The sequence below is a fragment of the Plectropomus leopardus genome, chromosome 21 (assembly GCF_026936395.1).
Source record: "Plectropomus leopardus strain MGB_pleo_1.0 chromosome 21, ASM2693639v1, whole genome shotgun sequence".
Taxonomy (NCBI): domain Eukaryota; kingdom Metazoa; phylum Chordata; class Actinopteri; order Perciformes; family Serranidae; genus Plectropomus; species Plectropomus leopardus.
In genome coordinates, this window is record NC_142196.1 from 1,478,260 (window position 1) to 1,744,714 (window position 266,455).

A 266,455-nucleotide genomic window follows, 5' to 3' on the forward strand; every position below is an offset into this window, starting at 1 on the left:
CAGGTACCTTCATTAGAACTGATTCAGAGAGTTTTTCTCTGGGCGGCGTCAGCTAAGAATGCTGCTGGACAGAACCAGATGCAGTGTTATGATATGCTGCCAGATGGCCAAATGGTACCTCCCGCATCAGCATGAGATGTTGACAGGCAGTATCAGTTGAGAACACAGCCAGACGGAACCTGTCGTGTCTGCATGAAAAGCCACTGGACAGCATCAGGTTTAAACACTGCTGGTAACGACCTGATATAAGGTGAGTGAACATCCCTACAGGGCAGGCGGGAAGGGTGGTAGATCCACAAACCATGGACTTTCACCTGGGACTCTGGTGTTTGCTTCCTGTCTGAATATGACAAACCTTGCCATTCATGCCACTGTTACTTAATCCTAAGCGTGTGCATTTGTTGATGTCACTGCATTGGTTGCCATGTGCTTTTGTTGACATCCAAAGTGGAATTTAAAATCCTTCTCCTTTCCTATAAAGCTGTCAATGGTCAGGTTCCATAAAGTCTCCAAACACAGGATGGGAACCAGAGCCTTCAGTTACCTCACTCCTCTTTTTTGGAACCATCTTCCACTTTCGTCCAAGAGGCAGACACTGTCTCCAATTTTAAGAGTAGACTTAAGACTTTCCTCTCTGATAAAACTTATAATTAGGGCTGGCTCAGGTTGCCTGGACCAACCTCTTATTAGGCTGACATATGTCTAGTCTACCAGGGGACTTTCTTTGATACACTGACTCCTTTTTCCTTCTCTCGCTCGTTACTGCATTACACTAACTCAGCTTCCTCTCTGGAGCATTTGTGCTTCCTTCTTTGGTAGTTTTCCTGGTTCTTGGCTATGCCTTGACCGTGGTAATGGCTGTGCTGATGCTGTCATCCTTCCTTTGGCTGTGCTCGTGTTGTGGTTGCACTGATGCTGTACCTCCAGCTCAGCCTGGATTGTGGTCTTGGTTGTGCTTTTGCTGTGGTCCTACTTGGCACCATCTTCTACTGCCATGTTTTTTGGGGGGGTCCCTTAGTCGATGTGAGGGTCTAAGGGCAGAGGGACGTTGTATGCTATAACGCCCTCTGAGGCAAACTGTGATTTGTGATAATGGGCTTTATAAATAAAATTGACTTGACTTGACATTCTGGTGTGGGTGGCAGCATCTTGGAACGTAAACAGCAGATAATCAGGGTTGTGTTTTGGGCATAACCTAAATTCAAGTGCAGCCAAGTGGCACCAGGCTAAAAGTAACATGGAAGGAGGCTCCTTTCAGAAAAGGGCATATTTGTGGGGTCTTGTGATTGATCACAGCAGGTGAGGAGTTGCTTTTCTGAAGAATGTATTGATGCCTGGACCTATATAAGAGACTTGCATGAGCTGTAAGAGAGAGAGATTCGCATTGATCCTGAATCCTCTCCCAGGCAGACCAGGGTGCCTGGTGGATGCTGAACTTTGTTGTAATAAATTGATTCTTATGCAACCAAGTCGGTGTCAGCGGAGGTTTCTTCATCATCTACACATCATTGCTACTTAACTTGGACTTGGTATTAACTACATGAAGGCTGTGGCTGTAGTTTGGGATCAGTTGAAAAAGTTATTTCAATATATTTATACATGTGTTGAGTTGAAGTATCACAGCTACCAAAATCATAGACTGCTCTGCCAAGAAAAGTTGTCGACAGTAATTAAATTCAAGACGTGATAAAGTCCTCTCACAGTAGTAAGAATTTAGATTCTTGTACATCAGGAGCCAAAGAGGAAGTCAGAAGATAGTCAGGATGTACAGAGGAGACCAATGATGTCAAGGGTGTCAGATCAGAAAACACATCTTTGCTGTTCTAAAAGGCAGTATCAAACTATGTATTTTGTCTTATAATTCTGTTGTTTAATTCCATCGTTTCATTCCTGGTGTCATGATGCTGAGCTTTGAAGTGTATAAGAGCACCAAAACAAACTTTTAGGTTTGGTCCCGGCGAGGTTAGGACAGCTGATGATGATTCTGTTTTGAATCCTCTGTATACTGTCTTATTAGGAGGACACCAAACGCTCAGCTAGCACTATTTCAACACAGTAGTTCATGAGACAGGTAAGTGAAAAAAAAAACAACTCATGTTCCTTGTCCTCTTTGTAGCACCTTGAAGGGAATCTGCCGGAATCTACCGCAGCTGAAGGAAAACCTCTAAACAGAGCAGAAGAGTCTCTAACACAGCTGTCAATCACGTCAGTCACCAGCTTGTTCTCATTTCAAAGCCATCCAATCACGCAACATTGTCAGTGATTTTGGCGTAATATACAGATGACAAAAGCCACCTGTAGCAGCAGTATGACACACCGTCGGGCGGGCCGTATTATATGCGGATGGGCGGCGTAAATTGATAAAGCGGCTTGACGGAGCTTGTTATGGCCATATGAGGGTCTCTTTAGGGCAGGTGGGAGGAGGGGTGTATGGATCCAACAAATCACAGACTTTCACCAAAGAACTCAGTATCTGCTTCCTGTATGAATGTAGAGTCAAACCATGATGTTTTTTTTTGTAAAACTAACCACATGCTTCTGTTGCCTTATCCCAGCCACCCATGCATAATCCCACCATGTTGTACTTTTGTTTGCATCCAAGCTTTGGTTGCTGCATTCCAGAATATCAACAGCAGACACAGGAGGATAACTAGGAGGTAAAAAGTAGATGCGATGTCCACGGACAAAGCAGCAATAGCTTATGTGATGACTTGGGAAGAATGACCCCCAAGCCAGAAGCTATATATCGTTCATATGAATTTTCTAATTTGTCCAGTTAAACTGTACACTAAAAAATGTCTCAGAAAATATTTAAGGTAAGTAGTAAGCGATGCAGTCACAATTCGGCATGTTTGAACAGAACCAATTACAACTACAGTTATACCCCTTAAACCCTAATGATTGTGTTGTCACAAGCTATATTGTGAAGAAAAAAAAATAGAAAAATGGAAGCTTAAATCCCCAGGGAGCTGCAAAACAGCTGTATACATTTGCTGCTGTGTAGAAAAAAGAAGCGTACAGTTTCAAAACATTATGCAAAGATTTACGCATGTTTACTTACTCATGTTTTTTTTTTTCCCTTACCATGTGACCCCATAGGAGCTACTAGTAAACATGCAGGAAAAACACATTTTTCAGTTCATCCATATTTGATAATTACTGTTCTCTTAAAATAGTCTCAGTGCATATTTATAAGCACCCCAAATGTCCTGGGTCCCTGTGAAGCAAGATCCCTGGCAGCTTTTCTAAAAATGGAAGCACACAGTTTCCTCAGCCGGCCCTGTTCCATCACTTGACTCACTACAGAGAGTGAAAAGGAGAATGGGGTGTCGGGTTGTGGTGAAACATTAGCTGTGAAAGGCAGGCCGTTGACCTCACAGGGCACAGACAAAGGAGGACTTGGCTTGTCTCACTACAATAGTACATAAGAGTGTTAAATGGTTTGACTAATCCATACATACACAAACACTGTATGTATGGACTAGTCCATTTCTGGATATTTGTGGTGCCCTTGGAAGGATGTCAAATGCCGACCCTAAAGTGCTTAGAATATTTCATACTGCCTAATGCAGTGGTTCTCAAACTTTTTTCAGTGATGTACCCCCTTAGAAATATATTTTTAGTCAAGTACCCCCTGACACGGGCAAAACATTTTTGGAAGAAAAAAGAGGTACAGTGCTGTAAAATCAGTGTCTGATTTATTAAAGCCAAACAACTTATGTCAGTGAATCTGACAAATACATTCATATTGCAAACATTGCATGTAGAAACAAAAAAGAAAAACAGAAGACGGTGACGACCAGGAAGGTGGTCACTGTCAAAACTCAAATATGCAAAACGCTGCTAATTTATATTGGTCTCTGTAATGGTACAAAATAAAAAATATACATAAATAACAAAAATGTGTTCACAGAAATACATCTATAACTTAATTATAAATAAATAATATTTTGTTTAAAAAATAAATTAACTTTATAAATAAAGATTTGCTCACAAAAAATAATTAACATTACCTCTTTTAGAATTTAAAAAAGAAGATTGCACTTTAATCAGTTTGCATTGAACATTTGATTTGATTTGAACAGCATGTAACGCAGTGATTTATGAACAGGAAAAAAATGTACTCAGTACATTTTAGTGAGAAATATGGGCTTGCACCTCACTGAGGATCTTTGTCATTCTTGGTGGCAGGGAGGCATAGTTTCGGCCAATACAACAGCGGCGGGGAGCAGTAGGTCTTTCGCTATGGTGAACGGTTTTTTGGCTTTAGCAACGAGCAAAGACACCGCATAAGAAGCCTCCAGGGCTTTGGCTGATGTAGTGGAGGCTTTTCACATTGTGGCTTGGGATGACTTGAAGTCAGAAAGTTTTCTCCTGAAGAACTCTGGTGGCTTACCAACATGACATCCATGTTTTGTGGTGAGATGCCGCTGGAGATGCGCCGGCTTCATGCTAGCGTTGGCTAATTTCTCCCCGCAAAAAAAACACAGTGCCTGGGGTGGGTCAGAGCTCGTGGACGTAAATCCCATTAAAACATACTCTTCCATGTACTTTCTGTACTTCGTCGGCTCTGGTTTTGCCTTCTTTTTCACTTGTTTATCCGTACTTTCAGCAGCATTGCTGCTGCGCTTTAGCCACGTCTCCATAGTTACAGTTTTATCTGGTAACGACAGGTCGTTGACAAGTGCGCTGGGTCAGTGGGTCAAACTACCCCCATTTGAGAACCACTGGCCTAATGTATGCAGGTCTACTTAACACGCTAACCCCTGACGTACCCTAATTACAATCAGAATATAATGTCAAATAAGAAACCTTGCTAACATGAGGCCTCTGCTGTCTGTTTTAAACAAATAAAGTGGGTATCTTTCAGTGTTAAAATATTTTTTAAGTATGAAACATCCTCTGTGACAGCATTTCCTTGCTGAACGGTGGTAGAGGGACGGTAACACAAAGTGTGAATTTGGTAGTAATATGACTGTAACTTTGGAGGATACCTACCTGGTTTTGTTGCTCAAAGTGCTAAAGCCTTTCCATAAAAGAATTTCGTCATAGAAAAATAGAAGTATAGAAATAGGAATAATTATGGAGACCAATAACTCTTTTAATGTACATGTCCAACACATCATCATCCCAAGTCCTCACGTATTACCAATTTGTCAGTGAAGTTCCACGTCTTTATACTGTGTTAATCTCTAGATATCCTTCTGCGTCTGCTGTTTACATTCCGAGATGCCGTTACTGACACCAGGATGTCAACAAAAGCATGTGGTTATGTTTTGGCAGCAATAGCACATGGGACAAATGCTGGGATGTCAACAAAAGCACAAATTAACTAAATAATCTGGAAAAATCTAAATATATAAACCTATTTTCTTCTGGGTCTCAGGAGGATACACACACAACAGATACCACCTGTCTGTCTTTTGTGAGCCTGCAAAACCAACAGGAAATTAAATGAACTGTGTCACTATTTGAGACTGTGAAGGCTTAGATTTTTTAGTTACAAATATCTTAATGCTGTGATCTCTTAAAGTTCTGGTGTATTATCATTGCTGTGTTGGGTGGGAGATGTGAGCTCAACCTTAATTAAGATTGACCCCAAACATTCATCCAGCGCCATCTAACTGTGGCTTTTTATGAACTCATTCTCACCCAGTGTTTGGAGAATATTTTTCTAGTCTCTTTGTGTTTGTGCCATTTCCTCCTCTGCTCAAGTAACTCTTAACACCCCGCCACTTCTGTTTTACTTTAGGAGTTCTTCTTAGAATTTTGCCAACAGGGTCAATGCTTTGTAGCAGGAAGCTATGTGAATACAGCCTTACATTATTTAAATCCGGAAAAAAAGATACTGTCAAATTATAAAATACAATTTTTATAATGCTCTCATCATAGAGGAGCCACTAATTAATGTGGCTGATGTAAGAACGTGAATGGCTTTGTCAATAGCCTGCATTTGTCCATTCTGGGCTACTGTAGAAACACAGCAATGCAACATAGTGCCAAGGACCCGCTCCCAAAATCGCTCATTCTTTGATTACAACAACACAAGCATTCTTATTTTTTGAGGTGATTCTACACTAAAAACAGCATACATTTATTCCATTACTGCCAAAATATCCCCCTCAATCCTACACAATGGAACTATAAACCCCAGAGCTTGATATTTTGAGATGACTGACTCTCACATACATATAGCAACCTCTCTCTGATCACACTCACACACACACACACACACACACACACACACACACACTTAATAAAGAGAAACTGAGATAAACCTATAGGGGCAGAGTAACCATATTTAAATCAAGGCCTTTGAAGTAGCTCTTAAACTTCAAACCTGCTTATGCGCTGGGGTCAGAGTGAGGTCACAGGGCAGGTTGAGCGAAAATGGCTCCAAGAAAATATACCCTGCACAGTATGTAACTGAACTAGTTCAAGCAGAAGATGAGGATTTGGCAGAATGTTTCATGAAACTACCTGAAGTGACACAGCAGAGTACAGTTCTGATGAGGATTTTGAGATAATTGACAATTTATCAGGGAATTAGCTGGATACTATTGCTATACATGTACAACTATACATGTTGCCATATGCTTTTCTTGAGTAAAAATAAACACATGCTTTGATTGCTAAATCCTAACCATGTGCTTGTGTTGACATCCCAGCTTCATTTGAAATGCCTTCTTTAGACCGCTACAGACTACTTTGTGTTAGTTTCAGGTTTAATCCGACTTTGGATGGAATTATTTAGAAACACCAGGATGCATCGCTCTGTGTCTCAACCAGCTGAGCTCTCATTATTTTTACCAGGGGCAGATTTTCGGAGCCTGGGGCCACAAGCACATGACCTTATTTTCACCCTTTCTCCAACTGTGAATGTTGGCAAGCTGTTGGCAGCTATAGGAGATGTAGGCCTACTCAAAAGTTTCACAGAAGATTCACAGAAGTTGAAGTCAGAGTCCTGCAGTCAGGAGAGGTTGACCTATTATCAGCACAATGTGCTTAAATTTACCTGAAGTTTGTTTGATGGAGCTTTTAATTTTTATATAATGCTGGAAAGTTTAATAAATAATAAATCATATGTTTATTACACTCCAACACACCATGGTCAAATGAAACTGTGTCAGTGAACTATGGGGGCAAAAATAAACTACAAAAAAAGCAAAATAATTGTTCATTAAGTATAATTGAAGTAAAATGCTGAATTAGTTGTGATACTGATTTTAGGTGTGAGGGTTCAGACCTTTGCTGGAAGGAAAATTTAGTAACTGGACCTCTTTTAGTAAAGTAGGTCCACCAGTTGGTGATGCCTGTTCTACAGTATATTTGTCAAGTTCAATGTCTGACAGAAAATAAATATTTAAACCAAAATTAACCTTATGATATCTTAATATATCTATTAGGAGTAAAAGGGAACCTTTAAGCTTGCCAGAAATAGTGATTTGATGTATATTGTGATATATATCAATATCGACTGATTAATAAAATTATCATGATAAGACTTTTTCGATATCACCCAGCCCTACCTGAAGTTAATATGTATACACAGAAGTCCACTAAAGAAGTGGCAATATGTGTCTTGGGATGAGAACGTGTTAATATCCACTACATAATAATGCAGAAATGTAATATATACTTGGTTTGCAGAAACATACAATGCCAACATTTATTCTGGAGACTGGATAATGTTTCTGCTACTACTTGACAAAAGCTGCCATAGAATTAGTCATATCAACAACAATTTCCTCTTCTTAAAGCTACAACTTGCTCAGTTTAGCTTTGTGATGAGACTATGGTGAATAGCACTACTCTAAAGGCTGTAGTCAGGGCAGAGATGCACCCTGTTGCAGATGATTATAAAAACTAAACATGAATGTGGTCAGGCACCAGCTGTAGCTCTTTGCTGGACAACTCTGATATGCAAAACACCTCTGCACATGCAGTACTATGCATAAGTCTTAGGCCACTCTGAACTTTATTTTAGCAAGGTTACACTGACCATACATATTTATTTCACAGTAGTCTCTTTACAAAAATACAACCAGTATACAGTATTAAAAATGCAAATATTTCAGAATAAAACAACCCCATCAGGCTTATGTTTTCTGTGACCTCCATTTCCACTTAGCGTGTCTTGAACTCTCTTAGGCAGGCAATATGAGATTTACAGTACTAATCTTTAGTACTGTAATAGCATTCAAGACATGTCCAAAGCTCAGTATTGATTGTTTGAGCTGCCTTTTGTTATGGTTGTATGATTCCATGTTTCACACTAAATATTGACTTCAGTCAGAAAAAGTCATTTTGTTTTAATTTTGTTTGTTTTTGTTTTTTGCTGTTTGAAAACATTGTACATGTTTTCTGTATTCTTTGTATCTTCATAAAGAGACTAAGCAATAAATGTGTATATTACGTCCTCATTACAACTTTTCTAAAACAAAAAATGTATGGTGGATTTTTGCATACTACTGTACATTCAAAGAGAACTAGGTTTATTGTATTTTACTTTTTTCCTTTGTTTCAATTGTTTATTTTAAATCAAATTAAATGTAATTTCAAATTTAATATAAAGAGCAACATCCTTTTTTTTTAAACAAGTCAATTGTTAACATACCCTTGTTTCATTTTTTTTACTCACTCAACTTTTTTATTGTCTTGTCTGAGTCTCAATCACATGTCCATTTGTAAATGTCACATTGTAATAATCAGCAAATCCACTTCAGTAAATTGCTGTGGATTTTAGGCCGTAATAAAACAAAGTGTGAATCTGAACCAACAGCCACATGGATGAGAGGAAATACACAGGGTGGTTTAAATAGCAAACATTTATTCCAGTCATTTGGACAATGCACAATTTGTCATCTACCCTGATCAGCGTGCTCTGAATGCTCTGTGTGACTGCTTACTCTTTAAGCAGTCAATGATTTGCTACTTTGATTGTTACACAAAATGTAACTTTTGAGCCTTTGTTTTTTTTCTTTTTGACCTCAACTTATGGTAAATCCGTTTTTATGAATTTTTTTCTTGCTGCATAGAATTCATACAGCTGATCACAGTATCAGAAAACATGAATTATTCATCCAGGGACAACACACGAGGCTACACATGCAGAGAGCATCCATTCACAGGTCTACTTATTGGATCTACATTTCTACCCACGTGTCACATTTCCATCTTTGATTTTACAGGCCTTTGGGAAAGACTAAATCAGACAAATCCTTTAAAACATTGCCAGAGAAATACTCATGTCACATCTGTTTTCTTTATATCCAATCTATGTATCAGTTATGTTACTCTGGGGGGGGGGGGTTCTCTTCTGCAATCCTAAAGGGTCTATGGTCATTGTTAAGGCTTTGATCTAAAGAAAGTAAGTTCTATTTTGCACCCTCCCATCTTGTTAGATCAACTTTGTAAAGATTGCCATGATCAGGTGATGTCTTACAGGCTGGTTTCACATCTGCAGCATCATGTACTGTGAGTACAGACTATAATGGCAGTCCATTTTGATATGTCTGTTGTAAATATGCTGGTATGAAATGTTAGTCTGGAATAATGCATGGACTGCTGTTTCAGTGGGTAGCTGAATTGTATTGCACATCATCAGAAATCTGCAGTACTTTAGTCAGTAACTCCTGTACTTTTTGTATGTTTTCTGTAATTTGAAAGGCAGTCATATTTCTCCAGTATGTAGGTTAGTAGGGGCAGTTTGGATTTTTCGAAGTGTTGTATGGGGTTTTCATCCATAGTCAATGTATTATCTATCGTAGATGTGAGCCACCACGTCCCCAGTTTAGAGAAGCAGGCAGGAGTTTGACATGAAAGCTAAGTACTGCTGTGAATTAAAGGTGGAAAAAGTATTTTAGCCAAAGAAGTCTGACTTAAAAAAAAATCAAGATTAGTTTTAGGGTACACTATATTGAGAATATTTTCACTGCTTAACCTCTTGTCAATTAGCCCATTTGACAGGAGAAGCCATTAATGGCTTCAGTTCCCCACTAATGCACCAATGTGAAAGCTACCAGACTCCACTGAGAAAAACAGTAATTTCTAGCTTGCTGAACACCAAAGCTGCTGGTCTGCTGCTGCTTTGATCAGTTAGTTAGTTTGTGGTATTGTGGCTCTGCTGTTCAAAAGGGTTAGTTCAGATTCACACAATAACACAAACAAAATACCTGATCGAGTCAGCGGCAGACCAGCAGCTCCTGTGTTCAGTGATGCTAAATCATCACTTTTTTCAATGGAGTCTGGCATGAAAAGAGTGATATAACAGCATCATTTTCCCATTAGAAATCACTGTCTGGCATTAGAAAAGCAGTAAAAATACTCTAAATATAGCATAAACTCAAACTGGAGGTAATTTTTCTGTGGTTAAAATTCATTTTGTTGCTGACCCTTCCACAGCAGTAGATTGATTAGCTTCTATGACTCCAGCCTGCTTCAAACTGGAGTTGTGCCAACTGGCATCAGCTGCAGGTTATACACTGTCTTTGGATACATATCTCACACAACCCCACTTTGGAAAAGCCATACTATCCCTTTAACACAGCCAAAAAAATATCACTATAGAGTTACAATTATGGTGTTGGTACAGGTTACAGTGAAAGAATGCACAAGACAACAATAACTGATAAATCTGGTGAAATTTCTCTAAATGTCATCAAATCCCATGTCCCAAACCAACAATGCACTTATCCTGCTAACAAGTACTAGATGTGTATCAAAGCCTGATATATCTTCATCCTCTGTGCCAAAGAACTCTATAGTTACAAACACACACCAATCAGCCACACTGCACTAGGTGATGTTATTTTTATTTATGCAAACACACACATTGTAGTTTAATTTGAGTCAATCCCACATACATTGTCCTGCTGCCACAAATTTAATTAAAGCACCACGTGCATTATTTTTGCTACTAAAATGCTATTTTAAAAGAAAAACTATATAATTTTGATGTGATTTTTAAGATTTGAATTTTCAACCGATGGAGGTGAGAGCTACAGACAGCATGGAGTCAGAGAGTACTGAGAAACTGAGAAACACATTGTTGGTTTGGGTATTTCATGGGATCTATTGACAAAAAAAAATACAGTCAAAAGAAAATTATAATGGTTTCCTTTATGATAACATAGTACCTCTGAATTATCTGCTATCCTGTAGCATTGCATAGGAAAGGATAATTTCTAAAGAAATTATGACTTAAACTCATAACTGATTCAAATTTTACTGTCAAAGCTGAGCCACTGAAACACATCATCTTTCTAAGGCTTGCATCAAACATACTGATTGGTGGTCACTTGAAGAGTTGGTGTTTATTTGATAGGAAAGCAGTGTCCATGAAATGCACCTCAGTAACTCCTGTTAAAATTACACCTTCATTGGATTGTGTTCCACACATCCTAACAACCCCCAATATTCTCCTATATTGCATGTTTCAAAACTCCTTTCCCTAAGAAGAGCCAGCCTGTCTACAATCCGAAGTCGTCAGATAGCAATGCTTTTACAGTGCTTTTGGCGTAATATCCTGACACCAAAGGCTGCCTTTTGCGTCCACATGATACGCCGTTGGATGGCTGAGAATATGGACAGAACCGGTCACAGTGTTACTATATGCTGGTAGATGGCTGGACAACACCTGCCATGGCAGCGTGATACACAGACTGTCAGCATCAGAAAAGAATGCAGACGGACAGAACCTGTCGCGTCACGTTGAAACGCTGCTGGTAAAGACATAATATAAGGAGCACACAGGTCCCTGTAGAATGGACAAGGCGGTGGATGGATTGCACAATCCACGGACTTTGATGCAGGAGTCTGGTGTTTGCTTCCTGTCTGAATGTGATGTTACCATATGCACCTTTTCCTAATCCTAACCCTCTGTGCATTTGTTGATGTTCCTGCGTTGGTTACTGTGTGTTTGTGTTGTCAAAAGATAACCACATGCAGCATCATCCCACCATGTGCATTTGTTGACATAACAGTAGGGCCATCTTGGAATGTCAACGTAGACACTGAAGGATACTTAGAGTGTAATATGTATATGTAGAAGTCTAGTGCAAAGCAGAGAATATGTTAGTACAGCAGTGAAGGGGCAGCAGCTTGATTTAAGCAAAAACAGAAAACAAGTCTGTGGTAATGACCTCTAAGTATATACAGTAATTATAGACCTAATTATTGTGATGACAGAGGGTACAATAAATTATTCTGAGGTGATTAAAACCAAATTCAGCAACTGTAGTGCTTGAAGAACTCAAAGCTTGATTGTTCAAATAACACAACAGAATGTCTTTCAAATATTCAATCCACCCGGACTTTAAAAATAAACATTTTCTTTTTGAGCGTTTGATTCAGTTTGAATCAAAACCTCAGATATTTCCACACATTTATTAAATTATGTACACATTTCAAATAAAAAATGTTTTGGAATGAAACAAAAAACAGCCTGTAGTATTGACCTGAAGGGGCAACAGTACTTAGATAAAAAAAAAGAAAAAAAGATTGCCATATAACTCTCACTTTTAAACACAGAAATAAAGGATACACTGTTAAACACATCTGTAAATTCAGTCTTTTTGAACTCTTAACACACTTATGATAAAAATATTGTGATATGCACTATAGAAAAGTGACCATGCAAATGTCCTTAGGGTATAGAATAAATCATGTACATTATAATGCAGGCTAGCTGTACAAGTGCTGAAAGTTACATCTGGTGATTTATATTATATTTCAATGAAAATTTTTAACTTTGGCAAATCTTCTCATATAGTCACTCTGGAATGGATATCTTCATAGCACAATTGGCACCAATACTGTGTTTGTATCAAATTTAATTTCTATTCAGTGGATGCTTATTTAACCACTGATATCCTAATAATGATATGCACTGTCATGTAAACCACTGTAAACAACACATTTTATATCCCCTTAACTAAGACAACTGTCCTCTTTTAGTTTTTTCCCCAACAGTCACTATCTTGTTCGTTCTTTGTATTAGCTTGTAAGAAAAAAGTAAAACATATTAATTATTTTTTGTCCTTTTTATCTATTGGCCTTTTTATAGCATTTGAACACTGGATTGGATTCTGTAGAAAATCTGCTGGTTGCTTTATTGAAATGAGTTTCCAGAATAAAACTGGATGAAGGTGTATAACTCAGAAAAAACTACCTTATCCACACTTATCATCCCAAAAGGTTTTCATTTCATGATGACAATTAAACTGAGGTATTACAATTCAACAGCAGTGTTGTTTATCCTTATCAAAGAATGCTACATGTGGTACTTGTAGAACAAATCAAGTTTGCTTTATGACCATGGCAAGCACAGTGCGTTTCAGGATGTTCTGCTTATGAAGAACAGAAATCTGTTTTTTGCAACATTTTGGGAAATAAATTTGTTTGCTATCTGAAGTGTCAGAGGAGAAGTTCAGTATCAGTCTCACCTCTGTGCATCCAGTACAGAAATAGGTCCCTGATATCTTTAGCTAAGCACAAAGACTGGTATGCCTTTAAACAACTTGTGGAGTTGACAAGCAACATGAAAAACTGAAAACAGGACAAAGTTGTAACTGTGTTATGCAACTTTAGAAACTATTTTTGGACCAACAACTCCTTGGCACAAAGACGGAAGGCAGCATAATCTTTGTGCTAAGCTAGGCTAAACACATTTTTGACCAGATATCTCAGTTTGAAACTCAAAGATAAAAGTGATACAGAGATGGGTCATGGTTTTCACTATAAATAGTTGTTTATGTTCTGTTTTTGATATCCTCAATGTTCTCAGCACAGAAACACAAGAGGCTCCCTTATACGGTAATGCTATAGGTGCTTGCTAGGCTTGGGTGGTATCAAGGTGTTACGGTATACCAGGGCATTTTAACATCCGAAAGACCTGACACCACCAGAGGTCAGTGTCAGGTCTCTACTGGTGGAACAGGCAGGTGAGCTGAAAGACAACTAGTGGCAGAGGGAGAAGTTACAGCACTGTAAACAGCCGGCGGCTATTTTTTTAGTTCGTTTTTTTAGTGTACTGTTGTATTTCTCTGTTTAATAGGGAAAATAGGGATGAGATTATCACTTTCCTTTGTAGGGGGTGGAAGTGCATAATGCCTCATATTTAGAGCGTCATATACTAAGGTATGAAATATTACATATAGCTCAAGCCTAGTGTATGCCACGGCCATCTGATTTAATTATTTCAGCATTTGATCTGATCAAAGGAATATTCTTTTCTTTTGGTTTGGTATGACAGCTGTTCATCTTTTGTGATTTCATTGGGAGACTTCCATCTCCACACAACTTTTGACATGCTCAAACTGCCTGTCACCTTTTTCTTTCAGAGCTACCTCTCTTTGTGTGTCTGATAATGTTTGCATTTGGTTTTGGGTTTGACAGCAGCAAGTGTATTTCTCAAAATGTTCTTTTGAAAGCTACAAAGAGTGCTTTTGAGCAGACTGGACCTGCCTAATTCAGTCAGGTGGATTGAGGTCAAGTATTGCATTGAGTTTGGGAAACCTACTGATTATCATATAGTTTAAAGAAGCATAATATTCCACTGTTTTGCTGCCTTTTTGTGCTGTAGATATAAGATTGGTAGGAAATCCAAATGTAAATACACAATATAAAGATAAGGTCAGGGTTTACACTATACAAGGTACAGTAAACACATATTTCAGTGCAAGTCACAGCATATTTGACTTCATAGCTACAGAAGGAATGCTAAGCACACTTATGGTTCAAAACAGTATTCTGTTGAGTATGTGGTTTCTGTACAGAAAAGAGACAAAATACAAAACATATCTCTGTCACATATTAATGTCATTGTTGCTCACTCTAAAATAATTCATTCTTTATCTATTCAAATTATACAGTAGGTTGTATAGTAAATAGTATTTTCTGGTGTAGCACCCTTTTCAAACATACACAGTATTTACAGTGCAAGTAAGTAAACACTGGCTCCACAGCTATGATACAATTATGTTGCTGTGGTTTGCTACAGTTTGGACGTTACTGTGCTACTTGCTTTTTTCTTTCTTTTTTCTGATGATTTATATCCAAAACATATGGAACTGTTTAAAAAAGGTTCTCCTGTTCCAAAGCACTGGCACAGCATCAACATTACAATAGGTTTCCTTTGGAGTGACCACAAAAGTACACAGTGATTATTTCTACAACACTTAAAAGGTTGTGATTTAGTGTAAACATGTACAAAAATTTCATGCTGAATAAAATCTTTCTCTTTTGAAGTTATTATGATAATATACAATGGCAGGTAATACTGACTTGTCACAGATATGGGGTTCTCTGAAAATCTGTCTGTCTTTCATTTTTAGCTACATTTTCTCAGAAGTTTCCAGTCATTTTGTAGGTTAGTCCTTGAAAACAGGAGTTATGGATGTTCCCTTGTAGAAAATGTTTCGGGCGTTATCAGGACTGTTGGCTCTCTCAGGAATCAGGATGATATTATTGCCTTTTCTCCGCAGGGTGGACTCACGACTAGAGGCGACAGAGGGTGTTTCTGAAGCACTCTCTCCACCTCCACCACCACCACCACCTCCTCCAGATCCAGAGCCACTACCATCGCCTGGAGTGACTCTTATGGTGGAGAGGCCCTGGGGGTGGAGCCGGTGCTCTGACTGACCAGTGTTCTGGGTGTGAACAGTAACTATAGGTGGGGTGCTAACAGTGGCGGTGGTGGTCACAATGTGATTGACACGCTTCCTGTCAATGGACCCTTCACGTACCGAGTCTGAGCTTTCGGAGTCTCTGTTTAGATCATTGAGCTCAAAGGACTGCCTCAAACTCCCTCCTCCACCAGTTCCTCCTCCTGTTCCACTAGTCCCTGTACCTCCACCTGCCCCAGTACCGTGATCCAGGGACCGCCACCTCCATGATCCACTTCCATCAGTGGACGGAGCTTGGATCACTGGCTTGTTGTTTTCAGGGTGGGCTTCCACTCTAACAATTGCTCCAGTACTCCCTGAAATACTGCCTGTGGTGCTACCTAGTGAGCTGGGCCCCATGGTGCCAGTGGGGTCTTGATCAGTTAGCGCCCTGTAGCGAGCAGAACCCTGGCAAGTCGTGCTGTTGCCACAGCCTATGCTGCTCTCATCTAAGCTCTTGGAATGGGTCTGTAGTAGGCCCTGCTGCTTGGACATAGCAATCACTTGCATGATTCGTGGCTGTGTGTTCTGCCCATTATCGTTAGTCCTGCAGGCTGTAGTCTTCTCTGCTGCCCTTTGCCAGTTGGCCTGAACTGTGCTATTTATTGTCGACATTACCTCACTCCCTCCTCCTCCCCCTGTCCTTGGGGAGGTGGTGTTGTAATTCTCATGAGCTTCCTCTGGTATGTGGACAAGCTGTGAAGACCCAGGTCTAGATTGCATGGATATCCTGGCCCCTCCAGTGATGCCGCTACAGTTACTTGGTAGGGTGGTACTTGCACCTGTCGCCAGCTTTGACATGTATGCATGACCATCAAAGCCTCCATTCAGGCCCATAGCTGGCGGCTCAGAGCTGGATCGAAGCTCCATGCTACCATGGTGGTGTGGATGCTGGGAGGACTGGCCAGATGACGAATCTACAGAGGAGGAGAAAGAGTCAGGGACCTGCAGGGAGCATTTATGGTTGCTGTTCTTACTTTTCCATTGAGACAGGAGCTGCTTTGAGCGGCTGGAATCCATGGAGGCATGGTGGAGGGTGGCGGCATGACGTCTGGCTGCTTCTTCATACGCTGCCATGGCCTGGGGGGTGTGGACCCGAGGAAGGGTGTGGCTAAAGGTCACCATGGCATCTTTGCTCTGGGGGCTACGGGGGGAGATCACTTCTACATCTGCACTAGAACGCTTCAGACTATCATCAGGCCTCTGCTGTTGAAGGCCTCGGTGGAGAAGGCCCTCAGAGTGGGAAGTGGGTATGCCAGGTTCCCCAGCCATGCTGGCTTTCATTTGCAGATGGTGGAGTACAGCCTCCTGGCTTATGTGGGGCAGGGAGCAGGCTGGGCGGTGTAGAATTGGAGGGGGACTGGTACTGGCCTCCTCACTTGGCTGAAAATTCCCAACTGCATACAGCCCCTAGCGACAGAGGAAACAGAAACATGAAGTGAAGTGCAACATTTATTTATTTTGCATGACCCTTGCTCGAGATCTAAAGAAAACCTTGAGTGTCTTGAATAATTTCTGTTTTGCTGTGGTTCATCTTAAATTGTGTGTATGTGATGGGTTTATCAAAATAGAGTGCATGGAGGATTTAATTTTATATATGAATTTAATGTATTGTAGTTTTTCAACACATTCTCATCCCAAATTGTCACATGTTGCCACTTTGCAGTGGACTTTGGTGTCTACATATTATGCTCCAGGTATCCCTCTGCATCTGCTGTTGATGTTCAGGGTTGCCGCTAGCGTGATGTCAACACAAATACATTGTGCGATTAGGCAGCACATGGTTAACTTTAGGCAACAAAAGTACATGACAACCAACACTAGGACATCAACAAAAGCACATGCTGGCATGGATAGTCAGGATCAGGCAAGAAGGCCACATATGGTTAAGTTTAGGCAAAGAGGCACCTGATAAGGTGTAGAAAAAAAACAATCACATTAAGATGTGAAGCGAACACCGTTTTCCCGCATTAAAGTCTGGGATTTGTTTGATCCATCCAGCAACCCTCTTACCTCCCCCATGGGAACCTTTGTGCTCCTTATATTATATCATTACCAGCAGCAGTTCAACCTGATGAATGCCAGCGGGGTATCATGCTGTCACAATAGTTTCCATACGGGAGCATTGTCAACTCTTTTAATAACATTGGGAATGGTTCTGTCCGGCCGTGTTCTCAGCTGATGCCGTCCAGCAGCGTATCATGGGTATGCGAAAGGTGGCTTTTGACGTGGGGATCTTATACCCCATCACTGCAAAAGTGGCAGTATTTGACAACTTTGGAATGAGAATGGCATGGCTTTTCTACAGTTAAGACCTAGCATCAATTTTCACTGCAACCCCTATCTTTAACTGGCCACAAATTACATGACAGCAACTGTGTGAACTTCTACAGACTTGTACTTTTTAAAATTAGAAACAAAACTTTAGAGATGCCAGCAGCATGTCTCTACCAGGGCAACTACTATTAGTTAATAAATCCACCACTGTGAGCCAGACCAAAATATCTCATCAATTATTTTGATAAATTAATATAAAATTTGGTACTCCTAGGGATAAATACTACTGGCTTTTACTATGGAGGTGTGCTGCTCTTTAACCCAGAGACAGAGACAATCTCCAGGCTGGCCGGGGCTGGAACAGGGAAACCATTGGAAAGGAGGCTGATGGTGGGACTGGCCCCTACCAGGTAAACAGCAATAGCTCCTCCAAGCAGGAAGCCCAGGTAGACGTCAATGGCGTGGTTCTTGTACTGAATAATCCGGGTCAACCCACAAATTATGGCACAGATAATAAATGAGAAGACCAGCAGAGGCTTGAGAAGCTTGGATGAGTCTGTCAAAGTGCTGTTGAAGTACATCTGTGGAGACATGACACGTTATCTTTATTTTCCATTGCCTTTATGAGTATCACCTCAGGATCTTTATTGCAAATCAGCAATTTGTCCAGGAACTACAGTGTTAATCTAACTGTCTTCTTTCTCTGTGTAGTTTTGACCAATATAAAAGGTATATTCTGAAGCAATTAAAATAGTTTAGATTTAAACAATTTTACTATTTAAGTACTTATGTAAGTATATACCTTCCAAATACTTACATGTAACATATGAGTTACAAGGTACAAGCCAGATTTATTTTTCATTTTCTTTAAATGTAGTTTAAGAAAAAAATGAATTTAAATTTGACCCTAAATCCTACTACATCACCTTTGAATGCAAAACTTTTGTTTTTGCTCCCATTGTTCACAGGTTGTAGTTCAAAGTCTAAGACCTTTTTCATGCGCTCAACAGATATATTGCTCTTAAATTTTGGTTGTAAATTTGTTAAAATCTGTACTATCAGACACTTCTCCTTTTCCAAGATAATCCATCCACCTGACAGGTGTGATATATCTGTAATATTCTTTCTGTTTTCTGTTTATGTGTTTGTGTCCACTTCCTGTTTTATTTTGATACGTGTTCTCATTTTGTTTAGTGCTACTTTCACTTCCTGAGTTTTCCCACCTTTTTTGATTGCCTCGTGTTGTTTCACTCACCTGTTTGCAGTTAGTAATCAGCCCTTATTTATTCAAACGTCAGAAATGAGAGATTTTCATTGTCGCCTAAGTGTGTTTATGACCCCTGCTTCCTCTAGTAAAGATTTGGATTTTTTTTTTTTTTTGACTTTATTTTGCCAAAAAAATTTGAGACCAATATGTGCAAAATGATACAAAACATAGTGAAGGAGGACGATAGTTGTTGAACACAGTCCCACAAGTTGGTTATGATGGAAAAGCTGCTGTCAGGTCAAGACCCTGGTGAGGACAACAAACAAAAGAGCTCCTCTAAGATGGTTTCATATGATTTGTGCAGAAATTCCTCGGTTGTGCAAATAGTGTGGTGAAGTAATGAGTCCTAAAACACTGAAGTCTGTTAGCCTTTGAGCACTTCAGGTTCCCTCGTCTTAAAGTCTATGGGTTTTTCAAATGGGTTTTCAGTAAAATGCCTTCAATAAGGTCTGTGATTAACATAGGCTTGAGATATTTAGACGTTTTGTTCTGCAACATAAAATATGTCCGCTTAAACCCGTTTTTTTCAACTTTTAAGGTTTTACTCATCTTAGAGAAAGCGGTTGCTAACAAGTGGCTAAATGGGACTACAGTGTTTGTCGGGGACGTTAGACGTCATCACACCAGACACAGAAACTCAATAAACCCACTCGTACGCCTTCATAGCTTAACAGAGTCACACTCGAACTTGTAGATTTATTTGTTTATAATATTTTTCGATCGTGTTTTAATGTGTTTTTCATTGTGATGTTTAAGTTGTGCGACTTCAGTGTAATTCATGTACAGCCTAACAATAGCTTTTTGCTTCTGGCGATTTCATTTACGCTTCAAAACTCACAAAAGTGGTATTCATCTGTGATGATTATCACGCTGAACAAGACATGTACATCTCATAAACCTGTGTTCGTCAGAGAACTTATTTTTGGCAATAACTGAAAATCCCATTCAAAAATCCCATAAGGCTTTTGATGAGGGAACCAGTGTGATGCTTACTTCCTGTTTGGCCTACAAAAATACGTCATCCCTTCACCACTCTAGTACTGCATCAGCTGTTCAGTTCGCTGCTGCCTTGCAGCGGAAGATGCTCGATGTGGTGGTCCTGAGCTGCTTTGGTTATATGTGGTCTGTGGTTGTGAAGTTGGTTGGATGTACTAGCAAATTAATCATAACAACATCAGAGATGTTTTATGGTAGTGAAATGAGCATCCAGTTGACAGGAAACAGCTTTATGGGACATTCCTGCTATATGAAATCTGTGTTATTGTGTTGTGTGACCAAACTGCACATTTTAGATTGGCCTTTTATTGTGACAAGGCACACCTGTGTAGTAATAATGCTGATTATTCAGCATCTTGATATGCCACAACTGTAAGGCAGATGGACTGTCTTGGAAAAGGAGAGGTGCTCACTAACACCGTGTCCCAACTGGGTGCGAGTGTCAGACTTGTGCGCCATATTGCAATATATCGTATGCTGTGCATACACACCGGATCCACAATGCATCCACACCGCATCCACCAAAATGGAACTTTGTCATCTTATTTTAACAAACCACTTACCTATTAGCTGCACACTCAAAGACATAACCACTGAAAAGATGGGTGGGAACTTACTTCCTCATTATTCATATTCACAACAATACTATTGCAGGTGACGTAAAGCTATCACTGTTGTGGTCATCACACCATATCATACCACCACCTCTTCTTTATAAAACAAGCTAGTTTGCTAGCATCCCACACAGAATTTAGAGAAACATTTAGCTCGTGGCAATCTCCCTTCAGCAAGATGCAAACTTATTGTAGCAACGCCCACATTCCCATCATGCCTAGTGCTGGACTTAGCAGCACTAGGTGTTCACACTGAGCTTTTCTTTCCCAACAAAAAAATGGAAACATGGTAGACTCCCTTACTAAAAAAATGTACTGTCTTCTTCCATTGAAATTATGCTTAAAGAATAAATACATTTAGACAAATGGAGATATTTGTTATTGATATGTCTGTTTGTTGCCGTGCAGTCAATGAAAGAGACAGAAATGAAATAGAAAAAGGGCGTGTGACAAAAGTGTGGCTCAAAACAGCACTCTGCATCACTCGCGGTAATTTAGGAGAGTTCAGTAGGAAATAATGTAATCAAGAGGATTTAGTCACTGACACTGGCTGTCTACTTAGGACACGCCGTAAACATATTTTAAAATATTTTTTTAGACAAATATCTATTAAAAGTATGGAAAATCTCAGATCTATAACTTAAACCTCTGAAAAAATGGGAACAAAAGCACAAATGTTGCATTTTAATAAGGACATATATCTATGTATACAAATACTAGGGGATGTGGGTGTGATTAACGTTTTTACAAAATATTTTTGTTGTTTTATTAGATACTTAATGACTATATTATTAATATCTATCACTGCTACAATTGAGCAAAAAACACAATGTATATCAAAAATGCTAATTCAGCCTCTGAGTAGGAATCCGGTGTACATGTTTAATTGATTTAATTGATGATTGTAAATTGTAGTTAACAAAGCAAGAACAGACAGTGTCTTAGTAGCGCTGTTTTGAAGAATAAGGGCCACACCATTTAGCATCTAATCTGATCAAAGTGCACATTTGAACTCGAGTTTCCAATGCTCTGTTCATTGTGCTGCAGCCAACAAGCTAATTAGCCTGCAAAGCATTGCTATTATCAGTCAGATGGGCCACTTAGTCTTTTTTCTTCTCCTGAAAAGTTGACGTTCTATAGATGAGTAGATTTTACATAGTTAGGTTATAATACTCCCAAATAAGAGTCATGCAAAAAAGTGAATCTGGGCTAATTCCATCATCCACCACTCAGTATTTGGCTTCTACTCTATCATCAGCCGCTTCATGGCAGGGTGAGCAGGGTTAAGTGTTTGCGTGGGCTCAAACTATTACTCACCGAAACATAGACAGCGGCGAAGGATGCAAGGGTAGCGTGCTGCGATGGGAAGGATTTTCTGCAAGAGATGAAAGAACAGAAATAGACCCAGTCAATGTTCACATGTGGATGTGTGAGTCAAAAGGAGGTGGAGAGAGGATTTAACCACAGCCAGCAAAACACAAACATAATGATATATCGCAAAGTACCAGTGACATGTCAGATCCACAGTCTTGCACTGCAGTGGAGCAACAGGAGCTTGACTGTGTAATACATAATGAAAGTGAACCTGTAGCCCAGTTTTTCCACCTCCAACCCAATGACCTACTTCTGACAGCTCCTGATACTCTCTCCTCCAACCGGCCTTCATCTACTCCTGACTCAGCATGTGTGGCACTGTGTGTTGTTGTGCATTCATGCAGTTGTATGTTTGAGAGAGAGAGAGAGAGAGAGTGTGTGTGTGTGTGTGCATGCTTTACAGTTGTGTGCTCTCCTCCTTAAACAAGCATTTACAACATCTGTGGAATCATAAAAAATTAATTCCCAAATGAGAACTCATAGAAGAGCTTCTGACTGCACTGACCCACTTTCAGCACCGAAATAACCAACATGATCATACATTTATACACATATATGACACAGGTAGCCTAGACATGGCAGCAAGGCCTGAAATGTATTTGGACCGTTTTCCCCCCATTGACCTTCATCAACTCTACACTTTGATTTCTGCATCTAAGCCATCAACATGCCTGCAAGACACCATCCCAACTAGGCGACTTAAGGAAGTTTTGCCTTTATTAGACAACTCTTGATTTGATATAATCAATGCGTCTTTATTAACAGTCTATGTACCACAGTCCTTTAAAGTAACTGTCATTAAACCCCTTCTAAAAAAGCCCACTCTCGATCCTGAGATTTTAGCTAACTATAGACTGATATCTAATCTCCCCTTTATTTGTAAAATCCTTGAGAAAGTGGTTGCTCATCAAATCTGTGACTTTCTCAAAGATAATAGTTTATTCGAGGACTTTCAGTCAGGCTTCAGAGTTCATCATAGTACAGAGACAGCACTTGCAAAAATTAATAACAACTTATTGATTGCTTCTGTTACAGGTCTGGTCTCTGTTTTAATCCTATTAGATCTCAGTGCCGCATTTGACACCATTGACCATCAAATCTTACTGCACAGACTGGAAGAGTTAATTGGCCTTAAAGGAACAGCATTAGCCGAGTTTAAATCTTACTTATGAGATCGTTCCCAATTTGTTCACATCAATGATCAATCCTCCGCGCATACTAAGGTCTGCTTCGGAGTGCCACAGGGTTCTGTGCTTGGACCAATCCTTTTTACTTTATATATGCTTCCTCTAGGCAACATAATTAGAAAACACTATAAATTTCCATTGTTATGCTGACAATACACAATTCTATCTGTCTATGAAACAAGATGAAACTGATCAGCTATCTAGACTTCAAACATGTCTGAAGGACGTAAAAGCCTGGATGATTCAGACAAAACTGAAGTTATTGTTATACAAATCTCTTAGGTCACCCCAACTGGTGCAGAACACCACTGCTCGTGTTCTAACGGGAAGCAAGAAAAGGGATCATATTTCTCCTGTTTTAGCTTCTTTGCACTGGCTCCCTGTGAAATCCAGGATTGAATTTAAAATCCTCCTCCTTACTTAAAAAGCTATAAATGGTCAGGCTCTATCCTATCTGAGGATGGGATCCCTCATCATCCTCTTCTGCCCTTCCTGAGGTCCCCCCCCTGTTACAGGGGTTCTTTTTCAGGAGTTTTTCCTTGGGTGATTTGAGGGTCTAAGGGCAGAGGGATGTGGTACACTGTAAAGCCCTCTGAGGCAAACCATGTTTTGTGATAATGAGTTCTATAAAATTGACTTGACTATATTATTGTGCATCTGTTATAATTATGGTGTTAATGGTGATGCAATTACTGTCCAAACATGGTATATATATTGCGTTAATCTCAGGTAATCCTGGCCGACATTCCTGTCTTTAAGAGGCTGCAGCAGGCTGAGTTCATATAATACCAGCATCATGTTATACAATATCAAAGTAGAAGACCCGAGGAATCCAGTGGTATCAACCATGTCATGATAATTTCTTAGGAAATGGGCTAAACACTCCAAAGTTAAGCTAAATTTTGGTGAGGAAAAACAGCAAGGCCATTCCACAGGGGTCACTTTGACATTTGATCTCAATATATCTGAATGAAAATAGATTCATGAATCTCCCCTTTACATACATGCCCACTTTATGCTGGTCACATGCAATTTAGGGGGAAAACATGCAGCCTTTCGCATGCAGTATAAATATCATTTTCCCCTATTGTATTTGAATATTTCTGCATATCAGGGTTCCTAAACAATCTTGTAATTGCTGCACCTATGAGCTGAGCACCCAGGTGCAGCACAAAAGCCAGCTAAGCATTATTTTGAAGTGTGTGAATGGCCACAGAGCTGTGGAGGAAAATAAATGAAAGAGGTTTAATACAGCACTGCTGAAAAGGTGAAAAGTGACTGCAGACCAGTCACCATGGGGGAAGACTCAGGTCTAAGGGACGTCCTCAGGTTGGCATGTAGTGACCAATCATATGTCTTACTATCATGGGGAACAATAGTTTCACACATACAGGACCTGTATTGGGTTAGCTGTGCCTCTATCAGAAGGTCAACAGTTTGATCCCTGGCTCCTCTAGTCAGCATGTCAAATTATCCTTGGGCAAGATACTGAACCCCAAATGGCCCCTGATACTGCTTCATCAGTGTGTGATTGCTTGGGAATGGCTAATGCGTGGCAAGTGGCATCTTGTATAGTAGCCTCGGCCACCAGTGTGTGAATGGGTGTATGTGACATGTAGTGTGAAAGCCCTTTGAGTGGTAGGAAGACTAGAAAAGCGCAGGTCCATTCACCATTTACTATTTCAGGATCAGAGAAAGCAACTAAACTGGAACTCCTGAAAAGTGACAAGTGCTGTCATTTGATTCCCAACCAAGACCAGCCTGGTGAGAACTGCTTTACCTCATCAATATGGACTTCAAAAGTGTTTTGAAATACAACGTAATGGAATTGTAAACATGCAATTTAAAAAGGGGATTAATCATGATTAACTATTGAAATTCAACAGTTAATTGTGATTAAAAATAATATTTTTTTGACAGCCCTAATAATTAATATGCAGGTATTATTATGTGGGTATTACAAATGTACTAAGAGGTTATGATTTGGGGTCCAGGAAATGTGGTTCAGGAATTAAATTCCCAAAGCCAAAAAGGAGTTAGAATGTTCTTGAGTGAAAAAGGTTCCTGATAAATCTCTTTCATTGGAAAGGCACTTTTTTTTTCTTGCTAAATGAGGAGCTTAAATATGGCATTTGTTATTAGTCAATTGTGCTGCTTTTCTACTGCATGGTACAGCCTGGCTTTACTCTTTTTAACTTGCTCATCTTTTATTTTCAATAAGCAAGAGTTGTGAATAGTACAAAACTGTAAGCCATTATATCCTGGACACAACATCTTGAGCTGGTCATTTGGAGACAAAGTCTGCCCAGTAGTGATCTCTGCCGGTATTGAGTTCTGGCCAAAACACCCGTCCAACTAATCCTGAACAGCCCCATTGATTGCGAGGTTACCAATTGGACAAAATGATCAGCTGAGAATCCAGCATACTAGGGATTACTATCGGCAGTTAAAAAAGAAATAGAGAAAGAACCTGGTATCAAAAGTGAGCCGAATCCAGTCGACCAGTCAGCAGAAATCAGGCATTAGTCCTTCTGCTTCTGCTATTAAAATAGGTTAATAATACCCCTGGTGCACAACTGCTGCAGCAAAACAGCTGCTCTGAAAACAAGACTGAAGCTAAAGCTGCCACAGAGAGAGAGGAAGACTGTGTTTATGCCACGAGCACTGGGTTATATTTAGACCCCCACAGTCTGCAGCCAAAACCTGTGAGTGTCCCAAATGCAGAGGTCAAAGCTAGCCTCATCCCCTTCACGCACGCACACACACACACACACACACACACACACACACACACACACACACACACAAACACACAGACACACGATTCCATTAAATCTCACAGAAACCAATCTCCATTAAGGTGTCTGGTCTAATCAGAGACAGTCAGGTTGCAGAGAGCTACAAATAGACAGACTCAGTGTTGATGACTTAAGCTAGTGTTGATTCACAGAGGCTTTGCTGGGCATATTTCAGGTTGCATCTGTTTGTTGTCTGCCCTGGCTGTCTCAGAGGACTCAGATAGAGCCTAGACATGTGGAATGATGTTAGTTCCTCTGTCACTGTCAAATCAAAGCGCCATTTCAGGTCAGCCTTCCTACTGAATCAGTCCTTAACTAGAATGACCAGTACACAATTGTAATGTCTCTACACACCAGTCAAGTTCCTCTTACAGTTTACATGCGAGTCTGTGAAAACATGGATGTGTCACACACACACACACACACACACACACACACACACACACACACACACACACACACGCACACACACACATTTTTAACCAGAATAGGTGCATTTAACTGTGTATTGCACATGCATGATTGTGCATGTTACACATAAACTTTAAACTGAAATGGAAATATCTTACCCCAGCAGCAAAGAAGATTGTTATTTTCAATTTATCAGTAATGTTTCATGATTCTTCATTCACTGGAGGCATGTAAGAAAAAGTTTTGTTCACGAATTCGAGGCACCAGGGTATGAATAACTGATATATAATTGGTCATTTTGTGGGTAAAGTACTCTTATTCTGTCATCGCTCAGTTTGAGGTCATGGTTTTACATTTTCTTTGTTTTCAGCGAGCTTCAATGCTGAGAGGAAAGCATCATAATGAACTGGTTCTCTCCAAAATCCATGCATAATCACGGAAACATGTCAGTGTTTGTCTTTGTAATCTCATTAACAACAACATCAAAAGGCTATCCTCCTCGTTCCTTCTACTCCTCTCTCTGTTACCAAAATAATTCTGCTCAGGAACACAATCCAGCAACAACAGTAAACCGACAATCAAGACAATCCTTCCACAGACATCAAGGCACCAAACCTGCTAACTGCTACACATATGGTATTATAAGGCATCAAAACCCTGCAAAGTGCTGTTTATAATCATGATTTGGCTCAACAGGAAACGAACACCAGGCTCCTGCATGAAAGGTGGGGGTTAGTTGGACCCATCCAACACTACCACCTGCCCTGCAGCTCCTTCCATTACATTGTTACTGGCAGTCCCTATCCTTATCCCTGCTGCTTTTAAAAAGTCTCCAGAAATGAAAGCAGAGAGGGGCAAAGACATTACAGAGGCTATCGGCCTATACATATCCACAGTTATGCACCCATATTCAGTGGTAGAAGAGCCCAGCTTCAAGTACTTACTAAAAGTAATTGCTTTTTCCTTTTAAACTGAAATTGTAACAAACCGTGAGCCCAAAACCCAGGTACGAACCAAACCGTGGCCCCTGTGAACCGTTACACCCCTAGTAGCCAGTAAGCTATCTGTGTGATAATGAACAGACAATGGAAAATAAGGCTTATAAAGGCCTAATCATATCTGGAATCACTTGCAGAATTATATTCACATGATAAATTCATCATCATAAAGATTTAAACAGCACTAATTTAGTCAGTACTACAACAGTCATGTCATACACATCATCTGCTGCTCTCGCTTTCTTGTGCACATTTCGTATTTCTGTAAAATACTATATGATGAGAGGGAATAACGCCTTTTGAGATATTGGAATGCTTTTGAAAAATGTAAAATAAGCAAGTAGATTAATATATACTATTATTTAGACCATTGAAAAAAATGTATCCATTAAAAGTAATTAAATTAATAAAAGCAGAAGCCCATCTTTTATGCATGTATGTTTCAAGTAAAGTTAGATATTTGAGAATTATTGGGTAGGCCTGGCCAAAGATGTATTCTTTGCTTTCCCGTCTAATATTAATTGCCACATATCTTGCTTGCATTGCATCTCAGAGCACTTAAGTAAAATGCTTCTGTTGAGTAAAAAACTTCTGTATTCTGTAAACGCCTGTGTGGCTCCCAGGAGCTTTCAGAGGCAGTCTCTGCTCGTCTTACCTGCCCTGGATGATGGCAGCAGGGTCGGCCCCTGAGCAGATATCCTCCATGACGTAGGGGTTCTGCTCACAGCTGACGTTGAGCGTAGTGTAGTTGGGTTTACACACAGTAAGGAAGTAGGGGGTCGGGTAGCCTGTCATCAGCTGGAGGATGTCGGTGATGAGGGCCGTGGCACAAAGCCCGAAAGCATGAACGCCTGAGGACAGAGGATGTTATGTGAAGGCTGGGAAACACGCTGAACATACAGACAGAGGTGACATTGCTTTATAGTTGATAGACACACAGTTTACACATGAGCAGTTACACTGAAGGGAAGACTCTCCAACATGTTCTCATTCCAAGACGTCACACATCACTGCTTTGTCAGTGGACTTTCATATTACACTCTAGGTATCCACCTGCATCTGCTTTTAACAAAATGGGATGCTGCAACAAGAACAGAATAAACACCAGGCTCCTGGGTCAAAGTCCAGAGTTTGTTGGACCCATTCACCATCCCTCATGCCCTATAAGGAGCCTCATGCTCCTTATATTATGTCACTATTGGCAGTGTTTCAACCTGACAATGTCCAGTCCATATCATATAACTGCAAGCCATCCGCTGTGTCATAACACTGTGAAAGCTGGCTTTTGCCGTCTGTATCTTGCATCTAAATCACTGACATATTTATTTGACGACTTTGACATATGAAAACAAGCTGGAGTTGCCTTTGTCTCTTTCTTACACACACACACACACACAAACACACACACACACACACAGACACAAATGTATACAAATTTAGTATACTTTTTGGCTATAATAGTCTGTCTAGGGTTAAAACATCTAAACAGTTTTCAGCTGTCAATAATTTAAGTTTCCTGTTGTTGTAAATGAGTCATGAGAACAAAGCTGGAGAAGAAGGTCACCATTAAGTTTCCATGGTTTCAAACCAGTAAATAAGAAGAAAAAAACGCCATGTACCAACGAATCGAACAGCTCTGCGTATGAAGGAGTTGAAGTTGCAGCCGGCGGCATTGATGTTGGCTTCAGCCCCAGCTCCACTCTTCCTCCGAGACAGACAGCAGAACAGGATGGCCTCTCCGATCATTATCTGTGAACACATGACACAACAACACGCCTGTCACATGCAAAAGTGGGCAAACCAAAATCCTAATTGTGTCCGTCAACTTTTGCATTTCCACGACTGCCTTTTTCTGTGCAGAGTGATACCAGCATGCACTCAATGAGAGGCAAGCTACACTCTGAACCTTTGCTAGTCTGTTGTTTTTTTGTGTAATTTATCTGTAATATTCATATTTCTATATTTAACTGACTCATCTTCTCATCATGCTTGGTGTAAACAATATCATCTGAATTTCAGAGCCCTGTAACCTGCAGGTCTGGGATTGGCTGTTTTTGTGTGCGCAGTGTCCCACAGCACAGCCTATCTATGGCCCTCTAAGCTTTGCTTTAAGCCAAGAGTGTTGGCCAGGACAGCTGCTTCCTGTGTGATACACATAAATACACACTCCTCCAGGTTGACCTGTGGTGTTGCAGTGGGATACCTGGCAATCTGCACAGAAACTGTGTAGGATCACAGATCTCTGCAAACACTTGAGGACGGAGGAAAAAAAAATCTGTGTATGTCTATAGTCTGTAGTGTTGAATAAATAAGAGAGAAGCAAGTCGTACCTTCAGTTTAACTGCTCATGCGTGTGAATTTCATACTTTGTGTCTATCAACTATTAACTAGAATGGTAGCCTTCCATTGTATACCTCAACTACACAGTTAGGTTACACTTAAAGTTTCCAACCATGTCTGTGAAAACATGGATGCTTCACATACATCTCCAGCCCCTTTTGTTCTCATGATGCTGAGTAATGGTCAAAAACATTATGATGTCACATTATGATGTCACAGTAAATCTGACCTTTTACCTTGTATATATATTGACATTACTTCATCATTTTATCCTGTTAGACATTTGTGTGAAAGTTTCGTAGAATCAGCATATACATTCTTGAGTTATGACTTTGACCTTTGACCATCAGATTCAAATCAGTTCAATTTATTTTTCAATTTTTTTTTAAATAAATCTTCTTTAAGACCATCTTGAGATTTTAATAGGAAAGAGACTGACAAAAGGTCATTGTGACCTTTACCTTTGAAGACCAAATTCTAATCAGTTCATCTGTGACTTAAAGTGAACGTTTGTTCTGAATATAAGAAACATCCTCAAGGTGTTCTTGAGATATTGTGCTAAAAAGAATGAGATTGATGCAAGATCACAATGACCTTGACCTTTGACCACCAAAATCTAAACAGCACATCACTGATTCTATTCAAATGTTTGTGCCAATTTTTAGGTAATTTCCCCAAGGAGTTCTTGAGATATCTCATTCCCAAGATTGAGACAGCCAGGGTCTTGGTGACCTTGAGCTTTGACCCATGACCACCAAACTCTGATCAGTACATTCTTGAATCCAAGTGGATATTTGTACCAAATCTGAAGAAATTCCCTCAAAGTGTTCTTGAGATGCTGCGTTGACAACATTGAGACCAATGTAAGGTCACAATGACGTTGACCTTTGACCACAAAAATCGAATAACTTCCTTGTTGACTCCAACTGTGCATTTGTGCCAAATTTGTGCCAAAGAAAAGTCCTTCAGGCTACTCTTGAGACTTTGCTTTTACAAAAATGAGAGAGATGAGGTCGCAGTGGCCTTGACATTTGACCACCAAAATCTAAACAGTTCATTATTGAGTCCAAGTGGATGTTTGCACAGAGGCAGAGGCCTAAGAATTATGCATTCTAAGGCTGACTGTAATGTGTTAGACCTCTGATATTAAAGTCAGTCATTACATACCAACATTGTTGTCCCTGTCCAGCACACAACAGTGTCAGCAGTGTTAATTACTCTGTATGTATTTTCAGCTTGTTTTCCTACCTTTACATCACATGCTCTATCTTCAGGAGATGATTTGCTCGGCCCTCATCCCAGACATGGATGGAGAGAGGGAACAGGAAGGTATTTACAGTGATGGCCTGAGAGAGGGATTATGGGTACTCAGAAGATCCTCCAGTGATCTATTTAACACTGAAACGACACACTGGACTTATAAGTCTCAGTAAAGCATGGTTTATCTGGGAGATCTTTCTTTTGTTTACAGACTGGGGATAAGTCCTTCACATATGATATTTTTTTTATTGTCACTGTTTAATACTGTGTATACTTGTTTGTAATGAAACTCAAAGTCTCCACTGAAAGCCAAAGAGTCACTCCACCTCTAAAACATCAAAACACATGATTGACAGCTGCTACCACTCTCAGAAAAATCCTTCTTTTTCTGTTTTGTTCAAATAACATTTTAATTATTTCAATTGGATTTATGCACAAATGCTACATGAATCGGTAAACAGATTTTAAAAAGTAGGATCACGTCCGCCTCGTTTTTCAGACAACTAACTAAAGCAGTCTGTTCAATTAAAAGAAAATGGGGTGATGTGAGTGAACTCCCGCTGATCATCAGTCTGCCTTTTGCCATTTGGCTGTTGTCTCACTTCTAAAAGTTCATGAGCAGCTTGTTTATCAGTCTGATGATGAGTAATCGCTTTGCACAGACAGTGTGGACCTGTTTCAAATAGACTTCATGACAGATTGAACAGATTCAGCAGAGCAGAGGAAGATACAACCTTACAATGTCCTATTTTTGTGGACCTAAATCCATACTTAAACTATATTATAACCATGACATGATTGCTAGGGCTGTAACAATATATGTATTGGCAAGCATTTTCATCCAAACTCGTCACATGGGGATGCTCTGTCATGACCCTCTACATCTATTTATGATGCTTAAGGTTTCCTTTCACTGTTTATACTCCAGGATGTTGTTACTGATGTCAACTTGGTGGGATGACACCGTAGGTCCTTATGTTTATACAAAAGGCACATGGTAACCAGTATTAGTGAGGAACTTATGAGATATTATGTTATTATGTATATTAAAAAGACTTCAGAAGCTGTTGTCTTTCCAAAAAAAGGTTTTCATGTGAAATGTTATCGTAAAGGTTGTTTCATTAATTTTTATGATTAAAAATTCATTCAAAGGTAGTGTGCTGAAGGTTTCAATTACTTTCATACAATTCAGATATTTTCTATAGTGTAGATTTCTTTGTTTTCCTGGTACACAGGGGAGAATAAATAATACAATAAAAACAAAATCAACAATAGGCCTATAAAAACTTTTGTATTATATGCTACCAAAAAGATACCCCAGGAGATGGGTCACTCGAGTATAGCTCCATCGTTGTTGGTAGTTTTCATAAATAAATGAAATAAAATAAAATGAAATAAAAAAGATAGAAAAAAAGTGGAAATTTCTCTGGCATTTCTACTTTTTTGCTGTATGAATATCGTACCTACATATGACACCACTATATCATAGCAAACAGAACCGTTACACCTCACATGTTGATACTCAATATTTAACAAAAGCCCAATAATGCTCAGTGGGTATATTTTTATGCACACTGATATTCCATTATAAGGTATAAGGTTGTTACGAATGTGGTAATATTCTGCATTTGACACGGGTCATGTAAATAGCTTATTACATTAAATTTTCCAAATTAGGTCTTATAATAAATGTAGAATTTTCTGACTCTTTTCTGACTCTTTGTCCAATTCTTTGGACATGTGTACAACTGAAGTTTTGACCGCAACTTGCAACAAACAATCTCTTTTCTATTTATGGTCAGCTCTGTGTGTTGTCATGGATATGTTGCCAACAGTTTGAAAGCTGATGTGGCAGTGCATGCCCAAAAACAAAGACCACATTTCTAGTCAGAGAGAGAAACACACTGACTTTAATTATTATTAAGACTTTTCTGGATATGTGCAAATATCTTAACACAGACCTTTTTTAAAGAAGATGGATGAGGCAATGAAAGGATGCTGTGTTTGCAGGGAACAACAAGTCCGTCAGTGGTGAAAATCTTTGAAAAAATTCTGGCACAGGCAGCAGCCATTCCACTATTTTATATAATAATAATAACATACAATATTGTAGGGCAGTGGTTCCTAACTGCTCCAGCCACGAGGTCCAGATTTCTCCTTAGTCATTAATCCAAGGCCCACAAATAAGATTATCAAAACATATTCAATTTTATTTCACAAAATGTAAACAACATAATGGCTTAGAGTACTAATAAATAAAAATATAAAAACTTTGGGAGAATAAAAAATACAGCCCTTCAGAATAAAAGTTCTGTGCCAGAAATAAATTATGTTGTTTTTTTATTTTATGAGTGTTTTTTACAAACTTTCATGTGGACCATTTAAATGGACCTGCAACCCAATTTTGGGCTGAGGCCCACCAGTTGGGAACCACTGTGTTAGGGCATGTTAACCAGAGTATGTATGGCTGCAATTAAACTAGAATATTAAAGGAATATTCATTTCCATTAGCCATAAAAACATCTTTGTAGAATTATTGCCTTTTTGGGAAAAAATAATGGGATATTTTGTTCATGTAAACATATTCAGAGTCGCAAATAATCAAGACAAGGATGAATCTTGTTCTCCTATTTTTCTTTTTTATCTTGCCAGAGAAAAATAAGCAAAATCAAATGATTCATGAAAAATGCTTCAAAGTCAGCTTTATGGGTCATTTCACTGGATGTCCCGCAATCTTTCAGGATTCAGAGAACAGCAGAGTCTCTCTTCTACTGTAACACAAAGTAAAAGCACTTAGTGTGTCAGCGCTGGAGAACAGTGTGTGTGCTGTGTGTCAGACACAGTCATCTGGGAGACAAAGTATTTAAAGCTCAGCCTGTTTTATTGTCAGCACAAAATGTAGTTGAGCTAGTGATTTTCCTTCTAAAAGCGGCTTAGTGTGAACATGCCCCGCAGTTTGAATAAGGAAATCATTTAATGCTCAGCTTCAGAGGAGCAGCTGTAGTCCAGATCTGAAATGTGTGACTTGATAAACACTGTAGCGGGTGATGCAGATTGATTACACTGTTAGAACAACATTAGCTTATACGATGGAGTCCCCTTATGTCGAAGACGTTACAGTTGTAACACGCATGTTTTCTTTAGCTACATGAATGTCATCAGGGTGACATGTGGTCAGTACAGCAGTAAACATCTCTGAGAAATATCAACAGGATTCATCCTTTCTACAGAAAGCAGCAGGAAAACCAGTCAGCACTAATTCAGTGAAATTTAAGACCCAGGGATATTTTTTTGATTATAAGGTTGTATTTGCATGTTACAAAGCTAAAATCCACGTCCTTCAGCATGCATCTGTTCCCCATCCTCTGAACTTGTCAAATATGTCCGCTCTGTCAATGCTTTCAGTGAGCAAGTGTGATGCCAAAAGCCACGTTATGTGTCCAACCAGAATGTGGCTGGACGGCTTCAGATGAGAACGCTCTCAGACAGAACAGGTTGCATTCTTTTTATATACCGGTAGAAACCCGACAGCACTGGGCACATCCAGATGCAGAGCACACACGCAGCGTCACTTGAGAACCGGCTGGATAGAAACAGTCGCATGCACATGAAAGGCTGAAAAACAGTGTCAGGCAATAACACTGCTGGTAACCACGTAATATGATGAGAGCAAGTGCACTTATAGAGTGGGGAAACTGACCTTTTGTGTGGATGTCCGGAGCTCACTTCCCTCATGGATGTGTGCTTTTTTTAATACCTTAACATGTGCCTCTTTTGCGTAAAACCTAAACATTGTGACGGTCTGCATTGATTGCCATGTGCTGTTGTGTACATATAAGGGCAGAGTTGCGTCATCCCACCATGTGCATTTGCTGACATCACAGTGACAGCATCCCACAGTGTAAACAGCTGATGCAGAGAGATACCTAAAGTGGATGCAAGAGGTCACTGACAGAGCGGCACCATGTGATGAGTTGGGATAGGAATGTGTTGCGTTCACGTCACACTTGCTGGTTGTGGTCTGTAAGGAATGCCAAAACACATGTGCGTCCAGCAGCTCATTTGTAACACACAAGTTAGGTTTTTAATTGCCTATATATGTGAGCAATTCATTAAATTATATAAAATATTAGTTATGTAGAGCTTGTATGTTGGCTGTTTGTCGATAAAACTTGCAGATATAAATGGAGTGTGTGTATAGCTCCGACTGTAAACCTTACTGACACGTCGCTTCGTTGACCCTTCAGGGGTCAGTGTACTCAAAGGCCTCCCTAACCTGCTCTCTGTGTTCAGTCAGATTCATTCAGCTCTATTCTAAATCAAATAAAGGTTGTAAGATGTTTTCATAATCCATCAATGGAATTATGTTATGTACTGCTACATCCAGTAACTTTTTTTAGTATCATTATGTTTAATAGATAATCTGATCACATCCCTGGTATGAAACCATTGTAGAAACCGGTGCTTGGCTAAAATATTGTTAGTTAGCCATGAAAACTTTTAGTTTGATTCAGTTTTGTAGCTGTGCTACAACTGTTACTCACATTGTTACAATTCAGACTCACATGCTTCATTTGAAACATGGCAGCATACACTTTCCATATAATCTGTCACAACATGTTTCCTCATGGAAAAACTAACAATTTTTTTTATAGGAGACACATGTAGGTTGTTTGCCCGAAATTATAACGTGGATAAAAAAATCTTTGATTAAAAAACATCGAATACTATAGTATCAGTATACCTGATCCAGAATGTATACAGTTTACACAATAATTTCAAAAAGAAAAACTGAGTGAGCTGTGAGTGGTTTGAGCAGAGGGCAGTCAACTCTGAGTTGTGACTGTGAGCAGGAGAGCAGAGGGAACCAAAAGTTCTGTGATCAAGGATCTGAACTTCTCATCACTCTGCCCGGCAATGCATGATATGAAAAAAATCCTCTTCTTGCTTCTGCTGTATTCTCTGAAAGTCTTCCTTAACAAAATCACTACAAAAAGAACCTTTATGTGAATGTTAAAACTAGCTACAGGAAAACAACTTTCCATGCATTGGTGTGTGTGTGTGCGCGTGTGTGTGTGTGTGTGTGTGTGTGCGTGTGTGTGTGTGTGTGTGTGTGTGTGTGTGTGTGTATGGCTTGTTTTCAGAAGCCTCCAAGGAAGTGATGACATGCCTGCACAATAAATGTGCATGCACTGAGAGTGCGTGTGGCCTGAGGTGGATAGGATCATAGCTGATAATATAGATCAGCAGTCAGCGAGCCCTCTCAGCCTGCAGGGGCCTGTCCTCCTGACCCACAGCTCCACTCACACCCCACATCTACACTATGAGGACATGTGTTGGTGTGTTCTGAAGGGACTATTAGAAGGCTTTTCATACTGTGTGTTTGTGGGTTAATGTTTGATTCTATAGCCTGACCAAAAGGGAAACGCTGTCCCCAAGGTGGGTCTCAAAGTAATTTTAATTATAAAAAATAATTGTATTGTTTCCCAAAGAAAACTGAGGCGTTGTGTAGAGAATAGGACACAAATAGGAGCCAGAAAGGTAAAAGCATATAAATGTAAATACCATCACTGAAGCCTGCGTATACAGTATGTATGTTGCAAAGTTGAGTCTGTTTCCGGTGACCCGGCAAATGCAAACTGGCTTAACTGGCATATATCATTAAGTCATGTTCTGGCAATTTTAAAAGTAGTCACAGCACTAAATCCAACTGAAATTACATTAGTAATAAGATATATGACAGCATAATTAAGTCAATGTTGTATACATGGAAGAGATCAGATTTTACCAGAGGGGGAAACATGATTCAGCAGTCGCCAAAACACCATGATTGTTTACTTTTTGCAGTGATGAGAGGAAACATGACAGAGTTCATCTCTTTAAAAGACTTAAACTGTACCAATATGAAAACATTTTGGATTCAAAGCCAACAAAAGAGCCTTCCTTACTGGTGCCAGTCTGTGAGCTGAACCTTCGGCAGATGCTGTGTTTCCATTTATATCTTTGAGTTTCTCTAGCAGTTTACATCTATATCTGTTAAAACATGGATGCTTCACACACATCTTCCCCCCGGCAGCACAGAAGATCTCTACAGTCAGCACAGTATCGGTATTAGTGTCACCAATTCAGTATCTAAACAATTATCTCCCCTTCTGTTCCTGACTTATGACGTTGTGTGATGGCCAGAAAAGTGTTTTTGCAGAACAATATTCTGTCACAGTTGATCTTTGACTTCTTGGATATAAAGAATTCACTTTTTCTATCCTATTAGAAATCTGTGTGAGTTATAGCCAAAAAACATGTTCTATGAGGTCACCGTGACCTTTGACCACCAGATTCTAATCAGTTCATTACTGTGTCCAAAGGATGTTTACCCCAAATTTGAGGAAACTCCCTCAAGGCTATCTTCAGATATTGTGTTCACGTGAATAAGACGGATTCAAGGTCACAGTGACTGTGACCTTTGACCACCAAAATCTAAGCAATTCATTGTTGAGTCCACTCAAACTTTTGTGCCAAATTTGATTAAATTCCTTAAAGGTGTTCTTAAGATATTGTGCTGACAAAAACTGAACAGATGAGGTCACAGTGACCTTGGCCTTTGACTTATAACCACCAAAATCAAATAAGTTCATCGTAGAGTCCAGGTAAAGGTTTGTGCTAAATTTGAAGAAATTCCCTAAAGGCATTATGTTTTCAGACAACCTGAAAATGTAATGCCTCCGGCCTCAGCTATTGCCGGCACAGAGGCATAAAAATATGATGGAGGATATTTGAATCTGTAACAAGCAAGTGCTGCTGACTCAAACTACAATACTGAAGAAAAAAATTATACAGGCTTCATACCTACAACCTCATAACCTCTTACTTTGTGGCGTTTTACTCAACATGTTATTACTGAAGCATCATGTTTCAGGTACTGATGTCCATGCTGTCTGTCTTCAGAATCAGACACTGTCAGTACTTCCTCTGCACAGATAGTTTGTTCACCTCTGAACGGGTCTATGAAATCCTTCTGATCTAAGGTTAGTGATCTAGTTTTCTGTCATGTTATTAATCCTTACCGTGATGGCGGGTCCGGCAAAGGCCAGGCTGAGCAGCATCAGCAGGGGTATAACTTCGTGGTTGGGGTCGATGTAGGGAAGGCTCAGACTGCGGTCGTGGCAGTTGAAGCCAGACTTCACTGGTTTGAACACATCCGTCCATTCCAGGAAGTACAGACTGACCACAGATGAGACCAGAATGGGCAGCTGTTGATGGACACAACAGGAGAAGACACAAGAATTAATGAAGTTCAAAGTCATAAACAGCAGAGGCAGGAGGAGCTCCAACAGCCTGGCAATGAATAAATACATAGAGAAACAGGCAGTCACTGCTGCAAATGTCCCCATCACCCGATGGTTCAATGACCATGCTAATTTGATTTGATAATGAGCACGAAGGCATGGAAAATACTTTTCATGACCTGGGGGGTGTAGGATGGTGCTGAGGGTGATGGGCGATGGCATGTGGAATTAATTGCTCTTCTGAACATCAAGTGCTTCCAATGAGCTCAGCTCAGATCTTCTATATGAATCCTCCTCCTTCCAACAAATGCAGTGAGAAACAGATACTTCATGTTTATTATAGTCGGCTGGAGGTCTTAAAATCATAAAAGACCAATCATTACACAGCGGTTCAATTCCAGCCATGAAATAAAGAGAGAGTAATAAAGCTGCTGTTGATCTCTCAGCTGGGTAAATCAAAAAGCTTCAGTGGTCTGTGGAGGCTAGCCAGGGGCCAACTCTGCAGAGGCCCCCTCTGGTTGTGTATATTTTTGCTTGAGACATGTTGAATGGCTGTCTGCAGCCATTTCACCACTGACCTGTTACACTGTCATTTCACTAGTGGACATCCAGTCCTCACGAGCACTGAGAGAGCAGAGCTGTGGAACTGAGAAGACACACAAATTCACACTGTTGGCCTGTTTTATGGACACTTATGGAAATCTGTACTGTGGAGCTACTAATCACACAAATATAGGAGGAAAACTAGAAACATAAAGATGGCATCTGTTCATTTGAATGAAAGCTGTTTACCCAGTGCATACACAAAAAGAATGTTCTCCCTTGCCGCTTTGAGTCTGTGTAATCTCTGAAACAAGGCTTGGGCAGAATCACAGTATTAAAGTATACCAGGGGATTAGGAAATCCTAAAGGTATGTTTATCAATACTGTCGTAAATACAGATGCTACTCTCTCGCTCTGTCACACACAATGGGTAATAGATGTATCATTCTGTGTGAAGTGTTCCTTTAACCCTTTCAAACCTGGTCAAATTGGCTTGATTTCTCTCAAAAATATGGAAAAAAGGCTACTAAATGACCCAGAAATTAGCAAGAAATTAGTAAAAAACTACCCTATAAAAAACCCTAGAAAAGAGGTGCTGAGTAGCTCAGTTGGTAAAGCAGGTGCAACATATACAGAGGCTACGTCCTCGCCACAGCGGCCAGGGGTTTGATTCTGGCCTCCAACCCTGGCTGCATGTCATTCCCTCTCTCACCGCCTTTCTCACTTAAGTTGTCCTATAAATTAAAGGCCAAAAAGCCCCCAAAAAACTTTTTTTTTCGCAACAAAAACCCAACAACAACAAAATGGGAAAGTAAAAACAAACAAGGAATTGACCTGGGGAATAAATGCTTAAAAACTCTAGACATTCTGTGGAAAAAAAATCTTAATATCAAATTACAATGATTATAATTGATTTTTTGATTGATGATTTTTTCCCATTTTTTTTTAAAGAATATTTTAAATTTATGAATTTCTTGCAATTTGTGGGACATGTCTTGCCAAGTTGCTAATTGCCATTTCACCATGTTTCTGAAAGAAAAGGGTTCAAAGGGTTAAATACTTGTGTGAGGCATCTGAATGCAGCAGGAGGAAAATTATGTCGCTACAAAAAAAACAGTGTTTGTTCGTGTGTTTCCATGAGCTCCTGTTAATTGCTATGATTCTGAGGCATCAATTAAAAGTTTCTCTTTCTGCAAACAATCAGCTGGAATGAATTTCCTCTTGGGCAGTCCCTCAAATCAGCTCTCACATCTGTGTATTGAAACAATATTGCTGTTTTATGGCCTCCTATAAAAAAAAAGCCTACATCATATAATGAGGAGAGGGATAGACTGAAATGGCACGACTGAGTCAACTAAATGAGACATTCAAGTCAATAAAAGGCTGGTAATAACGCTGCTCATCTCCTGGGACAAATGTAAGCACCTCAAATTGCTTGGAGATGTTTCTCACCGAGACTTAACAAGAAAGTGAAAACTCCGGTATCGACGACTCCATTTCACAGCCCAACACTGTCCTTCTATTGTGTCAGAACTCCCTCCCAAATGTTTTCTAACAACCCCTGAGGCTCTGTGGTGTCCTATTAAAGAGCGCCACAGAGGAGTGAGGTGCATGTGAAGGCAAAAAGCGGATGTGTAATTGAAGGCAGTAAAGTGTCCACAGATGACTGCAGCGAGGTGTGTCAGTGGGAGCTCAATGTGGCCCAGAGCATCATGGGCCATATCATGTAGCTTAATACTCTGATTCACTGGTACACAGTGGCGCAGTGCTCGCTCAGCTAATGCTAAGTAGAGCAACATAATGGAGGAGGCCCCCAATAGGAGCCTGACACAGGGGGATCTCTTCAAGTCAACACACTCCTGCTGGGAGCAGAGCCACTAATACACACTCACAACCACACAGAGGGCCTCTGTTTGCACACTTCCTGTGTTTTATCAGGCTCACATCTCTGCCAGGGGTTACTCACTAACACACTCCTTTTCTTGTGTCTGTCCTGGCTTTCTATCACCCCCCCCTTTCTTTTCTTTCCTCCTCTATAAAGAGAGAAGTCTCTCATTGAGTTTAACCAATCAGTTTTTTTTTGTTTGTTTTAGATTATGGGTAATTTCAGGACAGGAGGGACATTTGGGCAGATGGGAGGCATAAAAAAAGACTATTATCTGCTTTGTAGGACTGTGCCAGCGCCCAAGTTGTCATTGTCTTGTGTAGCTGCAGCCAGGAGCCTCAGGGTTCGGGAACCAGGCCAGCCCGTACACCAGCAACACATGCTCATCCCAACTTGTCAAACAACACTGCTTGGTCAATGTCAACCACATCTACATGATGTGCTATGTCTCCTCCTGCATCTTTTATTGACATTCCAGGAAGCATGTGAGTGTATGTCTGTTATGTGCATACTGTATTTTCAAAATAAACTTCTGCTTTCACAGGAAATGTACGCTGCTCGATAGATATGCAAAGTCTTTTTTAAATTAAACCTAAAACATTGGTATAACATTTTATGTTTATTTTCTTGTGCAACAAAAGCATGGAGATAGGTTTGCTGAAAACATCATGGTTTGGCTTAATATGGGAACCATACAGCAGGAATCCAGGTGAAAGTCTGGGGTTTGCTGGACTTATCCAACTCTCTCCTGCACAGTGTACACTCTATAGAGACTTACTAGCTCTTTATATTAAGGTATTGCCGGTGGGTACCAAAGTGCTGTTGGCCGGTGCGTATGATACAACAGCAAAAACTGCCTCTTTGCATCTGTGTCTGACACCAGCATCACCATAAAACTGGTGGTATTTAACAAGAGAGAACAGGCCGATAATGCCATGGTTTTACTCTTGATTTATTTAAGCTGTTATTTCAGAACCACGGACAGCGCGTCCATAGTGCTGAAACAGAGCAAAGCAGATGGACACACCAGAGGCAACCTGCAGCCTCAGAGCTACATGGGGCTCCTCAGCTTCTCTCCAGTGGCTTTGACAAAACCATCAAATGAAAATAACAGGGTTTTTTGGGTTTTTTTTTTTTACATTTTTGTAGGCCTATTCCATTCTCCAGTTGTAAAAATGTGTAGCACCAACATGCTCATCCAAACTCGTCACATGGTGCCACTCTGTCAGTGACAGAGTCTTCTGCATCTACTTATGACGTTTTAGGTATCCTTCTGTGTGAGTTGTTTACGCTCTGGGATGCTGTTACAGTGATGTCAACAAATGCACATGGTGGGATAAAGCAGCACGGTCCTTATGTTTAAACAATAGCACACGGCAACCAATGCAGACCGTCGCGATTGGGGGGTCAAGTGTTGCTTGGTAGTGAATGTTGGCCTCAGAGCCCAGAGATGGTAACGGAAACCCAATCAGGTGTCTTCCTCTTTTTATATCTCTTCTGTTTGTTGGGTATATATACTTGGCATGCTTTTTCAAGGATAATTTGTACAAAAATGGGGTTTGCAGACATTTATTTAATGTTCACTTATTTACTGTTCTGACTGGTCACATGACTATTCACAAATGTATTTAAGATGGTGTTTTGCAGTGTCACTCTAGTTTGATGAAGAGCTGTGTTGCTGGTAACATCACAACTACTTTGATGCATTAAAAAGGTGATAACTGGAGCCGTTTTTGGTTACTGACTCCTGAAATAGACAGACAGATAGAACATGTCACTTGGTTCAGTGTCTTAGCCTGCTTGCTTTTCGTAATTGCAAATAGAACTTTTATACCCACTGCAGCTGTATGCTTTTATTTGTTAAAAATGCATTACACAGAGACACGTGCAGTAGAACTACAATAGCTATGTGTGTTTGTGATTCCTGTAAATGCATGTCGATGAGCAGATTCTTGCACACTAAGTTTGAAAAAGGCTTTGCTCACCACCCTCCACCACACTCCCCGAGATGTCATTGCCTCTGTGGGATCCAACTGATGGAAGTCCATTGTTGATAGTGAGAACTTCACTCCAAGTGTGACCACAAGTGCAAAATAAAAACCAAACTGTTGATCCCAAAATGACTGACTGCTTGAAGAACATCCGATAATGCATGAATGTGGTGTGTAAAAGAACACTCATTTTACAGGTGCTGTATGTTGGGCTCCAAAAAAACTGCTGATATTAATGTGTGATCACTTTGTGCAACAGGATAGCTATGGAAAGAGAAGGAAAGAAATCTATTTCCTTAGAGATGAAATGATACATTGTATTTATGCTTGTGTAAGGATGCTCATAAAAGGCAGTAAGCTATGTATAGGATGTTAAGTAGCTGAATAAATGCATGAAGCAACATGCATGTAGAAGTTATCCCCCCCCACACACACACACACACACACACACACACACTCACGCACGCACGCACGCACGCACGCACTCACACACACACACACACACACACACACACACACACACACACACACACTCAGCTCCTCCTCCCCTCTCTCAGGTTTGTATTCTTGGCTCACCATCAGCCTCTCCACCTTTCGCCGAGCATCTCAGCTTGTGGAAATGAGGAATATAGGTCAGTGGTGTCAGCACTCGCGCTGCTCATCCTCTGCAGATGAAGCTGCTCCGGGAGGAATACTGTACGCTCCCTACTTCAAAGGAGATTTCTGCAGGATATTTTATGTCACATCCTGTTATTTCCAAAGTGCAGCGTGATCTGCTGAGGCCAGTAGCAGCTAATCGCATTTGATACGCTTCAGTCCGTACACACGCTGATGACTCCTTTCTGTGGTGAGGAAAGTCATTTAATGCTGAAACTGACCAGTTCACAGAAAATAAGTCATTTACCGTCTCATCAAGATTACTGAATGTGCTGCTCACATCACAGTAAACATCAACAAGCAATATTTCAGACAACAAATAGCATTTACATTCTGCATGTTGCATGACTATTTGTTGCCCTGATATCAGCAGCTTTGTATGTCCAAAACTTAGCCAAATTAAAGTGGATTTGTTATGAAGATTCAAGATTTTGATGCACCCATTTTTTTTTCTTGATTAATCTAATGATTTATTTTTCTGATTTGTCAATGATTAATTAAAAAAAATATATATATACTCTAAAGATCAGATTTTCATTACTCTATTAAAAGATCAAAAAATTTAACCAAAATTAAGTAATAAAAACGTGTCTAGGCTCATTTCTATGTAAATAATTAAATAATATTCTATTAACTTATCTTCTCTTAAAAACAGTGATAAAAGTGGCATATGCCAAAATTAAACTCATGTCCACATCACTGCTGTAACAATATTAATAATAATCTTTATTATTATCATAGACCCTATTTTTCATATGCCTGATCAGAAAAATACTCAAACTTAATAGCATTGCTCTGACACACTGCAGTGATACAATAATTTACTGCATGATATACTGTTGACTATATTATTAATGACTATATCAAAGCAGTCATTTCCCTGAACTGGAGAATCAGTTAACATCATAAACAGGATTCAAACTGACAGAAAAGAAAAGCATTTGTTTACGTAGCCTACTCAACCATGGTAGAATCACAAAAATCAAGGCAAAAATAACCACAAAATCAAGGATAATGACAAAATAAGCACAGTCTCAGCAAGTCTACAGTATCAGCCAGCAGGACACTTCACTTCTGAAATGCTCACAAACACTCTGGGGAGGACGGCGCAAAACAGCCTCACAAATGTTATGTCATCGACATGCTCCCGGTGGGATCAATGAGTAAAAGTTTCTGCTGGCAAAAGCCACCATTAGATCAAAATTTCCCATCTACCTCAAAGGATGATTCCTGTTTTTGCTGATGGTTCATAATACTTCCTCTTGTGTGGGGAAAATAAATAAAATAAATAATGAAACTTGAACTGGAACACGTGACAGTGTCATGAAATCATAACCCCCCCCCAATCCCCCATGCGCCACTAAAGCTGATATTACTTCTCATAAATAAGATATATCCAACTCTACTGGACCCATTGCAGTGAAATTAGCAGAGCTGTTCGTGCTCCGTGGTGGATAAACCCATCAATTTTGATTAATGATGATCCTTTCATTACCTTTAGGTCAGCTTTACATTATATCTCCAGAAGAACTCACCAAGACTTTCAGCAAAGCTGAAAAAAAATTATGTTGGTTGACCCAACACTAAACAACACAACACACTAAACTGTCTGGTTTAATGATCCTGGAGTCATGATCATGATCCTTCACTTCAGTTTCCAGTATCTATCTTATAGTGCAGTTAGAATGTAGATTTTGTGTTTTACTTTGTGCACTGACTTCTTTGGGTGTTTACATTTGGATAAGTGTTGAGCCTTGTGCCATACAACTCTCCTCTGAGAGTTTTCCTGACAACAATCCCTCCGCTGGCTGCCATGTGTTCCTGGCGGGACCTCAGTGACTACAGAAGAAGCGGTGCACTTTGAATAATAGATGTGTAGAAATGGAAAGCAGGCTCCAGTGGGCTTTAGCTGGCAGTTATTTTGGTTGGGTGCCGGGCCAACAGCACAGACACAAAGTTTCTACAGTGAGTTGAGGCATCAGACTGGTAACGATTCAAGTCTCTCAGTAGAAAATGAAATGTGTTGTGAAGTAAACTCGATCAACACATGGAAATGCTTTGGATAAAACAAAGGGGAAACAGAGGGAAAGCTGCCAGCGGTTGCTAAAAACAGCTATTTAAAAATGGTAATCATGCATTTTTTTTTATACTAATATCAGCTGATAGTCCAGCTTTCATTAACCGAGTTCCCGTTGCAGTCTAGAGGCAGTTTGCATTCACTCTTACTTTTGGATAAGTATGTTGCTATGGACACAGAAGTGCTCAGGCCTGAAGTAGTTAATGAAACAGGCAGATATCCCTGTCAGTGAGATATCTTTTTAAAAACATCCCCTTGAAAGTTGGAGATTCAAATCATCAGTTGACTTCTTTGGGTGAGACTACTTCAAGACAAGCAGTCGTTATTATTATTATTATTATTATTATTATTATTATTATTATTACTGTGCAGTGTACCACTGGGGATATTTCGGTGCCCAAATTTTGCTGCAGAATGAGCACTCTTGACTTTCACACTGCTCTTAGGTACAAGCAGTTGCGGACATGCAGGCAGAAGAAAAGACTCTGCACTGTCACGCCTGGAACACACTATTTTTCTCTATTTGCTGTGATTTGATCCATGACAGTCTGATAGAAATTGCTTAACCTTGTCAATATATTAAAAAAAATTGTTTCAAAATGCAAAAAAATGTTATTGAAAACATGATTTCAAAATGTGTTGATTAACTATTGAAATTCTGTTATTAATTAAGATTTTTTTTAAAAATTGTTCAACAGCCCTAATACAAGTATGAGTTTGGGGTGACACAGCAGACATGGTGCCAAGACACAATATAGTGTCTTCGCATCTATGGCACAAGTTAATATTTGTCAACTTGATTGGGAAATTTGTGGGACACTGTGTCATGAAAGCCTACGGAGTTGAGATTCTCCCGATGTTACCAAGATTAAAAAATGCAGGCAAAACAATGTTGCCACCTGTGGGCTATATTATTTCATGAAGTTCTGAAAATATATAGTATTTATCACTTGTCTAAGCCTATTTTTAACCAAATAAGGTGTTAGCTGCCTTCCCCAGTCAGTTAATTAGCACAGCTGTTGAGGGCACGAGTTTGGCAAGAAGTTTTGTACAATGATGCTGTCAGGAGTGGCAGAGTTAACATTCACTTGTGTATTTGTACTTGTGTTTTTTTACCTGATTTTTTAAACATTATTCTTTTACGCAAGTACTGTTTATCACCAGTATTGTACCTAACTTAATTTCAAAGTCAGATGAAAAAGTCCTGATAAAAACAATAGAACAGAAAGAATGAGCTAAATCAGCAGCAGAGTATGAGCTGCTGGTGTGTGTGCTGCAGCCAAAGAGCAGAGCTTCATGTCTGAGCTAATAAATCACTGATGTAACACACCACCCAGCAAGCACGCTAAGTCCCTCTCATAAAACTAAAGCATGATTTTGCGTGAGCAACAGGTGCACACTGGCTCAAGATGAAATTCTCATAATGGATCCACCGGAAGCGATTTCCTGTTTCACTGAACCTTCAGCCAGGAGTGTGAGGACTTTCTGCTGTTTCAGACAATAATCATTGTCATATCACAAATTAGGAAAACTTAATTGTCCCCAAATGTTAAAATCTGCCCTCAGTTTTACCATAAAATATATAAAAGACATACCCTAAGAACATAAAAACATTTAAAAAAAATAAAAAACAGCAATACATTCCATGTAAAAAGTAGAAAAATAGGTCACTGGTTTTATTCTAATCACACAGAGGAAGATAAGTGTATATTTATAACTGATCATTAGTTGTATTAAATGTAAATGTAAAGTGCCATCTATAAATATAGTATTAATTGCTGGTTAAGAGCTTGGTGGCATTAAGTTGTTCTAATATTGGACACTTTGAAATGGAATGGAATTTATTGTCTAGCCTAAAGGTGATCTAAATGTTTATTTACTGTGTTACAGAATATTTATGTCATGAGGCGCAGATGCTTCCATCTGGCTCTCTGTCAGCTCCGCTGCATTTGTGATAAATTTATAGTATAATGTTCTTGTGCTCATTCCTTTCCTTGATGTTACTGGAGTAGTATTATTGATGTATTAACATGAAAACAGTACTTTAAAGGTGGAGCAAGCTGAGCAGGAGCTCATTTTAAGTGTTTTATATATTGTTGCATCTATAAAAAATCATCTAATTTTATAAAGTCATAAAATCTTGATCTGAAACACAACTTAAACCTCTGGCTGTAAGACAAATAATGGTGAACAAATACTAGAATATTTCCCTGTGAGAGGTAGTGGAGTAAGAGTATAAAGTGGCTTTTTTAAAAAAAAAAAAAAAAAAAGGCAAAGTACTGATAGTTAAAAAAACATGAAGGCTTGGGCGATCATGGTATTACAGTTTAACAGGGTATTTAGAAATCACAATTTTTTTCAGTACTGTCATGAATACAGGCGCTCCTCTTTCTATTAAATTCATCATATGTAGTGCACAGCGCTCCACCAGAGCTCAGTCTCCGGTCTCTACTAGTGGAACAGGAAGCTTAGCTGAAAGCCAGCATGAAAAGTTCCCGGACTGTAAACAGCTGGTGGCCAGCAGGCAGAGAATGAGCATGGGGAATAATGGCATGTTTTTTATATCTAACTTGTTAAATTAGGGATTTATTTCATCCAAACCAGAGCTGGCCATTGTTGGAACAGTGGACTTACTAACTAGAATACTAACAAGAGGGATCAAGATGGTTTGGGTGAGTTTTATTTTGTTTCTGTAGAGTTTGAATGAAATGTGTTTTATGAGTTCTTTCGTGACCGAGATAAAGTTGAATTCAGGAAGTGTACAGTTGTATTTCTCTGTTTAATAAGGAAAAAAGGTGTTAGAATATCACTTTTCTACACGTTTTGGGTTTCTATGTGCATTTATTAGTCTGAAAAGCAGAAAGTAAGTAGTACACTCGCTGTTGGGTGCAGGTTGTTAGATCCACATTCTTTTTCCACCATATACCGAAAAACCCTGTGAAATTTCTAGAAGGTATGAAGGTATGAAATATTACATGCCTAGTAAAGACAACAGAAAAAAGTTGGTTGTAGATTGCCAAAAAAACACAGAAACTGAGCTTCTCATGCACACAAATCAACATAAACACAACAAGCAAAAAACTGACAGAAGTAGCTGCTGTGAAGCATCAGAGAGTGAACATGTTGTGCCTCAGGCAGAAAAAAATATATATCTGCCTTCATGTGTTGCAAATAAGGTGCTTCTGTCTGACTGCTACAGTGTTTGAGTGAGTGGCTGGTTTAAGTATGTGGATGACTGTTTGACTGACTGCCTGATAAACCAAATGTCTGATTTCCTGACAGTGACGAGTAAATCTACTGCAGCTCACAGAGCAAACAGTGCAGTCAGAACAGAGGAAAAGCAGAGTGATAAATCAGGGAGCAGAACGTCTTAGTATTCCTTACGCTCTCTTTCTCTGAAAAGCCCAGGCTCCTCTGGGAGGGTTCAGCTTAGCAGAGATGCTCTATTGGCCTATATCTGCTGCCGCTCGGTGCCAGCCTCCTCTCTGTGTCTCACTCTCTTTGTCTCGCCTTCGTTCCCTCTGTTCCTGTCACACGCAAACACACTCAATCTGTGTCACATATTGTTCTATCTCACTATCAGCCTCTTCCCCTTCATGCTGTTTGTCTGCTGCCCTCAGGTCACAGTTAAAGCCAGACATGATACAGACATTTTTGTATCAAAGGTGCAAATAAAGGCATCGCAAAAGCAGGACTACATCCTACAGTTTTCACCTCAAGATTTCATTCTGGAGAACTTATAAAATGTAACCAGGTCAGACACATACAGGACCAATCACCACCATGTGAGGGAGGCTATATAATGACATCACTCACTGGCTCCTAAAACTCCTCTATGTGTTCACTGTCAGACTAAAAGTGATGTTTATAATCTACTGACTAATCAACTTTTAGTGGCACCACATATAAGTGTTTTTGCTTTGGTGTAATGTAACAAAGTATTATTATTACATTATAGTACTTTAGTAGTTTTTGGAAGTATCTGTACATGAGTATTTCTCTCAACTTTTACTTTTACTTTTACTCCACTACATTTTCTTAGTTACTGACTAAGGAGGAACAGAGGAGGTAGGGAAGGGATAAATAAAGAAATTGAAGAGAAGGAAAAACTGGATTTTGCTCTTTAAATCAGTAAATTTCAGTACATTTCAGCTGTAAAAAGACCTTGTTTTTCCACTGGTGTAATGCACACACATTTTTAACGCGGTGTATGTTATAAATAAGTAAACATCACAATTCTCAAGTTCTGCCTGCTTGCTTTTTTATTACCAGAATTTATTTTTATTTTCAATACTTAATAACATTTAATATCGTAAAATTACTTTTGATAGTTACTCACAGCGAACATTCTGCTTTTCATTCATTTTTTTTTAAAACACTGGGGGGAAGCAGTGTTCCACAAATTGTAATAAAGTAGTAGATTTAGAACTTTTTTTTAAAAAAAAAAAGAAAAAAAGCTGGATAAAATAATGTCAAGGGACAAACGAAAAAACTATATGATTATTATAATTCAATGATAATTACATAATCTAAAATAATGTTACAGCATTATATTTTAAGCACTTTTTCATGGTAGCTTATAATTTCAGATCATTTCCCTGTACTTTTAACCCATTTTTTACATAAATAATAATTATGGAGAAAGATAGAAAATAGCGAGGATAGGGTTCCCATCCACCATTGCATATTGATTTCCAAGTATTGGAGCTGTGCAGACTTTACATGCAACTTTTTCCCACACATGTAGATGGCTCAGGTGTATTAAAAGCCACTAAAGTACATATGACAACACACTTTTGCAAATCTTTTTTTATTTTTGTGAGCTAATGAGGCTTTTGATGGAGGACAGTCTCCCCTCACTCTTCCCCTCCCATCTGCTGTCTCACATGTTCTGCAGAGAGAGCTGCTCTCTGGCATTGTGTTCCTCTTGTGAATGTTTACTGATTGTGACACCAACTCTCCTATTTAATGTAGCTCCACTTATGCTGTTGTTTTGTACTAACTTGTAAGTGTAGCTGATCGTTGTGATGTCTTCTGGTGCACGATGGTTTTGACTGGACAATAATTAACAAGCCTCCTATACACGCAGCTCACCAGCAGCTCTGACAGCAGAATAAAAAAAAAAAAAACACAACAACTTTATAAAACCTTCTGCTGATGAAGAAAGCAGAACACATTGCTGAAAGAGAGAAAACTGACATACAGGAGAAATAGAAAGGAGAGGCAGCCAGTGTGCATTAAGGTGGACAATTTAAGCAGCACTATACAAGTTTGATGTGGGCACACTGTTTAAGTGGCTCTGAAAGTTGATTTCTGAGAGTTATTCTCAGGTCTTTTGATACATTTTATAATAAAATACATTGTATTATTATTGATTCTAATGTGTATCTAATGTGTATATTCATTCTAATGTGTATGCAGTGAGTAGAAAAAAGCAGGTGAAGGCACCCATTTAACATAGTCAATTATTGTATGCCAGGACTGTTTTTTAGTTTTAGCTGCAGATGCATAATTTGATTTGTTAAGTTTTTTAGTGTACACTGCAGACAGATATTATTGCAATTGACACAATACAAATGTTAAAGAAAAAATAAACAAATTAGCTGTTCATTTAAGAGACCTGTCTTATTTTCTCTTTTATATATCATATTGCTCTTTAATAAGGCAAAATTAATGTAATTAAAAATGTTGTGCATACAAATATCTTATCCAATTACTCAATTTATTGCCAAAATAATCAATAGAATACTCAATTACTACAATAATCAATAGCTGCAGCCCCAGCACTGCTTTATGATTTTGACAAAAATAGCACATAAGAATATTTTTGAATATCTTTGTCCTCAGAGTTTTAGTTGAAAAGCTACAGTTTTATCAGCCCCTAGCAGAAACAGCCTCGGCAGCAGAGGTCAAAAGGTCACAGTATGTCAGATAAAGGTTTGAGGGTCAGTTCATCCAAAATCACAGCAGACATATTTTCTCACTTTGTCCCTGTTGATCTGCATAAACACAGACCTCACTGTCAACACTTTCACAGAGGCTGTTTCTTCTCTTCAAGGAGACAGGGTTCAATAGAATATTCTCAAATTCAAATCTAATTTCAAATCCACTTATCAAAATGACTCCTTTCATATCGCTTATCAGATATTATGAGCTTAACCTTTCAGCATAAAGCAGAAACTCTACATATTAATCAAAGCTCACAACTTGTAGGTCTGACCTGAAAATGGGATGTGCAGCAGAATATATGAAATATGAATATATTAACCCTATAACACCTGGATCCAGATCAGTTTTCTTGTGCTGCATTCAGATGCCTTTCACCAGCATTTTAATCTCTAAAACGTAAGAAAATCGGTTTTGTTTGTTTCAAGAGCATGAAAAGAAAGTGCAGTGAGAAGCTTCGCAAGAAATGTTCCATGAACTGCAAGATATAATTTATCTAATTTAATTTAATTTATTATTTAATTTGTATTGACTACAGAAAACAAACTTAAAGTCGCTGAAAGGCTGAGGCTGATCTATTGTCTGACACATCAGCAAAAAGATTTGCTAAGATCCAAAATACATTAAAAGAAATTATGAATGAAAAGGAATCTATTTGTTATAACATGGACAAGAGACAAACATAGAGTCAACACAGCGATCAAAGGTCAACAAAAATACATCGACCCACTTCGCTCTGTCTTCTATCAACCCAACACTGTTGAGAGGCAGATACTCGTATAGTTTATGAATGTCACTTCCTGTATCCATGTGACCCAATTCTACCAAAAACCTGTGATCATAAAACCAATAAATATTAATATACCAAAACACAAACACAAAAAACATGTAACAATACTAAAATATAAACCATCCAAAATCAACATTAATGTTACCAAATTCTCTCCCTTCCAAATTAATTAATGGCATCTCCAAAATAATTTTTAAAGCACTTTTGTGAAGTTATTTACTTTTTTAAAATTTGTATTTATTTATTCTAATTTTGTGGTAATTTCAGAATTTCAACTTGCTCAGGTTTCAAAGGGTTAAATGGATGTGACACATCCAGTGATCAGATGCAGCCTCCTGTACTTAACCAGCTCTCTCAAAATTCTGCAGCTCCTGATTCACAAACTGACCTGATTTAAATGCTGATGCTGATATGGATTAAAGTGAAACTGAACTGAGGGATTCTTCAGTGACGTAAACTGATCAGCTGATCACTCCAGAGAGGAGTCCTCGCTCTGTCACTCCTTTTGACTGATGTCTTTTCTCTCACAATTTTTGTCTGAAAACACACACAAGCATCAGAAAACACATGAACCAGAGGAGCTGTGGTTTAAGGATGTTCAACATGTGGTCTGACATCACTCTGCAGGTCACAGCAGGTCAATCATCCTCTAATCTGAAACAGAGACCATCTCAAAAGACCAAAATGTTGTGTCTCACAAAGTTATAATTCAATCAGCACAGGAGCTGAGTGCATAAACAGTCTGTGGGTAACAGAAGCCAGTGTTAACCTTTTCTGCAGATGCACCCTCTGCTTTGTCCTTTATCTAGGCTAATGGCCGTGTCCCTGCCTACAATTAGACATGTGATTTCATCTTTTGTTTTCCCCCAGTTTGAGATAACAGTTGTTCAGCCCTCCTCATGCTTCCATTTGTTCCACTTTGGAGGAAAAGCAGCCTGAGGCTTCACAGTGGAGCCTCACTGCACTTCAGCACTCAGTCCAAACTAAAGTGGAGCAGCCAGCCTGTTCCAGGAGCACACCCATTGATCTGCAGCTGCTGCTCTATGCATATATCAGCAACAATCAACAAAACTGGCTCATATTGATCACCAGTAAAAGGTTAATACAGTAGTTCACTTTACTAAACTTTAAACTAAACTCATATCTTGAAAGGTCCACTCAATCCAGCTGATTAAAGGTGCAGTGTGGCATTCTGGGGAATAATTGTTGCTTGTTGTGTTTCATTCCCAGGTCGTCAAATAACAATGACTCAGGGTTGGCAACCAAACCACCAACCCAACAATCTTGGAACCTGTCAACTACTGTTTGTTGATGATAAAGCCCCAAAGTGCCAACATATTGGGCTAATCCGGTGTAGCCAGCACATACCCGAGCCAAGACTTCCTGTTCCGTGTGCTGGTAATTGCCACTAATCTCTATAAAAAGATATCCGCATGTGAGTGCACATGAATTTATCTCATAGGGCCCACTTTAATACTGCATATACTTATACTCTGTGCACAAAATGTGCTTTTCAAAATCAAGCTTTAAAAAATATTAGAATTTCATATGTTTTTCTACTTCCATTTAACCCTTTAAATGCAAGGCTTTTGTTTTGGAACTAAGCTGGAAATTCAAAGATTACACAAAAACACACATTCTTGCCAAAATGTATGCCATATGTATGAACACAACCAAAATTATCAACAGAAAAAAAGGCGTAAAATCCCAATAGCTAATAGCAGATGAGTTCTGAAACCTATCATTCAAATGTAACTGGTCAATACTGCTCAGGATACAAAAAGAAACCAGAACACTACCAATACCAAAATCTTGTCCTACAGGCTACAGAGTGTATGTCTTTTGAATCTCTTTATAGAGATTACCAAACCAAGTATTTAACAACCAGGGAATGACACTTGATGATCAACTATATCTTTCTCCAGAATGACTTATTGCACTGTTAATTTTTCATCATGACTTTAAGAATGTCGGCCTATTCTCATTCCAAAATCTTACTAATTCCTTGGCCTTTTCAGGCCTGGAAAACAGGAGTTGGAAATTCTATGACTTTTATGAGTGTGAGAACCCTGTTTTGTTGATATCCTGACATAGGCTGTGGCATTTCAGAATGGCAACAGCACAGAAAGTGCAGCCAGCGTAGCTAACGCAGCTAGCCGTGCTACAACTGCTGCTGACTGCAGCTACAGGTAAACCAGACAAGACCCAAAAAAATTCAGAGAATTAGCTCAAGCATGACTCAGTTTGATAGAATATGTGTTAGGGCTTCCCTGCTCTGTCTCTTTTAGCTCTGGGGCTCTTGGCCTGAAAAACCTCTGCTCTAGGTAAATTTACAACAACATACTGCTTGCCATATTGTGGGCACAGATATTGTAGTAATGAGAAGAAAAGTATTTTACCAATATAAAGAGTGTCCTCACATAAAACCAGGCTGTCTACTTTTGAAACTGGTGCTACATGAGCAGAGAAAACAGAGAAAAAGGATGCTTTTGCTCAGCCTGTAGCCCAAGCAACAACCCAACAGCTAGCCAAACACCGCCACATGACCTCCAGCAGAGTTTCACTGTGAGGGTAGCAGGGATATCTCGATCTTCATTTAAACGTACTACCCACATAGTTTTGATACAAAGCTGGGTGAAAATAGGCAAATTAAAACCTGAACAACTTGGCCTGATCCCTCCAAAATCATGGGAAGAGGAAATGGCCCCAAAATTAGCAAGAAATCAGTATAAAGTCACAAGAAAATTACCCAAAAATAAGCAAAAAAAAAAGTAAAGTAAAAACAAAAACAACAAAAGAAATAAAATGACCTCGAGAAAGTGCAACAAAAAATAATCCAACACATTTTATTCTGTTACACAATTTTAAATATATAATTGAGAGAATTATATATTTAGAATTAATCATAATAAAATTATGTAAATATATATAATTTTATTTTTTTTACAGTTTGAAATTTATTGCCATGTTGTTTTCCCTTGTTTTTGAAAACAAACAAACAATTTTTTAGGTTTAAATGCCGCTGAAAGGTGTCTGAATGCAGCACAAGAAAACTGATTTCAGGTGACAAATCGGACATTCTCAAAGTCTCGGGAAGTCAATCTGGACCCAGCGCACATCTTGTATTAGGAATGCAATAATACATTGTAATAAAGTGGACGTTTCCTACTCAAAAGAAGTTTTATACTCATCAATAAGTACTTAACTCAATAAGTTACTTTTGTAGAATATATTCTACATATTATATTTTATATTCTATATAATTATTTCCATGTTTGACATTATTGTCATGGTAACGTTGTCAGCCAGCGAGCGTATGAGGTTTAAGTCATCACCTGTCAGAGTTTAGGGGTCGGCCAACAGGCCTCCGTTCAAAATTAGTTAAACGGGTAACGGGCAGTCATGTTCTGTCCTGCGGGCAAAAGAAAGCCAGACTTTAGCATCTTCTGTCAGTGTAAATTACATCGCCAATGCGGTGAGGATATCACCATCCAAACGTGCAAAGAAAAGAAAAGTTCACCAAGAAAACTGAGTCTTCAAAGACGAGTGGATGGAGAAATATGTGTTCATTCTGCCCCGATCCAGCATGAAGTCTGTGTGTTTGATTTGCACAGAGACAGCTGGAGTTGTGAAGAGTGGAGATGTTAAACGCCACTATGACACAAAGCACAGACAGTTCAAACAGAGTTAAAATCTTCCTCTGAATCAACACACATGTTGTCTCTGAGATCTGTGACACAGCAGAGAGAGCTGCTGAAGCCTTCCTCTGAGTGGCCCAGCTGCTGGGCAGAAACAAAAAGTCTTTTTCTGATGCAGAGGAAGTTGAGTCTCTGTTTGAGGGACAGGAGAGACAGGAGATGTTATAGAGATTCAGTTATCACCAAGTTTAATAAAAGACATTTGTTTATCATCAATTGTTGCGATTCCAACTTTTGAATATTAAGATTGAGAACCCCGGTGTGAAAGGGTTAATCCTGACTACAAACCTTCAGTTGTCTGTTTTTCCAACCTGAGTAACAGCAGTGTAATGACAGTGAATAATCATGCTGTAAAAAAAAAAAAAACAACAACAAACTTCTAAAAATGTCTGAAAACCGCATAAAACAAACATGGACGGCTGATGTCAGCTCAGGCCTGCAGCTCATGATGAAACCCAAACCCTTATTTCAGGGCAAAAAGTTTTATACTCCAGTGACATTTAGGTTTGGTGTTTGATGTGCTTCTCTCTGACTGTGAAGCTATCAGCATTAAACCTTCATATGTCAGGTAAAGAGCCGCAAATCCTGCCTGCAGAGCTAAATCTCTGTGGGGAGGTGGACACAATGATTGGCACGCTGTGATCTCTCCTCCACATCTACTGTGGGACACTGCAGTCACGGCTGACAGGAGAGCAGGATGGGATTGAGCTAAACGGGCCACCACCTCGGCTCTCTGCATACCAGCCACTGACACACACACACACACACACACACACACACACACACACACACACACACGCTCAAGGAATGAGCCTGAGTGGGCCTAATTATATGCACAAGTGCTGTAGTTCACTGAGTAGAATTAACTTCCAGCGTTGGCCTAGTTTAAATGCTCACTGCTGTTTGTAAAAATAGCGGCCTGAAAATCCTTCAGTGAACAGGAGCCGCAGCGATTTTAAAAAGCTCAAGGCTGACATTCCTCGTTCAGGCACATTAATTGTACTGAGAGTGCATCGAAATGTAAATGAAAGGTTTCAAAAACAAAACAAAAATCGAGGGAATCCCCTCACCAAGCCAGTGCTGCGAGAGGAATCCATGGGAATGAAGCAGCCATCCCAGCAGCATCCATGACACGGCGATAGAGGCAGCTCTGGAATATATGATGCCGGTTTGATGGGAGAGCCACGGGCGAGAGGTGAATTAGAGCATGTATAAAGAGCACAGCGGGGGAACGAGTGACAGTCACCACAAGCTGCATGCAATCTCTGCTTAACTGTTGGAAATCATTTGAATTATTTCCCAACAGACCTTTAAAACTGACATTCTTACAAATAAAATTTAGCAAATCAGCAGAGGACTCGTTCTAAAAGACATTGCTGTCAGTGAGGAGTCCACACGCTTCATGGCTGCACTGTCCTGTCACCTCACACTCACATACCTGACAGTGGAAGTCATTCAGTTCATGTTTGCATGCTGCACATAACCTTCATACTGTTATGTGCAGCCTTACAGTATGAGCTAAAACGTGTCTTCAAAACCTGCAGGCTCCAGGCATGTTTTCTTTAAAAATCACCAAAATGACACAATTTATCACAGTCAAAAACTGTCAAAACGGCAGTTATCATTGGATTTTCAAATGACCGACGATCCTTGAATACATCATGTCTTGTACAGATTTGCGAAACAAAATTTTATCCGTTTTCAACACTTTCAGGGTATATTTAGTTTTCCAAAATGGTTCAAGGCCATTTGAAAATTCCATAACTATTCCAGGTTTTTCATGACAACACAAACCCTGTGTGTCCCTGTATTTACAGTATGTTGGTCCAACTGGTGGAATGCAACTAAGTACATTTATTCAAATACTGTGCTTCAGTACAAATTCCAGGAACTTGTATTTTTATTTTCATGCTACTTTATACTTTTACTCCAGTACATTTCAGAAGGAAATATTGTATTTTTTTTACTTCATTGCATTTTTCTGAACACTTTAGTTACTTTAAAATTAATATTTTTGCATAAAAAAACATATGAAGGGTTTATAAAATATGACGTTTGTTATGAAATTAAACTGCAGAACAGTTCATACAAGTACAGCTCCAACAATCCATTGAGTAATCAATCAGTCAATTCATAGAAAATTACTGGAAAATTACTATTACTTTCATACACATTTAAGTCTTCTTTTATTATTATTTTTTAGATAATTTTGAGTTTTGGTGGTGTAGTTTTCATTTTTTTTAACTGTGAGGTGTCTTTAGATGTTTCTCCTTTTTTTGTAATTTTTGGGGTGTTGTTTTTTATTATTTTAAGAAATTTGGATTTGGGTCGTTTTTTCTTTTCTTTTCTTTTTTTTAAATAATTTTGCAGGTTTTTTTCTCAGGTTTTAAAGGGTTAAGTGAAGGATATGACTACTTCTTCCTCCACTGGTTGGTCCAGCAGCTGTTACCACACAGTTAATATCAGTTTATTTGGGGACGTATATAATAGTTGATTAGAAAAGCAACATATAACAAATTCACAAATCTGCACTGCACTGTGTCTGTATACTATTGTAAATCCAGCCATTTCTCTCCATTATGAGCACAGCTGACTACAGTGTGCAGGTAACAGATGAATTATGGGATGTGTCATATAGGCTTACAGTGGAGGAAAATCACCTGATCGCACTATATGCACATTTTTTGTACTGAATATCGACACTATAATCTGTGACCTACATATCAGAAGTCGTATGAGTGGAGCCCTGAGCCCATCTTACACACAGACAGATGTATGGTGAGGCTGATGGATGTTTGCTGATAGTTCCACACCAGCAGCTCAGCCTCCATCCTCACCGCGCGCTGCTGCTGTGTGATGGGGACACAGAGCATGCAGTGAACCCACCTCTACGAAATAGAAACAGGGCAGCAGGCTGACGCTGTCTTTGGTCAGGATCCCCTTGTCTCTCGCAGACATGGTCGGGCCGCTCATTTATCCACACAGATCCAAGATGAGACGAGGGAAGAAAGGCTGAGCTGTCCTGCCGGGATCAGGAGCGCTCCATGCCGCCGCGAGGAGCAGGATGCTCGGGTACTACAGCCGCTCAGGATCCAGCCCACACTCCCGACGCAGAGACCCGCACGGCCCTTTTTCCTGTTCTAGTGAGGAGCCCGGGGCTCGACTCTGTGAAGGTCCTCCGAGGAGCTGTCAGGTAAAGAACCGAACCACACCGACTGACGGAGGGAGGAGGAGGAGGAGGAGGAGGAGAGGAGAGGGAGCGCAGGCGCACTGGGGAGGACTCTGGTTGACGGAATATGGATGTGACTGCTGACACTGACAATGGATGGATCAGGCTGACAGTGCCAGTGAAAATGTCACTTTGCACATTCGGGGGGAAGAAAGCGCGCTACATCATGTCAGCGCGTGTTGGCACATGTTGGCACACATGCAGCTATCATGACATCCTTCTGACGTGCTCCATATTCGCATGGCTCTGTCACGACCAACTGGTCTGTATTCACCATAGGCTGGCCATCCACCGTCATTTCTGGGAAGAATCCAGGATCGGGTCTGGCACAGGTCCCTCCTCTGCGATCAGCAGCGCCACCATGCAGCCACAAACATGCCAGTTCATACATTTACCAAGACAAGAATAATATTTTCCTTGGATCCACAAATCCAGCTGTATTTAAATGTTTGCACGCTGCCAGATTCATCATTTGGCCTGACACATTTTCTTTTAACCCTCTGGGACTGTTTGGCGCATTTTAAGCGTTTTTCATCTTCTTTTCCCCCCACTTTGGCTGTGTTCGTGCATATGGCAAACATTGTGGCATAGACAATGAGTCTAAAATACACTCTGGAAACAAAATTGTTGCATTCAGATTGTAAAGTGCAAAAAAAAAATGCGCCATTGAATCTCATTCAAAATGCTATTTTTGATCCCACAGCCATCAAAGCATAAAAACATGCATTGTATTATTTCTGGGTGTCATTCTGGGCTTTTGACTTGGAATTTGTTATTTTAACTATTTTACATCCGATATCGTAATTTTTACCATATTTGGCACAAGGAGAAAATGCATGCTATTTCCACTAGGTGCACTATCACAATCAATGTTGCTGCTAATAATCAACATATCCCAGGGTGTCATCAGCAAACAATATGTACTTAGCATGTAGTATATTGAAACTAATTCACTTTTTGTGTTTAAAAAAAAAAAATCTAAAACCATAGTGGCATCAGGAAAAAATGGCATTTAAAGGGTTAACATTTTAAAAATTAATTAATATGTGATATTTATGATTAGGACTGATGTTGGTTTTAAAAAAAAAGAAGCCTATTATCTGAACAAAGCGGTATGATTGTGGGTATTTGACACTGCACAAAAATTGAAAAAGAAAATAAGGAAAAAACCATAGATATCCCAGGCTGTGAGAATGAAAAAAAATCTCCTGAGCATGTAGTTTATTATGGTTAATTCATTTTTTGTGTTGTTTTCCATCTAAAAACATAGTAGCATCATGGCAAAAACCTGAAAATTAATTAATATTTGATATTTATGATTAGAACTGATGTTGGTTCAAAACATTAACTCAATGAAAGTAGCAAATAGTATTGTATAATATTTTTAAAGCTTGATTCTGGAAAGAGCATTTTGTATGCAGAGTGATACAAGTGTGCTATTAGAGCGGGCCCTAAAGGGTTAATCAACTTTCATTCCATAAGTGATCAAACACACAAACATTCACATGTAGACAGAAATAGGCCTGCTTCCTTTACTCCCTGCAGTTTACATACATACACAGATTTGACTCGTGATAATGGGGATTATGAAAACAGCAGTAACATGAGTCAGCCGTGGATAAAGGGATTGATTAGATCAGTGCTTTCCAGCTTGGGGGTCATAACATGTTTACTGGTTTTCTTAAGGATAAATTCCTGATGTTAACTTGCATGATAATTTAATTTTTTAAAAAAAACATTTCAACAAAAAGGTTGAAAAGGAGCAATCACCAATGCTCCATCCATCTTCTTTCACGTTTTTAAATTGTAGCGCTGAATTGAAGGCGTCTTCAATGATACACACCTGTGCACTTGTTAGCCTGTTCCAATGTGTGTTCACTGAATGCTGGGAAGGAGTCCTGCTAGGCCTCTGTAGGACCTGACATGGAAGGACCTACCAAGGAAGCATTGTTGACTTTGAGAAGCACCCACAATTTCATTAGGCGGGTTTCCACTGCAGATTTGTGCCAAACTTAAGAGATATTTTTGAAATGTCAATAAAACACAATTGCGTGATGACTGCGTTTCCACTGAGTGATGTTGACTTCTCCTCTGGCGGTAACATTCCAAGAAACATGGTGATAGATGTTGAAAACATTAGCAGCTTTATTTCTATTGCAGCCACAGCGCTAGCCGTCATTATTTCCAATTATATAATTGGAATAATTTAAAATAATAGAAAGGCAAGCCCCTCATACATGGAAGCGGCCACATATGAGGGGTTTCTGGGAGGTGATAGTCCACCATTTCACAGAGGAATTGTGGATTCAGAACCTCCGGATGATCTGCTCAACTTCTGAAGAGTTATATGATGCAATAACACCTTTTGTAGTGCCTGCTACATCAATAAATTCTGCAATAAATTTGTAAGGTTTTTTTCGAAATTGACATGTTTCCAATTATGTGTATTTTATATTCCCGTTTTCAATTTGTGCAGTTTTAGGGTTAATGGAAACCCACCTACTAAGACTACTGAGAAGATGTCCTATACCATAAATTAGTGAACATCCTGCAGCCAATCAAAATCCAGCATTCGCCCACACCATGGTATAATAAAGAGAATTCTCCAGTGCTGATTGATCAGAGTCTATCTATAGTCGGGCCTCAACATGAATTGATTTAACGGTGTATTTGTTTGTATTTCTTAATATAAAACAAGCAGCATGTGTGTTCCAAGGACCATATGCTTGCATACTTCTTAATATTCTGAGCTGTCAACAGTGTGTGTGTGTGTGTGTGTGTATGTGTGTGTGTGGGGGTTGTTGTGATGAGAAGCTGTGATCACAGTGTGTGTGGTGGGCTGTGAGCTTTAACGTCTCAGTGTTGACACTTGAGCTGCCTGCCAAGGTTTCTTCCCACTGCTCCCTCCATCTCTGCTGTGATGGTAAACGGACACTACACACACACTGAGTCAGCCTGTGTGTGAATAGGACTCTTGTTACTGCTGCAGGATCACACACAATGCTGCCTTCACTGTCCAATCTAAGCTCTGAAATTCTAAAACTACAAGTCATAGGAAATCCTGTTGCATGTTCATGTTTCTTGTTTTTAGGAGAGATACATCTAGGAGCATTATACTTAGCAACTACTACAAAGTTGTGAACACAAATGTCTGTTATGGACAAAACGTTAACGTCTGTCAACGTGGAAGAGAATTTAAGAAAAGGTTCCATATTCTACTCAGTGGTGGAATGTAACTAAGTACATTTACTCAAGTCCTCTTCTTAAGTTTATATATTGACACACCAGTACTTTACTTAAGTACTTTCTTTTCATTCCATCTGTAACTTTTACCCCATTGCAATTCAAAGAGAAATATTTTTAAGTCACCTCATTAATCTGATCACTTTGGTTACTTTACAAATAAGGATTTGCGTTTAAAATAAAAAACAAAAACACAAGAAGAGTTTATAAAATACCTTTTTCTGTTATAAATTAGATTACCAAGCAACAATTAGTTGATTAACCCTCTAGAACCTGTTCAGAGATCACTTTTCTTGTGCTGCTTTCAGACACCTTTCAAAAGCATTTAAAGCTCTGAAACCTTGGGAAACTGATTGGTTTATTTTGAAAACATGGAAAAAAGGCAATGAGCAACTTAAATTTTCGACTAGAAAATTAGATTCAAAGTTATTATTATAATAGATTTTAAATTCTGTTTAGGTCATTTCTTTGTTTTTTTGTTTTTACTCTTGCTTTTATCTCTATCTTCAGGAAATCTTTTTAACTTTTACTAATTTCTTGCAGGTTTTTGGAACATTTAGTTTAATTTGGTTTAGTTTGGTTTGGTTTAGTTAGGTTTAGTTTAGTTTAGTTTTGGTTTGGTTTGGTTTGGTTTGGTTTGGTGTGGTTTGGTTTAGTTTAGTTTAGTTTAGTTTTGTTAAGTTTAGTTGGTATGATATGGAGATCACAGTAGCAATAGAAATGTGCTTTATTCAAAAGAAACAGATGCACTGTGTTTAGAATTTGTAGCAAAATGTTTGATGCTTTTTCTGATGCTCCTGAAAGGAATCAGATCAAGTTGCTCAAGTTTTAAAGGGTTAATTAAATAACCAACTGGCAGAATATCAATGCAATCAATATTCAATCAACTGAATATTAATTTTTAATTTTGAGGTGTTTTTTGCATTATGAACTTACTTTTACTTTATGTAAATCATTCTGACTATATTTTATTTAAGTAGAAATTAAAATGCAGGACTTTTATACAGCAGTGTATATTATCAGCGTACTTTTACCAAAGTAACTGAACTGCACTGAATCTATTCAAACTCCACATTTCTGTAATATGTTGACACCAGCACAGACCTGCCGTTTAAAAACATCTGAGTTGTATTTCGGGGGATTGTCTGTTTTACTTAACTTGACTCTCTTCTTGAAGGCAGCATTCACCTCAGCACACTTCACACTGACCTGATCCGCGCATGCGTACTAGCATAGAAACCCCCATGCATGCACCACTGAGGACCCGGTAATTAAAACACCGAAGATGCGGAAAAAGTGTTAGGAGATAAGCCGGGAGCTGTCGGGGCCGGTGGGACCGGAGGATGTGATAACGGCACAAACCGGATATTGTTACTCAGAGTGTCGCAATTTGTTGCGGCTGTTTGACCGGCTGAGAGCCCCGAGAGGCGGCACAAACTCCTGCAGCTGACCACGGTAAGTTAGAGCCTCTCTCCCCGGTGTCCTTCAGCTGAGCAGCCGCCGGTCGGTTCACGCGGGCAGGAAGTGCAGCAGTGTGTCACTGTCACACACCGTGGAGCAGTGTGTCACTGTCACACACTGTGGAAGAGTGTCGGGGAGCTTCAGGAAATAATTGTTCTGTCTTCATCACAGTGGAGGCTCAGCAAGGTGATGAACTCTGCAGTAAAGTGTCTTTACCTGTGTGCATTACACCTTTACCTGTGGGAGTCACTCACACACACACACACACACACACACACTGTGGTTAGCCAGCAGCAGTCATTGTATCCTGTTGGTCACGTTTTGATGCCAGTCTCAGGACAGAGTGGACGCTGAATGAGCTGTAGTAAATGCTGCTGCTGTGGTTACAGTTAGATTTATTTGACCCTCGGGGACTGTTTGACACAATTTAGGCACTTTTCATTCTTCACTTTTTTTTTTTTTTTATAATTTTGGCTGTGTTCATGCATATGGCATACATTTTGGTAAGATTGTGCATTTTTCTTTAATCAGTGAATTTCCAGCTCAGCTTCTACAATAAGTGTAAAATACACTGTGGAAACTAAATTGTTACATTAAGACAAAAAATGGTCCACTGAAACCCATTCAAACTGACATTTTTGATCCAACAGCCATCAAAGCATGAAAGCATGCATTGTATTACTTCTGAGTGTCATTTGGGGCTTTTGACTTCGAATTTGTAATTTTGACTATTTTCCACCTGATGATGTAATTTTTACCATATTTAGCATGTAAAAAAACATGTTATTTTCACTTGCTGCAGCTCATTGGCTGTGATAATAAAACAAAACAAAACAAAACAAAGCAAAACTTTTTTTTTCATCTAAAAGCATTGGCATCATGAAAAAAAACTGGCATTTAAAGGGTTAAAATTCTAAAAATTAATGAATATCTGATATTGTGATTAGGACTGAGGTCGGTTAAAAAAAAAAAAAAACTCAATGAAAGTAGAAAATCGTTTTAATGTAAAATATTTCAAAAGCTTGATCTTGAAAAGAACATTTTGTGCGATGCATGTGTGTGTAAGGTTAAAGTGGGCCCTGAGGGTTCAGATGACACTCTTATTCGACACATTACATTTTAGCCTGTGACAACAGGACTATAATGTCTCCTGTGTCTCTCAATGCTATGTAGAGGTGCTCTCAAGTTGCATCGTGGGAAATGAAGGGCCCTGTGTATTTGAGTTAAGTGAAAGACCTTCTACGGATGTCGTTATATCTCAGCCTCTCGGCATGCTTTGAATGTCAGCAAATAGTCCCAAATTTATAGATGTGCAGAATTAACCCTGCTGATAAACAAACAAACAAACAAACAAAAAAACAATTAAAAACGAGCTTATGCTGGTAGCTGGTTTTAGTTGGTTTTAGCTGGTTGAAGATGACCTTAGATGCTCCTGACCAAGTTCTTGCTGGGTGGGCCATCAGCTGGACATGCTGGTGTGACCAGCCTGTCAAGCTGCGCACATTTATCTTTATGCATATGCCCTGACAGCAGGCTGAACGGATTTTTGTCCTTTGCTCATACTTCCTCCTCGTGACACTGTTATTTCTCCAGACTCAAGGGTATTGACTTGGTTTCAATTTTACAGGGACTTCAATGGATAAACCAGCTAGAGTGACCATCACAAGCTGATATGAGCAGCTAAACCATCAAAAATGTTGAGAACCATCTTAACCATCTTAAACTGGTCAAGCAGTTTTTTTTCTGCAGGGTAGCTGTTAGTGGCTAATTGGACAACGAAGAACAGCAGCCGTGAAACGCAGCAGCCGAAAACTGTGAAAACAGTCCCATTCCGACGCCCCTTACTAGGGCCGCCTCTTTAAAGTCGGAGTCTTGAATCATCAGTCAGAGACCCTCAGTCGACTGAGATTACTTCAACTGGAGCAGTTGATTGTTTCTGTGCAGTGTACTTCTGGGGACGTTTTGGATGTCAGGTTTTGTGTAAGTGCTCTTGACTTTCATGTTGCTATGTGCAGCTGCAGACATGCAGGAAGCTGCACAGAGGAGGAGAGAGACCGCACTGTAGAGGTGACTTTACAGCTCATAGCAAGTTAATAGGCAACAGTCGCTGGCTTTTGTTTGATATCTAGTGTCACCAAAAAATGGTGTGCATTTGCGACTCGTTGTTATTGCTGTTAGCATGTTTACTATATGATGTGAGTGCTGCTGTCACAATTAATGTCCTGCTGAGCCCATTTATACTTTTAAACTGTGTAGAAAACTAAACAAATTGTCAAATAACCATGTTGAACTGCCAAATCCGATTTGACTGACAAAATTCTGAGTTGGGTACAGCCCTACTGCTTACCATCTGAGCCAAGGGTAAGCATATACAACACAGAAGGTAGATGGTTGTTATAGCCATGTAACGCCATTTAGAGAGCGCTGCTGACATGTAAGTCACACGAAAGGTCAACCCCGTTGTGTCAAACATCACGCCTCTCACACCTCTTTGGTTTACGGGATGCCAGCGTGCAATCTAAATCCACACATTGGAGTGGAATGAAGCCGCCACCGCTTGGTTCTGCGTAAACATGCAAAGTAGGAGTAAAGAAGGATGTCAGCTCTACAGCGCTATCTCTGTCTTAACAGGGCATCAGTTAGTGGCTGGCTTAAACTGTCGTCAGCTAATTTTGAAAACAAACAACATTGTAAAGTTTTTCATCATATATCAGACTTAACCAAAACTAGAGCAGATGGTATAAAATAAGGACATGCTGATGGAAGTGGTGCTGAATGTTTGCCAGTATAGTCTGCTCCTCTGTACCACTAAAAGATTCAGTGTCAGTGATTACAGAGAAGATGGGACAGCTGCTGCCAGGAAAAGTCAGCTGTGTCTAGTCTACTACTGCCCTGTGGCTGTTACCCCCATCCTGATGAAGTGCTTTGAGAAACAGGTTCTCCAGCACATCAAAGACAACATCCTTCAGCCTGGACCCTCACCGGTATGCTTTTAGAACCAACAAATTCACGGAGGACGCTATATCTACTGCTCTTCTCTCAGTCTTCACTCATCTGGAGAAAAAGAACAGCTACATCAGGATGCTATTTGCTGATTTCAGCTCAGCATTCAACACAATCTCTCCCATGAAGCTGATTGGAAAACGTAACACTCTCGGCTTCAGTACAACACTCTGCAACTGAATACTGGACTTCCTCACATGCAGACCCCAGAGAGTTAGGATTGGCAGTCTCACCTCCTCTACATTAGTGCTCAACACTGGAGCCCCCCAGGGCTGTGTGCTCAGCTCCCTCCTGTTCACACTGTACACCCATGACTGCACTCCCAGACATCAGGAGAACTCTACTGTGAAGTATGTGGACGACACCACCATCATTGGCCGTATTACAAACGATGAGAGTTCATACTGGAAGGAAATTAACTGTGTGCACAGAGAACAACCTACTGCTCAACGTCAGTAAAACCAAGGAGCTGATTGCTGATTTTAGAAAGAAGGAGGTAAAGTCACACACTCCTGTCTACATCAGTGGAGCTGAGGTGGAGCAGGTTAAATGCTATAGTTTCCCTGGAATCACTATCACTAAGAACCTATCTTGGTCATCACACATCACCACCTAGGTTAAAAAAAAGCACAGAAAAGGCTCTACTTCCTACGGAAACTTAGGAAGCCTAAATGCCAGAGCAAGATCCTGCTTAACTTCTACAGAGGAGCAATAGAAAACATACTGACTGGAAACATCACAAACTGCTGTGGTCAGGAAGGCTCTACAGCAGGTGATTAAAACTGCCCAGAACATCACTGGTTCCCATCTACAGAGCATCAGTGACCTCGGTAAAGTGAGGTGTCTGCACAGAGCCCAGAGGATACTGAGAGACAGCAGCCAGCCCAGCCACAGTCTGTTCACCCTGCTGCCATCTGGAAAAAGACACAGAAGTATCCGCTCCTTTACCACAAAGATGTAGCAGGATTTAGGGACAATTTTTAATTTCATTTTTTAAAAACCATGTTTAAAAAAAAAAAGACAAATCTACCTTGTACCTTGAAATGCTCGAATGTACCCATCAAACATTGTGTGTCGTGTTTTCCCGCTCTACGGTACTGTGACTGTGTGCAGTGATTTGTACCTCATCGTCAGAGGTGGTCAGTTTTGGACAGAGAGGTTATGTTTAGGGTCACAGCACAGCAGGATAAACCCGGCAGAAAAATGTTTGGTGCAGTTTTCAACTTTGTGACTTTCTCGTTAGATTTAGCAACTTTGCAGACCGTCTTAGCAACTTTATTTCTAAAATATGTTTAGTGACAAATCTAGCTACAAATGATTTGTTTAGATTTTTTCTATTGAATCCAATTCAGGAATGTTGTAAATGCTTCTATTATTTCAAATAAATTTGCGATTATGTCATAAATATGCAAATTAGTGCATTACCTCATCTGGAGACATTTCATTAGTTTTGGAGCTAGCAGCTACTTTCATTGTAAAGCTGTATTAACGCTGCAGTGTTGCTGACTTAGAGGTCATTTACACAGCAACGGTTCTTGCATAAAACTTTAAACTTGTATGTGGTTTGGCCTTTCCTTCACACAACAATGTTGTTTTCAGGGCCTGAAAATGCAAACTTTTGGAACTGGGTTCCAGAGTGTAAACTGGCAATGTGTGCATCACGAGAGAACAGTGATGACACGAGGATTGCTTTTACAATGTTACCATATGAATGCACATTTTTTAAAAAAAAATGCAAAAGAAAGACTTCTCTGTTTTAGTAGAACCATTCTCATCTAAACATAGCCTTAGTGTTAAGACACCCTGGACATAGCTTAACTCCTGTGAAAGAAAGTTGCCAGTATTTCTTAGTAAAGGTGCACTAATGTGCAGGCTGTTTTTATTTTTGATATAATAATGCATGGCCACAAGATAATTCAACTTCGGTAGTGGTTGTCTATAAATGGAGCTGTCCGTTTTAGATTGAAGCTGTTTATTATTTGTGAATAAAGGTAATTGTAGTCTACTTTTAAATTCAAGAGGGGCCAGAGCTTTTGTCTATGTGAAGCTGGACATGTCACTGATGGAAATACTAAATGAGAGCAGGTCGTATGGAGCGTCCATAGTGCTGAAACATTGAGTGGAGGAGAGAGAGATTTGTAAAGCTTGAGTTACACTTCAGACAGTTCTTTGCCATGCCTAACCCTACAGATGTTGAAGGAGAATGTCATTCTGTTGCATGGTTAAGACAATGATCTTTAAAAAAAAAATTACTCAAGCAATCGACACCTATCACGTAAACTTTGTGTATTCGTTTGCTATAAATTGGTGTCTAAACCTTCACCAGAATTCAGGAAATGAAGTGGCAAATGCTCAAAATAGATGAATTGTTACCAACATAGCACAAGTATTCAGTGTACTCCGATGACATCACTGGGGTAAAGATTCAGAGGCTTTAACTCCCAGTAAGTCTCAAACCAATTTCACGTGTGGTATTATGTCTAGAGGAAATCATTGATAGTTTTCGGTGAAGTGTCCCTTTAATTATAGCAACACATTCTGTCCCCCCTTTCCATGATCCTATGATATATGCAGAACAGTGTGATATTACCACCTCTAACAGATAGTTTAAAATGGGCGACTGAGTGAGGTAGCTATGACTGTAGGATTGCTTGTTTTTAGAAGTTGCTTCACTTATGGTGTGCAGTTGCTGCTGTTGGATGCAGCTGATGGCTGTCAGTCCTGACTGTATTGTAAGAGGCTTGTAGCAGTGGGGTTAGCCTCCAGCAGAGGCCCACATGGGCCTCTGCTGGAGGAGGCCCATGTGGGAAAGATGTTAAAAACATGAGTCAGTGCTGGAGTGGAGGAACAGATTCACACAGAGCTAACTGTGTCTATCAAACTGTTACTATTGCTGGTTCATGAATGTCTGTCAATATGTTGCTCCTACACAAACACACAATGCTGTTGTTGATGGCACAGTGGACCATTCACTGGTTTGTTATCTTCTGATGACACCCAGTGGAGAGATGTTAGACTGTACTCTGTATTTCCTGTGCAGACACCATCAGTTAACCGGACAGGTTTATTTCAATCCCCCATGAGGAGAAGGCAAATTGCAATGTAACAAGACATTGCCCAAAACACAACACAACACAACACAACAAGCAAAAACTAAACAAACATGAAAATATCCTAAATAAATGCTAAACATTTTTATTTTTCTGTAACATCATTTTAATTATAAAATTTATCCATTTTTTCATTTCCATTTCCATTTTTCTTGAATAATTTTCTGAAACTACTCCACTCTTTTTTAAACCATTTTTTTAGGTATTTTTTTGTCACATTTTACTAGCAAGTTAGCTTAGCTGGATGTGGCTTTTTCCCCCATGTTATAGAAAATCAAACCAATTTGCTTTGGTTGCAAAGTGCCAAATAGCTTGTGAAAGGTGTCTGAATGCAGCATTAAAAAACTGATGTCGATCCAGGTTTCAAAGGGTTAAACAGAGCAGACTGAGCTGTAATGAGAGCACGTCTTCTCTGATGATGTACATCCTGTAAAGAGCATGGATACTGACTTTGTGTGTCCAAAGACAGAGCTGCTGTTCTGCATAGGACTTATATATGAAAGGTTGTCAGATTCAGGGGGATTTAGTGGTGTCTCGAGGTGAAGATTACAGAGATGACAACAGCAACAACAAGATTACAACAGTCAGCTGAAACTTCTCCTGGTTAGAATTACTTCAGTACTTCAGGAGGTTTTAACCAGGAACTGAATTATCAACAGAGGTCTCTTCCTTTCCAAAACAAAAGGACCAGCTGATTAAAACTGGTTAAAAAAAAAAAAAAACAACTTAGTGTTTGCAGTCATGGAGAACCTGGAAAAATCATGGAATTTTGTTTTACTAAATATAATATAATATAATATAATATAATATAATATAATATAATATAATATAATATGATATAATTTTTTTTCTCTTTAAATATCGATACAACTTTTAAAAAATGTTTTCTTTAAAAAATGTCAGTAAAATAACTACAAAGTACAGCCATTTAAAGTTGTTTGTCCTTCCCCAGTGCTTCAAAAAATCATTTGACATGCCTCCCCCTTTTTTGCACCACCCCCTATCTTGTCATAAATGAGGAACAGTCCCTAAGTTATATCTAGTCAGTTCTAATCCTTTTTTAAATAGTATATTTTAAAAGCTATTACGTAATAATAAAAATGATAAGGTGTATTGATGGTACTTTCAGAGAATGTATAGTTTTTAAAATATGCCTCAAAGTCATGGGAATTTATGGTAAAACTGTACATGAACCCTGAACACTGGATAAAAAAGTTTGATATTCCAAATCAGTGTTTTACAGATACCGCAGGCTCCTATCTTTGGTGGCTGACACAAAAATAAAAATGTCCCTATCTGAAGCCAGTGTTTGGTTTGTCCCCTCTGGGTTATTGTACAAACATGGCGGTGCAACATGGCGATCTCTTTACACAAGGACTTTCTCCCAATGTAGTTATGAATGGCTCATTCTAAGGTTAGGGCTGGCTCAGGCTTGCCTTGGGCCAGCCCCTAGTTAGCCTGACATAAGTTAAGTCTGCTGGGGGACTTCCTGTGATACACTGAGCCCCTTGTTACTTCTCTCACTCTCTTCCTCTGAAACACTCATGTTCTGTTACTGCATAACACTAACTCGGCTTCTTCTGCGGAGTGGTTTTGCCCTCGTTTCCTCTCCGATCGTGGCTGCGCCTGGATCGTGGTCATGGCTGTGGTCCTGTCTGTGGCTGCGCCTGTGTCCTGGGCTTTAGTTGCACTGATGTCTTGATCCTTGATCCTCGACGCCAAATGTTTTTTTTGTTGAATTTCCAGTTGATCATACACTAAAGAAGACAAACTGATTATATTATATTCCATTTCAGCCAGTATATCCCCTTAAATCCTACACAATTGACTTTTTATACAACCTATGCAAAATAGAATAGATGTTAGCAGCTGGTTTAATGGAATTTTAGTGGACACAGACACACCATGGTGTGTGGGGTTTGAAGTCAGCTCAGAATCTTTGTTGTCCCTCCTTTCCTTCCCAACCATCTCTGCCTGTTACGTTAACACTCTGTCTGTTCTGACCTGTCTGTTTTTTCTTTTGCAGTACATACCAATCAGAGGAAGTCAACATGCCTCCAAAACGACTCAGTAGAAAGGAGCGAAGGAAGTTGTACACTTCACTGGCAGGCGAGGTAAGTTATGTCTCATGAAGACAGAAATGCTGGGTGCTTTCATCCTTGTTTAACTGAGGTCAAACTACACAGCAATGATGTTAGCAGGTAATCCAGCCATTGGAAATAAACCAGCTGTATTTCTTTGTTTTTGCAGTTGATGACTATTTCCTGCACACTTAAGAAAATGTCAAACACAGTGCTTTTACCAAAAAATTGAATTCTGTCACCATCTAGTGGTCAGGGAATTGAATCACACATCTGTGCAATAGACCAGTTGTTCAGTCCCGTTCAGTTTCTTCCCCACATTCAGAGGCTTTTGAAAAGTGTCCTTTGGGCTGTAAATCATTGATTGAGTCACAGTGAAACAGAGGAGCTTCCATGATGTGACGTTACGAGTTAAATCAGACAATTCCTTGAAATAATTCTTCATGGAAATGACTTACTGGGAGTACGTTACTGCAGTGTTTGGTGACCACAGTAGGAGCACAGCAGTGCATTGTGGCGGCTGTGACTCATGAGTTAGAGCAGGTTGTTCACTAACTAGAAGGTTATGTCGTTCGATACCCAGCTTCTCCAAGTTAACATGTCAAGCTTGGGCAAGATACTGATACCCGTATTTCTCCTGATGGCTGTTCCATCAGTGAGTGTGTAAGTTTTTAGTTTTTTTTTAAAGTTACAGTAACATGGGATCACATCATGATATGATGCCAATATTGTCGTAAAATAAAACAAATGAAGGAGCGAGAGCTATACCCCCCTCAACCTTTTGCACTCTGCTATAGAAATTTTTTGTTGTTATTTTTGTTTATTGTGATGTCATTTCTTGAAATGCCTTGAAATGCATTGTATCCCTAAAATCTGCACAACTGAAGCTAACGGGTTATATACGGGTCATAACAATTGATAAAAGTACCTAAATTGTGTCAGTAGAAACATACAAAAATCTTTTAAAAAAATGTTCAACAAATTTAACAAAATAAAAAAAAAACATATTGGATATTTAGAAACATAATTCTTCCTAACACTCCATAAGTTGTATGAACTATGTACATCACTTGTGTTTTGAGCCATGCTTATTTTTATGAGCAAAGTGCAAAGGTGGTTTTATAATTGATTTATTCCTCTGGTGCCACCAGTGTGCTTTAATGGGATAAATGGATATATATATATATATATATATATATATATATATATATATATATATAGATAGATATATGATTATGAAAATAACAATGCCCCACAGCTGTCAGTGAGAATTTCCAGGGAAAATGCTGCCATAATTACAGAAAATACTACCTTTTACTGCATGTAATTTAACATAAGGTCATGAAGTGATTATATGAGAGACAGAAGCCTTCAAGCCTTCGCTTTCAGCTGGAAAAACAATGGATGCTCCGGTTATTATTATTATTTCTTAATTTTTATGGCGAGATATACAGGTTTATGGAAACTACGATCTCCTACAGCCGTTACAAAGTTAAGTTAGAGATTATATTACAATACTACCTTTGCAGGGCATATAATGTAAGGTAACATGATGTGATGACAGGGAAGACAGAATCCTGACCTGTCTGCTAAAAAAAATGAATGATTTATTTATGGTTCTTATTTAAGATTTGTTTAAATAGGATCATGCAAACCGCCAGAGGTCGGTTTTCATAGGGTTAAATTTGTGGTGATTGGACAAAATTGCAAGGTCGTGCAGAATTCTGGTGGATTGGCTGAATTTGCATGAATAGTTGCGATTGTAACATCATGCAATCCTGGAAGGGCTGAATAAACCCTGAGCGAGAACTGACTGTCAACACTGCTAATATTTCTGCTACCGCTCTGTTGGCGTGAATGAATGATCGCGCTGGGATAAATCATGGAAAGCATCACTTTTCCTCAAAATTACAGCCCAACTACAGAATCCAGACATTATACAACATGTAGCTGTTACAGCAGCTGAATTCTTCATTTCATTCTGTGCTTGTATTATGTCAGAAGTAGGTTTTAGATGCTGACATTGAGAGAGTGACTCTCTCTGAGGACAGCATACGTTGAAGGTGAACTGAAAAGTTCTTTTGATTCATCCTTTGTGATATCTCTTTAGAAATGTGAGCAGGTTCTTTTTAAGTAACAGTTTTGCTCTAGAATATAATGAAAATGAAAACAATAGAAAAAAAAAATCTCCCTTTGTACTCCCCTCCTTTGTCGCTTTCTACTTTTGAACACAGCTCATTATTAATGCATGCTACCCAGGACATGAACCGCTCGGCATGCAGTGAGGCACAACAGTTAGACAGCAGAGAAAGTCACACACAAGTTACACCAAGTACAAACAGCATCAAATGAAAAGTCTAGAAGCATCAAGTACGAGCTGTAGCTGTTTCTTATCCGCTTCAAGGACAAGCCAATCATGCTCCGTTATCTCCACAACAGATGCCGCCACTCTCATCTTCCTTTAATGTCCACAAATGCCCACATAACTGTAAAAATGCAAAAGTGAGTTTTGTTTCCCAACACCCTGCAGAAAGTCTGTTTACTGCACTTACTTAATGTTCACAGAGGTACATGCAGTTAATTAGAGCCTCTTTTACTTTCACTGAGTGTGATGTTGATTGAATGAATTTCAGAGCGTGGTGAAAAGGACGTGCTTACAAGCAGCAAAGGAAAAAAAATATGAGTGAATGAAACAATTATTTCTATTGGTGATTTATGTATAAAAGTATCTATTTTTTTAGCAGAAGGATATTTGACTGAGTGCTATGGGAGAATCATCTAATTGGGTATTTTTTAAAGGTTATGTATCTCCTGGATAATTTTTATACACTAGCAATAAATCATTGAATACTGCATTTCCCACTATTTTTGGATGACAAACTGTGGTGTTTTTTATGATATTTGAATGACATTCTACACTGGAGTTTTTTATGATTTTTGGACAACATGCTACTGCATGCAACATACTGTGGCATTTTGCGTGTTTTTTTCCTTTTACAATGGCGTGTTTTATGAGTTTTGGAAGACATACTATACTACAATGTTTTTTTAAACCATTTTTGATGACATACTATACTATCGTGTTTTTTGTGTTGTAGTTTTGTAAGACATGCTATTTTTAGATTTTTGGACAACATAGTTTACTAAGGCATTTTTTAAAAATGATTTAAGGTCGACAAACTATACTATGGTTTTTTTAAAATCATTTTTGATGACATACTATACTATGGCATTTTTTATGATTTGGTTTACTTCCCCAGTGTGACTACACATTTTGACAAATAAAGGCCCGTCCCAAATTAGAGGCCTGTTCTGTTTGCCATGCAGTTCACTTTTATGGAGGTTCTTTGGATGTGTAAAATAAGGTTGTTGACTACCTGCTGGAGCTAATGTTAGGGAGCTGCTTAAATCACACAGACAATATGTATACATTTTTAAAGTTTTTGTCAATATAGACATGGTGCTAACAATGTTAGCTTGGTAAATTTCTCTATGATTCAATCATTCAGTTAATTTTACTAAGACCATGAGCACCAAAGGAGACAATATCATTGGCATAGTAAACAATGTATAGTTCTATTATTTGTTGTACCAAGGGCTAAACTTGTGCCGGATCCTGCCAGAACATGTTCTGGCACCTCCCAGGTTCCCAGGTCCGGAACCTATTTAATTCGATCTGTCACCTCCTGTGTCACTATGAGGGAGGGAGGGACAGAGAGAGACAGAGAGAGACAGAGAGAGCTGATGTTGTGACCTGAAACTGCGGTTTAAATGAAGATAGCCTACTCTCAGCAGCAAGGAGGAAACTGGAAAAGTGACAGAAAGATAATCAGGTCTGATGAATTTCCTCAAACCAGCCAGTCAGCTGAACCCTAAGCAGGCTGGAGTCATTTGTCAAGTACAGTGGTTCAAGCACATAGAACTGCCCGAGACACGAGGAGTGGAGAAACAAGCAGGGGAGAGGAGGCTGAGGGATGTTTTGTTGGCTGTTTAACACAAATAAGCATGTTAGGAAGGATTTTTTCTTGTTGGTTTCAGATGCGTCTGTGCTGATTATTGACACTCCAGAGTGTTGGTGCGGCGCTGTCAATAGTGCTGAAACAGGTACAGATAGACAGACGTCATCAGGCTGCTTGTGCTTCGTGGTTCTAAATAGAATATTTGGCCATAATTCCTTGGAACAGCTAACACCCATGCAGTCCAATATGTTGCATTCACTGTGCGAACACATGAAGGGGACCAACAGAGTGTCTGTCATCATCTGAAATGGATGAAATGAGAGAATGTTTGCACAGCATTTTAGGTTTTTATAATCAAATAAAAAATCTGCTTAGCTTGCCTATGTGATGCTGATGTTATGACATCATAGAATATATAACGGAGATGCTGCTGGTGAGGGAGCAGCTGTGTCAAATACATGTCATTCCAGGAATGTAAGCCCATAAAGGGCAATAACGGAGAAGTGGCGGTGAGAGCGGTGATTCTTCTTCTGGCCTGTGTTCAGACGGTGACAGTAACAAACTCACATTTGGAATAATGGAATGGTTGGAAAACGACATCATCAGTGGGAGTGATTAGCGAGCAGTGAGCAGTTGTGCTCACCATCATTCAGATCATGCCGTTTGTTAACTGATTCGGAGCTTCTGTTGGTCTGCGTCCAGCTGTGAGGGTGAGGGAGAATAACTGTGTCATCCATCGTCATTTCCATCGTCATTTCCATCGTCATTTCCATCGTCATTTCTCAGCACAGACGCTTCTTGCCTCATCACATGTCTACAGAAGGGCATTTAGAACACAGATTTGATCTCTCTTCAATCATCTTTTACTGAAACGTGCGTGAGAAGCTCGTTTGTCGTCATGTTTGTTGTATTATATGAATGATTGAGTGACAGTGGGGCTGAGCTGTTGTTGTTCTGGGATTCACGCGCACACGAACGCACACACACGCACACACACACACACACACACACACACACACACACACACACACACACACACACACACACACACACACACACACATACAGTAGCTTGTCCAGCACTGCTCTGTTGCACATCTCTGCTGCTATAACCCTGCACTAAGACTGATAGAAAATATTGTACTACACTACACAATGACAGGTTAAGTAAACTACACTGCTATATAATATCAGGTGTTATCCATCATTGTACTGGGGGTATTCCAGAGAGGAGGTTCAACAAACTCTGAGTCTTACCCTGAACTCTGAGTCAATTTACTCTGAGATGGGAAACTCTGAGTATGCAGTTCCAGAACAGCTGATTTGAATAAGTTCAATCAACTCTGAGTATGTTCACCTTGAATTCAGCTCGTGCGCGACCTCAGTAAAAAGCTATCATTAATGGAGCCCCGATTCCTCGATTAGACATGGAAACAGAAACCAAGCTACTTTGCCCCATTGGAACTAGAGGTTCTCCTGCTGCCTACGGCGAATATGAGCCCATATTTAGAAAGAAAAGTAACACAGTTACAGCAGCTAAGGAGAGAAAAGCGGCATTGGTAGAAAATCGCTGTTCCTTGTCATTTGTGTCAGTGCGTAATTTTGAATGCATGTGTTCGTTGCCTTAACATTAACCACACTTTAATAAAATCGTAGCATACAGTTGAAAAATTGGTGGATTGAATAGACTACATTTTGATTTTCATTTAGGTGCAATCTCACAGGGGGAAAATGCACTTTGAAGCAACTGAAAATGAAATATATAAAAACGTCAGTCAGAAAGGTAAAACATGTTTCACTCAGCCATGATTATAGGCCAAACTCACTTTGGTTTTATTCACATTTGACGTTAAACAAAGTAAATATTCATTCAGTTGCTATTTCAACATGTAGTCATTTGAACCTCAGACAGAATGCTGTTTTAACACTCGCCTAATTTTCTGCTGAGTAAATTATCATTTAATATTGATATAAAGCACACACTGTCAACACAATATTAACTGTCTTCATGGGACTGAGAATTACTATGATGATTGTGTATTAGATTATCGTGCATATGTGGGGATGGTACTTTTATTTAGCTAACTGATATCTGATTATTGATTTTGTTTACTGTCTTTTATTGTATGATAGTATTTTAGCTTTTTGGATGCTTTTTAAATTTAATTTATTGTTGGAGATATGTTTTACTCTATGGTTTTTAATATATACAATTATATTTTATTTTTTTCCTTATTTTATCCATAGAGATCTGAAAATCCTCTCCAGATGTAAGGCACTGCATAATAATTGCTTCGATATCGATCGAATATGGACAATCCATGTGTGACAGCTCGCTTCAGGTGGGAAGAGACAGGTAGAAACTCAGTGTTTCTTCTAGAAAATCTGCCAGGGAGCAGGTAATGTTCACAAAGTCAGTTACCATGGTGATTGACTCAGAATTTGACTTAACTTTCTGAAATGGATAACACAGAGTTTCCCTCATCTCAGGGTTAACATACTCAAAGTTTTCACATAACCTGCTTTCTGGAATACCCCCCTGCTCTACAGAACTGTAAACAACTAAACTGATGTAAATATGTAAAGTAATGCAGTTAAAGTCGTGATCACCTTTTTGGGTCTATATTTGGTTTCATGTAACCATAGCAACAATACTACAGTTTAACTGGCTGGTGGTTAAAATCACATGACCATAAGAAATAAACAACAAAACATAAAAGCTGCTATTTTTTTTCTGGTGCTGAAGCACTGATGATTCTTCACACAGATAGTCCAAAAGGATCTGTTCATGACAGTCAGTTATCAGTCTGCTCTAATATAAACTCTTATATATTGGTATCTATGAAATAAACTAATTTAATGTGTATATTCTGTTATGCTGAAACTACCATAGTCAAAAAAGATTGAAGAAAAACTGTCAAAATGTTAAAGCAGACATTGGTGTACAGTCCAGGGTATGGACCTTCAGCTGCTCAAAAAGCAGCTCAGCTTCAGCCAGTCCAGCACATACTCCCCACCAGATCAGCAAACTTTCTGTTGCTGCTGTTACACACATTAGCCCCACCCCGCTGTGGGCCCCGGTGCCAGGTTCTGCACTTGCTGAATTTGAGTTTCTACCAGGCGTTAAGTGTGCTTAACAGCTGATGCACAAGGATACCTAAAACGTCACAAGAACATGTGGAATGTCACTGACAGAGCGGCACCATGTGACGAGTTGGGATGAGAATGTGTTTGTGTGTGCCGCGGTCACTGAAATTATAATAACATAACTAAGGTTACGTCACTGGTTAGGGAGCTTGTCCTTGCTTTTTAAATGCATTGTGGAAATAAAAAAAGAAAAAGACTCCACTTAACAGCTGGTCTTTTTCTCTTCTTATGGATGACAACTTGTACAGTCAGCATGTAGAGTTGTAAAGGCATTAGAGAGTCACGGCAGCTGAGCTTGGTCAAGTGGGTAACTTCTGCCGGCACATGAATGGCTTCTGGGTAAGCGCCTCACTAGCTTGAATGGCGGTCTAAAAAATGTAATCTTGCGGCTCTTTTAGACTTTCTAAATGTTATGTTGTTTCCCGGGAGTTTTGAGGTTAAAAAAAATTTAATGATATAAGTCAATGGAGAAGTCTGTGTGGGCCAGTGTGCATCACTGACCCAGATGCTGTGATTCCACTTTTGGCCACTATGTAAAATTTGCACCAGAGCCTGGCACACATCTTGGGCAAGCCTTGGGGGCTTGAGCATGCATGGTTTTGTCTAGTTGTTTGTGTGTTTTGGCGGATTGCAAACTATCTACATGCTACATCCATACCAACACCTGCTGTGTCAGAGTGTGTACACACACACAAGTGCACTCAGACACAGAATGGCATTACTAATGTAAAAGTTGACCGTTCATTACATAGCATATTTCATGTTTTTTTTTTTAATGTATGATTTTAAAGGCGTTACTATGTGTTGACAGTCATGTTTATTGTAAGTCTATAATTGTTTAACTTTGTGTGGACAGAAATGTTTAATGCATGTTTTTAAATGTGGACGCCAGAAAGATAAACTGTGCTTTAGGGCACAGCCAATGGGGATCATAACAAATAAATAACAAACAAGGAACTTCTGCCCAATTAATCAATGTGTGCATCTCTCGATGAAATACAATTTTGACCGTTTAAAATGGTACAAAAAAACACAACAACAAAAAAAGACAGAAAATACGTGGCCACTAATGTTGTGTCAGCTGCCATGAACACCTCAGTGTGGAAACATTCAGAGTCAGCTACATGTAGCAGCTGAAGTTGACTTTGCACTGAATGACTGCTGACTAGGGCTGGGTTAAAAAAAAATCTGTTTAATCGATTTTCCTTTAAATGGTCCAATATCCGTTCATAAAATCCCAAAATTGATCTTTTAATGTAACTGTGTTTTCTGCCATGGCTGTATGGTACAGCCTCTAACAGCCTTCAGTCTCAACCCTGTTAGTCTCGCGTGATCAGCATTTTGCGCGACATTTCATGGTACAAGATATCGCGAGATGTCGTTGCTAGGTGAGGTAAGCGTTGTTGAGCAACATGGTGGGAGCAAGCACACTGAAGGCACTGCCAACAAGCTTATGATCAGATGTGAAGAGAAAAGCTTCTGCCATGGACCTGGTGACCTGTCAAGGGTTTATTCCAGTGTTTGCTGGGATATTCAGATCCCCAGAACCCCCTTCAGAATAATCAGTTCAGAAAATAAATAAATGGATAGATGGATGAGATATAAAAATTATATGAGGCACTTTGATTGCTCTATGTTTTTGAAGTGCTGTGGTAAATTTCAAATCTTTAGAGAAATCCCACTTGTGGTGTTTCTGGTTCACATTTGGACTCTCATAGGTCTGGCCCTTCATGGCTGCAGCGAGCAGCAGTGTCAGCTGATCGGTGAACTCTTGTTAACCTTCCGCTGGAATCGATCCTCTGTGACCTGCCGCACTCTAAGGAGGCCCAACATGTCTCACAGTGTTTCAGCTGGAGTGTTGAATTCATAAATGCAAATGGTTTTCTCTTGCTTCTTAACAAGAGACAAACTGTATTTGATCTGATTGTTTGGAACTTGACATTTTGGAATTTATATGAGAGGAACAAAGAAAAGCATCAGATTTGAGGAACATGATGAGCGCAGGAAACATTTCCATCAGCAGCCGCTCTGTGTTGACGGGCCTGTCTGAGCAGATCAGCTGTCATTTTAGATATTGATATTGATTTACTAATCTGCCAGACATCTAAAGAACTGTGATCCCAATCTCACCACTCTGAGCTGTAGTCACAATCGAAACCTGACCTGAGCCAGGGACAGGCCGTATTCAGTTTTGTGCTTACTTTTCGATGTTGATAATGGGTGCTGTCATACAAACTTCTTGAGGGCTAGAGTTTGATGCCTTTTCTGTTTTTTCTGTTGTTTGAAATCACCAGAGCAGCAGCAGGTTGTGCGCGAGAGTCCAGTCAGGACTGATCATAACACACCTGCTTATTGTCATGTAGAGGAGTGGCTCCAGGCAGGCATTCTAGGGTTAACTGGGATATACTGAAGGTTTTGGTGATGAGACATTCATGTCCTGCCTGTTCTTACTCCCAGCTTGTCAAATACCAACACTCTGTCACTGCCCTCTGTGTCTTATAGCCACACACAGGGATTGTCAGAGATAATGTGCAACATCCGTTCCTTTAGGGGTCCAACAGTTCGTCACTGGGGCAGTACCCTCAAAGGTACACCCATTGTACCCCTGTATAGGGGTACATATTTGTACTCACAGTTTGCATCCTGTGGGGGCAAATATGTACCCCTGGGGACAGAAATGGACCTAAATGCTCTAGGACAAAAATATACCCTTGAAAATAGTACAAATTTGGCTTTAAGAGGGTACTGCCTCAGTGACAAGCACTTTGTACCTTATGGTGGCTATTTAACACAATAGTTTTTAAAGTCATGCAACAATGTGTTTTTAGAACTCAGAGGGACATGGTCCAGTCTGCACCAAACTTCACATGTTGGATGACAGTCCGGTCCTGAACACATCTACATGACAACTGTTACCCATTACTTATAGCCCCCACTACTGGCAACAGGAAATGACATGGAACTGACATATTTTACGTTTTGATGAACTTCTCTTACAGATTTTTTTGTAACTGACTTCAGATTGTGTGGGTGCCACCTTAAGATGTCTGACATCAAAAGTTAAAAAAAGAAATTTGTTTTCGTCACAGTGGTGGGTGAGACCGGGCACCAAAATTCAATGCCTTGACATGAAACAGGAAGTTGTTGTAATTCATCCATACATTGTCCAATATGCCCCAAACTACTCATGCTTGATAAATGCAAAATTGAGTTATTGTTATAGCGCCACCTACTGGCAAAAGAAAAACATGTGCTTTCTATTTTGACCTGAATCTCCTACAGGTTCACCACTAGCTCAAGCTTGGTAAGAATGGCCTTAAGGCCTTGATGACGCCTCCCTGTCAAGATTATAGGGTTTCTTTGAAAGGTGTTGTCATGGTGATGCAATATTCACCACCAAACAGAAGTTGTTGTAACTTGTCTTTGCATCAACCAATTAGCCCCAAATTTCACAGGTGTGATCAGGCTTCAGCCCTGAACACATTGATATGTCAATTAACTATGATACTGCACCACCTACTGGCAACAGGAAGTATACCTTGTAACATGAGGTTACACCTTAATTTACCTTGATTTACATGAAATTTCAATGGTTTGGTCTACAAGTGATGCACACCAAGATGACATAAATTTTGTTTGGCCTCCAGTGCCACCTAGTGGCCGCGAGATGTACCACACTATGTAAAATATCTCACTCAAGGCTCCAAACTTTCTGCATGTATTTTCTGACCTTGACTGAAATGAACAATCGCGTCAGGAAGTCCTGCCAGTACCCCGACTTGTGTGGGGGGTGTGAGGGCCTGTTCATCGACATTTTTGACCTGCACCAGATGGCGGTGCTGTGCTGTGCACAGGGATTTTTTTAAAAAAGTTTTCAAAAACATTAATTTATGAGAGTGCTGTCTTGAAGTATTGTGTCTATTTAAGTCTAAAAACATTGGTTTAAGACTATCCCAGTCATTGTGACAACGTACCTGTATTCTCTTTTGTGTCTGTTGCCTTGCTGAAATCACATTGTGCCTCCATCACCATGTAAAGTGCATACTGTAAGTTAAAAAAAAATAGTAGGTAAAGAACTGTGTATGTAGTGTAAAAACTTTACTAAATAGGTCTCACATTGTCTAGAATAAACAAGCAGTATTGGCAACAATAGTTTGCTTTAAATGCTGCAAGTGCAGGAATAATAACTTAAATAACTTTTAAACACAAAATAGGGCCAGTATAATATACTGAACAGCCAGCATCTTACCATCAAAACAAACACCCCACAGTTGTTGGAGAAACCTTGCTTTGGTAGACCCTGTGGTATGAACAAGGTAAAATTTTTGAAAGAATGATGATCAAGTGGTACAGTTTATAGGAGTAATTTAAAGAAATATCTTACCTGAACCTCATCCACACCAAAAGTACTCCAAGGTCCAGGGGACAAGGTCTGAGCGATACCTCTGTGAACACAATGTATGTGAGAAGGACATCTAAAGTACAGTTGACATCCTTTGCCAAATTTCTGCTATATGCATTCAACAGAGCCAAAATGCCACGAAAATAAAAAATGAAATGGCATAAAATGTTGCAAGGAACTCTTATGGGTCAAAAGATTTTTAGTCATAAAGGGCTCAAATAGAACTGCCCCAGAAAATAAATATAAATTCAATTTTTATCTATGGTTCTGTTTCCATCTGTTTAAAGCATTGTCCAGGAAAATGTCTCATACATGTATGTGCAAAAATATTTTAGTTTATATAAAACAGAGCCATAGATTAGAAAAAAATGGATTGGTGGTCTAAAACAGAACTACCACCGTCCAGATGGGATGAAACAGGGTTCCCTAAAAACCTGAATGCTTGGGTTCGACTTTCATCTCTCCAGCCAGTGCCACAGAGGGGATCTAGAAAGAAAATCTCCCTTGCCGGTGGTTTCATTATCTGTTAAAGGTGTTTGACTATGAACAGACATATTTTACACAATTTGCAATTGTATGACTTGACAGTTGTTGGCCTTTTACAGAAAACTGGAGGTAATGGTTAAAGACACATAGCAAACAGAAAAGCCATAACTATATACACCAGTGTCTAGGTATCCAAACTGGAAGCAGACTCCACTGCAGAGTTGCTGCATTCTCCTGGGAAAGGAAAACAGTTTAATATAATATTTGAGTACTTCTGTTGATTCAAAAACGACTTTTTAGCAGATTCATTAAAGAAATTACCAGCAGGTGATTTATGGGGTTCAAGGACACTGGTGGAAACCAAGTTGCAGTAACAAAGCTGTTTGCAGCAAACACTCCAGCCACTCCCTACCACAGATGTAATAGATCTCTTATTGTAAAAAACAGATTATATGTATTGATTCCATCTTATTAACATATTTTACAAAAGCATCTCTATCTTCTCGATAATTTTGAGACAGATGTTCAGGATCTGCCAGAATACAGACACATGGGTAATAAAAATGTGTAAATGATTAAATAAACATGTGCATAATCAATAAGCTTCCTTAGTGTAAAAACAGCATGTTCTCTATTCTTACTGTTCATCCATGTCCTCAACTAATCCCAGACTCCACAAGTCAGATCGAGTGAGGACAACATTGTCCACAAATGCTACGTGTTCAGTTGGATCTTTGGTTTTATCCAAAACTTCCATTAACTAGGGAAAGAAAAAATAAATAAAGACCTGCACTTTTTAATAATTAGCACACTTAATAGACATGTACAATTACTGAGCGTCGCCTGTTGTTTTTGCGTGCTCTGACACTCCTGACCCCAGCGTGCTCTGTTTGCCGTGAACTTATGAAGACTGGTGAAGTCTGTCTGCTCATTGTCATCATACTATAGGAAAGAACACAAAAAAATCACTCATCAAATATCAAATTTGCTTCATGTTAACACACATATATTCCTATAACATTTTTGTTCTCAAAAGCATGTTTCAGCATGACTTACATGGAATGAAACCCCGACTTATCATTTCTGTGGCAACAGCATCCCATATATCATCACTGATCGAAATCACAATTTCAGACAACGCGATCATGTGATCGCCAAAGCAGCATTTTTTTTGCAGTGCTCCTGACTAACCCAGGATCTGTTGTGTCAACTATTTTACACATACATGCCGTCTCCCTACCATCCTGCCAAGCTCACCAATGAGAAGCGGCATCTACTCACGCGCAGGTCATGCTAACCAATCAGTATTAACCTGCTCCTCGTGCTTTGTAACCTGAGCCCTGGAAAGAGAAAAACTTTCACTTTCCAGGGCTCTGGTAATAACGTTAACATGTTTGGAAATGGCGGAACTCGAAGCGGAGGTAAGGGATTTAATACTCAAGACAAACAGCACGTTGATCATTTGGGAATATTTCGGGTTTGAGGCTGCAGAGGTTCACCAGAAATGGGTACTATGTAAAACCTGTCACTCTAAAGTTGCAACATGCAGCGGAAACACAACTATTTTATACCGGCACTTGACAAATCACCATGCACACGTGCAGTGAAAGTGATGCTCAGGCCCATAGTAGCAAACAGACTACAATGACAGCATCTTTTGCAAGTATCACTCCATATGACAGAGCAGCTGAGGACACCGGGAGATAACGACTGCCATAACGCACCACATTGCCAAGGACACGGCGCCTGTTAACATGGTCACCAAAGAGGGATTTAAAAACCTCCTCCGCACGCTTGACAAAAGACATGCGATTCCCTCTGGCACCTACTTCAATCAGGTTAACATCCCACAGCTGTACACGGAGTGTAGAGAAAAAGTGGAAACAGAGCTGAAAAACGTGGCGTATTACATCACAACTACTGATATGTGGTCAAGCAGAACGACCGAATGGTACGTTAGATTGACTCTGCATTTCATAAATGACAACTTTGAGTTGAAAAGTCGCCGCCTACAGACAGCATACTTTCCCACTGACCACACCGGAGAGAATATTGCCTTGGGATTGAGAGAGTGTCTATCAAACCGGGGTCTGAAAGAAGAGGACCAGACATGCATCACAACGGACAATGCAGCAAACGTCATCAAAGCTATGGAGCTTAATGACTAGACCAGACTTCAGTGTTTTGGACACAAGCTGCATCTTGCAATTGGTAAGTGTGTTTGTTTATTAATATATGTATTTATACGGATTTAATGTGATGATGTGTGCATATTGTCTTCAGTATGGTCAGTAGTTTTCTCCTAAAAAAAAATATTATTTTTTTTTAAATTACCTTATTTGAGTAATAAATAACACATTATTTATCAAAATATATTAGATGGTGAATAATGTGTTATGTGCTTTTGATTATTGATTTCCTTACTATTTATAATATGGATTTCTTGGGTTTACTTTGTTTTCTTGCTAAATAAATCTGCCTTGCAAAGTTTACCATTATTATCATTACATTTTCAGCCTTTAATGCTCATTTAATGTGTATGTTCTTGTCCTTTTTTTGTCCGGAAATGCTGTTAAAGATGATGCAACAGATGGTTGGCGTCTTCATAGCTGGAAAAAGAAGACAGCACTGAAAAAGGCACATCAAGAATTAAATTTACAACTGATAACAGTGTCCAACAAGATGGGTCTCAAGGCAAAAAATTATTGGGAGGGTGTTGGAGCAGAGCAAGACATTGTCTCAGGTTCTGTCTGAAGACAAGAAGACATGTCACCTGGTCCCCACCTTTGTATTTTATTTAACTTTTTTTTTTAACTTAACACAATTAAGGATTTTTTGCACTACTTTTTTAAAGTTAAGACAGTCAACAATGATTCTTTTAGTTCTTCTGTTGTAATAACTGTCATTGGTAAAAGACTTTAAAGAATGTACATGCATGTTTCTTGTTATTAAATACATTTGGAAACAATTCTTGCCTTTAGTTTTCATCCTTGCATGAGAGTAACAGCTTTGAATGTTTTGATGGTATGATGTAATTTTCTTTTGTGTTTGTAAATGTTTCTGTACATGGTAAATATTGCACTAAAGCTTGATTTAAAGAAAATCGTGAATTGAATTGAAATAGCAATATCTGCCAGAAAAATCAGATCTTTTTCTGAAATCGTTCAGCCCTAATCCAAAACACATACTTCTTGTCACATTTCTTTGCTGGTTAAAATGACATTATCTTGTCTGATCAGGCTGTGGACAAACCAGCTCTTTTGTGTGTGTGTGTGTGTGTGTGTGTGTGTGTGTGTGTGTGTGTGTGCGTTTGTGTGTGTGTGTGTGTGTGTGTTAGCGTGCATGCATTTGTTTCATATAGTAGCCCAAATATTTCAGTAAGAACGACCTATTTTCAAATTTATACAATCTCACCTGTAATGCATTCGTTATTGTCAGGCATGTGTGCAGAGACAGGATCAAGTGGTCATCAAAGTTGTGGAGACCTTCATCCCATTCCTGTTATCTGTAGATCATACGGCAGTCCAGGTGTGACTTGCTGTAGGTTGATATGCCTAAAAAAAGAATTGAACCAAAGGTGTCAAAATTGCATGCATTACTTTTAAGAGTATAGTAGATTTCGTTTCTATTCAGTGTGTGGAAAACCTACTGTATGATCTTAAGGATCTGAATAGGCTCAATCAATCAAACAGCCAAATCACTCAGCAGGTAGCTTTTTATGTTTAATGAGGTAGTTCAGCATCCGTGCTACTCCTTGATCATTAGGTGGATAATTCCCTTCATTCATTTCACTTGTGTCCCTTTTGTCTATGGTGGGCTGTTATGAAATAGTTTTTTCTTCTGTGCTTTTCACTCTCTTAAACAGCTGCCTTTGTGTTACAAAGAGGTGCCATTTTCCTATTGCTTTATGTATGCAAGTGTGCCTTGTCTTAAAACAAGGACAATGCCAGCTGTTCTGCTTACTATCGTATGCTGTCACAACCCTTCCAAGCCTACTATAGTAAGACACCTTTGGCTCGTACACCGAGATGTGAAATTTTGTTGATGGGCCACCAACAGAAGGCTGGACAGACAGGGGCACGCCCGCAGCATTTGCCTCCTGTTGACGCTAAAGGAGACTGGCTTTGCGTTTCTCTCCAAACCATTTATTTTCAACCATTGCACTGCGAGCTTGTCTGCACGTGGGCAGTACATTAATGAGCGTATATGCTGACATTCAAAAGGGAGCATCCTCAACCTCACAGCAAAGTCAGCATTGAGACAACATTGTTCGACCTCACACATCAATTTCGGTGTGGGCCGCCACGTATTTTTCACAACATGTATGGGTGTTGCTGGACCCCAAAATGTTTTTTCAACAGCAAACACCCTGTTTTTTGGATCAACACAATCACAAGCCAAAAATATGTCTTTGGTAACAGTTTCAAAGCAATGTGTATGCTTTCTTTGTAAATGTCTTTTGAAATTTTTCCTATTTAACTGTAGCTGGCAGTGTGGACAAGATACAGTAACTTTTCTTGGTTTACCAGGTGAGGTTATTGGTTGCTCATGGTGGTCCTCAGGGGGGTCTTGAGGGGCCAGTGTAACCTGCTTAAGGGCCTTTGGGAGGTCTTGAGGGGCCATGGTGGCCTTCTTAGGGGCCTGCTTAGGGTCCTCTGGGGGGTCTTGAGGGGCCATGGTGGCCTGCTTAGGGTCCTCTGGAGGGCCTTCAGGGGCCATGGTGGCCTGCATAGGGGCCTCTGGGGGGTCTTGAGGGGCCACTGTGGCCTGCTTAGGGGCCTCTGAGGATTCATGATCATGGTCCATCAGGTGCTTGAGAAATTGAGCCCTGTTGATAATTGTTGCCGTGCAATAGCAGCAATGAAAGTGTGTTGTCTTTCAACAACTCAAGCCACACTTAATGATTGTGAACTCTGAAAGAGATATAACAGTAAAGTAAAACATTATAAATGTAAATGAAATACATTGCACTATAAATGAGGGATAAATGGCAAATTAAAAAAAAGCCCTATATTTATTCATTATGAAATATGAAAGCTGTTTGAGTTAACAAACAGAGGAGACAAGGAGAGAAAAGGGCAGGAGGGTGTTATTTCATAGTGTTTTTGATAAAAAAGTACATTTCAAAAGTACCTCTGTGCCTCACTGAAGCATGCCCCTTTATATGGTTGTCCACTTGATATCCTGCTGCAGAAGGGACAAGTTTGCAGGTCACTTCTGGTGTTATGTTTTGATTTGGGGTTCTCATCCCTAAGAAGAACTGTAATGTGTCTCTGTACATAACAAAGTATAAACATGATAGATATGATGACTAAAAAGCCAAAAAATAACGAATGTGCATTCAATTTCATTCTTGTACTCTGATAAGGCTCTTTCAATAACTTAGTATTACCTATCGTTATAGTGAATATTCCACCACATGTACTGTATTATTAGTGCAGGTGTGTGAAAGCCTGAATGAGTTTTACTGTAGATTTGAAAGACAATGGGACAGTCCTGACTCCATCCCCCATCACACCTCTGACCAGCCTCAACCCTCCACCTGCACCTCCCCCATCTCAGCAGGAGCTTCACCACAGCTGCCCACCTCAGAAGCTCCCAACTCATCCTCCCCCTCCCCCCCAGTGACACCTTTCTCCATCCAGGAGAAGGATGTCAACAGACTGTTCAAGAGGCAGAACCCCCGCAAAGCAAGTGGGCCGGACTCTGTCTCTCCATCCACCCTGAAGCACTGTGCTGATCAGCTGTCTCCAGTGTTCACAGACATTTTCAACACCTCACTGGAGACATGCCACGTACCGGCCTGCTTCAAGGCCTCCACAATCATCCCTGTTCCCAAGAAGCTGAGGACAACAGGACTCAATGACTACAGACCCATCGCCTTGACCTCTGTGGTTATGAAGTCATTTGAGCGCCTCATGCTTCCACACATCAAAGGCATTACTGACTCACACCTGGACCCCCTACAGTTTGCCTACAGAGCCAACAGGTCTGTAGATGATGCAGTTAACCTGGCCTTGCATTTCATCCTCCAGCACCTGGACTCCCCAGGATGCTATGCCAGAATCCTGTTTGTGGATTTCAGCTCTGCCTTCAACACAATCATCCCAGCTCTCCTGCAGGACAAACTCTCCCAGCTGAACGTGCCAGACTCCACTTGCAGGTGGATCACAGACTTCCTGTCTGACAGGAGGCAGCATGTAAAGCTGGGAAAACACATCTCTGACTCCCGGACTATCAGCACTGGATCCCCTCAGGGCTGTGTTCTTTCCCCTCTGCTATTCTCCCTGTACACCAACAGCTGCACCTCCAGTCACCAGTCTGTCAAGCTCCTGAAGTTCGCGGACCCTCATTGGGCTCATCTCTGATGACCGTCTGGTGTCCTGGTGCAGCTTGAACAATCTGGAGCTCAACGCTCTAAAGACAGTGGAGATGATAGTAGACTCCAGAAGGAACACAGCCCCACTCACCCCCATCACCCTGAGAGACTCTCCAGTGGTCACGGTGGAGTCCTTCTGCTTCCTGGGCACCATCATCACCCAGGACCTCAAGTGGGAGCTGAACATCAGCTCTCTGACCAAAAAAGCCCAACAGAGGATGTACTTCCTGCGGCAGCTGAGGAAGTTAAACCTGCCAGTGAAGATGATGGTGCACTTCTACACCTCCATCATCGAGTCCATCCTCACCTCCTCCATCACCATCTGGTACGCTGCAGCTACTGCCAAGGACAAGCGCAGGCTGCAGCGTATCATCTGTTCTGCTGAGAAGGTCATCGGCTGCAGTCTGCCTTCCCTCCAGGACCTGTACGCCTCCAGGACTCTGAGGCGTGCAGGTAAGATTGTGGCCGATCCCTCCCACCCTGGACACAAACTCTTTCAATCACTCCCCTCTGGCAGGAGGCTTCGGTCCATCAAGACCAGAACCTCACGCCACAAGAACAGTTTCTTCCCGTCTGCCACCGGCCTCATAAACAAGGCCCAGGTCCCCCACTGACACACTCTCCTCATAGACTGGACGTTACATTAACGTGTTCATTAATGCACATCACCGACACTGCTGCTGGTCATGCGGCACATCCACACCATAAAGTTGCACTCAAACCTGTATAAATGTGAATTTCAATGTAAATATCAATATATATCTTGCACTCCAAACATTCTTGTATATACTTTAATTCCATGGTTCTGTTTCTTGCACTGTTACACTGTTACTTGTGTTACTTGTTTTGTTTTGCACTGTAAGACTCGTACTTTTTATATTTTATATTTTATATTTGTATCTTCTATTTTATCTGTTTTCTTTTTCTATATTTATGTTGCACCAACCCACCAGTACAAATTCCTCGTATTGTGTTAACTATACCTGGCAATAAATCTTTTCTGATTCTGATTCTGATTCTGAAAGAGCGTGTGCGCACGCCCGGATGCACGCACACCTGTGCCCCACATGTATAATTACAATAGCTACATAGCACCCACTTGCACGTGAACTAATGCTGTTTGGCTGTACACCCTTTTGTATGTATTTAAACATTAGTTTTAAAATTACGTGAGCTCAGGCAATTAATTCACACAAGTAGCACCGAATGTTAGCTGTGAAGCCGTTAAGGGTTTGTTTACAGATAACATTCACTCATGTGCAGCTAATTCACATCAACTAACGCTACGCCTACAATAATATGAAAAATATCATTGAAGTCAAACATACTTCCATTATTTATTTCACCGACGTCGAAGAGGAGGAGAGGAGTGCAGTCAGGGGTACATGAGCGGTACATCGGCGGCAACCTACTAAATGTGACGGGGGTCAGATGTTGGTGCCGAGGCGGTCTGCGGTCTGCAGACTAGCACACCCACCCCCGCCTCTGTCAATGTGGAAGCTCTGTTTGCAAACAGACAAACTAACTAGTTTGTTGTTGTTACTCGAACATGGCGTCCTTGCAGACACAGCGTTACATGTTAGATCCTGAATCCGGTCCGGATGATGAAAGTTTACAGCGCGAACCTCCGCAACAGAGACTTCTGCAAACCCTCTTTGCATGGTGAGTAAACAGTTATCAGAGTTACTGTTGAAACATATGGTGGATTTTTTCTTTAACTCGCGCTCCGCTTTTACTTAGTTGCTAATGTACTCCATTGTTACAAGGTGCACCTGTGGAAAATGCGCTAAGATGCCCAGTAAAGTGTAAAAGAAATACCAAAGGTAAAGTTGCTGATAAAATGTTTCCTCTGCTGTTGACAAACAACTATAAACTGTGTTTCTGCACCGCTGATTCTCATGCAGGAGTGCACTGAACGCCTGCTGAAGTAGACTGATTTGTAAGAATGTGTAAGCTACATTTACAGAGAAAAATCTGGCTTTACAGAGCCCTGGTTTGGAATATTGTCGATTGAGCATAACAACTCTGTTATTTAGACTGCAGTGGATAACTTGTTACTTGAAAATTTTTGTTGTAAAGACATTATTATCTTTCACACACTTTGTGGAATTTACGTTATCAAAGTTGGCAATGTTATTTTTGGGGAGTCAGTGAGGGTTAATATCTATAACAGAAAGCATTCTGAAATTCTTTTTGAACACTGTAAACCCCTTACAAACTATATTCATTTTAAGAGGACAGTAATATCTGGTAGATCAGAGAGCATGTTTTTTTTCCAACAGTATAATTATCAATCCTGTTACACAAAATAATGAGAAATTATCTGTATTCATTCTTAACTAAAACTGTTCATTTCAAAAATAGTTTTTCTTTTTTCACCAATAGGTTGTACGAAGAATGAATCAAGACACAAGTCTTCCATCATGCATGACTGACAAAACTGACAAAACATCCACAGCACACACAGAGCAGACTGTGGACTTCTGAGGGGAGCAGAGGAAGAGTACGTTTTTCTTCTTGTCATAAAAGTTGATTGTTACTACATGAAATAATTTTATTTTACCTCCATCTGTACATGATCCCTAATGTCAAGACTAAAAAATCATCTCAATCAGGTAAAAATAAAGAATTTATTGACAATATAATGTGCACTGTATCCATAAGAACATTGGAAAAGAAAAAAATACAATCAAATATGATTAATAGTTAATAGTCACAAGCAGTGTTGAGCAAGTAACGTCCAAAATATAATGCAGTATATGTTACAAGTAACTGTCATTTTAAAGGGAAGTTTCTTTACAATATTACTTCCTGTGCAGAGTAATGCATAACACCACTTTTGCATTACTTTCACCCAAAAAACTGCAGAAGTCCAACAAGGCGTTAAAATGTCGGAGGGTCTAAATCTATCAGGTGGTAACACATAACTGCACATAGTAACTGCAAGTAGTAACTGCAGTAATATTGCCACAAAGCTGTTATACAGTTAAATTACTCAATTACTGCTAAATGTAATGTACTACTCAAACACTTTTCTTTAACTGCATGCCCAAAAAACACAGTTCACAGGTCATACTCCTCATCTCCATCTGTGAATTTCCAGACTAGATTCAATAAAATCTGTAGGACAGAAAAAAGGAAGACAATAATTATTTTGTTAAATGATGATGTCCTCACTCTCTTTCAGATGTTACAGATATCTTGTATACTGCAGCTTTGGTAACTGGTGTTGGGGATGCCTGGGAAGACGTGTGAGAATCGTCACCCCGTCTTGAGTTGTATGCCAGATACGATGTCTTGTCTTGTAGTGACCTCTTCCTTTGACGGTTTCTAGAACTGGGCACAGAGGTTTTCTGGGATGGGGATTTGTTTGAGCGCATCTGTGTATCTGCAGGGCTCCACCAACACCTCCTAAAACAGAGGCCTCACCAGGGGCCTCATGTACAAAGGGTGCGTACGCACAAAAACGTGGCGTACGCTCTTTCTCACGGCAAAGTTCAGATGTATCAAGAGTGAAATGACCGTGGAAATGTGCGGTGCCTCACGCCAACTTCATAGCTGGCGTACGTACGTTTCTACAGCCGTTGATACTTTGGCGACACTCAGAGGTGATCCTGGGAAACATAAAATAAACACGTGTAACCAATCCGTCCTCTGAATGATGACTTAATGATGTGCACATCAGAGACACATGAACAATTAACACCAGTGAACAATTAACACACACACACACAAACATACGTGTCTCCAATTACATGAGTGGATATAAAAGCGTGCGCAAAGTGGTGCAAAAAGTACCGCTGAAAACAATGGCAGCTTTAGCAGCATTAGAGGACATTGCAAATGGTGCAATTAGAAGAGAGCGTGTGTTTCGAGACAGAGACGATGTACTGGCACACGATGACGACTGGCTCATCAGCCGCTTTAGGTTCCCGAGGGCAATCCTCGTGGAACTGTGCGCAGAGCTGCGGCCGGCCTTGGAGCGCAACACAGCCAGGAGCCATGCGCTGCCTGTGCCCATACAGGTGCTGACCACACTGGGGTTCCTGGCAACCGGGGCATTCCAGAGGGAGCTGGCCGACCGATCGGGACTGTGCCAGTCGACCCTCAGCCGAGCCATGCCAGCCGTATGGGACGGAATTATCCGCATTTCAGCAAGATATAGCAAATTCCCATACCATGCAGCTGAACAGGTCAACATTAAAGCGCAATTTGCAGCAAGAGCCGGTTTTCCTAATGTAATCGGAGCTATCGACTGCACACACATTGCTATAAAAGCGCCGTCACATGATGAATTTGTATACGTGAACAGGAAACACTTTCATTCCATCAATGTACAGATCATATGTGATGCGCAAATGCAGTTAACCAACATTGTGGCGAGGTGGCCTGGTTCAACGCACGATTCACGCATTCTGAGTAACAGCATGGTTGGGAACAGACTACAAGCTGGCACTGTGCGCGATGGGTGGCTTCTTGGTAAATAAATTTGTCGTGTAATTGTCCTAATATTAGTCCCTGTGATGCGCATTGAGCATGTGCGCCCCCAAATCATATCCCGTCTTCACCGCATCATTACAGCGGTTAGAGTTAGTGACTTGCTGTGTTTTGCTGGTTAAACTACACTTTCAGATCTTTCTAACAAGCCCCTATTTGTCACTGTGCGCAACGTACTCATGTTAATAACCCCGTGCGTAAAGACTTATCTGCCTCACCTTCTCCCCGGCGCACTTCTGCACTAATTTGCAACAATAGTGTGTGATCTGTGTAAGTGTATAAACTTAATGAATGGAAGCTTAAAATCCCGTCTTACTCATCTTTTGTTTCTTATTTTCTGATCGTGCAGAGAGGGGAATCTCAGGTGCAGGGCTTATTTAAATATGATTTGCGTATTTAAATGGGGGCGTGGACAGGGAGTGGTCGGGTACTCCAACATGTGCGCTCAATTCCACGCTGATTGGGATGTACAAAGGGAATGTGCTTGGATTCGTGCGTGCGCCCAGATTCATGCATCAGGATTTTTTTGTGCGTACGACGTTTTCTGGATTTGAGCGTACGCCATGTTTCAGTAGGAAATCCACGCAAGTCTTTGTACATGAGGCCCCAGGTCACTGACATACTCTGAAAAATATGTTTGCGTTGTTACTTTTTTTTTTTTTGGTTTAACTGCTATTTATTAGAAGGAGACTACAATGTTGAATGACAGAAGTGCAATTCTTTATTTTCATAATGTTACACTTTTTTTGTATTTTTTGTACTTGAATATTTATAATAAAAGCGCTGTTTATTACTTACTAAATTTTGGCTTTGTTTCCACAGGATTTCAGTGCATTGGCTCTTCATGTTTTTTAGGAAGCTTTGCAGTTGAAGGCATATGTTGTGATGTATTGAATAATTTTAGCTTGGAACCATAACAGTGTGTATGCTTTTAAAAACACTTTGGTCCACATGAAAATGTTTTTGCTTCATTTCTGAGTGGTAGACCCTGCAATTCCAGAGATTTGCAATAATTGTTCTGAAAAATGTACTGGTCTGTTTTTATTAATCATTTTGACCAATCACTAGTTGCTGTAGTTCATCATAAATCTCCTTTGTTTGTGTTTCTCTTTGTGTGCTTGGCACACAATAAGTTTTACTATAAGTGGAATGACTCCTTCTAATAAGTCGTGCATGATGTCAGGTTGAAATGCTTTTGTCACATCTTAGTACTTTAGCTCATTTAATGGAGAAAGACCATTTACTCCATATGTTACTTTATGCTTTGTGTTTTCAATACATTTCAAATGATACTCGTGTGCCTCTGGGCTTCTCAATACAAAATCATCCTCATTGTATTTTTCTTTAATTTCTGTGTATGTGTCCATGCAAAAGCGGCAAATTTTGTTTGTGTTAAATAACATAGTACATCCACCGAACATGTGAGCAGAAAGATTATCTGCTGAAAATGTTGCTAGTGCAGCATGAATAGTCCTTTCTTAGTTTGGAACTTATTTGTACCTTTTCAACCAAGAAAAGGTAAATATTAGTCCTGTAAGGATCAGTCATGACCCTTTGACAGTACATCACCAGAAGTTGTACCTTAAGGAACTGTACCCTTTTTTTCTGACAGTGTATGTGACACACATCTGAAACACACTGTAACACATGGTCAATGTTGTGATTTGGTTCCAGTTAAGTTTAAGCAGCAAAACTACTTGGTTAGGTTTAGGAAAAAGATCATGTTTTGGGTTGACATAAGTATGTTCGTTTCATAATGCAATATAAATAAGTCAGCGTTTGTGTGTGTCTGTGTCTGTGTCTGTGTGTGTGTGTGTGTGTGTGTGTGTGTGTGTGTATTAGGTATTAGGGCTAAGTCTGGGCAATAAATTGATTTTATCGATGAATTCAAGTTTGTGCTTAAGATCGATTTTTTTTATGCAGCTCAAATTTCTTCTCAAGTTGCTCCCTTTGGGCTTCACACAAGCCCGTGTCAGCCCACAAACAGCCACTAAAAAAGCAGCCGACATTAGTGGAATTACTGTCCCATGTGAGAGGAAAGCCACCCGCTGCAAAGCTGTGACTGATACAGTTGCACTGCATATCGTGAAAGATATGATATAAATTAATTAATGTAAATATGTTTTGTGAAATTACTGCAGCCTTAAGTTAATTTAAACAACTTTCACTCCCCTGAGACTACAAAGTGCACTTTTAAAGACAAGTTTGCAGCTTGCACTTAAACCCCAAAAGGGAAATTCAGTTTACTTTTTTAACAGAAGGGCAAATTCAGTTTGACTTTAATTTCTATTGGTAAAATAAAAGCAAAACTTGTGTTAATTATTTTTTTTGTCATTTGCAGTTTGTTTTAAAGAAGGAAAAAAAAAAATAGAAATAAAAATCTTAAATCGGATTTGGGATTAATTGCCCAGCCCTAATTAGGGTTGTCATTGTTAACATCAGTCCCACTCATCGTGCTGCAAACAATGTCTGTACATTTAATCGTGTTAATCACTGACTGACATTCCTGTCTTTAAGGTGCTAGAAACTAGAAGACTTAGGGAATGCAGTGGTACCAACCATATCATATGTTCAAACTCACAAACTTGTTTTTGTAAATATCTCTTAACATTTTGCAACTCCAGACCATGCAAACTGTAATGCTCACTGAACTTCTGTTATGTTGGAGAGTGTGGCCTATAGTGATTAACACCCAGTTTTCGGGTGTGCGTCATTATCAGGCAGCTTAAATACCTCAGGAAAAATGTGCCAAAAGAGAGATTTAACTGACTCAGAAAAGTCAAAAATGTAAAATGCAGTGCATTCAAAATAGCTAAATTATTGAGGTGTAATCTCAGGACAATTAAAAACGTTGCCGCAAATAGTCGAGAGGGCCACAAAAAAACAAATGAAGAAAAGGCACAAATGAACTGCAAAATTCTTGAGAAGAATTTAACGTAAAACTACCAGAAAGCTGTTACAGTAACCCGTTTACATGTGATTTAGAAGTATGGCCCCCACAGTGTCTGCACGGGAAAATTCTGGCCCTTTGGACTAATCTAGTTGATGACCCCTGACATAAACAAGCCTCGCTTTGGACGAGAACACCTTGGTAACTACACACCAAAGATGGCGACAGCTGTAACCTAAGAATGCCTTTTTAAAGATTATTTTTTGGCTTTTTTGCCTTTATTGGTGGTAGGACAGCTATAGTGTGAAAGTGGGAGAGAGAAGGGATGACATGCAGCAAAGGGCGGCTGGAATCACAAGCCGCCCCACCTCAGAATGTTCAGACGACATAACAATTAGACATGCATGGCAAAAATGAGACAAATGTGTCTTTAGTTTTTGTTGGGTAAAGCTTACATACCAAGGAGAAAAAAACTTACTTAACACTAAGCCTGATTGTGATTCTAAAATACAGAGTGACTGCAAACATGGCCTTTGTATGTGTCTCTGCAGTCAAATACACTATTCATGACAACACATGCACCTGGCCTTGGCTGCCTTATCTGCATATGTCTCCCATCTGGTTGCATCTCTCCTCCCGCCTGTGTGCCATGTGCTCTGTGTGGGACATGGAAATATAACAGGGAATATATTTCAAGGTCAGGAAACATCCATAGTTCTGCCTGTGCCAGTTTTTGCCCCAACAGAAAAATACAGGTCTGGCTGAGCAACGTCCATAGGCATGTCCGCTAGAAACCACGGAACCTTAAACACCCATGTAAATGTTAAAAGTATGTTTTTCAACTGAAGAATCTCTAACATTGTTTGTGACAGATGTCATAGGAAATTGTATGATAGAAGATAGATACATAGATCTGAACCAGAGAAATGTCCAGAGATGCTCCAGGAACAGACCGCAGCTTGTATTGACTGCTGAGGGACAATGCTGTGTATTTGAGACAGTGTGAAGAGGTAAACAGCTCACTGAGAGCAGGAAACTGTGAGACTTTATTAGTATTTATCATTAATTGAAACAATAACAACCCTGGAGAGAGAGACTTGATCTGTTTTGTAATTATCTGATCCCCAGTCACCAGAAAAGAGCCTCCTCCACTGAGACAGAGAGACACAGAGAGAGCAAACAGACACAGACAGACGCAAAGAGACAAGCGGAGAGAGAAGGGGGGGTGAGGAAATCAAAAGACACAGAGCGTCAAAAGATGGAGAAACAAATAGATAGGCACAGACTGAAAGACAGAAGATGGGTTTTCATTAACCCTCAAATTGAAATAGCAAATATAAAACACACCTCAAGGAAACATGTCATCTCTTCAAAAGTTGAGCGGATCATTCGGAAGTGTTGAATACACAATTCCTCTGTGAAATCGTGGACTATCACCTCCCAAAAATCCCTCATACATGGCTGCTCCCATATATAAGGGGCTCGCCTTTCCATTATGGCTCCATAACACACCTATGTCCCCTTGGATTGGAAATAATGATGGCTAGTGTGGTGGCTGCAATAGGAATAAAGCTGCTAATGTTTTGAACATCCATCACCATGCTTCTTGGAATGTTATCGCCAGAGAAGAAGTCGCAGAACATCACTCAGTGGAAACACAGTCATCGCGCAACTGTGTTTTATCAACATTTCGAAAGTATTGCTTCACTTTTACGCAAATCTGTAATAGAAACCTGCCTAGATGGACAAAGACAGACACACACACACACACAAACAGAAAGACAGAAACTGGTAGACTGAGAGAGAGAGTGAAAGATTAGATTTTTTTAAAGCTTTATTTAAAAGCACAATAACAGTTCAAACATTGCATCAGTAAATAGAACTGTTAAGCCTGGAGTACCCCGATATTTTTGGCCATGGCTCAAAAATGGTGGTTACGTTACGTTATACAGTGAAACAGGTGCAAGGACGGCCGTTGTCATTGTGTGCAGCCAAAGGCAGCCTGAGATCAAATTCTGACAGTGTAAGAAATTTGGGATGAGAATCTCACTGTGTGACAGCTGTTAGGTCCCATGCCTACTGGCCAGCAAATAGAAATGCTGCATGTCATCCACCCCTCTCTCTCTCTCTTTCACTCTTTTAAGCTGTCCCATCCAATAAAGCCACAAAAAGCCTCCAAATAATCTTAATTAAAAAAAAAACAACATGTTTTCAACACCTACCTAAAAATTGTTTTAAATTTGAAATCATCTCCTCTCCCAGAACATATTGCATCATTGGGGCATCACTGTTTCACAAAATTGTCTTTTTTTTCTTCATAAAATCTAAAATCACCTAGACTCCAGCTTTAACCAAAGAAACAGGAAGTGTTTCCTGACCTGACCTCTGCTGTGGTGGATGGACAGTTTCGCCTCTCCTTCTATCAGGTTTGGTAGTTGCCACGTAGAGGCTTCAGCTTTTTGTAGCCAAACCTCAGAATGACAGCAGCTTTCTGACCTCGTCTCACCCAACTGTGCAGTGGTCTTCTGTCAAGACTCTCCATGTTGGACTCACATCACTGTCCACAGCTGTCTTTGCCTCCACACTGTGTCCACTCCTGTTCCCAGTTTGCCTGTGTTCACATTTTGACACAGCACTGATACACAGCTTTTCCTTCAACTGAGTTATTTTGACCCCCTGCTGCAATAGTGTCGGTGAGCACAAATGTCATTTCTTGAAGCAGCTAAGTTGTTCATTTTCATCTATTTTTTTAAAATAATAATTCAGAATTGGCAAAAAAACTTTCTACAAGTCAGTTTTTGGAGGTTGAACAATATTTGCTATATATTGTACAGAAAAAACAGCAAATTTAAGTTCGCCACAGCTGTTTCTATGGGGGGTCAAAATGACTAGATGATAATATAAAATGTTTTCTTTTTGTTGCACAGTGCCCAAAATTCAGCAGATGATCAATAACACAATTCTAGCAAATGGCAGGAACAGAGAAATGTGGGGGTTTATTTTAACAGAGTTACATGGATTTTAAAAACCTATTACAGATGTCAGCATGACTTCTGGTCATTAAATTCAAGCTTTGCCTCGATTTCCCTTTCAAAGTTTGCATTGTGAATTATGGATTCCTTCTAAAATTAACTTTGTGATTGTCACAACAGAATAAATTACATATAAATCGCAGACCACTTTAGAACTAAACCCAATCAGGTGTGTGTCCCTTGATGTGACCCTGGTGCTCCAGTGTGTGTGGAGAGCATGGCGCTGCCCCAGCCTTCAATCTCCCCTTCCTCCCATGCCTGCCACAATTATTTTCGTTCAAAACTCAGGCCTGCAGGAACCGCCTTCACATCAGCGGGTCGGGAGAAAGACACTGCATGAATATCTTATGAAGTGTGACATGCCAGATAAGCCGGGGCTGCTTGAAGCATGCTACTTTGAAGTTTTCTCCTCTGCCGCTTTGCCTTTTATTAAGAGCTGTTTATTCACACGCAGTGATGAAATCAAATCGTGTGTGCTACACTCGACTCACTTGCAGAAATCAGAAAGCCATATATTCTGGTCCAGAATTTTTAAAATCAACTCTTGTGTCTTTCTGCTCATTTCCTAGCTGTTGCTTCATTTGGTGTAAAAAAAAAAAGAAAAAAGGAGAGACATTGCGCGACAAAAAGAGACATTGATGTGCATTTCAGAGTGAAGAATGTTAGCTAAGGTTTTTCTGCTTGCCTAGTTGTGTGATGTATTGGCTGTATCTGGGTCGCTCTGCTGCCTTTGGCATCATGGTGTAATAAAACACAATGTAAGCATTTCTCACATCTCAACCACAACATGCCTATTTATAGATTCTCAGTCAGTCAGAGTGACATTGTCTTGGCAGCATACCACTTCATTTTAAGTGGTTGTTTCTTAAATATGTCACAAAGGAGAACTGAGTGATTGAAGGCAGATTTCACTCCACAGTTAAATAAAGAAATGTCTCTTTTGGACATTGTAGACTAATGACCCTGTGAAAGAGCTAATTACCATGTCGGGGGTTTGGCTAATATGTTGTCTTGTGATTCCAGCCTCTGTTCATGAACTGAGGGTGTTGTATTTGAATGGACGAAATAAATTCATTTCCTCGAGTCTTAGCTTTGTTTTGTTTTCCAGAGAATTTTTGTGCTCTGTGAGAAAGTAGATGAATCAAGCTGCAGATCTGAGCTGTTGGATGTTTTCAGTCAGCTGTAGAGTAAATCTAACAGCCTTCCATAGTTCCATGCTCAGTTCACCAAGCCAGACAACAACATTGTTAGTGTGAAAGCAGAAGCCCTCAGGGCCTTTAGAAACTTCCAGGTCAATTATCAAGTAAATGCAGTGTCCCTCTCAAACCTGAGCCAGTAGGTTTATTAGAAACGCTCCCTGACTGACATCTTGTTGTTGGTACGTACTCTATAATAGCAACTCGCTGCGGATGACATCAGTTCATTCAATGCACAGATCAAAACAGAATGATTTCCAACAAATCCTAAAATCTAAACAGTAAAATATGTTGAATTCTTTCGAATCTCTTCTCACAAAATAAGAATGTCCAACCCGTTTTACATTTTCTTTTACAGATTTTATGTAAATTCTATTAAATTTGTGCCACACAAGCCTGGCTGCTATGAGCATGTTAGCATTTAAAGTTCAGAGCATTAGAGAACAGCCCCTTCTCATTGGGAATTTGTCAGTGATTTTGGCGTAAGATACCCACGCCAAAAGCCACCTTTCGTGGTGGTATAGCATACTGACAGGTGGTGTCTGTTTGTAAAATGGCCGGATGGAAAAGATAGATAGATAGACAGAAAATCATGGGGGAAAAGTAAAAGACAATGACCAAGAAATGTCCTGCAAATTGCAATAAATAAGTAAAAGGCAGCAAAGAAAATGACCTGAAAAAAGTGGGGACATTTTTTTAAAATAATGGTACCTGGAACTTAAACTTTTCTAACTCATAGATGAAAGAACATTCCAAAAATTGTCTAAACTCCACATTAACTAATATAATACCTAAGAGAATATACAAATACCCTGCTTCTGTTTGAGGATAGCAGGCTCCCAGTCTAATTTTATGTTTTTCAGACTTTTGGTGCTTCAGAGTTATGAGCTGCTTGTTGGTAGTCCCCCTTCTTCAAACTGTAAAACTATTGTGCAGTCAGCCTTCATCCCTTCATAAATTCATACTCATATTCTGTGCATCACATGGTCACAGTCAAGACAAAGTAGCCATTTATTCTTTTCATTCATTAAGCTCTATTGTTCAAGGCTCCCAACTACCTGGCATCTTTTTTCTCTCTAAAATGCAACAAAAAAAGAAGAAAAAAAGCAATAGAAAAGTGATGACGTAATTTTTAGCTCTAGCGTTTTGATCTACAGAAGCTGAAAATGATAAAAAATGAAGCGAGATGTTTCAAACTAACATGCATTTGTGGGTTGCTCTGGTGATGCCAAGCTCTCTTTAAACAGGATGAAACTGCTCTCAAACTGAAGTCTTCAACCCCTCTGGAGACATTAAAGCTTTGTCTTCTGATGTTTCTTGTGATTTGTGTAACTGTTTTATTTGATTCTTTGTTCTTTGGTTTATTGTGTGGTGGGTTTTTTCTATTTTGCTGATTGTCTTCTTGTGTATGTTGCTTATTGTCAGACAGACTCAAATTTACATGAACTAGAATTTAATCTTTACCAGCCTTATTTTCTCCCCTCTTCGTATCTCTTGCATCCTTGTTAGTTTCAGCATTAAGTAAGTGGGGTTTTTTTTTAAGCGTGAAAATCTCTTTTGCATGCAGGGATAAGTGGCATGATGTTAACACTGATTCTTGGTGTTACTGTGAACTAACAGTTGACACACTTTACCTGGGTACCATGGTAACAGGTCTTCAGGGTGATGATTAAAATTGGCACATTAATCACATCCACATCATGCAGTGCTGATAAAGAGTTTTCGAGATGGTTAAGTCAGTCAAAGTTTTACTCTGCTGAAAATGAGCATCCCTTTGTTGCTTGTTGCCGTGTAGACAGCTTGGATTTTGTTACATTAGTGATCAAATTGTGCTTTGGTCTCCATTTAACTTTACTGTCTGAAAGGTGTTTGATTGTGCTTTAATGTTCTCTACAAGTGTGTGTGTGTGTGTGTGAGAGAGAGTGTGTGTGTGTGTGTGTGTGTGTGTGTTAAGCGTGGAGTCTTTTCATGCTTTAATGCTGCTGCTGTGCAGGGGGACACCTGCATTCAGCACATCACCAAACTCATTAGTCACTCCTCAGGGAGGAGAGCCAACTCTCTCCTGCCCCCTGTCAGAGGGAGAATACAAAGAAAATACGCCTGTCATCCTTTGCTCTGATGTCATATTTACTGTGGCGGCTTTTTGTATAATCTCAGATAGTTTGACTGTGTGTAGATTACTTGATAATGTAACCCTTTCAAACCTGAGCAAAGTGTTTCACAAGCTTGGGAAGAAGGCATTGAGCAAATGAACAAAAAAAATTGCAAAAAACAAAACAAAATAGCAAGAAGTTAAATGAAAATTATATGAAAACAAAATAAAAGAGAAGTAAAAAATAAAATAAAAAATGAGAAAGTGGCCCCAAAAAGAATGCAGAAAATAAAAAAAAACAACCAACCATAAACATATACATATATATACACACACACACACACACACACACACACACTCACACACATATATATATACACACACACACACACACACACACACACATATATATATACATATACACACATATATATATACATATACACACATATATATATGTATATATGTTTTTTGTAACAATATTTTAAACAAATAATTGTAATGGTTGTGAATATAGTTTGCTCACTTTAAAAAGGAAAATCTAATCATAACCCCCCACACCCACCCACCCACTCCATTTTCTGGCCTTTCACTAATTTCTTGCAATTTATGGGACAAATGCCACAAATTGGTCACGAGTGGCACACCCAGTATGATGTCATTGAGCAGATAAATACAGTTGGGTTGTAGATGAAACTGTGAATTCACAAGTTCTGCTTAATAGTATGTTAAACATAGTGTATAGTTGTAGAGCAGATAATTAGTCCGTGAGGCTGATGTTGCTCCAGTGTCATCTCTCTGTATTGATGTGTGTGTTCTCTCCTGCTGAGGAGCTGTGTTACTCAGATACCACTAACATCAGCTCCTGCATCAGTTCTCTTGCTCTAATTCCTGTTGTTGCCATGGTCACACTGCAAGTTTAGAAAGTTGAACCATATCTGTGTCTGAGTTTTGTGCCTCCAACCCAACACAATGAAGGCAAATGTCGTTCTATTTGTGATGCCCAAAGCACTTAATAATGGAATGTTCTTGCATGCCAAAACTGAGAGTTGAAAAGGGTCCTCTATGTTGCTTTCCAGCTCCATTAATGATATTTCAGTAACATTTTTGAGCCTTTGTTTCCTATTTTCACTGCCTGTCATTTTTATGCATCTATGACTGTGAGAGCCGTACTGAGGAACTTCTTTCCGGTTGTCCATCCTTCCATCTGTACATAGACAAATAGTCCTATTCTTGTGAACACAATAGCTCTAGAACACCTTTCCTCATATTTGGCACAGATGTCCTTATGGACTCAAGGATAAATTGATTAGAAATTGGTGGTCAAAGGCCAAAAGTCAGATAAATTGTGGAATACATCAAATAAATACCAGCTGCTTCATTAAAAAAGGACAATAAAGAGTTAATAGAATCATCAATGTGGCTCTCTGTTTTTGGCCTGACATTCAGTCATACCAGTATGGAAGTGCACTGGGACGAGACAGAGACACATGAAAACATCAGATTGTCACAATCAGTGTCTATGCTGATATCAACCTTGAAACCAACAGATTTCTTTATCTGCTTTTGTTTATTGGAAATCTTACAACCAAACTGACTCTGTGAACATTGTGTAGATTGTGTGTAGCCTAATCGGTGCCTCAGCAGTGGAGCAGTGACTGTGGCACTCCTCACAGGCTGAGCAGGACAGTGACAGATGGACCTATAGGTCTACAGAGGACTCCACTGTGTTCACACACTCACCACTGCTTGCATGAACTTCTCTCTGATTGGCTTAATTTGGATCCTCCTTTCTGCATGATTGGTCCTCTGTGTGTGTGTGTGTGTGTGTGTGTGTGTGTGTGTGTGTGTGTGTGTGTGTGTGTGTGTGTGTGTGTGTGTGTGTGTAAAATTAAAAGCACACATATTGCATATGTGTGAAATATATATAACATAACGTATATGTGTATATGTGTGTGTATAGACATAAGGAGCCTGAGATCTAAGTTGTTCAGTCAACAACTGATACTCCAATTTGTTCCAGCCTGTTCTCATTCTTTTTTTCAAGATTATTTTTTGGGGTTTTTTGCCTTTATTTGAGATGACATTCTAAGCGGGAAATGGGGGCGAGAGAGGGATAACACTGTTACGGCCAGCTCGCAGACTGCAACAAATAACAAGGATGCGCTCAGATGTAAAGCAGACAACCAATATTTATTAATATAAATGAGGCAAAAGGTAGTGGAATGTGAAAATGAATATCAGGGGTGAATGCAGGTGTATGGATGCGATGATCATGTGTGGTGCGTGTTGTAGAGTGCAAGGGAAACAAAAGGAAAGGCAATGTGGGCGGCGTGGCTGGCCGACAGCGAAGCAGGAACAACCATGGGACCCACAGCAGCACGGCTTAAATAATCAGGAGCACTGGCCAGGTATTCCTGATTAGGCAGTCGGCTCCTCGTGGCCCAGGACCTGGAGCACCCATGGCGAGGAGACTGCCCCTGTATACAGGGCGCCCCCTCTGCCAACTGAGCTGCTGGGCCCCCCACCTGCTCTCATTCTGAAGTCGTCAAATACTGCAGCTTTTGCGTTGCTTTTGGAATGTGATCAGGACACCAAAAGCTACCTTTTGCATCAGCATTATAGGCTGTGGCAACATGACATTTGATTTGTGCATATAACAATAAATAACTCGAAACTAGTAATATATGGAAATTATTACCTCATTATTGCTTTATTTAGTTGCACTCTCACAAAAAATGTAGTAGTAGTCTTTTCTTTCACGTGATATATGAAAACATAAATGTCACATGTGCTTCTCTGCAAGATCTGCTTTCCTACACGCCTAAGAAAACCCTTTTTTTCCAGGGCTTTGACAGATTAGCCTCACGTCTTAGAAACAGTGAGCTGTCCAGGCAGCATGTTAAATGTGCAGCATGATATCCATCAGGCTGACACATGAAGGGTCACAGGTGTCACAAGCTGCAAATGTCTTTTTGGCCAACGTCCATTAAACAACTGCATTTAAAGCTCTGTTCAGCAGCAGTAACACTGGAATTTATCTGACTGTATCAAATTTCCACATATTACAATATTCTAATTGTCCTTGAAAGTAGAAAGCCTGTGACAGTATTACAATATTGCAATGGAATCATTTTTTTCTTGTCTTTCTCAGTCTGCTGACAGATGTGTCATCCTTCACACATTCTGTGCTCCATGATGAATGTGTTTTCAGGCGTGTGGCTTTATTTACTCTGATGGTGTGGCAACGGTTTAATGGATTCATTACCTTTTTCAATAAAAACAGTAACACATCCTTTAAAAAATGTGTTTTCAGTTTGACAGTTTTCCTGTTTGTGGAGTTTTGGCTGTGTTGGCAGTGTGGCTGTTTGGATGCTGATTTTGGTCAGTTGATTCACCACTTTGGTCCAGACTGAAATATCTCATCAGCTGCTGGATGGATTGGCTTCTGACGTTCATGTTCTTCTGTTAGGATGTAAGGAGGCGGCTCATGGTCAGGTGTAGAAAAAAACCAACATCAAATTCAGACAGAAAGTAAACATGGGATTTGTTGGACACACCCACAACCTCTCCCGCCCGTCCTATAGACACCCTTATATTTTGTAGTTACCAGCAGCATATGAACCTGACCCTGTCCTGCTGTAGTACATGTTGATATGGCAGGTTCCATTTAGCTGTTTTCTCAAGTGATGCCACCCTTGTGCAGATCTTGCGGATGCAGCAGATGCTGTCTGGCCGTCTGTCAGCGTAAAATATCACTGAGCCCGGCTGCATTCTTCCCTGAGGCTGGACAGTGACTTTTCATGCGCACGCAAAAGGTGTCGTTTGTCATCATGGACTTACACCAAAAGCACTGTCAAAGCTGTGCTATTTTACAGGTTCAGAATGAGAACAGGCTGTGTGTCCGGGTTCACTATAAATTTAGAGCCAAACCATGATTTTTTTTCCAAACCCTAACCACTTGCCTTGGTCACCTATCCTAACCATTTACTTTTGTTGGTGTTTATGTTGCATCCTGCAATATAAACAGCAGATGCAGGAGAATACCCAGACCATAATATGTAGACTTGGTAGTCCACTGATAAACTGTGACGACTTGGATGAGAATGTGTTGGCTGTGCCAAGTTGCAGAGCTGCTAAGATTGTAGTCTCTCACTATATTTTCATTTCTTGTGTCTTTTCTCAGTTTTTTACAATAATTATCTCAGCAAAACCAATAAATATTCAGCGATATTTGATAAAGAAACATAGTTCTGTTGATCATCATGCCGTCTGTTTCATGCTCAGTCCCCCAGTGAGTGCTCACTGAACGCCCCCCAAAACCACAGAAAGAAACAGATTATTCCCTGAAATTCTAGAAACACCCTGAGAATGTTTCTTCATGAGATATTATAGTGATGATATACTGAGCACAGGGGTTTATAGTTGATAGTAGAGCTGTCTTTCTTTTAACACTGGAGTCATAATGTGTGCAAACTGTGATTAACCACCTTGTGATGATGTTATTGATGATGTTATGTAGGAAGAATGCATCATTAGAGTGTTTGAGCATGAAGCCAGCAGCATATGCATTTGGCCTAGTTAATATTAAAATGGGGAAGTGATGATGGAGTGATACAGTAATGGCAGCCATTACTCAGAGCTGTCAGCGTGTACCCACCTGACTCCACACACCCTCTGCATCTCCGTCTCTGTCTGTCTCTCCGTCTCCATCCGTCTCTCTGTCTCCTGTGACAGCCTTCACTTATGTATCCCAGCGTGTCACTGAAGCACATAAATGCGTCTCCAGTGTTGGAGAGAAAGACAGAGAGAGAGTGAGGAGTATAAAAAACAAGATGAGGCTTCAATGATCCATGTGGGGAAATGGGGTCGCTGCAGAAATACGAGGAAAATAGAAACAGAAAAAGAAAATATAAATAAGTACCGAGCCAGCGGTGGGTACTGAACATTACACAACTGCTCCAGCATGTCAGGAAGTGGAAATGTATGAAGAGTTATGGCAGAGTTATGAAGAAGGGCAAACAGCACAAGAACACAGACAACAAAGCACCTTTTGAAAGTATGGCAAAAAAGATAACAATGGAGTGCAGGCTATGTGATACTGAATGAGGGAAAAAAATTAAGGTTGCCAAGTTTATGTGGGGCTCTCAGTACCTGTTTCAATATGCATAGGAGCTTATGCTTATGCTTATGATTTTAACCCTTTAACACCTGGGTTGCCGTCAGTTTTCTTTTGCTGCATTCAGACACCTGTTAGGATTATTTAAACCTTTAAAATTGGTTTGATTTCTTCCACATGTGGAAAAAAAGATCATGAGCAACTAGACTAGAAATGTCTCTCAAACTGCAAACAAATAGTAAAAGTGAAAATATTTTACATAAATGTTACAAAAAGGGGAAATATGTATTCCATTTTTTTCCCCACAAACTGCAAAAAATAATGGTAAAAGGTAAGGGGTAAGGAAAGTAAAAGGTACTTTTGCAAAAAAATAGCTGTGGGGGGTTATGACATCTTATCCAAAAAAAGAGAAAAATCCAGTAAACAACTGCATTTATAATTCTCTTAATTTTATGTTTAAAACAATATGACAAGAAAGGAGAGGGGGTGATGTATTACATTTTGTAAAAGTTTCTGGATGTCATTTTGTTGTAGTTGTTCTCTTTTTTTCTTACTTTTTAAGAAATTTTCTTAGGACTTAGAACTTTTTACTAAAACTTTTGTACTGCAATGTAAAAACTAGGGGCAATTGTGCAACGTCAATTTACATCCACTAAAATTACTTGTTTTGCCACTGACAGGCTCAGATTGTGTCTGACAACATTTTGGAAATGATCCCTACAGAGACAGAGTTTTTTGTTTAAGAGTAAGATCCTTTTTGTTGAACCAGAAACAGCCCTTACATCTCCATTGCGATCAAGCAAAACTAGGCAGCACTGATCAAATATAAACCAAGATTCTGTTACCGTATTGCCTATTTCTCACCTCAAAAGTCTTTAGAAACATATTTTAGTGCAGTGTTTGGCTGTACTATGAGAATTTGTGAGAAAGAAGCAAGTGGCATACTGTTTACTGTTTTGTAGAAACCAATGCTGAAAGAAATGAAATCAAACTAAAACTCAAATATGAACCAAAATTCTGTTACTCCATTGCGTGTTTGCACCTCAAGTGTTTTTAGAAACAAGTTTTAATGCACTGTTTAACTGTGATACGAGATTGTATGTTATCACCCTGACACCATGTTGTTTCCTGTGAGAAAACAGCCCATTCTCGGTGCTCAGTGCTTTTGGCATATGAGCACACTAAAAGCCACATTTTGCATCCAAACAGAACGCGGCTGAACAGCGTCAGATGACAACTCTCACAGACACTGTTCGCTTCTAGTTTGAATGTGTGTGTGTGTGTTTTCAACACCTTAACAAATGCCTCTTTTGACTATATCTAACCATCCATGACTATGTTGCCCAATCCTAACCATCAAGACGATCTGTGCTGTTGTATAAACATAAGGACCGTGCTGCGTCATTCCCCTATGTGTATTTATTGGCATCACGGTAACGGCATCCCGGAGTGTAAACAGCTGATGTAGGAGGATACCTAAAATGTTATCAATAGATGAGGAAGGTCACTGACTGAGCGGCACCATGTTACGAGCTGGGATGAGATCCAGTTGGAAAAAACGGCCAATCTTGCATTATGTCACCCACCAGGGGGAGCAGGTATTGGCCCACTGTAGTGCAGTGCATTCTGGTAGTTGTAGGTTTTCACCATTCTTGAGCAAAAGCGAATAACTCATCCCTTCTCCTCAGTTCTCTCTGGTCATGTAGCACCAATTTCAAAAGATTTGTGCCTCTACTGCAGAGACAGCTGATGAGAGATAGCTGTGAAATAGTTGTTTAAACTCATGTAATGCCTCACGTTACTGCCTCCCAGCAGTAACTGGCAACCTGTTAGAGAGACACACCACAGAGCATCTCCTCGCCTCTGTTCCTTTCTACTTCAGTCCAAATCAATGAATGTGACATCATGCGGCTTCTGCTCATTCACTTTTATGTACTGATTCATTTCTCTGATGATATATGGGCTGCTTTTAGAGCAGGGAGCGTCAGCCAGAGGTGGAGACACTTATGACGTCTACCCCCCCCCCCTCATTCTCTCATCCTGCTTTGGTTAAACATGGATGTGCATATCCACTTTACACACATACACGCACGTGCGCACACACACAAAAAGATGGAAGGAGCTGTCAATCCTCCTATTTGTGTACAAGTCCCTCTAATCTTTCTCTCTCGCGCTCACACACATAAGAGAGGGGGGTTAGCCAAGCCTCCTCATCTCTGTCATGCTCACACACCCTCACACACCCGCCGGCTCTCTCTCTCTCTCTCCCCCTCTCTCTCTCTGTGTGTCTTTCCTCTCTCTCTCACACACTCTCAGTCTGTAGTCGCAGCAGTAGCGAGCAGAGGAAGCCAGGGCGCGCGAGCCTCCACCACGATCAGAGAGCGGCTGATCGCGTGCAGCCGAGCCGTCATGAGCCGGTCAGCGAAAGTCGGTGCCGCCGGGGAGGAGGAGGAGGCCGGGTAGGAGCGCGCGAGAGAGAGGGGGAGAGAGAGAAAAGGCTTGGTTCTCATTAAATGTCTCTCGCTCTCTGTCTGCATCATGCTGTACTTCCAGCTGGTGATCATGGCCGGGACCGTCATGCTGGCCTACTACTTCGAGTACACCGACACCTTCAGCGTGCACGTGCAGGGCTTTTTCTGCTACGACACCACGTACACTAAACCGTACCTGGGACCGGAGGACAGCAGCGCCGTCCCGCCCGTCCTGCTCTACGCCCTGGTGGCCGGGCTGCCCACGCTGCTGGTGAGTGATCAAACTTCCGCCGTCACACCTGCACGCGCTCTCACCTCATCACACACACTTCCTCATAGATAGCGTTGTTTTTTTTTTAAATTAGAAGCTAAAAGCACTCTGCTTCTGCCTCATCTCTGGACTGTTGTCAAACAACGTTTAGCTAATGTGGAACTAAAGTTGATTAATCAATAAGTCAACCGACACATTTAAATGATTTGAATCATTCGGTTTGAATAATTGATTAATTATTTAGGTCATTTAGACAAACACAGCCCACACTCTGTGGTTGACTGTGAGATGAGAGAAAAAGCAGCATCTCAGCCACAATCTGTTGGTCGGACAAAAAAAAAAAGACATTTATAGGCACACACAATGTCACGCTGGGCTCCGAGAACTTATTATGACACCTTTAAATTTTTTTTAACATTGTATAGGACAATTACCAAATAAATCAATAAATACATATAAAAGAATGTGTGTGATTGCCCAATAATATATAATATTCAAGTTAGGAAAATTAGGACAGATATTCTCTCTTTCAATTCAATTCAAAAGGTTTTATTGGTAGGACATTTGACATGTGTTGCCAAAGCACAATGACAACTAAAATACAGAGAATGAAATTATTAATGAATGAAACGAATGTCAATATTAGTCAAATTGAGTTACATATGTAATTGTAAAGAATATATATGTGTGTGTGTGTGTGTAGCCTATATATAAAGGTGGGCATCACCAGAGACCCCATAATGCAATATTATTGCGATTTTTGACATATTGTGATAGGCTTAATATTGTGATAACATAAATTTTAATACATTGCAATTTATTTGCTTTTTTTCAACTGTGAATTATATTTCTAAAGGAAAAAAAATCTCTTTTATGCAGTAAAGCTTTAAAAATTAAATATTTCACTTAAATCATTTTTTGGCAGCATCGGTATCTGGGCCAAAAAAAGCAAAAACAGTGAACCTTTAATTTGTATTGCATAAAGGGATGCGCGATATTTGATTTTTTTGCTGATATTCAATATGCAGATACATAACAACTCATTTGGCCAATAATTTGTACAGCTTTTTTATCAACAAGTTTAGTGATCGTCAAGTCTTTTCTGTCGTCGAATTAACATCATATTCTGCATACTCTTATCGTGATGTCCTCACAGCAGATGGAGATATGGAATACAATGCTTTTTAATGTATGTAACATTCAGTTACGCAAAATAAGAAAAAAATACCTCAACTTAGGGGCAATGTTTTGTGCATGTCCACTTTGTCAATTTTTTTTTTTATCATATCCGCAGAAATTTCAGTTTAAAGTCAATATTTGCCGACACAGATAAATGCTGATATTATTTGGCATCACTTATTGCTATATAAATAATTCATATAATTAAAAAAAATCAGTACTTAGTGTCTGTGTATTCATGCAATCTTGTCATACAAAATATCTATCTAAGCATGATATGCTGTATCGACCCCCCATATATATCCTTTTCCTCAGGGCACAGCCTCCATGGAGATTACTGCTGATTTTTGCTCAGTCTTTGCCCCCCAGGGTGATACAAAAGTTATACACGTCATCCATCACCATGTGAAATCTCCGTTTCATCTTCTGAGTTATTAGCATTCATCAGATTAAATATTCTCCAGAGTAATTCTGATATCATTATTTTTTTCATTAAGATAGCATCTTCTTATAGATTACTGCTGAAGTTGAAAGATGACAAGCTCACATTGAAATTGGCATATCCAGGCAGCTGTCACATAACAGAGTGCACAGATGAAAAGGGAGAGCTAACTGCTTATCTGTATCGATTTGAACTGTTCTGAATGCACCAACGAGCGCTGACCGATGGTCAGGCTGATGAATTATCAGCTGTCACCTCTGGGTGGAGGGAGGATACTGTGCTGAGTAATTGTGACATGATGCTTCAGCCCTCGTGATGATGACATGTGACTGTCCTGATCTTAGCTCTTTGTGACAAAAAGCCAAAAAAATTAAAATGGCATTTAGGGAATCCATTGCTCAGTGACTAAGATCTTATGTGGAACCTACCTGTTGGTCTGGACTTACTTGGTTTCTGTCTGTATTTATGATGGAGCCATATTAACCCTTTGAAAACTGGAGTGACATCACTTTACTTGTGCTGCCTTCAGGCACCTTTAACAAGTATTTTGACCTTTAAACCTTGAACAAAGGTGCTACAGGATTATGATAACCCTTAAGTACTTCATCCAGGTAATTTCTTTTCTTGAAACCTAATTTTCTTTTACATTTATGGGGATATTTTTTTGCTTATTGCCTTCTTCCCATGTTTTTAAAATAATTCAAGCCACTTTGCTTAGGTTTAAAGGGTTAAGTTATTATCAGTCTGAAGAATAGTTCCTGGCTATTGTTTCTGAGTAAGTTCTTCCTTGATGGTTTTTAAAGTTGCAATCATTTTTTGGCCACTTGGGGGCAACACAATCTATAAACAACACCAACATGCTATGGCCTTGTAGGTTGGGATGAAATGATGACTGTTTTAGCAAACACTTGTTATTAGTGCAGCCGGCAGACACAGCAACATTAGCATTCATCAGGAGTGGTGTTTGTGTGATGCTGTGTTTTTGGTCTCCATCAACTCCTGAGAATAATATCTGTTTCTGTAGCTCATAAATGGTTCACTGTGTTCCATGGCTAGTCTCTGATTGTGTGCATGTGTTTGTGTGTGCGCGTGCTGTTTGCTGCTGAGCAGGTAGAGTACAGCGGCTTTACCAGAGCTTTGTCTCTGAAATCAGACATAGATCTCAGTCTGAGCAAGATCTTTCAAAGTTAAGTCATTTAAACCATCATGAAGATGAGTGCAGCTTTAATTTACAGTTCACCTTTGCCAGAGCTCAGTTCCATGATGTGATAATTTACAGTGTGTCCCCTCCTCTACATGGATACAGGCTGTATGCAGTGTTTCCTCTAGGATTTTTTTCAGCAGTGGGGGCAGGCTCTCCGGGGAGCCGTGGCGGCGTAAACAAATGACACTTGACTGCAGATTTTAGTTTTATGCCCAGCATAATGCCCCTTTTTATTGAATGGTTGGCATGAAAATCGCTTTTTAAAGGCTGAATGTAAAAATACATCATGGCGTGTATATCGCTTAATGCTATCAATTAGTTTACTCACGTTAGCGACACTGAGTTGAGTTGGCACCGGGCCCAATTAACTTAAGCTACGTAACCTTAGCTGGCCATCAATATTTTGCGAATGTTTATTTAACTAATAAAATCTATTATAAGTTTTCTTAAGCTAATAAGTCTACCTTTTCTCCGGTAAGTTGCACGCTATTTTCAAGCTGACACTCTCTCTGACTCTCCGACCTGATGCCTGGATGCGAGGAGCTAATTAACGTCGGCACCAGTTAGTTCTGTTGGGGGGTGGGAGGGGGCGGTGGTATCTACTCCAAAGAGTAGATATGGAGCAAGATAGTTATCTGCCTCAGCACTCGCGACACCCAACGCAGTGCATGTCTGTGCTGTGATGCGGCGGTGGTGTATTTGCAATTTAAAAAAAAAAACAACCAAAAAAAAACGACATTTGAAGGAGCGGCGGGTAGGATTTAGGAGTGGCGGGCCATCACTCCTAAATGAGTGTAGAGGAAACACTGGTATGTGAACTACACAAGTATGTCCGTCCATCCATCCATCCATCCATCCATCCATCCATCCAATCAGACTTTGTTTGTATAGCACTTCTCATTCAAGGAAAACTCTAAAAAAGAATTCTTCGTAAAATAAAACCAGAAGTCCGCCCCACCCATTACTTTTACTATTATTATTATTATTAATAATAATAAAAACAACAACAACAACAACAACAACAACAACAACAATAATAATAATAATGATAATAAAAGATTAAAATACTCTAATATGTAGATAAAAGCCAAATGAAAGAATAACAGCACAAAGTATAATAATAGATAAAAAATGTTTGAATAATAAAATGATATAACAGTCAGTAAATAAATAGGTAAAGTTCAATTGAAATATGAAGTTCAGTTGACTATGAAGGTAGGTCTTGAGTTTGCTTTTAGAAATTTCAACTCCCTCCACTGCCCTCGGGTCTTCAGGCAGGCTGTTTCACAAACGTGGACCATATTGATAAAAAGATGCCTCACCTGGGAAATGTGAATTTGATGATTTGAAGATTTGAAATGTGGATGATGATGATGATGATCATCATCATCATCATCATTGAGTACATAACGTATAAATCTGCTTTTACTGCCACATTACACTGCCACACTTGTAGGCAGTTTGCACAACAGGATGTATGAAAAACTTTAAGCCCTGGCTTACCTCTAAAATGTGGAGGTGTGACAGAGAGAGATAGAGAGAGACGGACAGACAGAGAGTGCGAGTATGGACAGAAGTGTAGACGTTATACAAGACGTGCCTTTGATCATGAAGCCCAGTGCTACTGTTTCTCTCTGGCTTATCAGTGAAGTGTATGAAGTCCACTGCAGACGGGAGTCTGTACTGACAGAGACAAACAGAGAACTGACTCATATGAACGCTCCGACGTGGGTTGAATGCACATCAGCAGGTCTGTGTTACATACATCCTCTGCATGTTGCTGCACTGCATTTTTATAAACTGTGATAATCTGGTCTCAGGTCACAAAGCGCTGCGTCACTCCTTCTCTTTGCAATATTAGTATTTATAGAACTGAAAATACATTCAGTATATACAAGTTTTTTATGCTTCTGTGGTGTTGATAGCTACGGAAGCCCTAAGCGGACGTGGTTTTTTTTTACAAGCCGTTTTCTCGATATAACGAGATATTATCTCGTTATAACAAGATATTATCTCGTTATCTCGAGAAAACGGAATTTGTTTTCCCGAGATATTATCTCGTTATCTTGAGAAAACGGAGTTTGTTTTCCCGAGATATTATCTCGTTATCTCAAGAAAACGAACTTTGTTTTTTGGTTTGTTTTTTTAAACTTTATTGAATGAATGTCAGAAGAAGAAGTGGCGGGTGGATGATGTGACAGCAGGTGCCGTGCGGTGTTCAGCGCGGACAAATGCGTGCAGGTTCTCGCCCCTGCACGTACCAAAAAGCACCGGAGCAACAGTATAATAATCTAGTTATGATTACTGATGAATTTGGGTGATGTGTTCCTGTAATAATCATCTTACCTTGCGCATTTGTCCGCGCTGAACACCGCACGGCACCTGCTGTCACATCATCCACCCCACTTCTTCTTCTGACGTTCATTCAATAAAGTTTAAAAAAACAAACCAAAAAACAAAGTTCGTTTTCTCGAGATGACGACTTAATATCTCGGGAAAACAAAGTTCGTTTTCTCGAGATAACGAGATAATATCTCAGGAAAACAAACTCCGTTTTCTCGAGATAACGAGATAATATCTTGTTATAACGAGATAATATCTCGTTACATCGAGAAAACGGCTTGTAAAAAAAAAAAAAAAAACAAGTCCGCTTAGGGCTTCCGTAGATAGCTTACAGCAGAGGCGTTATGTTTTTAGGTTGTCTGTCCATACCTATGTGCATCCAGTACATTCTCATGAACGTGATATCTCAAAAACACCTTTAGGAATTTTTTTCAAATTTGTCACAAATGTCCACCTGACCTCAAAAAATGAGCTAATAAGATTTTGGTGGTCAAAGGTCAGGCTCACAGTGAACTTGCATTTGTATCATTCTTCTGAAAGTAATATCTCAAGAACACCTTGAGGGAATCTTTTATAATTTGACACAAACATCTCCTTTGACTGACCAATGAGCTGATTTGAATTTGGTGTTTAAAGGTCAAGGTCACCGTGACCTTGCATTCAGCTCATTCTCGTGAATGCAATATTTGAAGATTGCTTTGAGGAAGTTTTCTCAAATTGGCAAAAACATCCACTTGGACTCAAGAATGAACTGATTAGGTCGAAGGTCGAAAAGTCAAGGTCATGGTCAAATAACATTAAATATCATAAAACGTGTTTTTGGCTTTAACTCTAAAATTAATTTGCTCAAATGTCACACAAATGTCTCATGATTAAGATTTTTGACTTTTCTGGCCATAACTCACCATCATAAGTCAGGAAGAGAAGGGGAGACATTTGGTCAGATACTGAATTAGTGACCCTAATCTTTGGTGTCCACCTTGAAACTGTGCTGACTGTATAAATCCATGTTGTTATAGACATAGATGTCAGATGTAAGCGCAACCTGACTGGTGTGTGGAGGCATAAAACTGTGTAACGGTATTTCTAGTTTATTTTTTGATCAGTTTTCATTTTTTTTCAGCTTTTTGCTGCAGCGGCAAAGATTTTGCTGTGAAGGCCCACCGCACCAGAACGCTGCCAGCGGAAAGCCTGAGTATCTTGTTAGAATGTTGTGTAATAGGGCCCACAGACAGTGTGGATGTTTCCAAGCATACTTCCATTTTGGTTCATGTTTGTGCAGCAGCACAAAGTGCTAAATTGTCGTGTGAAGTGCAGTATAAATTGGAGGATGTGGTTATTAATAATCGCTGTGAAACAACTGTGCCAATCACAGAGAAGCATGACAACAAGAGCCGAACAAATGGAGAGACACTTCTGCAGGAAATCATATTGTAGTTTGGATGGTGCAGAGCGGCACAACGTGAACACAAAGCAGCATCTGCAGCCAGAGGCACAAGTAGTAGATTTTTATTCAATCTGTGTAGTGATGATGGAATATGTAATAATAAATGAGGATGAAGTTTACAGTTTATTACATCAGCTCAACAGTATGTCAGTTTAAATCCTACCGCTTCTCAGGTCAGGTGCTTTGAGTTATAGATTAACCCTTTAGGGCCTGCTTTAATCTTACACTTGCTGGCATTGCTCTGCTCACAAAATGCGCTTTGAAAAATTAAGCTTCAAAAAATTAAGCTTTGAAAAATTGAATATATAAAATTATTTTCTACTTTCATTGAGTTTAACTAAAACCAGTATGAGTCCTAATCACGACTATAAGATATTCATTAATTTTCAGAATTTTAACCCTTCGAATGCCAGGTTTTGTCTTGATGCCACTGTTTTTAGATGAAAAAAATCCCAATAAATTACATGCTAAGTAGATCTGATTTTTTGATGATCACAGTAAGTGATATATCAACATTGATTTTTACTCATTATTATTTTTTTGTTCAGAGTCTAATACTAAACATTCTGCTCTGTGCAAAAAATGGGCTTTTCAAAATCAGACTATAAAAAATATTAATATGATTTTATGTTTTCATTGAGTTTATTTTTTAACCAACACCAGTCCTTATCACAGATATCAAATATTAATTGATTTTAAAAAAATGTTAACCGTTTAAATGCCAGGTCTTGTCATGATGCCACTATGTTAAAAAAATAAATGTGTGTATATATATATATATATATATATATATATATATATATATATATATATATATATATATATAAAATATGTGTATAAATAAAGACTGGCAAGCTTGTAAAATGTGCCAAACAGTCCCTAAGAGTTAAATAGGGGTGCAAGAGTAATGATGGGGATTGGAAGGACACAAACACTGAAATGAAAGAAATGTCTCTATTTATGAAAATCGAGGCGGCAGTTGACAAATTATAATGGAATATAATGCAGTAATTACTTTCAAATATATAACTTTTCTCATTTCATACCTCTGCTGAGTCAACACACATGTAGGCATGATTTGCTCTTCAGTCTTACTTCGTGTCTCTTGTTCGGGGTAAATTGCCTCTGTAGATTTGCATGTGCTACCTGTTCACATCAATAATACATTAAGTCCTTTTAAATCATTCATGGTCTAAACTCCTGGATTTTAATAGCTCACACATGTTTCATGATTTCTGCTCCTGTTCAAAACTTTCTGCACATTCAAAACACATCCAGCATATCTGTGTTCTCTGAGAGGGCGAGCATACAATATTTTGATAGAAAAAAGTTCTAGCATTATGAGAATAAAGTAATAATTTAATGATAATAAAGTCCTTAATGAGAATACATGATATTTTCTGATGCCTATAATCTGCTGTACATGTTATTCTGACAGCCTGACAGACACAGAGCCATTCCAGAAACTCTGTGGATGAGACAAAGACTAGGGGAGCAGATGTGCACTGCTCTTGATCAGAGGTAGACGCCCGAACTTCCAGTGAGACATAAATCTCACCACTGTTTGGCTTATTGTCCAGACGATTATTAATAAAGTTCACTGTCCTGGAGAAGTGAGACAGTCCCAAACAGTGCATGACAAAGACACAGAGCAACTGAAAACTTCAGACAGCACACTGCAGTCCCAGCTGTTCACAAATCGACACATGGTTACACCGACTGGAGCCTTACACATCCAGTCAGTACGTTAACATGTTAGAAAAATCATCTTTTTTCTTATCTATTGTTTAAAAACAGCAAAGTGGACTGATCAAAAAGAGACATCTCCTCTTGTGTGTAATAGTGGGAGCACAGCTGCTTTTCTGGCTCTGTTGCTCAGGTGTTTGTGTCTCACATTATTAACGGTCATACTTTAATAAATGTGACACAGATCAAGAATAAAACAAGAAACTCCACTTTTGTTAAAAAGAAATAATGAATGGAAGCCATGACACACAGTGCTGAGGAGCACAGAGACAGCTGTAACCGTCCAGTGTGGCGTGTGTGGAGGTGTGTGTGGTTATTCTGGAGCAGGTGATTTAATGGAGGTAAACAGAGTGGATGGCTGTGTGTACTCTGATGTGGCTTTTTATCAACATATGTGTCCTGCTGCTTTCAGATGGCTGCGGGGATTTAATTAAGTGTTGATACAGTGTGAAGCAGCTGAGGACATCAGACACTGAAAGAATCATTTATAGCAACATAAATGCAGAATGTTATACAGATGCCACCTCAGCCCCTGATGCTGATTTAAAGACAGCTACTGGCTGGAATGTCTTTTCTAAATGAGCTGATTTAAATTTGAGGAATTATTCTTTTATTGCTTTGCCTTTAATGCACTTATTCAGTTTGTGCTTGTGAAACAAAAACACCAAAATGGTCAGAAACAGAAACAGACTTATCTTATTTTTAGTATAACATCAGCAAAGTCAGGACTTTAACCCACGAGACCAGCGTTCACTTCCCAAAATGGAGTTTGTCTTCTTTGATAATAACATAGCCAAATATTCTAGTGCATGCAGCATGCTATGCTAGTAATGAATGTGAAATGTTATACATGACATCTGTCATGTGGTATACCTACTAATATGTTAGTGACAAAAGCACTTATTTAATGGCAAACCACAATGTGTTTCCTGACCCAGCAAAGTAGTTTTGGAGTGGAACTGTGACTATTAGAATGGTAATTCTATCTCTTTCTCATGATCTCAAGATGTCGCATATTGCTGCTTTGTCAGCAGACTTCTATGTGCACATATTGCGTGTTAGGTATCCTTCTGCATCTGCTGTTGACGTTCTGGGATGCTGAAACCAACGGGTTGTCAACAAAAGCACATGATCAGGATTAGACTAGATATACAGTGTTGGTAAAACACATCAGATTATATTTTTATGTGTTTATTTATTTCTTTGTATCTCAAAAACATGTGGTTTGGTTTAGAAATTAACATCATGGTTTGGTTCAACATTTATACAGAAGAGAACAACACAACAGTGAGCTCCTGGGTGAAAGTCCAGGCCAATAGGGACCTTCTAGCTCCTTATCTGATGTTATCGGCAACCTGACGCTGTCCAGCAGTGGATCAAACAGCTGCAACGGGTTAGTCTGGCTGCCTTGTCAGCTGACGCTTCCCATTTGTGTATCTTACTGCTATGCTGTGTACCTTCTGACCAACCAGCAGCGTATCATAACACCACCTCCGTCCAACCGTGTTACAAACTGATGTCAAACAGTTGATATCAAACCATTGCAAAAAATGGTTTATGGCGGCAGTATCTTGCTCTGAAATCACTGCCACAGTGTGGGTATTTGACTTTAGAATGAGAACGGGCTGGTTAGTATATCTTGTTTTCGGACTGGTCAGTTTAAACTCGGAAGTTGTTTTGGAAATCAGTGAAAATTGGTCAATGCAGTTGCACTTTTTGAACCTGTCTCTCATCACTGTGGACATACACTGATCAGCAGAAACATTAAAACCTCTGACTGGTGAAGTGAAAAACATTGATCATTTTGTTACAATGTAATGCTTTGCTGGGGAATCTTGGTTACCATCATTCATGTTGATGCCACCTGACGCACTTTACCCATAACACTGTTGCAGACCATGTACCCCCTTTTATGGGAAATTTTTTTGGCTGTGGTCCCCGCAGCAGGACAGTACACCATGCCATACTGCAAAAACTGTTCAGGAATGGCCTGAGAAACATGACAAAGAGCTTGACGACTTGGCCTCCACATTACCCACATCTCAAACTGATCAGCATTTGAGGGATGTGCTGGTACCACGGAGGAATCCCAGAACCAAGGTTGGGCGTCCTTGGATCAGACTTTGCTAGGACCTGTCAAGGCCTGGACACTTTTTGGGGGTGTCCTGTGGTGTCTGGCTCCAGGGCGTTTGTGGCAGATCTTTTGACTCCTGTCAGTTGTCAGGTGGGGTACCAGCACATCCCACGGATGCTTGATCAATTTGGACTCCAGGTAAAAACCTTGAGCTCTTTGTCATGTTCCTCGGAACATCCCTGAGCAGTCTTTACGAGTTGCATGGTGTATTGCCCTGCTGGAGGGGCCAATGCCACTGGTCAGTGGTGTTGTTACGTGAAGCATGTCTGGTGGCATCCACATAAATGCCAGGTGCACTGTTTCCCACCAGAACACTGCATTGTAACAAAGTGATGACTGTTATTGTCTTAACCTTTCATTGAGTTTAATATTTTGGCTGATCTGTTTACAGTACAAAATCATTGCCCCCTTAAAGAATAAGTCTGTCATTTTTTCTTTCTCATTAAAAAAAAGTAACCAATGACTTAGTTTGTATGCCGATACTGTCCAAGAACTCTTTCCCCGTCTGTGGCTCTCAGCCTGTTGAATGTAATTACTCCTAGTGTGAGTAATAACATTGTTTAAACAGCTGGTATCTGCAGTGTTAATGGAACGTTACTCCAACAGGAAGAAATAGTGCCTTTTTTTGGGACTACTTTAAGCAGTGTACTAATCCACATTTGGTGACGGTGTGTGTGAGATCTAGTCAATATAAAATACAGCTTGTGTAATTGTGGTTATGAAGGAACATGTCAGCTAGTGACACAGTGTGACTCACTGATGTGTTTAAAGGTTTTTAGACAGAGACTGAGCTCTACGGCTCACAAAGAAGAAGGTATGTCAGGCTTTCATGCGCACACACACACACACACACACACACACACACACACACACACACACACACACACACACACACACACACAGTAGTGTTTAGTGGATACATAAGTGCTTTATTACATCTTTTATAGGTGATAAATAGTAAAAGTCATTGTTGACATATTACAGTGTTCATATAGAGTTTTGAACATTTTTTTAACAAATGGAACAAAATATTTTGCATGTAAAATCTTTATTTGTAAATTTACAGGAAGTGATCGTTAAATAAAAGCAGTGAAGTAAAAAGTACAATATTTCCCTCTGAGCAGTGGCAGCCAGCCAATAGGGAACAAAAATGTGTCGCCCCACCAGCCATAAAGCTTTATTCAGAGTCAGCATGCTTTATAAATTATTATTTTATATTTGATATGAGCAAAGGAATTAGTGTCTATATTTCGGGCATTTTAACATAAAGATGAAAGATATGGGAGTTATATAGCATGAAATTAATCATTAAAATGAACCAATTTTGTGTTCTGTGGCTCCATCTCTGCCACAACACACACACGCGCACACACACACACACACACACACACACACACACACACACACACACACACACACACACACACACACACACACACATTCAACAGTAGTTTTCTCCTGATCTCCACCTCTAAAACAAGTCAAGGAGTGTAAAAAGCTGTTTTAAATGAATTTAGTAGTGGGGGTGTTCATTCATTTTCTGTAACCGCTTGTCCTCGCAAGGGTCGCGGGGGGGCTGTAGCCAATCCAAGCTGTCATCGGGCGGAAGGTGGGGTAAACCCTGGACAGGTCGCCAGGCTATCACAGGGCTGACACTTATAGACAGACAACTTTTCACGCACACAGTCACACCTAAGGGCAATTTAGAGTCACCAATAAACCTGACCTGCATGTCTTTGGAATGTGGGAGGAAGCCGGAGACCCCGGAGAGAACCCACGCAGACACGAGGCTTTTAATTGTAGTGACTGTAAAATTAATTTATAAACATAATATCTCAGCCATGTCTCTTAACTGACCAAACAGCAGTAGCTGTCAAGAGCATAAAGTACATTAATTTTGTAGCAGTAAGATTACATTAATCAAGGGAGGGATTTTTCCTTCACTCTCATGCTGAAATCAACCAGAAAGCCACAATTTGCATCTTTGTATCCTCTCCCCCGATGAGTTTGCTCTCTGGTTTTAGGGCTGTTGCAATGCATTTTGGAATTAGAAACTAAATCAAACAGTAATAATATTAATGCTAATCAAATGCTAAAATTCAAATGTGTATTTTTTATCCCCCCAAAATGTGTTAAAGGCCACCACTGCCTCTGACATGTATTAAGTACAAGTAAGGGGAATATAATACTCAAGTAAATTTTAGTGCCATAAATGTGAACTGAAGAACACTACTCGAGTAAATGTTACTTCCCAAAGTTGATGAAGTGTGGTTGCAGAATGGTCCGGTATGACAGATTTCCTGTCCAGCTCTGCACACACACGATCAACCTGCTGAGCACAGTTCACACCCTGCGGCAGCTGACACACATGATCATCAGGTCTTAGACACACACTCATTCTAACCACAGTTTACACATCTCACAAACCTTCTGTCAGCTCAACTCTTCTTCTCATTATATCTGCTTATGCACAGACTGAATTTAGCCAGACAGTGAAGTAAAGTTTATTTTGTACGGTTTTGTTCCAACTTCCTTGTCAACATGGATCTCACTATTTTCCCCAGTGTTATTATAAGCCTTTTTATAACACTTGACGTGTCCTTGTTCCTGTGCAGGCCCTTTGGCTCAGAGGAGCCCTCAGCGCTCTGAGGATTTGCTTTCAGAAGCCACATGTAAATGAGTGATACTCACGATTGGCATCTTGAAAGTCACTGAATATTCGGTGTAACCAGCTGCGTTCCCAGCTGAGGACGGGCTGCTTCTGAGGCAGACGTGAAAAGACACATTGTGTTGGTTTGGGAGGAAACTCTGTTGTCTTGTTGGATGTAGCTTGTCAGCTTTCTCAGCACAGACTGGCAGATTAAATGTCTGTGGTTTAAGGCCAGGCCAGTCAGTTTACATGGAAGTGTAACACTGAGGGTGTTCTTTCGAGAGAGACAAGAACATTCTGCACAACACTGCTGTATGTGATGTAACAGTCCTGCTTTTAGAGTGATCCCATCCTGACTTATTTACACATGGCACATGTCCATGCAGCGTTTCTCCATGGGTTCTTTTTCCTCAGCAGCAGTTTGTCACTCGCGGGGTGGATAATTGATCTGTCAACCAGTGCACAGTTGATCTGAGCAGATGGATGGAGGAGAGTAGCAGCTGTTAGTGATTGAAAGCAAACTTTTAGATCCAGCAGAATGAAATGTTAAGTTTCACTGTCAATGTGCGTGAAGTTCTACCGCTCCGTCTCTGCCCCAAGTACACTCTGCGCTGCGGTAGTGTGTTGCAATGAATAACCCTACAGAAAGGATGGGGATCATTAATTTTAGCATACAATCCATCAGTTCTTCAAGTCTTTATCAGTACCGCTACCGATCATTTTCTATTATTTGGTGGACAGACGAGGCGACTTTTTTATTTCTTAATATATTATTATATTTTAATTGAACCATTTACTCTGAAAATCAAAAAAAAAATTCATCACTACTATTCATTTTATATTGCTGAGAAAACAAGTTTTTTCACTCAAACAACTGTGTTATTCAAGTTTAAAATCTGAAAAAAAGTCTGATTTTATTGATGTTACAATTGAACACATCATGATAACATTTTATTAACCTTTGCCTAATAGTCATTTTACTGAGCCGACCTTGAACACATCACAATGAAACCTTATGGAACCATGATTATTTAGCTAACTAGGTCTTATCCTGCTGATTTCAACTTGGATTTCAACATCGGATTATTATTTTTGACGGGACTTGCTACAGAGTTTGGGTGGGTTTTCCACTGCTACAGATAGAACCTGATGGTCTGCAGAATTGAACAAGCACAGTCCAACCTGCAGTACTGCTCTCAGTAACAAGAGGTAAACTAGAAGGGCAGGCCGAGAGCGTAGACCTCTGCATGGCCAAATGTCCCATCTCTCAGTAATGAAGGTGTAGTATAAGCCATTCACAACATTAATGTAGCAGCAAGCTACTAATATTCATGTCCCTCCTGCTACAGCTGTGCACTTTGCACTACCCAGTGTGCACGTGAAAGTATGAGTAATGCTGCATGCTGTACCACATGCTTCACCAAGTTTCATCAAAACTGGGCCTGTAGTTTCACTGTAATCCTACTGACAAACTGACACAACCTGAGCTGAATACATGCCCCTCTCAGCGGCGGTAATAAATAATCCTCTCCTCCAGTGTACTTCATTCTTGCAAATTGAAAGATGCACTATTCCCCTGGTGTTCAAATAAGTGCTTCAGCAGCTTCCCGACAAATTGAGTAACAGGACAGAGACAGAATCAGAATCAGCTTTAATGACACACTGTGAATGGTGCTGGAATAAATATTGGATGATTAGTGTAACAGGTTGCTTTCTATACATGAGGTAGGTGATTATGACGGTATTTACAGTGTATACAGCAATGCATTTATGTTAGTAGTGATGATATTGGCATGTTAGAGACCACAAACAAACACATCAACTAATGCCTAATCCCCCCCCATCATGCAGCATGTGAGGGGTGGGGAAGACAACAGGGGTGTCCATAGAGTTTATTAACCCAGCACAGCAAGGACCAAAAAAGATAAGATTGAAGTGTGTTCCAGCACATTGGCTCCCACTGTTCCCAGTAAGCTATTTTCTTTCCAAAACTCAAAGTGGCATACATATGGATGTGCATCTGCACGGCAGAGTTTGGCAGGAAGCTTCAGCCTGCAGCAGCCAGCCACTGAGAGGAAAATCCATCTCAACGCTCTGTCACAAGCTTTAAAGACACTGCTAATGACAGCATACAATGAGCCCCTGTGGCCCTGTTTCTCAATTTCTTGATTTGTTAATGTTAGTTTTTTAGCGAGGGTAACCATTTTTAAACTGGTTTGATATCTAGACAAACCCCAGACCAGAAAAGTATACTGAAATGTATCAACAGGTGTTGTATTTGACTCAGCCGCTGCTTCCAAGGAAACATAAAGGCACTGTTACCAAATAGCAATGAGTTTATGATGTTTGACCAAGTCACATCACGTAACATTGGAGCTTTCTGTTCATGCTGAAGTCATTAAATATGCAAAGAAAATACACATCATATATTTTATTATTTACTGGAAATGACATGCAATATAGCCAACAGCAAGTATCCTATGTTGTTATTTGAGAAGATCATTTAGTATAAACTTTGAGCTCCTCACCTACTGATCACTCTCAAGCAGGCTGACACTTTCTTTCCGCTTTTGTAGTGAAATATAAGACAAATATAAGATAAAAAATAAAAAACACTCATTGACTCTTTCAAATTCAACAGAAACAAAATAAAACTCACTCAAACTGTCTTGCTTACTCTTGTTAGAAATCAAGTTAGTAAGTCCATCATTCCAACAATCATCCGCTCTGGTTTGGTCCACATAAATCCTTAATTCATCAAGTTAGATGTAAAAAAACATACTGTTATTCCCCACAGTCTCTCTCTGGCTGCTGGCCACCGGCTGTTTACAGTCCCTCCACCACTAGGTGCCACTTTGTCTTTCAGCTCAGCTGCCTGTTCCACCAGTAGAGACCAGAGACTGGGCTCTGGTGGTGCATGCTGTGCACTACAGAAAGGGAAGTGCCTGTATTTGTGGCAAAATTGAAAAACATACCTTTGAGATTTCTAAATACCTGGTATACTATTATAGTGTGATAGCGCCCGAGCCTGGTCAGTACAAACACGTCTGATGTTTGTACATAAATTGTTTCCGCAGTCGGTAATAAACATCGGCTTTTGCAGTTCATCTTTCATAATCAGAGGCCAACATGAAACCAGCAGACAGAAGAAGTCTTCGGTGGAGGAGGCAGAGATACTAACAGTGGAATTGAAGGCAGCTGTTTGACAGGTTATGTGGTGATGTCAGTGTTTAAGTGTTTAGGGTCATCAGGCAGCATGAAGGAAATCACAGGCTACAGTGACAGGCAGGCAGGACGAGAGAAACTGTAGGGCAGAGGAATTCAAGACTGACTCACAGCACACTGAAATGTTCTCATCTAATACAATTCAACAAATCTCTGTGTGAAGTGGAGATATAATAACTGTCAGCTAATGGATTGACTGGATGCTCCAGAATGCTCATAAAGAAAGAGACTTAATTAAATTGGGACAGTGGTCTCCATAATGAGCTTGCTGAATTGATTTGAAAGTGTTTACAAAAGAGTATTTCTTAATAAACAGGCAGTTCTCACAGCAGATAATATCCCCGTCCTGAGGAAAACACTGTGAGGCCTGATGATCATATCAGTCACTTGATTACAGAGAAAGTCTGAGGTGTCTTGTTGTTTATCTGCTGCTGGTGGATTTGGGAACACTTTATGCTTTGTGAAGGCTGACACATGATGAAGAGGAAGTAGATCATGAGTTCAGGCCTCCTGTTTGCTGCACAGGCCCTGCAGGTTTATCATTGTGTCAAAAGTCAAAGCATTCTGTTGTTTCACTGGTCATGTTTGGAGTTGCTCTCTTTTTTGTGGTGACTAAAATAAGTTTGAAAAATGGAAAATATTGAATCATCACTTGTGATAATGCAACAAATCTGTTTAGCTAAATGACAAAATTGTAACTGCCCTGATCTGATACCTCTTAGACAAGATGGCATTATTTGTTTGTGCCTTACAAAACTGTTACAAATCACTGCTGGAAAAATAAGGTTTAGATTAAGAGAAAGGTCATTCTTTTGGTTAAAAAAATGCACTTAGCCATCTAGGCGACAATAGCAAGTACTGCTCGACATGAAGGAATCTCAGTTGGTTGACAGGTCTCTGACTGACTGATAATTTGACTCTTTATTTTCAGCCCCCGAAAGAACCCAGAAAACTGGGGGAGTCAAATCCACGATTTTATGCTGTCAACATGATTTCTTCTGTAATGATCACTGATTGTGGTCAAATTACAGAACGAGTAGAATACAGGAGCAGGGCTAAGTTTCTATTTAAATGATTTTAAAACCACCAGCCGTTGGGCTTGTCAACAAATTTTGTTGGACGATGCACTTTCCCAGAAAGTATCGCCGTAAACAATATTATTGTCAATATCATTTAAAGCCACTTATATAATGATAATATAGCATAATAATTAGGGATGTAACAATTCACTCTACTCACGATTCAATAAGACTCATGATACTGAGCTCGCAATACGATTTTGTCACGATTTTTCTTTAAATACGAAAAAAACAAAAGAAATTTCACTTGGGGCAGAGGTGGCTGCTGTGGAAAGGTATGATGATCATCCTAGTTGTACTATTTGTGAAGATCAACACCCTCTTGCAATATTTGCAGACAGTTTTGGTGGGGGGGGGGCAAATTTCCCTCTTTGTATATAAAGAGGGATATCACCCTCAGTCCTTAGATTATGTGCATAAGTCTGCCGTTTTATGAAGTAAAATGACTGCTTTTCTCAATGGAGTCTGGTGTTTTTGATGTAATGTCTTCAAATTCCCATTGATACAGGCTGTCTTACAGCTTTTAAATCATAAAACCCATTTTTATAGACTTGCTTTTATGTGATGTCGTCTTTTTATTTCTTTTTTTTTCTTTTATCTTTTTAATTCATGTTTTATCAATTTTACTTTTTATTTTTGGTTTGATAGCTTTTATTGTTTCTATTGTTGTTCTTTTTGGTCTGTTCTTCGTATTATTTTATATTGACATCATGCACCCTGCATCTTGCATTATTTGTCCTCTGGTCTTAATTTTATACTAAGTCTACACTAGTTTGGTCTCGCTCGTGTTTAATAGGACTGATTTGCTTTCCATTGTTGTATCGCTGTCTATGTATCCTTTTTCTGCTTTGCTTTGTTTGTCAAAGCACTTTGGTAACTGTTTTTAAAGTGTTATATACATAAAAGTTATTATTGTTTTTACTATTATTATTATTATTATTATTATTATTATTGTTATTATTATTAAGGTAAAGCAGTGAAAATATTCTAAATATAACATACACTTAAACCAATATTGATTTATTTGACATGGCGGTTTCTACACTGAAGTTATTGTAAATATACAATTATGACTGTAATTCAGTCTATATCATAGACTGTATAAATAATATAGATTTATAGCTATATCACTAGCTGAAAGGGGGCATATCTCCACCTGCTGTGGTTCAGTCGGACATACCTCTGTCAATAAATGAATTCTCCCCCGGGGCTTGTACACTAGGACAAGGACGGAAGTCCAATTAAAAGACCTAATCGAGCTGTAACTGTAGCTGCACTTAACTGTGCATGTAAACATACTGATTGTTGCATGCTGTCTGCTCTGTGTGTCTAAGCACTGCCTCCCACAGATAACAGGCAGACTGAGACGGGTGCTCAGAAACAACGCGACTGGTTAACATGCTGATTACATCCTCATCTAAACAAACAGGCATGTAAACTACAATAATGAGGTTAGAAAATGATAGACTTTATTTTTATATATCCTACGATGAGTCCATATAGTAATTATTACGACAGAGCTACTAGCTACACAATGCCGGAGCTTCCATACAGATACCAAAATTATACTTTGTTTTTCTAAATGACTTTTTATTAACTCATTGAGTGCCATTGACATATATATACGTATATTTAAAAGCCAACGCGATGTCAAATTGTGTTTTCGGCGGCTGACACAAGGGGGCGCTCTCACGCTCCCTGTGTGTAATTTAGGGGCTGCTTGGATTCGTAGTTATAGTACAAAAGACGGTAGATCAAAGCATGAAGTGGATTAGCCGGGATCAGAGAGCAGAGTGATGTGTACGGAGGTGATTCGAAACTACAGCAACAAAGCTACATCAATTCAATATCGGCATAAAATGCCCCCCAAAAAACGGAGAGCCCCCCCCCCCCATGCTCTTGACTGAGTGTCCCGTGGGGTCCGAAGTGTTTACTTTGAAAAAATTAGAGTGTTCAAAGCAGGCCTGGTTGCCCGAATACGGCAGGTAGGAATAATGGAATAGGACTCTGGTTCTATTTTGTGGGTTTTGTATCTCTGAACTGGGGCAATGTTTTGTTGCATTGTGCTGTACTTTGCATAATTATTTTACAAAAAAATAACATTTGTAATACAATTTTCAGATGTCTTTTATGTAATTGAAAGCAAAATTATAACATTCAAATCACTGTTTTGCTTGACTCCCTTTCACAAAAATGCATTTTTCTCAGCTTTTTATAAAAAAAAAAGTGTCTTTTTGATGAAACTAGCCTCTATTCAACTTCAGATAAATCAAGAATGGAACAAAGTCCAAACAAGTTTTCTTCTTTCATTTGAGCTATTCTGTGTTTTTAGAGCCTTTGTACATATATTCTGTGGGTCTTGAAAGATGACTCAAAATGGCCAGAAAAGCTGGCCCAAGCCACTTCCCACTATATAATAGGGCTGGCACTCAATGAGATGAGTTAACTATACTTTTCCAACAATTCCAGCTTCAATAATTTAGTATTACACTTTGCTACATTTTGGAGCCTTGTGAGACACTGAATAAAACATTTTTTTTGTTTTTTGTTTATTCATATTTTACCTAAAAATCATGCAGAGGGGATGGCAGGAGTGTTCCAGCCCTGAATAGTTTGTGTAGCTCTTCTGTCAGGCTGTTTACAGCCTGAATAACATCTACATCAGGTGGTGGAGCGGCCTGTATTTGTTCTGACAGAGACCTTGGCTTCAAAAGGTTTTCACACATCCTCGGTGGAAAAAATACTCTTTTGGTTTTTGGTACAATTTGGTCGATGCTCAAAATAACAGTTTCATGTACTGTATATTTTGGAACAAGAAATGGTGCACTTAAAGTTTCTGATTTAAACATTTTATAGGCAAAATATGTCTGACATTTTGACACATGGCTTGGGCTACCAGACTAAACCTAAACTCAAGCTGATCTAACATGGCACATTTGAAAAAGGATCATGAAAACTTCAATTGTATAGACATAGCTATGATCTCCCATCAGCCCAGAGGTGAAGCTTGTGGTCAAGTCCACTGAGTCTTCAATTTCAGCCACCTTTATTAATATATGACCTCACATATGCAGATACCCTCCACTGTAATTAGCAGTCCAGTCCACACATTGGCTGTGAGGGGTTGTGAAATAATGCTGCGTGGTGTGTTTAAAAAGCCATGAGAGGAGGAGGGAGGGCAGGAGGGAGGGCAGGAGGGAGAGTTTGAGGCTTAGCTGAGAGCTAAGAGAGCCACACGCCACTCTAACGTCTGAATTTTAATCATAGTGTAAAGGATTATTATCCAGTAATAGTAATAGTCCAGTGAATAAATCCAGGTATGGATCTGAACACGGCCAAGGAGATAGTGGAACATAGTGATTGACTTTGCATGACAGATTGAGTTGCTTTTGATCAGGAAAAGTTTTTAGGCAGTTGCAGTTGGTTAGGAAGTAGCAACAAGACATACAACTAAATGAGACACATTTTTTAAAGATGTTCCTCTCAGTGTGGATGTGGTGAGCTTAAGCCATAAACTGTATAAAACAACAAAACAAAATAAAACAATCTAGGATCACTCACTGCCAGTTAGGTCAGTCAGGAGAGACTGTGTGTTTAATTCAGAATCAACCAGAAAAAAAACCCTCTATGGCCTTTGATACTGTTATAATAATATTAATAATAATAATAATTATTATTATTATTATTATTATTAATAATAATAATAATAATAATAATAATAATAATAATAACTATTATTATGTATATACAATAATAATAATAATAATAATAATAATAATAATAATAATAATAACTATTATTATTATTATTATTATTATTATTAATCTTATTCATACATAAGATGCAGCTCAAAGTGCTTACATGCAAGAGTGCCAAAAAATTAAACCTTACAATATAAAGAAATACACAGGTATATTTATACATGTAAAAATGAATTTAAAAAATTGTATAGTATATAATTAAAAATCATTATACAGCACATGGATAACATAACTCTGGAAGTAAGTCTCAGACATGCCAGAGGTAGAAAATAAATAAATAAATATTAATATAAAAGAAATATTTAACAGCAAAAGTAAAAACTGTGCATAAAATGCATAAAACAAGTTTATGAGAAAATACAACCACAATATGTGATGATAAAAGTAAATAGATGGTGGAAATAATTGAAAGCAGTGGCAAATAAATGGGTCTTTAGCTGCTTCTTAAAACTATCTACAGAGATTGCTTCTGTTATTTGTATGGGCAGTCTGTTCCAGTCCATTGGTGCGTGAAACCAAACTTTTTGGAAATAACTTTGGTACACTAAGCAGGCCAGCACCAGAGGAGCTGAGAGGTCAGGGTGGAACATTTTTAGACAAGCATTCAGATAGCTAAGAGGTTGCTAAACCATGTGTTCACTACAATATTTTAATCAGGTGTCGAACAAATACTGTTTTTTCTGGGCATGCAATCAAGTGGTTTCAGTGTTTCCTCTAGGATTTTTTTCAGCAGCGGGGGCAGGCTCTCCGGGGAGCCGCGGCGGCGTAAACAAATGACGCTTTTTAAAGGCTGAATGTAAAAATAAAAAATAATAACAAAAATTCAACAATAAAATAATAAAAACAATAAATAATAATTTCTTGATGGGGCTGTAATCAGTGGCAAAGTTTGCACCCAGGCTAAGGCTCTGTTGTACGGAAATTCCCCAAGAGGTGGCCCCTTGATGCTCAGCAGCATACATGCTGCAAGGTGATCCCCCTGCAGCCTGTTTCTCAAGTCAGTCTTCACCTACAAATAGAAACAATAATTTTTTTTTTTTTTCAACCCATTTAGGGTCCCAGCCTGATAGCCTGTGTTTCCCTTTATGTTTTTCTCCTCTACTCTCATCTCTCTCTCCTGCACCATCACTTTGCTCTCCTGCTCCTTCACTCGGCACTCCCCCTCCTGTACTCTGCTCTCCTTCACTTTGTTCCACTGCTCCCCCCTGTCTGTTACTTGTCTTATACGATTACATAAAACATTAACGTTAGATAATTTACACTCACGTCACATTTGATTACAAGTGTGAAAATAATTTTTTACCTAACCATCATAATTTGAGTCAGTAAAAAGGCTAATGATACCTGACTAGCACCATCCTCATCAGGTGTCTTTCTCTCCTGAAAAATATTTGAACAAGCTCATCTGAAAATGCAGTCAGCAGTTACATCATGGCGTGTATATTGCTTAATGCTATCAATTAGTTTACTCACGTTAGCGACACTGAGTTGAGTTGGCACCGGGCCCAATTAACTTAAACTACGTAACTACGTAACCTTAGCTGGCCATCAATATTTTGCGAATGTTTATTTAACTAATAAAATCTATTATAAGTTTTCTTAAGCTAATAAGTCTACCTTTTCTCCAGTAAGTTGCACGCTATTTTCAAGCCGACACTCCTCTGACTCTCCGACCTGATGCCTGGATGCGAGTAGCTAATTAACGTCGGCACCAGTTAGTTCTGTTGGGGGGTGGAAGGGGGCGGTGGTATCTACCCCAAAGAGTAGATACGGAGCAAGATAGTTATCTGCCTCAGCACTCGTGACACCCAACGCAGTGCAGGACTGTGCTGTGATGCGGCGGTGGTGTATTTGCAATTTAAAAAAAACAAAAAAAACCAAAAAAAAATGACATTTGAAGGAGCGGCGGGTAGGATTTAGGAGTGGCGGGCCGCCACTCCTAAATGAGTGTAGAGGAAACACTGGGTTTGCAAACCATCTAATTGACAGAATCTAGGCTAGGGTGCCACTTGTGGGCCCTTTATTGTTGCGATATACAAGAATTCCATTATTCCATATTATTCCAAACTCTGCCTTTTATTTTTTATGCTGATGACAATGTCCTTTATTGCTTTGCATCCACCCCTGTTAAGGCTTTAGGGTATCTTCAGCATGCATTTGATTGAGGACGGCTTTGCCAGCTGCAAAAACAAAAAAGAGGGATGAAAAGCACACAAAATGTGCCAAACAGTCCCTAGGGGTTAAAAAAGGGCTAAATAAATAAAAACCCAACAAATATGTAAATCACAATATTAATAAACTAACACTTAAAAGTTTTCCACATCTTATACTTTATGATTCTCTGCGCTGGCTTCATCCCTCAGCTGTGGTGGCTGTTGCTTGATTTGAGGTGCTGCTCATAGCTCCTTCCAGAATGACTTCCATGTGTCATAGTGGACTGCAGAGACTGCAATCATGCCTCAGTAGATGAAAATGGAATACCCTGCTCCCCCTCTGTACCCGGAGTCTCTTTGTGTAAGCGGGCATAAAGGCCTCCTCTGTTGTTCAAACGTCAGACGCTGTCTCTCTGTCCCATTGAAACTTGTTACCGCTGCAGCTCCAATTAACTTGTACATGGAGACATATTGAGACATTGAGCTTTATTGTGAAAAACCACATCTGGAGGCCACACTGTCCTGCGAAGCCTTGCTCAAATATTTGTTCAATGTCAGTGTGTTTTCCTGTCAGCCAGTCTGCCTTGCATTGCTGATTAAGATAGAATGGTCCAGACATAGATGGGTGTGAAATGAAATTAGTGCGGGTCTAAGGAAGAGGGATGGAGGAGGAGAATGAGAGGAGTGAACAAGTTCAGCCCTGACCAGAGGCGCAGTTGAGTGAATAAGCAGCTCCGGTCACCCTGGCGCTGTCATCCTGACTTAGCCACCGGGGAGCAGCTCTGCAGCGAGGGAGGGAGAGGGGGCAGGAAGCTAGTTAAGGGACTAAACAAGCAGCACATTGTCACTGTGGCCCTGTCAGCTTGTGTTACAGGAGGATATGGGACAAATGGCCCGTGGCTGTCACATTGCTGCTCAGGCTTTTTGGAAATGAAACGGCCCCTCAGCCAGTTTTTGCCGTTTTCACTGATATCACAGGCAATCAGCTGCAGTTCTCAAGTGCATGACCAACACCAGTATGCAAAAGCAATAATTAAATTAATAGCACTTATGGAAATAGTGTAATGGCAACTTTGAAATGATCAGAGTGCAATTGAATCTATTGTAAGACTATGTGACCATGAGGGGCATTTAGAGGATAATGGCACTCATTTCCCAAGAAAGCCTGAGTCACTGGATTTAAAGACTTTATGTTTTTGGTCCTTTTGTAATAAATGTCTGTTTGTGACAGAATGGCAGCAGCACATGCAGCACAACAAGCAGGAGAAGGTGCTTTCAAATCTAACTGATGTTGTATATTTAAATAAACATTTGCCCCTTTAGTTGTATTTGTTTGTGGTGCAGCAAGGTGGACCATAAAATAGTGCAATTATTTCTCATTTTAGCATGAATTCAAAAGATTGACTGTTAAATCCATTTGATGATCATGACCTGTTTAGGCAGTTTACCAAGTCCTCTGTAGAAATGATTATTTGGCAGCCATGACAACATGTGCGCATTAGCATGAAAGAGTGGGGTTTTTTTTTTCCTGATACATCTGACAGAGTGAAGCAGTAAAAACAGAAATGTGTTGAGCTTCTGTCCTCCTCCATGTCTTTTACTAGTTCCTCATTAAAAATGATTGGAACCATAGCAACCACACAGTAAGTTTCCACCTTATATAACAGCAGGAGATCTCTCTTTTGTCCCTTTTCTATCTGTTTGTCATGTTGCAAGGTCCAGTGCAGTCTTTATGAATACTGAAAATCATTAGTGGAATCCTCCTGAGCTATTTGTGGTACCAGATACCAGGTACCAGGATAAATGAACCAACACGTTCTCATCCCAATCACCTATCGCTGATTTGTCAGTGGACTTTAGCATCTACATATTACGCTCAAGGTCCTCCTGCGTCTGCTGCTGACGTTCCAGAATGCCGCTACCGACACTGAGATGTCAACAAAAGCACATGGTTAGGATTAGACAGAAAAACATCATGGCTTAGCTCTACATTCAACATAACCGCAAATTTATTTTCTGTGGCTGCTGACGTAACAAAGCTTTAATATGCCTTGACGTGTGAGGTGTGTTTACTATTACGTTTTTTTTTGTTTTTTTTTTCATTTTCACCCTGCTATTAGCTCTCCTTCCAAGTATGCCCGCAAACTGAAATTACAGCACAGGCAAGTAGAGCAAAAAATTAAAATAAATAAATAAATGAATTATAAATATAGAGAGTCCCTTGAAAAGACATGGAAACGTTGTGAAATTTTGTCCATGACACTGCCTGTCACTGTAACATACTGTCTCATCAGGTGCTGTCCAGCCAACCAGCGGAGTATCATACCACTACAAAAGGCTTTTGGTGACGATATCTTACGCTGAAATCAGGACATGGTGTTTGATGACTTGGGAATGAGAATGGGATGAATAAACACATCAGGTTCAGTAAAGTATGGCATGACAAATTTTGGATTAGGACCTTTTCTCCAGAAGTCCATGTGGTACTGATGTTGTCCAGTTATTGATGCTAGACCAAATGAACTAACTATTGAATGAAGGCACCCATTAAAAGAATGACCATGAGCAGCAATTCAATTCACTTTGATCTGAATATTTTCTAAAAACAAAAACTAAACACCTGAGGACACTCTACTTCCCTCCTATAATTACTGTCCCAGTTGATGCTTCTGTCCTAAAGTTGCACTCCCTCCTGTGCCAGTTTCACAAAGATGTTCAGACTGGTCTGTAGTTTCAGAGGTAGAAGGACTATCAAGTAAAGATTAATTTTAAGCCATCAAGGTTCAGATGGAACTGATTGCAGATGTCAGTTGGAAGAAAGAAATGAAGAAAGAATGGTCTTCATAAGTCAAATGCATCTTGTACAGTTATATATATATTTTTTTTTTGTTTTAATTTGGAAAAAAACTCTTAATTTACCCAGAATTCATTGTAAAACAGTCCTATTGAAAAAGAACCAAGCAGCTTTGTCCAGTGGATGAATTTATATGTCTGTGTGAAATCTGGCTGATATTTTGATGGAAGCTACAGTCAGTCTTTCTTCGGCCCCTGGTGCCAAATATTGCATGAGCATTGCAGCTGTCTGGTAATGTCCTGATGTAATGTAAGACTGAACCTTTACATCAGAGGAGAGCCATGTTTTCATGCTGAAAATCAATCACTTCACCAGACACCGGGTTCCATGTCTACACACACACACGCACACACACTGCAGAGAGATGACAGACTGCTGAGCAAAGCAGCTTCTGACAGGTTAACCTTGTTGCTTGGTGATGGCTGGTACAACAACTTGTCATGGCAACATTACTTCATCACAGCGATGAGACTGCAAAGAATCAGACAGATCATTCTCATGCAGAGCTGCAGATCTCCAGCTCTGTTAACACATGGCATCCACATGCATCTCATGTCCAGATTGTGTGTGTTTACAGCTCATCTGAATCACAGCTTCAGCTGCCAGAAACGAGCTCCCTGGTGTCTGCGTTAAAGTGTTACTGCTCTCCCTCTTGCATAATGCACATCGCTTTCACTCCAAATATGAACTACTGTCAGACAGACAGTGATGGGGGAATCCTCATACATTGTGCAATTACTTTTTAAAGGACACAAGTGGATAGAGTGAGCAGCTGGGGAGCGGGTGCTGCTGTCAATACTGACGCGTTTGTCAGGCTGAACTGACAACACACACCTGAGTGTGTATCCTTCCACTCACACAGGATTCATGCTCAGCCTGTACCCTCTAACAGGATCTGAGCCACACGGGACCTTTTCAACATGAGACACGATGACCTGTGATCTGTGCTCAATCCATTTATACAGAGTACAGGTGTGGATCACACGGGGCATCAAGTCGATGTCTGCGCTGTTAACCAGTTAACCCTTTGAAACCTGGAGTGACGTCACTGTTCATGTTCTGCTGTCAGATGCCTTTCACAAGCATTTAAACCCTCGAACCCTGAACAATTTAGTGTTCCCAGCTAGCAGGAAACACCCCCACAACACGGGCTAACGTTACCCACAAGATGTAATAATGCTTTAATTGAAACCATGTAATCTACTGTTTAAAGAACATTTTAAGGTTTGTTGTTTCAAATCATGTTCCTGTAAGTTAAATGCTGACTAAGACGTAACGTTATAACTGCAACATTCTGAGGATGTTTCCTTGATGTTGAGAGGTGACAGATCTGTGAATGTTCTTTTATAAAACATTCCCACAATGTTACATGAGAACAAAGGAGAAACATTTTCAAACGTTTTTTCAAAGCAGTGTTTTCAGGATGTTACTTAGGCCTTAGATTACATAGCATTTTAAAAAAATATAAAACGTTCCATTACTGTGAGAAAAAAACAAAACTTTTTAAACATTTCGATTATGTTCATAGTGAGAATCAGACAGGAAACAGCAACAAAGAGCTGGAACAAACTATTAAAACACAGCACACAGGCATTTATAAATAATACGACATTAGGAAGTGTTGTGGATGTATTGTTAATGGAGCTGAGACTGGGCTTTCTTTCATGTTGCTTTCAGAAGGTAAGAGTAGGTTCCAGGATTAATGTTGACAGTAAGCCATCAGAATCTTTCTCTAGATGTTCACTCAGGAAATATCACTATGCAGTCCAACTTTTTAGCCTCTCCCCTTAAGCTAAATTCAAACAGTGAATATTCAGTATATGTCCATGCACAGTAAAGTAGAGCTATTGTTATAGCTCGATTAGGTCATTTAATTGGACTTCTGTCCATGTCCCAGTATAATGGGGATAATCCATTTATTGACAGAGGTATGTCCGACCATGGTAGGTTGAGATATGTCCCCTTTCAGCTAGTTGCTATTGGACCTTCTTCCACTTGACTTATTACATCACATAACAAGTTAGCAAGCAGCAAACAGGTTGCATGTTGAATGCTGACAGCATAGTTAACTTTATGGTGCTGTACATTGCATACATACTTGATGCTTTACTTTTTTACCTTCGTCTTGTTTTGTTTTCTTCCATTCTTCGTCTTTTGTTTTTCCCAGCTTTATTTGACGAATTTATGCTATTCGACTTCTGGGTCTGTGTGGGGTCTATGGAGCATGCACAGAATGCCTAGGCCAGTTCAGGTCTGACTGTTAGGTATTCATGAAGATCGACCCCACATTATCTAGGTGTGTCAGCATAACGTGTTGACGTGTGTTTTTAAAAGTCCAGTTTTAGACAGACAAGGACAATAATTTAACTTTGCTTCCTGTGTGGATGTGTTTTTTTTTTTCTTTTATTCACCTTACCATGTGCTTTTTTGCCCTAACCTAACCATCTGTGACTTTGCTGCCTAATCCCAACCATCATGACTGTCTGCCCTGCTCTGTTAGCATAAAGGCTGTGCTGCTAGCAATCTTGGAGCATAAACAGCTGAAGCAGAAGGATACCTAAAATGTCATGAGAAGACATGGAAGCACCCTGTGACGAGCTGGAATGAGAACGTGTTACATGTAAACATACTGAGTGTTTCAGTAAACCCAGCATCTGACTGATCAGCTGCTTTGTGTTGGAGAGACCTGCTAGCTGTGCTGATGCTAATGCTAATGCTAGGCTTATAGGAACAACAGAGAGAGAACGTCTGTTCAGACAGAGTTTCTAATGCTGACTAGACTCACACAGGAGCGTCAGTGTGTTGTATCACTGCAGAGCACAGTCACATGGACACTGTGTGTGTGAACAAGTAAACAGTGAGTTTTACTTGAATCTTGCAATTATTTTTAACATTAAGCCTGTATTTGGCAGACCTCTGCAGTTGTTTGTTTTGCAGACACTGTGAAGGCCACATTGTGCTATATTGCTGTGCCATAAACCAGGCTTTTTGGGCAATTGAGATTTGGGGAAGTGCATGAAAGTGGAAAGCAAGTAAGTGAGACTTTTTAGCCTTGAGTGACTTGGATGATAATGATGCCATTACTTCTGAGGACCAGGAGATGTAATCTCTGACCAGCTGGACCAAGTGGAAGATGGACTGCTTAGAGGTAATGACTCTGGAAAGGCAGAGGATGGAGGAAAGGGAAAAATGTTCAAAACTTGTTGTTCAAAAAAATTGTGGAGAAGTATTGTAGACAGATATTTTAGATGAGATGGGAAATTATTTTGCTAGGATACTTTTATTTCAGTCTCCACCTAGAAGAGAAAATGAGACTTTACTTTATATTCAAACAGGTGCATGTTCAGCACAATCAAATGATATATAGTTTCTTCTTAGTTTTTAATCTTTGTTCTTCACTGTGCTTCAGAGACAAAATAAAGAGGCTTGCATGGCTGGAGTATGTGTGTAGAGTGTGTGTGACCTAGATTCTGAGGTCTGTGGGCTCTAGAAAGGCCCGGGGCCTTTCACTAAGTCCTTCCTTGGAAGGTAGAGGAGACTGTGCCTCTGTGCCTCAATAGAATGCAGTACTGATAGAGAGGAAATGCATTTTCATGCAGCCATTGGTTCTGATGTGAACTGAAAGTAAATACTGCAAGACTCTGTGGTATCCTGAGATGGTCTACATTGTTAGACCCTGGTTATATGTTCTGACAGTCCACATAAAAGCCAAAACACACCGCCACCGCTAGATGCACCATATGACACCACTGTCCTAATCCCAGCCCTGCGGCCCTTAGGAAAATGCATTTTTTTTTACCCCATTCGCCCCACTCTCTATTCTCATAGATCAGGTTGTATGATATCCTATGAAATGAACATCATATTTACATTATCATAAATCAAACATTATCAATTACACCTCCATAATCTTCAAAGCTCAGACCATATCATATTTATAGACATATCATATTTACATCTTCATAATCAAAACAATATCATTATTACAACTACACAACCAGCAGTACTCCTTGTCAAAACTACATAAATAACTACTCATTAAATTTTAAATGCCCTCTCCTCATTTTCATACCTGTCAAATATTACTTTCTTATATTTATTTTTAAGGGTTAGGGTTAGGGTTTGTTTTCTTTGTCTAGTCCAGGTTTTTAAAAAAAAAAAAAAACAAGAATGATCCTTCATGCGCTATGTGATATAAATCGTTTGAGTTTGAGTGGACTAAAACTACTTGGAGATGGTTCGAGAATGAACCTCATCATTAACAGTTGGCAGTGGACAGAGTGTGAATGGAGATCAGCCTGTTTGAAAGGCTCCATTACCAACTGGGCAAAGCTGCCTCTCATCCCCAGAGGACCCGAAGACTCTGTGCTCACCATGCGGCAATAACTAGGATTTAATGAATGCCAAATGTGTTTGTTAATATTGAATGCACCACAGAAGCACAAAATAAATGGAACTAATGGTGGCTTTAAGGCAACATCTGCATTATTGCCTAATCATAGGCCCCATCTTGTAGAGGGGTTAAAACAGAGTTAATGACTTTATGGTGTCAGTGCACATCGTGTTTGCATGGTGCATTTTACTAAACAGAATTGGGCTTAATAAAGTTACCACAAACAAGTTACTGATTACTGTCAACTGCATGCACAGTTGACAGCCAGCGGGAGAGTAGCAGTAGTTCAGTGTGTTCACCACTAGATTTTACTTGTGTGTTCATTTGGTGTGGATCCCAGGATCTGTTAATGCATGCCAAAAACAAACACAGAAAACAACCTTAAGCTGGGGATACACTGCACAACTTTAGATGGGATTTTCTGTAGGATTCCAAATCATGTCGACTCTGTCTCAGTCCGCACCAGTCAGCACGAGTTTTGGCCAGTGGACGTGGCAAATTAGCACAGAATTCAGTACGTGTATGAGGGGTACAGACTGGAGTTAGCAAGCGTAGGAGAACAGACTCCTCCTGACACGAGCCGGAGCGAATCAAACGTGTTTGATTTTTCAGATCCAACTCTGGACGCTGTCTGGTAGCATACACTGCTCACCGACCTAACTAGGAAATGTGTACCGTCAACAGCCAATAACTGTTCTGTTGTTATCCCTACCTTGCACCTGGCGTAAGTCAATGTTGCGCAGGCTTGGATCCAGTACGTTACGATAAGCAGAAGGTTCCTCATTTACTCACCTCAAGTCCATGCTCTCCATGTCTACCCCTCCATGACTTACCCCAAATGCGTTTTTGCCGTTTCTTTTCTTCTTCGGTGCAAATGGAGGCACATTTAAAACTTCTGCTGCCTGTCCTGTATCCATGTTTGTTCCTTTCTCTCAGTTGTATGTTTACTCTTGCTCTTGTGAGTGTTGTCATGAAAGTTTGGTTTGTTCAGTTCATTTGAAGTGACAAGTCATGTAGTCTATGATTTCTCATCTGGCGCAGTCGTTAAGTGTATGACCCACCATTTTTAGTCGTCATAAAATCTGCAGAAGCCAGTTGGTGAGTGTAGACACCCAGTATTTTCAGAATCTCTTAGGATTGTGAGTGGTGTAGTGTATCCGCAGCTTTAATGTGTGTTCTAGTGTCTCAGTAGCAATTTCAATGTCATGTTTAACTGCTGTTTCCTTTGTGAAAAATTGTGAAGTTTTTGTGGGATCTCCTGAAATTTAATCATTTTCTGGACATGAAATTGCTTTATTATAAAACAAAATGCCTGAAAAAGAATTGTTGGAGAAAAAAAACTTTTGTGTATTTGCAAGTTCAGTGCAACTTTTTAGATTTCTGTTCTCCTCTCCTCCTCTACCTCGTGTGTCCCCCTCACCAGTCAACCTGAATAAATCACCGTGGCAGTGCGGGTGGGTGCTTGGCAGCTCTGTGGGTTTTAGCTCCGGGCCTCAGTACCCTTCGTGACCACATACACCCACGGGCGCATGTGCACAGTCACACGCACGCTTGGACACACTGTGCTGTCCTCACTGACAGGACTTTATGTGTCTGGGTGTGTAGCCAGGTGGAAACATTCAGACCGGGCAAGGTCAGGAGGTGTTTGGTACAAATCCCGGCTGGGGGAACCTGTAAATTAAAGATTAATCCCGCAGTGCACTGAGTGTGAAATCAGTCAAGTGCTGAAAAGACAGCTCTGGGCTGAAGACACAGGGGCATTGAGCGTCCTGGAGACGAGCAGCCACAATAGTGATTATCATGTCCTATTGTGGGCCTCTGGTCATGGCAGCTTATTGAGAACACATTTAGCTTTAGCCAGTAGTGCCGATCCAGCCCTGCAGTCTGACCACGGCTGCATCACCGCTGTGTTGCTCTGTTCTTGCCGAGAGCTGTTAGGAAGTGTCTGCTGACACAACGATCCCGAGGTTATCAACTCCCTCCATGTGCTGCAAATAAACGCTGCCGAGCCCTTTATTTTCAAGGTTTGGTTAATCCACCACAGCCGCCATTTGACAAGTAAAAGCACTGTGTTCACTGCTTCATCAAGTTCAACACACTCATGCACACACTTCTTTTGTTTATTTGATAGGGACAATGCAAATTAACATAAACTTTAGCCTGTTGCAGACAAGCTGTAGTAACTGATATTTCACACACAGAGATTGTAGCTATTTCTAGTTTCAAACTCCTGTTCCTAGTTAGGCCTTTAGTAAAGAGAAAGAAAAGAAAAAAAGAAGACATCAAGGTACATACATACAAAAGTGTGCACACATTAATAGTATGTAAAAAGAAGACAAAAGGGTAAATGTTTACACAGAGATTACATAATATTACAACATGCAGTTACAAAAAAAAAGCAGTTACTGGTTAACAGCTCGTATGCACTAACACACAGATATTTCATACACAGCCCTGCAAAGCTGGCAGCCTGGCAACAGGCACTTAAGTAAAGTTAGCAGCAGCTTAGCCAGACATACCAACAGTCATGTTTTCGTGGACAATGAACAGTGTTGATTAGAAATGTCTGATTGCCCAAAAACCAGGTAAGCCTTTGTGTGAAGGTGTGATAGGTGTTACCGATTATCTTAATCTCAGAACCCATGGGTAATCAGTCTGACAGTAATAAGCATATGAGGGCAATGGACCATATTTTGGGGCTTCAGTTGCAGATATTAAGGCCAAAAATTTCTCTCCCATGTACGAGTCATTTGGACAAATCTCTATAAAGTGAAAGACACGTGAATATAGTTAATTGACAATAAATAAATAAAAGGCTTATAAAAAATTAAATTGTCATCAATCACCATGGTTTGCAACATTATTGGTCAATAATACTTGGACTGAACAGACTACTGGGATACTCTTTTTTCTTGACACATTTCAATTTCCCAACAAACAAACTATTTAAAGGGATTTCATAATAGATTTGAATGTATTAAGCTGTTATAGGATAATTGGGAATTCAGATTCCATGAGATGCAATTAAACACATCTCTAGTTTTAAATGCAAATTCTAGACCTACATTTTGTCTGGACAAAGCTCACCTTGCAAAGTTTACTTTTAGTAAATGGTCTGCACTTGTATAGAACTTTTCTCGTCTTATGACCACTCAAAGCGCTTTTACACCACGTCATATTCACCCATTCACGCATAGGTGGCCGAGGCTACTGTACAAGGTGCCACACCTACTACTCAGTAACCATTCTTGTGCACTCCCACTCCGATGGTAATAATATAGGGATTTGGGTTTCAGTATTTCGTCCAAGAATACTTCGATACATTGACTGGACGAGTTGGGGATCAAACCACCAATCTTCTGATTGAAGGACGACCTGCTCTACCTCTGAGCCACAGCTGCTCCTTCCTTCCTCTTGCTAATAAAGCACAGAGCAACCAGTTTGGGAGACGTATGAACATTCTACTGACATCAAGGAAAGACATCTGGGTGTAAAAGTACAGATTCTTTTGCACTTTCCTCCTGGTGTTTTGTGAAGCCACCAGTGTCTACAGTTGTAGCTGTTTTGTAGCTTAAAGGCTTGGTTTAATGTGGCCGCTCACCGCAGCTCAGATCTTTAAAGGTCTTCTTAACCTGCAGTGAAACCTGAAACCCACCAGACCGAGAGGAAACATGCTTCTTAGCTTGGAAAGGTCACGCCAGCAGAAATCAGCATGACAAAACCACCTTTACTTGAATCTATGGTACTAAACTTTGAAACCGGCTGCAAAATATTGAGATATCTGCAGTTTATTATGAGAGGAGATATGAACACCAGTATTGCTTCAGTGTGATATGGATCACACAGCATTCATGTGCAGATCAGACCATAATGTAGAGAAGAGAGCGGGGTTTTACAAAGCCTCAGCCCCTGAATCGATTTTCTTACATCTAGTTTTTCATATGCAAAGACCTTGACAAGCATGTCCTCTCTCACACAATGTCATATCCAAACTATTCATCACTATTTTTTTTCTTTAACTTTGGTTTTCAAAGCAGTTACAAAGATATGATTTGTTTTATTTACAATTGCTCTCTCTTAAACTTTAACTTGTACTTCAGCTGCTTTTACCTGTTTCATACTAATTGACAATTTAGTTAAAGAAATGTTTTTTTCCACTTCAGCTGAAATTGCTCTTCCTCTACAGACATTTGAATAGCTTTCATCTCTTATTCAACTGCTTTTAGTCATCAAACATCAACAGACATTTCACTTGACTCAGAGTTAGAGCTGGTTGTCCTCTAAATTGGAAGGTTGGCGGTTCAATTTTTGGCTCTATTACTTCTACATATCTTTCCATAGCAAATTTACTGCCTTAATGTTCTTAATGCTATACATAGAACCTTCAAATCGTATGGCCAGGATGCGCAACTATTGTATGATATGCCTCTGGGTGATAATACAATGGGATGGCACCAGTTTGAAATGCTGCTTGACAACGATTAAACTAAGGTGGAAAGTCCCTGCAAGGTTGGTGGAATGATGGTGATGAGCCCAACAAACACAGGACTTTAAGCGGGATGCTCGTTTGTTGTTTGTCTTAGGGTGACTGTGGCTCAGAAGTAGGGTTAGTCATCCTCTGATCATAGGGTTGGTGGTTCAATACCCAGCTCTTCCAGTCAACATTTCAAAGTATCCTTGGGCAAGTCACTGAACCCTAATGGCTGTTCCATCAGTGTGCGAGTACGTGTGAATGGTTAAAAACTGAGTAGCAGGTGGCACCTTTTACAGTAGCCTCAGCCACCAGTGTGTGAATGTATGTGTGTGAATGGGTGAATATGACTGATAGTGTGAAAGTGTTTTGAGCGGTCACAATAACTCGTGTCACAATAAAGTGCTATATTAGTGCAGGTCCATTTACTCTGACATGAATGCCGCTGTCACAATGAACCACCTGCTGAGCACTGTTCAAACTGAAAAACACTATCTGTATTCAACAGCCAAATCTGATTCAACTAAGTTTGGTGCAGCCCTGTCAACAGTCAGGGGCCATGGTTCATAACAGAGTTTAAATTTAATAAAACTGGCTTTAGTTGTTGAAGATGGACCTCAAACCTTTGTTGTTCCTTTTCCGTTAAGTTTTTCCACTTAACTTCTTACAGTGACCTTGAGGTCATGCAAACCGTCCCTTGATTAGTATAATCTAAGATAAGATGAGTTAAAATAGGATAATCCCTTATTAGTCCCACAACGGGGATAATTGGCATTATTACAGCAGCAAAGGGATATCAAAGCAAGGTATGTACAAGCCCAGTGATGGCAGAGTCCAAGTTTCAGCTGAGTTGGGTCACATCTGGCCCACATCTGGAATGCAGCAAAGGGCCAAGGCTGAAATCAAACCTGCAGCTGCTGCGGCGAGGACACAACCTCTGTACACGGGGCGCCTGCTCTAGCCACTGATCCACCGGACGCCCTAGCCATTTTATTTTTGACAATGGCTTAATGATGCCAGTGTCAGCAGAAAGAATTAGGCCAGTTTATCTGGCCCAATTGCTGCCCGTTATTCATGTATATATACTGTATGTATATATATATACACCAATTGCACATTGTGATAAATTGCACGTCATGATAGTAAAATTAGATGGTAAAAGTAAAAAGATGCAGAATGAACATCCATGTTCTTGCCTCAGAGATCAAACGTCTCTATGAGTGAGAGTTGCAGTCACCACCAGGTGTGCTTCACCCTGCCCCCCTCCCATGTGCACTCAGACACACCTGGTGGAGATTAGCACTCTGCTGGGTGCACTTTTCTACTTCCTTTTGCATGTCTGTAATGTTTCCTTTTTGTTCTTTTCCTCTTATGTAACCTTGTTTCAATTTATCCAAGGCACATCAAAGTGTGACATAAATGCAGATGTTATTATTAAGTGATGTTATTTCATCACTGTTGGAGCAGCAGCAGCTCAGCCGTTGATGTAGACGCAGATTCCTCGGGCTGCAGTGTAGCTGTCCACACAATCAGCTCCCACCTCTGTTATAATGATTTGTTCATTCAGAGCTGCTTTGCTCTTTTGCCCTGCTGCCTCAGTCCTGCCCCGTCCAGGCATGATGGAGAAATGAGATGGATAAACAAATTGGCCTCCACTCTGGCCGTTCCTCATCACTTTATAGATTTTCATTTTGAAATCAGGTTGTCTGCAGGCCTGCTGTGTTAAGTGTAAATAGTTCTCTTGCTTTTGGTATTCCAAAGAGTTTCTCTTCTTTTTTTTTTTATCCTGCACTGCTCTCAGCATGTCTTTAAGCCCTCTTTTTTTTATATAGGTAATGCATTATTCAGTCAGATTTAGTCCATATCAGGGCATCCTGTGGTTGTGGGATTCCCAGATAAAGTAAGTTACAGTCTGATACTGTCCCTAGAGGAATTATTGAATATCACGTCTTTTTATCAAAAGGTTCACTTTGCAGAAATACAGGAGAAAGTTCTTTGCAACTTGTTATGTGCATTCATCTTATCACTGTTTTAGATTTAACCTTTATGAAAACCAAAATAAGGCACTGCAGATATCTGAAGCAGAGCTTTGATGGGGTCTAAAACATCAGGCGCAACCATAAATTAACCTGCATAGTTTCCTTCCAAGCCAGAACCAAGCCTTTCTCATCGTCGGTGATAAGAAAAAAAAGATGCTGCACCTTGTGTATCGTCCACAGAATGGAACTGCATGCCAACATTTACAGACAAAAAGAACAGGCTGGAGTGAGAGTCACGTAAGAGATGTAGTGCTGCTGATGCATACTGGAATGATGCTTCGCCACAGTATTTCTCCTCGAAATTCACTTTGTGCTGTGTAAAAGTCTTAGGCCAAATTAAACTTTGTTATGATAGAAAGATTATGATGATCATACATATTAATTTCTCAGTAGTCCCTTTACTAAAATACAACTAGAACATACAGGACAAATGTAGACAGTATTAAAACAGCATATATTTAAGAAAAGAACAACTTCAACTGGCTAAAGTTGCAAAAGTAAAGTCTGACCTCCCTTTTTCCACTGAGCAGGTCTTCAACTATCATGGCCCGACAATATGAGATTTAAAATTCTAATCTTGTAGTGCATTTACAACATGTTGCATTAAAATGCAACATGTCCAAAGCTCAGTATTGATTGTTTGAGCTACCTTTTGTTATGTGTGTACAATTTCATGTTTCACACTTAATATTGACTTTAGTCTGAAGATATTCACTTTTTTGGTGTTTTAATGCATTTTACATTTTCTCTGTATTCTTTGTTTCTCAATAAAGAGACTGAAAAATAAATATATATGTGTATCCTTATTACGACTTTGTTAAAAAAAATTAATCTATGGTGGCCTAAGACTTTTGTACAGTACTGTATATTTTACACCTTTTGCATATGTCATGCAATAAAAACATAACAATTAAAAATGAAATTAAAACAATTATTAAGGGGTGACACAAAGGTGGAACAGGAAGGAACAGTTCTACTGATACCATTCACAAGTTTTCATAGTGTGAATGCAAAAATAACCATGCTAATGTTTACAAAACTCAACCAGGCTGAACCAGGCTGCTTGGTGGAAACAAGGCTATAGAAACCCAAATTTCCACTTGTAACTGTAAATGTATGCAGGGATTGGCGAAGTGTGATGTTAACCCTGGATTTCCACCAGATCCGTGTGCGGTCCGGCTCCACTCCATCACGGCAGACGGAGAAAATAGATTACACGATAGTCTATGTGTAAATTTCCACTGGCTCCGTTGAGTTGTTGATTGACTCTGTCTCAGCTGATCAGATACGCAAGCCTCCTATTTTTGACGGACACCAGATCACTTCACATAAATGTAGCCAAATTTCACACAGAACAGACAGGAAATTGGACAGTGATACGACATTAAAACATGCTGTTAATTGTCAGAATAAAACACTCCGTGTTTACGTCTGATCGTATCTCACTTTACTACATCAATAACATGTCAAAATGAGCAGATCCAGGCCTGGAGTCAACAGGTCAGAGGTTTTTTGGGTTCATTACCAGCACCATGGGGAAGAGAAGTTAATTATGGAGGTGGAAAACCACAAAATTATTTATGACACCACACATCCTTTTATAAAGACAACCACAGGGAGGAAATGGCGAGGAGCAACTCACTCTCAGTTATGAGAGTGAATCGACATTAAGATAATTAATCCACAGGGTGAATGGAGTTACTACCTTCTCTTCTGTACTCGTATATGTAGCAGAGGCGTGATTCTGTAAGTACCGCAAGAACTTCTTGGTCTCACCACTCCGCTGATCCAGCAGTGCTGCGCCGTGCCAGACTCAAAACGCAACCAGTGGGGATTGATGGATGACGGAGCACGAAGCAAAACTGCAGCGGAGCCGTAACGCAACGCACATGCAACCGGTGGAAATCCGCCATAAAATGGAGCTCAGTCATGTAACAAAAGCATAGATATCTTGTTGACCTAATACAAGATTTTGAATGACATTTAGTCAAGGTGCTTTGTGGAAAGTCACATACACACCGGCCTGTAATGACATAACTATGCTACAGAGTGCTTGAGCAACACTTCATTGGTGACTCAGGTATAACGTAGTCAGTCATGCATGTTCTTGCTCATAGTGTAAACACAGTATCTCTTTTCAATTTCTTCTGTTCTTTCAAAAAACTGTTGTTGGCGTTAGTGTCTGACATGGGGCAGGTTCGACAGAGCAAGCTGTGCTGCTCAGTGTGGCTCTGTCTTTGAGTGTGCGCAGCGGTCCAGAGCGATGTGGCATGGTGATGATGATCACTGCTCTCCACTGCAGGTTGCGCACACCTCTCCCACTGCTGGGGAAGCAGAGGCAAACACTGCCAACCAAGTCGCCTTGCAGCCCCACTCTCTTTCTTTTTCTGTTGTTTTCCTCTCAGTCCAATGCATCTCTTGCCAATTATGCACAAGAACTGCCAGTTCCATGCATCTCCTAAGCAGTTCACTGGAGTGCATGTGCAGGATGTGAGCAAATGACCCCCTAACCCAGGATTTCCACCGTTTGCATGTGCGTTGAGGTACGGCTCTGCTGCGGTTTTGTGCCATGCTCCGTCATCCGTCACCTCCCACCAGTTGCGGTTTGAGTGCGGCATGGTGCAGCATTGCCAGATCAGCTGGAGTGGTGAGACCGAGGAATTCCTGCGGTAATTACAGAATTACACGCATAATATCAGAACAGAAAGGGAAGTAATAACTACGTTCACTCCTATAACTCCCGATAAAAGGATACTTTTGTGGTTTTTCATCTTCATAAGTAGCTTCTCTTCTATCATGTTGTCGGTAGTGACCTCAGAAAACCTTTGACCTGTTGACTCCAGGCCTGGATCCACTCATCCCTGTCTGACTTCCTCTGCTTGGTGGTTAATGCAGTTGAATTTAAAGAGCTCCGGCGTCCGGTAAAAATAGGAGCCTTGTGTATCTGATCTGCAAGCGTCCGGACTGCCGGAGCTGGGAAGGAGTCAATCCGCAATGCAGCAGAGCCAGTGGAAGTCAACACATAGACTAGAGTGTAATCTGTTTGCACCATCTGCTGTGACGGAGCGAAGCCGGTCTGAACACAGAACTGGTGGAAATAAGAGGTAATTGTCATGTTTTTTCTGTTTAAATCAAATTCTCGACTTATCCATTACTGTAGTTATGATGGGTTGAACACAACATAGCCCAGACACTTTTCATGTTGTTAAACAGAAAATAAAGTTTGTATTTAAAAAGTAAATATTGAGAAATTACAGCCAGGCTCAGCCTGAGCTCAGCAGGTTTGGTTGGACCCATTCGAGCCGAGCAGATAATCAAAGCTACATTCTGAAGTAAAATATAAACTGCCTTGTCAAAAACAGCCAGAGTCCAGACCCTCAATGATTTCACTGATTCTGATTGCTTTATTGTTTTTTTTACTCTCAGTTGGAAAAACAGTTGAGCCAATCAGAGCGTTGTCGGCAGGATTAAAAGCTTCATGTAGCGATTTTTTTTAAAGTCTACCTTACATCACAATCAGATGTCCCTATTTTACACTCAATGATTATGAAACATATTACCATTTTTACAGAAAAAAAAATTTAACCAAATCACAATAATCAAGGGCAATTAATGCAATAATTATTAAATAATAGCTTCTTGCAGTAATTAGTAGGGCAAATAACAAACGTTGAAATAGAAATTTGCTGAACCTGCACTTGGTTTGAAAAGGCAGATATCCCTGCAAACTACAAGTTATACTGTAACTCATTTACACATTTCAAATGCCATACACCACATCACCATGGAAACTATCATTTATGACATACAAATGATTAAAATATAGACTGCAGTACAATTGATGTCACAATTACACACAGTATATCTGCTGGCTCGATTTTGTGCAGTTAGCACCAGACTTGTAAAATAACTTCAGAACCCCCCTGCTTACCTATATACAAGATGTACAATTAACATTTTAACAGTTTCTGCTGCAACATATTGCTAACAATGGGGCTTAGATAATTCCATCGGCCATAATCAGAAAACCAGTCTTATTGGTGCGTTTAGTCAGGTTTCATGGCGAGAGGAGAAATGATCCATGTAGAGAGGAGTAAAAATCCGTAAGTGAGGACTTGAAGCAAAGGGAACTTTTAAAGCAAAGGGAAACTATCCTTGTAGCGAGGTGCAGTGTAGTTGAGTGCGAGCATGCGGTATGGAGAAAAAGCAGAGTACAGTATTGGGAAAAGGCATAAGTGCATTTAAAAGTGTGAGTAAAGTATTGAGAGTATGCAGGAAGGATGCTGTATGCTCGGATTAAAATATTGTTCTCTCGAATTAAAATAATTTACTCTCAAGAAAAATGTGTGTTTGATTTAAAAAACTGCACTCTCGAATGAAAATGCTGTTCTCTCCATCCAAATACAGTATAAGCTTGTTGATTTTTGACAGGAAAATAAGTCCATAGCCTGTAACCAGGGCAATGGCTGTGCTTTTTGTATTCTGATATGTATGTAGTGTTTTGTGCGGCTGTGTTTTGTATAAGAGTGTGTGCTCTGTCCTGAGGATTTCTGTCTCGCTGGCTGTAGTTGTGGGTTGGGCCTGAGGAGTGTTGCCATCCATCATTTTAAAAAAAACGCTCAGGTTTTTAGCAGTTCAGTCACCGAATTGTTCTGTTCTTAGCACCCAAATCTTCTGTTCTTGTGAGACTGCTTCTGGGGATATCTGTGGGAATTTAGTACCTACAGTAATCTACTTTTTGTTCCTAGATAGCTCTGAAGCTGTCGGGATAAGCTGCCATTTTCTTTTGTACCCTTTTCTCTGTTTTTTGTATCCTTTATCTCGTTTAGGCTTAGCCGACACTTTTGGACAGATAAAATCTTTTGCTGATTGTTTTGGCCTAGGTTCACCCTGAGTTTTATTGCTTCAGGTTATTTTCACTTAACATCACTGTAATAATAAATTATTTTTTCTTAAACTACAGTCAGTCATCCAACTGTGGTTTGAGGGCTGCAGTGGGAGCTGTCTTTATAAAACTTAAAAGTCCCTTTCCCCTGAACAGCACAGGTAGATCCAGGTGCAGCTGTGATGAGTGACTGATATTGTTCAGGTTAAATTCTATGAAGGGTTTTTTTTGTTTTTGGTATTTGAAACAATCTTTATTTAGTCATTACCAGCATTATTCTAATGTACAATATTAAGATTAGGCAGGTAGCACTGTTTCCTGCCTGAGTTCTCAAGTAACGCCACCCATGCGTGTTGCATGTGGACGCAGTCAGTACCATCCAGCCATCTGCTGCTGTATGATGACAATACCTCTGGTTCTGTCTGAGCGCATTCTTATCTGACACCATCCAGCTGCATTTGGGTTGGACCCTGAAAGTGGCTTTTGGCGTCACAATTGGGCGCTGAAAGCACTGACATAGTGGTGCTTTTCGACAAGTTTGAAGTGATTGTGGTATCTGAACAGCTTACTTGACAAAATGCCACAAGTTTAAAATTTTAAATGTGGTTTAAGACTTGAAAGACAACAGCTGTTTCCTTTTGTAACTTCAAAGCAACACTTTTGTAAAACAGGGACACACTTTTCATTTATGTAAAATGCACAAACATTTGATGGGGGGCTGCTGGTTGTAAATATTACAGGTAGTTACTGTGATGAGGCAAAGATGAGGTGTGAGGTTGGCGGCTGGTGTGGATAGAGCCGCTTGGTCTGCTGTCAGGACTGCGGCTCTGATTAAACTGAAAGAGTTTGATCTGAAGGCAGCTAGCGTGGCAGGAAACGTACTGCTGCTGGTTGTCATTGTGTCTGAGGTCACTGGAGGCTGTAGTGTGATGAGGGACAGTCGCTGGTGTAATGTGGCTGGCATGCTGCGGAGCTGTTGGCAGCGAAGTGCAGCAGCTGTCACATATTGACGTTGCGCTGATTTTGGTAAAACAGATTTACACAAATACAAAGCAGAAGGTTTAAAAGCTCATGCGGAAACTAATTCTTCAGGAGTGTAAAATTGCTTATGCGTATTTTGCAGGATTTTCTGTAAACATAAACTGCTAGCGTGGGTTACATCATGCAGGGATGCACCAAACAAACAAATGAATAAAAAACTGTACAACTCTGGTCTATTTTCACTCAAAATAATTCAGGTTTTTGTGGTTATTGGTCATCCCAGCAGCAAACATCATCATTTGTTTACAAGTTTTAGATTTATTCTTCAAAGAAATATATTGTAAAACACAAATAAAATCAATGTTTCATCTAAAATATGTCAGCCTACGTTCACACACACCTCTGCTCCTTCTCTCACAGCACTGTGAGCTTACCTCCTCTCTCCCATATGTTTCTGTGTGTTCCACAGCTGTGTGTGTGCAGATGGAGCCCTGTGAGAAAACACACAAACACACAGGCTCCTGGCTGTGTGACAGAGTGGAAGAAAATGGCGCTGTAAGTGCGACTCAGATCTCCTGTCACTCAGCTCATCTCAGTCCTCTCTCTGCGTCTCTGTTTCTGGTGTTTTCCAGATCACAATCACAGAGACGGTGCTGTTCCTGGTCCAGTACACGTCCAAAGAGTTTGACCGCTCAGAGAAAACAGTGGCCACCGGGGACTGCTGTTACCTTAATCCGCTGGTGCGCAGGACCTTCCGCTTCCTGGGTGAGTGTCGGGCTCATGTCTAATTTTTAATTACTGCAAACCCTAACAGCATTTTTACCACTCTGTGTTTTCAGATGTGCAGTTGAATTTCACTGAAGCATTTTTGTGAGCGGCTGAACGGGATGTGGAATGTTTTTCTGTGATTATCAGATGGGTTTAATCCCACAGTCTAGGCAGCAGGAGCCGTTTACACGGCAACGCACTGTGCATGAAACGTGAAACTTTTGTTGCAGTTTAGCCTTTTGTTCTCACAAAACAGTGTTTTAGGGGCCTGAAAAATGCAAACTTTTGAAACCTAATTACAGAGTTTAAGCTTTTAAAATGCCACCCCTTCTGTCACTGTGCAAACGGCCAATGCGCGGATCGTGTGAGAGCAGTGACGTCACAGCGGCACTTCACAGGCACATGGTGTTCTTCTATGGTGCATCATAACAAAGTCACACTGCAAGCTACTGGCCTGGCAGGCATATCACAGCTTTTTTGGCTGTTTACGTGGATCCGTGTACACAATTATCATTGTGTTATCATGTTATCATATAAACAGACTTTTTTTTTTACAAACATATAGGAAAGACTTTTTTAGGGATGGCTGTTCTCATCTAAACTTTATAGCTGCTAGATACATTAAAAACACCAATGACATTGACACAAAGACAGATTAAACTAAAGACCATTTTGTGGAGGAAATCTCTTGCTAGATGGTGTTAAGTGCTCCTGTTTATTACAGGGTTTATACAAGGTGCTTTAGGTGCTTGAAGCACTTGAATTAAACACTCACAAATTTAAGTTCTGGGACACCTTAAAAGTCAGACTTTTTTTTAACCCTTTAACACTTGGATCAACATCAGTTTTCTTGTGCTGTATTCAGGCAACTTATACTAGCATTTAAAACTTGTAAAACCTGAGAAAGGAAGGAATGAGCTCAAAATTTTTATCGGAAGGATTATAAGATTTTATCAAAAATTGGGGGAAAAATGTCCTGAAAACTATATTTATATATTTTTTAAAATATTATATATATATATGTACCTATTTTTTTTCCTGTTTATAGGTATATTTGTATTGTGACTTTTTACAAATTTATTGTAAATTTTAGGGTCCATTTCTTGTTAAGTTGCTTGTCACCTTCTTTCCTTAAATAAGTACTTGTATATAATTTAGAGGATGACAGAATCAAATCAAATTAAGTCAAATCAAATTTTATTTATAGAGCACTTTTCATACATTTAATGTAGCACAAAGTGCTTCACAAGTTAGAAACATAAAACAACATCTAAACATATAACTCCGCCCCCCTTCCCAGGCCCTTATTTTATGAAATGTGTTGGACACACTGATTTTTGTGAAGAAAACAATGGAGGAGAAAACTGTTTCATCCTTGAAAATAAAAATGAGTGCTTGGAAAAGTACTTGAATGTCCTTGAGTTTGACTTGCCCCTGTCTGTATGAGCACCGTCATAAGGAGCGCTTTTGGAACATTCTTTTTATAGCAATCAATTATCATTGGCCTCTAAAGGCCCAGAGTTTACTCTGGGCACAGATGGAGCAGCAGAACACCACACACAATGAATGTGAAACTTAACCCCTGGGTGCAACAATACTGCTGCTGCTGAACACACTCATGTCTGCTGGCCAGCGGAGGACATTGCTCCTGCAGGAGGTTCATGTTGGCTGTCTGCAGCACAGACACAGCATGCACTGTCAGCCATATTAAGTTTGGATGTAAGATCCTCCACCAGGACCCTGAGGGCATCCTCCTCCCTGGAGCACACACTCTGCATAGCTACCTCACATGTCCCACACAGGCACGGATCAAACAACCTGTTTATTAGGAAGCTGCAAACCTGTAGCACAAAGGGCCTCCTGCAAGAGCCACACACAAACACACACACACACACACACACACACACACATACACAAACACACATTTCTTCTTAAGTGGCATGAAAGAGGGAAAGAAGTGTCACATTCATCAGTTTTCTCATTCGCAGAATTTCCTCATAGAACTAAAGCAAAGTGACTGTCACGTTCTCTCGACTGCCTCTCGTTTTAGCCACAGAGCGCTTTATTCCCTTGTCATCTCTGTCACAGTTCAGCTCCAGCATGTCACAGCGTTGACAGCTGTAGTAATATTTTCACTTTTATTCATGTCCCCTAATGTCACCATTGACACCGCTGAATGTGATGTGTTCATCTACAGCTTTCTAAAAGCCCAGCTTCAAGCTCTACACTGTTTAATTCTTCTTTTTACTCTTGGTAACATTTCTGTGAATGAAACCTGACAACAAATGAAGCACCACAGGTAGATTTATATATTAAAAAAAAGCATGCCATTGATTAGCCATTGCTGAATGAAACATGGAAGTAGGCCTGGGTGGTTTGTAATATTCCATCTTGAAACAGTACTGACTATATATGTGCAGCTGTCGCCCCCCACCAGCAAGTGCACTTCTTGCTTTCAGCTTTTCAGACTAAGAAATACACGATACAAACCAACAATATATGTATGGCTGCTTTTGTTAGTAATCTAGTCAGTAAGTCCACTTTTCCAATAATCAGCAGCTCCAGCTCTCTGGCATTGCTGTCTGCCGGCGTGGGGTGGGGGTCGGGAGTCAGGCGTCAGGCTCTTAGTCAATAATTTAGTCTATATGATGATCTCAAAAATCGCTATTCTCTCACTGAATCTGCGAACTGCTAACTAATTTAGCCAAACATTTTCTTTTTCTTCCCTTATGTCATGTTTAACTGATGCGTTTAAAAGGCATCTGGATATTGTGAACATAAAAGAGCACAATACAAATTAAAATTGTAATTTCTAATAATGACAAGCAATATTTATGTGCATTCCTTGTTTACATGAGCACTACCAGTGGTCAGGAGCAGGTGGAGATTTTGTCCATACCTACCTAGAGATCGAAGATACTAAAATATTGATGAATGCCTCACTTAAAGTTCCTTCTGAAAACAGTTTACACACATATGTACTCTGCTGTTTCATGAATAAGGCCAAATGACTTTAAAAGAAAATGGACACCTTTACTTGTGACGGTATGAAAAACATACCTTCAGGATTTCCACATACCGTGGTACCAGGGCTGGACATTAAAAACGCACCCACCCGCCAAATGCAGGTAGATGTCACCAAAGACAGGTAACAGAGGCACTGTGATTTGCCACTTTGATGTTTGGCATTGTTTAATATATATTTTTAATTGTAGTCTTCTCTACAGGCATCTGAATATAAACACATTGCAATGTGACACTATGACACTACAACTCCCTTGGGTACTGCCTGCACAGACTGTTTGCTCATCAATAGTCCATTCGTGAAGGAGCTCCTCTCTTGTTGCTGTGCGACACATTTTTCCGGCGGTTATTGGGCACGAGTAAAAGTTTAAATATATTTTTAACTCTTCCGTTCAAGGGGTGGAGTGGCACCGCTTGTCAATGTCAATTTTGGCCACGCCTACACAGCCCGCTCCACAGGCACTCCCAGCTGTTTTTGGAGCAGGTCTGGCAGGATGCGTCTCGTTGTGATCGTCCCTTAATGTCTGCACTTGCACGCCAGTGGCCGACGACACTGGAAACGTCTGGTCTCAAGCCAGCTTTCATGAGGCAGAGAGAGAGGCAAAGAAGGGGTGATTTTGATGATAAGACCTGTGAGGACATTTAATCTGCCTCTCTGAAGTTATCTCAAAAACAAAACTGTGGCTAGTGGAGATGCTGAGTAGTTTTGGAAAACCACTACACACAGAGTCTGGTAAGCAAAAAAGTTAATGTCAGGCCCTGCCTGGTACTCTGATCATACCATAACACTGCCCAAGCCTGCTTGTAATATATATTATAAAAAAAAGAGGTTAAGACAGATAAGAATATGAAAATGTTCTTGTGTGAGGCACAATAATATGACCTGAATGTCCTTTGATTTCTTTTACTTGTACTCTTTATTTTCTGCCTCATTTATGGCAATATTATCAAGCACAAAATCATGTGTGCACTATTGTATCTGCCCTGTAAGCATGCACACAGACATACCTGTTCAGTGCAAATTCTGCTTCAAGATGCATACGGAAACACAGGAAAATGCCAGGAGATAAACTTTGACATTTTCCAGGTAAAACGCACATTTTCTCCCATGCCCATGCACACACATCGTTCTGCAGTCCTACAGTAAAAGTGCATACAGACTTGCCAACATGCAAGAATTCTTACAGGTATAAGAGTCAAACACTAAATAATCGGCTAGACCACTTTCTGATGAAACACACACACACACTCAGGCTGTCTGTCAGACACACACATTGCAGCACAGCATTGGCCTCTCCTTGTCCCCTCTCTTGCTTAAGTGAGAGCAGGAGATAAGGCTGCAGAAGAGGATTATTACCTAGATCCCTGAGGGGGAATCTACTTGGTTGGCTGGCTTTACCCTCGCATTTACACACCCAGCATGCCATTCACGCTGCTCGTTCATGTTAACAGGCCTCGTATTCCAGGCTAAAGCTCCTTTCATTCCCGAGAGACTCGTTTGAATTGGTTATCATATATTATCCACTGGTACAGTGTTGTATCTGAATGAGGCTTATGTCTTAGTGTTAATTGATGTCAGTTTTAAAGAGTGCTGCGTGATGACTTTTCCTTAAAGTTGTCCTCTCCCTGCAAAGCAGAGGAAGGAAGATTAACTGCTTCAGTTTCCTCTGTATCTTTGGCTTTCATCAGAGGCACAGTTGAATCACAGTGTCCCTACTAGAGGAAACTTTCATTGAAGAAATATGTGCTTATCTAGTCTGGCTTTGGTTGGCATCATGCTGCAGGGGTACCTCACAGCTTTGGCACTTCTGTGTGGAGTTTGCATGTTCTCTCAGTGTTAGTGCGTGTTCTCCAGTTTCTCCCAAAGACATGCAGGTTAGTTATATGATGTCTTTAAATACCTGTGTATGTGAATGTGACCATTAATCGTTGTCTGTTTCTTTGCCCTTTGACTTTGGAACGCCCTGCCTGAGGAAATTAGGCTTGCAGAATCAGTGACTTCTTTTAATAATTAAAAAACAAAAAAATTCTAGAGTTGCTTTGAATTACGTTGTCTTTGTATTCCCTGTAACTTTTTTTATTTATTTTTTTTTTATTTCCTTATATTTGTGGTTTTATTGCTTTTGTAGATATTAGTGTATTTGTTTGTGTTATTTTATATTGACATTTTACGTTCTGCATCTTACATTATATATGAATAAATATTGTAACAGTAAAAATAATAATAAATAAATAAATGTTGTTGTTGTTGTTATGTTTTAGCCATGTGATAGTCTGGTGGCCTGTTAGGGGTTTTCCCTGCCTCTCAGCCCATGTCAGCTGGGATCAGCTTCAGTCCTCCATGCGACCCTTAAGAGGATAAGCGGTTACAGATAATAGATGGATCCTGTCAAACAAATATAGGACATTCACCCAGGAGGTCGTTGAGGTTGACTTCTTAACACTTGAACTCTGCCAGGTCTGCCAGGGCCTGCATTGGTGTTTTTGCTTAGTATGATGTCAGTTCATGGGTTTCAAATGCTTCATATCTCTAAAATCTGACCAGCATAAGCTAAGAGGTTATGTAAGTCAATAAATCATAATAATTGATCAAATTATCTAAATTGCTTCATTAAAAACAAAACAATGCAACTTAATCAGACTTTATAGAATAAAAAAACAAAACATACTGATGCAGAAGCCTTACTTTTCTGATGCAAAAAGAATGAATAAGTGCTCCAGCTTTCATGGATCTTGTTTTAGATCTGTTTAAACAGGGTCATGCTAACAAGGTGTCTGTTTATTTATTAACAATGTAGCCTAGTACGCTAGTATGTGTAGCTTGCTACACTAGTGACAAATTCAATATGTCATATGTGACATTTTTTATGTTAGTGACAAAAGTAGTCATTTAATGCCAAACCATGACATTTTTTCTAAACCAAGGGAATGCAGATTTATTGTATGGCACATTTCACACTGAAAAGCAACCCAAAGTGCTTTACAGATTAGTCATTATAGCTCATTAGAGCTCACTATCAAAGCATGCCTCAAAGGTCTGTTCCAATAATAATTTCAATTCAATTTTGATTTTATCTATAAATCACCTTTAAACGTGAGGCTCTATTCACTGTGAGCTAGAAACAAACTCAAACAGCTCTCCAGTTCATATATTGCAAAGATTTCCAAGTTGCACTCCTGCTCCGTGGTTGTAAAATGTGACTAAATTGTCGTGATCAGCTCAGCAGATAGAAATACACAACCTGCTCACACTACCACCACCACCACTCATTAAGTAAGACTGTTACTGCAGTGACGTTAAACAGGGTGATTTACCTATGTTAGCTCTCCAGTTCATATAATGGTATGGTGTTTCATGGTAGCAAAATGTGACAAAATAGTCCCAGTTTGGGGCTCTGCAAAAGCCCTGTTTTTTTTGTGTGTGTATGTCTATAAGAAGCAGAGAGTTTTAGGAGAGCAGGTGAACTGAAACACTGATGCAAGTCTAATGCCGGGGGCTTCATAAAAGCATGTGACAATTTACACTCAGTGTTTGCAGTATAATCATTTTATATATCCCACATAACAATTGATAACCTGTGTGATCATCTTGTTTTTAATTTGGTGAGTAAAACACTATCAAGCGATACAGTACAGTAATTACAGTAATAAGACTCAAGATACATTGAAACATTTGTTTTGTTTTTTTTGTATTACAAGTTTTTGCAAATGTTATGTTTCAATATGCAAATGAGTGATCATCTGAGTAAATATGAAAATCTTAACTAAAATAAACACCTTAATGTGCATTTTGGATATTTTCTTTGCTAGACTGACATCTTATCAAAGTAAAATGGGTAATAATCTCAAAATACTGGTGACATACTGCACATTTCTTCATGAGAGAGGCTGTACTGCATTCAATGTTTAAGAGATGGAGGCAGTTGTGTTTGAATTATGGGGAAAGGTGCAGAAAAGTGCCTCTGTTCTTTAATTTAATGCTCGCGGTTCAGTGAAGAAAACAGCATAAGAGGTGCAGCATTTGTTTCCCTTTACCAGCAGCAGTTAATGGGTCTGTGGTAAGCTGTCAGTGCTGCTTTACAGCAACATTAGCAGCAGCAGTTATGCCAAATTAAAAAGTGCAATTTAACATACACAATCTGGAAATTCCATTACAAACAGTGTGTCTGCCTGCGTGTTTTACAGTGCATTTTATACATGGCTATTGATAAACACAGTTGGCAGACTTGTTGGCACAGTGAGAGAGCTCTAATGAATGAATCCGTCGGGGACTCGGCTGTGCTGGGTTGAACAGTTCAGTCTCCTTGTGCTGCTGAGTTCCTGTGTGAAGCAGAATGCTTTTGCCTATCAGCTTCTTGCTGAGCCTTGGAGTCAACGGCCTCCTGAGTTGATTTGACTTATACGTGGAGGGATTTGTGTTGGAGGGATCACAAGGCATTAGGTTTTAGATCTGGAGGATCTACAGTAGCTGGAGGTATTAATTGGGAACCTGTGGGGCTAATCTCTTCAAGTTGGCAGAAAGTTGTGCAGTAAGGATTTTACAGCTATGCCGTTACAGCGCCATCCAGAGGACAGGAGAGTGTAAAAAGGGGTGGGGAGTGGGCGAGTCAGGTAGTAAAAGTGGGGGCTGTAGACAGCTTGTCTCTCTGTGGTGTTGTAGGTGGTGTACCATGTCAAGATGCCATACATACACCGTGCGCTTCACGGATGAGGGGCGTAAGGGTGAGATGGGATCCTGACCCCGGACAGTTTCAGCACATCAGGTGTGAGAGAGACACTGTGTGCCATGGACCTTCAGTGTTAGGTAAGAGAGAGCCTGGGTACCTTCGACTGCTTGACAGCTATTGTGACTCAGTCAATAAACCCATTAATAACCACTGGGTAAAATGATCATTCCTGTCACTGTGTGTGACAGGTGCAGCAGCTATCACAAACACTGAAATGGCATTCGTCTTAAAAAAATAATAAATAAATAAAAAAAAAAATAGCCAAACATTTGGGTGACAGACATATCATTCTTCAGGTTGACTTTCTGTAGTGATCTCAGGAAGAAGTTGTTTTGCCTTCGTTACTTCTTTCCTTTGGTATTTGCAGTCTACAAATCATCCGCTGAAATGAAGACCTCAAAGACCTTAAAACTTGACACTCTCTCCCCTGCTCCTTCATTGATGAGGAGTGGTAAGTGTCCACCTCCACATATTCTAAAGTCAGCGATGAGCTCTTTGGTCTTACCAGTATTTAGAGATAAGCTGATTATCTGAGCCAGGATACCAGGCACAGTGCGTCCTCTCTGTTGGCAAACATTTGTCATGAGACCAGCCTTATCAATGTTATACCATCCAGGTATATGACAGTAGTGTTTGAATTGTAGGATGGGGCTCAGTCATAGGTGGAAAGGGAACATAGGAGGTTAGGATGAAGTTCGTAGGGACACCAGTGCTCAGAGTGGAGAAGTAATGTGTTCTCATTCTGACTGAGGATGGTTGGTCAGATTCAGGTGCAGATATGTTGGTCGAGGCCTAAGTGCTGGAGCGTGGAAACTGAATTGATGGGGATTATCGAATTAAAGAGTTACTAAACTCACAATTTTGGCTTGATTGCCTCTTCCGTAGGACATGGCCAATCACCCCATGGTGTTGCCCTTGATCCACAGCACCTTCCTGCTCCCTGCACACACAGAGTAGTTTAGTGAAAGGGTTGTGACGGAGCAGCAACACATGGATCGGTTGGTGATAAAATCACCTGTAACCAGAATCAGCCAAAAACAAAATTTAGTTGCCATAGCAGGTTTCAACCTTTAGTGGGCAGTCACTATGCATATTTATACACACTATCTATAATTATAATAGAGACAATAAATGAATGAATGAATGAATGAATAACTATACACACAACTAATTGCTAATGGACATATGGATAATGATTAGACATATGGCCAGGTGACGGGTTGCAATTGAGCAGAGGGGGAAACCAACTCTCTAACAGACCAATTCTTTGGAGGTCTCAGGCTTTTTCACTATAGGGAATGGCCAAGGGTGTCTCTCTCTTTTGCTCTTTCTTGTTCTCTCAGCAGGCAGCAGTATGATGAGGTCTTCTCTCACCCCCTTCTGGCTGGGTGTGATGGATTTCAGCGGCAGGGTTTGTCAGATCTTTGTTAAATTTAGAGTTCATTGCAGGCCTGCCTTTTGAAGTAGAGATCACAAACACTGGCGCAGACTCGGCAGGTTTCTTTAAGCCTTTCTTTCAAGTTTGGCTGCTTGACAGTCTTCAGCATTTCCATCATGTTCTGGATCCAGCTGAGCTCTGGGTTAGCAAGAGATGAAGCAAGAGAGCTAACAGAAGATCATTGAGGGTCTGCAATGGGGCTGCATGATTCCAATGGTGCAGAACTTCACACGTCCAACCTCTGAACTCCTTCGGCCTGATTCTTTTCTTTGCTACCAAATTCCTCCACCCTGAAAGCCTGGCCTTCCTGCTGCTAAAGGGTATCTACACCCATAATGCTTTGAGGTGGAACATGTGTTCAGAAAGAAATATGTCCGCAAGTAAGGGGTGGCCGCAGCTCTACCTTGTTTTTGATAACTGACAAATAATAGTATATACCCTTGGCTAAACTTCTAGCTTCCCTATTTCAAAGACAAACAGCAGCACACAGCTATTCTCTCACACTTTAAGATGCATCTGGGACTCTTTTCAATGCAGTGGATGAGACAGTCTCACAAGGGAAGTGGACCAAAGTCTTTTTCAGCTTGGATTGTCCTGACTTCCATAACATGTTTGACGCAATATCTAATAGCCAGAGGGTGTTTCCAGAACAAAGGAACACAATGATGAAGAATGGATAAAGATCTGTACTCACCACAGATGCATTTAGTGTGAAAGTCACAGTGAAGATGACACACCACATCCAAGCAGATGGGGAGGCAGATGGGGAAAATGAACAGCTGATTTTTGTATGTCACATCACAGCTCATCTCAGACCAAGACCAGGCTTTGCTCTGTTTGCTTTCATGAAAAGTTCATTCTTTTTACTCACACGACCTATCCTAACACTCAGCTGCTATGGATGTGCTACTCAGCCAAAGATAATTTGATAACTTTATCAGTTAATTCATTGGATCACGCCGGTGATAGCCGAGGCTGGAGGCATTAGAATCTGATTAAAATTTGAATCTATGAGAATCATAATTAGAATTTGGTGGTCAAAGGTTAAGGTCACTGTGAATTTGTCTGTCTCATTCTTGTGAAGGCAATATCTAAGAACACCTTGAAGGAGTTTTATTTATTTATTTATTGAATTTGGCACATACCTTCGAATGGACTCAAGGATAAACTGATTAGATTTTAGTGGTCATTGGTCAAAGGTCAAGGTCAATTCAGTCTTGCACCGGTCTCATTCTTGTAAGCATAATTTGTCAAGAGCAGTTTGAGAGAAATTCTTTAAATTTGAAACAAACTTTTTGATTGGACTCAAGGATGCATTGATTCTGGTGTTCAGAGGTCAAGGTCATAGAGACTTCACGTGCGTCTCATTCTTGTGAGAGCGCAAACTGTAAGCTGTAAATGCAACTTGACTGGTTGCACAGAGGCATAGAAACATGGCAGTTATTCTAGTTTATAGTCAAAAACATTTGGAATGGGATTTTTGTTTGAGAATTATTTGTAGTTTTTATTTCATTTTAAATATGCCAGCTACTATAACTTAATGTTGAGTGATAAAGCAGCATCATCATTAGTGAGAAGCTCTGCTGTGTTTTACAGCTGTCATGCAGCAGCTGAATATTTTCAGCCTAGCTGCTTCCACATCCTCTCTTTGCTGCTTTTCTTGCCGCTCTTTGCTAATGTCAGAGTGTGCCAGTGCTCACATGTGACACGTTCCATGTGTGTACTGGGACTGCGTGCCTGTATTTGTGTGTGTGTGTGTGTGTGTGTGTGTGCCCAAATGTGTGTATTCATGCACATCATGTACTGCATGTTTGCGCATGCTTGTTGCCAGCATTTACATCTGCCGGAGAACAGCACAGCATCATGTGAGCCCCGGCCATCTCTCCACTCCACAGCCCTCCCCTCACACTCTGGCCTGCCATTGCTTTGCATAATGACTCACAGGGCCGAGCTGTTTGGGAAAGATTAAATTTAGAACACAGCCGAGGGTCGTGGTGCTCACTCACACTCAACGTCAGCGTTGTTTTTACCTTCATGCGTTTTAAGGCATTGCTTGTTGAACTTTAAATTTGGGAAGTTCATGCACAGCCCCGTTTCAGTGACATTATGTAAGAGTCCACAGAACATTAACGTTTAAAAAATAGTGAGGCAACACTCTGGGAACATAACATACTGTTATTTTACTCTAGTACTATCTATCTATCTATCTAGCAGTTTTGATGTACATTTTTTTGGTGGAGTTATTCTGTTATCAACATCATGTGAGGCCTCACACCTCTCAGAGCACAGATAGACTCTAACATTCTAAGGTGGCAATTTATTAAGTATTCTGTGCTTGATACTTATGATCACACACACACACACACACACACACACACACACACACACACACACACACACACACACACACACACACACACACACACTACTGAGGCTCAGGCTAAGCCCCAATGCTCCTGAAAGTTTGGACAGTGGACTGTTGGCTGTTAGGACGAGGACACCAAAGCATCACATTCATCTCAATTCTTGATTTATGTGATTGACTGGAGGCCCGTGTTAATATGTGCAGCAATCTGTGACTCATAGCAGCTAATCTTACCCAGAGCTGTCCTCCATGACCAACCCTGAGCAGTAGCACAGAACTGCCCTGCTGCTCTCTCTCTCTCTCTACCTCTCAGCATTAACATTTTATAATCTATGTCACACTCCTCTGTCAGAACGAGCAGCCTCTCCAGAGACTGCAGTGTTGCTCAAAGTGTTTGTGGCTGCTGAATGCAGCTCTGCTCAGCTCAGCTCAGCTCAGCTCTGACAGTCTGTTCCTCTGGTTGGGTTTGACCTCCCTCACAAGGTCTCTTTGCACCTCGAGTCCTCTTTGAACACGTTGGAAACATTATCTCTCTAAATGCTAATACTCACCCTGCTCACTTTTCTCTCCATCTTCCACGCTGCAAGCTCATCCCTGCTGCTGCTCATGTGTTTTTGCACTGAAACTTTGGGTTTATCATTCTGTTAACTTAAAAAAAATGGACTAATGACTTACTTTCTGTGTTATAACTGTACATTTAAATATGTATGAATTTAGAATCACATTTTAATCTTTTGAAACTTGAGCAATTTGGCTTGATGGCGATGAGCAATGAAAAAAGAAAGTACCCCAAAATTGGCAAGACATTTATTAAAAGTTATAAGAAAATTACCTGAAAAAAAGAATAAATACCTTTTAATAAAGACATTTTCCCCGAGCTTTTTTTTTAAATAAAAATTCTTAATCTACTAATTTCTTGCAATTTGTGAAACATTTTACCAAGTTGCTCATTGCCATTTTTCCCGTGCTTTAAAAGAAATCACACCAATTTGCTCAGGGCTCAAAGGTTTAAAATACTTGTGAAAAGCATCTAAAAGCAGCACAAGAAAAGTAATGTCATTCTCGATTTAATAGATCCTAGTGTTTAGAAAAAAAATCATATTGAAAGATAAAAGCTTAGTCCTGATAATATGAATTATTCTGCCCCACAGTCCAACAGAAAAAAATATGCCTTACTTTGCCATATTTCTGGCTCACTGTTAAACTGTAACTGCCCACACTATAATTAAGGATTGTTATGTCCACCCAGGCCTCCTAACTTGTGAAATACTGCTGCTCTGTCAGTGGACCTTAGCATCGGATTCAGATGCACAGAGGAACCCTTTGCAGGGTAAAATCAGCCCGTTCTCATTCCAAAGTCGTCAAATATGCCATGTGCCGCTGGACATTGTCAGCTGAGAATGACCGAACAGAATTACAAAACCATTCAAAACCAATTCCAGTGAAGTTGGGACGTTATGTAAAAGGTAAATAAAAACAGAATACAATGATTTGCCTTTTCTTTCCAACATTTTTTTATTGAATTTTCCTTGGATGCACAACAACATCAATTAATATAGCAGAACCGTGAATTTAATCCAATACGTTTGTAGTATAGACAAATAGAAAATAATAATAATAATAATAATAATATAAGATGTTCCATAAATTATATAAATTGAAATATAACCGATTTGCCAGTCCTTTTCAACCTATGTTCAACTGAATTGGTTTTTTGCAAACATTCAGTCATTTTGAATTCGATGCCTGCAACACGCTCCAAAGCTGCCACAGGGGCAACAGAAGACTGGGAAAGTTGAGGAATGCTCAAAAAACACCTGTTTGGAACATTCCACAGGTGAACAGGTTAATTAGAAACAGGTAAGTATCAGGATTGGGTATAAAAAGAGCATCCCTAAAAGGCTCAGTCGTGCACAAGCAAGGATGGGGTGAGGTTTACCACTATGTGAACCACTGCGTGAGCAAATAGTCCAACAGTTTAAGAACAATGCTTCTCAACGTACAATTGCAAGGAATTTAGGGATTTCATCACCTACAATAATATGATCAAAAGATTCACAGAATCTGGAGAAATCTCTGCAGGTAAGTGGCAATCCCGAAAACCAACATTAAATGCCTGTGACCTTCAATCCCTCAGGCGGCACTGCATTAAAAACCAACATCATTCTGTAAAGGATATTACCACGTGGGCTCAGGAAACCATTGTCAGTTAACACAGTTCGTCGCAACATCTACAAGTGCAAGTTAAAACTCACCATGCAAAGCAAAAGCCATATATCAACAACAACCACAAACGCTGCCGGCTTCTCTGGGCCCGAGCTCATCTGAGATGGACTGACACAAAGTGGAAAAGTGTACTGTGGTCTGAAGAGTCCACATTTCAAATTGTCTTTGGAAATCATGGACATGGTGTCCTTCAGGCCAAAGAGTAAAAGGCCCATCCAGACTTTTATCAGTGCAAAGTTCAAAAGCCAGCATCTGTGATGGTATGTGGGTGTGTTAGTGCCCATGGCATAGGTAACTTGCACATCTGTGAAGAAACCATTAATGCTGAAAGGTACATACAGGTCCATACACGTCAAAGCAACGTCTTTTTAAGGGACATCCCTGCTTATTTCAGCAGGACAATGCCAAGCCACATTCTTCACTCGTTACAACAGCGTGGCTTCATAGCAAAAGAGTGCGGGTACTAGACTGGCCTGCCTGCAGTCCAGACCTGTTTCCCATTGAAAAAAAATACAACAACAGAGACCCCAGACTGTTGAGCAACTGAACAATGGGAAACCTATAAAACTTCAACAAGTAGTATCCGTAGTTCTCAAAAGCTTATTGAGTGTTGTTAAAAAGAAAGGTGATGTAAAACAGTGGTAAACATGCCCCTGTCCCAGCTTTTTTGGAATGTGTTGCAAATTCAAAATGAGTGAATATTCGCAATAAAACAATAAAGTTTATCAGGTTGAACATTAAATATCTTGTCTTTGTAGTGTATTCAATTGAATATAGGCTGGCAAATCCTTGCAAATCATTGTATCCTTGTACTGTTTTTATTTACATTTTACACAATGTCTCAACTTCATTAGAATTGGGGTTTGTATTATTATACGTCAGCAGACAGCCGGACAGCACCTGTGATGTCCACATGATATGCAGGGCAGTATCAGGTTGAAACCCTGCTGGTAACCACGTAATATCAGGAGTGTGTGATAGGGCAGGTTGTAGAGGCGGTCCAACTAACCCTGGACTGGCAGGAGTCTGGCATTCACTTGGCGTCTGAATGTAACATTTTTTTTCTATACTTTCTGTACCTCTATACCTGTTTCCAATCCTAACCGGTGTTGGTTGCCAAGTGATTTTGAGGACCGTAAACAGCAGATGCAGGAGTCCACTGCAAAGCTGAAATGTGACGACTTGGGATGAGAACGCGTTGGATGATGCAAACAGGTGGTGACAGTTTGTAACTCTGTGAGTTAATACGAGAATAAGAATAAACTGATTAGAATTTGCTCGTCAAAGGTTGCTGTCACCTCACAAAAACACCTTTTTTACCCAAACTCAATAATTCAGTCACTAATTATGACAAAAATTAATGCAAATGTCCAACATGATGCAATGATGAAATGATGTTTATATCCAAAATGTCAAAGGTCAGCTTCACTGTGACATCATAATGTTACAAACCACAACTAAAACAAGCACATTCAGATGTGTGCATCATTATTAAGTGTCCACTGAAAACACTTCTTTTGTGTTGTAGCATGTTTTCTTAATGTGTTGTTTTTGCAGCACATTCCCCAAATGGTGTGTATGTATCCTCAAATTGTTTTAGGTGTTTTTCTTTGATTTTTTTTTTGTTGAGTATGTATTTTCTTAACTTGCAGCATGTTGACTCCTGGCGGCCGCAGGTAGATGTGTGAAGCATCATGTTTTAGTATGTGTACCTTCTTTGCAGAAAGTTCCATATTTGGAGCATCGTCCACTGTCAGGACTACATGAGTCTGGACAGGCAGGGATGTAAACTGTAACTTGTCTGGTTGGTGGACTCAACCACGAGGCAGTAAACTCTTGCTCTCTTTCTCCAATGTGTAACTGAGGGATTTTGTATTGATTGGTGGAGCTGGTTGGTTGTGCAGATACTGAGACAGCAGATGTGGACTTCTCCTGATGTTTCGTGGCTGGTGTGGTCTCGAGTTCTAAACCCACCGCATGTGACTAGTGAGTTTCATTCAGTTTCTTTTCTCTTCCTCTCAGCCCTTATTGTCAGTGCAAAATGCTTCTGTGCTGATTCATTTTTATCGATACTGGAGGGCTAATAGCTGTAATGATGCCACTTGGCGAAGCTTATCAGCAGTCTGAGCTGTAACAGAGAAAATGGCTCTGCTCACAATGGTGCATCTGTAAAAACACATATAATGGCACTCTCCAAAAGAAAGCAGTACATGAAAAGGGCCTGAGAGATTCAGATTGTGTGATTTCATTTGCAGTCAAGCAAAACATGTTTAAAAAAAATTAATTTAAATGTGTGTATAATCTGATAATACCTGCAGCGGCGCAGCAATTTTGGATTAGAAAAACAGAGTTAGTGTTGGGCCTTAACATTTTATAAACCTTATGGGCAATGATGAAATTACACCATGGCTTTCTGGGGAGTCTGATTTTGGGGGGATGGAGTGTCTGAGGGAACTTTGAACATGCATTCACATTCATGATTTGTCCTACATGCAAAACAACCCGCTCTCATTCCAAGTCGTCCAATACCGTTGCTTTGTCAATGATTTCAGCATAAGAAATGAACGCCAAAAGCCACCTTTCCCGATGGTATGATGCGCTACCATGCTGTGACAGTTTGTAACATGGCAGAATGGAACCTTTCATAGTGTTATGATACATTGCTGGTAGCCCGAATTGCCCCTGTTGTGGTCGTATCATATGTAGCTGGATGGCCTTAGGTTGAAACACTGCTGATTACAACAAAATATAAGGAACTGGAAAGCCTCTATAGGGCGGTTGGAAGAAGTGGTGGATGGGTCCAACAAACACTGAAATTTCACCCTGAAGCGTGGTGTTCACTTTATGCATGATGTTTTTTCCTTAACCTAACCACCTGCTTTTGTTACGTAAACCTGAACATGTGCTTTTATTGATAATCTGGCATTGGTTGCCATGTGCTTTTGTTGCCCAATGCTAACCACATGCTTTTTTGATGCCCTTGAGTTGGTTGCCTTGTGTTTTTGTTGCCTAGTCCTAACCACCCATTCCATGTAACATTTTCCTAACCCTGTGCTTTTGTTGACATCCTGGCATTGGTTGCCATGTGCTTTTGTTGCCTAATCCTAACCATGTTTTTTTTGTTGGGGCTTATAAACATTATGATTAAGCATAAATTGTTTTAAATGCACCAATATGTACCTCACTTTACTTAAGAGATACAATAACTTGGGTTGACTGTTTTATCACACTATAAGTCCTCACTACAGTTGATTGTTGATGTGTGTGTAGATGAGTACAGATATTTATAATGCATTATAAGTCAACACAGTCAACCTCTAGTTATAACAAGTCAAGAGCATCTATAAGAACCTTGCCACTTATAAATCATTACAAGTCACATCTATAGTGTTTTATGACTTTTGATATAGTGCAATAGTAAGCATTCTATGTGTTTATGAGTGTAGTCATAAAGCATCATTTATGCATTATAATTCACTTTGAACGCTCTCAATGCATCATAGATCTGGTCTTCACAGAAGGTGTAACTGAGTTTCATATTCTGCAGCCAGCACTTTATGTAAAATCGAACAAAACCCTTCATAACCAAAAATCAATAAGGTGACATGAACGGACGTTTATTTGGAAATGAGTGTTGTGACAGCTGAGAGACGCAGCTGACTGTCTGCCCCACACTGATTAGTTTGACCTGTCCCACATTAGCCCTGCTGTCACATTACCTTCTGCTCACCTGTCCTCCCTTCCCCCAGCAGTCACGCATCATTTGTACCACTCCACTTCCTCACTTTCTTTGTCTGTTTGTCTGCATCATTTGTTTGGGGTTTTGCTCAGATGAGACTTTCTGGGAGCTCTTGTCTCTTTCAGGGGAGCTGAGCTCCCAGTAGCTCCTGTCAAGGTCAAAGCACACTTTATTGCCCTGAGGGGCAATCTGTGTTATAGCCAGCAGAGAATGAAAGGAAGCAAAAGTTCCATACACACAACAATACACACAATGCAAATGTACTTAAGGGACTGAAAAATGACATGATGCTATTGATGAGGCCAGTGGTAGCAGGGACAAATGAGATCTTACGTCTCATAGTCTTGCATCTTCCTAAGATATATTTATGACCAGATAGCAACAGCTTAGTCGTTTACCTTTTTCTAAATAGTAGTCAGAGAACAGTTCATTTGTGGATTTAGATTTCCTCGTTTCAAAATTAAAATCCATTGGCTGTTAAGTATATGGATCTGTTACAAGGTATAAGCCCTTTGAAACCCAGACTGACATCAGTTTTCTTGTGTTGCATTCAGACACCTTGTACAAGCTAAATGACCCTTTGAAAGCTGAGCACGTTGGTCTGACTTCTTTTACTACCATCAGGAAAGAAGACAATGGCCAGCTTGGTCGGAAATGGTTCACAAATTGCAGGAAATTTTACCCAAAAAAATGTTTTAGAAAAAGGGGGAAGGATTACTAGAAAAAAGTCCAAAAATTAGGGAAAAATGTCTGGAAAACTTTATTAAAAAAAATGTTTTGCTCAGTTCTGAGCCATGTCTTGCTATGCTTTTGAAAGAAATAAATACAATTTGCTGAGGTTTCAATGAATCATTTGTGGACAGATTGTGCTTGTTATTTACTCAGTTCTGTGTCATGTTTACCTGACCAGCTGCGAAAAAACTTGAGCAGGGCAAAGCACGGCTTCCATGGTCACTGTAGCCGCTCCAGGTGATTATAGTGGATGCTCTGCGCTGTGGGCATGCTGTGGCAGATATTCACACTGCATCTGTGCTCCATGTATTTTCTTCATGCTAACAGATTTTAAGAACTGAAAATTTCCCATACCCAACCATGCCTCTCAGGGTGCAAGATAAACCACATGAAACACAACTGATTCTACGTGAATGCTCAAAGAAACAAAAACTCAAAATTCAGATCTTTTTTTACTAAAATGAATGCACATTATTTTTTATTTCATTGTGTCTGGCTCTGTGACATTGAGCTTAGGCACATCTTCATATTCAGCGCTCACTCAGCCCGCTGTTGTGATGTGTCTACCTGTGAGTCTGTGCGTGTCAAAGTGATTGTGAGCAAACAGGGAGTCTGGGAAACCGTGATAACTTTGAGACGGACTGGGTTGTGCATTACACTGCAGCATTGTTGAGACGCTGGCACTGGATCAAACAAGAGGTGCATTGCTTCAACCCTGCTCACCCCCCAAAACACACACACACACACACACACACACACACACACACACACACACACACCTGCACACGCACACGTTGGAGGAACAAATACACTCAACAAGCATGCACAGTTACACATGCATGGCTCCAAAGTGGCTCTGCAGCAGATCATTGTTTGAAGCAGGCAAACTAGATTAGATTATGCTCTAATAAGCAATTTTGGTCGTCCCTCTCTGCGCTCCCAAAGCTCGACAGGATGAGGAGGTGCGGAGGAGGAAGGGGGGGTTAGCTAGTGAGTGTAAGTTGTCTGTAAAACACAGAGTGCCCACATTTCTGCGTTCGTGTTGCAGAAAGTGGGACAGCATTGGAACCGTACACCGAGTGCTTGGCGAGTGAGTCACACAACGCTTGACAAAACCTATTTGATGCTCGTTAAGAAATGGACCTGTCAGCATGTGGAGCCTCACACCGCTGCTCTGTGCGCCTGATGAGGAACGAGGAAGGGAGAGGCGGTGACTTCCACGGCGACATTTAAAACAAGAACTTGTGCGGGGGAGGCGAAAGACGTGCCTTGCTCAACAGCCGTGACGCCTCGCTGCCCATTTTCATGAATGTCTTCCAGCTAAACGCGCTTCAAAGTTGGCCGGCTGAAATGAGTTTGCAGCAGCACAAACACTTGACAGTGATTGGAAAAGCTGCTGTTGTTGCCTCGGCAAATAATGCACCCTGGAAGCATGTGTGTGTGTGTGTGTGTGTGTGTGTGTGTGTGTGTGTGTGTGTGTGTGTGTGTGTGTGTTTTTGGTGTGGCGAACACCTCTCTCGGTGTGTGTGTGTGTGTGTGAGTGTGAGAGAGAGAGTTGTCTGACTAAGCGCCTGTTTGGTAATTTAGTGTGACAGAGGGCCGGGCTCTCGTAGGAGGGAAGCAATTATTTCTGTTAAAGCCCTTCAATCACACTGACGTAAAGCCTGGCTGCTTTGGTTAAGAGCAGTATATGGCACCTGTGTGTGTGTGTGTGTGTTTAGTACGGGTGAGGATGCAGGCAGCAGACCTGCTTTATGCAGCGTCACAGTGAGAGGAGAGCAGCTCTCTGCTGTGGGATGAGCAGTCTTCCTCTGGTGTTAAAGGGAATCGTCACACTGCAAATACAAGCTGGTTGAATGATTTATGTCCCGTCCTCCATGTTTTACAAAGCACTTTGCTGCCGTCTCAACACCATGTGTCTTTTTTAGGAGATTGGACAGGAGTGACTGCAGACACACTGACTCACAAGTTTCCATTACAGAAGTGACCATTTCAGTTGCCGCTCTTCATTTCAACCCTGTCTCATCCCCAGGTCATCAGCTGAAACACACTGTAACATGGTTACTGTTGGGAAACAGTCATGGTTTGCTTTAACCTTTTGAAACCTGGAGCAACAAAACTTTTTTTTGTGCTGCTTCAAGATGCCTTTCACAAACATTTAACCTATCACCACTAAGAATATTGGTGCATTTTTTTTCAGTAACACAGGAAAAAAGGCAATGAGCAATTTGGTTAGAAATATTGCACAAAATGCAAAAAATTAGGAGATTTAGAAAATAATTTCTCTTTACGTAAATCTAGGGATAAAATGTAAATGAAAAAAAAGCTAGGGAATAAAATATACAATTATTATATGGTTTGGTTTCTTTCAAAACTTAGGTCAAAGACAATAAGACACTTTAATGTGACATTGTCAAAAAATTTAGCAAAATTTGTAAAAAAAATTTTTAAAAAAGTTACAAGAAACTTACCTTAATAGTTATTTTCAGGTAATTTTCTCTTTTTTAAAATTAGTTATACAAAGAAAGACAAAGAAAAAAACAGACAAGATAATAACCTTAAAAAGGGTTGAAAAAATGTATGTATTGTATATATTTTATATTTTGAGTAAAATAATTTTAAATCTAAAAATGATATTATAGATACAGCTTTCTGGACATCTTATCCAAATGTTCTGATTGTTTTCTAATAATCCTCTCCTCTTTTTTAAAACACATTTTTAGATAAAATTTCTTGTAATTTGTTGGTTATTACTTGCCAAGTTGCTGATGACCTTTTTTTCGTGTTCTCTCACGAAAACAAACCAATTTGCTCAGTTTTCAAAAAGTCAAGCACTAGGCGTCTAAACACAGCACAAGAAAATTGATGTCGATCCAGGTTTCAAAGGGTTAAAATTATGTTACAGAATTAATAAAATTTTTAAGCACCTTTTTGCCTTAATATTTTTTAGCTTTCTTTATTTTATTTTACTAATTCCCAGGTAATTTTCTTCTACTTTTTACTATTTTCTTCCTGATTTTTGGATAATTTCTTATTTTGTTGCTCATTGCCTTCTTCTCTTGTTTTAGAGAAATCATTTGCTCAAGTTTCAAAGGGTTAATCCCAGGGGATGGAGATGGAGTACTCAGCTGGGATGGAGGGCTGCTGTCAGAGATTGCTGTTGTGAAAATGCCGTCCACTTCTGTCCGAGTTGGCCAGGGGACGTCACGCCAAGCCAGCTGGCTGTTGAATGGGTTGCATTTTACCAGCTGAGTTGGGCTGACACAATCAGCCGGCCTGTTTGAGCTAAAACAGGCCTGCAAGTTTTCTCTGTAACAATCCAAAACTTTTTTTGTCTCGCTGCAAATCTCCGGTCAGAATTGGGTTTTGAAAAAAAAACAAAAAAAAAACAACAACTTGCATAGGTTTAGAAAAAAATCTCATGTTTTGGGTTAAAAACGTACATTTGTCACGTCACGTGATGTAAACAGGTCACAGGAGTGATGTCAGTAAGAGACAATCGACCAAAATTACAAAATGTGACATTAAAACAATGCAGACTTTTAGCTTCATGTGGGACACAAACTGCGGCTCCTGAGCAGTGTTATAATACTCGAGACTGGTCTCAAGACCGCTTTGTGAAGGTCTCGTCTCGGACTTGATGCATTGTTACTCACTCTATGGTATCAGACAAAGAGGATGCTAGATTTTATTTCAAGATCAGTGAAGACCACATGAATATCACAGAATTGTCTGTGCAGAAGTCAAGCACTGGATAAGCATGATAGAGTTGATTTTATCTCCCTTGTTTTCTATGACTAAACAAACACAAGAGGTGAATGAAGCAGAAACTAAATATGTTTTCTGGGTGCTTTTCTGGGAGTATTGAACTTTCAGATCAGTTTGGAAAGTTCCAGTTGTTTGAATGAAAAAAAGCACATGGTTATGTTATGTTAAGCCAACAAAAGCACATGGCGACCAATCCTGGGATGTCAACAAAAGCTCAAAGTTAGCAGTAGGCACCAACAGCACGGGTGGTTAGGCATTATGCAAAAAAAGGCACATAACTGAAAAAAAAATCCCATCAAATTCAGCCTTGAAGCCTATACTTGATCTACATAAAAGTCAAGGTTTGGTCAACCCATCCACCGCCCCTTAGAGACCTTTAGGCTCCTTATATTACATCATTAACAGCAGTGTTTCAACCTGACTCCAGTGGCGTGTCATGTAGACACAACAGGTTCCGTCTGGCTGCATTTTCAACTGACGACAGCATCTGCATATCAGGTTGCGACATCAGGTGCTGTCTGGCGGCATATCATAACACTGCGAACGCTTCTGTCCGGCCTCGTTCTCAACTGACCCTCCTGCCAGCATATCATACAGCCATGAAAGGTGACTTTTGGTATTTGCATCTTACGCTGAAATCACATCCGCAGCTGCAGTTTTTGACAACTTTTGGAATGAGAACAGGGTGGACTCTTACTGCTGATCTTGGTCATGACTTGGTCTCAGGTTTAGCTGATCTTGACCACTGCTCCTTGGTGAAAGTCTTGTTTTGTTTCACCCATCCACCTCCCCTTCCTTCCACCTGACTTTCTTGCTCGTTTTACTACATCAGTTGCCGTCAGTGTTCAGATATGCTGTGGATGGGTTACAATGGAGTTTGTTGAATGCCTGGTGCGTCTTATCGTGACACTAAAGGGAGCCTTTTGTGTTATCATCAGAGACATAGGGGTGTGACAAAGTGTCTGTATTTGACAATGTTGGAATGAGAATGGCCTGATAACTTGATGGGATCAGAAAATAATTTATGTTTCCCCATAAGTAATTAGACTGTGCAAAATGAGACAGAAAAACCAAATCACTCAGTAATAAACAGATAATAATGGCTGATGACGCCACAGTGATGTGACTGTGTGCGCTGGGTGAAGTGATCCTGATGTGTGCGTGAGTGTGTTGTTTTTTTAGGTATGTTGTGTATGATGCACACGCACGCAGTCTCTATGATGGTACATCAAACGGGGAGTATTTTCTGCTTCTGCCTTCAGTGTTCCCATCAGACATGATGACGGGTGGCGTCCAGATCAGACAAAGCGAGGGGAGAGACGATGGCTGCTGCTCTCATGGACACACACAGATATTTGACACTTCCTTCTGAGATGATTATGACTCACCATGTAACCAAGGCAACCACAGAAACCACACCAGCAAAACAATTCCTGAGCTCATTTTACTGGTGTCTGAGTTCACTCATTTAAGACATTTTCATCTGAACAAACAGATCAGTTCACAGAAACATCAGCTTCAGAGTTTGCTCATCCAGGCAGAGTCATGTTTAGTTTTTACTATTTCCTCTGCACGCCATGCAGATTTCATTAAAGCAGGGGGATGGCGTGTAACCTGAATGGCGTGCTGCAGGTTGTGAGCTGCACCCGGCTGTCATTCATAAAAATACAGAACATTGTCTTCCAAGCAGCTATAACCCCTCACTGTCTGAAAGTAACTCGTGAGCACTTGTTTTGGCAAGATTTTCTGATTTAATTTTAATCTTGATAAAAACATGGCAATGGTTATTACATAAAATATTAGCCTTTTGTTGTGGTTTGGCCTTTGATTCACAGGACAACGGTGTTTTAGGGGCCTGAAAACTCCAACTTTTGAAACTTTTGAAAATGCCACCCCTTCTGTCACCATGTAAACTGGCAATGTGCGGAGCATGTGAGGTTGGAAACGTCATGGCTGCACTTACTTTTTGTGCTGCTGACTCTACTGAGCTTGTAAACGCTGTCGGTTCTCGTGCATGTATTTGCCATCGTCTTCTTGTTTGTTAATACTCACTGCTCTGTAGAAGAACTCCTGTGTTCTGTTCTTCTGTCACGTGTCATTGGAAAGTTACACTACAAGCTACTGGCCTGGCATGCATACTACAGCGTGTTTGGTAGTTTTTGCAGATCCGTGTTCACAAGAACTGTTTTCACAATGTCATAATATGAATGCGGGTTTTTTTTAAAAATGCAAAGGAAATATTTTTTGATTTTAGTAAGGCTGCTCTCATGTAAATATGGCTTTAGTCCCATTTTAGCCATGCATATTAAAGTTGAAAATGTTTTGTTTTGAGCACTCCATCATCTATTTTCTACACCAAAGATGCTGGATAATGTTTCATTCCTCCAAAAATGTTGTGATAATAATTGTCTGGTCTATAATTATAATATAAGAGGTTCTGGACATATTCATGCTGGTATAAACATGAGTGCATGACTGTGTATAAGCACACACGTAAGCAAGATGATCATCAGTTGCAAACCACATTTGAAGAACAACTAACAACAAAACTGATTGTTTTTGAGCGACATTTCCACCGGGTATTTCCAGTGGGTAATGTGCCACCAAAACTGGATATTTTTGAGCAAGACATTGATGGCATTTCTAGCTGTGAATGTGCCAACTAAAGCATGTATTTTAACCCAAACCAAAACCTTTTCCTAACCAAGTTTTCTTTGTTCCTAAACTTAACCACATGTTAACCACAGCATCGTTGAAATGTAAAATTTCAACAAAAAATAAGGTAAAAACATGACATGCTGTATCTGTGGTTTCTGACAGGGACCATATCATATGCTATTCAAAATGTGACACAATTGTTCAGATAGCCCATGTGTTACGGCCGAAGAGCTAACTACTTACAGACTATGTTGGTCCACCCCTTGCTATGGGGGGTGCTGCAGCACCTTCAGCACCCACCTTCCCATGTCCTTGTCCCCCTGTTAAACTGATGAGTTATGATATCAGTAGCTGAGCTGGTTGCTGGAGAAAAAACCCACACAGCTCAGTAATCTTAATCAGCTCCACCTTCTCAGTGGTGACATCACAAACATTGCTGATGTTGGTCACTCCATCTATCACACTGTGTCTCACTTAACATCTTTTTTCTTTCCTTCCCAGGAGTCTACACCTTCGGCCTCTTCACCGTCGACATCTTTGTCAACGCAGGCCAGGTTGTGACAGGGAACCTGGCCCCCTACTTCCTGACTGTCTGTAAGCCCAACTACACGGCACTGGGCTGCCAGCAGGCTCTGCGCTACATCAGCCACCAGGAGGCCTGCACAGGAAACCAGGATGACATCCTGCGCGCCCGCAAGACCTTCCCATCCAAGGAGGCGGCACTCAGTGTCTATGCTGCTCTCTACCTGGCTGTGAGTTACTCTGCTCCTCCATTCATTACTCTGACTGTATGTCCGAAAAATACACCTATTCATGGTTAATTGCTGAGATCTGGGAGTATGCTGCAATCAAAAAAACCCACTGTCTGCCTCCTCTCTCATCTGTAATGCTTTATTCTAGGACCTTCCATTTCTTTTTCATCAACACCTGAATTTGTGCATTTTCATCAAAAAACAAGCGAAAAAGCAGAGAATATCACATTTTTGTCCAAGAAAGTCACTTTCAAGAGCATTTTTGCATTTTTTTCCTCATATTTTTTCATGTCAACTTGAATTATACAAAAATGATAATGGAAATAATATTCTGTTTACGATATCGTGAATATAGTGGAACATTCCCTAATATGTTTAAGCACTACAGCTTTAGAACAGTCCCTATGCAACAGCGTTGTTGTGAACTCTGCATATTTACATTCTTTTCTGCTTGTTGGGAGTTGGCAGGAATCAATTTTTTTTATCAATTCTTTCAACATAATTGGGCTGGAAACTCACTACAGCTGAACTCACACTGCGAGCATCGTCTCCTCTCGTCCTGCCTGTCCCGCATGCTGGCCTGACGGCCGCTGACAGCAGTGTTCTGCGGTTACTGTGAGCAGTGAACGTGCAAAGACATGCTAATTCATTCCGTCTTATTCCCTGATTATCTGAATAAGTCGCTAAATGTGTCTCTTGTTGCTTTTGACAAATAGCATTGCTGAATGTCTGAACAGCTGCGATAAAGGTTTCTTTCTCTTGCTCTTTCCTATACATCATTTTGCCATCTGCTGTAATTTAATTGTTTTTTATGACATCTATTACCTGTCTGTCTGTCCTGGAAGAGGGATCCCTGCTCAGTTGTTCTTCCTGAGGTTTCAACTATTTTGCCCTGTTATAGGTTTTTCTTTTTTTTGGGGGGTATTCCTTGGTTAATGTGAGGGTCTAAGGACAGAGGGATGTCATGTGCTGTAAAACCGTCTGAGGCAAATTGTGATTTGTCATAATGGGCTTGATAAATGAAATTATATTGACATTTGTTTAGTAGACCTCTCTGCATGTTTGGACACAGAAATGCTGTTCTGTTGCACTACATCTGTAACAGCTCTCTTTACTATACTAATAGTGAAAACAATGATTGATGGAATATCTTGGCAATGGCAAGGAAAGTGTTAAATAGTTTGTTAAAGGTGTCAAAAAGCAATACAAGAAAAGTGATCCAGGTTTCAGAGGGTCAATTTAAAAGGGGATGGGTATTTAGGGTGAAGCTAAGCTGACAGGAAAATTGGGCAAAAGAGAACTGAAGGTGTGTGTGAGGTTTTTGTAGCTGCTGATTGTCTCTCAGACAGCTGCCTGAGCGACGAGTAAAATGATCCCATGTTGAAGTAATTCTATTTCCTAGTTATTGCATGGCTGCCAAGACCGATTATACAGGAAGTCAGAGCCAGTTAGCATTGTGCAATCCCACTTCTTTCTCCCAAATGCTCTTTTCTGTAAGTTTGAACATTTGAGTAATATTTTTATGCTAATCATATTCAGCCTAAAGTGCTTATGCACCCAGAATGCTGCAGCATCAGTTTGAAAGCAGCTGCTTCAGCTGTTGACCCAGCAGCTACAGATACATTTATCCAGTCAGAGGGAGAGGGGAGAATCCCACGACACCTTTCACTTTATTTTCAGTGAGAGCTGCTATCACAGTGTGCTCCAAACTAAGTGGGAGTTGATGGAGAGTGATACGTGACTGGTTTTATGTATTTCATGAAAACAAACCTCAGCCCTAATCCACAGTGGAAAGTTACCAAAAGAAGTTAAAAGTTGGAGGTCAAAATCTATACTGAACTTGTTTTTCTTCTATAGGGCATGGCCAAATTATAAATAGTGTAAAACTTAGATTAAAAGCTTGTACTTTTGTTTCAATCGCTGAACTCAACCAGCCGATATTGAGGACAGGCGTCAGTGTGGGACAAGACTTAAATCCCTTTCATGCAAAACTCATGCTTAGCAAAGAAGGGAATTACTATCAAGTTGTTTTTTTCAATCAGTGTGAATATTAGCCTAGTTGTATAAAAATTTGGCTACGGAATAACTTATCAATTATGAATCATCCATTTGATCGAGCTCCAACACACATCTAGGGCAAACTGATGCACTGAGTGAGAGAAACACAGAGACAGGGATCATGGTAGCCCGCCTTAGAAAGGAAGAAAGCTGAAAAAATGTAATGGCAGCAACAGAAGAGAGATGAGAAAAGGGTTCGAACTAAACAGAAAAAAGTGAAAAGACTTTTATTTTGTAGCAAGCAAGGAAATGATAACAAGCATATCCAAAAACAGCAATTTTATTGGGGTCTCATTCAGATGACTACATGTGTATCAACATTGGTGCTCACCATAGAAACCAACGTATCCCCTTGAATCTAACATCATTTAACCCTTAGGGTTCTTTTATGTTACACACTCACAAAATGCACTTTTCAAAGTCAAGCTTTGAAAAATATTATACAGTAAATCATAAATATCGAATATGCATTTATTTTCAAAACTTTAACCCTTTGAATGCCAGGTTTTTCACATGATGCCACTATGATTTAGATGAAAAAGAATATATATTTTTAATATACTGCATGCTAAGTAGATTTTTTTGATGATCACAGTCTGAGATATATCAATGATTAGCATTAACATTGATTGTGACAGTGCACCTAGTGGAAATAGCATGTATTTTATCCATGTGCTAAATATGGTGAAAATGACACCATCAGGTGGAAAATAGTCAAAATGACAGATTCCGAGTCTAAAGCCCAGAATGACACCCAAAAATAATACAATGCATGTTTTTATGCTTTGATGGCTGTGGGATCAAAAATGTCAGTTTGAATGGGTTTCAGTGGAGCATTTTTTGACCTTAACAGTCTGAATGTAACTATTTAGTGTCCACACTGTATTTTAGACTTAATGTAGGAGCTGAGCTGGAAATTCCAAGATTAAACAAAAATACATAATCTGGCCAACATTTATGCCATATGCATGAACACAGCCAAAATTTTTAAAAAATGAAGATTGAAAAGGACATAAAATGACCAAAACAGTTCCTGAGGGGTAATGACACACTAATATGTAGTCATGCCAAAATATAGTTTTGATGGGGTTTTGAAGAGAGGAGCAGGGGAAAAACCCCAAACATGTCATATCCTACAAAAATAAACACACAACCATGATATCATATAAAAAAAGTTGCCCAACAAATGACATCACTTTCTTAATGTACAGTTAAGGGTAGGTTTAGGAAAAGAAACATGCACAGTCTGGTGTTTTGTGAGGGATCCACCACAGCAGCATGTCTCATCACTGCTCGGGACCACTCCCGTCTGCACATTGGTCATGTGATCACAGCCTTTCAAATTTGCGGGATATGCACAAATTTGGGTGCATTCATGTATATTAAAAGGTAGGAAAGGAAAAGGTATGAACTGATTATGAGAATACCTTGAAAAAAATATACAGCGTCAGGTGATATTAAGAGGACATGTCAATTTAGAACAGCCTCGACAGCAGCGTCTATCTTGTCTATAGAGTGCTCAGTAATGAGTCCTAAAACCCGGGAAGCAGTCAGCATTTCAGCACTTCTGGTTCCCTCGTCTCTATGTCAGTGTGTGTTCTTAAATGTGTTTTTGGTTAGAAGCTGTTCTCAAATAAACAGATGACACTTTTATGTGTGTTTCAAAAGGAAGTTGCTAACAAGTGGCTAAATGAGACTTCAGAATGTCATCACGTGCCAAACACGGCTTTACAGCCTCATAGCTGTGGTAACGCAACTGAATGTAGTTGGATTACAACTTAAAAACTGCTAAAAATGCTGTTCATTTGGGAAGATTGTCCTGCTAAACAAAAAGTGTATGTATCATTAACTTTTGTTTGACACAGAGCTTATTTTCTGCAATAATCCAAAATCCAGTTGAAAAGAGCACTACTTGAGAAACACAGTGCTGGTCCTCTCTGTGGTGCTCATTGGATCACTTGTTTTTTAACTGAAGATATTTCATACCACTATGCTTGATGAATCGGTCAACTTTTCAAGGTCTTGACCCAGGCAATGTTAGTTTAGCATGTTAGTATGCTAATATTTGATAATCAGCTGTTGCTAAATACCTTCTTCTCTGTCTAAAGCCAATTATAAACTCACCATCATGACAGAAATGTGGCTGATCAGCGCCACGTTGCTAAATGCTAGTAGATGCTACTACTTACTTTAAGCTCCTGTTGCAAAATTAACACAACACACATCAATTTCCCTGTAGCAAGGGGTAGATTGATGTCCTACCCAAGTTTATTAAGATCCATGTTTCAGAGTGTAGCTGCACTAAATTTATGAGGTTGCAAAAATCCCACAGTCTGCAGGAGGCTGAAGACGTCAAAACTCTACATTTGTTTGGTAGCTGAAATATATAGCGCCATTCTCAGTGTTGTCAGCCAATAGTTTAAAGTAAAGAGAGCTTTCAGATGAGAGGCTGATGCCTTGAGTTTGACTTCAGTCCAGTGATTTGGATTAAGCCTTCACAGACATTCCCCAGCACTGCTGCTCTGAGGTCAGTGAGACAGAGCTGAAAGCTTCACTGCAGCGTTCTCTGCCTTCAACCACCTCATGTCAAAGTGTGTGTTATATAATATGTGAGTGCCGTGCTGTTCCACTGCAGGCCTTAGTGCGTGTGTGACCTTGCATCTAATCTCTTGGATGTCTAATAAGATGATCACATTTCACTCCCCGATTCATTTCTCACTTGATTGTCTTATGTAAGGCCCAGTTATAGATCACAGAGTGTCAGAGCACAGACGCTTCCCAGAATTTATCGGAGGAGGCGACTGTCTTTCCTCACAGATATCAGATTTGAGTATGGCTGGAAGAGTCTGCACTGGTGAGGACATTTTGCCTGCTGTTGTCACCCCACTGACACCACAGGGCTGATCAAAAATCAATTTAGTAAAAGACAGTTTTAGTTTGTCAGGTGTGGTACTCATGTATTTCTGTGTTTGTACAGGGAGGCAGTCTCATCTGAACAGCTACTTTATAAACATGACAGCCGAGGATTACCTTAACCATCTGGTTCACCATAAACACACACACACTGCAGTCTGAGACTTTGGACTGCAGTCTGGAAACATGGACACTTAAAAAGCAGCACCCAACTATTTTTTTTTCTAAAAGAAATTGGAACTGATCCAGACTTTTCTCCTAAAAATGCTGGTCAGACTTTTAATTTATATGCTTCTAAAGGTTTATGTAAATGTGGATAAATCTACAGTGATAAATAAATGACATCTTTTGACAAGCTATTATCACAATGCAGTTTAACCCAGTCCCAAGTTACCTAATTGCTGTTTGAAAAAAAAGATCTTTTTGTGATATACATTTTGATAAATTGTGTGATTTAGGGGTTGAAACAAAACTTGTAAGAAGGATGGTTAAAATCAAACAAGCCAACCATGAAGTTAAACCAATCATTTATAATGTAAAGAATACATAGGAAAATAAACTTTACTGCAACACTATATCCCCAGCTGATTAAGGGGTCAAATTTTCTGTTATGTACCCAGGGGCCAGACCCAGACAAACAGGGAGCCAGTGGAGGAAAGCCAGGATTTGGGGTAATGTGATGTTGTCTGTTAAACCAGTACAGCCAACTGCTGTTCCAGACTGAAAACCTGAATAACATTTAAAACAGAGCATTCTTTCATTTGCATACAAATAAGTGTGAATGTCTTCACAAGAATAACTAAAAAAGAAGTAATTCTTTGTAGCGTAGCATCTAACTGATTGGTCAGCTTTTGGTCAGCAGTCCAACATGGCTGAATGTTTGAGTCCGCAGAGAGCAGCGCAGTAGCAGCACATCTCTGCCCCCTGTGATTCATCCTCTGAGCACAACACACAAAACAAACATCTCCAGAAGCCGCTGATTCTTGCTGATGGTCTGATTGCTTTGATTTTCTGTGTCAGGGAGCCAGCGTCTGCCCGAGTGCCCATGAGCGATGATGCTAATGCTCGGCTTTGGACCGTCAGTGACTCCCCGCACGATGGGGAGAACAAATTGCCTCTGTTATCTAGGTCATTTAGTAAAGGCCATTGTTTGTGAACAGCTCTGTGTTGAGGATGTACATGCAATCTGCACACACACACACACACACACACACACACACACACACACACACACCCTGCAACTGTGAGGACATGATGCGCCGCCTCAAACTCTCATTGTCTCAGTCATTACAGCCATGCCCGGGTCAAACACGGACATCCAACCTCTGCTAACCCGAGGACTGATCCAAATGAGGCTGTAATTAGCCCAGTCAGAGGATAATGTTAATGTTACAGTTATGTAAAGACTCTGTAAGAAACCAGAAATATGAGAAACAAATGAGGTGAGGAATTCTACAACATGACAGATGATCTCAGAGATATTGGGCTGTGATGCACTTTCTGCCTCTGATTCTCTAAAAATACCCCCTTTCCACCAAATGAGGTCTGGTTTTGTTCAGAATTCTTGGAACTGTGGTGATATTCAGAGAGGGCGTTGCACAACAGAAGTTAACAGTTAACACATTGACTAAGGAAAAACTCCCAAAAAAGCCTTTAACAGGGAAAAAAAAAACAATAACCGTAGACAACTCAGGAAGAGCGACTGAGGAGGGATCGCTCTCCCAGGACGGACAGACATGTAATACATGTCATAAAGAACAATAAAAATACAGCAGATGACAAAGTGATACATTATATGGAAGTATTGTAGTTTATGTAAATGGCGATAATCATATGTGTTTAATAATAGTGTAGATGTGTCTAATAATAATGGCAGTAGTAGCTGGTGTCAAGTAGGACCACAGCATCACCACAACCCAGTTGGGGACTAACTTTGTTCTCCCAAGTTATTTTTTGTTGAAATGGTCTAAACAGTTCAAAATTAGATTCAGTAACCAGAAAAGAAGCAGTTCCGTGTTGGTGGAAAAGGCATACAAGATAGCTGGTATTAGCAGCCGATCTCATTCTGAAGTCTTTTAGTACTGCAGCTTTTGCAGCGTAAGATTGTGACACCAAAACGCCACCTTTTGCATCCACATAATACAATGCTGGACAGCATCAGCGGAATACACAGCTGGACAGAACCATTCTTTGTTATTATACGCTGCCAGACTCCTGCTGCAGCACCACCATAATTGGATGGGCAAGGTCACTTGAGAACATGGCGGGACATAACCTGTCGCATCCTCATGATACACTGCTGGCATCAGGTTGAATCGCTGCAACTAACAAAGTAATATAAGGAGCATGAAGGTCCCTACAGGGTGCGGGGGAACAAACCCTGAACTTTTATGCAGGAGTCCAGAGTTTACTTTCCATCTTAATGTAATGTTTTTTTTGTTTGTTTTTTCTTTCTCCATCTTACCATGTGCATCTTTTTTCCTTATCCAACCCATCTGTGCCAGCATGTGCGTTTCTTGATGTCCAAGCATTGGATTGTCATGTGCTTGTGTTGCTTAGACAAAGCCACGAGCAGTTTCATCCCACCATGTGCTTGTGTTGACATCACTGTAGCGCCATCCCAAAATGTAAAGAGCAGAACAATACCTAGAGCATAATATGTAGATGCAGAAGTCTGCAAAGGAGCAACATGTGATGACTTTGGGTGAGAATGTGATGGGTGTTCCAGCTCACTGAGCATTAGCATTACTGAAGATCAGGGTTTCCCACACATTTATTTATTTGGCCAACAATTACTCTGATGGCTCTAAAACTTTGAGATGTACTTAGCTGGAACGTCCTCACTCTGATTCCAGATGCAACCCCTTGAAGCTGATCAAAACACCCCAGAAGAAACAAATTCATTCATCAAAGAAATCCCAAATGCTATTTTAGGATTTCCTCCTACTGATGAGGAGCTCTGATGTATCAAAGTAACTGCACTTGGTTCATTATCTAATCATGCCCCCTTGAATATATTCACTTAAATGAATAGTTCAGCATTCTTGCAAACACATGTTGATTTTTGTGAGAGTGAGATGTGCAGTTTGATTCTAATCTTGTGTCTTAAATAAGTATGTGCGTTTTGCATTATATGATTGTTGATGGAAGCTTGGACACTACTTCATTTTTAAAATTCATGTTTGCTGAAGCTTGGGTAAAGTAGCCTGCCATGCTACCAATCCAGATTCTATCTTAACATAATTCTGATTAGCATCACTCTTTCAAACATAATGACTTTTCCCAAAACAAACACTTGAATGCTGTGTGGATAGTAGCGGCTGCACCATGCAGGGAAAGAGTGCATGTCAATGCCTGTTGTCGGGTATTGATTATACAATGTAGTGTTTATAGAGTGCCAGAAGCAGAGTGTGTATTGACGCTGTGACAGCGCTGTGTTTGTCTAGAGGAGTTGTCTCCAGCTGTGAGAGGCTCAGCTTGCTTTTTAGTTTCCAGCTGTGGTTTGTTTGTGGTATTTTTACTTTGAAAAGAAAAGATGCCACAGTACAGTAAAGTACCGCCCACACCGTCATGTTGTTTTGGAGTTGGATATCCTGAGGGCAGTGTTGTTTGGTTTGTCTGCTCAGCCATGTTGGTTATCACTGCTGAGTTCCTCTGCTGCTTGTTCAAAACAAGCCTCAAAACTGAACAAACAGGGGGAAAGGGAAGATCACAGACGTGCATGTGTGACAGCATGTGTATATGCCTTCAAAGTGTTGAATCTATGGATGTACAAAAGGAACTAGATATCATGTTCTAAGAGGCTGCCCCATTCATTCCATTGAAATTTGCTAATATGTATTTCAGAAATGTGTAAAAAGGCACCAACATCTGCAGTTACATAGAAACAACACATTTGCAGGGTCTCCATGTGCCTGTGTTACATAACATCATGAGGAAAGTGACAAAATGCCTTTACGACGACTCAGCCAACCTGTTCTCATTGCAAATATGACTGCTTTGACAGTGCTTTCAATATACGATTTTGATGCCAAAAGACATCTTCCCTGTCCACACGATATGCTCCTGGACGGCATCAGTCGAGGACAAGGCCAAATAGAACCGGTCACTTCATTATTATATGTTGCTGAACACCAAACATGTTGCTATGTCAGACTGAGAGGCAGACATGCGAAGTAGCTGGACGGACCTGTTAGGACTGCATGTTGCAGCATAAAACAGAGTCAGGTTGAAACGCAGCTGATAACAACGCAATGTAAAATGTGAGGGCACCTGTAAGGCGGGCATCAGAGGTGATTGATGGGTCCAACAAACTGTGGACTTTCTTGGAGGAGCCTGGTGTTTGCTTCCTGTCTGAATGTGATGTGTTTTTCTACACCTAATCATGTGCTTTTTTGCCTGATTTTAACCATCCTTACCAGCTTGTGCGTTTGTTGACGTCCTGGCATTGGTTGCCATATGCTTTTGTTGTCTAAACATAACTATGTGCAGTGTCATCCCACCATGTTCTTGTTTTGACATCATGCAGGATTCTGGAACATAAAAAGCAGACACAGTGGGATACCTAGAGTGTAATATGTAGACGCAGAAGTCCACTGCAAAGCAGCAACATGTGATGAGTTGGGGGGTAAACGTGTTGGCTCAGCCAGCCACACACTCACACTCCTCTACAGTCCATTGACAAAGTTCACGCTCATTTTTACAAGACCAGCCCTTCTACAACCTCTAAAACCCAACTCACCAAAATGGCGCTGGCCAGTAGGGAGTTGACAAATGTCGCTCCAGAGTAGAGAATGTGAGACCCACCTTTCCCCACCAACACAGTAAACATCAGCCAACATGATCTCAAAAGGTACACTCATGCTGCCACACATGGGGTTCTCACCCGTAATTTGCATAGAAATAAAGTAAACTTCAAAATATCCAGATGTCATTACACTCACATCAAATGTATATTGACCAAAGGCAGGGATAACATGTTACCTAACCAGGAATTAAAAAACAGAATAATCACAGGCGGGGTATCAAAAGCTGAGAGGGGGAAATCCCCTCAAGCAGTTTGCACCCAGTCTGTACCCTTCAAATGTTTTGCCCTAATAGGATTTTACAGGAATTTATAATGTCCAGTTCATAATTTACACCACACACACACACACACACACACAACTTGTGAGCATCAGAGTATTATAAGTATGGTCACAAATGCTCTGTACTTCTCCTGGAGGCTTGGTTGAATCACTGAATCACTGTCATATCAGTAAGTAAAGTTAAATTGTTTTATGTGGAACTGTTACATCTGCTAAGGTGTATACTTAAAACTGCAATATGTTGTATTTTAATGTGATCATAACATCACATAACATACAGCTTGAGTGGGTTTTGATTCCTCTTTAATGGTGTGATGCTTCCACTTTGATTGCCTCAGTTTGCTTGGTAAAAAAAAACCAAACATGTCAACGGGAAAAGCAAGAGCTTTGGCAGTGTAGATATAATCAATGTTTCGTTATTAAAGGGCTATGTACCACAGTCCTTTAGAGTAGCTGTCATTAAAAGCCCGGATGAGCCATAATTTCTTGATGCTGAATTCAGACAAAACTGAAGTTATTGTTCTTGGCCCCAAACACCTCAGAAACTCCCTTTCCAACAATGTAATTTTTTCTAGATGGCATTACCTTGGCCTCTAGCACAACTGTTAGGAACCTCTGGAGTTTTATTTGATCAAGATTTATCTTTTGCCTCCCATATAAAACAAACTTCAAGGACGGCTTTCTTTCACTTGCGTAACATCGCAAAAATTAGACATAGTTTGGCTTACATAGCTTTAATCTGGAGCTCCTTTCTCCTTCTCTTGCTTCCTCCATCTGAAAACTCATGTCTGTTTACTGCATTATGCTAACCCCGTTGCCTCTCCAGAGAATTCCTGCTCCCTTGTTTCCTAGTTTTCCCGGATCCTGGCTGCAATCTTGGCTGCGCCTGATCGTGTTGATAGCTGTGCTGATGCTGTTACCCTGCCCTTAGTTGTGCTCGTGCTGTGGCTGCACTGATACTGTGCCCCCAACTCGCCCTGATTGTGGTCTTGGTTTTGCCATTGCTGTGGGCCTGTCTGAAGCTACACCTGTGTTGTGGGTCCTGGTTACTCCGATGCCGTGATTGTGCTTGACGCAACCTTTTACTCGCATTATTATGAGCCACGCCGTTATGTAATATAACATGCATTTATTTCCATTATTGCTGTGCATTTCTCCCCCTCTCTCCCCCTCTCTCCCCCTCTCTTCCCCTCTCTCTTTCCTTTTTGTCATAATTGTAATTCAGTTGTTATTTACGACATCTATTGCACGCCTGTCCGTCCTTGAAGAGGGATCCCTCATCATCCTCTGCCACTCTTCCTGAGGTTTCTTCCTTTTTTTTCCCCCATCACAGGAGTTTTTCCTTGGGTGATGTGAGGGTCTAAGGGCAAAGGGATGTCGTATGCTGTAAGGCCCTCTGAGGCAAACCGTGTTTTGTGATAATGGGCTCTATAAACTTTACTTGTAGGACTGTTATACTGATATCTGTTTTGAGTTTTTTTTTTAACAAACTCTGAAGTGTCACAAAGCTGTCAAGCATTTGGAGACTCACCACACCGGCTCTCTCTCACCTAACACTGAAGTTCTGTAAAGCACATGGTCTCTGCCTCACTCACTTGACGGCGAAGCTCTAGGGCACAAGGTGTCGGCATGGTGTTTGTCACCTTCCCCGACTCCGCCACTTGCACTGACTGAAGCTCCAATTATTTACTCAGCCCTATTTTAAACCTGACGCCATCCAGCAATGTATGCGAAATAGACAGGTTCCATCCAGCAGCTTTCTCAACTTACAATGACCGTCCAGCAGGGCGTATGATAACATTGCAAATGGTTCTGTGCAGCCGCGTTCTTAGGTGACACTGTCCTGTGGCATTTACTGCGCATGCAAAAGGTGGCTTGCTATATATCTTATGCCTCAAATAAAGGCAAAAGCCAAAAACAAAATCTGTGCCACTGACAAAGTGGCACTATTTTACAAGTTTTGAATGAGTATTGGCTGATTTATTCACTAGAAAACCAGAATAGCTACAAAGTACAACCACTGCTCCTATTAGTTTATTTTTATTAAAGATAACAACATTAATGTAGTCATTGGTAAGTTTGTTAACTTTGATTAGGTGTCCTTTGAGTGTCTGCAGTAGTTAAATATTTTCCTTGAACAGCTTGTGCAATATTTCACTATAATAATTATGTTACCTGCTGTATCAGCGCTGGAGCACTCTGACTGGACCTGATAGTGTTTGACAGAAAAGGTTAATATCTGGCTAACCTCTGAGAGATCTGTGCCATAAAACTAACTGACAGGAACCGAGAGAGAAATATATCTTTAAGAGCTCCCTTTAAATCAGCCTGATATATGAACACAATGTGCTGCCTCCTTGTCTGAGTCTGAGCAGGTCCCCCTCAGTAATACCACAGGACACTATTTGAACTTGGCAAGACAGAGAGATTGATGTCTGAAACAGCATCGAGCTGCTCAGCCTCGTCTCCCCAGGTTGAATTTTTCATGTCGCACTCTCCATTTAGCTGACAAGCCTCTGATATAGTGAGCATGCCAACAGCTGCTAATGTCTGACATTAAATAGGAAATAGGTTAGAGCGCTCAGCTGGCTATGAAACGCCCGCAAAGGCTGTTAAAACAAATCAAGTTGACCTGAGGATTCTCAGGTCAAATGAGGTCCAACAGAATAACATTAAAGCATTACTGTATATGTGCTGTGTGCATTCACAGAGGTCAGTCAGCAGGTTGCTCTGTGCATCTAACGTATAAAATGGATAGTATGTGACAGTTTATACAGGACACAAAGGCTCAGAGGGGGAAATCACCTTGACCTGGTGAAGGACGCGTATATATATATATGCGTATACACACACACATACCATAGTATAAGCGGTCCACCTGATAGCTGTTGTCAGTGTAACATGAATCATGTCTGCAGAGCAGGGACATGCACACATAGACCTGGACAGCAGCTCAGTTCATAGCCGGGTGCAGGAAACAGATACACTCTGACCACACAACCGAACACAATTATAACCTCTGTTAGTGCGCTTGAATCTAATTAATCGATTAATCACCCCATCAAGCATAAGAGAAAACAAAACCTGTCGTGTGCGGTTTATTCATACATGCAACCACTGCTGAGATGGAAAGGTCAGCTAACATCATGTGTCCTCAAGGAATCTCTACGAAGAGCAGGCAGTGTTAACTCTAACGCTGCTGCAGGTGGGAGCTTGCTCAAAATATAAACTGTGGGTCCTGTGATTTTCTTGATTACAATGAAATACCAGACCATTCTCACTCTGCAGTTGTTAAAAACTGCTGCTGTCGCAGTGATTTCAGCATAAGATCGGGACACGGAAAGCCGTCTTTCACATCTGCATGATACGTTGCTGGACAGCTGAGAACACAGTTTGACAGAACTGGTCACAGTGGTACAATATGCTGGCAGAGAGCTGCATGGCACATGCTGCGGCAGTATGATGCACTGACGGTCGGTGTCAGGTGTAAATGCAGCCAGACGGAACCTGTTGTATCTGCAGGAAACACGCCAAGATGTTGTCAGGTTGAAACACTGCTGATGTATTATAAGGACCACAAAGGTATAGGGTGGATAGATCCAACAAACCCTGGACTTTCATGCGGGAGTCTGGTGTTTGCTGTCTGTCTGAATTTGGTGGGGTTTTTTTGGGTTTTTTTTTTACACCTTACCATGTGCTTTCTTCCTCCACTCCTAACCATCTGTGCCAGTATGTGCTTTTGTTGCCTAAATATGACTACATGCTGTGTTTTCCCACCATGTGCTCATGTTGACATGATAGTAGTGGCATCCCACAATGTCAATAGCAGACACAGAGGGATACCCAGAGTGTAATATGTGAATGCAGAAATCCACAGCTGAGTAGCAACATGTGACAAGTTTAGATGAGAACATATTGGTTGCATGCCACCTCACAGTCTTTAACCGATTGATGGTGCATGTTGTCAGCCCATAGCTTGTCTGAATATATGTTATGATCATACTTCAGATGGAGGGCAGGAGGTGATAAATCTATTACTGCGTGAACTAAAGACAGAGGAAAGTGACTACATGAAAGGATCTGACCTAACAGGCAGCACAAAAAAAATCCTCTAGGTCTTCTTGGGATATCGTATAAACAAGAATGAGACAGATGAGGTCACAGTGACAGTGACAGTGACCTTTGACCTGTGGCCACCAAAGTCTAATCAGCACAGAGGCATAAAAAACAAAATCCTGTTGTTATTGTATGTATGCAAACTGTCAGGACAGATGGGATTTGCCATGATTGTCACAGCCTCTAACACAGTTACCTATATCCTATGATAATGTCTTCCTCCTGCTCTTATGCCATGTACAAGTCATAATTTATGTATCTGTCATACACGATAGTTCTTACCAAGCAATTTGATTGGTCGATAAGCATTCCATGAGTGCTGTTACAGTACAACATCACAGAGACTTTTAACTCTGCATGTATCGCTCCACTTTAGGCCTACATAAGTTAGTTTTCTAACGTTACTGCACATTGTAGTGTTGCAGACTGCTCTGTAGGCCTAATGTGTGTCCCTTCTGAGTTGCCATATGGCAGAAAAAAAAAAAGTTGTGGGTGGAACTTCCACTCTTTTGGGGCTCAAGCATGTGTGGGAGTTTTGGTTAAGGAAAATAAAAGGGCAGCAGTTGCTGTTGGAGCTATCACACCATCTCCTGTCCCGTTTATTGTTTTATTTGTTCTCCAGTTAGGTGAACCCAGGACGCTCGGTTACACTGGTGGCAGAGGTGTTCTTCAACAAGCTGCTGTGAGGGCTTTTCTGTGGATGTGTGGAGCTGTTACAGCACTGTTGTTTTTAGCTTAGCTGGCCAGAATATAGCTAGCTGGCTTACCCTCGCATGGCGCTTCAAGAATGTGCATAACTATGTTACAAACATATGGCGTGGAGACGAGGACCCTTTTAAACCTGGTATGGGGATGTTTGACGGACGCTCGCCCGGCAGGGAGCCAGAGTTTCCTCAGCTGGGTGAGGCAGCTGGAGGTGGCTGTTGGCACGAGTGCTGGAGGCGGTGGCAACTGCTGTTATGAGCTGGTGAGGATTCTTCCTGCTCGCTCAGATATACAACAGTCTGCTACAGTGAACAGACTCTTACTTCAGTGTAATCAGATAACTGAACATGATACTGGTCTGCAGTAACATGCAGACTGATCTAACACAAAGTAGCAAGCCAGCGTGCAGGATTGTGTTTATTGAAATATGTTTATTGATATGAAAACAATTCATGAGAAGTGAGACAAGTCATAATCTGTTGTAGCATATTACTGTTAACTAAAAAATGAAATGTCGTATAAAAGTAATATCATACTCAAGATTGTGATGTTGTACTGTACATCATCACGGCTGTGATTTATCTTCAGCACGAAAGCCACAGACTGAATCCCCGCCATGATGATGTACAGTACACAGCACTCCCTTTCGGGTGACAGAACTTAAGTTAACAGAGGAACAGAGGTGCAGGGACAGAGAGCTGAGGCCTTGCAGGCAATGTGTCAGGGGACCACTTAAGAAAATGTGGACCATTACTGTTGGCTCCTTTGAGCAGGATGAGCTGATTACTGAAGACTTCTGCATAGTAAACAAACTTTATTAACCCGTTAATGAGGAGGAACTATAGAGAACCTTGCTGGAACACTGCTATGCAGCCGTGTTACCCTGCCAGTGGAAACACATGATATATTTAAGGCCTGAATAATTAAAAGAGATGGAGAATAAATGAAATGCAGAGAGAGAAATGGAAACATTTGATCTGGCCTTGGAAGGGAGTGTGCACTCTAATGAAAAATACAATTAAGCCCTGAGAGGCTGTCGGCTGCCTCAACACAGCAGATTAGCAATGGGAGCCAAACATAGACATGTTTCCTCTGCTCTATATTTGTCTGTTTCTCTCTCTCTGCTCCTCCTTCCTCCATCTCCTTAGATCATTGCACTGAAAGCAGAACACATTGCATATTAACATAGATCACATTGTTCATGTCTGCCTGCGTCCCGACTCGCGTTATATGTGGTAAGAAATCAGCTGGGTCAGTCTGCCTCACAGGTCCACATCGCTATGACATAATATACATATTCATATAACAGTAACTTCCACTGTAAAGACTTGTATGTCAGTTTTTTGGTGCATGTGTTTCAGCTACAGAGCTACAGGCTGCTGTGTGGCATTTCAGCAGGATAAACAGTAACAGGCTGTGCTCCTCCAGCGTCCACAAATGCCACATGATTGGTCAAAGGTCTCAAAAGGTCGTAACACAAGTGAGTTTCACAGTCCCTGTTTTCATTGTGTTATTAGCACACAAAGAAAAACCTGAACCTGAACAATTGGTTTGATTTCTTTCAAAAACACAGGAAAAATGCAGTGACCCAACTTGGAAAGAAATGTCCCGCAAATGCCAAGAAATTATTCAAAATTGACAAAGAAAATCACCTTAAAACTAGTTTTAAAAAAGGAGGGCAATTACTACAAAATTAGAAAACATGTCCAGAAAACTATGTTTATTATCATTATAATTATTTTGTCGTTTTATTATGTTTAAAATTGTTTTTTTTCTTAAATTGGGATTGAAACGTTGTCTTTAATAAGCATGTGTGGCTTATGTGTTTATTTTATGCTTGTTTTTTATTTTTATTTTTTGCTGGTAAATTTCTTGCAACTTTTAACTAATTTGACTTTTTAACTGCATTCTTTCCATTTTTTTTAAATAAATCAAACCAATTTACAAAGGTATCAAAGGGTTAAAAAGGATGTCAATCCTAAAAGTTTGAGAGCCTGACTTTGTGTTTAAAATCAGGAAAATGTGTTCTTTAAAAAAAAAATATTCAGAATTAATTGTCAAATCTGAGTTTTGATGAGTTACCACAACTTTCCATGAAAACATAGGTCGGTTAAAGTAAAGTTAAAGTTTAAAGTCTTTTGTTAATTCTTACCAGTGACAACATTACAACAGCCGGTATTTTGTTCACCTTATGATTCTGTGTGTGTCATTGTGGCAAAATGAGGTTCTGGTGACTCTTGCAGGAACCACCACAGAAGCAGTGTGAGTATTTTACCAGCTGTTTATTTGTCTGCCTGTCCACCTGTGGACAGATTTCATCAATGTGATAACATCAAAACCGTGCAGAATGCAATCACAAAACTTCAGGTGTGCGTTGGAATCAAAATGAAGGCTGAGTTGTAGAATTGTGTGGCCCGGACAGGGCGGCTGGAAGTAGGGGGCCAATGTGAATGAACATCAGATGCAATATCAGTTGCTAAATATCTGCTTTAGGACAACTATAGGGGACTCTAGAAAATGTGTCATCAGATTATGGCTCTCACACCTATTTCCCATCGCACAAAGAAACCCGCTAACGCCTGCTTACATCTGGCTTTTTATGTAATTGGAAAGTGTACAATTTGCATTCACACCCACGTCAAATGACTCTGCAGTAGTCACAAGTTTTTATGGCCTCCTGCTCTAATTGTCATTGATAAAAACACAACACTTGGGTGAACAAACTAATTTCAACTCCTTAACCAGTGTGATTAAATAACATGTTGCCACTAGCAACCATCCGTCTCCTCCTAAGCAGCACTCAAACATAGATCCAAATTAGTCTGAACCGAGTTTGAAAGGGAGACTAATTAAGTAGGAGATATATAAAAGAAACCAAATTTAAGTTTTCACAGACCTCTGTTCATGCTGTTTTCTACTGTTTACCTGTTCTCCAGTCTCTCTCTAATGTCTAACGTGACACACACACCACACACCTAGAAAGGCATACTGGGACTGAGTCGTGCTCTGCTCAACTGCCAATGGGAAAGCAGTCTATAGCTTATTTTAGCAGGATTACTTTTGTTTAAAAAACCTGGATACAAGCACTGACTTTGTACGAAAAGGGGGATATGTTGACAATACAATTTCATTTTTGGCAGGAAGAAAAGTGTTGACTTGAGACACTGTGTCTATCATCTACAGTGGGGCTGCTGTGAAAAGAGCTAATGAGGTGTTGAAACTCACAAAGTGATGGATAAGAAATTGGGAATTGCTGATTGTAAATTAAACAATATTTCTTATGAGACTGAAGTTCTAGTTGAGAAATGTTTTATCTGTGATGAATCTTCTGCCCACTTGATAAGAGAATGATAGATTTCTCTGAAGACAGTGATGTAATGAGAGAGAATCAAGTGGTTTCACAGCATGCTGTAACTTTAAAAGATGAGCGAGCAGGCCTTATGATAATGATGCATTATTTACTGCAGTTCATCTGAGGCCCAGATGGAGAGGGAGAAGAGGAGAGGATGATGATGCTGCAGGCTCTTTCTCTCCTCTTCACTCTTTTTTACATGTTTTAGCACACAGACGTTGCAGAGAGGCAGTCAGTCGGTCTTACATGGCCGTCCATGTGTAAAAAAACAACTCAGGACTCTGACATGGAGATCAGGTTTGTGGTACTCGTGTAATATTTAGCCTACACTGTACTTAGTGATCATTTAATATATTTTCAATACTTAGCCAAGGGGATCTTTGAGAACATTAACCAAGTTATTGAGTTGAGTTCCCACAAAATCATCACTTATTTTAATAATAGATGTTGATATCTAAATACCGTGAGCTGATATCGAAGGTAAACAAATAAAAGTTGCTGCTGCAGACACTCTCAGTATGAACTATGTATGACTTTGCATAAGTTAATTAATAATGTTTCTTACGTTAAAAAAACTGGCGTACTATAATGTCCCACTTTACTACAGCTAGTGCTTTGTCCATTCCACTAACAGTGTCAATCTGTTGTGACCAGGATCATTTTTTTGTCAAGGTGATTTCATATAAATATATATATAGGGCTGCCAAGGGATAAAAAAAAATCTAATTAATTACATGCCGTGGGATTAATTAAGCTTAATTAAATGCATATATCAATTTTTGCTGTGAAAGTATTTAAAATATATCGATTCAGCTGAATTTAGGCAGATGTGTGAATCAATGAATAATTTAATAATTTTTAGATTGGTTGATGCACATGACTGAAGTTTTCACTCACTGTCAGTGACGTGTGCAGTAACAGCAAGGTAACTGTGACTGTGACCAGTCAGTGCAATTTACTCGCCCCCGCCATTACATTTTCTTTTTTCCTCTTTTCTGTGCCATAAAGCTGCTGGATTTTGGACACTGTTGTGCTTCTCAATGGCAGCTTGTAAGCTGAGTCAGAGGATGCTATCTGGAAGGCCTCTAAAAACCCAAACTGTCCTCTAACACCCAAACTGCTTTGTAGTCCATTGCAATCCACATAGCAAAGTGAGTTAGTGAGTTGGTCACATGTAGACTTACTCAGTGTGCATCTGGTTGAGTGTGGTTTGACGAGGCTGGCTCTTAGCACCAGCATCAAGTTAAGGTGATATTTCAGACTTGAAGTACTCTGATGTTTTTTGGTTTCTGTAATTAATTTATCAAAACTAATGCATTATTTTGACAGCTCTATTATCTGTCTATCTATCTATATATATTTAAGTATATATATTTTTGCTGTGAAAGTATATTTTAAATACTTTCACAGCGAAAATGGATTTATGCAATGAATTAAGCATAATTTTTATCCCTCGGCAGCCATAGAGAGATAGATAGATATAGATATAGATGTCTTTATTATGAATGAATTATGAAAGGGCAGCTGAAGTGTGAAAAGGGGAAGGGGGTGACATACAGCAAAGGGCCACAAGGTGGCTCTACCAGGGGAACACTGGGTGCCCTGAAATTTCTTTTAAAATTTACCTGAAATCACAATCTTTCCGTAACCTTAATCAAAGTTTTCTTTTAGCTGAACCTAAAACAAGAGCCTTAGTGGCACCCAATGAACTTTGTTCATACACTTTCCTCTGCAACCACCTCCATCTGCAGCCTGTGCGGTACATGAATGCAGGGTTTCACCACCTGAACGAAACGTCTTTGAACACAATCACAGCAGCTATTAAGCTACCACAAGAACGTAATTAAGAAAGTAGATTTGTAACATTCAAATGTGGCTTTCTCTCCTGGTGTCAGCTCTTTTCTCTCTTTAGTCTTTCTATCCTCCTATCAGCTCTTAGCTCCTCTCTTCTCCTCCTGTTCCTTCTTCTCCTCTCTAGCACTCTTCCCCTCCCACTCTTTCATCTGATTTCCACTTTTACCTCCTCACCTCTCTCCTGCCCCTTCTCTCTGTGCTTCTCTCCCTCTCTCTTCACCTCACTCTGCTGCGTCTTTCTCCCTCTGGGTATTATCCTCTGCATTTACTTTCTTTCTTTTCTACTGCTCCTCTTCTCTTTTCTATCTGTCTGTTATTCTCCAACTGCTTCTTCCTTCTTCTTTCCTTATAACCCTGGTATATTTATTTTTTTCATCCTGCAGTTCCAGTGGCAGATCTGCCAGCACTTCTCTAAATACAGGAGAGAAAATAGAGAGATGCCCTGAGGAGAGACTTAACATATCAGCTCATATTTACACATAGTCACAGCTGTCTGGTGGCATTTCACCACCGCGCTTTTAATAAAACATTAGCAGTGCAGGAAGGAGGATTTGGAATATTTTTGAAAGTCAAACTAAAATAATGTTGATTTTCCACATTTTCCTATCAGCTGAATCTACAGAGTGAGGAAAAAGTTTTTATCCACATAAACCACTCGCATACACGAGTCACGTTATCTCACATCATGAGTCAGTTTTGACTTTCTGCAGTCATTTACACTCTGACACAGCTTCCATGAGCTAAACATCGGACATTTTTACATCAGCCATCAATTTAATCCCAAATTATGAACCACAGTTTAACCTTTATATGTAAACCTTATTCATAAGTATCTTCAGTAAGCACAGGGAGCCACATGTTTCAGATGGTGTAGGAGGCAGTGACAGTTAATATGCAAATCTGCAGTCTTTACAACTGAACAGCATTCACACAGTCCTCAAGGTTGCTTATATGAGTTATCGCATTGACACTCAAGTTATGGCCTGCAGGCCAAATCTGGCCATGCAACCATCTTCCAATTAACAATGAAAATAAATTGACCACACTGGAAATTGTTTTTGTACTTAGTATATATATATAAGGTGCTAGAATATATGAAACAGTATCAAAATAAAGCCTCTAATGTCTCTAATGTCCAAAAATCCCAGACATTCGAAAATCCTAAATATGTCCTTAAATCCAAGAAATGTCCTAAAATCCTAGAAACGTGCTTGAATTCAACCACATTCTAAACTCTTCAAAATGTGCTAATGTCCTGAAAACATCCTACAGAAAAGTCCAAAAATAGAATAGAATAGTCTTTATTGTCATTGTACTGGTACAACGAAATTGAGGGTGCTCCCACAGAGCCACTGTACACCAGAGAAGATTTAAAAGTGGCATAAGACGAATAAACAACATAACAGAGCTTTAATAAAATGTGTGTGTATATATATATATACATATTTCTACCCTATAAATATGAGTATAAACGGGCAATGTATGTACAGGTAGTGCAGTATAAAAGTATAAATATGTATATAAATATGGATGTAAACACTATCCTAGAAACATGCCAAAACACTTGAATACATTTAAAATTCTAGAAATGACCGAAAATTCCAATAACTTTCTAAAATCCTAGAATGTTAAAAAATTCTAGATATGTCCTAAAATTCTAGGATTGTCCCAAAATCCTTGATACATGCTATATCCTAGAAACTTCTGAAAATCCTACTAATGTCCTAAAATCCTAAAAACGTGCTAAAATCCTAATATATTCACAAATACTACAAACATCCTTAAATCCTAGAAACGTGCTAAAATTCTAGTATGTTTGCAAATCCTACAAACATCCTTAAATCACAGAAACCTCCTAAAATCCCAGACATATCCTAAAGTCCTAGAAATGTCTTAAAATCTTAGAAACATGTATAAGGCTGTTGAGACTGGCCCCTGGCCTCCTGTCATTTTGCAAAAGTGGCCCCCATGCAAAGAAAGTTGGGTATCACTGAGTATCAGGATTAGGGATCGACCGATATGGATTTTTCAGGGCCGATACCGATACCGATTATTAATAACCAAGCGAAACCGATAGCCGATATGTATAACCGATATTTATTTGCAGTAAAAATGAAAATTTTGGTGTCAAAATTTACAGAAACACACCTGGAATTAGAATGAATACAGTATACTGTTTGTTTACACTGAAAAAAATGGCCTTAACTTTTTGTAAAATAACATGAACACATAATTAACATAATAACATGAACACATAATCTTAATTAAAATGCCTATTAAAACAAAAAGTGCAGGGGCCTTCTAGTAGCTGGGGTTGGCTGTGTGAAATACTGCCATACTGTACTTTTCACCCGGCTTCTTTTATCCATCCATCTGTAATGAGGATTTAGAGAAAGAGAGACAAAAAAAAGAGTGAGAATTAAAAAAGAGAAAATATATATTCATTTATTAGGGCAAAACTGTCTGTTAAACTTCCACTACACTACATAATATTCTTAATGATAGCCTACATTAATAACATTTAATTAATGATGTCTTAAGTGCTGTCCCTCTCAGGTAGGATACAGCTGATCCAGCCTGATTAAGACCAAACAATAAAGAGGGTGGCCAGAACCTTGGATCACTACATTCATTTTATAGATATAATAGTTACTTTTCAGATTAAAATTTTACATATAACAGCATGAGTAAATAAAGACACAACTTTCAGTGCTCACCAGAGTTTTTCACTTATAGTTCCTTATTTATTATTATATTTATTTATTTAGAGAAATGAATTCATATTCAGAATCTCAGAACATTAAATGTACACTATTGTGCTTAGAAGTGTATGTCATATTACATAAGAATAAGGCACTTGGCAATTGTAAATGCAAACAATAAAGGCTACTTAACACACGTGGGTTCTAGACGCGAAGGTAAATTTATTGATTGAAAAAACTCGACGTGTGCTCTCTGCTTGACTCATTGAAATGGCCCATCATTTCCCTGGACTTTACGAGTGACGAATATTTAACATCTATTCTGTGTGATCATTGTGTAGTGACAGCATGAGCGCTGAGGGAGAGGCGACTATAAACAAACAAGGACACGTTAGCGTGTGGTGTTAAATTTATAGGCTATAATCGCCTCGGGTGTTGTTTATTGACAAACCAGGAGCCGCCCCACGGGCTGAGACACGTTAGGAGATTAATTATTCCCGCAAAGTAATGATAACCGTAAGTGTCTCCTATTATTATTGTGCGTCTGGCCCCAGCTCTAAAGCGGCTGGTCGTGTCAATTATAATGTAGCGGTGAGCCATCATTAAATAGCCTACCCCATGTTGAAGTTGTGAAAAGTTTAATCTCAACAGCCAAACTGCAGGTTTTCCTCCCTTATACTTGCTACAGCCTACCTATGTCATATTTTTATTTAATTAAGCAAGGGACTTCAGGTCATCATCACTCACATCTTTTTTTTTTCTTTTTTTTTTTGTCGTGAGTGATGCTAGTCCTATCTTGCAAAGTCGTATGCTTGATGTGACTAGACAAGTAGGTTGGTGAAATGTCGACTCTGGGCCTGCATGTTATCACTAATATTGATCAAGGTTGTGGTATTTTTAAAATCATCCTAAAGGGCTTTGAAACTTCGACTGACACTGCCTTACCTTTTCTGCTGGATCAGCCACCGAAGCAGTCCTCTGTTTCTCCTCTGTGTCTGTGGCACTGCATGTAGAGGCTTCAGTGTTGATTTATTGGCTGTCACTGGCTCGCTTGTGCCAAGTAGCCAATCAGTGAGGGATGTGGGCGGGACATTGTTACACAACCAAGAGAGTGGTGACTTCAGGCAGAGATGGCTGCATCAGAGCCGAAGGAGCGCATTTTAAAATACATTAATTAATTTTATCGGTTATCGGTGAAGTCAAGTCAAGTCAAGTCAGTTTTATTTATATAGCCCATTATCACAAAACAAGGTTTGCCTCAGAGGGCTTTACAGTGTACGACATCCCTCTGCCCTTAGACCCTCACATCACCCAAGGAAAAACTCCCCAAAAAGAACCCCTGTAACGGGGGAAAAAAAAGAGGAAGAAACGGCCGATGCCGATGATCGCAAAAATGCCGAATATCGGACGATATTATCGGCCAAGCCGATTATTGGTCGATCCCTAATCAGGATGCATCACATTCAAGCAGCTTTGCTGTGATACACAAATGTGTTAGACTTGAAGTGAACTGAAGTTAATTTCATGGATTTGCAGTTACCGTATTTTTAGCAAACTGAAATATAGCTGGCAGACCAATATGTCATTAATGATTCAACCATGCCAACAGACTTTAAACTTTATAGTACATGCAGGAAATAGTTGAAGCCTTATTATTAGTTTTGTCAACCACTTGGGGGCAGCAGAACAGACCACTTGACCCCAAAAGTCCCTGTGTACTGTATGTGCACATGGACCAATGGTCCAAAGTGTTCTCACGTGTTCCACTTCAAAAGGTGGTGTCAGGTTCACTTTATGCGTACTTGGGTATGGTTCACATCATGAGTGCAAACCAGCTGTGCAATAAAGAGGTAGTGGACTGCTGTTCAATACCAGCAGCAGTCGGTTAGTAGAGTTGTAAAGGCAGTGCGACTGGTCTCCGAAGAAAAAGCATGCACTGATCTCGTTCTCATTCTGTAGTTGTCAGATACCACCATTTTTGCTGTGATTTTGGCGTAAGATCCCAATGCCAAAAGCCACCTTTTGCATCTGCATCATATGCTGCTGTGTCAGGTTGAACCGCTGCCATCAAGAACATGTTAGAAGGAGCGCAAACGTTCATATAGGACAGATGAGTCCAACAAACCACTTTCATGCGGTAGTCTGGTGTTTGTTTCCTGTCTGAATGTGATTGTTTTTTTTTTCCTACAACTTACCATGTGGCTCCTTCCACTATTCCTAAACATCTGTGTCGACAAGTGCTTTTTCTTTTTTAGATTATTTTTTGGTGCATTTTTGCCTTTATTAGATAGGACAGATCAGCAGTGTGAAAGGGGGAGAGAGAGAGGATGACATGCAGCAAAGGGCTGCGAGCTGGACTCGAACCCACAACCGCTGTGGCACGGACAGTGCCATTATTCATGCCTGCTTAATCCACTAAGCCATCGGACACCCCAGCAAGTGCTTTTTTTGATGTCCCAGCATTGGTTGCCACGTGCTTTTGTTGCTTAAATATAACCATGTACCGCATCATGTCAGCATGTGCTTGTGTTGACATCACAGTAGCAACATCATGGAACATCGACAGCAGACACAGGATACCTACAGTGTAATATGTAGACGTGGAAGTATACACACAAACACACACACACACATATATATATATATATATATATATATATATATATATATATATATTATACTCAATTAAAACCTCACATTATACCTCATATCCTATATCACATCATAATTTACCAAATTAAACTACATTATGTCATTATGTTCCTGAGTTTTGCATCATATTCTAAAGTATATTCATATTACATCGCTATATTTATGTGAGAGAGACACTAAGTACCATTACATAATCATATCATCAGTCTAGCGCACACGGTTAATCTAGACTTGCTGACTCCTCTTTTTTCTTTTTAATGCCACATTTTTATTTCCCACACTTTCTCCATGTCTCTGTAATAATGTAGTCTTTGTGCCACTGCAACAAATGAACTCCCCAGTTGGGGATCAATAAATGTTCATCTAATCTTAATGACATTTATATGATCTACTGAGCCTCGCTGCAGGTTCTGGAGCAGTTTTAGTTGATCAGGAGCAGGCAGGCTAAAGTAGGTGAATAAGGTGTTACAGTAGCGGTTTATTTTATCAGCATGGATGAGTGAGTTTGGGAATGTTTCTAAACTGAAAAAGTATAATACCTGTGATTTTGCATGATGTTAAAAGATTCAGATGATCTAATCCTTGCATCTCTCCTCTTCTGTAGATGTATGTGACGTGCACGGTGCAGGCGAAGGGCACTCGTCTGGCCAAACCAGTGCTGTCTCTGGGGCTCATGTGTCTGGCCTTTCTCACTGGTCTGAACCGCGTAGCTGAATACCGCAACCACTGGTCGGATGTCATAGCCGGCTTCATCATCGGCACTGCCATCGCCACTTTCCTGGTGAGTCTCACACCCACACAGGTCTTCTATAGATCTGGAGACATAGTGCCATATATGTCTAACTGTCAGGTAACGTTAGGTTACTTTACATAAAATCCCTCCATTCCGGATAGGATTTAACCTTTTTCATATTTACTGTAATTTTTTGAGCATTTTGGCTAGGTTCATGAAAATGGCAAATTTTGGCAAGATATTATGTTAACATGCTACCTGCTGACATTAGGAGTCCCCTAACAGTATCATCTTTGATCTTAGATAGATCTTTCTTTAGATCTTTAGATCTTTATTTCGAACATGTCAAATAAAATCAGACAACAAATAAAAATAAATTAAAAACATGGGCAAAAAAACCCCAGCAACATCAGGTGCCCATCATACATATTTAGTAAACAAACATAAGTGTTAAATGTCCGAAAAGGAGCAGGAGGAAGTAAATATATGCATATATATACATACATACATACTCGTATACAAACACATACATATATATGCACATATACATATATATACACACACCCACATGCATGCATATATACATACACACATACATATGCATATGCATACATACATACATACATACACCTACATACACATATACGTATACACCATACACACCTTGATCAACTCAAACAGGAATTAATACAAAAAAGAATAACAAATCAATCTGTATAAATACACACACACATCATAATTTAATTGGTTTTAACTTAGGTGTTTCCACTTTTACTGGTATATTGATTTAGCTATTTTTGGTCGTACTTTTTTTGTTTATTTTTATTCATTACTCTTGTCATTATGCCTGCTAGAGAGTGTACATAATAAAATACAATGTACATCTATTACAGGCAAAGATCCATAAGCATCGTTAGCATAAGGAGTGGCATGTGAAGAGAAGCAGAGCATCTAAGCCATTCACAGACATAAACACAAACACTGAGATGAGAAAACAAAATCAGAATTAAAAGAAAGATAGATGAATAAACGAATGAATGAATAATAATACAAACAGTATTATTACTTAGACAATATACTGTGGTTTGCATGGACAAATATCCCACATTAGACATGACTGCCAGGTGGTATCAGGCTGAGCTGGAAGTTTATCTCTGTATGTCAATACCAGAATTTGTCTCTAGACTGTCTAAGTGAGTATTTTATCTTCTCTAACTGCATGAATCGCATATGGCCACTCAACCACAAAGGCACAAAGGTTTTTGGTGTCCAGTGTAATAATAATCTTCTGCCTGCAAGCAGCATTAAAAAAGCAATTATATTCGTATGCCTTTTACTGTAGAATGTTATTTCCAAGATTATTTTAAGTTAGATCAGCTTGTCAGATTTTACAATGCACTTACAAAACAGCTGCCATCAATGTAAGAAGACTCGAAAATGGACTAAATGACTAAATGTTGAAGGAGTTGATGGGATCACATTTGACTGCAGGAGTATCTTGTATGATTTTATGTGACAAAGAAATGACTGATATTAAATACTAAATTATCCACCCCAGCAAACTGAAGTCATACTGTTTTGAATGCCAATCTTCAAAAATGTTGAATAATAACCAAATTTGAGGTAAGATGACAGAGTTTAAATGTCCAGCATGTAAGCAGGTTGCAGAGTTCAGCTGAAGTCTGCACAACACCATGTTGTAAAACTAATTGCATTGTGTGTGTGTGTGTGTGTGTGTGTGTGTGTGTGTGTGTGTGTGTGTGTGTGTTGCTGCGTGGCAGCACGTGCAGAGAGAACACAGGCCTGCGCTCTCTCCTCAAACACTGTGCATCATAACTTGTCTCCCCCCACAGCTGTGCTATCATGAAACACACACACACACACACACACAATGATGATGAGTGGGCCCCAGATACAAGCACGTTTCCTAGCAGCAGCTGAAAGAAAAGAACAGCACCAGATAATCTTTTCCCTTTTCCCCTTTACTCATCCTCTTTCTTCCTTGTGCAGGGGAAAGCTGCTCCATTCTCCGCCGTGGCTGCAGGGCTTTGACAGAGAGAGAAAGAGGGTGTGTGATAAGGCCTCAGCCTCTTCACACAGAGCTGCTTTAATGTTAAAAACACTACAGAGCCAACAGTGATGGATGCAGATAGGAAAAACACAAAAACACTCTTTCTTTTAATACCAGAAAAACTGACAGCCTCCTCCCCTCTCATCTCCTCTTATCTCCTCTGCTCCCCTCTTATCTCCTTTTCTCCCATCCTCCTCTCATCATCTGCTCCACCTCTTCCTCTCCTCTGCTCCCCTCTCCTCTCATTCAAACATGGCCGCCTCAAACAAACAGCTCTCATTATCAGAGTGAGCAATGAATCAGAGAGCAGATTGGCCTCTCCTGGCTTTGCAGGGATGCTGTTTTATATGTGCAAATTATCTGCACAACACACTGCTGATATATAGGAGCAGTAAAGCCTATAAAGAGCCTGCAGAGGGGGTTGGTCCATAACAATGTATTTCAGGTCTTGGAAATTAAACTCATAGATGGGGCCCTTTAGTTTAGAAAATGAAGAAAAAATCAGGAAAGCTGAGACAGGTTAAGAGCAGGATATATACCAACATTTAGGATCCTAAAAGGAGCCTGAGGCTGCAAACATGTCTCACCTGTCGATACACAAGTTGGTGCAATCTGGGTCTTTATTTACTTGAACTATTAGGTCTAATGAAGCAGCATTATATGTTAGCAGCTTTATCTTATTGTGTCTTTTTTCTTTGTTTGTACTGGCTTGTTTTATTGTCTTTTGTAATGAGACTGAATCTGCTTTACACTGAGCCTCCCTCACAGCTCTCATCGTTTACAGCAAGCAGCATTTTTTTTAGAGTAAAAGCTTTAATAAGCCCTCGCACACTCCCCACACAGGACCAAACAGCAGACAAACACATTAAGAGACTTCAGCTGGTGGACATAAAGGGACGGATATTTCCCGCAGGAGTAGGTGGAGACCAAACACAGAGCTAAAAGAGTGATTATTGAACTTTCAGTGTGTCTACACAGGTGGTGCTCCTGGATATTTTTCATTTGTTCATCACACACAGGTGTGTATATGTGCATAAACGCATCCCAAACAGTACTCACATACTTCAAGTCTATTTCATCTGTGTTACACACATAACTACTGTCAGTATGTTTGCATCATGTTAGAAAAAGTTAAATTATTGTGTTAGTCTGACTGAATTTCTCAAAATCGGACTAACACACGCAGATATGCAACTGAAAGTTGAGCTATTTCGTCATGTAAACACCTCACTCAGACTTTAACTAGACTGCATTCTGTGCATGTTTCTAGTCGCTGCGCTGGCCTCCTTCAGTGGTTAGGGATAGGGACTGTTTGCTTTTTGTGAGAGGGGATATGCTGCTGTGAATCGGGTAGGGCTTTAAAAAAATGTAAGCACTGAGGGACTTGTGTTTTTAATTTTGGCTTATCGGTGAGGGACATAAAACTTGAAAAGGTTGTATTTTATATTGATTTTAAATAAAAAAAAAAGTCACACCCCAAAAAATAAAATAAAATACAGTCCCACAACACCGGCAGCCAGCTGAAAGGAGGATATCTCCACCTGCTGTGGAGGATTTGGACATTCTTCAGTCAATAAATGGATTCTCCCCTGCTGTTTGTATACTGGGACAAGGACAGTAGTCCAGTTAAATACCCTTATCGAGCTGTAACCGTGGCTCCACTAAACTGTGCATGTAAACATACTGAGTGAGTCAGTCCTCACCTCTTCCATTATCATCTCGTATGCTGCGGCCACCGCCAAGAACAAGAGCAAACTGCAGAGTATCAATCCCTTTGGTCTCCAAGGTGAAAAACTTTCTGAATCACCAAAATCACAAAAGTGGCTTTTGCACTGTATTTAGTGTTATGCACCAAAAAGCCAAAACAAATTCCCTGTTTGTGCAAACATAAAAGGTTTATGACTGTGAAAACTTTGGGGGCTGCTGCAGCCCAGAGGGAGAGTGGGCTGTCCACTAATCTGAAGATCAGTGGTTCAATCCCGTGCTGTGTTCATGGTCCTCTCAGTAAAATGTGTATATATATAAATATTGTCTTTATATTTGGTAAAGCATGTGCAAAACACTCTTTGCTGTAAAGGCTGCACCGGAAGGAAACGCCTCCATCCCAGTTTAGCTGCTGTTGGACTGTCTGTCTGGTCTTTGGCTCATGGGACAGAAACATAATTGGGTGTCTGTGTTAAATGACTTTATTCAAGTTTGCCGGCAGCTTTATGATCCTCCATACAGAGTTCCCAGGTTGCACTGCTCTGTAGGACAGAATGGAGTGCAGAGGACTCCTGCCCTCAGAGTTTCTGTGTATCTCTTCTCTGCTCAGCCAACTTGAAATTTGTTATTTCATTTGGAACCTCAAAGCCACATTTTGCTCCTTATTAGAGCAGCTCATGCAACAGCCACATCCATCACAGCTACAGTAGCTCCCCAAGGGAGAGAGTCAACACACACATATGTGACCCACATACTGGGGTTAGTCACTCCATCAGGAGTCTCTATCAGTCCTTGAAATTCAGTTACACACATTTCTGTTCTTTGTCTCTGTTCGGCTGGGAGACACTGTGTCACTGTAATGTGTGTCTGTCACCAGGCTGTAGGTCCTTTTTTTTTTATTTATGTGTTTCTCCAAACTGCTGTGTGTGTTGCAGGTGGTGTGTGTGGTCCATAACTTCAAAGGCAAGTTGCTGCTGAACGAGGAGTCGCCGGCGGAGCAGCGACCCAACACAGCCATGCTGAACATGGGCCGCATGGAGAGTCCTCTGGAGAAGTACATTGCCTCACAGGTCAGTGTAGCTCTGCACACCCACACTCACTATATAAAGTCACATCTGCAGGAATACTGCATGTGTGTATGAGGGGAACTCATACTGCTTTAGCTTTATGCTTTAGACCAACATGGCTGTCACTGTGAACTCTCAGAGAGTCACTAATGGTTTGAGGGTGATGGGAGCTGACAGCCTTGCGATTTTTCAGCATTAAAGTTTGACAGTTTTCATGCAAACACGCACAGTTATGTTTTGCAGATTCAGATTGCTTCCATATTTTAGTAGCCAAGTCTTAGACCTGATTAGCTGCCCACATTTTCAATGATGGGGTCCTGGTGTCTGAAGACTGTTTTTTTCAGTTATAAAAACTGAGCCAATCAGAGCTTTTAGATAAGATTAGGATTCACAATGTCATATCCCTGTGCCAGAGCATTCAAAAACAAGAACAACAACCTGATTCCATCAGCAGCGTGTCCCTGACATTACGCCCGCGAACCTGTTATGCACCGTCCTCCACGTGGCTCTATATGCCACCAGAGAATCTGAGCATTTCAGAAGTGGAGCGTCCAACCAGCTAATACTGTAGACTTTCTGAGATTTTGCCTATTTCGTAATTTTTCCTCGTTTTTTTGTGATTCTACCATGAATGAGTAGGTTACATATATAAATGCCTGCAGCCTGCAGTCCAGCCAGGAACCAAGTAGATCAAACAATTTTGGCCGTGCAATAAATCCAGTTATACGTGAAATATGTGTTACTAAGGACATAAATCTCTAGCGTCAAAGCACTGAGTCCTACTATCAATATTTGGCAAAGCAGATTGGTAGAATGTATGTCTGTTTTGCAAGAGTCATTGTTACGTAGGACTAATAAAATCTGCAGTGAAACCCAAAGTCCTGACATTTTATTTGGCAGCACCTGGGAAGGTTAACTCCAGCTGAATGTAAAATGACAGGTGTCAGCTCCAGTCACTCAGCGTATGACACATGCTGGTGTCAGTGTTCTCAGCTCAACACACCATGGGTGCTTTCACCTGTCAGATCAGAACACTGAAAAGAACTGGTTACATTATACATCAGTTGATTGACTTACGGTCTCAATATTAACAAAAACTCACAAGTAGATTTAGCATAGCAGGGATTGGAAGAAACATTTGAGAAACAGGGATGACCTGAACACAAAACCGATTAAAAATAGTTGATCACTTTAGAACTGAAACAGTTGTTAGCTGTAATACTGTTTCCATCCTATCACAAGTGAGAGCTAGTGACTAACTGATTGAACAATTCTTTTAAAATGCCATTACTTCACCGATATATGTAGAGAAAATACCACGACTGATCCTGGTAGAAAGTGTGCATTTGTGTTTGCATTGACATAATGTGTAGATAAACTGCAAACTCATGTTTCTAAATTACAGCTTTTGCTCATCTTTTGCTCTATTATTGTTTTGGGCTTATTATCAACTATTAGTTCTAATAATACAGGTAACAGGTAGCAGTGGGCTGGTTTCCACTACAGATTTGTGCAAAATCTGAGCGATATTTTGGAAATGTTGATTAACACAACTGCGAGATGACTGCTTTTCCACTGAGTGATGTTCTGCAACTTCTCCTCTGGCGATAACATTCCAAGAAGCATGGTGATGGATGTTCAAAACATTACCAGCTTTATTTCTGTTGCAGCCACCACACTAGCCGTCATTATTCCCAATCCAAGGCCACGTAGGTGAGTTATGGAGCCATAATGGAAAGGCGAGGTGATCCATGATTTCACAGAGGATTATGGATTCAAAACTTTGGCTCAACTTGTAGCTCCTGTTGCATCATACTCAAGGGAGCCAATTCCTGCCGACAAGCACATAGCCATAGCATCATGTGACCTCGAAGACACAAAAAGGTGTTTCTATTGCAGTTTTGTGAAATATGGCTTTTTTGAATCTACTGAAATACCACCTCATAGGAGCATAAAAACTTTTTTCGAAATTGATGTGTTTCCATTAGGCTTATTTTATGTTCTAAATTTATATTACATTTATATTCAATTTTAAGGGTTAATGGAAACTTGCCTACTGCCTAATATTAATGACACACCTCCAAACATGCTGCTGCTGTAGGAGACGGATAGTGAGGATGAGGAGTCTTTCTACATTAAGGAGCGCATCCTGGCCTTCCTGGACTGGCTGCAGGGTCTCCACTGGTTCCAGCGCCTCAGAAAGAAAAGGCAACAAAGTGTGCAGTGGTTTCAAACCTGGTCTCTGCCAAATCTCTGGGCACATCTCCACTCTACCTTTCTCTTTATTCCACATTTAAATTTGACTGATACAACTGACTGATATGGTTTCATAATCTGCTCCTGACTCAATCCTGTCTGAATAGAAAGATGCATCTGTTCTTTTCCCTGGACTGCATCATTTTGAGACATACAGTATGCTGTCATTACAGGGACTTATGGGGAAGTTGTCTCAGAGTGTGAGAACAGTGTGAGGCCACAGACGTGCAGATTAAGCACCACATGGCAGAAGATAATACACAACAAGTGTTCACTCTGAGTGCCTCGGAAAGCTTTATTCTACAGGAAATAAGAACAGGTTAACACACATTTAACCAAGCTGACTGAAACCAGATCATCATTTTAAATACATTTTAATGTTTTGTTTTTTTTAATTTATTTAACCAGGAATAGTACCATTGAGATTCAGAACCTCTTTTCCAAGGGAGTCCTGGCCAGGTTAAGGGTTTAAAGTTTCAACCTAAGAACAGTGGACAGGAATTTGTGAACAACAACAATACAGATAGTTATGGTGTGAAATATGTGTGTCTACTCAAAAACCCTAAATCGGCAATGCACTTTGGGAATACAATTTGTAACATGGAAACGAAAATAATTATCAAATTCTGTTATTCTAGCTAACTAGATACTTTAGACAATAGCAAATAACACATTTTACAAAAAAATTATGTGTGCCTGCCCATTTAAGGGTTTATGATGTCACCATGTTCCCAGATCTCAGCTATTACTGTTCTTTGGTGAGTTTTTCCTTGACTGACCAAAATCAGAGCAAATGTGGTATTTCCTTTGCACTTATCTATATATATATGGGTCAAAGCATGTTCCATTGGCCCACTGATTGTCCATCTGTTGGGCTGGGAGCCATCTTGGTCCTCAGTGACCAAACCACTTTGATTCCATTGGAGCTGAAGAGAGAATGAGGCAGATGCAGCCTAACTAAACACTGTCCAGAGTATTTGGCATGTGTGGTTGAAGTGCTTTCCCTCCTTTGTCTTTGCCTCTGAGTGAAATCTTTGTTTCTCCACAATTCATAATGCCAGATGCACCAGCAGTGTTTCCGTTTACTGCAGCCCGCTGTGTTGTCTTTCCGCTTCCTCTAACAAGATACACATTTAGCAGCGAAACGTAAAAAATACAAGACTCCTATCTGATGATTCAATTCACAGCCTCCTGCTGAGAGAGCGGCGCTCCGTTGTCTGACAAAGAAAAGAAAATCTCACACTCTCACCTCGGCGATGGCAGGCTCGGTGGAAAATTGCCTGCTCTAAAAATAGCTCAGCCTAAAGAAGCCTGAAAGCTAAACAAGCCACAGTGAACAAAATGCCAGGGCAGGAAGGAACCTCTGAGCAGGGGAAAATGAATCCCACGCTTTTATTTTGTTACTTTTTCTTATGTGGTGGAATCGAATGCTGAATCCAGCTAGGAGACAGCATTACCCATCCATTTATCACCAGATAAGTATGAGCTCCCTGAGAGAAAAATGAATGAAGTGCATTAATCGTCTGATCAGATTTTAGCACCAAATCTGCTTTATAGCAAATTGAACAGATTAAAACGCCCAGGAGGACATCACAATTTCTCATTTAGGAGGTTGAATAATTGGCTGTTCTACCAGAAACACAACAGAAGAAAACTGCCAGGTTTGATTTATTTCCTCCAATAGCAATGCTAATATCTCTCCTCAGACAAAAGAAACGGGAGACAAATCATCAGCTTTAACCTGCAAACTCAACATACTGCAGGATGGGCTTATTTTAACACAACTCAACCACCATGAGTAACAGCATCAGGGAGTATGTGTTACACAACAGGAGAGGAGGTCAGTCATTTGATTTTCCCTGTTGATGCTGCATTAGCCCTCATGTACACTAGACTTGTTGTCACACACACACACACACACACACACACACACACACAGTCGTGGTTCCAGTGTTCAGATTAAAAAGTGGGGCATTTTGGGAAGAGTGCTAGTCAAAAAAAAAAAAAAATACAACATTACTGAGATTGATAAGGACTGAAAGTATGCACCAGGTGTGTGGAATTATTCCATTAGTGTGACTGAAATCCGACTAAATCAAATTTCTCTAAATTGGACTAACACACCCAGATAATGTGACTGTGAAAATGAGCTCTTCTTCATGTAAACATGTTAGTCGGATTTTAACTGGACTCGGCATTCTGCGCGTGCTCCATGTTGCCACACTTTGGTCCCTATCCCTTTGGTGGATAGGGATAGCGACTGTTCGTTACTATTGAGGGTGGAAGTAGTGCTGCATCGAATAGATACTCATGGTCGAATATTACTCCAATAAAAGTGAAGGTGTGCAAGTCAAAGTATCACTTGAGTTCAAGCATTGGAGTACTTGCTTTAAAAAAAATGGGGTACCACTCTGGCATCTTCATTTAATTGGCATATGCCAGTAAAGCAAGAGTGCTCTGCAATCAGTCATGTTTCCATTTACACATCGCTGCAAATATAGACTTGGTGTGTAAAGACAGGAATAAAAATAAGCAGCTAGTAATGAGATGCTCTTCTCACACATCTGCTGGATGTCAGCACGCTGGCTGAAACAGCAGCACATCATTTCAGACAGCCTCATCTGAGAAAATGACGAAGTGAGAGATTGTGAGAAATATTAACCTGTACACGCTCACTCACACGTAGTCACTCAGCATCACTTCTCTTTAAATTGATATGACCCATGTGACACAGCACTGTGCAAGGAGACATCTGTGAACTACACAAGTCAGTTGGACCAAAAACTATAAATTAAATTGTTGAAATCAAAGTTGAAAGGCTCATAGTGGTCAAAACTGAGATAGAACTTGAATTAAAATGACACTAAGTGACACTTAAATAATGGAATCGAATGCAGCTCGTCTCTCTGCAGATGTTCTCCAGTATCCACCTAATGGTTACATTGCCAATACACCCCCTGGTCTCTACCACTTAGCCTTCACTCCTCCATTTTGCACATTCACATCTAGCGGTAGGGTGTCCTGATTCTTTTTGGAATAGAGGGGTAGGGATTTTCAGAGACACAATCTGAACCAAGCAAGATTTGGCATAATGGCTTCACAAGCAACAAATGCACCTTATTCTCAGAATGGTTCAAACGATATCCTACAAAAATGCACACACAACAGTTAATATGATATCCTTTGAATTAGTTCCCCACACATCACATTATATCCTTAAAGTACAGTTGTACCTACAGTTATGGAGGTTAGGTAAAGGCAATAATAGTTACTGTAATTATGTTTAAGAAAAGAAACAGGGTGAGGATGTACCTTAAAAGGACTCAAAGTTCATATGGTTCTGAACTCTAGTCATTGGTGGAAAGTCTCGATTTTTGCGACCTACCACCACACCAACCTGAACTGTTTCTGTGTTTACACCCGTCAAAGAACTGGTCATGTGATGGTATCCTTTTAAAATATGTGGGATATGTACACATTTATGTGCATTAATACACCTTTGTACACATAGTTTGTGAGAGCAACCTATTTAGTGTTGTTTCTTTTTTTTATTTTAAGATTATTTTTGGGGGATTTTTCCCTTTATTGATAGGACAGCTGTAGAATGACAGGAATGTGGGGGAGAGAGGGGAAATGACACGCAGGGCCACTGGGGTGCACACTCTAGCAGGTGAGCTAGAGGCCGCCCCAGTTTAGTGTTGTTTCAAAGCACTATTGTCCTTATATTGTCTTTGCTGATTTGTGCATAACAGTCCCACATTTTGTCATAATTTTATGCCCCAAATTCATGGTACTTTTACATTGCCTGTTAAAGGCGGAAATATTGAGCCGGTATGCCACCTCTCCATTCTGCATTAAAAATACTTTAATGGAATGGGGGGACAGACTTGCCTCACCTTTAAGAATATAACAGGGACTCTAAATAATTGTTATTGCCATGTTAAGCCATTGTTATTGTTTAGAAAGAGCTGTGGATGTGTAGGTTATGTCACACTAGAGGCCGGCGCTGTTGCGTTAAATGTCACTGCACTTCCACAATGCTGACATGCTGCCTATAATTACACACTTGAGCAGCTTGATGATGCTGTTGTTTGTAAAATCTGACCTTAGTCCAATCTCTATGTAAAAAGGACAACTGATTGTTGATATCCCAATATCCAACCATACACAAGGATGTTTGAATGAACAACCAGTGCTGACATTTTTCTGTAAAGGACCGTCTCAAAAGGACATTGTCTCCTCTTCTTAGCACTGTAACTACTCGAGGAAGCAGCTGTACCACTCCCTCCTCCTCTTCTCTCGCTCCACAGCCGAACCCACTCTGAGATTGGATTAGAAAATCAAAGCCTCTGGCCTCCATGAACAACCATCCCCTGCTGCGGCATCTTACTGTCATTGTTTTGCATGCTGTGATGTTTTCTAATCAGGCCTTGGTGTCTGTCGGTTGAAATAATTTCACATATCTTTAGGATTTAATGAAAATGATTGAAGTGCTGTGATGGTGTGTTTTGGAGGTTCTTAGCCTTAAGGAAAATTCTGGTATATTTCCACCTGCTGTGTTTATGTTTCTGTTGAGACTATGTGGGACATGCTAACATTGTACTTGCCATCTCCAACAAGGGGTGTTCAAAAGGTAATGCCCTCAACTCAGTTGCAAGCAGAGGTTTTTGTCAGATTTCAAATCTGGTACACATATTTCTGTATGGATAGGGTGAGGAGCTCAGACACCTGGGGGGGGAGGGGGACTCAGAGTAGAGCAACTGCTCCTTCGTGTTGAAAGAGAACAGTTGAGGTGGTTTCAGAATGCCTCTTGGGTGCCTCCTGTTAGAGGTATTCCAGGCATATCCAAGTGGTAGGAGGCCCCAGGACAGATCCAGAACATTCTAGAGGGATAATTTATCACATCTGGCTTGGGAACGCCTTGGGATCCCCCAGAAGGAGCTGGAAAGTGTTGCTGGGGAGAGGAACATCTGGAATACCCTGTTAAGCCTGTTGCCACTGCGACCCAGCCACAGATAAGTGGGTTCAACAAGTTCAACATGGAGCAAAAAGCTGCCATAGAATTCCTTGTTGCAAAGGGAGAGACCTCTACAAACACCCACAAAAGACTGGAAAATTTTTAAGGATGACTACCGCAATGTGAAAAGATGGGTAGAGCTTGTAAAAAGCAGTGAAGAGGTGGGCATGTACAGCTGTCAATGCTGTACACGGCACAAACCAATATTCTGATCAAAGCTGATAGGTGCATCACCATTGATGAGTTAGCTCGAGCACTTGATGCAAGCAGAGGCAGTGCTCATAATGTTGTGGAATCACTTAATTATTTGAAGGTGTGTGCCCACTGGATCCCCAGATGGAGGACCGCAACACTTTACTCCTGCACTCTGCTCCATCAACACCATCAGAGAGATCTCTCCTTTCTTGGAAGAATAATCACTGGGACCTTTCATATGCTTTACCCATCTTTGCACATTGTTGTAGTCAGTGGCATCATCCTTGTACAGATTTCCTAGTTTTTTTGGGGGTGTATGTAGGGTCTCTCCCTCCGCAACAAGGAATTCTATTTCAGCTCTGTGCTTCAGACAAATCTCAAGAGCAATGGCCAAGCTGAACTTTACTATAGGACTAGAATTCCTGAAAACAGCAAAACTTTTTATATTAATCCCAAGAAACCAACACAGAAATGTGTGTGCCAAATGTGAAAAATCTCTGCTTGCAAATGAGTCAGGGGCATTAATTTGCGAATGCCTTCATATATTGCCCATTATGACCAGCTGTATCAAAATCTATATTTTGGTAAACTTGTACATGTCGCTACTAAATCTCTACAGCCATGGGTTCAGAGTTAACATGACCCAGATAGCAACAGTGACAAAGGCCCAATCCCAATTCAATCCCTTAGCCCTACCACTCCGTTTTTAGTGCTGCTGCATTGGGTAGGGTGTCTCATTTCTTTTGGGGACAGAGGGATAGTGATCAGCCATCCAGGTGGCCCCTAAACAGAGTGTTTTAAGATACATACTCCAAATGGAATGGTAGAGCAAAAATCCCAGAATTCTTTGAGAACTACAGCAGTCCAAATGTAAACAAGCATATCCATCAGTGTCAGCTATTTGAACCATTTATGAGTTACTTTAAGCAAACCATTTTAACTGTTTGCTCATCAGTGTTAGCTAACTAATTAGGTGCTAACTAACATATGCACCATTGTCTGCTGTTGATGGCATACTGGCAACCCATTTCCTAGTTAAAGATTTCAAACCCTAACCCTTTTGGTTGTTTTGAAGAGCCACTACTCAGTGGAGGGCACTCCAACACTAGGCTTGGGCCAAAGGAGAGAATTGGGATTGGGCCAGAGTTTGCCTTTGACCATTCCAGATTGGAAACCTCTTTCTTTCTGTTTTGGAAACCACCTTAAATGATTCTGTTATTTGGATTCTTCCCTCACAGATACATTTGTGGCTCAACTCAATAAGTCACATAAATCTACAACATCATGAGACCATAAAAACTCAGACCAAGACCAACCTGAATAGCTTATTTTGAATGTCCTGATTTGTATCTTGTGTTTTCGCTTATTTCTGCAGAATCACATCGCCTTCGCTGAGGTCACATGACGTGGAGTCGGCCGTGTGGCAGACCCATTGGACATCCACACTCTTCACCGTCCAATCCAGTTAACCGGAGCGCAGCGCTAAAGCCCATTCTGTGTGTGTCTGTGTGTGTGTGTGTGTGTGTTCTGCGGTATGTTGGTCTGTGTTGTCTTTATCAGGCCCCTGTTGTCATTTGCAGCTTTGTGTATTCAAGGAAATAAAAAGAAAGAAAGAAGAGTCGCTAACCCAGCGGGACAGGTTGCTTCTGCTTTCTCCATCTATGCACTTATTCTGAATTCTTATTTGACTCCTGTCTCCCAAATGAAGCTTGTTGAGACCTGGAGCGGACTTGTTGTACGCTGTGGGACACTAGAAGAACAGGTGAAGACTTGGACTGCACCATCTCAACTCTGCCAAGGTCAATCATGTTCCCATGCTTTTGTTCTGTGTGTAAAAAAAAAAAAGAGGAAACCCCTCTCGCTAGAGTTTTGTTTTTGCTGTTAGCACATCATCCTTATAACATTCAGAGGACTGCTGTGGAAATATGACAGCAACAGATGGGCCCATATTTATCAAAGAAATTCATGTGAAATTTTGGACTTACATGAAAGTGAAACTAAAAACATTACTTACTTACATACGTAAGAATGAAAGCTATTCATTTTATGTCTTTTGATGTAAAATACTCTTGAGATTGAGAATCCAGAAGGCTTCAAGTTACTTAAAAGTAGCATCATAGGTTCCTTGATGCATTGATCCAAAAACTGAGAGCAGTGGTTATGATGTACAAACATGAAATGATGCACACTGTATAATAGAAAATTAGGTAGTCTGTCTCTCACTTGCTGTCCCTGCTCTTGTCAGGAAAATGTTTTTGACAATATGTTATACCACTAACACCACTTTTTTTTCATTCCTAGGGAGATTAAATGATGAGAAGGTCAGGCCAGCATTTATGATAGCGACATTTTGGTAAATGTTAAATGGCTTTTCTTGTCATGCAGCCGCTCAAAAGTGCTTCAACGCTACATAACAACTTAACACACATTTACACACACTCATACATTGGTGACTGAGGCTACCATACAAGATGCCACCCTCTACTCAGTTCTTAGATATTCATACACAGTCAGACACCAACAACACGGCCGTTGGGAGCACTTTGAGTTTTTCGAATTGCATCCTACTGTTACTTGTGGAGGCCAAACAAATGTGAGCTAGGATTCTCTGTAACCCAGTCACCAGAATAAATTTTGTCATCATACGTTTCTGCGGACCACAGATATGTTACAATTGTACATTACTATGGATCATATACGTTATAACCAAGAGGGGGCCACCAAGGCTGAAAAATGAAGTAAAGGCAGATGTGCCAAAAACTGCAGGCTGGCTCCAAAACAGTCAGTCCTTATGTTAAAATGCCCAACTTTACAGCAGATATAAACATGTTTACAGTCTGGTCTTTGTAGCTATTTTCAGCATTCATGACAACTGTACAGGGAGTGATTTTTTACATAAGTAACCTGTTTACATTTTATTATTTTCAGCCATGATTGACAGCTGTGACATCCAATCCATGTGCTCGCATTCATTGGGGCTGCTTGCAATCAGGCGGGTGTTTTGGCAGGAACTCCCCACAATGGATATCGCTTCTGCACAGGCTCTGGCTCTCATTGACATCACCAGTACAAGATGGCAGCAAATATATCTGGGATAATTTAGCTTTACTCAAGCATAGTGGGGGGTGGGGGGGTGGGGGGGTGAGTGGGGATGAGTCTTCCATCTTCATATACAGTTTATCTCACCTAGGAGTCAAGGTCCAACATCCCCTACTGATGACAAAGTCAGCTCATACACCAAGTCACTTCAGAAATGTTGATATGATACATAAAAAATGGAATATATATTACATTTAAAAATGCAAAAAATACAATGCCTGGGCTGGACTGTTCTCTTTATATAAATCTGATCTGCTACAAAAGCATGGTCACGAGACAGGAATGTACAGTTGTAATATTTCTCTTGAAGAGCTTTTTGTCTTGTTAGCCACTGAACTAGTTGGCTTGTTGCCTGTCATTTAGCTTTCTGGGTTATAGTGGCTGGCTAGTTGTGAGCAGTAATCATTTAGCTCACCAGATAGGTTCTTTCCAAACTATACCTAGGCGGTTCCTCTCAGCCTCCTGTGCCACCCTATTTCAAAAGCCGGCTGAACTTCACTGAGCTGCTTCCTGTATTGTAAGGGTACTAAAGCTGGAATTTCACAGTGCTATATTGTAGGCAAATGGACTTTCTTAAGTTTCTTGAAGAAGTTTCACTGCTGATACGAGTGGCATCCTTAATTCTAAGTCACTGGTCGAGATTTGCAGGCTTTAAACCCTGTGTGGGTGTGGACTCTCACAGAGTCATCAGGGTCACATATGAGCTCTGGGTTTCACAATAGGTAGTGTCACATGAGTGGCTGACTCACCAAGCCATCATGTGGGTCATCGGGGTTGGATGGGAATCTAAAACCCTAGTTAGATTTATGTCACTGTGGAGGTGTGATTGGGTGTTAGCTGTCTGAAAAGGAAACTCAGGACTGCATTGTAGGTGGGTTACAAGTGGCGTCATTGTCCACTTCCTCTTTTAACAATGGTTGTTCCAGTTTGACGTAGATGGCTTCTTTTATTCCTCTTTTAAACCATCAGTCTTCTCTGGCCATGATGTGTACATCGTGGTCCTTGAAGGAATCTTCACCAACTTAAAGCTCAGATTACTGTCTCTTTTAGTCACCTTTTAGTCCTCTTGGTTTGTTTTTCTAGGTTCTTTTTTTGATGTTTTCTCAAATGTACAAGGTGTACCAGCAGCAGAATGTCCGTAGAACCAGTTTGGTTTTCTTTTGTTAAAAACAAATCCCAGTTTACTTTATTTTTCTTCTTTATTTTTATTTATTCACGCAGAAGATGCTTGTTGTTAAGACTGTAACATGTTTCTTAAAGCTACACCGTTTCGGCATTGACCTGCAGAGATATTTAACTGTATCTTCGAAAAAACAGCCTTAGTGTTTTTGTGTTCTTATAAATTATAATCATAATGGTGAAAACTAATTTAGTCGGCTGAGTGCTTAATGTAAGAAAGGTCTATTCATGCCAGTGAAACTGCTGTGGAGTTTAAAAGACATGGTGTTTATTAGGCAGTGAGGAACTCTTGCAATATGTTTCTTTCAAGTCCCCCAATTTGCAACATTTGATCAATCTACGTAACACCTGAAGTATGATTCTTAGAACTTTGCTAAATATGGGCTCATGTCAAAGTAGCAAATTAGGAAAATTGCAAAACTTTATGTCTTTGTATTCATATGTCATATACTATTACTGACATCTCTATAAGGATTCAGAGTGTGTGTTCTGTACAACTGTGTATATCTGTGTATGTGTACAATATACAGTATATACAGCCAACTCCAACCAATGAAAACACTAATGCTCTTTACTCTAACAAAACTGTCAAAGGTTTCTAAGCCGCACCAGACAATCACCACCTCCCTCTCTCTTTCCTTTTTATCTCTCCTACTCGTTTTTTTGTGGTCAGTAATGAAGGTGTTCGGGTGTGAGGTATGAGATTAAATAGTCCAACACCTTACAGGATAAATAGACATGGCGAAAAGAGCAAACAGTCTCAACAGTCAATTGTCAAAAGAATGCAACTTTTATCCGTATGGAAGCTTAAAAATACAAAGGTCAGCGTGACTCACAGGCCAAAACTGAGATTTTTTATCATATGCATTTATCAGTTAGACTTGATTGGTTCTCTTCTCCTCTCACGTCTGATGTTTTCTGCTGTGTCAAATCAGGTTAAAGTGATGTAAGCAAATATACAGTCGAGATTTTTCCTCCCCCTTTTGTCAGAGAAAGGATTTCTCCATGGCCTGCGTCTTCAGTATCCAACAGACATGGAGACACTCTGGGGAAAGACAGTCTCTGTGGTTCCATCTCACAGTACAACCATGACTTTGATCATCAGATGGGCTACACGTTTTGTTGTTGCACTATTTTTCCTCTTGTCTGTCATGTAGCTCAGTATAACACGAAAGAATAATTGTTCTTCAAGCTGGTTAGCTTTTTTAGTTCAATTTATCCATAAATGACTATTCCACATGATAAATATGATGCAGTTCATTTTGATGTATACATATTTTGTATATTTGAGTCACATTTCTTGTATATTAGTTGTCTATGAGATGGCCTGAACATATTACAATCAAGAAACACTGTATTCAGCTTTACACAAAACACTGTTGGGCATGGAGCTGTCACATTTTAAAGAAACATTCTTGAGCAGCGATACTCAACTTACTGCCCGTGAGCCAAATGTTGCTCTTGATAGGGTGTCCGGTGGCAAATTCACAATAAATAAAAAGTGATTCACAGTGGGAAATGTTTTTGTACTTTTAATATACATAAGGTGCCAGACTGCATGAAACAGCATCAAAATAGTACAAAAAACAAAAAGTGCCAGATGAGGATCCTCCACACCCCCAAACAGTGGTTTTAGCTAAGCCCCCATTGTCCTAAAATCCTAGAGACATGCTAATATCCTAGAAACTGCTTTAAATCCTGGAAATGTCCCTAAGATCTAAAAAATGTCCTCAAATCCTATAGATGTCCTTAAATCTTAGAGATGTGCTAAAATCCTAGACACATCCCTAAATCCTAGAAATGTCCTCAAATCCTAGAAATGTCCCAAAACTCTGATAAATATTCTAAAATCCTAGAAAGATCCTAAAATTTTAGAAAAGTCTTGAAATTGTAGAAATGTCTTAAAATCCTATAACGTTCCTTAAATCCTAGAAACGCACAAAAATTCAAGAAATGTCCTAAAATACTTGAAACATGTATGGTGCTGCTGCAACTGGTCCCTGGCCTCCTGTCACTTCGCAAAAGTGGCCCCCAGGCAAAGAAAGTTGAGTACCCCTGTTCTAGAATTGTATTCTTGTTTGCTGTCTTCCCCAGATTCAGACGAGAGAAAATGCATTTCAGTTTTATCTGTGTGTACTGGGATGTGTTTAGTCAAGCTTAGTACAAAGGGAGAGAGTTTGTGTCTCATCTGAAGAGGGAACACCCTGAGATACCCCAGGAAGAACTAGAAAACATTGCTGGGGAGAGGGATATCTGGAATACTTTGTTCAGCCTGCTGCCCCTGTGACACAGCCCCGGATTAGCAGATGAAGATGGATGGATGAACTGTTAAGCATCAGCTAAACTATGAGATTTAAAATACCAAAACACATGCCGTCAAATATGTGTTAGCTTTTGTGTTTCTATTCTTATTTTGAGGGGCCTTCACACCACCCCGTGTCATTTTAGTTAGGGTAAGGTGACAGAGTGGAAGCAGATTTTAACACGGTGGTAAGGGTATGAAGCAGTTGCCACTCATACGCATGCACACAGATTCTGAACTGCTGTGCTAAGTTCACCATGTTGAACTTCCGGCGGTTATCTGCCCAGCCAATCAATTAGCAGGCATCTGGAAAGCAACAAAAAGAAGACAACATGGAGGAGCTGGTAATGTTTGTGTCTAAATACCTGGTATTACGGTGCTAGCAACTTATAAGGACAACCAAAGAAACCTTTGGCCTAGGAAAACATTTCTAACAAACCTCGGATGACAAGTAAATTGTTAAAACATCTAGAAATCTTTGGGAATTTCATCGATGCCTGTTGTTTTGCTATAATATGCAGCAACAACCTAGGTTGCACCTGTCATTGCAGGCATGGGGCGTAGCAGCAGCAGCAGACACTTTTAAAATGCTTTGCTTTTGGGGGAGGAAACTCTTGTAAGTAGAGGGTTGCCAGGGCAGTCACTGTGTGGCAATGTGAAACCAGCTGTATACACAACAAGACTCCCTCAGGTGCTGTTGTAGCTGACCGGAAACCCACAGGTGGGTCTTCCAGCTACATTGTTTTATTTGCACTCGCCAAAGCGGGATTGACTCGCACGCCAATGTGCCTGTTATGCTAACCTTGACACATGTTGCAAACAGCGTACAGTTAAAATTGTCTGGGTAGAACTGGCATGACTTACATTTAGTGTACTCAGGGCTCGGCGGATACAGCTCTCCTGGACACACAGAGATTTTATCCATATTCTCATGTTACTCTGGGTAACACAGCAAACAAAAATAATTTCCAAAATGGGGGAGTACATTACAGAAAATATCAAAGAGAGAAAAGCAACAAATACGCACACCAGACTTTCTGCAACAGCTAATGTTTGGTCTTTGTTTGGCCTTGTCAGTGATGCATGACTTAAACCTGCATTCATGCATATTTTTGGCTAGTAAACCCATGTTACTGTTGTGTACCACAATTACATTATACATCACAGAGGTATAAAATTATTAACGTTTGTTAATTTAACCCACCTTTTGGGTTTCTTAAGGATGAAAGGGTGTTAACATATTCTTGAATGTAATTGTAATACATAAAACTGGGATGAGCAAACTAACATACAGCAGAAAGACAACATTAGTATCTTATTGGTGAACATAGCAGACCATGAAGTGCTGAGTAGGTGGACATCAAACCAGAGCTAAAAGGAGAAATATCCAATATCCAAGTATTGTTCTGATGTTCTTTTGGCCCCCTAGTGGCCATACGTAGACTAATGCAGCTTTAACTCATTCATCAACTGATTAATTTATTGTTCTTTAAATAGCTGATTGTTTTGAGCAGTACATAACACTATTGTCAGTGATAAATGGACATGTATATTGTATATTTGCATTGTATCAAAGTCCCATCCCTTGTTTATATTGAGTCATTCTTCTTTGTAGCAATAACATTTTAGGCTTTCTTTCCCATCAGGAAACAGGATAAGAACACATTGAAGGTCTAATTCTGTTGCCCCTCGAAGTCTCTATTTTTGTAAGAATCACTGAAGCACTTATAAACAAGGACAGGAACATGCAAAAAGCAGCACTTTAAACAAAGCTGTAACTCCTCTCATTGCTAATGAAATGGCCACCCATGCCGCTGCCTGCTGCTTGAAAAGAAACATCACACAGATTATTCAGGACTCAAAAAAATAAAATAAAATAATCTGCTCAAATGTGCATAGCAAGAGCTACTAAACTATCCTAGTATATTTAAAGGAAAAGAGAATTGAGAATTATATATATCCTCTTGTTCATATTCTAATTTACTGCTGTCTATTTTCTTATGACTGTGCACTGTGTGAGTGTTCACGATAAATGTCTATTTTACTCCTCAGATAACTGTTATTGCTTCTTTATGTCATTTTACCCAAATGAGGTATATTATATGTTATTGTTCAGGATTATAGTTCCATTTTTATACTCTGTTTTGTGAATAGTGACATTCATGTTTGTTCTGTTGATATTTATGTTCCCTTCCCTGCTGTTAATTCCACATCTTTCCTCAACTGAGCTTGTTCTATATGTTACAAACTTTTCTAAACTTGTAATTCTTATCTTTTTTCACCAGTCATGTGATTTCTTTGAATCTAGTGGAATATTTTGTTTGGATGTTGTTGCTCTTCTATATTCCAATTCTTTTTTATATTATTTCTTTTTCAAATTTCCCTTCTTTACAACCTAAGTTTAAATTGTGACCTTTTACACTGTAGAAAATAAGAAATTTACAGCCTTTGAATAAAAAACATTGAAAGGGATCCAGTCATCTCAAGATGTCACATGTTGTTGCTTTTTCAGTGGACTTTTGGCATCTATATATTACGCCCTAGGTACCCTCCTGTGTTTGCTGTTGATGTTCCAGGAGGCCACAACCAACTCCAGGATTTCAACAAAAGCACATGGTCAGACTTAGGCAACAAAACAACATTGTACCCAATGCCGAGACGTCAACAAAAGCTCTTGGATAAGATCAGGCTACAAAGCGAAGGTGGCTAGGTTTAGTAAAAAATATCATAGTATGAGCTTTACATTTAAAGGGGAAGCAAATACTGGGCTACTAGGGGAAAGTGGGGGAGCCACATGACCACGTTATATACTGACATGGCCTGTCTGCGTGTTGTGGTGCTGTCCACGTGACCTTTGGCATATCATAACACCATGAAAGGTTCCATCTGGCCGCTTTACAAACTGACGCTACCTGGTGGCATTACATACTGCCATGAAATGTGGCTTTTGGCATTGTTATCTTGCCGTAAAATCACAGACGAAGCTGCAGAATTTGACAAGTTGGAAATAGGCAAAGTTATCAGTCCACATATACTCCAACCCTCACCTATGGTCATGAACTTTGAGTAGTGACTAGAAGAATGAGAAAAGCAATAGACAATGGATGGATGGATGGATGGATGGAATAAGTAAGGGCTGATTTACAAGTGCATCTTTAACCATTTGAATACAACCTCAAAATAAGAAGAATGATGCAAGCTTTGTCCAAGTCCACAGACCGTATGCCAACTGGATAGGCAAACTTTCAAGGTCCCTCTAACTACCCTTGACCCAACGGTAAAGAGCTGGTCCACTGTTCCACAACCAGGATGGAATCCGTATTGCTCCTCCTGAATCCAAGGTTCAACAAATGGTTTGACAACTGTTATTAACTGAATGAGCTGTGTGATACCTCAATATACAGTAGAGCACACCCTCCAGTCTCCTTTTTTTAAAAAAAAAAACAAAACACCCAAAACCACCATCTGCGACTCCACAGGCACTGCACCTGGCCTCCATGTGACACGGAAAAGACATGTCAGCCAAGACAGCCCAATTATGTCGAGAGCCTTGAGGGCGAATCTCAGCCACACCTGGAACCTTGTCACTGGGGAGCTTTTTGACTACCTCAGTGACCTTTGCCAGAGATATGGACAAGGATTTCCCTCCTCTAAGGAGGACGTGACAGCCAAGTTCAGGAGTTCCTCAAAGTGTTCCTACTCAACAATATCCCCAGTGCAGGTCTGCAGTTCTCCTCCCCTGCTGGAAAAGCCTAAGACAAACCCTGCTTTCCCTCCCTGACTCATCTGACGGTTTGCCAGAACCTTCTTGAGGCCAACCGAAGGTCCTCCTCCATAGCTTCCCTGAACTCCTCCTATACCTGGGTTTTTGCTCCGATGACTGCTGCAGCGGCCACCCAAGCTCAAAAGGCCTCTTTCTCCAGCCTGATAGTATCCTTGACCACTGTTATCCACCAGTGAGTTCTTAGGTTGCTGCTACAACACCAGTGACCCTCTGACATGTTTGGGGCCACAGTCACAATTGCTCTCTGTACTCACAAGTCTGCTCTGTACTGGAGGTTTCAGGTTTCTTATTCATTGTTGTGTAGAAGTCTCAATTACCTAGTGGCAAACTGTGCATGGATGCAAGTATCGTAAAAGACATTTTAGAGGACATGACCAGAAAAAAAAAAAAAAAACACAATTTTGAGTGTAGGGATCGTTAAAATGAAAGCTCTACACCACTGACCATCACATTACTGTCTGCTGTGCTCCCATCATTGTTGCTATGGCCACTAGAGGGCTTTGTCATGTGAATGGAAAGAGATGTTGCTTTGGTGCATTTCATGAAACAATGCTCTCGTTCTTCCTGGAAAGACAATCTCCACTGAAACTTTAAAATTCTAAGATCATCTATAGGACATTTATCTGCCACAAAGTGAGGTTTGTGACCAATTTGTCCTATGAAAGGACAAACCAGCTACAGCTTGTCTCTTGTGATGGATTGGTGCTTTGGTAACATTAGTATCTGTCAGCCTGTGGTACAGTATAAAGATGCAGAAACTGAAAAACAACTTCCTTATCAAGTATACCTCATTGCCATCTCTATGGGGCTGAGGCAGCTTTTCCACAGCAGAAATCACTAGTGCAGCTCAAAGAGCGCTGCTCCATCCACCCGGGAGCATTGTTTTATAATTTTAAAAAAAAGAAAAAAATCAATAATAAAAAAACAGTATATATATATGTGTGTGTGTAAATATGGTCAAAATGTACTCTTTTGGATGACATTAGCAATTAAGATATATAAAACAGTGAAATGAGTATGAACGGATTTCACTGTGCTTTGCAAGAGCATTTCAATAGTGTGTGTGAATAGTTTTCAGTTGTGTATGTGAATAAGATTGGTTTCATATGTCAATATGAGAGGTAATTCTTAATAATGTCCCACACAGCCCCTCATACCATCAAACTGCGTTCTCAACTGATGCCAACTGTGCATGTGTCATGCTGTTGCAGCAGGTGATGTCCGGCCAAACAGGCCTGTCCAGCAGCTTTCTCAGGTTATGCCGTCCGATGCCGTATCATGCAGACATGAAAGGTGGCTTTTGGTGTCAGGATCTTGCACCGAAAGCACTGCAAAAGTGGTGGTATTTGACAGCTTCAGAATGATAAAGGATTGGAAGAACGTGAAGTGAAGGGGATGTGATTAAAGCCCTCAATTGTCATGACATTGTCATTGTGACTTTGTACTTTCAGTCTGAAAAATAATTGTCTGGAAGCAGTGTTTAGTGTTGCAGTATGAAGTGTCTCTAGTGTGAACTCTGAACAGGTGCCAGTCAAAATGAAAACTCACACATTGTTTGCTTTTTCTAAACAAATGTTAAATAAATTGTTGATGGTAATCAACATTTAGCTTTAAAGCAGCAAAAAGCAGTGATTTCACAGCATTAACTTGCTTATGATTGTTTTCAGAGCTTACTTTCTTTGACATCAAAAAGTAGAAAAGCCTTTTTAGACTCTATCTCATTTTAGCCGTACTGTACTTGACTATTTCCAAATGAAAGCACACAGTCTGACTTCAGTATTCTCTTCCAAATGTCAAAGGAAATGCATAGACTCTGGCATTAAATATACAACATAAAACAGCTGGTGATAAAAGAACTACCTCTACATGAACTCAGAGTTTGGCTCCCACACGCTGATCAACACTGATCACAAAAATCATCCAGACTTCAGCTTGTACCAGTGTTAACGAAATCAAATGCTACACTGTTCATAGACAAAATAATAATGGAAGATAACATGAAACAAGTTAGTAATAAATAGATTGGCGAGAAGAAAAAAAAAGGGCTGGTCTGTATGTAGTGGTAACAGGAGGGGGGAAGTATTTAGCCTGATTCTAATGACAAAACAGACCAACTTATCAATTGAGGTGAGTCAACCCTCATTCTAAAGACGTCACTAGGCCGCTTTTGCAGTGATTTCAGCCTAAGATCGCAATGCCAGTGCGTTAGCTGACACATTCTCATCCCAACTTGTCACATGATGATGCTTTGCAGTGGACTTCAGCGTCGGCATACTTCGCTCTAAAAGCTTTTGCATCTGCTATTAATGTTCTGGGATGCTACCACCAGGATGCCACCATGTCAAAAAATGCACATGGTGGTATGATGCAGCATGTGGTTATGTTTAGGCAACAACAGCACACAGCAACCAGTGCAGGGACATCCACAAAAGCACATAGGACTGAAGGTCAGGGAAGGAAGCGCATGATAAGGTATGGTAAAAAACATCAGATTCAAATGGGAAGCAAACACCTGACTCCCGCATGAAAGTCTTGGGTTTGTTGGCCCCTCCTGCCTGCCCCTTAGGTAGGCCTGGGCAATAAACCGTCGTCATTTTACCCATGTCAGTATATTCGGTGTTTTAAAAAGAAAAAGAAAATTAAAGTTGGTTTTGGTTGTGTGTAGGTAGGCTATGTTCTCATGTCCCTTTAAGACGTTGTACTACGTCAGAGACATGACTCCACCCCATCCAGTCTGTAACAAACAGGGAAAGAGAGGTGACGAGATGGAGGACGGTTTAAAAGTTGTAGCGGCTGCTGCGGCAGCTGAAGTAGACGAAGGTGATGTGGTCGAAAGAGAGGATGAGCAGCTTGTTCACTGCTGAGTTGAGATATGTTAAGCACTTTGCAGCAACATCCGATCTCTGGTCCAGTCGCACCATGGACCCACATATCAGTCTGACAGTACATTACTATCTATCGACGAAAAATGGAAATTGCGCACCAGAGTGCTCGAGATGGCATATTTTCCATCTGATCACACAGGAGAGATAGTCGGAGAGGGCTTAAGAATGATGCTGTCTGCATGGGACATCAGGGAAGAGGACCTCATCGCCAGCGGCGCCAATATTGTGAAAGCTGCCCAGCTCAATGAATGGGCGCGTGTGCAATGTTTTGGGCACCTGCTGCACCTGGCAATCGGTAAGTGCGCAGATCTTAATGGGGATATCTTTTGGTGCTGACCTGCTGTTATATTCTGTGATACTGTGTGTTCAATTGTATAATGTAGGACATATTAAATTTTTAAATTATGTCTTTTCACCACATAATAGGGCAATGAATAAATAGGCTATATTTTGGGTCCTTGAAAAAAATCATGGAATTTTTTTAAAATTTAGCCTGTCCTACACATCCTCCATTCTAAGCTCTTTGTAATATCCATTTTTAGAATTTGTTTATGAGATTGTATTTTTAATACTTTGTGTTTGCAGGAAATTTAAGTTATTTTATACTTTTAAATGTATTCAGCCATTCTCATTTCAAGTAATCTGTGCTTATCAGCTGTTCAATAAATCTTAACAACTCAATGTACTTAATTTGTATTTTCTTCATTTATTATAAAAGCCTGGATGAGCCGTAATTTCCAGATGTTGAATTCAGACAAAACTGAAGTTATTGTTCTTGGCCCCAAGCTCCTTTTCCAACAATGTAATTTCTCTAGATGGCATTACCTTGGCCTCTAGCACTACTGTTAGGAACCTCAGAGTTTTATTTGATCAAGATTTATCTTTTGCCTCCAATATAAAATAAACTTCAAGGACGGCTTTCTTTCACTTGTGTAACATCGCAAAAATTAGACATATCCTGTCCCAAACAGATGCTGAAAAATTATTACATGCATTTGTCACCTCTAGGCTGGATTACTGTAACTCCCTATTATTTGGTTGCCCCAACAAATCTCTTAGGTCTCTCCAACTGGTGCAGAACGCTGCTGCTTGTGTTCTAACGGGAAGCAAGAAAAGGGATCATATTTCTCCTGTTTTAGCTTCTTTGCACTGTGAAAAATCCAGGATTGAATTTAAAATCCTCCTCCTTACTTACAAAGCTCTAAATGGTCAGGCTCCATCCTATCTGTCACAGCTCATAGTTCCTTACCAACCCTCAAGATCACTGCGCTCTGAAAATGCAGGGTTACTTGTGGTTCCCAAAGTTTCCAAAAGTAGGATAGGAACCAGAGCCTTCAGCTACCACGCTCCTCTCCTATGGAACCATCTTCCAGTTTTGGTCAGGGAGGCAGACACTGTTTCAACTTTTAAGGGTAGACTTAAGACCTTCCTCTTTGATAAAGCTTATAATTAGGGCTGGCTCAGGTTGCCTGGACCAGCCCATAGTTAGGCTGACATAGGTTTAACCTGCCGTGGGACTTCCTATGATACGCTGAGCTCCTTTTCCTTCTCTCAATGCTGCCATAAGAAAATCATGCATGTCTGTTAACTGCATTGCCATTTGCAAGCTTAGCTTAGCCTCAGTAGTTTAGTTTAGCCTTACATCTGTGATAGCCATGTGGTACTGTCACTACCTGGGGCTCGCGATTACGGAGCCTGGGTCTGTTGAACTGCACTACGCTAATCCTGTTGCCTCTCGGGAGCATTCCTGCTCCCTTGTTTCCTAGTTTCCCTGGATCCTGGCTGTAACCTTGACTGTGCCTGACCGTGGTGATAGCTGTGCTGATGCTGCGACCCTGCCTTTGGTTGTGCTCGTGCTGTGGCTGTACTGATACTGTGCCCCCCGCTCGCCCTGATCGTGGTCTGGTCCTGGTTGCGCCGATGCTGTGATCTTGCCTTTGAACACCTCCCTATCAACATATGCATGAGAATCTTATCAACACCCTCAACATCATCATAGAGTGCAATTAATAATTTCACACCTATCATTGTAATATGACATGCATCTGTTTCTACTGTTGCTGTGCCTCTCTCCCCCTCTCTCCCCCTCTCTCTTTCTCTTTTCTTTTTGCCATGATTGTATTTCATTTGTTATTTATGACATCGATTGCACGCCTGTCCATACTGGAAGAGGGATCCCTCATCATCCTCTACCGCTCTTCCTGAGATTTCTTCCTTTTTTTTTCCCCCGTTACAGGGGTTCCTTTTCGGGAGTTTTTCCTTAGGTGATGTGAGGGTCTAAGGGCAGAGGGATGTCGTAAACTGTATAGCCCATTGAGGCAAACCATGTTTTGTGATAATGGGCTCTATAAATAAAACTGACTTGACTTGACTTGACTTGACTTGACTTGACTTGACTTGACACAAATGTTTGTACATTATGACACAATATTGTCTGACTTTGACAAAATGTTTGTGCTCCAGGGTAGTTCACAGTCAGCTGAGGGCCATCAGCAGGTACATATTGCTGTAACAGATTCACAACTGGAAGTAAGAGAGAAAATAGAGTTCTAGGATCCCTTGTGGTCAAGTGGTGACGAGGCCTTTTTCCTGAGCAGCTTTGCTGCACATCTGTCAAACTGGAAAAGAGCCATGCTTTGATACTTGATCCTTGGAGTGCTGTGGAGTGGCCCTGTGCTGCCTTTTCATCATCATCCTCGTCTGCATGCACACTGATATCAGGGGACTTCTCGGTGTGAGTGACTGACTGCTTCTTGCTGGCAGAGACAGCGGGCCTGAGCTCAGTAAAGCCTCTGAGGCAGAGAAGTGGAGGGGCATGCTTGTGGATGTGCCTCTCCTCAGCTGGGGGGCATGGTGGAGGCCTGGCAGAGGCTGCATTTTCAGGAGAGGATTGACAGGCAGGACGGATGAAAAGCAGTCCAGCTTTCACACCTCTCCAGTATACAGCTGCAGCGTGGTCTCTACACAACCATAATCCAGGGTTCCCACAGTCATGGAAAACCTGGAAAAGTCATGGAATTTCACAATCCCATTTTTTCAAGTCGCTGTAATATGTGTTGATATGTGACAGAATTTTGATTATGTTATTTATTTATTTTTTTTGTTTATTTGTTCATCATGAAAGTTTTTTATTTTTTCCTTGTGTCCCGTCTCTCCCTTCATGTCTGCTCACTCGGCATGTCATATAATGTTTTAAGCACTTTTGGCCAGGGGTAGGGGCATGCAACTTTAAAGGGCTGTATTTGTATTAGGCTATTTTCGTTTTTTTTTAAGTTAAAAAAAAAATCTAAATGTTTTTTTAATATTTTTTTCCTTAAAAATGTTTCATGATAGGAAACATAAAAATTGAAGTGGCATTGGAAGGCATGTTTGTTTTTCTTCCTTTTTTATTTAGAATTTTTATTTGTTTTTGTTTTTCTTGAAAAATCACTAAAATGACATCCCTTATCACAGCCTGAAACTGTTAAAAAAAATAATAAATCCAACATAAATTATTGTAGGATTTTGAAATTTCTGTCCTTGAACATATCATGGGGGCACTGAAATTATATTTGAAAAGAGTTTGAATACATATATATATTTTTTTAAAGAAACGCTGGAGAAGTGGGGCAAGAAAAAAAAATCGGGCAATGAATAAATAGGCTATATTTTGGGTCCTTGAAAAAATCATGGAAAATTTTTAAAATTTAGTCATGAAAATGTGTTGGGGACCTTGATGAACCTTGATTCTAAACATCCATCTTTTAGATTTGAGATTCCCTCTCGGCCACTTGCATGTGTGAAATTCATTCTGATGATATGCGAGGAGATGAGAGGGAGGCAGGGAGAAAGGGAAAGAAGGCATTCATATACAGTGTGAAATGAATGCCTTTAATCCTGTCCTGCTACTTATCTGTGGGGATGAGTGCTGGATTGCTGCAGATGAAATCGCTTCATTGCATATCCAACAGTACAGGAGATGAAGTGGATCATTTACGCAGAGAAAGTGCCGTCATTATGAAGTTAATGACTTGGAGAGAACATTATGATGCTCATAGCATAGCATAGGAAAAGTACTGTTTCTGTGTGCTATCATTATAGCAGTGGTGTAAATGCACATACTGGCCCACAGACAAGTGGAAATTACTTTGGCCTTTATAATTATAAATTTAATAATCAGGATTTTGGTACATTTCTAGGATTTTGGAACATTTGTCTGATTGTAGGTATTTTATAGGATTTGAGGACTTTTCTAGAATGGAACCAGAATGTTTGTAGTATTTTTGGACATTTCTAGAATTTTGGTGCATTTTTAGGATTTTAAGGACATTTTGAGGATTTTAGGATGTTTCTGGGATTTTAAGCGATTATGGTCTTAGCTATGACCTCTGTCGGGGGTTGTAGGGGATCCTTCACTGACATTTTTTTTCTCTTTTAAATAAAAAAGCTGTATTTTTATGCTGTTTTATGCATTTGGCACCCTATCTGGAGCCAGATTTGGCCCACGCGCTGCAAGTTAAGCATCACTGCCTTAAGCCCTCTAACACATGGCTACAAAACCTAATTCTTGAAGTCAGATTTTTCCTGAAGAAGTTCATGGGTCCATTTAACAAAACCTCCTGAGGCTAAACGTTTCTCCAAACTGGCTGAGATTAGAGAAAGTCATCAAAATGAGTGTCTCAGTCCTATCTTTAGGACTCCAGTTTCTTGTGAAACTCAAAGTGTTGACTGTAAAACAAGCTGTTAAGTCTGAGAGAAGTTATAGTGGTGGAGAAGACTCCTGAGTCACTGAGTGCTGCTCATTGTCACTCAGCTACTGCAGGTAGTCTGCCTCATTGCATCAGTGCGTAAATAATAAACTTTTTAAAAAGCAAACTGTGATAGTGGGTGAATTAGTACAGATCCAACAAGCTCACTAACAAATAAAAATAATCCAATAACACAGGAAAGGATGGTTTAAACAATTTCTTCTAAAGGCCAATTCACACATGACTATGACCTGAAGATCTATATACATGATTGAGAAATAACCCCCCATGTCTGTGTTTCATGCAGTGCATTCTCACAGGCTAAGCGATGTCTGTATTTTACTTGAATATACTTACATAATTCCCTTACATAGAAAAAAATAACCCCAAATCACCAGCAAGTCACAGAGATGCCGATTGTCTGATATTGTCCAATGAGCTCTATGTTTTACAAAATATGGGAGGTAATTGCCCTGGAATTTTTACTTTACAAATTATGGAAATGGCTGATCAGCACAGGAATAAAACCGGAGTTCCCAATTGAATACCAGTCCTGTGTGGATACGACTTAATGATTAATTAAGAATATCTTGGCCTTATCTGTTTTTCCTCCATACTATAAAGTATGAAAGTAGGGATATTGGAACGTACAGCAAAGTGTTATTTTTTGAAATGTTGTTTTGGTTTGGGAAAAGTTGTATTTGGGAAATGTTTTTCGTTTTCTCAAATATTGTTTTGTTTTGAAAAATACTGCAGTATTTAAATGTTGTAATGTTTTGTGAAATGTGGTAGTGTTTGCGGAAATGTGGTTTTGTTTTGGGAAATATTATAGTTTTTGGGGGGAAATGTTGAGGTGTTTTCTGAAAACTTGTAGTGTTTTGACCCTCAGGGCCACTGTAATAAAAATAATAAAAAAACAGCTTTAAAGAGGAATAAATCTGGGAGCACTGTGTTGAAAGACATCTTATCATTGGTTATCTGGGGTGGTTCAAATTTTTCAGTATATTAATGCTCTGTTTTCTCCCATCAGGCGGAATTTTGTTTTTGTCTGTAGATGATGTTTTGTCCTCCAGAGAACATTAAGACAGTGAAATAACATAAAAAAAAGAACATGTGGAAGTGGCATTGCATATTCAATATTAAATCCTTGTAGGACATGAATTCCAAATACACAGTGAGGGACTCCATAGAGAGCTCAGACAGTCAGATTAAAATGACTGTTCAGTTAACTGTTCTCCTCTGTTCTCTCCTCCTCATCCTCCTCTCCTCCCCTCGGAGCAATGAGCTGTCTCACCATATTTCTCTGTTAGATAAGCCTGTCTATGAACCAGGGCCCCTGAGAGCCAGAGCTCTCCATCAGGCTGCGGCGCTATAAACATCAGCACAAAGTCTACCTTGACCCGCAGCCTGATGGATAGCTACACTCAGCCTCATGTCTCACTCTGTGGAAACTTCATAGCTGCTACCTGAGCTGTGTTACTGTAAGAAGTCCAAGATTGCCGCTACCAGCAGTTTAACTGATGCTCAACCAGTGATGTGTCCAGACTTCAGCAATTAGAGCAGCTATCAGTGTTTCAAGCTGTGTTCCAAATGCTAACCATACAATCATAACACAGAGTGGCACAATACACATATGAATGAAAGCCTCCATTCTTTATTCTAGTCCCAGTTTCAACATGCTACATGCTTTTTCATTTGATTGTTTTTGGACACAGTAAACTATCCATCCATCCATCCATCCATCCATTTTCTTATCCGGAGTCGGGTCGCGGGGGCAGCAGCCTAAGCAGGGAAGCCCAGACCTCCCTCTCCCTGGCCACTTCGTCCAGCTCTTCCCAGGGGATCCCGAGGCGTTCCCAGGCCAGCTGAGAGACATAGTCTTTTCAGCGTGTCCTGGGTCTTCTTCCCCAGGGCCTCCCATGGGTGGGACGTGCCCTCACCAGGGAGGCGTCCGGGAGGCATCCTAATTAGATGCCCAAGCCACCTCATCTGGCTCTTCTCAAGGCGGAGGAGCAGCAACTCTACTCCGAGCTCCTCCAGGATGACCAAGCTTCTCACCCTATCTCTAAGGAAGAGCCCAGCCACCCTACGGAGGAAGCTCATTTCGGCCGCTTGTATCTGCGATCCACATTACTGCAGATGCTGCACCGATCCACCTGTCGATCTCCCACTTCATCCTTCCCTCACTCGTGAACAAGACCCCGAGGTACTTAAACTCTTCCACTGTGGGCAGGATCTCATCCCCAATCTGGAGAAGGCACTCCACCCTTTTCTGTCTTAGAACCGTGGCCTCGGATTTGGAGGTGCTGATTCTCATCCCGGCTGCTTCACAGTCGGCTGCGAACCGATCCAGTGAAAGCTGGAGGTCACGGCCTGATGAAGCCAACAGGACCACATCATCTGCAAAAAGCAGGGACTCAACCCTGAGGTCACCAAACCAGACCCCCTCAACACCCTGGCTGCGCCTAGAAATTCTGTCCATAAAAATTCTGAACAGAATCGGTGACAAAGGACAGCCCTGACGGAGTCCAACTCTCACTGGAAACGAGTCCGACTTACTGCATGCATAATGCGGACCAAGCTCTGGCATCGGTTGTACAGGGAACAGATGGCCTGTATCAGGGGGTTCGATACCCCATATTCCCGAAGAACCCCCCACAGGACTCCCAGAGGGACACGGTCGAATGTCTTCTCCAAGTCCACAAAGCACATGTGGACTGGTTGGGCAAACTCCCATGCACCCTCAAGGATCCTGCCAAGGGTCCAGAGCTGGTCCACAGTTCCACGACCAGGACGAAAACAGCATTGCTCCTCCTGAATCTGGGGTTCGACTGTCCGGCGGACCCTCCTCTCCAGTAACCAGAATAGACCTTACCAGGGAGGCTGAGGAGTGTGATCCCCCTATTGTCGGAATACACCCTCCGGTCCCCCTTCTTAAAAAGAGGGACCACCACCCCGGCCAGAGGCACTGCCCCCAATTTCCACGCAATGTTGAGTCGTGTCAACCATGACAGCCCCACAACATCCAGAGCCCTAAGGAAGTCTCATCCACCCCCGGGGCCCTGCCACCGAGGAGCTTTTTGACCACCTCGGCAACCCCCAGAGATGGAAGAGCCCAATCTTGAGTCCCCAGGCCTTGCTTCCTCAGCGGATGGCATGTCGGTGGGATTGAGGAGGCCTTTGAAGTATTCCTTCCACCAATCCACAACGTCCCAAGTTGAGGTCAGCAGCGCCCCATCCCCACCATACACAGTGTTGACAGAGCACTGCTTCCCCATCCTGAGACGCTGGATGGTGGCCCAGAACCTCTTCGAAGCCGTCCGGAAGTCGTTCTCCATGGCCTCACCGAACTCCTCCCATGCCTGGGTTTGCTGCCTCTGGAGTCCCACAGGCCAAGAAGGGCCGACAGGACTCCTTCTTCAGCTTGATGGCATCCTTCACTGTTAGTGTCCACCAGTAGGTTCGGGTGTTGCCACCCCAACAAGCACTGACCACCTTCCAGCCACAGCACTGGTTGGCCACCTCAGCAACGGAGGCATGGAACATGGCCCACTCTGACTCAGTGTCTCCCGCCTTCCCCGGGACATGGTCGAAGCTCTCCTGGAGGTGGGAGTTGAAGCTCCTTCTGATGGGAGACTCTGCCAGACATTCCCAGCAGACCCTCACAATGCGTTTGGGTCTGCCAGATCTGACCTGCGTCCTCCCCCACCATCAGAGCCAACTCACCACCAGTTGGTAATTGGTTGACATCTCCGCCCCTCTCTTCGCCCGAGTGTCCAAGACATGCAGCCACAAGTCCGACGACACGACTACAAAGTCGATCATCGAACTGCGCCCTAGGGTGTCCTGATGCCAAGTGCGCATATGGACACCCTTATGCTTGAACATGGTGTTTTTCATGGACAATCTGTGGCGAGCACAGAAGTCCAATAACAAAACACCACTCAGGTTCAGATCTGGGGGGCCATCCCTCCCAATCACACCCCTCTAGGTCTCACTGTCACTGCCAACGTGAGCGTTGAAGTCCCCAAGCAGAACGAGGGAGTCCCTATACTTTGTCTGGTCCCTACCCTAGAACCTGTTTGCCATGGGTGACTCCACCAGGAGCATAAAGCCTCCGACAACTGAGCTCCTAGGATCACTGGGACACGCAAACCCCTCCACCATGATAAGGTGGTAGCTCAGGGAGGGAATTACGATTATTACTATTTATTTATTATTTTTTTTTATTTTGACATGTTGTACTGTGACTTTTATTCAGTTTCTTTTAGTTTTGCTGTATTGTGACATGTTTTCATCGTTTTAGTGCACTATAGCTTGAATATTTTGGAGAAAGATACTATAAAAATTGTCTTGACATGCTTATATTGTGACTTTTTTGCTTTTTTTTGAGATATTATGCTACTTCTTTTTTTTGACATTATTAAACATGATAAATATGAAATGTTTGAGGTTTTCAGACAAAAATAACAAAAGTCTGAATATTTTACAAGAAAAATAGCATGTCTATCTATTTCTTGAACAATGTGTTTGCCAAAAATCCTAAAAAATGTCATAGTAGAGTATCAAAAAATAATTAAAAATGTCAAAGTAAAGTTAGTTGTCCAAAAATGCTAGAAATCACAAAAAACGTCCTAGCAGAGTTTGTCCTCCAAAAATCATAAAAAATGACATTGATCCATGACAAGATCCTTAAAAATGACGTAGTACAGTATGTTGTCCAAAAATCAAGAAAGAAATAATGTTTTTTTCTCCAAATATTATTTAAAAAAAAGTATCGTATAGTATGCCGTCCAAAAATCATCAAAAAAGTCATAGTATAGTATGTCATCCAAAAATGATTAAAAACTTAGTATAGTATGTTTTTTATAGAAATTATAAAAAAGATGTAGTATGATATGCTGTCCAAAATCTTTTATTTTTATTTATTTATTTTTTTTAATTGTGTGATGTAACACAAGACAGGTTAGGGACATGATAGGGACGGCAATATGTGTGAGACAAAAAGGATAGCGCAAAATTGGACATGGCAGGAGAAGACAAGACCAGTTAATTGAACAAGTAAAAACAAATTGGTACATCGCGTTGAGTGTTGAGGGTGTTGAAAGGCAATTTTGCGGTGTGTATGTGCGTGTGTGTGTGTGCGTGCATGTTGGAAGTAACTGGGATTAAACAAAATATATATTATAAATATATGTATGAAAAAGGGGAGTAATAAATAAAAAAGAATATATATAGACATATACATACATATATAAACATACACACACACACACACACACATATATATACTATATATATACACATATATATATACCTACACATAAATTTAAAAAAATAAAAATTAAAAACAATAAAAATAATGATATTATATATATATATATATATATATATATATATATATATATATATATATATATATATATATATATATATATATATATATATATATATATATATATATATATATATATATATATATATATATATATATATATATATATATATATATATATATATATATATATATATATATATATATATACATACATATAAAAGGAAAGAGAATCTCCATACATCTATGATATATGTAATGCTGACCACCCATCCACCTAGAACAGCCCCAGACCTTCCAGAGGTGGATGGTGGCTTGTTTTTTGTTGTTTGTGTTGGTGGTGCGCTGGTGTCAATAATACCTTTTACTGCTATTATATTATTATCAACAACAACAACAACAACAACAACAACAACAATAATAATAATAATAATAATAATAATAATAATAATAATAATAACATTAATATTAATATTATTATTAATAATAGTAATAATAGTACAGTGTAATGTAATATAATATATGATAAAAGCCTACACCCTTTTGATTAAATAGGTATACAAGTTAGTTAATAGATTAAATAATAATATAATGGCACAAATATATATAGAAAAAGAAGAAAAATAAAAATCAATAATTAGGGAAATTAAAATAATAACAAAAATTTGTAAATAAATAGATATTTAAAAAGGGCAAATATAAAAAAGCTCGACTATAATTCAAAAATAATTCACATAGTTAATAGTAATATATTAACAATGATAATAATAATAATAATAATAATAATAATATAAAGTAATGTAATATAATAGGTATACAAGTTAGTTAATAGATAACATATATTATTATATTATTTAAATAATAAAATAATGAAATACCAACAAAAAGAAAAAAAACAGCAAAAATAATAATAACATTGTTATTAATAATACTTAGTTATTGATTTCGATGCTGAGTTACTTTCCCATATTTTGATTCAAATATGTCTTTGTGTATGTTTCTTTGTCTGTATGTATGTATGTGTGTGTGTAAGTATGTATGTTTACAGATAGTGTATGTGTAAATTATGATTGGTTGGCAGCTAAAACATAAATTGATAAAATAAAGGCAAAGAGGTTATTGGTTTAGTTGATGTGGAAATTAAGAATTGAGGGCGTGGATGAATGGGTTCCAGAGTATATCAAAGATGGGAGTTTTTTGATGGAGGCAGATAATTTTTCCATGGCATATTTGATGAGTACGTTTTTCCATTGTGTAGTGCAGAGTTTTGTCCTTGATTTCCAATTCACGAGTACAGTTTTCTTGTACTCATGAGTACTCTTGAGAATTATAGTGGATGGGTTGCTTATGTTTATGGCGGAGGTATCTCCAAGTAAGCAGAGTGAAGGGGAGAGTGGGATGTGGCACTAGAGAAGAAAATAAATGTTATCAGTGATGTCCTGTTAAAATCACTTAATAGGTGCACAGTCCCAAGTGGCATGCAAATATGTATCTATGGTATTCTGAGTACAGTGTGGACAGATATCAGTGTCTGTGTAACCCATTTGAAACATCTTCTTCCCTTTATAGTGCACTCTATGAGTAATCTTATATTGAATGTGTTGCATGTTTGCATAGTTGGAAATGGAGAAAATGTTCTGCAAATTTGGGTCCAGAAGTTGGCATTGGGGGGAGACCTATATACACAGGTCTTGTTGCCATTTGGGGGAAATTAGATAGTTTTATCAAAAGTGGAGATGATCTTGTAGGTCATCTAGTTTTTTTCCTAGTGGTGATATGAATAAGTCTGATGTTGTGGGAGATAGATCTAAGTTAACTGATGTAATGTTGATTTTGGTTTGATAGATGAAGTGATCTGGTGAAATTCTAAAAAATGATTCTCCCCAATGCCAAACTTCTGGATCAAATAAGGAAATGAGACTGGAGTGTTGTTGATTTTGTAGGTGTGTGATACCTTTACTGACCCATGATGAGAGATCTAGTAGTTTTTTTGTTTATTAAAAAGTCCGGATTGTTCCATATTGGAGTGTGACTGGAAAATGTAAGAGTGGAGTTAGTTATGTGGTGAATTTTCCACCAGGCTGTCAGAGTTATTGCTATAGTTGGATTATCGACATGTGGATGTTTTCTTGATGGAGGGGCTTATGAATAGTAGATCCGAGATATTGATTTCTTTGAAAAATGTCTGTTCTATGTCTATCCAGGAGTTGTCGGATGTCATACTATACTATGTCAACAACTTAATGAGATGGGTAGTTTTGGTTAATGAAGATGTAGGATTTTGAAGATAAAGTAAAATGTCATCTGTATAGAGACAAATCTTATGGTGGATACTTTTAATTTGTATTCCTATGATGTTTGCACTCTGATGGATGGCTGCTGCAAGTGGTTCAATGAATATGGCGAGAAGTGCTGGAGAGAGTGGGCATCCTTGCCTAGTGCCCCTGGGCAAAGTGAAGGGTTGTGATGTTAGTCCATTGGTGGTGATTGTGGCCATTGGTAGTGTGTACAAAATACTTACCTAGTGTATAATGAATCACCAAAACCAAAATTTTTAAGTGTGCAAAACAAAAATTCCCAATTTACTATCAAACGCTTTTTCTGCATCTAGTGAAACTATAGCTGTTGGTGATTTTTTGTGAGATGTGTAATGAAATAAGTTAAAAAGTCTGCGTAGGTTATTGATGAGTGTTGTTCTTTAATGAATCCTGTTTGGTCGGAGTGGATGATACAGGGGATAATGTTTTCAATATGTATCTGGATTGATAAGAGAGAGGAGGTGGTAGCTTGATGGGGAGGTGGGGTGTTTGTCTGACTTTAGTAAAAGATTGATTTTAGCAGTGTTCATGTCTACAGGAAGCATTGATTTTTGTTTAATTTCCTTCGTTGGTTGCTAGAGTGGTCCAGAAGTGAACTCATGTTATTGTAAATGATTGTTCAAGTGCAATTATTTGGTCTTCAGTAAGTTTTGGTACATTAATATTGCTGAGGAATTTCTTTTCCAGTTTCTTTTGGATTTGATTTCTGGTTTGAAGAGTAAAGTCGTATAGTGTATACATCATGTGTTCAAAGTATTGTTCCTGTTGATTGTTTTTTTTTTCTTCTTATGTGTGAAGTATGATATGATTTTTCCTCTTAGTACTGCTTTCCCAGTTTACCAAAGTAGTAATGGTGCCAAATCCGGTGAATCATTTATTTCAAGGAATGAAGCCCACTCTCTCTTAATGTAAGTGTCAAAATCAGGGTCATCAAGTAGGGAAGTGTTGAATCTCCATCTGCTGAGTGGTTTATGTGGGAGGTTAGTAGTCCAGATGAGGGAGACAGGAGCATGATCGCCAATGGTGATTGGATGGATCAATATGTCTGAGATTTGGGGAATTATTGGTTCATAACCAAGATCCATAAATAATTAAAAATGTCATAGTATAGTATGTCATCCAAAAATCATTAAAAGCGTCATGATATAGTATGTTGCCCCAAAATTATAAAAAAGATGTGGTATAATATGTTGCCCATGAATAATTAATAACGTGATGTCATCCAACAATCACAAAAATCGCCACAGAATGGTATGGTGTCAAAAAATCGTCAAAAATGTCACAGTAAAGTATGTCATCCAGAAATCATAAAAAAAACAACATAGTATAGTATATCGAACAAAAATCATCAAAAATGTCATGGTATAGTATGTTGTCCAAAAATAATAAAAAAACGTTATTGTACAGTATGTCGTCCAAAAATAATAAAAAATGTTATTGTACAGTATGTCATCCAAAAATAATGAAAAAACCATGAGTAAAAGACAAAAAACTGCTGAACAACACATACTAAAGCATGTTGAGACACATCATAGTATAGAATGTCGAATAAATGTCCAAAAACATAATTATAAAAACGTCACAGTATAGTATGTTGAAAAATGTCCGGCGCGTCGGTGGCTGACTGGATAGAGCGGGCTCCCCATGTACAGGGGCTGAATCCTTGCCGCAGTGGATGCAGGTTTGACTCCAGCCACAGCCCTTTGCTGCATGTCGTCCCCTCTCTCTCGCCTTTTCACATGTATACTCTGTCCTATCAAATAAAGGTGAAAAAGCCAAAAACAAGATATATATTATATAATATATAGTGTACAATGTCAATAAAATGTCCAAAAACATCATATTTAATGTCGAAAAAATTACCAAAAACGTCATGGTATAGTATGTCGAAAAATCTCAAAACATGACATGTCCAAAAAACAGCTGAAACCACATAGCATGTCGAGGTACATCATAGTATAAAATGATGAGGAAAGGGGCAAAAACATTATAACATAGCATGTCGAAAAAATGACCAAAAACATCATAGTATACAAAAGATGTCAAAATATGACATGTTCAAAAAACAACTGAAAAGTACATAAAATAGCATGTCAAGACACATCATATTATAGAATGTGGAATAAATATCCCAAAACATTGTGTTATAGCATGTCGAGAAAATGACCAAAAACATAGTCAAAAAATGTTTAAATATGACATGTCCAAAAAACAGCTCAAAACCACAAAGTCAAGCATATTGAAACAAGTCATAGTATATAATGTCGATAAAAAGTCCAAAACTTCATAACATAGCATGTCTTTAAAAAATGACTAAAAACATCATGGTATAGTATGTCGAAAAAAGGGCCAAAACCATTCAAATATAGCATTTCTTAGAAAAGACCAAAAACATTATAGCATAGTCATAGAAAAGTTTGTCGTCCAAAAATCATACAAAATGTCACAATATTGTATTGTATCAAAAAGTCATGAAAAACATCATAGTTTAGTATGTTGTCCAAAAATCATCAAAAACGTCATGGCATAGTATGTCATCTAAAAATGAATGTAAACGTCATAGTATCATATGTCGTCCAAAAATCATCAAAAACGACATAGTACAATATGTCGTCCAAAAATTATTAAAAAAATAACTATATAGTATAGTATGCTTTCAAAAATCATTAAAAACTTCATAGTATAGTATGTCGTTAAAAAATACTAAAAAAATGGCATAGTTTTGAATGTTCCAAAAAACATAAATAGTGACATTGTATAGTATGTAGCTGAAAAATAAAAGCTACATACTATACAGTATATAGTATGGTATATGGTATGCTGTCCAAAAATCATCAATTATGACATAGTATCGTATGACATCCAAAAATCATAAAACATGACATAGTATAGCATGTTTTCTAAATATCATATTGTCCAAACGGAGGGTCGCCAAATTCACTAACCATCCTCTGGGGACATTGAAAATCCACACTGAATATCCAGGCAATCTGGCCAATAGTTGTAGAAATAAGACTGCTCTGTACATTCAGATAGATTTGTTAAGTAACCCTTTTACTTTAGACTCCTCCATTATCAACAACATAAGCCCAGACATAGCAGCAGTTGTTTGTGTCAGACAGCATGCAGCTCAGTCAGGACAGGACTCTGTTGTCTCGTCTGTCCTCCCAGCTCACATAATGGAAGGTCTATGGACCCATTACAATCACTAAGTCCTGTGGCAGCTCTCACACTCACGGCACAATTACATGATGTCCTGCCAAGGCTGAATATATGGACCAACGCCTGCGAACACACACACACGCACGCATTTACGCATGCACACACACACACACACACACACACACACACACACACACACACACACACACACATTTTTAAAAAAAAATCTATTTAACCTTTTGATAACTGTGCAAATTGGTTTGACTTCAAATATATATATATATATATATATATATATATATATATATATATATATATATATATATATATACACGGCCACTTTACACACCTTGCTAGTACCGGGTTGGACCCCCTTTTGCCTCCAGAACTGCCTTAATCCTTCGTGGCATAGATTCAACAAGGTACTGGAAACAGTCCTCAGAGAGTTTGGTCCATATTGACATGATAGCATCACGCAGTTGCTGCAGATTTGTCGGCTGCACATCCATGATGCGAATCTCCCGTTCCACCACATCCCAAAGGTGCTCCTTTGGATTGAGATCTGGTGACTGCGGAGGCCATTTGAGTACAGTGAACTCATTGTCATGTTCAAGAAACCAGTCTGAGATGATTCAAGCTTTATGACATGGCACGTTATCCTGCTGGAAGTAGCCATCAGAAGATGGGTACACTGTGGTCATAAAGGGATGGACATGGTCAGCAACAATACTCAGGTAGGCTGTGGCGTTGCAATGATACTCAATTGGTACTAAGGGGCCCAAAGTGTGCCAAGAAAATATCCCCCACACCATTACACCACCACCACCAGCCTGAACCGTTGATACAAGGCAGGATGGATCCATGCTTTCATGTTGTTGACGCCAAATTCTGACCCTACCATCCGAATGTCGCAGCAGATATCAAGACTCATCAAACCAGGCAACATTTTTCCAATCTTCTATTGTCCAATTTTGGTGAGCCTGTGCGAATTGTAGCCTCAGTTTCCTGTTCTTAGCTGACAGGAGTGGCACCCGGTGTGGTCTTCTGCTGCTGTAGCCCATCTGCCTCAAGGTTTGACATGTTGTGCGTTCTACATACCTCGGTTGTAACGAGTGGTTATTTGAGTTACTGTTGCCTTTCTATCAGCTCGAACCAGTCTGGCCATTCTCCTCTGACCTCTGGCATCAACAAGGCATTTTCGCCCACAGAACTGCCGCTCACTGGATATTTTCTCTTTTTCGGACCATTCTCTGTAAACCCTAGAGATGGTTGTGTGTGAAAATCCCAGTAGATCAGCAGTTTCTGAAATACTCAGACCAGCCCATCTGGCACCGACAACCATGCCACGTTCAAAGTCACTTAAATCACCTTTCTTCCCCATTCTGATGCTCGGTTTGAACTGCAGCAGATCGTCCTGACCATGTCTACATGCCTAAATGCATTGAGTTGCTGCCATGTGATCGGCTGATTAGAAATTTGCGTTCACGAGCAGTTGGGCAGGTGTGCCTAATAAAGTGGCCGGTGAGTGGAGTGTATATATATATATATATATATATATATATATATACATATATATATAATTTTACGGACTGGAGGAGCAGCGCATCAAACTGCCAGTCTTCTGATGAGTGGACAACCTGCTCCACTCTCTGAGCCAGAGCCACCTACGGGGTCCAGAACCTGTCCATCTCCCTACAGGGATCACTCAACTGGCAACTATTAGAAGGTTTTACCCCAAAACTGATTCTACAGACTTGTCCAAGAATGCCAAGAAACATGTTTAAGTATAATGAAGTAAGGATAATTGATGAATGCTACTTGATTATGCATTGAATTAATACAGTTAACACCCCCTTAACACTTTCTAAAGGCAGGTGTTGTGTCATGTGCAAATACTCTGGCAAATGCCTAAGAATTGGAAGGATGCCACCAAACAAATGCTGTAAAAAGAACTTCAGCAGTAGTGAAACTGACATATTAATTTTAACCTCCTGAGAACTGAGCCTTTGCTTGGTATGCATTTTAATTTGTCCTAGTTATTTGGGATTAATGCTAAATTAGTTTTGGGGATGTCCTCTTATGGGGACAATGGGTTTATTTTTAATAGTCATAAGTGTGTAATTAAGTATGAAACAGTTTATTACAACGCCTGAACATGGCTGTGCAAAAACATAATTGCAAACAATTCAACATTTGTTCAGTGTTTTGTAATTCTATGGGTAAGGGTCACAGTTCAAGTCTAAAACTGATTAGTCCCTTGGGGCACCCAGTAGCTCAGTTGCTATGGCGGGTGCCCCATGTTCAGAGGCTGTGTCCTCATTGCAGCAGCCACAGGTTTGATTCTGGCCACAGCCCTTTACTGCATGTCATCCCCACTCTCTCCCCCTTTCATGCTGTATCTGTCCTGTCTCTAATAAAGGCAAAAAGCCAAAAAAAAGTCTTTAAAAAAAAATAAAACTGGTTATTCCCTGGCCTGAACATGGCTGTGCAACAGAAATGTTGCAAATAAGGCAAACTAACTAAAAGCTGTGTGATTTGTTTGTTTGTAACTCAATATGAATTTCCGGATAACTAATATGAACGAATTGAGAACAATCAGATTTTTTTCCTTTCCGGGTTGCCACTACCATGATGTCAACACAAGCACATGGTGGGATGACGCTGCATGTCATTATATTTAGGCAACAAAAGTGCATGGTAACACAAACCCACTTGCTGGTTCAGATGGTTAGGATTAGCAGTAGAAGGAAGGTAAAAAGTAGATTTATTAATCAATTTTTAAATAAAGTTTGTTACAAGTAAAGTGTAACAAAATTACATTTGTCCTTGAGTCACATGGTAAGATGTGGAAAAAAAAACATCACATTCAAACAGGAATCAAACACCAGACTCCTGCATGAAAGTCCAGGTCTGTTTGACCCATCTATCTTTCCTGCCTACCCTATACATGCCCTCAAGATAGCTATATGACATTGTTACCAGCAGCATTTCAATCTGATGGTGTATTTAATGTGGATACAGCAGGTGCTGTCCTTTTGGTGTTGCACACTTATGCCAGAAGCACTGCCAAAATGGTACTATTTTACAAGTTTGGAATGAGAACCGGCTGCATCAAGTGGATTTCTCAAAATGCTGAAGTATTCCTTTACTGGGTTTCAGCTCAGACTGAACTGTAGCCACAGAGTTGTTCTGTTGTATTGTACATGCTGTTTAAATAAAAATTTAAATAAGAAATTTAATTAAAAAATTTAAATAAAAACAAAAAAACAGCATTGTATACTGTCGTGACCTGACTACATTGTCAGCCTCCATAAACCGTCATAAACCACATCCATCCACAACCATAGCTGAATCCTCCAAAGAAAGTCTTATTTTAGAAAAGTCCCCTTGCACACGAAATGTGTTTACTACACTGACGTTTATTTTGAGTCACCAACAGAAGTGAACAATGGAAGATTTAAAGAGGATTTAGGCAGCTGTGTAAGTGCGTGTTCAGATAATGCCACTGAGTGGATTGTCAGTGCTTGTCTGTGTCCTCTGCGGAGGGGGGCTTTTGATAACAAAACCTGATCTTTATGTACCGCGCAATGATTCTTGCCGTCATAATCTGACAAGAGAAACACATTTGCCTCATTAAAAGTGTCCCAGCAGGCCTACTGTCACTCATCTCCACCTGTTACACTCAGCCCAATCCTCTGCAGATGCTGCTTCCACTCTAATTGACAGTGTAGGGGATTTAGCCTATTGTAATGGGAATGCACACTTCTAAACCCCATTTCCCTCTAACTGTACTCGCCCACCAATCTACCCACTGCCTCTCTCCGTCTCCCTCCCTCGCTCCTTATTCTCAGGGAAGAGAAATGGATGAAAGCAGTAAACCTGGTGGGAGCCGGGAAGTCTCAGGAGGTAGATTACTGACACGGCAGTAAGTAATCAACCTCCCATTCAGTCTGCCAGCCGTTCATTCATACACACTGTGGTGGGAATGTAGGGGAGCTGCCTCGGCTTTGTCAAAGGGGAAGAACGCGGTGCTGCTGATGTATGCTGGTTGGAAGGATAATAAAAAAAAGATAGAAAAAGGAAATAATGTAAAAATGATCACACCCCTTACCTTAGTGTGGAAAAAAAAGACAACATGATGAAAGTATTGTAATCAGTAATCAAGACCCCCCTCCCCCCCATCCCCTCAATAAAATGCAAATGAAAAAAAACCTAGCCAACAACAAAAAATAAGATAGGAATGTGTGCTCCAGAAACATGATGTCCATGTGTTATTATAGTCAGATAAATTAATAATCAATAAATGCTCAATAACAATATAAAATAAATGCCACAAAAAAAAATGCAACCTAACTTGCTTAGAATAATAAACAGTAAAACAGTATGTGATCATGAAAAGTAACAACAAAAAGTAAAAGTACAAGTTAAGTTTGTACTTAAACTTGGGATGTAATCAAGCCCTTCATTACCTTTGAATGAGCACAAATTCAGTTATCCACATTGATGAGACAACTGTTAAAAATTAACATTTTTTTCCCCACATGGAAAAGAGTCTTTTCACTTTAAACGATATCTAATAATTCCCTCTTTAAAATCTACTTTGTATTGCTGTGAGATCATCATTTCTCCTTCAAACAACTGTAGTTTTTCAAGTTCATCAGTAGAAGCTACAATTGACAAGATTACATTCAACAAATTATGAGAATATTATGCTCATTTTACTGGATAGCGCAAAGGTCTTCTGACATCCACTTAACTTGCACAATGTTAAGACTGTGATTACAACTAGCCGCCTATATCACTTGTAGAAAGTGCCACCACTGCTTACAGAGCAGAAGCTGGCCAGGAAATCGGTCTACTACTTTAATGTACCTCCAAAATAAAGGCACTACAGCTATGTTCACCATTCCTAAACCACTGGCATATTTTGACTCAAGTAGAACAAACTAAATATCTCGAGTAAAAGTAAGTAAGGAAACGACATAACAACAAATTTCCTCTTAGTTTTGCATTCATGATTTGTTCTTATTATGACACTGTAATTTACTTAATTTCTAGGTTTTCTTATGTTTGCCCCTCTTGTGCCTATGAAAAAATGTGGTTAACACCACTCTTACCAAGATAGGAGGATAACATGGTTTTCATTGTCCACAAGTTGTCCAATGTGAGGAGACATAAGTTGAAATAGTTTTGCATTAGAGGAACATAAAATAACAGTCAGTCAGTCAGTCATTTTCTCTAACCGCTTGTCCTCGTAAGGGTCGCGGGGCATAAAATAACATTTTAATCTGAGATTATGATGTGTTTAAGGATAATTATATTGATTCGATTGTATATGCTATTAATCTAAAGATTCCAGTAAGAACAGAAAAACCTCCAGGCAACTTATTTTTGCTTCCATTTTCTTGTCAAACCATTTTCTCTTTCAGTGTCCTCTGTGGTGGAAGTGAACAAATAAATGATAAACAAAAGCATCTGTCTTTTGTATATTTTAATGAAACAATACGAGACAATGAAAAAAGAAAAAGGGTTTAACAGAGTCAATCTATTTCAGCTGAAAGGACAGAACTCAGACACCTAGAGTGTAGCGAATAAGTCTGACTAAGATCACATTCATTCTCATATTTATATTATATAAAAACACAGTCTTAGGAAAATCAGGTAGGTTACCTCCACTGAGATAAGGTGTTCTGGAACAAGGAATGATTGTCTCCTTTTCCCAGCAACAGCAAGTTTCCTCACACAGAAATGAAACTTCCAAGGACAGTTGGTCAGATGTTTAGCACAAGTTCATATGAGCTAACTTTGAAAGTTAATATAAGGTGATTAAGGTGAATGTATAAGGTAAATATAAGGTGATTAATTTGAATATATATGGTAAAGGACTTTTTTTGTCTCTACAATTCCCCCCGTGGCCACACTATGGCCATAGCTCAACTAAAACACAAGAAACTTGTGCTCCAGAAAAGGATACACACTCAATGAAGAACCTAGGGTCACTAATCAGCAATTATGACTTAAATATAAAGGCCAGAGACCAGTGATAGAAAAGAAAGAAAGAGGAGGCAGAGCCTGGGCGGCAGGTCTGAACAGACTAAAAATCACCCCCACCAGATCAGGCTGAAAGCTCTGCTACCCCCTCCTCCTCCCCTTCACACGGACGGGGAGTTCAACTAAACACAAGAAACTTATGCTCCAATAAAGGATAAGTAGTCAGTGAAGAACCTAGGGTCACTATACAGCTTTTATGGCTTAAATATAAAGGCCAAAGAGCAGTGAAGATGAACATGTCTTTGGGGTCATCAGGTAGGAACCTCCTCTCATCAGTGTTTCACCTAATTAGTCCCACAACACCTCCAGGAGGCTAGGCAGTGAACTCTGGCGTCCCAGAGCCACTCCCCTAGTGCCAGCTCTCACTGCTCCTATGGACCCCAAACAGCACTTCCACCTTCAACAGACCCAGGTTCCATTTATGCAAGCTCCAGGTAGTGACGGTGCCGATACTACCAGATACAACATTAATCTAAGCTACTACATGGCTATCACAGATACAAGGCTAAGCTTAAGCTAAAACGTGGCTATCACAGGTACAAGGCTAACGCTAGCTACCACCACATAGCAATCACAGCCCAAACAGCACTGCCACCTTAAACTGACCCGGGCTCCATTTATGCAAGCTCCAGGTCGTGACAGTACCACGTGGCTATCACAAATACAAGGCTAAGCTAAACAACTACATAGTTATAACGGAATGTAATGTTTGCTATCAGGGTTTTATTTTAAAGTTAAAAAAAAACAAGAATTTGGTGTGTAGCTGACCTTTCAGTAACTCTGGCAATAAGACCTCTAATACAAGGAAAAATGAAACATCTTAACAGAGCAAACACTACCATAGAGACATTAAGTACAGATACAACAGAATAAATGATTTCTTGTTTCAAACATTATGTCAAACCAGTCCATCATCCATGTTGTGTTTGTTACACATTCCTTTTCAGTTCCTTGGTGAGCGTTTTTAGTTTGGTCAGTGTCTTTGTTAATGACCCGTCTGGTGTATTCTATGTTGCGGCAGTGTTGTTATGTGAAATGGATGTGTAACTGTCATGGTAAAAATGAGAAGGAAACACTATAATAACTGAAAGAGGAACAAGAAAGATAAAGAGCACCTGAGACGACACCCAGTATGTGGAATGAATGCCAGCGTCTGAAAGAACTGGGTTCCATCGCTGATCCCTCGTTGTTGAAACAGTTGTCTACTGCCATCACTTAGGTGGTAGCTTGGCACACTACCTGTAGGAGGAGGGCGCCGTTTCACCCCTCACTCATTGGATCGTTTTGTTGGTGTCCTCAGACAGTATGCCAATACTGTCATCCTAGATCTTTTCCGGGAGTGTGTGTTGGTCACCCTTAGGAGCAGCGATCCGCCTACACTCCTGACCAATCCTCAACGCGGAGGGCCTTGTGTCATATGGTTCTGGGACGAGTTTGGAATGGCTGGCATGGACCCAAGTAGCCTAGTTCAACCTTTACAGCTGTTTCAGTGGGGAGCACCTGGAATGGACAGTGATATTGTCTCTGCTTCCATTGACGCCTCATGTGGTCTTAAATGAGCACCCATGGCTTCAGGTTCTGAAGCACCACTGTGGCTGCTGAGGACACTTTTCACCTGATAATGCAATGCTAACAGAATAGTAAACAGGTTGGCACAATATCACAGCATTTTATCATCACATGAGGTTGTAGTTGGAATAGAGTGCTTAATTGGACCTGTTTCATTTAGGGGTGGTCTCGTGAACACGATTTAAAGTGGAGTGAGACTGTCGTTTCTTATGCGAGTGCACATTTGAAAAAGCACTGGCAGAAGTGCTTTAACTCATGACAGTCTGGTTTCATAGAAACCCTTCGCCAGTTTTGCCTTTATTGTACCATTTTCACATTCCACAGCAGTGGTGCACTGTGGATGATATAACAGTGATGACGTGTTAGAAGTGATGATATGAAGCCTAAAAAATGTGACACTTTAGAGAGCACATTGCCGACTGATTGTTAAAATACCCCTTCTGGGTCTTATTTCAGTGAGCAGTGCTTTTGCTACTGCGCTGGCATTGTGTTTAGCTGTGGGAAAAAAAACTTCAGCCCATTTACTGAACATGTCAACAATAACAAAACAGTATTTCTTTCCCTTCACATTGTGTTAGTTCAGTGACATTCATCATAAAACGGCCAAATGGTTTATGCATTGTTGGCTGCACAAACATTACCCTGTAAAAACTGTGTGCAAAAATGCAGAGTTAACAAGAATGCAGAGTTAAAAGAAGTACACATTAAAATGCAGAGTTAATAAGAATACACCTTCCCCCTTTTCCACCAGATTTTGACCAGAAAACACTTTACTGTGGAGTAGAGAGTGATTGGAGAACAGAAAGGGTTAACTTCAGTGTAGGCTCTGTCAGTTCTGTCAGTCCAGGTCAGTCTGTCATGTGCACTGAGATTTAACCATGAATCATGGAGGAGAGAGGTGCCTCTCTGTCTGACTAATTTGGAATCCATTGTTTACAGTTTGACGTCATAATTTTTTTAAAAAAAATATACGTACTTAAAGGTTTTGAAATCGTTTGGATGAGAGCATTTGGGAAAGAGAAATTTACCCAATGCTGTAACCACATGTCCCCCCAAAGGTCACTTATTGAACCCATTGCAATTTGATTAAACTAGTTTTGTTATCATTATTTGCCAGATGTTGCAACAGTGCTAATGTATCTGTCTTACGGGCCGCTTTTTAATGGTGAACAGATCATTAAATCATGGTCGCACAGGAAAGTCCTGACAGGGAAGAAATTACTCCAGCCTGTAACAGTGAATGAAAAATAGGTACTATACTTTTGAGCTCTTTGCGTTTTAACGGCTATTGTTCAATGCATGGCCAGAAATGAGACTTGAATCACCAGGGGTGTTGCATCTTTCATCAGGTCAACATCATGTTAATAATAATTCAGAAGGAACCTCGGATAATTCAGCCATGTCAACCGTTTCTTGAACCATGGTGTGTGTCCTATTCACATACATCCTCCTGCTGCTGACTTACAGCAGCACAAATGTTGCCATCTGTGGTTCATTGGTTTTTCTGTAATGCAAGTACTGATGCCCTGAAAAATTTTGTTTTCTTCTCTGTGACCCTTCATCCCCGGCCCGTGCAGAGATCTTCAGATGGGCCGGTCCTAAAAGTTTAAAAGGATCACATCAGCAGTGTTTTGGTTTTGTAAAATACTTCTTGGCTCATGTCACGAGCTTTTCATTTTCATTTTTTGATCATTTTGGCTGTGTTCATGCATATGGCATAAATTTTGCCATGATTGCGTATTTTTGTTTAATCTTGGGATATCCAGCTCAGCTTCTGAAACTGCCACAGCCATCAAAGCATACAAATGTGAATTCTATTATCAAGTATTTATCATTCTTGGCTCATGCCTTGGAATTTGTCATTTTAACTATTTTCCAGCTGATGACGTCATTTTTATTTAATGTTGCTGCAAATCATTGACATATCCCAGGCTGACATCATCAAAAAATAGTGGCATCATGACAAAATCTGGCATTTAAAGGGTTAATATTCTAAAAATATAATAATAATAATATTTGATATTTATGATCAGGACTGATGTTGGTAAAAAAAATAACTCAGTTAAAGAAGGGAATATTTTTTATTTATATATTTTTTTAAAGGCTATATTTTATAAAGTGCATTATATGCAAAACGATACGAGTATGTATAATGATAAAGTGGGCCCTAAGGGTTAATAATTTCAGCAACATAATCATGGTATCTTCAACACTTTGGTGTTGAGGATGACTCATCTTTAGCCTTATTTTGCTGTTGAAGTCACTGTGAGTGTATTTGTGCTATTGTTAAAAAAATCTCTCTGAGATTTCCACCAAAAAATAATAAAAAGTTCCAGAAAGCTAACAATACAATGAACTCTTGTCAGTATAAAAAAAAAAAAATCTTTTTGGCTCATGCCATTGTGTGATTTTGTCATTTTCTAAATAAAATAAAGGATAACAAGTAATTGTGTTTAAATAAAAGCGCTCCAACAGGGCCATAAGTCGTCCAATATCATTCTGAGGAGGACTGATAAATCCTCTTCTTCTCTGTCCGTTCATCCACATTCTCAGCGAGGCCCTTTGGCCCCCAGAGCTCTGTGGTGGATGAGTCACTGCGCGGCAACATGGCTCTGTATCGATCTCAATGAGCAGCTCTTGCAATCGTCCACATCCAATCTACACACGCTCACTCGTCTTGTTAAATGGCAAGGACAGAAAGAAAGACACACATCTACAGAGTGGAGGAAGGATTTCCTCTCAACCCCCCACAGTCCCCACAGAGGACTCCACACAGCAAATCCTGCTAACACATGAGCAGTATTCATCCCAGGGTCAGGGCAAGCCGATCATATGAAATCAGAAGATAAGATGGTGAGGCAGTGATGCCTGCGTGGCATCGGGAGTGGGCCGTGGTCATTAAGTCGTATTATGTCACGCTGACTGTGAGTCCAGATCTCAGTTGGCCTCGGGGCTCACTGCGTGGGACGCCACGCTCCCATGATGTCAGAAATAGAAAGAGCAGGCCGGGCCATCAGTGTTCATAGGATGAGATATCGCAGGAAAAAAAATGTGGTGATTCATTTTAAAGAACTTGTGTGATTCAGAGAAGGACAAGATGGCTGCACAGAGATAATACAATGTTCCCTCCATCAGTCTGAGCTGGCCTGGAGGCTGCTGTTTCATGAGTCTCAGTGTTTATGCATAACAACTTATTATAATTACAATAATATCTGATTTGATTTAGCATCCTTGCTTTCACTAAAAAAGGGATTTACTGAAGCGATTGTTCTCAAGACCAGATGATAAAAATAAACATGAAAGCAGTTCAAGGATACGTCCACTTTGTGACAGCTTGGCTTTACTTATTTTATCATTTTTTATCAGTTATTAATGAGATCATGGTGAAGTCAGTGAAAAGGCGGTCAGACAATCAAAGAGGCTGTGGGCAAAACAAATATATAATACGCTGCATGATAATATCGGCATGTCATCTGTATCATCAGATTTTTGCTTTAAAATGAGATAATGTAATCGGCCAGCATGCTGATTTGTACTGATATCACAAACCAAACCCGTGCTTGTTTTTTATGGATAAAGTGAACACGTACAAAACATCAACCCTAAGTTGAAGTTTTTTTTCTCATTTTGCATAATGAATGAATTTTACATGCCCGTTCTCACTCCAAACTCATCAAATAGCGCCACTCTATCTGTGCTTTTGGCATACAGAGTACAGACAGCAGCTAAGTTCCTCATCCTGATGACTTTCAGCTGAGCTGGTCCTCATTCTGAAGTCGTCATATAGCACTGTTTCATCACTAATTTCAGCATAAAATGCCTATGTCAAAAGCCAGCTTTCACAGTGTTATGATAACTCACCAGTCGGCCAGACAGCTGCTGAGTGGAATCGGGTTAAAATGCCTACGTGATACAAGGAGTACAAGAATCCGTGTAGGACAGAGGAGAACATGCAAAGCCAACCACAAAAAGCAAAATTTTGGCAAAGCTGAGAGAGGCAGCTGGAAGCGTCCACGCTTACATGTATATGTATATGTATGTATATGTATGTGTATAGTAGTCTTTGCTAGTGTTGTAGATTGGCCTTGGTCTCAAGACAACTTTTTGAAAGTGCCATCTCTGAATCAACTATACTTTTATTCAGCCTTTTCCGGGTCTCAGACAAAGCGGACTCAGATTTTATTTCAAGAATGGTCAAGTCCAAAAACTGCAGGGATATCACTGAACTGTCTGTGCAAAAAGGAAACGTTGGATAAGGATAGCTGATTTCATTTCTGCTAATTAATAATCATCTCTGCAATGCCTTTTGAGTATCCTATCATGGCATTTATAATGGTACACCTATACATCCACACATGCAGCAAGTATATGGCACTAAAAGAGATGGATGAAGAGTGGAAATGTGGGTCTTACAGGTGAATTTGCAGCATGTTCCACATTTCGTCCTGAGTGTGTTATGCAGTCAGGGACTCACACTGGTTTTGTCTAGACTTGGCTTTGTCTCAACCCCTCAAAGTCCTGCTCTTGCCTTGGTCTGAAGTCAAGCTGGTTATGACCTGATCTCCATTTAGGTGGTCTTGACTACAAGACTGATTGCTGCTATGACTAAATAGCCATGAAAAGTATTTAAATGATGAAGCTGTTCAGTTCCTCAGATTTATTCAGCAGTTCTAAACTAGATCCCCAAACTGAAGAGCACCAGTGGGACACCATTTTCAAACCCGAGCAGCACTCCATGCATGCTGTTTTATGGCTGAGTGTTTTACAAGGGCAGCTCAACCAGTCCATAGCTACATTTTTATATAAAGTCCTATCTTCAGAGAAGGCCTGACGAAACCACCTTTAGCTCCTCATCATCAGCTGATGTTTGCTTCAGCTTGCCCATATTGTAGCAGATAGAGCAGAAGTAGGGCATGCATGGTTAAATGCATTAATAATGTGAGTGTGTGTGTCATGGACACATTCAGCATGAACATATTCATTCACATTACATATACAGACACACAAAGAACCACGCCTGCAGGGCCTCTGGAGGCCTGTCAGTGCTGCCATATTTGGATTGACTCCATCACACTGAGCATGTCACACAGCACCAGCATTTTGGGCTTTACTTCATCTGTGCTAATAGAACATGCAGTCTTCGCCAAGCCAATGCTGTAGCTGTGAAGATATTTATAATGAATCTTTTCTTCATCTGAGGGATTCTCCATTAGTCCATATGTGCTGCCCCAGGGCTCCAAGAAATGAGGCAAGCGAAGGGAGATACCAGCCAGAAGAACCAGCCTTTTAATGGAGAAGATACATTATTCAGCTGCTTGTCCAGTGAAGGAGTGTCCTGCAGAGGGCAGTTTGAGCCAGCAAAGGAGCCAAAAGAACAAAAAAAAACTGGGTAATTCCTGGTTTACTTTTTGTTGTTTTATGAGCATTGCATGCCAATGGAAATTAGGAAATAACATTTTGTAGGTACAGTTGTAACTCTGTCATGTATTATTTCATGTGAGCACTAACTGCAATCAGTAGGTCCTCACAATATATTTTTCCCAGAACAGTTGCAAACTCTGGGTCAACAGGCTCTCATCCCAAATTTTTCACATGTTGCCATCTTGTAGCTGACTTATGCGTCTACACCAACACCGGTAGTCAACAAACACAAATGCTGGCATAGATGGTCAGTATAAGATGTAGAAAAAAAACATCACATTCAGAAGGGAAGCAATCACCGAACTCCTGCATAAAAGTCCAGGGTTTGTTGGATCCATCAACCAGCCCTCCTGCCCGCCGTATAGGCGGCCTCACGCTCCTGATATACTGGCAGTGTTTCAACCTTACACCATCCAGTGGTGTATCATGTGGACGCACCAGGTTCCATCTGGCTGCATTCTCAAGTGGTGCCATGCGTCCATGTATCATGCTGCTGCAGCAGTTGCCATATATAATACCAAACAAACGGTTCAGAATCAGAATAGGGTGATTACGCAGTTCCTATCCTAATTTCTAGTCCTGCCAGTGGTTTCACCCAACTCCATTAAACAAAAAGGTCTCAGTTGCTTTAAAAAATTATCTCTGTAGATGTTTGCGATGAAGGAAATGTATTCAACACATTTATTAGCCTTTAGTTAGCACACATGGTCCTCATTCACAAACAGTGCGTTCACACAAATCGGTACTAAACACGTGTATGGACTCACACACACACACACACACACACACTGACAAAATGATACATGTAACTTTTATATAGAAGAGAAGTTGCAGTGGAAAACTCAAAAAAGTGCTTTTTCCTCATCAAGCAGATATTTGCTGTTGTCAGTTTGTCTGGTTGTAATGCCTTACCAACAATTAAAGTGCAGTATGTTTAAAGCACGTTGCAGCTGCTCAGCAGCGCAACTATGAAGCAGCTTCAAAGATGCACTGTGTTGACACTGTGTTGCATCAGGTGGAAGCATAAACAAGTGACGATATTCAAGTCATAGTATATTATTTTTTTTACAGAGAAATAATAATTCATGGATAAGAACTGTTAGCTCTCTTCTGAGAGATTTCTAGTGTGGATGATGCACAGCATCACTGTTCATCTATCAACACAGTGAACAAATCCTAAAACAATGCTGAAGGTGATTTGGCTTTATATAAATCCCCTTATAAAATAACATCTCTGTGTGGAGCAGTTAAAGTGCTGCTGATGTCAGAGTGACAGCAACACATCATTTTAATGGACATAATAAATGTCTTCAGGTTGATATATGCTGGTGAAAATAGTTTATACCGTGAATTAAGGTCTATAATGAAATAATAATGAAGTTACATTTTGTATAAACACATCAGGGAATGAATTAAACATTACCTACTAGAAATATTGATGTAAGATGTAAATCTTTAAAATCACTCACAAACACACAGTTTGGCTTTTCAGCAGTCGACTCGGCAGTGACCCCAGAAGCACTTACTTGCCTTGAAATAATAATTTGAATTTAACCGAAATCTATTGTAATGTCATGCATTAAACTATATATGGACATGTATGTGTTTTTATCAGCTCCCTTGGGCCTGGGGCTGCAATTCTGAATATAATAAACCCATTATCTAACTGATCCTTTGGTTCCTCTGTCTTTGAACTCAAAAACTTGTCAAATAGCTCCACTCTGTCAGTGCTTTTGGTGTAAGTGCACAACGCCAAAAATGCCTTCATCACAAAAAAGTAACAAAAGAAAAGACATGAAAATAAGTGTCAACATGTTACAGTAGGATCTTGACTTTTTGCGATGTATGTGAGACCATGTTGGTGTGTTTAGTCCCTCTTACCTTTTTAACTGGAGCTCCTTGATGAATGCAGATTTCTCTCTCTGAGATTTCCACCAAATCACCTCTGGTTCTTGAACCGGTTCAGTTCAGGAGTCTTTGAACCTTTTTGAACCTGTCTAGCACACCAGCTCTTTTATCTAGCAAGTTTTGATTAGAACCACTGTAACATTGTAGGATGTGTCATCAAACGAGGGTGTTGCACAAGGCAGCAGTAAACAGTAGAAACAAAACTGTGGATTGCATTCATTGCCTGTGTCCCTTTTGTTCTGTTATTACAGATATTTGTTTTGACCCCCCCAAAAAAACATGATCCAACTATTAATGAAACCACCATGCACCCTTTTTTTCCTGACAATTTCTGACTTATATTCTCCATTGTTGCTTTCTCTGTGCTCTCTTTCCAACCTGTACAATATGACTCACCCTCTGATGTCATCACAGTTTACACTTAAGATGAAAAAAAAGAGGTATTTTTTGGTTACAGCTGAGAACAAACTTTTCAGGTTCAGAGCCATTTTTTTTTTTTTTTGTGAAATTGCTTTGTACGCCTCAAACTTAGGAGGGTGAACTGGTCCTACGTTGGTTGAAAAGAGGTCTCAGAGCTGAAAGCGACATTTTCATGTTTATCAAATTTGTAAATTCTCTGCACTTGGGGTCAATGGCCCCTTCCCATACTTGACCCTTTCCTCAGACCACACCTATCTTCAAACTTGACCCTTATATTGATATCAGAAAGTACTGTTGCCGTGAGGGAGGTACTTGGTCTATAACGTATTTTAGGCAGGTAGATCGTGTCAAGTGGCATCCACGTGACTGCCGGCAACCAAGGTTTCCCAGCAGAACATTGCTTTGTAGCAAGATTATCAGTGTTATTAGCTTCATCTGTCAGAGGTTTTAATGGGTTTTAATGGGATAGGTGTATTCATGTTATGACATGTGTGGAAGGTCCCACTACAGTGGGTGTCTCCAGGACCATGCTGCACCATAATGACACACAGACTCAAGAGGTGAAAACAAAACCAGCTGGGTAATGTTGCCAGACCTTTTGTTTCTCTGTGTTTCAGCTAATCACAAGGACAAGCTTTGACAGTCAGGTATGCATGTAAACATGTTGTCCCAGCAATTAAACTGTGTTCCAAAACATATATTTCCTGTCCCTGTCTCTACAGGGAGTCCCATGCAGAGCACAGTCAACACACAACACAGCAGTCAGCAGTGTAAACCTCTGTTGTGTGTACATGTAATACACATGTTCTTTCCTCCCCCCCTCCATCACTTGTATTCCCTGCTGCATTATGAACAAGCGTTTGTGGAAGGCCTTATTTTCAAGGCACTGCTTTATTTAAAGAACCTTCTTTAATATTTAATGGGATTAAGTGTGTAAGATAACCTACTTAGTGCTGCATGTATAGCTGCAGTCCTCAGCATGTTGGGGGAAGGAAACACAAGAAATGTCAGGTTTTGCTACAAGCAAAGCTGCTGAGGTTCTTTACACCTTCATACAATTATTGTACAGGATGTACAAACCACTGGCCTTAAACTGACAGAGACTATTACCAGATATTTGTGGTCATTCTAACAGCTGCTCTTTATGGAGAAGAAAAAAATCTGACTGATATGAGCTATTGACGACTTATCTGAGATCTTCTGATAAGTTAAACTCTATTTGCAGACCACATTAAAAACCAAATAGCTGAACAGTCAGAAAATACAAACCAGATAAATACAGAAAGAAATGAAGGTAGGAAAGCAAGAGATAATAAACATAACAGGGCACATGGGACCTTCTTACTGTGGCCTCACAGCAAGAAAGGTCTGGGGTTCAGGTCACGGCCATCCCAGGTCCTTTCTGTGTGGAGTCTGCATGTTCTGCGTCTGCCTGGGTTTCCTCCAGGTGCTCCGGTGCCCCCACTATCAAAAACATGTATGTTAGGTTGATACTCCTGTCAGTGCTCCTGACCAGGGCACCGGCTGAAGATCTGAAGGTGGCCCCCGAGCGCTGCACATGACCTCACTGCTCCGTGGAGGATGGGTGAAATGACTCGCTTACTTACTTAATACTCTTTGTTCCTTGAACATCAGGCTGTGAGTATCTTCCTCCATCTGGTCCTGTCCTGCACAGTGTTCTGCCTCGTCCCAATGTCAGGTTTGCCTTTATCAGCCCCGAGTTCACAGTTCTTTGCCATGTTGTTTTTGGCCTCCCTTTTTTCCTTTTTCCAGGTGGGGTCCATCTCAAGGCTACTTTGGGGATGCGGTTCTGGTTGGTGAGCAATATGAAAATCTGGATGTACAGCCTGTAGTTCGAGCATCAGCCCCAAGAGCCAGCAAAACTCCACTGAATGATGTCAGTTATGTCATTTGGCAAAGTTTGAAAATCTATGCAATAGTTAGATGGAGGAAGTTTACCACAGTTCATCTGCACATACTACTCACAGCTGGTTGAAAATCAGCGAAATATCCCTTTAAGCACAGCTGTTGAAATGTAAAGTTTTGACATATTTTGTAATAATAACAGATGCAACATATACGTGAACTGAAGAAATATACAATGCCATATTTTGTTCTGGGACGAATGTTAAAACAAATCTGTTTCATGGCTCTTGTTGCAATGTTATTGTTTTTTTCCATGCCAACATTTTTTTTAAATACTTTTTGGCTCTGCATTCAGTGTAGAAACAGGCTGAAAGTTCACGGATGCCGAGATAACAAATGTTTCCTTGAAAATGCTCTTCATTATGAGAAGTGACTTCTCTGTATCTGAAAACTCATCAGCTGAAACTTTGTTGTGTATGAAGCAAAACTCCAGCAGTACTTTTTTGTCATAATCTTAAACCTTTTTCAAAGCCAAGCGAGACTTTTCAGTTTACCAGTGGAGTGATAATCATTACTCGAAAAACATTTCTCTAAAAGACATTTTATCGATATGCTGTCGCTGAAGAGGAATAATGAG

The 266,455-nt window shown here is 40.0% G+C and overlaps 2 protein-coding genes across 3 annotated transcripts; one reads left to right on the forward strand and one right to left on the reverse strand.

Annotated features, from left to right (window-relative positions):
- Positions 1 to 8,813: 8,813 nt before the first annotated feature.
- On the reverse strand, positions 8,814 to 59,708 carry plppr4b (phospholipid phosphatase related 4b). Its single transcript, XM_042510024.2, has 7 exons — positions 58,947 to 59,708; positions 38,252 to 38,437; positions 29,207 to 29,336; positions 28,243 to 28,438; positions 22,137 to 22,194; positions 18,350 to 18,523; positions 8,814 to 17,075 (listed from the first exon to the last, which is right to left on the reverse strand). Exons 1-7 carry the CDS (start codon positions 59,031 to 59,033, stop codon positions 15,372 to 15,374), a joined length of 2,535 nt encoding a protein of 844 aa, XP_042365958.1. The 5' UTR covers positions 59,034 to 59,708; the 3' UTR covers positions 8,814 to 15,371.
- Positions 59,709 to 63,792: 4,084 nt separating this feature from the next.
- Positions 63,793 to 222,923, forward strand: LOC121960829 (phospholipid phosphatase-related protein type 5-like). Of its 2 annotated transcripts, XM_088071857.1 has the most exons (8): positions 63,793 to 63,987; positions 72,133 to 72,220; positions 111,939 to 112,127; positions 155,746 to 155,878; positions 181,060 to 181,310; positions 207,354 to 207,530; positions 212,193 to 212,327; positions 221,168 to 222,923. In XM_088071857.1, the coding sequence occupies exons 2-8, from the start codon at positions 72,158 to 72,160 to the stop codon at positions 221,195 to 221,197; spliced, it is 978 nt and encodes a 325-aa protein (XP_087927983.1). In that variant the 5' UTR covers positions 63,793 to 63,987; positions 72,133 to 72,157; the 3' UTR covers positions 221,198 to 222,923. The 2 variants fall into 2 exon arrangements, with proteins under 2 accessions (XP_087927983.1, XP_087927984.1); XM_088071858.1 differs by lacking the exons at positions 63,793 to 63,987; positions 72,133 to 72,220 and adding an exon at positions 111,616 to 111,844.
- The last annotated feature ends 43,532 nt before the right edge of the window (positions 222,924 to 266,455 follow it).

What these genes read in the sequence shown, in the direction of transcription:
- plppr4b (XM_042510024.2), bottom strand. Translation starts at nt 59,033, where the DNA reads ATGAGCGGCCCGACCATGTCTGCGAGAGACAAGGGGATCCTGACCAAA. An exon ending in GCTGCCATCATCCAGGGCAG is followed by an intron (nt 22,195 to 28,242) that starts GTAAGACGAGCA and finishes CATCTCTTGCAG; the next exon opens with AAAATCCTTCCCATCGCAGC. An exon ending in GAGCTATTGCTGTTTACCTG is followed by an intron (nt 17,076 to 18,349) that starts GTAGGGGCCAGT and finishes CTCTGTCGCTAG; the next exon opens with GGGCTGTATGCAGTTGGGAA.
- LOC121960829 (XM_088071857.1), top strand. Translation starts at nt 72,158, where the DNA reads ATGCCTCCAAAACGACTCAGTAGAAAGGAGCGAAGGAAGTTGTACACT. An exon ending in CAGGACCTTCCGCTTCCTGG is followed by an intron (nt 155,879 to 181,059) that starts GTGAGTGTCGGG and finishes TTTCCTTCCCAG; the next exon opens with GAGTCTACACCTTCGGCCTC. An exon ending in AGAAGTACATTGCCTCACAG is followed by an intron (nt 212,328 to 221,167) that starts GTCAGTGTAGCT and finishes TTATTTCTGCAG; the next exon opens with AATCACATCGCCTTCGCTGA.